Source organism: Chiloscyllium plagiosum, unplaced genomic scaffold (assembly GCF_037043375.1).
Source record: "Chiloscyllium plagiosum isolate Xiang-an unplaced genomic scaffold, Cpla_swu_hap1 HiC_scaffold_2, whole genome shotgun sequence".
Taxonomy (NCBI): domain Eukaryota; kingdom Metazoa; phylum Chordata; class Chondrichthyes; order Orectolobiformes; family Hemiscylliidae; genus Chiloscyllium; species Chiloscyllium plagiosum.
The window spans coordinates 88,431,817-88,720,174 of record NW_028270140.1 but is presented as its reverse complement, the minus strand read 5'-3'; the positions used below and the strand labels follow the sequence as shown (position 1 = coordinate 88,720,174).

Below are 288,358 nucleotides of genomic sequence, written 5' to 3'. Positions count from 1 at the left end.
GGTGTCACCTCTTGGATCTAATATCGTCATTAAGTTTTACTTTCTGTTGATCAGTACAAAGTCTGATCTTGGCTCGGGCACACATCACAGGTAAGACATTCTCCTTATGTATTACTTTCATTTCTGATGTAATAATGAGCGACATAATCAGTTCTCTCAGATCGTTACACAAATAGGGAACAGGGCTAGCCTGTTATTGCTAAGCTTTGCAACTCCCTGCAAAATGTACGTTTGCTTGTGAACAAGGCTTTTGCCATCTATGAGGGGAAGGTGAGGACTGCAGATGCTGGAGATCAGAGTCAAAACGTATGGTGTTGGAAAAGCACAGCCAGTCAGGCAGCATCCGAGGAGCAGAAGTGTGGATATTTTGAGCATTAGCTCTTCATCAGGAATATGGGGGTAGGGGGCCAAGGTGGCTGAGAGACAAATGAGGGGAAAGTGGGGCAGGGGACAAGAATTTCAGGGCAGAGAAGACAACTTGGACGGTGCATTGAGACAGTGACTCACTGAGATCCTTGTAGAGGGAGGAGGAAGAGGAGGAGAACTTCCCACATACATCTGGGACACCACCCATGCCCTCCACCTCCTCCATGACTTTCGGTTATCCAGCCCCTAAAGCCTCATCTTTACCATGGTTATCCAGTCCCTGTACATGTCGTCTGGCATGACAAAGGCCTCCCAGCCCTCCGTTTCTTCCTCTCCCACCAACCCAATCAGTACTCTTCCACTGACACACTCATTCGATTTGCTGAACTGGTTCTCACCCTCAACAATTTTTCCTTCAAATCCTCCCACTTCCTTCTGACCAAATGGGTAACCAAGGGCACCTGCATGGGCCCCAGCTATGCCTGCCTCTTCATTGGATACATGAAACAGTCCATCTTCTGCAGCTACACCGGCACCATTCCCCACCTTTTCCTCCGTTACATCAATGACTGTATTGGTACCACCTCGCTCTCCTACAGTTGAACAGTTCATCAACTTCACGAACACCTTCCACCCTGACCTCAAGTTCACCTGGACTATCTCGGATACCTCCCTCCTCCCTGAACCTCTCCATCTCCATTTCCAGTGACCAATTCAACATGGACATCTGCTCCAAACCCACTGACTCCCGCAGTTACCTGGACAACACCTCCTCCCACCCCCTGCTGTAAAAATGTTATTCCTTACTCTCAATTCCTCCGCATCTGCTCACAGAAGGACCATTTCTACTCCAGGACATCCCAGGTGCCCTCCTACTTCAAGGACCACAATTTCCCCATCACATGGTCAACAATGCCCCCCAGCATATCTCCTCCACTTTGTGCGCCTCCGCCCTTGAACCCCACCCCTCCAATCGCAACAAAGACAGAACCCCACCCCAGCCCTCAAGTTCCACCCCACCCACTTCCGGACACAATGGATCATCCTCTGCCATTTCCAGCAGTGATATATTTCCCTCCCCATCCCTTTCAGCCTTCCGCAGAGACCATTCCCTCCACAATTCCCTCTTTAGATCCTGATGAAGAGCTTATGATCGAAACGTCAACTCTCCTTCTCCTCGGATGCTGCCTGACTGGCTGTACTTTTCCAGTGCCACACTTTTTGACTCTTGCCAACTATGAGTGTATTATGAATGAACAAATCAACATCATAGCCTTGACAGAGACATGGCTGAGGTTCATGACATCTTTCTCCTTCAGGAGATATCCCTCTTTTCATCAGCTGCACATTTCATATGCCACACCAATGGTGCAACTCTTATCTCTATTTAGCTATATCTCTACTTTTCTGGCAACTTCTCATTTGAACGTCTCACATTATTACATTCTTTGCACTTCTAATTTGAAATCTTGCTCTGGACAATTCGCTCAAGTATTAAATGAAGATTCTTACTAAGACTGTTTTCTACTTTGATCCCTCAGCCTACACACTGAGCGACTTCTCATCCGCAAGGATTTTGCCCACCTTTTCAACTAATCTCTGGTTCTTTCCTTTAAGCTTATCGTCTTCCTTTCTTCTCCATATCACTTTCTCTATATAAACTCCCAATTATATACATGACTACTCCCTTGACTTTACCTCGTACATGGCCTTGTTATTCCTATTGTAACTACAGTAACAATTATGAGATTTATAAGATTCTTATACTTTGGGACTGTTGTCATCGTCACTGGAAATCACTCACTAACAAGTACAAATGTCCACCTAGGCATGTCCATGTCACTGTCACAGGCTCTGTGGTTCCTTGTATGGCTGATAAGCCTGATCCTAGAGCTGCAATTCCAACCACACGTTTGGCAGATGTTCCTGGAAGGTGGAGTTGATCCTTGGCCTTGAGATTATTGGCCATATTTTCTCAATTTTTTTCATACTTCCTCATGCCAATAAGTATACTTGAAAAATTGTGTCCTTCCAAATGTGAGTTTCCTCTAAATTGGTTTGTTCTGAATGGAGAAGCTAAATGAAGGGGGATATATGATCTGTGCATCAGTCTGGCTGTCTGGTCAACCTGGGTGGTTTGATTGGTAGCAATCCAATGAGGACTTAGATTGTTTTGCTAAAAAGGTGGTGCAAGACATTAATGCTTGGAGACAACAGCCACAGTCTCTGAATTTATTATGAGTCGGCATTAAGTTGTTAAAGTATTAGAAGGGTGTTGATGGTATTAGGTCATAAACAATTATATTGCAAACTGTCAATTTGCTTTTATGATGAAAGACAGCTAGTTAGCATTTCTTAGCAATTAGCATTTAAATATAAAAAAGGTGAGAGCCTATTGGTATTGTCACTGAATTCGGAATCCAGAAGCCCAGTCTATCTGCCATGGTAACATCGGTTCAAATTCCACCATGGCAGATAGTTAAATTTGAATTTAGAAAAAACTGACCATGTAACTGCCATTGATTGTGGTTAAAAAAAAACATTTACAGGTTGTTCTGCTATACCACACATTTCATCAGCGGGAATTGGCTATAATGCAATCAACAAATTGTGGGCGTTGTTTGGATAGTGAGAACGGGTATAGCAGTTTTCTATTAGTGATTTTCTTCAGCAAGGTTGCAGAGGAACACAACTATCGTGTTATAGCAGAAAGACCTGTAGTTCAATAATGTCCTTAAGGGAAAGGTACAGCCCATCTTTACTCAGGTGACTTCAATCTCATAGTCATATGGTTGTCTCCTAATTAGCATTTGGACAATTAGAGATGGTCAATAAATATTGGCCTAGCCATTTATGACAACATCCCATGAAAACATTTTTAAAATGGACATGGTTTATGCATTTCACATTATCACAGAAAAGAAGGCAGATGAAGACATTGTTGAGATCAAGTTATATATAGGTTTCTGTATAAATCAACAAGTACCATTGACAGACAGCAGTGTCTATGTGGCCAGCAGTGAGCAAAGGCTGTTTGACTTTGTGAGCTACCAGAAGTGAATGCATGAAAGAGACATACCCTGCAATCTTGCAGGAGATTTTTTCTGTCATGGGCAGGACAAGATGAGTCATCAAAACAGGCGTAGTTGCTAGTGGTGGATTTAAGCAAGTACAGTATTTGATAACAAGAGATGACATCGACTGGTTGCTAAAGGATTGCCAATCCTTGGAGACTGTGATGAGTGATAATTATAAAAAGGGAATGCTACAATCTATAGTTTAAAGTATAGGCTGCCTTCAACAAGAAATAGTATTTAGTCTTTTTTTGTCAGTTGTCACAGTAAAGATTTTAGGAATGAAATATGACTTATTCTGTCAGCTCTTAAATGGAAGACAAAACCTGAGCACTTCCTTGTAATGTTTTCCACCAAAAGTTTCCTTCCCATCCAAGCTTATTCCTTCTCTATGTCTGTCCTGGAAAATCCTTCCCCTCAAGTCATTTGAAGTAGCTCTTTCAAATGTAGTCTTGTCTTTGATCCACAAGTTTCAGTACATGTCTGCAGCTACCAACTTGTGAAATCAAATCCTGTCCACCAGTTTGGATGCTTTGTCCGTATTTGAACCTCTGTCCATTGACATTCCACTAGTTTACCCTTCATCTTCACTTTTCTAAGTATATTGAACACAGATTTGAGCAGTTTTGGCAACAACTGGTTTAGTTATCTCTTGCCAGTTTTTGCTGGGAGACATAAAGCATTCATATGACATGTTCATCACTGCTAAAGAGTAGCATTATTGAAAGATCATGCTGAAATGCAAAGATATCTTTCATGTTTTTTGAGATTCCAAAGAGTCATACCACACTCGAAATGTCATGTTATGGACCACACTAAGTTCCCACAAGACATATCAAGGAAGTAGCATAGACCATAACTTTTATCTTATTTGAAGCCAAGTTTAAGGTGCTGCATTCCAAATGTGACTTGATTGGTCAAGCTACTAGGTTTTGAACAAAACACACTTTATTCTTACACCATGATTAACATACAAACCAAAAAAAGGCATAACTTTATTAACAAAATACTAAACAAAAAATATATACTATTCATCAACTGTTCAATTTAGCAGCATCCCATAAACACACCTTTGGCAAAGGCATATTCAACAAAACAGATTCTTTCTCACTTGCTATCTCCTTCAGTCCAGGAAAAGGAACACTGATAAAATAAATCTAACAGCAGAATGAGAACACAAGCTTTTTACAGCAGCAAAGAGAGAGCTGTATCTAGCAGCTTCAACTCCAAAAACCCCAACTTCAATAACTGAAATAAAGACAAAAGCTATGGGTGTGTGTGAGCCCGATTCTACTGAGGTAAAGTCTAAGGGTAAAGGAGAGAGAAAGATTAACTTTTGAAGCTGTTTCAATATTATCAATATCAACTTAATATTAATTTATTCAGTATTTTGTGTAATATTTTAAAAACCAAAATTATTTAATTTGCTTTCCATGGAGCAGGTGCCGCGACACCAGATTTACAACACCTTTCTTCAAGAGGAACACACCAGAACAAATCTCTGTTAAAAGCACATATTGGCACAGTCAACACTGTTTCTCTCTCCACATGTACTGTCAGAGCTCACCTTTTTATTTGTATTCTAATCTCCAGTATCTGCAGTACTTTGCTTTTATTTGACCCTCCGTTCTCTTTTCCACTAAATATTAATGTTATAAAACACCTACTTATGCCCGCCACACCCTAACACTAACAAGAAGTTGATGAATGTTTTTCACACAAAAACCAAAATCACGGATTCAGCTGCCTCCAACAATTCTTTCCTTTTTCCTGGTGGATTCAGCCACATCCACACAGCTTTGTTGTCTTTCCAGCTTTGTAACTTATGTTTGTTTTGGTTGCCCTGGGGCCTACTCCTGATCGCCTCCAGGAGGAGGCCAGGGCCCCATGTATCTCCACCCTCACTCCATCTCACCTGGTGGCATCAGAAAATGACCTCAGGCCCTGTCAGTCAACTCAGAGCCAGGACTCTTTCAGTCAATGTCCAGTGTCAGAGGAGGTGCGGAATCTGCGCAGCGTGACACTCTGCAGTTCTGACGGCAGATGTGGAAGTGATGGCACCAGTGGCAGCAAAAAAGGAGCACATTGCCAAACCCTGGGGACAATGTCAGGCAGCTGTGACTGGAGGAGCAGAGAAGGTAAAGTCGAAGGGTAAAAGAGAGAGAAAGATGAACTTTTGAACCTGTTTCAGTATTCGTAATATCAATTTAATATTAATTTATTCAGTAGTTTACAATTTATACAATTTATTTAGTAATTTATTCTGTAATCCAAGATGGCGCAGAACAGGACAACATTAACTACTTTTCACTGTACCTAGGTACAAGTGACAATATTAAATATTAAATAAATATGCCTTAATGTCCTTTGGCTTAGGTTGTAGTCATTTCTTTCTCCAATGTTACTCTATTTTCTGACTTATTTTTCCCTATAGTCATATTGTCTTTGAAGGGTATTTTTTCTGCCGATTCTCACACACACACACACACACACACACACACCCCACATAAGTTTACAGTGTTCATGGTTCCATCTGTTCAGGCGCAGTTTCACTTGTATTCAAATCTGCCATCATCACCAACTCACAGTCTTTCTCTATTTGTATTCTGCTGCCTATTTTCAATCTCACTTTCTTTTCTACTTGTCATAACATTCATCTGTATCTCAGCGGTATTTCTCTGGTCACTGCCACCATCTCTGATTTCTCACATTGCTCGTTCAAACATTGGATGAACGGCAATCTCCTGCAATTAATTATTGAGATGACTGAAGCTCCATTCTTTGTATCCCTCCACAATCTCCACTTTCTAGCCTTCCTCTCCGGCATTCCTACAAACATCCTATCACTGGCAATAGAAACAGAGAAAGGCCATCCACAGCATTGATGCTGCTTTTGACCTTCAGATGAACCTATAACTCAGAAAATAGGTGCAATTGCCGTAGTCCTATCAGACCAAATTGCTGCTTTTTCATTAGAGAGAGAGAAAGACGACAAATGGTGGCTTAGCCTAAGGTTCACCGTACCTCAGGCGAGGGCAGAGTTTGGGAAAGTACGCCCTCCATGGTAACTTTAGCTGGTTCAGGAATCAAATCTATACTGTTGGTACCACCATGCATCACAAATCAGCTGTCCTGCCAACTGAACTAGCATATTACCAAGACTGACTATTTCCACCTCCATAACCTTGCCGAAATATGATTTTGCCTCAGCTCATCTACTGCTGAAACCTTTGCTCCATTCTACAGTTGACTATTCTGATGCTCTCCTACTGGCTTCTCATCCTCCATTCTATGTAAGCTTATGTCATCTATAACTCTGCTACATTTTCTTAACCTGCACGATTTCCTATCAATCACCTTTGCACCTACTGTCTCCTGGTCCAATCATGTCTCAATTTTAAAATTTTCATCTGGGTTTAAAACCCCTTCATGGCGTTACCCTCCCTACTTCTGTCGCATACTCTAGTCTTAGAGGCCTTTGACATCTATACGCTCCTCCAATTCTAATCTCTTGCACATTCCCAAAGCATTGTTCTGCTTTGGAGATGATGCTTTTAGCTGTTTGGCTTCAAGGACTAGAAATCCCTCCTTAAACCTCTCAGCCTCTTTATCTCTCTTGTTCTACCTCTTGAAATCTACAAGGTGGCTCAGCCTCTGGCCATTCCATTACTTGGTCCAGATATTGTCTTCCGTGGTACAATATCAACTTTTATTTTAAATAAAACAGTGATTGTTATGATTCACACAACAACCCCTAATGGCCCCATGTACTACAACCCAGACACCGACCTCTTTTGGTATGCAAATAACCAAATCAGGTGAATAATAGGCTTGATGAATTTTAGTCCTCCAAAACTAAATTTGACCCCATCAATGGTATAGAGCTGAGAGACAGAAAGTTGTGGTAACTAACTTGGAGATAATGCACAGCATCAACAAATCAGTATTTGTTAGGGCACAAGTGAACTGACAATAGACAATAGGTGCAGGAGTAGGCCATTCGGCCCTTCAAGCCAACACCACCATTCATTATGATCATGACTGATCATTCACAATCAGTATCCTGTTCCTGCCCTTTCCTCACAACCCTTGATTCCATTATCTTTAAGAGCTGTATCCATCTCTTTCTTGAAAGTATCCAGAGACTTGGTCTCCACTGCCTTCTGGGACAAAGCATTCCATATATCCACCCTTTCTGGTTGAAGAAGTTTCTTCTCAACTCTGTTCTAAATGGCCTCCCCCTAATTTTCAAATAACATAAAGTCAGCTCAATTCTACAATTTTCTGATGCTCTAGATATGATGCTCATGATAAACCTGGAGACTACATTATCAGGCATCTACAGCCAGTAAAGAGTACTGGCTGTCCGTGGGCCAGCAGCCAATTGTCTGATATGAAGGGGAATAAACAGTTCATGGTGTACTAGGCAAGTGGAGGCAAATAGTTTCACCTACAGAAGAACATTTCTGCAAATTTGGATTCTTTGTCAGGGTTCCACTTGGGAGACTGATAAAGAATTTAAACACCCATGGGGTCCAGGGAAACTTGCCAAGGTGGATTTGAAATTGCCTTTGGGGCAGGTGACATAGGGTGCAGGTAGAAGGCTGTGACTGGAGACTGGTGTCCAAAGGGATACCATGTGCTCCCTTATTGTTCATGATATCTAAACTGATATAAAAGAAAATGTGGAGGAATGATATGCAAGTTTGTGGATAACACAAAGATTGACCAGGTGATTGACAGTGAGGAAGAAGGTCTTAGGTTATAAGAATGACTGAATAATTTTATTGCCACATATATCTAGGAAGATACAGTGAAAAGTGTTTTGTCACCACAATCTAGCACCATTTTGAGTTATAAAAGGGATAAAAAGAATTTACTTAAATAGAGTTTATCTTCTGTTCAAAATGAGTGCCAAACATAGCTCAGGTTTGGAGATTGGTCAGATGGGCACATCAGAGGAAAATGGAGTTTAAACCTGACAAATGATACACTTTGGAAGAAGTAACAAGACAAGGGAGCACTCAATGAATGGTAGGGCACAAGGAAGCTCAGAGGAACAGAGGGATCTTAGGTCCTTGTCCGCAGATTCCTGAAGGTGGCAGGATTGGCTAACAGGGTGCTTAAGAAGCCATATGGAATACTCTCCATTACCAATTGAGGCATAGATTAGATGAGCAGGTCTCCGCACTATGGGAAGGATGTGATCACATTGGAGTGATTGCAGAAGAGATTCACTAGGAGGTTGCTAGGGATGGAACAGTTTAGCTATACAGAGAAGCTGAATAAGCTTGGGTGGTTTTCTTTAGAGCAGTGAAGGCTAAGAAGGGACCTGATGGAGGTGTATAAGATTATGAGGGAAATGGACAGGATGGATAGAAAGCAGCTGTTCTCATTAGTTGAAGGGTCAACAGTAAGAGGGTATAATTTTAAGGTAGAAGGCAGAGGTCTCGAGGGAAGTTTAGGAAAATATTTTTCACCCAGATTGGGTTGGGGCTCTGAAATGCACTGCCTGGGAGGGTAGTTGATGCTGGAAAACTCATAACCTTGGATGAGCACTTGATATGTCATAACATTCAAGGCTATGAGTGACATGCTGAAAGTCATTGATTGTCATTGATGAATCAGCTGAAGATAGTTGAACCTAGGACATTACCGTGATGAAGGGCTTATGCTCAAAAAGGTTGACTCTCTTGCTCCTTGGATGCTGTGCTTTTCTAGCGCCACCCTTTTCAACTCTCGATGCTAGAAAGTGAGACGAGTGTAAATTTAAAATAGGTTTGTGCTCGTGCAGACTCGATGGCTGATGGGCCTGTTCTGTATTGTAAAAATCTATGAGTTAAGTCAACTTTCTACAGTGCCAAGCTGGTTGCCTGTGCTCCCAGGTGCTGTTGAAGATTGTGCAGATATTAATCGGGTCAGGAGGTAAAGCTGTCATTGGGACTGGAATCTCTCCCAGTTGGTGATCCAGCAAGTCAATGTCCTCAAATGTAGGATAGTCCTTGTCAGACACACAGCAGTAACTTGTCAGCACTGTGCTAGGAGTGCTCTTGCTACCCTGCAACTAAGCTGTTGGGTAAAGTGGGTGACGTGTACCTTGAGGGAGAATGTGACAAACAGTAACTGGATTTTTCAATAGCTTGGCTTGGATTCTGTTAAAGCTGTTGAAGATTTCAGTACAGTGACAACAGAGACATCGACCTGCCAATAGGGAAAGTTGCCTAGGTATGCCTTGTGTACAAAAAGCAGGCAAATTCCAATCCAGCCAATTATTGCCCTATCAGTCTTATTCTATCACCAGCAAAATAATGGAAATTATCATCAAGAGTGGTATCAAAGAGGAATTGTAAAGTAATAACCTGCTTACTGTTAATTAGTTTGGGCTCCACCAGAGCCACTTGGTTCTCAACTTCATGACAGCCTTGGTCCAAACATGGAGAAAGGAGTTGAACTTCGGAGGTGAGGTGAGAATGAAGACCCTTGACATCAATTCAAGTCAGTATAAACTTGAGTCAGTAAAGTCAAGGGGTAAACTCTGTATTAGTTAAAGTTGTATCTAGCACAAAGGAATATGATTGTGGTTGTTGGAAGTCGATCTTCTCAGCCCCAGGACATCACTGCAGGAATTCCTCAGGTTAGTAAGGTGGAGCAAACATCCTTTGCTGCAATATCAATGATCTTCCTTCCTTAGCGAGGTCAGAAGTAGTGGTACTCAAAGATGATTACACAGTGTTCAGCATCATTCACAATTCCCCACTACCAAATCAGTCTTTGTATATGCAGCAGGAGCGAGACAATATTCAGGCTTGGGCTGATCATTGACAAGTAACATTCGCTTCACACAAGACAAATGACCATCTCCATCAAGAGAGAATCTGACCATTAGACCTTGACATTCAATGGTATTACCATCACTGAGTCTTTAACTGTCAACATTCTGGGGGTTACCACTGACCAGAAACTGAACTGGAACAGCATATAAATACTATGATTACAATATCAGGTTAGAGACGAGGAATTCTGCCACAGGAAACTCCCCTCTTGTCTGTCCAATGTCTGCCCATTATCTGCAATGTACAAGTTATGAGTGTGATGGAATATTCTCCACTTACCTGAATGTGTACTGTTCGAACCATATTCGAGATGCTCAAAACCATCAAGAAACAAACAGCCTGCTTCACTAACACCTCATCCACAACATTCACTCCCTTTAGCACTATGGATAGGATAAATAGGCAAAGTCTTTTCCCTGGGGTCGGGGAGTCCAGAACTATAGGGCATAGGTTTAGGGTGAGAGGGGAAAGATATAAAGGAGACTATGGGGCAACTTTTTCACACAGAGGGTAGTACGTGTATGGATTGAGCTGCCAGAGGAAGTGGTGGAGGCTGGTACAATTGCAACATTTAAGAGGCATTTGGATGGGTACATGAATAGGAAGGGTTTGGAGGGATATGGGCCTGGTGCTGGCAAGTGGGACTAGATTGGGTTGGGATATCTGGTTGGCATGGACGAGTTGGACCGAAGGGTCTGTTTCCATACTGTACATCTCTATGACTCTATGACTTTTCATACATGCCAAGTATCCCTGCCAACCAAAGGAAAATATTGTATATGATTATTAATATATCAGACAATGTAACAATAAGACTTTGTAACCTTTTCAAAATCAATAAAATTGTAACTTATAATATTATTTATTTTTGAATGATCAATTTTAAGGTATTACTTGGTCACTGTGTAGTTGACAATAAGTTACCAGTTTAGAACATGTGATAGGATTGGGATCAGAGTTAGGGTTTGTCTCTGTTCTCCTGATGAAAGATAAAACTTTCCTGCTGATATAAAGTTAGGCATGAATGTACACTATGAGAAGGCCACAATGAGCCTGCAGTAAGACATAGATAGATTAAGTGGTTGTGCGATAAAATAGCAGTTGAACCATTATGTGAGGAAGTCTCAAGCGACTCACTTTGGTAACAAAAATAGACAAACTGAATATGTTTTAAAAAGTATGAAACTTCCAAATATTGATGATGAGGGAGATTAGATCTGGAACTCATATAAGGAACCCACAGAATGCATATGCAGCAAGCAATTAGGAAGGTTAATGATGGGCTGTCCTTCATTACAAGGGAAGTGCAGGGTAAAAATATGAAAATCTTCCTACAATTATGTAGGATTTTAGTGAAACCAGAGAGGACTGTTTGCAAATTGGTTTCTATAATTGCATTACAGGTGATGTAACAAAGGTTCAGGACGGGGTTTCTTATGGTAAGAGTCTTCTTAGATGATTTAAGGCTCAGTAAGCTGGGCCTATACGCTCTGGAGTTTGAAAACGAGTTAATATCATTGAAAAATACAAGACTCTGAAGAGTCTCTACAGGATAGGTTTTAAGAAATTGTTTCAGGCAAGTGGAATTGAAACACATCATTAATGATGAAATTGAATGGCAGTGTAAGCTCAAGGCACCTTAGAGTCTACCCTCTTTTAATTCCTTAAAATTTATAGTTCCTGATAATTTTCCTCTATTATTTTTCTAATTGGACACATCTCCTAATCATTAAATGTCATGATTTGGAGATGCCGATGTTGGACTGGGGTGTACAAAGTTAAAAACCACACAACACCAGGTTATAGTCCAACAGGTTTAATTGGAAGCACACTAGCTGTCGGAGCGGCGCTCCACTATCACCTGATGAAGCAGCGTCGCTCCGAAAGCTAGCGTGCTTCCAATTAAACCTGTTGGACTATAACCTGGTGTTGTGTGGTTTTTAACCATTAAATGTGTAACATTTCTCTGCAGAGCTTAAATGTGGTCAGGTAGGAAGTACAATTATCATAAATAAAATCAAGCAAAAATTAAATGTTTATATTTGAGTGTTGATAGGGCTGAGACTCAGTTTGAAAGCAACAGAATATTCAGTTAAATAAACGTTTAGCAATTTGCATTTAGTAATGTTTCCTACTTGGGAGTGCAGTTTCACTTTCACAGGGAGTGCACAATGTTTCCCACAGTAATTCTTCCCACAGTATTCTTTAGTTTCATAACTTGCAAAATATTGAAAGTGTTTAAAATTAAAACTGCTATACTATTTATAGAGTAGTATATTCCTTAAACCTGATAGATTAGAAACCATCATTCCATCTCCTCTCTCTGACCTTCTTCTCAGGCTTAACATTCAGAAATTGTACTTCTACCTGACTTACAGATGAACTCTGGCTCCAGACCTTTTCCATCAAGAGACTATTATTAAATGACTCCACCACTGCTTCAGGGTATTTGTTGCTGAAATGCATATCTATTCTTTTGTTACCTCCAGATGTGTCCATTGTAATCCTTTCCTGGTTGGCCTCCTATCTACTACCCTTCATAATCATGAACTTAACCAAAATTCATCTTTATGTATCCCAACCCTCACTAAGTCATTGTCATCCATTTCTCCTGTCCTTGCTCAACCATCTTCTGACCCAGCAATGCTATAATTTAAATATTATCCATGCTATGTTCAAATTCCCCTATGACTCCATACCTCAACTTTACATTCCCTTGAAGCCTGCTACCCTTTGAGATTTCTGCATTCATCTGATTTCCACAACCTTCCTTGTGCAACTCCAATTGTTTCCCTCAGTGGCAACCAAACCTACAGCTACTCAGCCTTAAGCTCTGGAATTTCTACACTGGATTTGTCGAGCTCAGTTAAGACATTGTTTGAAACCTAAATATTTGGTCATCTATTTTAATGTAGTTTTTAAATTCTGTTCATATTTTGCCTTATGTGGAAGAAGCTTGAGAAGTTGCACTAAATTAAAGATCCTATGCAAATGAAAAATATTGTTTGATTAAAGAGAACTGCTTACAGGAACAAGCTAAACTTTTCGAATTGTAAATTTGCTCGTCCAAAAATTGATCATAGTGCTAGTGGGGGTGATAGATAGTTGGTCATGGCTCTGAATGTCATTTGTCTTTATAAATTCTGATCATCCAAAAGGAATAGTCCCGCAATTCTTCCAATTTTAATAATGCTGTGCTACTTCATCACAGCAGCACAGTTTTATCTCCATTGTTAAACATCAGAGATTGAGGATGGACAAAGTCCAGGCATATACTTTTCTGGTCAAAGTTTTCCTCCAATCCACACATTACACAGTTCCAATACTACTGTTTAATTGTTTCCTGTATTTATATATACATCCAGTTTTCACCTGATTGTCCCTTAATCAATATTTGACCATTAGCAGTTCTGAGGAAGGGTCACTAGATCCAAAACGCTAACTCTAATTTCTCTCCACAGATGCTGCCAAACCTGCTGATCCCAGCATCTGCATTGCTTTTGATTTTTGACAATGACTTGTTTCCTTTTGTGGGCAATAGTAAGGTCTGCAGATGCTGGAAACCAGAGTGTAGATCAGAGTGGTGCTGGAAAAGCACAGCAGGTCAGGCAGCATCCGAGGAGCAGGAAAATTGACGCTTCGGGCAAAAGCCCTTCATCAGTTGTTTCCTTTTGACCCCAGGCATCCCTGCTTGCTTCGACTAGATTATAACATGTAATGTACTAATGAAAATGCACTGCGTACCTCACATACTTTTAAAATTGAAAACAACTTTTTTCTTTAAATCTATAAATTCTGAACATAACTACCAACTGTTTGAAAAGAGTAGCCCTTCAGGTATATTGGAAGTCCCTGTTTCTGAAAGACTAAGTAGGCTGCACTTGAAGCAAAATATCATGAGCTGTCAGCTTATCCCCAAAAAATTAATACCAATTATTTCATAAAAGCTGAAAGAACTCCAGATGTTGTAAATCAGAAAGAAAAATAGAAAGTGCTGGAAAAGCTAGGTAGATTTGGCAGCATCGGTGGGGAGAAATCAGAGTTAAACTTTCAGCCTTGTGACCCTTCTTCCAAACTGTCAATTATTTCATATTTTGTTGAGATTCCATTGTTGTCATTTTTACCTTGAAGTATAAATTACTTATGGTCATTTAATGAACAATTGTTGTGAAAACAGCTCTGCAAATCATACTATAAATATCTGATCTAGATCATGTATTTATTTTCTTTGTCCATTATATTTCAACAGAATATGGTAATCCTCTGTAATTTCTCTTTGCTGGGTGTGGTGTTTCCAATAAGCATGCAAGTCATTTTTGCGTACCATTACAATGGCATACCACAATGTTATCACTCTGTTTCAAAATGATTGAAGACACTACTGGGGTAAAATTGGTTTTGGTTAGTAATGCAAAATGGGCAATAGCACTTTGGAAGCCTATTGACTGACTGACTCTTTTCTGTTTTAGATTTGGGATCTGTAGACGGAGTTGTCAATTTGCAATCACCCATTGGCAACACTAATTTCATGCTCTGTGATTAAATTTGTAATGAAACAGCATGGTGCAGTGAGGCAATGCCTAATGGTCATGCAGGAATGCTCAAAGTTGTTGCCAAGATAAATGTTCAAAGTGTGGATTCTGGACATACCTTAATGCTTTTCATGAGTTTTTTCAGGCTGATTATTTGTGTATGATCATTGTGGTGTGATTTAATGGTGACAAAATCCAGTTTTCTGCCAATTCTGAACTCGAATGGACATCTGGTGTCTTAGTTTAATACCCCTGGAATTTTGTGTATTGGAAATATCTTAATGAATGTTGAATTGTGACTCTTACTGATCTAGTTTTGGTTATTACAGCTACTAAAAATCACATGACATTCTGAACTACTAAGAGTGCATCTCTCGATGAAAAACATTTCCAAAGATGAACACTAATAATTTGTTGGGAATAATGGAATAGTTATGATATGCTGAGTAGCACTATCTTGCATTCAACAGTTTTCAACTGACAGCTGAGACATTGTTTTTTATGCTATGGAACCTGAGAATGGTTAAAGTGTTAACTACCTGTTGACCAATGTGAATGCCAGATAGTATTCAATTCTAGAACTCTATTTGGATGGCCAAATAAATATGTAGAATACAGCTGGGTAGAACAACAAAATCCTGCTTTGATCCTGATCAATCTGATCATAGACATCTCTTCCCATTCCAACATAGTTAGGTTTCGCGTTCCTAAAGAATCTATCTTTGACCCCTCCTCCTATTTCTCACTACTGCTGATTCTCAGTAATACCATCTGAAAGAACAACATAATTTTCAAATGTACCCTGATGACACCTCCTCTCTACTCAACACCATTTTGCTCAACATCAACTCTATCTCTAAATCATTAGACTGTCTATCCAATATTTAGAGCTGGAAATGTGTTGCTGGAAAAGCGCAACAGGTCAGGCAGCATCCAGGGAACAGGAGAATCGACGTTTCGGGCATAAGCCCTTCTTCAGGAATCTTTGATTCCTGAAGAAGGGCTTATGCCCGAAACCTCGATTCTCCTGTTCCCTGGATGCTGCCTGACCTGCTGCGCTTTTCCAGCAACACATTTCCAGCTCTGATCTCCAGCATCTGCAGACCTCACTTTCTATCCAATATTTAGCACTAATTGAGCAAAAACTTCCTTCAATTGAATATTTAGAAGACTGAATCCATTGTCTTCAGAATCCACCATAAAATTTAAGGGAATAATAATCATAACATCATAAGATTTAAGGTTAACAATAGAAGGAACAAGGAGCAATACACAGTAAAAATGCTTAATTAGAGCTAGGCTAATTGCAATGGAATGAGAAAAGATTGGGTAATGTAAATTGTGATCAAAGATTGGTAGGCAAAACTTTAGTACTGCAATGTGTTGTCTTTGAAGAGGTGAGTGGAGTTGAGGTACATTCTCACAAGAAGGAAATGTAGGATAATCAAAGCCAGAAATCCTAGCTGACAAAAGAAATGAAAAACATGATTGTTATGACACGGGGTAAACCCCCCTGCTTCATGTAAACCAGCAACACAGAAAAGATTTACCCCATGCAGTAATCTGTGAAAATTCGAGAGGCCAAGAACTATTTAAAGTAAAAATTAACAACTTTATTTCTTAAAGTATAACACAGAATAATTAATTAATAACTATTTACAACTCCTTCCTCTAACCTATCTTTTACCTTCCCCTTCTACAATACTAGTCCGATAAAACCTCCCCGATTTAATTTGAAAATTTAAATTTTCAAAACCAGCCTGATGTCAAATCTTCCCGTTATCTTCCTCTGTCTTATTTTCTTCTCCTTAGACATTTCTGTTTCACAAGTCACTGATTGATAAAGGTACCTTTAAGAGAGTTATTCTGTGCTCAGCCTGCAGATGCTGGTGAGGAGGCAGTTCTCCTCCAAACTGTTCAATTTTCCCTGGTGTTATACCCCCAAACAGTGGATTGTGTCATTGGCTTTTAAGATTGTCAAACTAAATTCAAACTTAAATGGAGTATGGTATTTTTCAGGGTATAATTAATTACTGATTGGCCTAATTCAAATTTGTTTTGTCATCTCCAGGCAACCAATTAATCAAGTTATTTGACCAAATGTGGCATTATATCTTGTTCAGAACACTTGATGTTGTGTCAGGCAGTTCTGCTAGCTTTTAACTCTCTCAAAGGTGCAGGACACCCACATATTTATAACAATGATGAAGTAGAGAAAAGGCATATGGAGCTGAGGCTGATAATACAAATGAGCAATAGGCTGAATATAGAAAGATCTGAGAGGGAATTAAAAAAGTAAACAAGAGCAACAAAGAGATAGTATGAGGAGAAACTGTCAACCTAACATAAAGATTTTTTTTATGAACATATAAGTAGCAAAAGAACTGTAAGAGAAGGAATGGGGAATGGAGGCAGAGGTCATGGCTGAAGCATGGTATGAACACATTGCATTTCTCTTTAGCAAGCGAAAATATGCCAGGGCTTTTGTGGTGCAGTCATAGTGTCCCTACCTCTGAGCCAGGAGATCCAGGTTCAGCTACCAGCCTGCTCCAGAGCTGTGTAATAACATCTCTGAAAACATTGATTAGAAAATATCCAGAAAGCAAGTGTGCCCATCTCATGGTGCAAGAAGTTGCTAAAATTATAGATATTCTTGAAATTAGAAAAGAGAAGATATTAGAATGACCAGCGTTATTAAAGTTGATAAACGATAAGGAACATATGGAAAGCATCTAAAGATACTATTGAATGTAGGATATTAATTGTAGAAACACTGGCTTAAATATTCCAATCCTCCTTCCACACAGGGGTGGCCAAAGTACTGTTGCAGCCTCAGTTTGTTGTGGATCCCTGTGTTACAGTGGTGGTGTCCCTACCACTGGGTCAGGAGGCCTGGGTTCAAGTCTCACCTACTCCAGAGATTGGTCATAACATTTTTAATAGGTTGAATAGAAAATATCTAGACACAGGAGCTGTGCAAGAACTGGGGACTTGTAAATTTTACAAAAAGTTTTGTCAGTATAAACACATCACAAGAGACCATTTAGTTTGCCGTCAATTGTAGGTTTATAGAAACAGTAGTCTGAAACAAAATTAAAATAACTGAGACAAGTGTGGTTTAATTAAGGAAAACTAGCATGGATTTGTTAAGGTAAATCATTTTTAACTGACCTGATAGATTTTTTAATGTGATAACACAGATGGTTAATGAGGTTAATGCAAATGATGTTGTGTACATGGATTTCCAGGGACATTTGAATTGTTGCATAAAGTAGTTTTGCCAGCACGTTTGAATCTTAAGGAATAAAGGGGACAATGGCTGCATATATAAATGAAGCTGGCTGACAGACCGGAATTGGTGGATAGTAGTTGTTTTTTTGGACTGGAAGAAAGTATACAGTGGGATCCTGGACTTTACAAGAGAGGATTAGAGTATCAAAGCATGGCAGTTACGATGAACCTTCATAAAACATTCATCATCAACAAGTGTGTTGCCTCCAATTCTGGGATATCACATTTAGGAACAATCTGAAGGCTTGGGAGAAAATGCAGACACGAACTATGGGAATGAGTAAATTCAGGAACGTAGATCAGTTAGAGAAGTTGCCATTATTCTCCTTTAATTAATAAGGGAGTAAGTAGAACAGTGTCCACTTCAATAGAATACTGATTTTACAGAGTACTTACATAGGAATTTGGTGACTGAGGGAATTCTAAAGCCAGAATTTTACACCCTGGGAACAGGAGGTACTGGGGAAGGGGCATAAAATTGGCTGGGGTCCAATGACAAAGGGGTCCTTGTTTATCGACTATCTGATTATGATGGCATTTCATTAGTGACAGGACAGGTATTAGTCCAGACAATTGAGGCCCATAGGTGACTAATTATGGTCCTTAAGGCTGTTGACACTGCCCATACCATGTGATGAAGTGCATAGAAAGCCAAATCTTGGCAGTTCGGCCCTGTGGGTGTTCTTCCCTTTTTGGGCAGCCTGCACTCCATGCAAGGCTTAGCCAGTAGAAAATGTTGTCCCTACTTGGTGCACCCCAGTCCCCGAACCAATCCCACACCCACCCTGTGGGACCTGAATGTCTGGCCGCAGCGTGGCCCTTCATAGGGATTGTCTGCAAACAGCTGCTGTCCTTGGCAGTGTTACTGGAACTGGACAGCAGCATGTTTTATTTCTATTTGAGATTTCCAGGATCTGCAATATTCTGCCTTTTCAGGAGTGGAGTTGTAATAGGTTGATTGATACTGGGCGGAATCTACCCAGTATCTTCTAAATGATGTGGGCCAACACAAGGAAGCACAAAATTGTGTGAACTGGCAAGTGAAATGTTTCTCGACGCTGAGGGAAAAAGGGTAAAAACTCCCATTTTCTTACCAAGATCAGCAAGGTGAGATCCTCACTAGTGAGGGTAACAGGGGTGTTAGCATTATAATGTTTCATTATTAAGGGAGGCAGTGGCATAGTGGTAAATTCAGTAGACTGGTATTCCGGAACCTCACGTAATTGTTCTGGTGACATGAGATCTAGTCCCACCATAGCAGATGAAGAAATTTGTATTTGAAAGAAATATGGAATAAAAAAAGCTAGCCAAATGGCAACACTGTGAACTATCATTTAAAACCATTTGTTACACTAATGTTCTTTACTGAAGAAAAACTGCAATCTTTACTTGGTCTGGCTGTGAATCCACAACAATCTGGTTGACTGTTACCTACCCTCTGGGCAACAGGGATCGGCAATAAATGCTGACCTAGTCAGTGACACTCGCATCTTGTGAACAAACATAAAGAAAAGTCTGATGTCATTGATATGCAGTTTCCCGATCTCCAACCTGCAAAATCGAAACAAAATAGTGACAATTCCCAATATGAAATTCACAGCGGTTACCTGGCGACTCCAGCTTGGTGCTTGGTCTGTTGGACCTACACCTTCAACACCAGTCAGCATCGACACCTTCAACACCAGTCAGGTCAAGGGTAAATTTTGTCAGGGTATCCTGCACAAGTCAAGAGCAGCCTCTGATATCAGTCCAGCAGTTTTGGTACAGTCAGTCTGCCACTTGGAACAGTAAGGGTCTGGATCGCTTGCAGTCTGGGGAGAGGTCCATGGTCAGCCCCATGTATCCAGTAAAAACAGTCTGGGAAGTCACTCAGGAGGCTGCACAGAGATCAGCCAGAGGTTTAGTCTCTCATTTTTTAAGGCTGTCATCTAGGAGGATTATGGGGGTAGGTTATGCTCAATTCTGGGAGGCTCTGGCCACGAAAGATCAAGAGGGTATTAGGTGCCGCTGCTGTGGGGATATTAGAGAAGAGATGAAGATTAGATGGATGCTGAGTCAGAATGAGGGGATACAAAGCACTGTTGACTACATCATATGGCATCCTGCTAATGACTGTGATGCACAAGCAACATTTTCTGTTCTGGAGACATTCACCCTATTTGGGAAAATTGCAAGCACCATCCAGGTTCATATATAGTGCAGTAGTTGCTCTCTTCTTGCCTTGATCTATAAATCATTGTGGAGCATGAAGGATGGCCAAGTTCTGCACTTTCAATCTTTTAGTTACAACTGGACAGACATTTTCTTACATACCTGATGGTAAAAAGTGAACATTTATTAACAAATCTGATCATGTATTTGTAATGAAGCAGTACCCTTGCCACCTCTTTATGTTCAGAAAATCTTTTTCTTCCTTTCCCTCCCATTACACATCAGTGCAGTTCCAAAGCTTACAGCTGGGGTGGAGAGAGCATGCCCAATAGTGGAGACCCATGGCTTTGGAGTTTTGGTTGGGTCACCCCGGGCGTTTGAGTCCAGAGGGCCCAGACAAGCTGAATGTGTCCTGCCAGAGGCAGATACACTCTAAAGAAGGGTCACTGGATTTGAAATATTCACACTGTTTTCTCTCCACAGATTCTGCCAGACCTGCTGCGTTTCCTCAGCAATTTCTGTTTTTGTTGCAGATGCACCCTCTCCAGCTTAAACTCCCCAGGGCTGAGGGGATCAGGTCAGGTGGAGCCACCTCTGGAGTGTGCTGACGTGGGGAACTGGTGTTCCTCCTTTGTCTGGCACCACCCTATCTCCTTGTGAGGGGGGGGCACCTAGAGTGAGGTCAAGGTCCTTCATCCCCCATTGCCTTGTCATCATGGCTAAAGCAGTGGATTGGAGATCTCTGTGTATGTGCAGCAGAGGCTGTGGGTGTTGAACCTGGCTCCTATGGTGGTTGCTAATCTGTCCATGGAGGCAGCCAGATGCCCACATGCTAGACGCAATATGGTGCTAACAGCATTGGAACACTCTGCAACCTTAATGTCAGTTTATCCAGTACCTTTGACAAACATGCCTGCTGCTCCTGTGTCTGATGTATATTTCTATGAGGTTAATAATATCAAGTACTTCCGTTTCTGCCGAGGGGGAGAACAGGATAAGTGTGGTGCCGTAGAGGCATGATGCACTTCCATGAAATTTGCTAAAAATTACACTCAGCCAATTTTTGGTAAGATTCAGCCCATTGTTTCCAAATGATTGTGTTGTCTGCCCAGTGCTAGAGTGAAGAATGCCTCCTCTGGCGTGAAGATGAACTTGGAGTGAGATGGAAAAGCTTCAATTATTGATACCTGTATGGGTGTTGACAACATAGGTAGAACTAAGAAAGAGTTTCTGGTGAGAGAATATAAGCAGCTCAGACTAAATTAAAAAACCCAAAAACTCAAGGACCAATGTCTGGACTAGTACCTGAACCATAAGCAAATTGACTTTCAGTAAAGAAGATCATCAAGTTGAAAACTGAGTCCAACATCTGTATGGACAAAAGGGGTTTCAATTAGTGGAGAGAGAGGAAAGTGGGCTGCAATTGAACCAAAGGCCAATGTCAAATTGAATAAATAGAACTATAGGAATCTTTAAACTAAGTGGTTGCAGGGAGAATTCAGGTCAGGATCAATTTCATCAATCGTTTGGGATAGTAGCAAAAAAGTGAATTCATTTTCAGAGGGTGGTTAGAGACAGCAGAATGGGTAGAAGTTTAAAAAAGAGGAACAGCAAATGCAGTTGGATTAGTGAAAAATGAGAAAAGGTCAGGATTAAGGGTTATTTATGAATGCTGCGTGTGTTCAGATGATTAGAGAATTGATGGCACAAATAGAAATCAATGGATATGATCAGACAGCTGTTACAGAGATGTGGTTGCAGTGTCATCAATGCAGTGAAATGAGCATTGAAGTGTATCTGACATTGCAAAGGATAGAAAGATAGGGCCACAGATTCAGAATCTTGCACAAATTTATAATGGAGACTTTGGCAGCCATCCCAGGATTGTTCTACTATTTGACATAGCACACATTCAAATGTTTCCTGCTTTATGAGAAAATCCAAGAAATTCCTTGGTTGGTTGATCAGACTGCTGATCTGAATGACTTTTCTTTATTTCAAAAATATACTTTATTCATAAAAAATTCTTAATATACATCGTCACTAAAGCAGTTCAGGTCTTTATAGTAGCATATGAAGAAACAAACAAATAAACATTGAAGTTTGACTCTATCGAACAAACAAATCAAAGGCATTTCTTACTTATACAAGACTATATTTACTTATATTTGAGGCATTGGGAGATTCTGATAACTGAACAGACCTCTATTGTCCTTCTGCAGAAAGACCTTAGACGATGGTCTTTCCCCACTGCACCTTGGCAGCAGCTGTCCGAAGCTTTAATGCATCTTTCAGTACATAGTCCTGGACCTTGTAATGTGCCAGTCTGCTATATTTGATCGAAGTCAACTCCTTGCTCTGGAAGACCAACAAGCTTCGGCCAACCAAAGAGTTGATGGTCCTCCAGGCACCGTTGATGTTGGTCTCGGTGCGCGTCCAGGGGAACAGACCATATAGCAGAGTCCCAGTTTGGAGCTGCTTCAGATGAACCTCGACAAAAACCATTGCATGCCTCTCCAGACTTCCTTATCAAAGGCACCTTCCAGATGGAGATGTATGACAGTCTCTACAGCCCCACAGCCACTTTGAGGGCAGTGTACCGTAGTGCACAGAGATGAATTACATGAAGGATCGCACTGGTAGTGCACTTCTCACCACCAGCCATGTGATGTCTTGGTGTTTGTTGGAAAGTTCTGGGGATGAGACATTCTGCCAAATGACTTTGTCAGTTTGCTCAGGGAACAACCCAACAGGATTCACTTTCTTCTTTTCCTGCAGGGTCTTGAAGATGCTGATCACTGTCTGATGGACTTGTGGTCAAAGGTGTTTTTCTTTGCAAATGTCTTCACAGACAAGTGATATGGAATGTTCCACATCAACAAGGTTAGTCCCATCCTTCACAGCACCCAGGACAGGCAGAACCTCAGTATGTAGTGACACTTGGTGTTTGCGTATCCAAGATCTTTACACAACTGAGATGGGCACACAAAAGAGTGGCTATTAGGATGAGAGTAGCATTGGGTATGTTCTTTCCCCCCTTGTCCAGAGCTTTGTACATGGAGCCCCTGTGGACGTGGTCCATCTTAGACCTCTTGATGAAGTGAAAGTTGACTCAGGTGACTGCAACAGCACAAATTCCAGGAATGGGCCAGACTTGTACTTCATACGACAACAGAGACTGCCTCACATCTGATGATCATGTTTTCAGCTACAATGGAGAGGGAATGCTGTTCCCAGAAGCCCAGTTTATGCTTCACTTTGGCGATACTGTCCTCCCACATTTTTGCACATGCCCTGACCACTGCGAACCATATTCCCAGCAAGTACAAGTAACCTTTCCAGATGGTGAAGAAGATAAAAGATCGGTTGGACCAGTCTCCAAAAAACGTGGCCTCCCTCTTGCCTCAATTTACCTTGGCTCCTGAGGCCAGATGCTCTAATTAGTCTGCACACTGACAGTGGATCAAAGCAGAAAATGGTGACATCATCCATGTACAGGGAGGCTTTGACCTGAAGACCTGGAATAGTCACCCTTTTGAGACACGCATCCTTCCTAAGGGACTCAGCAAAAGGCTCTGTGCAACACACAAACAAGGCAGGAGAGAGTGGCAGCCCTGCCTGGCTTCAGGTCTGATTGGGAAGCTTTCTGATTCCCACCCATTGATTGAGACAGCAATATTGATCTTGGCATAGAGCAGTCGATCCAATTGCAGATTTCCTCCCCAAAGCCCATTTTAGAGATCTCGTTCCACATGTAGGTGTGTGGTATCCTGTCAAATGCCTTCTCCTGGTCCAGGCTGTTGAGGCAGGCATCTAGCCCCTGTCTTGCATACAGGTGATTGTGTCCCTGAGAAGCACGAGGCTCTCCGAGATCAGCACAGGTTTAGTCGGGGTGAATCACTGATCCCAAAGGAGATCTGACCTGGTTGGCTTGACGCCATCCAGAACAAAGCAGTCTGCTTGGTTGACTCTCAGCAGCTACAAGATGCACTGCAGAGATTCATCAAAGATCCTTAGATAGTATCGTCTAAACCCATAATCCCAGTTCTATCAAGAACTGCAAGGGCAGCAGCTATCTGGGAAAATCACTATCTTCAAGTCTCCCATCAAGCCACTCTTCATCCTGACTTAGAAATATATTGCCATTCCTTTACTGACGCTGGGTCAAATTCCTGGGACTCCCTCCCTAACAGCACTGTGAGTCAACCCACAACAGGTGGACTCCAGTGGTTCCTGAAGAAGGGCCTGTGCCCGAAACGTCGAATCTCCTGTTCCCTGGATGCTGCCTGACCTGCTGTGCTGTTCCAGCAATAAAGTTTCAACAACGGACTCCAGTGGTTCAACAAGGCAGCTCACCACCATCTTCTCAAGAGCAATTAGAGATAGGAAATAAATACTGGCCAGCCAATGAAACCAGCATCCCCCCGAGAGTGAATAAAAACAAAGAATACCACATAGGCTATTTATTCCAATTCATGAAGAAATGAATTGAGGTTTTAAAAAAGTCCAGAATCTCTTTATTTTTCTATTTTATTCTTATGATTTTGCCCTTTTGTATCTCAGATGGTGTGGAGGTCTCTAATGCTGACTTTTCATTTCTTTATTTTTCTAAATTTTTCCTAAGAATCTGTGCCTAGGTACCTTTATACCTAAGATGGCACCCTAAGTGGTAACTTGTAAACTTTACACTATGCTCACGTGACAATTAAGGTAATTCTAATTCTAGTAATGTTTATTTTTTGAACATCTTTTGGCAATTTCTCACGTGTCATATGCTCCCCCAGTCCTGATCTCCAGCTCTGCCCATGCAATGGGTATGACTGTGGCAATACTTAGCCAGTCAACATGGCTTTAGAACCTAGAGGACATTGGGCATGAGCATCTCAGTCATCAGAGCAGGAGAGTGTGCAATCTGAATCTTTCAGACAGACCATTTTCTTCAGGGATCTGAAAGTCACTTTGTACATGATAGACATCAATGAGATGACTGGATAATGGAGCATTATAACGATTTTGACGCATAAAAATTGAACACATAATTGGCAATCTGATACATTCTTAAACATCAAGTGACTTCCCTTGTACAAACATAAGTTCTTTCTTTTCCTGATCCAGCTTTTGTCCCCCAGTTGTCAGAATCCTTCAAAATTCAAATACTGAGGCTTCAACAGTTAAGTTTACCCCATGCTTTGAGATATTACACAACTTAGAAGCAGGATGCTAATGTTATCGCTTAGTAAACTTAAAAACACAGAAAAACCCTTTCTAAGATATTTCACATTCCTGACCAGCTGTTGACCTCCCCCTCCACAAGTGAGTCTAGACATTAAAATAGGAGAAAGTGAGGATTGCAGGTGCTGGAGATCAGAACTGAAAATGTGTTGCTGGAAAAGCGCAGCAGGTCAGGCAGCATCCAAGGAGCAGGAGAATCGATGTTTCGGGCATGACCCCTTCTTCAGGAATGAGATCGATGTTTTGGGCATGAGCCCTTCTTCAGGAATGAGTTTGAGAATGTGGCTGACATTAAAGTAGTCACTTGTCTCTGAGCAATTACGATGACCTTTAATAAGCCTTCATTTTGGATGTGTTATTTAAAACAATGTTGGAAAATTCAGGGAAACAGGCAAAACCATGGGCTGAAAATGCGATTTCTGCATTTTTTTTGACACTCAAATCCTTCCTGCATTTTATGTATAATGGAGTGATGCAGTCGGTTGTTTTGCTCAACTGTTATTCATGTTAGTGGTATGATAATTGTATTTAGTTTGGGATAAACATGAGAAGGGCATTGATTGATTAAGCACCATGAGCATTTTTATAAAGGCTTCAGAGAACATGTCTAAGCAGATTGATTTTTTAATATATGAGTAACTTTTTTATATATATATAAAACCTATTTTTCCAACCAACGTTTTCAAAGCTGTTATTACACACCTCTGGAGCAGATGGGTTTTTCGGTTCAGGGGCAGCGACAGTACCACTGCACCAGAACAGTTCCTCAATGAACAGTTGATTAAAAAAATCTAATCGACTTGTTCTAGAGTGTGTAATAACATCTCTAAGCAAGATGCTTAGAAGATGTTTGTTCCTGATCACTTCAGCTCATTGCATTTAAAAAAAGATTTTTAGCCATGGAAGGGGTTGTGAGACCTGACTGCCTGCCTCTCCTCCATGAGAATGTCAATGCATGGGTATCTCTGGAAAGGGACCATGTGGTACCACAGGAACCATGAGGCTTTCCATGACAGATGGGGACCATAGGTGCTGGTACAAATTAACTCACCCAAAATCACATGTAAATTTAAATTTCCTTTAGGAGTTATTTTCCATTGTGACAAGAAACCTTTCCAAGTATCTGCTATTTCCTCATTCCCCATTCCAATTTCTTCTGTCTCTGCTGCTTACAGGACCAGCACTTATTGTGTTTAATCTATTTGTAAAAGCTCTAGCATTCTGTGTCTTTATTCCGGGCTTGCTTAGTCTCATACTTTTCCTTTTCTGCCTTTTACCAACTTTTGCTGGATTCTAAAATATTTCTAATTCTAAAATATTTCCGAAGGTTTATAGCTTTTTTATTTGCAACATTTTCAACTTTTTCTTGAAATGTAACAATGTCCTTAACTTCCTTAGTAAGCCACAAATGGATCTTTCTTGCTGACTTTTAGTATTTTAATGCAATGAATTTAAGTTCAGCATTTTGAATTGATCCTTTAAATGCTTTACATTGTTTACATACTGCTGAACATTTCAGACTGTTTACACTATCAGCCTTAGCCCGCGCTCTCCTCATGCTTATGTTTAAGATTCTTGTGTCTGATTGAAGTATGTTAGTTTTGAATTTAATATGGAATCACATTGTGTGAGACCACAAGACCTGAGGATATAAGAACAGAATTAGGCCATTTGGACCATCAAGTCTGCTCTGCCATTTGATCATGGTTTCTCAACACCATTCTCCTACCTTTCTGCTTACTAATCAAGAATCTATCCACCTCTGTCTTAAATGCACTCAATTACTTGGTCTTCACAGCCCTCTGTGGCAATGAGTTCCACAGATTCACCACCCTCTGGCTAAGGAATTCCTCATTATCTCAATTCTAAACACAAGCTCTTCATCCCGAGGATTATTCTTGTGTAAATATCCTCTGGACCCTCTCCAACACCAGCACATCTTTCTTAAGATATGGGGCCCAAAACTGCTCACAATATTCCAAATGCAGTCTGACCAGAGCCTAATAAAGCCTCAGGAGTACATCTCTGCTCTTCTATTCTAGCCGTTTTGAAATGAATGCTGACATTGCATTTGCCTTCCTGCCTGCAGAACCTGCATGTTAACCTTAATTGAATCCTGAACTAGAACTCTCAAGTCCCATTGTGCTTCAGATTTCCAAAACCTTTTATTATTATTAATGTTTCCAAGCAACTCTTTTACTGTGAGATTATTAATTAATATTGCCTGATTGCATAATATCAGATCCAAAATACCTTTGTCTGGTTGGTTCTACAGCATATTATTTCAGCAAATAGTCATGAACACATTCTAAGAACTCATCTTACAGACTACAGAATATTTGCCAATTTTATTTGACCCCTCAATAGCAAAATTAAAGACCATCCACAATTATTATATAGAGTGGAATCTTAAAGCGACCTGAACAATGTGGGATATGACAAGATTTGTGGCAGAATTACTCAAAAAGTTGATGAGGTCTATATCACCTTCAGAAGCAAATCACGGCACATTTTTTCTTAGATTACTTACAGTGTGGAAATAAGCCCTTTGGCCCAAAAGGTCCACACCGACCCTCCAAAGAGCAACCCACCCAGACCTATTCCCCAACATTTATCCCTTCACCTAACACTAGAGGCAATTTAGCACGGCCAATTCACCTAACCTGCACATTTTTGGACTGTGGGAGGAAACCGGAGCACCCGGAGGAAACCCACGCAGACACGGGGCGAATGTACAAACTCCACACAGACAGTTGCCTGAGGCAGGAATTGAACCCGGGTCTCTAGCGCTGTGAGGCAACAGTGCTAACCACTGTGCCACCGTGCAGTGAATTTAGGGTTGAGATACATCGAGACATCGGCCAAAGATGACACTAACATACAGGAGATCTTTCGCACTCTGGCATCATCAACGCTGAATCAGTGAAAACTGAGTGACAAGTGAAAGGCGGGAAACACTGAAGTCAATGGCTGTTCATTTTTAAATAAACTATTTTTTGCCAATTGATTTTTGAAAACTGATATGTTATTTTGGTTGGTATTGATAATTTTGGCGGCAAATCTACTTTAAGTTGGGGATGAAAGCTACTTTCCAAAAGGGAAATCATATCCTTGGTCAACACAAGGCACTTTCTTTCTAACAACTTGCAAACTTGACCAATGAACGAGGGATAGTTTGTGGATGATGCCTTATAAACAACGAGTAACTTCAAAGTGAAGATCGTGCCCTTACTTATAATGGTATAATGGTACCACTGCATTTGTAGTTGTTTTCTTTTTGTTTGTGTAAATATAAGATTGTTCCATGGTACCAAGATATTGTCATGCCATTTTATGCAACTAATGAGCAGTAAGGTGAGTTTCTAGCTAGGCAGTAGCAAGTTGCCAGTTAAGGGGGAATTAGAGCTTGTTAAATGCCTTATTAATGGTACAGTTGAAACTTTATTGCTGGAACAGCACAGCAGGTCAGGCAGCATCCAGGGAACAGGAGATTCGACGTTTCGGGCACAGGCCCTTCTTCGGCCTGTGCCTGAAACGTCGAATCTCCTGTTCCATGGATGCTGCCTGACCTGCTGTGCTGTTCCAGCAATAAAGTTTCAACTTTGATCTCCAGCATCTGCAGACCTCACTTTCTCCTCTTATTAATGGTACAACCTAGCTTATTAATATTCAGTTTAGTTTCTTACCATGTTTGTCGCACAAGCTGGACATTGAGAATTCTCAACATGGAGGTCAGAGCGGTAAGCCTGCTGACTTCAATTCACCACTGGCTGTGAACAGCCTCCAAACTGGTCAGCTCGAAACATCAGCTCAAGTTGTTATCCATGGGCACCAGCCACACACACCCACAGATATTGGCATCTGACATTTGCAAATTCCTCATGTTCCTCATGGCACCGCTTGATCTACTTGTAAAACATTAAGGGAGCACAGACTTGCGTGCAGGGCACACGAGCAAAAAGCATGATAGGCCGCTACAAGTACACTTTGCATGCAGTGGACAGGCACCCAGCTGACGGAGTAGACTAGGCATGCATCACAGGGCTGCTCGCTTGCTCTCTTAGCATTTGCTCATATAGCACCTACCTGCATGTTCACAGCATCCCTGCCTCGCCTTATTTTGCTGTGCTAATTAGTACAGCCACACCTCCAGGCAGTTTGGCTTGCTGGTCCACAGTTCTTGTTCAAGGGGACATACATCATACTGTTTCATAGCAAACTGCACCAATCTCACATGTGCCAGAAGTATATGCAGCAAATGTACTGCATGTGTAGCAAGGAAGCAGAGTTGTCTTAAAGTCTTAGGAGAGTAGTTCTCACCAAAGTCTATGGAGGCATCTGTCAGTCAGGGGTTCTGAAACAACCCAGTCCAAGGATTTGGTCACCATTCGGCAACCAGCTGGGTGGTCTCAAGGGGTCTTTGCCCCTGTAGTGCAGAAATTGGAGGACAGTCAGTTTTGTGGGTTCAAAGCATGCACCTGCTGGGATAGGACTAATGCAGTCTTGGAGGTGTGCAGAGGACAGTCAGGGATTTGGGTATTTCCTATCCAAAGCTGTGCAGTTAGTGGGGTGGGTAACAGTCAAGTTGTCAGGTCCAACCTGGGGTTCTGGAGGGAAAGCTGGGAGGGTAAAGGCTCATGTTGGTTGTTTGTGTGAAGACCCAGAAAGGTAAAAAGCCTGTGGGGTTCATGGGAAGAGCTTTCATGAAGGGTATCTGGATGTTGGGCATGTCACTGACACATCGACATGGAGGCTGAAAGCCCCATAGGAAAAAGAGTGCTCACTGTCACCCTGTAATATTATGAAATTCAAAAGTATTCAATCTAAAACAAAATAGCTGCATCACATCTAGAATGAGGGAAAGGCTGCAAGACACACTGATCTGCAAACACCATTACACTCAGACCTGTGCACACAGCACACATGACAGAGACCAGGGGTCCCTGATCTCTGGTGATCTGAATGTACTTGCCCTCTGTGTGCTGTACACATCTCTGTCCACTGACCACTACATTTTTACCACCACTTTTGGGTATAGAAGCCAAAGAAGGAATCAGGATGTTAGACCATGAGGGGCAAAGTGCCAGCAGAACCCATTGCCCAATATCTCATTGTACTCACTTTGACAAGCTGCTTCAGCTCACAACACAGACACTAATCCATATAACTCTTTGTGGATGTGAAGTTATGCCACAGCTACATTCGGGGTGACTCATGGACTCAGATAAATGGATATATTACGAACAAAGCAAATTTATGCAAACATGATAATTTGGATTTAGTGCACTGTTATCCATCAAGGAGACCTCAAAAGGTTTTTATCTTTCTTTCTCTCCTGCAGCAACTCAGTGTTGTCCTAGAAGGGACCCTGCTTGGCAGTGGCCATTAGCCCTTGGATAATTGGTCAGGAGCATTGATGTGTGAGAGATTTATTGCCAGAAACAAGTGAATTTTCCTCAGCTAAAACTTTCAAAGTTCAGAGGGGAGCAGGCAGGTTGAAGTTGAAGGGCCAAGCCACCTCTGGTCTATCCTGAGGGGAGATTTTTGAGAGTGTGCCTGTGTATGGTTCCTCATTTGGCTGGGTGCCTCCTGCTAACATCCTTTCTCCTTGTGAGGAAGAGTTAAGAGGAGTGTTTGCCAGATTTCCCTCCCCCCTATCTTTATGTCTTCGGTCCTGAGGTGTAATGGCTGGGCCAATGGAGTGCAAGTATGTGCCCTCTCCAGAAGACCCTGAGGGTGCTGGATATGCTTTCCTTGGCAGCCACCATCCCGTCAATGAAAGAAGCTGCACAGGTGTAGACTTGATGAAGCTGGTTCACTGCACTCCTGCAGCCTCTGGTCTAAGAGACTCGTACCTCCCACGTGCCTGTCTTCTGCTCTAGTTCCTCCCTGTGCATGTGGATAAATTCCTTAATTACTGGCATCACAGGGTCTTCTTCTGCCTGGGGCTGAGCAAGTACCTGGTCTCTGGCCGTTCTCTGAGTGCCTGTGGTCTGGAGAGTTTCTTCCCTCACCAGCTGCCAAGCCATTACAGTGAGGTGCTCACCAGCCTGTGCTCCTGAGATTTCTAATGCTGACATTGACACTGAGGTTCTGGATCAGTGGTGCTGGAAGAGCACAGTAGTTCAGGTATCCGAGGAGTAGTAAAATCGATGTTTCGGGCAAAAGCCCTTCATGAGGAATAAAGGCAGTGAGCCTGAAGCATGGAGAGATAAGCTAAGGGAGGGTGGGGGTGGGGAGAAAGTAGCATAGAGTACAATAGGTGAGTGGGGGAGGGGATGAAGGTGATAGGTCAGGGGGGAGGGTGGAGTGGATAGGTGGAAAAGAAGATAGGCAGGTAGGACAAGTCATGGGGACAGTGCTGAGCTGGAGGTTTGGAAATCGGGTGAGGTGGGGGAAGGGGAAATAAGGAAACTGTTGAAGTCCACATTGATGCCCTGGGGTTGAAGTGTTCCGAGGCGGAAGATGAGGTGTTCTTCCTGCAGGCGTCTGGTGGTGAGGGAGCGACGGTGAAGGAGGCCCAGGACCTCCATGTGGGAGGGGGAGTTGAAATGTTGGGCCACGGGGCGGTGTGGTTGATTGATGCGGGTGTCCAAAGATGTTCCCAAAAGCGCTCTGCTAGGAGGCGTCCAGTCTCCCCAATGTAGAGAAGACCGCATCGGGAGCAATGGATATAATAAATGATACTAGTGGATGTGCAGGTAAAACCTTAATGGATGTGGAAGGCTCCTTTGGGGCCTTGGATGGAGGTGAGGGAGGAGGTGTGGGCGCAGGTTTTGCAGTTCCTGCGGTGGCAGGGGAAGGTGCCAGGTTGGAAGGGTGGGTGGTGTTGACCTGACCAGGTAGTCACGGAGGGAACGGTCTTTGTGGAAGGCGGAAAGGGGTGAGGAGGGAAATATATCCCTGGTGGTGGGGTCTATTTGGAGGTGGCGGAAATGTCGGTGGATGATTTGGTTTATGTGAAAGTTGGTGGGGTGGAAGGTGAGCACCAGGGGCGTTCTGTCCTTGTTATGGTTGGAGGGATGGGGTCTGAGGGTGGTGGTGCGGGATGTGGACGAGATGCATTGGAGGGCATCTTTAACCACGTGGGAAGGGAAATTGCGGTCTCTAAAGAAGGAGGCCATCTGGTGTGTTCTGTAGTCGAACTTGTCCTCCTGGGAGCAGATACGGCGGAGGCGGAGGAATTGGGAATACGGGATGGCATTTTTGCAAGAGGTAGGGTGGGAAGAGGTGTAATCCAGGTAGCTGTGGGTGTCGGTGGGTTTGTAAAAAATGTCAGTGTCAAGTCGGGCACTGGAGATGGAGAGGTCCAGGAAGGGGAGGGAGGTGTCAGAGTTGGTCCAGGTAAATTTAAGGTCAGGGTGGAATGTGTTGTTGAAGTTGAGGAATTGCTCAACCTCCTCGCAGGAGCACGAGGTGGCGCCAATGCAGTCATCAATGTAGCGGAGGAAGAGGTGGGGAGTGGTGCCAGTGTAATTACGGAAGATCAATTGTTCTACGTAGCCAACAAAGAGAGTCATAGCTGGGGCCCATACATGTGCCCCTGGCTACCTCTTTGGTCTGGAGCAAATGGGAGGATTCGAAGGAGAAATTGTTAAGGGTGAGGACCAGTTCGGCCAAACGAATGAGAGTGTCGGTGGATAGGGTACTGTTGATAACGTCTGGAGAGGAAAAAATGGAGGGCTTGGAGGCCCTGGTCATGGCGGATGGAGGTGTAGAGGGATTTGATATCCATGGTGAAGATGAGGCGTTGGGGGCCGTGGAAACGGAAGTTTTGGAGGAGGTGGAGGACGTGGGTGGTGTCTCGAACGTATGTGAGGAGTTCCTGGATTAGGGAGGATAGGACAGTGTCGAGGTAGGTAGAGATGAGTTCAGTGGGGCAGGAGCATGCTAAGACAATGGGTCGGCCAGGGTGGTCAGGCTTGTGGATCTTGGGAAGGAGGTAGAACCGGGCAGTGCGGGGTTCCCGGACTATGAGGTTGGAAGCTGTGGGTGGAAGATCTCCTGAGGTGATGAGGTTCTGTATGGTCTGGGAGATGATGGTTTGGTGATGGGGAGTGGGGTCATGGTCGAGGGGGTGGTAGGAAGAGGTGTCCTCGAGTTGGCGTTTGGCTTCAGCGGTGTAGAGGTCAGTGCGCCAGACTACCACTGCGCCCCCTTTATCTGCTGGCTTGCTGTTGAGGTTGGGATTGGAGCAGAGCGATTGAAGGTCTGCAATTGTGAGGGTGAAACGTTGAAGTGGGGGAGGGAGGTAGACAGCTTGAGGCAGTTAATGTCCCGGTGGCAGTTGGAAATGAAGAGGTCGAGGGCAGGTAATAGGCCAGTGCGGGGTGTCCAGGTGGATGCAGTGTGTTGGAGGCGGGCGAACCAGAATCAATCATGGCAAACACACTCCTATTGATCTTGCAAAGTCCTTCTTAAAAACATCTTGGGCCAAAATTGGAACAGTTGTCCCCAAGCCTAGTCAAGTAAAAGCCTAGCATGTCATACTTGCAGATGTGGGCGGCATGCGTTCAATTCCCGCCTCAGGCAACTGTCTGTGTGGAGTTTGCACATTCTCCCCATGTCTGCGTGAGTTTCCTCCGGGTGCTCTGGTTTCCTCACACAGTCCAAAAATGTGCAGGTTCGGTGAACTAGCCATGCTAAATTGCCCGTAGTGTTAGGTGAAGGGGTAAATGTAGGGGAATGGGTCTGGGTGAGTTGATCTTCGGAGGGTCAGTGTAGACCTATTGGGCTAAAAGGTATATTTCCACATTGTAAGTAATCTAATCTAATCATAATATCTCAGACACCACCATAACCATCCCTGAGTATGTCTTCTCTCAACGGTAAAACAGACCCACCAGAGATGGTAGCACAGTGGTAAACAGTCAAGAGGGAGTAGACATGGGAGTCCTCAGTTTTGGCAGCGGGCTCCATGTCAGTCCTCATGACAAACATAGAAATGGACAAGGAAACCTCCTGCTGGTTACCCTCTACTGCACCACCCCCCTCAAAACAGATGAATTGGCTCTCTTTAACGTTGAATGCTAATTGAAAGAACTGAGCATGGCAGGAGCACAAAATGTATTCATGGTGGAGGATTTCAATGTCCATCACCAAGAGTGGTTGATGGCACCATGACTGATTGAGCTGAAAAAGGCCTTAAGGTCTGTAGCAGATGGTGAGGGAACCAACAAGAAGGGTAAAAAAATACCTAATTAACCTCATTCTCACCAATCTGCCTGTCATAATAAGGTCTCATCTTCATACAGAACATACCCTCCATTGCGTTTCGTGGCACTCCAACTACGCTAAATGTTTTAGTTTTTGAATAGACATAGCAAACCAAAACTGGCCATCCATGAGGTCTGGTAGGACATGAATGACTGCAGAATTGTAGTCAACAACATTCTGCAATGACCTCCCCTACATCGTAAAGTCAAACGTGAGGATATTTAATGATCATTGGCACTCTTGAGATATTAAAACTGAATTGCCAATGTAGTGTGAGCTTTACCTCCAGCAGGATATTTATACCTGATATGGAAATGCTTATGTTAGAATGAGAGCATGGGTAATGTGGTAATTAAATATTCAACAGATGTTTGTTTTAACTCCTGATGTATACAAATATTGCAACCTCCAACGCACTGCATCCATCTGGACACCCCGCGCTGGCCTATTACCTGCCCTCGACCTCTTCATTTCCAACTGCCGCCGGGGCATTAACCGCCTCAACCTGTCTAACCCCCTCCCCCACTCCAAACTCTCAACCTCACAACGCGCAGCCCTGCAATCCCTCTGCTCCAAACCCAACCTCACCATCAAGCCAGCAGACAAAGGGGGCGCAGTGGTAATCTGGTGCCCTGACCTCTACACCACTGAAGCCAAACGCCAACTCAAGGACACCTCTTCCTCATGATCATTAAACATCCTCACGTTTGACTTTACGATGTAGGGGAGGTCATTGATGTTGCAACTGAAATTGTTGGGATACTAAGACACTACACTGAGGAACTCCAAAAGAACTGAGATGACTGATCTCCAACAACAAGAACCAATTCCTTCAATCCACATATGATTCCAACAATTGAAGAGTTCTTCCCTGATTCCCATTGACTGAAGTTTGTAAGGTCTTCTTGATGTCACACTCAGTCAAATATAGCCTTGATGTCAAGGGCAATAATTCTTACTCCTGGAGTTCAGCTCTTTTATCAATGTTTGTACCGAGGAGGTATTGAGACAGGAGTTAATTGACTCTGGCAGAACCCAAGCTAGGCATCAGTAAGCAAGTTATTGCTGAAGACATGTTGCTTGATATTTCTGCCAATGACCACTTCCATCACATTGCTGATGATTCTTAGTAAAATGATTTGGCAGTAATTGCCAAGTTGGATTTGTCTTGCTTTTTGTGAACATAGTGAGACAGTTTTCCATAATTCACTCTAACTTGACATCAAAAACTGGGCAAAGGCAAAAGCTATGATCACTGACAACATTCCAGCAAGAGTACAAAAGTTTTGTGCTCCATAACTGTGCTCATTTCCCAAACAATTTCATTGCAGCTTTATTACTGGTTTTAGTATTAAAACTACATTGAAATTGCATGTTATGGAGCACTGAATTTTGTATTCTTGCTGGAATGTTGGCAGTGCCCATAGCTTTTGCCTTTGTCCAGTTTTGATGTCAAATAGAGCAAATTGAATTGGCTAAAGACAGACATCTGTAATGCTTGGGATTTCAGGAGGAGGCGGAAATGAATCATCTACTTGGCATTTTTGTTTAAAGATAGATGGAAATATATCAGCTTTGTCTTTTGCATTGATGTGCTGGGCTCCCCAGCTTTTTAATTGTCCACCCTACCATTTGTAACTGGATGTAGTAGGATGGTAGAGATTAGATCTGATCCATTGGTTGTGGGATGGGTTGTGGTTGTGGGATTATGTAATGTGTGTTGCATGTACTATTTGGCATGGAGATGGTACTGATTTCATGCTTTACCATACTTGCTTCTGGCAAGCCGTTCTGCATTGAGCCAGGTTTGAACCACTGGCTTGGTAATAATTGTTGAATGGGGGACATACTCGCCATGAGGTTGCAGAATGTTGTTGACTATAATCCTGCAGTCATTCATGTCCTACCAGACCTCATGGATGGCCAGTTTTGGCTTGCTATGTCTATTCAAAAACTAAAACATTTAGCATAGTTGGAGTGCCACGAAACGCAATGGAGGGTATGTTCAGTATGAAGATGAGACCTTATTATGACAGGCAGATTGGTGAGAATGAGGTTAATTAGGTTTTTTTTTTACCCTTCTTGTTGGTTCCCTCACCATCTGCTACAGACCTTAAGGCCTTTTTCAGCTCAATCAGTCATGGTGCCATTAACCACTCTTGGTGATGGACATTGAAATCCTCCACCATGAATACATTTTGTGCTCCTGCCATGCTCAGTTCTTTCAATTGGCATTCAACGTTAAAGAGAGTCAATTCATCTGTTTTGAGGGGGGTGGTGCAGTAGAGGGTAACCAGCAGGAGGTTTCCTTGTCCATTTCTATGTTTGTCATGAGGACTGACATGGAGCCCGCTGCCAAAACTGAGGACTCCCAGGTCTACTCCCTCTTGACTGTTTACCACTGTGCTACCATCTCTGGTGGGTCTGTTTTACCGTTGAGAGAAGACATACTCAGGGATGGTTATGGTGGTGTCTGAGATATTATGATTAGATTAGATTACTTACAATGTGGAAATAGGCCCTTTGGCCCAATAGGTCTACACTGACCCTCCGAAGATCAACCACCCAGACCCATTCCCCTACATTTACCCCTTCACCTAACACTACGGGCAATTTAGCATGGCCAATTCACCTAACCTGCACATTTTTGGACTGTGTGAGGAAACCAGAGCACCCGGAGGAAACTCACGCAGACATGGGGAGAATGTGCAAACTCCACACAGACAGTTGCCTGAGGCGGGAATTGAACGCATGCCGCCCACATCTGCAAGTATGACATGCTAGGCTTTTACTTGACTAGTCTTGGGGACAACTGTTCCAATTTTGGCCCAAGATGTTTTTAAGAAGGACTTTGCAAGATCAATAGGAGTGTGTTTGCCATGATTGATTCTGGTGCCACGTGGATGCTAGGTGCTCAGTCCAATTTCATTCCTTTTGTTAGAGATAATGGTAGTTTGTGTAGCTGTTGGGCTATTTTGCAAGACCTAAGAGTCAGCAACATTGCTGAGAGTCTGGAATCCCAAGCAGACCAGACCAGGTACATTTCGCAGATTTCCTTCTCTAAAGGACACTAGTGAACCAGATGGGATTTATGGTAATTGGCACAGGTTTAATGGTCATCTTTAGAGTTTTAATTCCATATTTATTAGTTGAATTCAGATTTCACCATCTGCCACCATGAGAGTCGAATGCCAGCCCTCAGATCATTAGCTTAGACTATTAGATTACTAAGTAAAAGCCGAAAAAACTGCGAGTGCTGTCAATCAGAAACAAAAGCAGAAGTTGCTGGAAAAGCTCAGCAGGTCAGGCCGCATCTGTGGAGAGAAGTCGAAGTTAATGTTTCCGATCGAGTGACCCTTCCACAGAACTGATGGTAGCTAAGAAAATGTCAGTTTATATGCAGAAGATAGGGTGGGGGAAAGGAGGTAAGGAGTAAAGGATAGATGGAAATAGAGCCCCAAGATTCATCCCGCTAGCCAGATCGTTATGTCTGTCCAAATGTTGTCCTTTCTCTGTGGGCTCTATCCCCACCCATTGTTTACTCATTATCCAACCCAGCACCCACATCCTATCTTCTGCAGATAAACTGATGTTTCCCTAGCTACCATTAATTCTGAGGAAGGGTCACTCCACTGGAAATGTTAACTCTGATTTCTCTCCACAGATGCTGCCAGACCTGCTGAGCTTTTCCAGCAGTATCTGTTTTTTGATTCTGGATTACTAGTCATTATCACCATTCCACCACTTCCTCTAATACAGAGTTAGGATAATAAATTCCATTTTTATATTTTCTAAAGTGTACTATTTAGCAAAATAAGCAAAGTACCCGATCTTCATTCAGAAATGACAGCAGAATTTGAAAATCTAGTTATTATAAAATATATGTTTTTGTGTGGTACTTGTACAGAAATGTTAAACGCTGAATTTGGCAATTGGCAGAAATGTTATTGTTTGATCATGGAATGTGCAACGTTTGCAAGTTGTGATTCCTATTTAATCGTTTCATGGATAATTGGCATCATAATTTGTTTTCTATTGCTTCTGCGAAGGGCCGTGAAACATTATTGTGGAGAGAATCTTGTCTAACTACGTGTTTCAAACTACCCAATGTTAGTGGCTATATCTCCTATGACCTGAGCGTTAAACTCTGGAATTCGAATTTTTTTCCCCCCTCATTCAAGTTGCTTCTCACCTATTTGACCGAGCTTTTGGTGACCTGTCATAATGTCTTCTTCAGGGTCTCAATATCAAATTGTATTTAGTAACACTTCTATGAATGTGCCATGGACTGTCCCACTCTGTTAAACATATTTTAGAAGTACAAATTGTTATTGTGACTTTGACAGCTGTGTAATGCATATTTAAATCATCTCATTACATTGCGAACTTTAGCCGTTCCCAGTCACATCTTTTATCGTAAAGGGGGTGATTGTGTACAGATTCGTTATTAATGTATCTAAGGGAGATGACGGTTTCATTATATATGGTAATATGCAACTACATTGCTTTATCAACTCATATGTCTTCCACGTCATGTATTGAAATGTTGGAAAACCTAAATTATTCAGTGAACGAAATTAAGCCCTCCCCTGAATGGTGGTTGGTCCTGCAGTGCTTGGATCGATAAATAGCAGGAAGCTGGTTTGTAGAGTTGTAGGGGGAGTCGTATTGTTAGAAGCAATGGAGCAGGCAGGAAAACTGAAATCGGCGAGTCTGGCGGATTTAATTCGGGCTTTGCATCAAATTTTTGAGAATGATAAGATTGACGTGGACGAGGTGCGGGATATGCTGGAATCATATAAGAGTGACCCTTCAGAATGGTTGAAATACGCGAAGTTTGATAAGTACAGGTGAGGGATAGGAGAGGGAAGAGCTATCAGCATTGTCCTCGGTGAGGGGGCTGATTGTGGTAAATACTCAGCCCCTTGTCGGAGCCTGTTAGAGAGCCGCAGTGTGAGACAGGCCTGTGGCCAGAACAGTGACCACTGGCCAGGCTGAACCTCTGAGAGATCCGGACACTTTCTTTTTCTGTGTAAATGTGCAGGGATTCCGCGCTGTTTTCCCCAAACGTCAAAGAATAGTATTGCTGTATGTTCTTACAGATTTTAGAAAAAAATGACTCTTACTCCGAGGGGGTACTTTTGTAACCCGTGGCCTGCACTCGTTTCTTTAAAACTGTTTGTATTTAATGATTGATTGCTACACTTCACTTCGTGTTTTCTTCCCTTCTGCCATGGGGACTTACACTCAAAAGGTACGATGATTTTATTAAAATACTATTCTATATTTCTCTTTCCCCTCCCCTACTCTTGTACCACTTATGGAATGTGTCAGTCTGGAATTGTAAACTCTAACTCCTGCAGTTTGAACTAAAGTTATTGCTAAATGGAATTTTCCTAAAGGCTATGATTAAGTCCTAGAAACAGAACAAACCTAATTTGCCAACAGCAAATCTTTGAACAAAGACCTAAAGTAAACAAACAATACATTGCCAAGCTGTACTGTATTATCTTTAATCTGTCGGTGACAATGAAAATTGGCAGATTTGAACTGTTAACTCTGCTCCCTTCTCATTGAGAGTAACACTTTAAGTCTTGCTTATTACTGGAGCTTTTAAAAAGGGTCTTGCCATGTGACCTTTGACCTGTAGTCTCTCAGCTTTAGTGGTTTTACTACGAGAGGGACAAGTGTCCAGAAAAACTTCTGGAAGGGCCCTAAGTAGCTGTTGTAAGAGTTGTGGAATGTTTTTTCTCTTGCAACTTTCCATTGATGACTTATGGTGGGAACAGGCAACTTCTATGTACTATGCCTGAGAAAACTTTTTAAAATTAGAAAATTACTGGACATTTTGGAATATTTTAGTTCAAATTTTTTTGTTGTTTTCTTGCCTCAATGTTCTCTCTCTTAGCACTGGTGCTGAAGTAGTGCAAATCTGCAGAGGGTGGGCCTTGACTTTCTAGAATGTTGTTTTGTTATCATTATTTGCACAGTGAAGCAAGTATTGTAGTTGCATTCCAAAATGTGATCTGTCTTCGGTAGCAACAAATTTACCCAATTTCAATGAGGTAAAAACAATGACTGCAGATGCTGGAAACCAGATTCTGGATTAGTGGTGCTGGAAGAGCACAGCAGTTCAGGCAGCATCTGAGGAGCAGTAAAATCGACGTTTCTGGCATAAACCCTTCATCATGGGGACAGTGCTGAACTGGAAGTTTGAAACTAGGATGAGGTGGGGAAAGCAGAAATGAGGAAACTGTTGAAGTCCACATTGATGCCCTGGGGTTGAAGTGTTCTGAGGCGGAAGATGAGGCGTTCTTCCTCCAGGTGTCTGGTGGTGAGGGAGCGGCGGTGAAGGAGGCAGACTGCCCAGTTGAGGTTCACCAAACTACTGTTGGTCTGGAGACCTAATGCTGTGCAAAGTCTTGTTTGCTTTTCTGCCACTTTGTTTTTAAAAAGTGGCACAAAATTGATTTGTATTCATGAATAATCATACCTCAGCATTAAACTTACAAAATTATATACTTCATTAGCTTTACAGATTTTGAGATGAATAGGTAAGATTGGCCAGAAGTGGAAAGTTATTAATGGTGGCTGGTGATGAGTGCTTTCCTGAGGCTTAGTGAATAGTTTCCTACCCAATCACTTTGTCTATCATAGCTGTGTATATGTGGTTAACTCTTTTAAAAGAAAGTGTATCCTCCTGGTTAGTGCTGCCAACAGCATGGGTTCAATTCCTGTGCTAGCTGAGACTTACAATGAAGGATTCTCCTTCTCAACCTCTCTCCTGACGTGGGGTGTGTTGATGCTTTGGTTAAACCATCATGAGTCATCTCTGTAATGAGAGCAATCATAGTCCAGTAGGACTATGGTGACTTTACCTTTTCATCTACTTTATTTGGTCATGAGGCTGAACAAGTGAAATGCAAATGTACTGTGCCTGAACCAATCTCAAGTTAGATCTGTGTGCGTCAGGCCCAAATCAAATGGATCCAAATTCAAGGTCTGCAATCTTCTGAAGTGTAGGAAGTGAAAACAGCTTGTGTTAAAGATTTGGCAAGGATCACCTTTTTTTAACAGCTATGCAACTTTTTTCTAAAATCAAGCTGTTCTTGTGCAGCTGAAACTTTGCCAACTACTTTTCCTGGGTATGATTTTTCCATAAAGCAAGAATGATTATTCCCACTTGTCTACTTGAAGTCAGAAGGTGAAGGCAGGTGTCATTGACTGTTTAGCACCACAAGACCATCAACCACCTCTGGTGGCAATAAATTTTTCAGTAATTAATCCCTCCTCCGATATGAGGACAAGAACTGGATTCTTGAAGTGAGTGGCTTTGGTGAACACTGACTAGTGGCAGGGAGCACAGAGATTCCCTTCAGTGGGAGGGGACTGCAGGGGAGCTCTAGGCTAGCTGGAGTCTTAACCAATGGAAAGGAAGTCGGTCATAGTTGGCCAATCACTCGTTCCAGAACATCACTGTAACAGACCAGTTTTGGGGTAAAATGTGGCAACTAACACTAATGCTGTGCAAGAGCCAGAAAATGATCATGGCCAACAAGCCTGAATCTTATTGGCTCTTTTACTTTTGTTGTATTGCATTCCCATCACTGAATCTCTTGCATATATATCCTGAGGGAGTCACTGTAGATGTCATATGTAGCAATTGACTCTCTACTTGTCCCGACAAAGCCAATCTAGCAGGTTGGTAGGCAACAGTCAGCTTTAAAGTTGGAAGTCACAAAGCTAACAAAATATGAATGTTTGTTATCTTATCGAAATATAAAATTTTAGAGCAGGGCTAGGCACTCATCACTAGAGATTACTGTTCCATTCACTAATTATGGCTAATCTGCTTTTATACCCCACCCCCATTTCTGTTCTCCCTCAATACCACTTTACCCACAGTGTAAATAAAACAGGTGGTGCAACTGGTTTGAATGGCCTTCTCTTACCCCTAAAGGTTAAGCAGCCATTACCCTACCAGACAATGGGATTATGTTCTCAGACAGGGGGCTTAAACTGAGGGTCACCACACCTCCAGCAAGGAGAAAGGTTGGGAGATTCCTTTTTTGTTGGAACTGAGCTTATTCAGGAATTGAACCTATGCTGTTGGCATCACTAAGTTGGCTAGAGTGCTATTCAAATCAGAATCAGATACCTGCCCCCTGCAAACCACAAACACGCCCTATCGTATTAGGAAAACCCTTCTGTACTGCTGAGTTCACCTTGTCTTTATAGTGAAGAGTCAGAGATGAACACCATAGAAACATCCATCGGTCCAACCCGTCTACGCTGACCAAATGACCCAATCCAATCTAGTCCCACCTGCCAGCACCCGGCCCAAATCCCTCCAAACCCTTCCTATTCCTGTACCCATCCAAAGCCTCTTAAATGTTGCAATTGTACCAGCCTCCACCACTTCCTCTGGTAGCTCATTCCATACCTGTACCAACCTCTGTGGAAAAAGTTGCCTCTTGGGTCTTTTTTTTTTTTTTTAAATATATCTTCCCTCTCACCCTAAACTTGTGCCCTCTAGTTCTGGACTCCTTGACCCCAGGGAAAAGACTTTGCCTATTTACCCTATCCATGCCCCTCATAATTTTGTAAACCTCTAAGGTCACCCCTCAGCCTCTGACGGTCTAGGGAAAACAGCCCCAGCCTGTTGAGCCTCCTATTGCTCAAATCCAACCCTGGCAACATCCTTGTAAATTTTTTCTGAACCCTTTCAAGTTTCACACTATCTTTCTGATAGAAAGGATACCAGAATTGCACGCACTATTCCAACAGTGGCCTAACCAATGTCCTGTACAGTCGCAACATGACCTCTCAACTCCTGTACTCAATACTCTGAGCAAACACCTTCTTCACTATCCTATCTACCTGCGACTCCACTTTCAAGGAGCTATGAACCTGTACTCCAAGGTCTTTGTTCAGCAACACTCCTGAAAACCTTTCCATTTAAGTGTATAAATCCTGCTAAGATTTGATTTCCCAAAATGCAGCATCTCTCATTTGTCTGAATTAAACTCCATCTGCCACTTCTCAGCCCATTGGCCCATCTGGTCCAGATCCTGTTGTAATCTGAGGTAATCCTCTTCGCTGTCCACTACACCTCCAATTTTGGTGTCATCTGCAAACTTATTAATTGTACCTCTTATGCTTGCATCCAAATCACTTCTGTAAATGACAAAAAGTAGAGGGCCCAGCATCAATCCTTGTGGCACTCCACTGGTCACAGGCCTCAGTCTGACAAACAACCCTCCACTGCCACCACTGTCTTCTACCTTTGAGCTAGTTCTGTATCCAAATGGCTAGTTCTCCCTGTATTCCGTGAAACCTAACCTTGCTAACCAGTCTCCCATGGGGAACTTTGTCAAATGCCTTACTCAAGTTCATATAGATCACATCTACTGCTCTGCCCTTGTCAATACTCTTTGTTACTACTTCAAAAAACTCAGTCAAGTTTGAGACATTATTTCCCACACACAAAGGCATGTTGACTATCCCTAATCAGTCCTTGCCTTTCCAAATACATGTACATCCTGTCCCTCGGGATTCCCTCCAAATACTTGCCCACCAGAGGTTAGTCTCTCCAGTCTATAGTTCCCTGGCTTGTCCTTACCACCCTTCTTAAACAATGGCACCATGTTTGCCAACCTCCAGTCTTCCAGCACCTCACCTGTGACTATCTATGATACAATATCTCAGCAAGAGGCCCAGCAATCACTTCTCTAGCTTCCCACAGAGTTCTCATTTAAGCTTAAATTGAGTCTGTTTCTTACAGCTCTTAAGCTATTTGTCTTGTGAAGTACTCTTACTCAGTTTGTCATTCACTACATTTTGTAGTACTCTTAGTCAAACCACCACCTGACCGCAACTGACATCATTATTTTTGGGTGTATGACCTTCACTGAAAAATGAGATGGACAGGCATTAAAATTAAAAACCTTGAATGAGCAAGGAGCAATGGACTGTAGCATCTCTAACAGAATCAAGATGTACAAATATATAAGGCAAGATTTGATGTAGAAGTGAGAAAATTGCCCACGGTGCACATTCCCTCCTTGATTTTTGATGTCCATATTGAATCAAACTAATGGCAAATATGGATATGTTCTTGTAATTATCTAAATTCTAAGCTCAAGCAATGAACTATCAACATATACCCCTAGTTAAAAGTCTAACCTTCTTTTCAACAATCCTTTGACAGCATCTTATAAACCCATCACCACAACCATCTAGAAGCTCGAACACAAGGCTTGGAAGTCCCACACAAGCACCATGCTAACCTGATAATATATTCCTGTTCCTTCAGTGTCACTGGTTCAAAATCTTGGAATCCTCTCAACAGTGGTGTAGGTCTCCTTATAGCTCATGGACTGCACTGGTTCAAGAAGGCAGCTCACCACCTTGGGCAATAAAGGCTGGCCCAGCCAGTGACCTCCAGTTCAATAAACGAATAGAAAGGGAAAAAAAACTACAGCTGCTAGTTGGAGGCAACAATTTGGAACAACTGGTGGGAGAAAAATCTAACTTTGGGTATTTTCAATGCAATGACCCACAACTAGCCCCTCCTGGCAGTCCAAAGGCTGTTTTCTATATTCATCAAAACACTGTTCAGCTACCCAGCTTCCAATAGTTGTCAAGCTGATGACACTTGGCTTCAATGAGCTATGTTACTAGCCAAAAATCATTGTGCATTCCTGCTGGTTTCCTGCCCCTACCAACTGCTTAAACAAAGCAGCAGTGTAAATGCCCCACATAATGAGATTCAGTAACTGTTTTTCCCCCAAAGGTGTAGCAATTCTTTCCACTGCCCTGTTTTAAATCTTCTTCTCTTTCAGTTCACAATCAAAAATCCTGAAAACTAATTACACTTTTGCATTTTTATTCTCCACATTGCGTGACTGTTGCATATCCCTGGGCTTGCTAAAGGGCAGACCTGTTGTTCAGCAGCACACTGTCATTAAAAATTTCCCATTCCCTCTAACAGCAGATACTAGGAGCTGCTCAAAACAGATGACCAGTGCCAGGAGGACGTTCAGTTGCTTAGTTAAAGTAAATGTCTTCAGCTATACCACCAGCTTTAGTCTCTTATCACTGGCCTTCTACTTGGTCATGATGCATTTAAGAGCTCCATTTCATCCATTTTACTCATTGCACAAGCTGAAAATCCATATCTCAACTTGTACAAATTCAGTTACCTGATATAGCAATTAGATCTATCAAATATTAAACTCATCAATGGCTTCAATCTTTAATAACTAGACAAGCACAAAAGACAAAGAACCTAACTGAAGCTGTGTGCTTGTATGTTCTAACCTCTGTCTTGGCTGTGACTAGCATGTATATTACTGATGCTGTGTCTAAGCAAAAAGTATTGAAGATGACCATATCATTCAACTTTTCAACCCTTTTGAGGGTTGAAAGTCTTTTGGCGTTACCATTGTTGACCAGAGTCTGTTCACATAAAACAGTAGCTGTGAACTGGAGCTACCTGAGCCTAAGCTGCTGGTTTAAGTTGGTTCAGCTGTGAGGGATGACTGGGAAATCTTCACTTGGTGCAAAAATAAAGGTGTCCTTGGAGTGAGCCTATTTTGGAAAGACACCCCTGTCAGATAAGCAGGGGAACCAACTAGAACAAGATGAGAGTTTGGGAAGATAAGGATGATTAATTTCCATGTACTATCAGAAATTCCAGAGAGCAACATCACTAGTGTGGAACCCACATTTTCAGTATAGAAAAGACTCCAATGTCTGGAAGAAACCCCTGGCCAGTGAGATGTTCTATTCTTGGTATTAGTTTTCATTTTTGACTGTTCTTGGGAATATCTGATTTGTGGGTTGTTTTGAATTGCATGCCTGTTTTCCTAACCAATGGCATGAATTAATGTTTTTAGCTAAACTAATAAAGGTAGTGGTTAGTTGATACAGACTTGACTCCAGTCCTCTAGTGTCAAGCCAATTACTTGTCAAGGGAGGCAGTACCTTTTAAAAGGCAATGGATACAGAATTTTATGCCTACTTTTAAGGCAGAGGTAAGTCATCCTTCCTTACCAAGGACTGAAAGGTGATTGGTGATTCTACAAGAATGAAAATTCTGATTAAAATCCGATCAGCCAATATCCCCTCTTTAAAAGCAAATTACTGCGGATGCTGGAATCTGAAATCAAAAGAGAAAATGCTGGAAAATCTCAGCAAGTCTGGCAGCATCTGTAAGGAGAGAAAAGAGCTGACGTTTCGAGTCTAACTGATCCTTTGTCAAAGCTTTGACAAAAGTCAAAGGGTCAGTTAGACTCGCAACGTCCGCTCTTTTCTCTCCTTACAGATGCTGCCAGACTTGCTGAGATTTTCCAGCTCTTTTTTTTTTGGCTTCAATATCCCCTCCAACAGTGTAGCAGGTCCAAGTGGTCTTCTCTTGTTTGTATAATGTTGCAAGCTGCCTATAAATAGGCTCTTTCACACCTTCAAGAAAACAAAAGGATACTTGCATGTAAAAGGAATATAGGAATGTCCTTCATTTTAAATGCATACGCACATGTGAAAAGCCTGGAGTACCTTTGTTGTTTTTGAGAACTTCCTTTTGAAGAAAGCACTTGAAGCTTAAAACTGTTTTTAAGCTGTTATTTTGTGGGCAACAGTAAAGTATAGAAACAGACTCCTCCATGCCAACCAAATATCATAAATTAATATAGTCCCATGTGCCAGCATTTGGTCCTTATTCTTCTGAACACTTCCTATTCTTGTATCCATCCAGCTGCCTTTTAATTATTGTAATTGTACCAGCCTCCACTTCCTCTGGCAGCTCATTCCACACACCATGGAAAAAGTTGCCCTTTAGGTCCCTTTTTTGAATCTTTCACTCTCTCCTTAAACCTGTGCTCTCTAGTTTTGGACTCCCCTACCCTAAGAGAAAGACCTTGGCTATTCCCACTACCCATCCCTCTCAGATCTTAAACATGTATAAGGTCATTCCTCAACCTCTGCTCTGGGGAAAAACAGCCCTAGCCTATTCAGCTTTTCCCTATAGCTGAAACCGTCCACCATCCTTGTACATCTTTGCTGAATCTTAGTTATACAACATCCTTCCTTCAGCAGGAAAACCAGAATTGAATGCAGTATTCCGAAAGTGGTCTAACCAATGTCCTATGCAGCTGCAACATGACCTTCCAGCTCCTATACTCCATGCACTGACTGGCAAGTGTACCAAAGGCCACCTTCACTGTCCTGTCTACCTATGACTCTACTTTCAAGGAACTACGAACCTGCACTCTAAGGTCTCTGTTGGCAACACTCCCCAGGACCTTTTTATCATGAAGTATATAAGTCCTGCTCTGATCTGCCCTTTCCACAACCTATTCAAGAGGCTTTCTAAAGGGCCATAAAATATAAGGCAAACTTAACCTTAATTGTTTGAAAGCACATTCCTCTGGATGTTGGAAATCTCAAACTCTGCTGGATAAACTCAGGTGTTTCTTTTAGCATCTGGGGAGAAACCATTCAAGTTTGGTTGATTTTATTTGAAGAGAAAATGCTGGTTTTCTTGGAGAAGAGGAGCAAGTGCATAGAATACCCCAGAGCAAAAGGCAGTGAAAGTGGTGACAAAGGACAGATGTGAAAAATAACAAGAAAATGGATCTGGTCTACTGAGACCAAAGCCTACAAGTCCCAGATGGATGGGGTGGGGCAACATTTTTAAGCAAATTGGGGGTACAGTGTTATGTAGTCTCTCCCTTTTTTAAAACCATTCTGTCAACTGAGCAGAAAATTATTTGTCCAGGTGACTGCTTTTGCATTGAGACAAGTCATTATGAACATAAGCTGGTACCAGTGTAAAGGAATTGAATTTATTGTCACATCTACCAAGGCATAGTGAAAAGCTTTATCTTGTGAGCAATATAGGCAGATCAGAGTCAAGTAGCATTAATAAGTAAGTAAACAGCAGCAACTTCTTCTAGTCCCAACTTTATAAGTAACAAAGTTACAATAACCTTTTTTACTAAACATACTGTCCCTAATCCTATTTGGCCTTTATGGTTACAATACTTCCTAATTCTCTAGTCAGCTGGTCTCTACCTCCTTACTATGGTGGTCTCTGACGATTCCAAATTCCCAGTGACACTTGCAGACCAGCCCTGGTTTTATGATTTTTAGATGGTGTTCTAGAACTTCATAGTCCTGACCAATCAGGGAGATGCACTTAAGAGTTTGGAACAAGTCAATCATTTAAATAGCATGCTACTATTAGTTGCTTTGTGTAGCAGTACCTGGTGCCTTTCTGTCTGGCTTGCCTTTGTTTAGTAGATAAATTGGAGTATGTTTATCCAGAATAATTGCCTTTTTGGTTATGCTAATAATTAGCAGCTGGCTGCTGTTGCACTAAGTCGATTTCATGTTTGAGTTTTACTTAACCATTGCATTCGGCATCCCTTGTTGTCTGGCCAAGTTTTGAGTTGGCCATTCTCTTTCAGAAGGCTTCAGATGCTAGTTGGTGCCCACTGAAGGATTTCAGCAGAAATCAGCTGCATTGGGACTCTTGCACTGTCCTGACCTATATCCTGCCTCTGCTGTCGGAACTGCTATGTTCCTATTGGAAAAGTGTGGGCAATGGTTACAGAAGCTGAGTGCTGATTTACTAGACATCTCGGCTTATTAATTGCACTTGGAGAGAGAAATCTACACAACAGTAATCCCCAGGACTGACACAATTTACAATCTAATATGTAGAACTATTCCACTGCCAGTGGATACCTTACTTGGTATGCTATGTGATAGTGTTTGTTTTTTATGTGCACACCCAACCTCCGCTAACCCCCATCTGCAGCTTTGAGCTGAACCTGTGGGAGAATGGGATAACCTTGCAGGGTAGAGTAATTAAACTTTAATGTGTATTGTGCTATTTTTAAAAAGTGAAATTTGTTTTTCACCATTCTGATCAAAAATTAATAGTGACTAACTGTTAGCTTTCAGAAAGTTTGGATTGGGACAGTGTGTTTTTAGGCTTTTGAAAGGTGGCTGTCTCAGCTGAAGACCTGTCAGGTACTGTTTGCCTACTTTACGATTCTAAGCCTTCTAGTGAATTGTTTTAGTATTCCTATATTGTAAACTCGATTAGCAGTTAAAGCTCCCAGTAACTCAAATAGATGTAACAGTCTGACCGATCAAACTAGCTTTCTCTTGTAACCGCTCCCATTACACTTTCTAAATACTAAGCTTTTACAATCCTTTTTTTTTTCAAAACCTGAGCTGTTGCTGTGGAGCAATATTTGAAGAAAACTAGGATTTCCTCCAATTACCAAGCACCCTACAATAGGGCTGTATTTATTTTTTCTTTTGGGCTGTTCTTGAGATTCCTCACCGTACTAAGCTTTTTTTTCTCTGCTCCTTATTTACATTTTCTCTTTCACTAACTCATTCACTAAAACTTTCTCTAACATCCTGGTTAATGAGGAGTTTGCCCACAGCAGGATGTGTACTCCACAGGTATGAGCCTTTCTGCCATTCCCCTAATTTGAGACTATGTAAATTTGCTGCTTAGATATCTGTTACTCACCAATGAGCTGCCTTTCCTGTGCTGATTGCACTTTATACTGGGGAAATTAATCAAAATATTTTTCCTCTGGACTCATATATTTGAAAGCCTTGAAGCCAAAAATAAATGAGCTGTGAAATTTTAAAGCTTGCAAGCTTTACAAGCTGTTTGCTCTCCCCACTCCTGCCTCAATGTTTATTGTTGCATAACTTTTTTATATATAAATAATATAATTGTCCTGGTCATGTCTTTCACTTACTGCTAATGCGTACTGTCAGGCTCGTACACTTTTTTTTGTGGTCTCTGGTAACAAGTCAGATTCTTGAGCAGTAAATGCTGAAAATATTCAGCAGGTGCCAACATCTGTTGAGAAATTGTTTTTCTTAGATTCTCAATAACTATATATAGTATTTTGCTCTTAGCATATACACTTTCTAGTCTCTGGCTAATGAGCTTTCTTCCCAATTCTGATTTTAAATGGGATGTATTTTTAAAGCACCACCAGAACAAGTCAATGTTTGTTTACTTCTCCTCTTTCCCCACCCCCTTCGCTTTTCTCTCCAGAGCCCAAACCTGTTTGCCTATTCCTGATGTTTTCCACGTAGGCATCCTTTTGTAATGTGTTTTTTATTTTGAATTCTCTTTCATTTTATTATGAATATAAAGACCACAACTAAAAAGATTTTGAAAATAGCTTTTCAGTTTTACACTAGTAAAAACCAATCCTTTTAATGGTTACTATGTCTGTACACACAGGTGTGTATATTTCCATATGACTATGGAGCATTTCAGCTATGGAGAGACTAGATGAGCTCAGGTTGCTCTCTTTGCAGAGAGGTTTTGAGGTTTCTGTTTAAAAGTTGTATCAGATTACAAGGGGCACGGACTTGGTGACTAGAAAGAAGCTGATCGACTTAATTTGAAGAGTTGATGACTGGGAAATGATCACTCATTAGTGAAAGGGAGGTCTAGAGGAGACTTGAGAAACCTTTTTGCTCAGGGTGGTTGGGGTTTAGAGTACCCACCCAAGGAGGGTAAATGAGGTGGGGATCCAACTTTTTAAAAAACCAATGTCCCTGAAGGAAGCATCTCTGGTCTAGACAGGAGGGATTGAGTGAATCCCAGAGTATAAAGGCAGTAGGAGTATACTTAAGAGGGAAATCAGGAGGGCAAAAAGGGGACATGAGATAGCTTTGGCAAACAGGTTTAAGGAGAATCTAAAAGGTTTTGTAACTAGGGAGAGAAATCGGGCCCCTCAAATCAGCAAAGCAGCCTTTGTGTGGAGATGCGGATACTAAATGAGTATTTTGCATCAGTGTTTACTGTGGTGAAGGATATAGAAGATATAGAATGTAGGGAAATAGATGGTGATGTCTTGAAAGATCTCCATATTACAGTGGAGGAAGTGCTGGATATCTCTGCATAAAGCTGGATAAATCCCCAGACCTATCAGGTGTACCTGAGAGCTCTGGGAAGCCAGGGAGGTGATTGCTGGGCCCCTTGCTGAGATATTTGTATCATCGATGGTCACAAGTGAGGTGCCAGAAGACTGGGGGTTGGCTAATGTGGTAAGGACAAGCCAGGGAACTATAGACCGGTGAGCCTAATGTTGGTGGACAAGTTGTTTGTTTGAGGGAATCCTGATGGAGAAGGTTTACACCTATTTAGAATGGCACGGACTGACTGGGGATAGTCAATGAGGCCTTGTGGGAAATCATGTCTCTAATTGATTATTTGGTAGAAGATGGAGGGCAGAGTGGTGGACATGATCTATGTGGATTCCAGTAAGGCATTTGACAAAGTTCCCCATGGGAGACTGGTTAGATCTCATGGAACATTGAGAACAAGGCATTTGGATACAGAACCGGCTTGAAGGTAGACAGGGTGGTGGAGGTTGTTTTCCAGACTGGAGGTCTCTAACCAGTGGAGTGCCACAAGGATCAATGCTGGATCCACTACTTTTTGTCACCTTACTTAAATGATTTGGATGTGAGCATAAGAGGTACAATTAGTAAGTTTGCAGATGACACCAAAATTGGAGGTGTAGTGGATAGTGAAGAGGATTACCTCAGATTACAACAAGATCTTGATCAGATGGGCCAATGGGCTGAGAAGTGGCAGATGGAGTTTAACTTGGATAAATGCAAGGTGCTGTATTTTGGGAAAGCAAACCTTAACAGAGTTGAGGAGAAACTTCTTCACCCAGAGAGTGGTGGATGTGTGGAATGCTCTGACCCAGAAGGCTGTGGAGGCCAAGTCTCTGGATACTTTCAAGAACAAGTTGGATAGAGCTCTTCAGGATAGTGGAATCAAGGGTTATGGGGATAAGGCAGGAACAGGATACGGAGGATGATCATAATGAATGGTGGTGTTGGCTCGAAGGTACAGGAGGAGGCCATTCTGCCCTATTGTCTATTGACTTGGACCATAATGGTAAGGTCCTAGGAAATTTTGATGAACAAAGATATTGGAATGCAGGCTCACAGTCCTTGAAAGTAGTATTGCAGGTAAACAGGACAGTGGAGAAGGCAATTGGTATGCTTTCCTTTATTGGTCAGTGTATAGGAGTTGGGAGGTCATGTTGCTGCTGTACCAGACACTTAGGCCACTGTTGAAATAGTGTGTAGTTCTGGTCTCCTTCCTATTGGAAGGATCTTCTGAAACTTGAAAGGGTTCAGAAAAGCTTTACAAAGATGTTGCCAGTGTTGGAGGATTTGTTATAAGGTGAATAGGCTGGGACTGTTTGCTCCTGGAGCATTGGAGGCTGAGGAGTGACCTTTTATAGATCTATAAAATCATGAGGGGTATGGATTGGGTAAATATCATCTAAGTCTTTTCCCTGGGGTGGGAGAGTCCAGAACTGGAGCGCACAGGTTTAGGGTGAGAGGGGAAAGATGAAAAAGTTGCCCCTTACATCTTTTATATGCAGAGCATGGTGCATGCATGGAATGAGTTACCAGAGGAAGTGGTGGAGGCTAGTACAATTACAACACTGAAGAGGCATCTGGAAAGGTTTAGAGGGATATGGGCCAAGTGTTGGCAAATGGGACTGATTAGGTTAGGATATTCAGTCGGCATGAATGAATTGGACAAAGGGTCTGTCAGTGCTGTTCATCTGTCATAATGTTCAAGGATATGGGCCTAGTGCAGGAAAAACAATCTAGTGTGCATAGTAAATCTTTGGTACAGACTCAGTGGGTCAAAAGGGTTTCTGTACAATATAAATCTAGAATCATAAATGAGGGAAAACTTCTTTCAACTAAATCTCAATTCTGTTTTTTTAATATTAATTGAACATTGAACCATTATTGAATGTCTGTCTGTTTTTTGATGAGGGGGGAAAATTAAAGTTCAAATTGGACTTGTTTTGCTTGGCTTTTTTGAAATCTTCCCTCCTGGAAATAGCTTTTAGTTGAAAGTTGATTTTCCAGGTTAATGTTGATATTTGAATCTTCTATCAAGTGTTGCATGCCCAACTCAGTTGAGCACAACATAATCAAAAATCTTCGTATTGACATTTGTGCTTCTGGTTTGTAAACACCTTAAATGTCTTTAGATTGTTTTGATTTTAACACTAATTATAATTCTTCCCTGTTTACAGGTACACAAGAAATCTAGTTGATGAAGGAAATGGCAAGTTTAATCTGATGATACTATGCTGGGGCGAAGGCCATGGAAGGTATGCTGTTTTGAGTATTTTGTTTGTGACTATTAAATCACTTCAGTCCTTTTCTACACCTAAAAGTTTGGCTTTTCTTGCTTTTGTTGTGGCTGGATTGTAACTGGAAGCATATAGATGGTTACTTTTTTACACCACTAATTCTCATGAACAATATTACTAATTGTCTGTTTTGATCAAAGACTTGGGCTTCGTGATTTTGGAGGTGCTGGTGTTGGACTGGGATGTACAAAGTTTTAAATCTCAAACCTGCTGGACTATAACCTGGTGTTTGAAAGCACTAGCTTTCAGAGTGCAGCTCCTTCATCAGGTAGTTTATGAAAGCTAGTGTTTCCAAATAAACCTGTTGGACTATAACCTGGCATTGTAACTTTTTTCCTTTCTATTAACTTGAGCTTGTTCTGCTTGGCTACTTCTTAAATGACTTTGCTTTTGATTTAAGTCTTGTTTTTTCTTTCCCAAAAGTTTGTCTTTTTGTGACTGTGTACCCTGTGTTGAGCAATGGCAGATTGACTGACTTCTTTTTCTGGTAAAGCTGCAAAAAATATGACAAACTGTTTATTTTTGCTTATATTTTTTCTTTCGTTTTCAATGGAAAGTCCATGGCCTCAAATGTTCCTCCTAATACCATATTTTTGAGAAATGGTGGAAATAGTATCAAAGCTACATCATGCCACTTTATCTAACTATTCGAGTACACTGTTATGATGTCTGTTTGCTTTTTAAAATAATGGTTGAAATGTAAAAACTGATCCTAATCAAAAAGTTGGTTTTTCATAGCAAAAAGAGTATTCGGTTGATTTGAGTTTGTATTCCTCTCAGAAGGATTTGTTTTTAATCAAGATTTGTAGAACCATTGTTTGACAATACTGGAATCTCTTATTTTCCACATTATAGCAGTATCCATGATCATGCTGATTCCCACTGCTTCTTAAAACTGCTTCAGGGGCAGTTGAAGGAAACACTCTTTCACTGGCCTGATGGCAAAGGAAAAGAACTGAACAAGAAGCTTGAGACCATTCTACAAGAAAATCAATGTACTTACATCAATGGTAAGGCTTTCATTTGGTCTCAAATATGTACTTGTGGCTGAGATTAAAGTTTTTTCATCAGGTTTTTTTTTGGCTTTTTCATTTGTTGGATGAGGCTGTTGCTGGCTGGGTCAGATTTTATTAATCACAGCAGTTGAAAATCAGCCACATTGCTGTTGGCCTGGACTCTCTTATACACCAGACCAGGTAAGGATGGTGGTTTCCTTTCCTAAAGGCTATTAGTGACTCAGATGGGGCTTTTTCTTTCAATCAACAATTGATTTGTGGTCTGAATTTGGACTTTTAATTCCAGGTTTGTTTCTTTTTAAGTGGAATGTGAATTCCACTGTCTCCTGTGGTAGGATCTGGGCCCAGGACCCAGAACATACCTGGGTCTCTGCAGTAACAAATTTTTGTTTTATGTATTCTTTTAATTGGTGGGTAGAGAAAGTATTTTATATTGGTGAAAAACAATTTTTTTTATTGAAGTGTTGACCAATTAATGTTAGTTTGAGGCTGGATTTTCATGTTGAACCTTGAGTAAGTGGGTAACTAACTTTTTAAAGTTATTTAATTAAACCTACAATTACTTTGTGATTTACCACATTGTCTCCCTAGAGGTAAACAGTCAAGTGTTCATGGCACTGTCACATTACGATGGTGCCAAGATTAACTGACTCAAATGAGCCTTGTGACCCTAACCCTTCACTGCTCTTTCAATATCCATGTATCACTATATCCTCCATTGCCACTTGCCCTATAATTATGACCTCCAGCCTTCAGACCATGTAATTACAATGGAAGAGTGGTGTAGTGTCTATACATCTTGACCAAGAGACCTCTGTTCAACTCTTGTATGGTCCAGAGGTGTGCAGCATAGTGTTAAAACTGGTTAGCCAATGTGTAATTGCAATGGCATATTTTAAAATTAAAACTGCAAGACCATAGACGTATGAACAGAAATAAGCCATCCAGCCAATTCTGTTTACTCCACCATTTAAATGACATTGGTTGATCTGAATCCTCAACTCCACATCCCTGCCTTCTCATAACCCTGATTCCTGTACCAATTTAAATGTTTCCATTTTGAATATACTTTATTTCCTGCTGCAGAAGGCTAAGTCATTAAGAAACTTGCTACCCTCTTTCATGTCTATCGTTAGATGGGTAACACTTTTTTTCCCCTTAAATTTGAGATTATGCCCTCTAGTCCCTAGACCCTCCCACAATGGGACACTACCTTCCCGTACCCACCCTGAATTCCAATAAGAATTTTTTTGACATATTTTAACAGTCAGCTCTCCATCTTCAATGCTGACAAATATAAGCCAAACCTAATCAAACTTTCAGGAGTACATCACCTCTAAACCTATAAGAAATTAATCCTATTTGGTATTTTCCCTCCCCACCCCTTTAACTGGTCACTGGCTTGTTTTTACAAATGATTTAGCCAGTAATCTATCAAAGGCCGATGATCCCTAACCTGTCCACAAAACTGTCAATCAAACTGGACAGCTTGCTGCTGGGATAAGTGATTTGTCACATTTGAAATCCTGACCAATGTTCATAATGGCCTCAGTTGCCAAAACAAACCTCTTGGCAATACAAATAATGGCTATTTAAACAGCAAGTGGCTGTGGAACAAGTTTTGTTTCTGAACTGAAAATTGCTGATCCATTTTGTTTTCTGAATTTTAAGAGGTGTGGACATAGTAAATCTGTTCCAATCATGACAGTTCCCAAGCTCTTGAGGGCACATCACATTTTTTTTGCCAGTCAAAATGTACCATAATGTGTCATAGTATTTAAGTTTGCAGGAGATTGCTTGCTCTGTAATCTATACAGGAAACACCCCTCTAACGTAATACTGTTGTTTAATAACTGAAGCTACCAAACCCTTCTGACTTGATTTGTTATAAGGTTCTCCTCACTAGGCCTCTCTAGGTTTCATGTAGTATCAACAGCATGATTTTTACATTTTCCAAAGTGTACCTGACCTTTTTAATATTTTTTATTTTTGTTGGGCTGTGTAAAGGCAGGAGAAAGTGAGGTTTGCAGATGCTGGAGATCAGAGCTGGAAATGTGTTGCTGGAAAAGCGCAGCAGGTCAGGCAGCATCCAGGGAACAGGAGAATCGACGTTTTGGGCATAAGCCCTTAAAGGCATCCAAGGCTATTACTTTTCCTAACCGTAGGATGCTTTTTTGAGCTAATTTCAAATGGAGCTATTCAAAATCATAGTCAACAGAATTGGTTTGTTCTTCAATCAAGCCTACTCCTTTATTTTTAGGACACTCATCTGCCCTAAGGTTTCTGTTACAACATCTGTGCCCACTGTTTTAGGGCAATGAAGGGGGAATTCTTCCTGTGTTCCTATCTTGTGAAATGTTTCTTCTTTTTTAAAACAAAACATTTTTATTCTTCTGTATTCTAAAGTTTTTGAATTAGCTTATCTCAATGTATTTAAGCCAACTTTTAATGCTCTCCTCCATTCTTCAAGTTTTTGTGTAAACACCAACCTGACTTTTGTCATGGTCCAGAATTGTACTGAAATAACTGCAGAGGCTGGTATTCTGTCACCAATTTACCCTTTATTTACACCCAGTATATGGACTCCCAAGCCACCTCCTCGAATGAGGAGACTCTGAATCTCCTATTTAGCTGTCAGCCAGGGCTCCCTAGTTTGCCAGGTTAACAACCCCAAAATCTTTTTAACATATGATCTACTAATTATCAGTGTTTCCATCCATGGATATCTCATCCCTTTTGAGGGTTGCTACTCCAGAGTTGGCAACACAATGGCATATAGTCAGGAGGAAGTTCCCTGTAACTCCTCCATTCTGATTCAAAATCTTACAATGTCAGTCATGGATGGATGGTCAAGAAACTTTTTCCTGCTGATCAACACGTACAATCCCCACCTCATGAACTTGTGCTCCAATTTGAACCCACCATTTGAAAGAACCATTTGAGAATTGTATTAGTGCAATTTACTGAGTGAGGAATTCCATGTCCACCTGCAAAATAAATGTTACCAAGCCACTCTTTTCTCAGCTGGCCAAGTCCTAAAAGACATGTGGAATTGGTTCTTTCAATTGCTGCAGACCAATGAGGTGGAAAAAGTTGTTTCATCTTGTCCTTTTGCATTCTAAGTGAACCTGTCTGATTTGAGGCCAGGCCTATACACAAATGATTAATCTAACTGAAACTTTGTTTTTTTTTAAATGAAACTTAAGGGAAATGGTGCTTTTGTTTTTTTTTTGGAGTGAGGTACTAAAGAGACTGAAAGCCAAAGCTTTTCATCATGCACTTATCAGTGCTGAGAACAAGAAATCAACTCTTTTGGAATGCAAGTTTGAGAGATCCCATTCAAGATTGGGTTTTTTTGGAAAATTCTTACTATCTCTCCAATGTTTTGAGCCTGTTTTGTTTCATATGGCTTATTGGTTACCTTTCCCTTAAGTTTTATTTGTGGGTTGGCAGAGAATAAAACCCAGACTCCAGTTGATTGCTGTTCAAACTACTTAAAATTCATGGCTACCTTTTTTATATTGAAGGAAAAATCTTCTAAGTGAAAGTATCCTTGCAATAGCATAGAATTAACTTCAAGTCAATTCCTAGAAATTACAGTTAAACTTTTGACAATGAAATGGTAGTTCCTCCACCAGTACCATCAGACCTGAGTATGCCCCAATATTTTCATCTTTTAATCTAAATTGCTGTTTCATTTTCAGATTCACTTGGGGTGCACAGAGTTGAAAATCTGAGTCATACAGAGGTGGCAGTCAGCCTTCATTTGTATAGTCCACCCTTTGACTCCTGCAACTGCTTTGATGAAAGAACTGGGCATAAAAAGAAAGTAGGCGTTACCTTTACCAGCAAATATGGGGAAATAATTCCTCCTGTAAGTATTGTATGATTTGAAATGTTTTGGGGGTGGGAGAGAGGTGTTGGTGATAAGAAAATGCATGCAGTACTAAATAATAAAGTCCTTGTAGAAATTCCCATCTGGTATTGACTCCTACTGGGACTAGTATTATAAGCCTGCTGAAAAGTTGGTGCATGACTTAATGTAATTTTATGGTGTAACTTCACCATTATGCATTATCTTTAATGCTTCAAATTAAGAATTGAATATTTTAAGATGTATGATTTTTTTTTTGTTGACATAATTGTGTAACTTTCATCCTGCTAAATGGTGAGCTCTGAACTTGGGCTCAGAATTGTTCATGCTGAGGTACAGCTACCCAATTTATTCTGCAGACATCAACAAAAGTCACAGGAATTGGTGCAGCCTGTACTTTGTATCTAGTTACATATAATTGGGTATTCACTGCATTGCAGTATTTGTTTCATATTTCAAGGTAGCAAATGAACACACTGGAATTTCAGTATGAAGTCAACTTGGTCCTTAATTAACTATATGTAACTCTTTCCAGCTGCTTTGTTTTAAATATTTTTAAGTTTAAATTTTCCCAATAGTCAATCTATGCCTTAGTAATATTCTGAAAGTTTGAGTCCAAATGGGAAAACCATGCCTCTGACTTAATTCCAACCTTTATCGGCCCAAAGAAATTTCCCATCCTCCAACTCCCTTTGGGAGGATTCCAAATGCCTCCAGCATGTTAACTGATTACTGTAATATCTTCCATGATCAATCCTTTCATTGTACAGCTTTACAGTAAAATTTGGAAACTTATGTTTCAAAAGGTAAACTAACATTTAATTTAATGGTTGACCATTCTGGATTTCCTGGAAAGTTGGGCAAAATTTATGCTGCTTTATACCAGATTTTCACTTTATTAATTTTAAATGTGTCCAAACCAACAGTGATCTGGCCAAATAATTTGTGACAATCTCTCCATCCAGCAGTGCTGAGTGGATGATTTTCTTCCCACCTGGCCAATTCCAGAGCTCCTCTCCATAAACAGATGTTAGTCTTCAGCCAATTAGAATTGCTCCACATGTCAAAATGGCAGAAGGCACAGTACATGTTTGTTCTTTGTCCACAAAGCATGAATGTAATACAAACGTCATGGATGTTCCTCCATTTTAGCCCATCATTTGAAAAATATGGGTTTTAAAACCCATTTTGTTAAGCAATAAACTAAGTCAATAACAACTTAGAATTGACAGGTTTTTATAGGCTTAATTTTTCTTTTTTCTGTGACTTGCAGACAAAGACTGTTACTCAAGAGAACAATTGATCAATTCAGTAGACCTATCGGCCAGCTTAGTGGATTTTATGAAAATGCATGTATTGCAACATTACATATGAACCTATTGGTGACCTAATTTTGGCTTCTACACTTATAAACCAGGAAGAAAATTATTATAACCTTGCCTGTGCTACAATGTTAGATAGCTAATCTTTACATTTGTAACCTGATTTTAAGCAAACATCACTTTTTTTTTTTCATCAATCACCTTTACCATCCCAAGCCAAGAATGGTTCACAGAGTTAATGTTAACCAAACTGTCTGTTATCTTGTACACTTGTAACAATGTTTGCCAATGCACCATGAAGTCTTTTTTTCTCTCTCTCTCTCTCTCTCTCTCTCTCATTTAATACAAACTGAATTTAGAACATCTTTATTCTAAATTCAGTTTGTTTTCCTTCTCTTGACATTTTTTTGGAGAATGTTGGCTTCTACTTGATAAAATGATGTTCTGCAATATTATCCTGCACAAAACACCTGTAAATGTATTGATTTTAATTGCAAATCTAATGGCTTGCAGCTTTCATCTTTTCACTTAATATTGTCTAAAGTAACTTGTGTATATTTTGAAAAGGCATATGTTTTTAATGTTTGTCACTTAATAAATTACTTTAACCTTTGAAATTCCTGAATAGTGTTTTTTTATGTGAAACTTACAGATAATCACTTTGATAGAATTAACTTGTAGTGCTGTAATTGATCCTTGATGGCAGCACTAGACAAGGTTGCTCCCAGAATATAACCTGGCTTGATAAATTGTCATCTAGCTGGTTAACATGGTTCTGAGACATTCATCATGAGGTTATAGACTTTCATTAACAGCAGAACAAACTATTTATTGCATGAAAAAGAAATATAGACCATTCACATTGATCTTAACAGTTTTTCAACTTGGTTCCTGATGTTCTCAGTAACAGTTTCTGGAGAAATAACATTGTTACCTTTTCTCTTTAGGAGTTGTTTCCTTGCCATCCATGGAAGATTATTGAAATCCTTTCCAAATCTATCCGTGAACTGTTCCCAAATTTCAGCCTAAACTTTTCTCCATTCTAACAACTAGAGATTTCTAACCTAGCAGCAGTCTACTGACTATGTTGCACAGGCTAAACCTGCTGAAGTAACTGGTCCTTGAACTGTCCTAAATTCTTTTTCTAGGAGGAAAAAGAATACCATGTTGAATTACAACAAAGTTATCTTCTGAATTAAATTTGTTCAATCCTAGATTCTTCTGAACTGAATGCTAAGCTAATGGCTTTGCATGCTTCTATCTGAATTTCCATTTAATACCACTGCGCTTCACATTCACCTGATTTTTCTGACACATTGGCTATAGTCAATTCCAGAAAGATCAACCATTTTTTAAAAAATAAGCTATTCACATAATTAACCAATAATGCTTGTTTTGAAATTCAAGTTCTAAAAATGAGACTTTCATACAATTAAACATCTGTCTCCATAGTATATAATTGTGGATGTCAAATCCTATAAAATGAAAACTGCCTCCGACAATCCCTCTTCAGTGAATGTTTTTAGCTAGCCAATGGAAAGAAGTTTGAAGAATTGGTACACTGCTGCCTCACAACACTGGGGGACCTGGGTTCAATGCCACCCTCCGGCAACAACCTGTGAGTTTGCACTGTCTCGGTTTCCTCCAGGTGTTTTAGTTTCTTCCCACAATCCAAAGATGTGCAGGTTAAATGGATTGGTCATGCTAAATTGTCTGTGGTGTCCAAGGATGTGTAATTTAAGTGGATTAGCCATGGGGAATGCAGGGATAGGTGGGGTAAGTCTGCTCGTGATGTTCTGAGTCAGTGTTGACTTGTTGGGCCAAGTGGACTGTTTCCACATTGCAGGGATTCTGTAAAGTAATTAGATCTATTCAAAGCTGAGGAGGAATGTGGAATAGGGACGAGGTTATGTAATCTCCAGGGTTTGAGCTTAATGTGATCTTGCAGAGTCATAGATGTACAGCATGGAAACCGACCCTTCGGTCCAACCCGCCCATGTCAACCACATATCACAACCTAGTGCCAGCGCCCAGCCCATAATCCTCCAAACCCTTCCTACTCATACCCATCCAAATGCCTCTTAAATGTTGTAATTGTACCAGCCTCCACCACTTCCTCTGGCAGCTCATTCCATACACATACCACCCTCTGTTTGAAAAAGTTGCCCTTTAAGTCTTTTTTTAATATATCTTTCCCCTCCCACCCTAAACCTCTATCCTCTAGTTCTGGACTCCCTGACCCCCAGGGAAAAGACTTTGCCTATTCATGCCCCTTATAATTTTGTAAACTTCTAAGGTCACCCCTCTGCCTCCAACGCTCCAGGGAAAACAGCCCCAGCCTGTTCAGCCTCTCCCTATAGCTCCAATTCTCCAACCCTGGCAACATCCTTGTAAATCTTTTCTGAACCCTTTCAAGTTTCACAACATCTTTCCGATAGGAAGGAGACCAGAATTACACCAATGTCCTGTATAGCCACAACCTCCCAACTCCTGGACTCAATAGTCTGACTAATAAAGGAAAGCATACCAAAAGCCCTCTTCACTATCCTATGTACCTGTGACTCCACTTCGAAGGAGCTATGAACCTGCACTCCAAGGTCTTTGTTCAGCAACACTCCCTAGGGCCTTACCATTAAGTGTATAAGTCCTGCTAAGATTTGCTTTCCCAAAATGCAGCACTTCTCATTTATCTGAATTAAACTCCATCTGTCACTTCTCAGCCCATTGGCCCACCTGGTCAAGATCCTGTTGTAATCTGAGGTAACCTTCTTTGCTGTCCACTACACCTCCAATTTTGGTGTCATCTGCAAACTTACTAACTGTACCTCTTGGTATGCAATTTTGGGGGGAGGGTAACACGGGGAGGGAACTCAGTCTAATTGCTCATTTTGGAGATTTCATGACTGAATTTATATTTTAAATAAAAACTCAAAGTCCAATAGGATTTCTGTCCATATGGACAGCTACCTGCTTTGCATCAGGGTTCCTGCTTCCTTAAGGGAATTATTTCCTGAAAGTCCTGATGTAGCAAGAAGGTTATACTTGAAAGTGGATCTAAGGACTCTGGATTGCCAACCTGTTTGTACGAGTGCTGATCATGTTTGTAATAGTCTAGTATAATTTTAAATAGTGAATGTTATTTTGTGAATCTTAAATATCTGAATAGGTTGACTGCAAAAGCTAATGAACATGGAGGCCAATATTTTAGTACTGGTACTATCACCAGCAACACTGACAGTCCTGCAGTGCTATTTATGGACAAATCCATGATATAAATGTATTGGTTTGCTAAGGCCAGAGAAATGGCTTTGGAGGGACCAAGGAGGTGGTGCTAATCATAATTCCATGACATTGTGTTGCTGTGGTAAGAAAGGAATTTGCTTAAGTTAATTTGCCAAGTTAGATCTCATGGAATACAGGGAGAACTAGCCATCTGGATTCAGAACTGGCTTGAAGGTAGAAGACAGGATGCTGATGGAGGGTTGTTTTTCAGACTGGAGGCCTGGGACCAGTGGTGTGCCAAAAAGATTGGTGCTGGGTCCACTACGTTTCATCATTTTATATAAATGATTTGGCTGTGAACATAGCTAGTATAGTTAGTTTGCAGCTGACACCAAAATTGGAGGTTCAATGGGATCTTGATCAGATGGGCCAATTGGCTAAAGAGTGGCAAATGGAATTTAATTTAATTTGGAAAGGCAAATCAGAGCATAACTTATACACTTAATCGGAATATCCTGGGGAGTGTAACTGAACAAAGAGACCTTAGAGTGCACGTTCATAGTTCCTTGAAAGTGGAGTCTCCAGTAGATAAGATAGTGATGAAGGCATTTGGTATGTTGTCCTGTTTTGGACAGAGCTTTGAGTATAGGAGTTGGGAGGTAATGTTGTGGCTGTACAGTACATTTGGTTAGGCCACTTTGGGAATATTGCATTAATTCTTGTCTCCTTCCTATCAGAAGGATGTTGTGAAACTTGAAAAGGTTCAGAAAAGATTTACAAGGATGTTGCCAGGGTTGGATGATTTGAACTATATGGAGAGGTTGAATAGGCTGGACTGTTTTCCCTGGAGTGTCGGAGGCTGAGGGGTAATCTTAGAGGTTTATGAAATCATGAGGGGTACGGATTGTGTAAATTGACAAGATCTATTCCCTGGGTGGGGGAGTCCAGAACTAGAGGGCAGGGGTTCAAGGTGAGGGGGGGAAAGATATATAAATAACCTAAGGGACAATGTTTTCATGCATAGGGTGGTGCGTGTATGAAATGAGCTGCCAGAGGAGGTGGTGTAGGCTGGTACAATTGCAGCATTTAAAAGGCATCTGGATGGGCATTTGAATAGGAATGGTTTAGAGGGCGATGGGCCAAGTGCTGGCAAATGGGACTAGATTAGGTTAGGATATCTGGTTGGCATGTACAAGTTGGATAGAAGGGTCTGTTTGCGAGCTGTACAGCTCTACGGTTACTGAAAGCTGTAGAGCCAGAGTGAGAGAACACATTTTGTGATCTGAAATGGTGGGTAAATGAAGTCCAGAAGCCAAACAGAATTGAATAATACTTCAAAGGGAAGGAAATCACAGGGCAGCGGGGAAAATAAAGTGTTGGAATAGGGAGCTGAAAGGCTGCCATCTGACTCACTCTGATTTGAAGAATTTGTACATAGACTTAATCTTGTAAATTTTCAAGGTTGACCTTATTTTGAGTTGACTGTGGGTCCTGGCAGAGCAATCAATCTTTACAAAAGCAAAGCACATTAGTGAGCTGATTTTTGGTTAGATTAGATTCCCTAGAGTGTGGAAACATGCCATTCAGCCCAACCAGTCCACACCGAAGAGTAACCCACCTAGACCCATTTCCCTCTGACTAATGCACCTAGCACAATGGGCAATTTAGCATAGGCAATTCATCTAACCTGTACATCTTTGGACTGAGAGGAAACCCACACAGACACTGGGAGAATGTGCAAACTCCACACAGGCAGTCACCCGAGGCTGGAATCGAACCGAGGACCGTGAGGCAGCAGTGCTAACCACTGAGCCACCATGCCGCCCTAATTCTGAAACAATTCAATGCAAATGAGATTGTGTTGTTTGATAATGCTTTGGAACAGTTCAGATCATTATGTTTTGGTTGTCTTAGCAGTGACCTGAAATAGTTTTGGAAGTTCACTGAAGTTTCTGTACAGTTCATGTAATGCAATGTAGCTGGTTTAAAAACCTTGGTCAAAAATATGAATTATAAAGAGAGGTTTGGAATGCCAATGTTTAGTGCTTTGAAACCTGAAGCTGTGATCACTACAAATGGTTCGATTGAAATTTGGGATGCTTAAGGTAGGCATTGGATGAGAGCAGATGTCTTGGAAAGGATATAGCACTGAAAGAGATTAAAAATAGGATGAAGCCCTGGAAGGATTTCAAAGCAAGGTGACAATGTTTGGTCAAGAGACAACCAATATTATTTGACAAATACATGAATGATGAGCAAACAGAAGTTGGTGCAAGTAGGACCATTGGCAGGTTAACAGCTCATTCTTAATTATGCTATTGTGTTATTTCCAGCCATTTGGTTTGTCTCTAGCACCATCCGATTACTTGGTAATTTTCTCTCTGCCTTGCCTCCACTTGCTATTCAGTTATTGTCTCTTACTCACACCTTTTGACACTTCTAATCACCTGCAAAAACTTGTTAATCAGCCCAGCTGGTCGACAGTCCATCCACATCCATCAAAGTTTTACCTGCACATCCACTAATATCATTTATTGTATCCGTTGCTCCCGATGCGCTCTCCTCTACATCGGGGAGACTGGGCGCCTCCTAGCAGAGCGCTTCAGGGAACATCTCCGAGACACCCGCACCAATCAACCAAACTGCCCCGTGGACCAACATTTCAACTCCCCCTCCCACTCTGCCGAGGATATGGAGGTGCTGGGCCGCCTCCACCGCCGCTCCCTCACCACCAGACGCATGGAAGAAGAACGCCTCATCTTCCGCCTCGGAACACTTCAATCCCAGGGCATCAATGTGGACTTCAACAGCTTCCTCATTTCCCCTTCCCCCACCTCATCCTAGTTTCTAACCTCCAGCTCAACACTCTCTCCTTGTCTTGTCCGGACTTGTCCGACCTGCCTAGCTCCTTTTCCACCTATCCACTCCACCCTCTCCTCCCTGACCTATCACCTTCATCTCCTCCCCCACTGACCTATTGTACTCTATGCTACTCTCTCCCCACCCCCACTCTCCTCTAGCTTATCTCTCCACGCTTCAGGCTCTCTGCCTTTATTCCTGATGAAGGGCTTTTGCCCGAAACGTCGATTTTGCCTGTCCTCGGATGCTGCCTGAACTGCTGTGCTCTTCCAGCACCACTAGTCCAGAATCTGGTTTCCAGCACCTGCAGTCATTTTTTTTACCTAGTCAAACCACACCACTTGTATGAGCTTTTGATGCTTTTAATTACCTAGAATTATCTTGCAGTGATCTTTCCATTTATAAATTCTGTGCCTGTGCACTTCCATCCACTTCACCTGACAAAGGAGCAGCGCTCCAAAAGCTTGTGATTTCAAATAAACCTTTTGGACTATAACCTGGTGTCATTTGTGTGGGATCATTTTCAAATAACAACCAAAATCAATGAGTGGTGAAAATAGTCTATTATTTGGCAACCTCGGTGCAAGTTCAAGGCGGCAACAGAATCCCATAATACAGTTCTTACAAGAGCCCTTTTATACACAGTTCTTGCATATATTAAAATTCTATTACTTTGTTGTTACATTGTTTTATCTATAGCATACAAAGGTTTGAAGGGCTTCTGTACTGGGAGACAGGAGGTGGGTTAAAACATGCTAAATGCTGGCTGCTCCTTGTCACGGGATTGAGTGTCCAGTCTGCTTGCATAATTAAGAGGTGTTAGTCCTTTTTGTCTTTTAAGTTAGTAAATGTTAGTAAAAATACTAGACCTGTATGCTCTAAATAAGTTAGAAATTGTACCTGTATTTAAATTTAAAAAAGGATATTAAACTGATTACTGCAGTTGGTTGTGAGATTTGTTTACTATTTGCCAGTGAGTTTCAATTATTCATTTCATGGAAGTGCTGTTTTGTAAGTTGGTTTCTTAAAGGGATAATGGCCCAGTTAAAAAGTATTTAACAGATACTTAGTAATTGGGGAATCTATTCAGGTCCAGGAGATGATTAGTAAGGACTAATTAATATTAAAATGTTTCGTGGAGACATGATGGGAATGGTATTGTTCTGTATGCTACACTTATTCAGAGGTAAACACTGCTTATAGTAAGGGCTGATAAGGTGTGAAATTCAGTAATGGGTGTGAAAGGATTGTTTTGATTAGAAAGGGTTGTTTTTAGTTTGGTCTGACTTATGATAGTAAAATGTACTAAGCAACAATGGTTTTATGAAATAATGAATGAAACTGTGTTATAGTACTGATTTGGAGATGCCGGTGTTATAATACATGGGGGTTAGTAAAGGATTATGAATTGATAAACGGGAACCTGGTATTAATGAATATAGCGAGCTGGTGAGTGAGGTAATACAGATAGCCTAAAACACAATATCTCATATGTGCCTTCTGATCTAGTCCACAACAGTAAAACACCAGCATCCAATCATTATTTAACTACATTGGTAGTGGGATATGAACTTGAGAAGAAGTTGAGATTTGAAGAAATCAAAATTGATAAATGGAAGTTGAAATATAGAGAGCAAAACAGACGACCGGTGAAACATAGGAATGCATAGGATAGCTTTGGAATAGAAAATAATGTTGATGAAGCTTAATTAAAGACAGTGTCTTGTGAATACACTTTGCTGTAAAGGATGTTTTGAGAAATAGTAATCATAATATGATTGAATTTTTCATTAAATTTGAATGTGATATATTTAATTCTGAAACAAATGTCTTAAATTTGAAGAAAAAATATTGTAGAGGTATGAAGGGCAGCTTGGTTACGGTGTTTTGAGAAAATGCACTCAAATTTGATGAAAAAGAGGCAGTGGCTTGTATTGAAAGTAATGCTGCATGGTCTACAACAAATTACCTTCCTCTAAGGCATGAACATCCAAAGGGAACGGTAAATTAACCCTGCTGAATGAAATTAAAGATCATGCAATGCCAAAAGAAGTCACTGATAAACATGTCAAAAGATGTGGAAATGCAGAGTATAAAAGCAAATTACTGCGGATGCTGGAATCTGAAACCAAAAGAGAAAATGCTGGAAAATCTCAGCAGGTCTGGCAGCATCTGTAAGGAGAGAAAAGAGCTGACGTTTCAAGTCTAACTGACACTTTGTTAAGGGCTTTGACAAAGGGTCAGTTAGACTCGAAACATCAGCTCTTTTCTCTCCTTACAGTTGCTGCCAGACCTGCTGAGATTTTCCAGCATTTTCTCTTTTGGTGGAAATGCAGAGGATTGGAAACAGCCTACAACCAAACAAAGGAGGACCAAGAAACTGATTAAGAAATGACAAAGGAGTTTTGAATATCAATTAGCAAGGGACATAATACCAGATTGTGAAAACTTACTTAGATATTCAAAAAGGCCAATATCAGCATGGATATATGTGGGTTTATTACAGGTTGGGAGAGGAAAATTTGTAGTTGATAACAGGGAAATGATGGAGAAGCAAAACAACCATTTTCAAGAGAGAAAATAGAGAATCTCCCACTAGGTGACCAAAGGAACCTTGAAACTGAGGAACTGCCTAGGACATGCGTCTGTGCTGGTGGCATTTGTTAGTCTCACAAGACCATGGATCTGTGCTTGCGAAGTCTTGCTTCAATCTTTGGTAGAGCAGCATCTGTTGTGGCTGTAGAGGTCCACATGGGAGTGGCAGTCTCAGCTGCAGCAAATGCACTTGAAGGCACTGTCCTCCAGTGTTGTCTTGGCGCTGTTTCTCAGAGTGTGCACTTTCACAGTAAACCTCTGCTTCTCCTCTTTTTAGACCTCTGTGTAATTCCACCTCCATGAGAGCAATCACTTGCAATGTCCTCCCATTTCTCGGTGTTCATGTTCAGTGACTTCATGTCTTTGTTGCAGACATCTTTGAAATGAAGTCATATCTCACAGGGATGCAAAAGTAAGCAGCTGTGCCATGGCTGTGAACTCAGGTCAATAATAGAATAAGCAAACAAAAGAGGAGATCATGACAAAATGAGATCATTGGCAGAGGATCATTCTTCCGCTTTCTACATTGGATGCCAATTCTTTGGTGCCTGCCTACAGTACTGACCTCCTATGTGAACTTGGGCCAGGTCATTTGCTCTTATGGAAGGACAACCTTTTTGCACATCCTTGGCAACAAAGAGCTCCCTTCTGGCTTGAATGTGGTTGAGCAGAGAGCTTGGGGAGGCTTCATAAAACAAATCTTCAAAGATTCATCTCTTTGAGGGTGAGGGTGGCCGATGGGATTGATCACCACAGGCTGTAGTCTTCTCTTGGCTTGCAGTAACTGAAGGTGTGTTCAAGTAGCCTTTAAATGTGGTGTCAGAACATTTAACCCTGGGAGGTTTGGGTGAGGGCAACAACCAACATTTTCCTGTCAGTCACATATGCGTCACTATTTAACTTGCTGTAAAACTCAATTGGATACAAAATGTGCAAAGAAATTGTTGATCATGTGAATAAACTCTTCATGGACAATGGCAGAAGCAATAGCATCTAAATGCTGGATACCGTGCTTAAATTCCAAGGTGCAAAATCCTGATTCTATCCAGAGTGGAGACATCCCTTAAAGTGTTGAAGTAGGTGCGAAATCTGAGAAAGATTGCAAAGATTAGAAGAAAGTGACATGGTGAACAGTGAAATTTCAGGACACTTTTATCTTATAGGTTGTAAGAAGTCAATTCTATGAAAAGAACAAAGGTGTCTAATAAATATTCTTCCATTGTGATCTTCACAACAGAATCCAGCCTGTAGAACTAGAACACAAAGAGGTACACTGAGACCAGGCTTGCCTTACTTTACATGTGCATTCCTGGAAAGGGAAAACACCAACAAGTCTTTCACTTAGAATTGCCTTCTTTCATCTTATATCAAATCCACAGTGTGGGATATAAATAATAGAATATTGATTCTACTGAGGTGGTGTCGGAGAATTGTCCAGTTATAAATAAAGCACATACACCAATCTTGTGAAATTGACAAGTATTTTTTTTATTTCAAAAATATACTTTATTCATATATATTTAATCTATACAATTGGACATGTCATCATTCTGTAAACATTCCATTTCTTTGCATATCGAAAAGGGTAATCATTCCTATTCACAGGTTGATGCGATTACATTGAGCTGAGGCGCCAGCAGAGCCCAAATGACTGCGTGGGCCCCCCGTTCTTCTGAGGCAGGCAGATGTTAGACGGTGGTCTTTCCCCACCGCACCTTGGTGGCAGCTGCCCCAAGCTTCAGCGCATCCCTCAACACGTAGTCCTGGACCTTGGAATGTGCCAGTCTGCAACACTCAGTCGGGGTCAACTCCTTCAGCTGGAAGATCAACAGGTTTCGGACTACCCAGAGAGCATCCTTCACCGAGTTGATGATCCTCCAGGCACAGTTGATGTTCGTCTCGGTGTGCGTCCCGGGGAACAGGCCGTAGAGCACGGAGACCCGTGTCACGGCGCTGCTCGGGACGAACCTCGACAAACACCACTGCATTCCTCTCCAGACTTCCTCTGCATAGGCACATTCCAGAAGGAGGTGTGTGACAGTCTCGTCCCCCCCGCAGCCGCTTCGAGGGCAGCGTGCGGTGCGGCAGAGAGTCCGGGCGTGCATAACGGATCTCACAGGCAGAGCCCATCTCACCACCAGCCAAGCCATGTCTTGGTGCTTGTTGGAAAGTTCTGGCGATGAGGCATACTGCCAAATGGCTTTGACAGTCTGCTCAGGGAACCGCTCGACAGGATCTGCCCTCTCCTTTTCCCGAAGGGTCTCAAGGGCATTACGTGCTGACCACTTCCTGATGGACTTGTGGTCAAAGGTGTTTTTCTTGTTAAATTTCTCCACGAAGGACAGGTGGTACAGAACGGTCCAACTACTCGGAGCGTTCCGCGGCAGCGAGGCCAGGCCCATCCTTCGCAACACTGGGGACAGGTAGAACCTCAGTACGGAGTGACACTTGATGTTTGCGTACCGGGGATCCACGCACAGCTTGATGCAGCCACACACAAAGGTGGCCATCAGGGTGAGGGTTGCATTGGGTGTGTTTTTTCCCCCATTGCACCGTCTTTGTACATTACATCTCTTCGGACCCGGTCCATCTTTGATCTCCACACGAAGTGGAAGATGGCCCGGGTGACTGCGGCGGCACAGGTTCTGGGGATAGGCCAGACCTGTGCCACGTATAACAATACTGAGAGTACCTCACACCTGATGACCAGGTTTTTACCCGCGATGGAGAGCGACCGTTGCTCCCATCTGCCCAGTTTTGTCTCACCTTCCTGATCCGCTCCTCCCAGGTCTTGACGCACGCCCCAGCCCCCCCCGAACCAAATACCCAGCACCTTCAGGTGGTCAGTCCTGACGGTGAAGGGGATAGAGGATTGGTCGGCCCAGTTCCCGAAGAGCATGGCTTCGCTCTTGCCTCGGTTTACCTTGGCCCCCGAGGCCCGTTCGAACTGGTCACAGATGCACAGATGGACAGCGGATCCGAGCAGAAAACGGCGACGTCATCCATGTACAGGGAGGCCTTAACCTGCAGACCCCCGCTGCCAGGAATAGTCACCCCTCTCAGGCTCGCATCCTTCCTGATGGACTCGGCAAATGGCTCTATGCAACACACAAACAAGGCAGGAGAGAGAGGGCAGCCCTGCCTGACTCCAGATCTGACTGGGAAGCTATCTGATTCCCACCCATTGATTGAGACTGCACTGACAATGTTGGTGTAGAGCAGTCTGATCCAATTAGCGATTCCCTCCCCGAAGCCCATTTTGGAGAGGACATCCCTCATATATGTATGCGATATCCTGTCAAAGGCTTTCTCCAGGTCCAGGCTGATGAGGCAGGTGTCCACCCCCCTGTCCTGCAAGTATTTTTTTTTATTTCAAAAATATACTTTATTCATATATATTTAATCTATACAATTGGACATGTCATCATTCTGTAAACATTCCATTTCTTTACGTATCGAAACAGGGTAATCATTCATATTCACAGGTTGGTGCGATTACATTGAGCTCAGACGCCAGCGGAGCCCAAATGACTGCGTGGACCCCCTGTTCTTCATTAGGCAGGCAGATGTTAGACGGTGGTCTTTCCCCACCGCGCCTTGGCGGCAGCTGCCCCAAGCTTCAGTGCGTCCCTCAACACGTAGTCCTGGACCATGGAATGTGCCAGTCTGCAACACTCAGTCGGGGTCAACTCCTTCCGCTGGAAGATCAACAGGTTTCGGACCACCCAGAGAGCGTCCTTCACCGAGATGATGATCCTCCAGGCACAGTTGATGTTCGTCTCGGGGAACAGGCCGTAGAGCACGGAGTCCCGTGTCACGGCGCTGCTCGGGACGAACCTCGACAGACACCACTGCATTCCTCTCCAGACTTCCTCTGCATAGGCACATTCCAGAAGGAGGTGTGTGACAGTCTCGTCCCCCCCGCAGCCGCTTCGAGGGCAGCGTGCGGTGCGGCAGAGAGTCCGGGCGTGCATAAATGATCTCACAGGCAGAGCCCTTCTCACCACCAGCAAAGCCATGTCTTGGTGCTTGTTGGAAAGTTCTGGCGATGAGGCATTCTGCCAAATGGCTTTGACAGTCTGCTCAGGGAACCGCTCGACAGGATCCGCCCTCTCCTTTTCCCGAAGGATCTCAAGGACACTACGTGCTGACCACTTCCTGATGGACTTGTGGTCAAAGGTGTTTTTCTTGATAAATTTCTCCACGAAGGACAGGTGGTACGGAACGGTCCAACTACTCGGAGCGTTCCGCGGCAGCGAGGCCAGGCCCATCCTGGGCCGGGTGACTGCGGCGGCACAGGTTCTGGGGATAGGCCAGACCTGTGCCACGTATAACAATACTGAGAGTACCTCACACCTGATGACCAGGTTTTTACCCGCGATGGAGAGCGACCGTTGCTCCCATCTGCCCAGTTTCTGTCTCACCTTCCTGATCTGCTCCTCCCAGGTCTTGGCGCACGCCCCAGCCCCCCCGAACCAAATACCCAGCACCTTCAGGTGGTCAGTCCTGACGGTGAAGGGGATAGAGGATTGGTCGGCCCAGTTCCCGAAGAGCATGGCTTCGCTCTTGTCTCGGTTTACCTTGGCCCCCGAGGCCCGTTCGAACTGGTCACAAATGCACATGAGTCTGTGCACGGACAGCGGATCCGAGCAGAAAACGGCGACGTCATCCATGTACAGGGAGGCCTTAACCTGCAGACCCCTGCTGCCAGGAATAGTCACCCCTTTCAGGCTCGCATCCTTCCTGATGGACTCGGCAAATGGCTCTATGCAACACACAAACAAGGCAGGAGAGAGAGGGCAGCCCTGCCTGACTCCAGATCTGACTGGGAAGCTATCTGATTCCCACCCATTGATTGAGACTGCACTGACAATGTTGGTATAGAGCAGTCTGATCCAATTAGCGATTCCCTCCCCGAAGCACATTTTGGAGAGGACATCCCTCATATATGTATGCGATATCCTGTCAAAGGCTTTCTCCTGGTCCAGGCTGATGAGGCAGGTGTCCACCCCCCTGTCCTGCACGTAGGCGATCGTATCTCTGAGCAGTGCGAGACTCTCAGCGATCTTCCTGCCCGGTACAGCACAGGTTTGGTCAGGGTGAATCACCGATCCCAGAGCAGACCTGACCCGGTTGGCGATGACCTTTGACAAGATTTTGTAGTCTGTGTTTAACAGTGAGATCGGTCTCCAATTTCTAATTTCTTCCCTCTCCCCCTTCTGCTTGTAGATGAGGGTGATGATGCCTTTCCTCATGGATTCACTCATGGTACCTGCCCGAAGCATACTGACATACACCTCCAGCAGGTCCCGGCCAATCAAGTCCCAAAGAGCGGAATAGAGCTCGACCGGTAAGCCATCGCTTCTGGGAGTTTTATTCTTTTCGAAGCACTCGAGGGCCTTGGTCAGCTCATCCAGAGATAGCGGCTGGTCCAGCCTCTCTCGTGTTCTGTCGTCTAGGACCTCCGTGATAGAGGACAGGAATGACTTGGAGGCCGCGCTGTCGGTTGGCTTCGAGTCATACAGACTGGCATAGAAGGATTTGCTGATCCTCATGATGTCAGCCTGAGATGACGTTACCGAGCCATCTTCTTCCTTCAGGCTGCTGAGCACGGAGCTCTCTTTGTGCACCTTCTGGAAGAAGAAACGTGAGCACGTCTCGTCCTGCTCCACCGAGCGGACCCTGGACCGGAAGATTATCTTGGAGGCCTCCGAGGCAAAGAGCGAGGCTTGCTGGCCTTTCACCTCCTTGAGGTCCTCCGTGACATCGACCCCCAACGTCTGCAGCAAGACACAGGTTCTGCATACTTTCCTGGAGCTGGGACAGTTTTCCCCGTCTCTCTCTCGCCTCCTGAACACCTTTGAGGATGAAGAACCTCTTGATGTTCCCTTTTACTGTTTCCCACCAGTCTGCTGGAGACTCAAAGAGGGACTTCACGGTTCTCCAACCTGCGTAATCCCTCTTGAGCTCCTCAATGTTTCCCGGGGTCAACAGCTTAGTGTTCAGCTTCCACGTTCCCTTACCAGCCCGCTACTCGTCCTGTAGGTGACAGTCGGCCAGCAGGAGGCAGTGGTCAGAGAAGAACACCGGCTTGACGTCGGTGGATCTGACCGAGAACGTTCGGGACACAAACAGGTAATCTATCCTTGAGCGGATAGACCCGTCTGCCCGTTACCAGGTGTATCTACGCTGCGCTCCATCTGCAGGGGCGCTGAAGACGTCGTGCAGCTTGGCGTCTTTGACCGTGTCCATCAGGGCTCTGGACGTGGCGTCCAGTTTACTGTCCCCCCTGCCGGATCGTCCATCTGCATCTATGATACAGTTGAAGTCTCCGGCCAGAATGACCGGCCTGGACGTAGCCAGCAACAGTGGAAGCTGTTGCAGGACGGCCAACCGTTCACTCTTACCTGCTGGGGCATACACGTTGATTAGTCTCACGGGAGCGTTTCTGTATGTAACATCAGCAACGAGGAGGCGCCCGCCCACCACCTCCTTAACCTCGGAGATGGTGAAGTTGCCTCCCCGTAACAGAATACCCAGGCCCGAGGAGCGGTTATCGTTGCCCCCCGACCACACTGACGGCCCATGGGCCCACAAGCTCGACCATCTCCTGTAACTGCTGAGGTGCGGTATCCCACACTCCTGCAGAAACAGGACATCAGCTTTCACGTTGGCCAGGAAGGCCAGTGTTGAAACACATCGCGCAGCAGATTTTATGCTGCGCACATTGATAGTTGCAATTTTAAACCCCATTTTGTTAACAGGTTGTAAGGTTACCCGTGTCCGATTGTCACTGGTCCTGCCCCTCTGGGGTATCTGTCTGCATCCCCGTGCAGCACGCAAACTGCTGGACCCTCGCTGGGCTGAGGTAGCTGTCCAGTTCCTCACTCGGCCCATTTGCCCGCTTCGGTGTCATCGGGCCGAGACCAGGGTCCACGCTGTCTGTTTCTATATCTGACAGCGGGGCTGTCAGAGGGTCGCTGCTCCCAGTGACCTGGAGCTGTGTGGCGGCGGGGCCCTCCTGGCTTTCACCTGGTGGGGGGTGGTGGTTTCCCATTTCCTCAGGAGGCTCGTCCCTTGGTTGGCAGTTGCTGCTCTCCTTTCTCCTCGCAGCGCTCTGCCTCTTCTTTTGGTGACGACCCTCCTTTCTTCCGTCCTCACTCTCCGAAGAGCTGTCTGTGTCTTCCACCTGCAGCTGCCTTTTCCCCTTTTTCTGGGAGGTCTTGGTGACCGGGTGTGTTTTCCTCTTCCTGTTTTTCACCACGGTCCATTCCTCTGCCTCCTTCTTTCCCTTCTCCGCCTCCTCCTCCTGTCCTGTTGGAGCTTCGCTCGGCAGCTGTACCTCTCCGGTAACTGTCATCTGCTCTGCTCTGGCCTGTCCTTCCTGTTGCATGCCTCCTGACACCATTCCCTTGCCGGTTTGCGGTGCCTTGCAAGTCCTGCAAGTACTTGCAGCCCTGTCCTGCAAGTATTGGTTTATTTCATGATATTGTGGGAAGAAGATTGGCTCCCCGAGCTTCAGATACAGTCCATTCTTATAGGGTGACAAGAAATTGATGTTAATTTCAAGACAATACTTTTTTTCAATCTCAGTTGCTAGGAACAATGCTGCTAGTCTGGCAGTATTGGTCAGTTAACAATGGCAACAGGAGGTTAGTTAATCTGCAGAAATGCGTGCTAATATTCAGCATCCTGGCTGCAGTAGTTTCATAGAGTATTCTGGTGCCATTTAGTCTGCGTGGGCTTTGTTGTGACTGGGTTCCTGGGGAGACAGGCAGTGCCCTCGGGACTTCGGGAGCTGCAATGCCATTGTGAGGCAGTGAATCTCATTAGCAGGTCATTTAGATAACATGTTCGTTTAGTCAGTAAGGACTTGGGTAACGGACCTTTTATGGTCTGTTCCTGAATGTGGCTAAGTTGATTGAGGTAGCAGTGGCATTATGGGTAAACCCTCTTTGGCTAAAGACAACCATAGTGTCTGTAAGCATGTGGTCTGTTGGCAAAGTGTTTTGTTCCTTCTCCTATAGGAAGTAATCAGCCTCTGTTCATCTATATGTAATGGAGATTATAATTCAGCTTTTGGATTGCGTCTCTTCCTTTAAAGTATTTCTATCTGACATTCCTGAGATAGTACAAGTGCAATATTCCATAATTTCTTTTAGGATTAAGTAGAAATCACACAGGAACCTTTTCGACAGTCACTAAATAATTTTCTCAGAATTTATACTCCCATCCAACTTTGGCTTGGTGTCCTTAATTTAAAAAGACTTCATCTCCATTAATGACGATCGACTTGACACTGACGTTTTTTACAAACCCACCGACTCGCACAGCTACCTGGATTACACCTCACCCTACCTCCTGCAAAAATGCCATCCCGTATTCCCAATATCTCTGCCTCTGCCGTATCTGCTCTCAGGAGGACCAGTTCCACCACAGAACACACCAGATGGCCACCTTCTTCAGAGACCACAATTTCCCTTCCCACGTGGTTAAAGATGCCCTCCAACGCATCTCGTCCACATCACGCTCCTCCACCCTCAAATCCCACCCGTCCAACCATAACAAGGACAGAACGCCTCTGGTGCTCATCTTCCACCCTACCAATCTTCGCATAATCCGACGAATTTCCACCACCTCCAAACGGACCCCACCACCAGAGATATATTTCCCTCCCCACCCATTTCCGCTTTCTGCAAAGACCATTCCCTCCATGACTACCTGGTCAGGTCCATGCCCCCTAACAATTCACCCTCCCTTCCTGGTACCCTCCCCTGTCACTGCAGGAATTACAACACCTGCACACACCTCCTCCCTCACCTCCATCCAAGGCCCCAAAAGAGCCTTCCACATCCATCAAGGTTTTACCTGCACATCTACTAATATCATTTATTGTATCCGTTGCTCCCGATGTGGTCTCCTCTACATTGGGGAGACTGGACGCCTCCTAGCAAAGCCCTTTAGGGAACTCCTCCGGAGCACCTGCACCAATTAACCCCACTGCCCTGTGGCCCAACATTTCAACTCCCCCTCTCACTCTGCCAAGGACATGCAGGTCCTGGGCCTCCTCCACCGCCGGACCCTCACCACCTGACGCTGGAGGAAGAACGCCTCATCGGAACACTTCAACCCTGTGGCATCAATGTGGATTTCACTAGTTTCCTCATTTCCCCTTCCCTCACCTCACCCCAACTCCAAACTTCCAGCTTAGCATCATACTCATGACCTGTCCTACCTGCCTATCTTCCTTTCCACCTATCGACTCCACTCTCCTCTCTGACCTATCACCTTCATCCCCACCCACATTCACCCATTGTACTCTTTGCTACCTTCCCCCATCCTCCTCTCTGACCTATCACCTCCATCCCCACCCCCATTTACCTATTGTACTCTATGCTACTTTCTCCCCTACCCCACCGCCCTCTCGTTTATCTCTCCACTCTGCAGACACCCTGCCTCTTTTCCTGATGAAGGGCTTTTGCCCGAAACGTCGATTTTCCTGCTCCTCAGATGCTGCCTGACCTGCTGTGCTTTTCCAGTACCACTCTAATCTAGACTCTTTATTACAAACTTGTCTTATTCAGAAGTCCAAAATATGGGAATTCAAAGCTATGACCTGTTGTCACAACAAAGTTCTTGTTGGTGTTAATGTTCTCTTGTCAAGAATAAGATAATGACAATATGTATAAAGGAGAATGAGAAATTGTAGATACATGAATAGGAAAGGTTTGGAGAGATATGGACCAGGAGCAGGCAGGTGGGACTAGTTTAGTTTGGGATTATGTTTGGCATGGACTTGTTGGACTGAAAGGTCAGTCTCTGTGCTATATGACTGTATGACTCTATGACTGAACCAAAACCTTCTTTGTACTGGAGAAATTTGCTAATGCTGTATGCGGAAAGCTATCAGACTTGTGCATATGAATTTATCAGTTTAAAAAATGGAGATAGTGAGCACAGTTATTGCAAATAGTAGGACAGAAAGAGATAGAGAAGCAGTAGATCTTGACACCTGTGTGATTTAATTAGACTCAGTGAAAGTCATTCATATTTATTGTACCTTCACTGTTTACATGGAAATTCTGGATGAGTGGAAAGGAAATTTTGAGTACGCAGTCTTTTTTCTCAACAGAAATATCAGGCTCTAAGTTATGCAAGACTTGAACACTTGTATCAGTGTAGAATTGATCAACAGCTTGAAACCAGCATAGTTCACAGTTTAGAGATCAGGGAAGGCTATTGTAAAGAAGAACATTAGAAGCCATTGTTATCAAGTCACACTCAACATATGGAGCGGCACAGTGGCTCAGTGGTTAGCACTGCACCCTCACAGCGCCAGGCACCTGGGTTTGCTTCCAGTCACGGATGACTGTGGAGTTCGCACATTGTCCCCGTGTCTGCTTGGGTTTCCTCTGTGTGCTCTGGTTTCCTTGCACAATCCAAAGATGTGCAGGTTAGATGAATTGGCCATGCCAAATTGCCCATAGTGTTCAGGAATGTGTAGGTTAGGTGCATTGGTCCGGGGTAATTATAGGATAATAGGGGAGGGGGTTACTCTTCAGTGGGTTGGTGTGGACTTGTTGGGCCGAAGGGCCTGTTTCTATGAATCTATATCATGGGATGTAGGGATTCTATGAATCTATATCATGACTGACTATCAGGTTAGTTTCCTACTGTTGGAGGTGTTGGCCAATAGTTATCAGATGATTTTTCAGCGTTAGTTTTGTTTCAGCTATATGTGCATTCTTCTGAAGAATGATATAATGAAGGATATACACCCACAAAGTCAGAACTTGCTGAAAGGAAATTAGGGATGGACAAAAACACTGACCCTGTTAGCAACAGGCATATCCCATGATAAAAACAAAGCTTCAGGTTTCCGTTCCCAGATCTTAAGTATCCTAATATATATTTCCACTATTTTCTGTTTTCATTTAAGATTATCAGATTTTCGCTTATTTGTAAATTAAACAACTTTGTTACTGATATTTATCAGGGTCAATCCATACCTGGCCAACGAGACCTTCCCATTCATCAGGTCCTAAATGGGATGTTCATTGTTGATATTGCAATGTTCAGCACCATTCGTGACTCATCAAATTCTGAAGCAATTCATGCTCAAATGCAGCAAGTCCTGGACAATACCTAGGTTTGGGCTGATAAGTGGCAAGTAACATTGAGGACACAAAAATATACACAATTATCATCCCGAACGAGAGAGAATCTAACTATTGTACTACAATTTCCAAGAAGTCAATTATCTAGAATGGGTGTAAAGAGTGAGAGAGAGAGACATATAATCAACAGATATATATAGCAGATATGTACAAACACCACCACCTGTGAGGGAAAGAAATGCTTTACATAAGAGGTAACATCCTGTCGACCTGGGAAGACATAGGCCTTAACTGACTAGAACAATGTCTGTTGGATAGGTTTGAATGAACTTGAAACTCCACCAAATTACTTCCAAGAGATCTAATTTAAGGGCTGTCATTTTTTTATTGGTCACACTCAGCTGTGGTAATCTGACACACTTTCACTTAGTGATTAGATCATCCAGCCATGTAACTTATCACAAGCCTGTAACTCTGATACTGCTTCCATAGAAAATATAAATATCATTTAAGCCAGTTGAAGCCAGGGTGGCACAGTGGTTAGGTTCAATTCCAGCCTCGAGTGACCGTCTGTGTGAGTTTTCTCTGGGTGCTCTGGTTTCCTTCCACAATCCAAAATGTGTAGGTTAGGTGAATTGGCCATGCCAAATTGTCCATAGTGTTCAGGGATGTGTAGTTTAGTTTAGCTGCATTAGCCAGGGGTAAATGTAGGATAATATGGTGTGGGTGTGGTTCTGGGGTGGGTTGCTCTTCGGAGGGTTAGTGAGGACTTCTTGGGCTGAATGGCCTGTTTCCACACTGTGGGATTCTGAGTTTCACTTAGCATACTTAAAAGATAAATTAATAGAGACCACAGCTATGTCCTGTCATCTGTCTGAAGAATTACACGGTCTGTTTCAATGTATTGTATCAAGTCAGTGTTGAGTTGTTAGTCAAATGCATTTTTTTTAGTTACTCGCATAATATTTATGTATAGTTGTCAATGTAAACCATAAATTTAATTAGCTATTCTCAGGAAATGTTACAAGTGTTTGCTATTGAAAGTAATAGAACAGCAATCATTAATTTTAGAATGTGTTCTTTGTATGTGATCCATATATCTATAGTTCAACCTGTTTTCTTAATTATGAAATATCAGCTGTAATTCTTATTTTGCCAGTCTTTCTTCAGACTTGAGAAAGGCTGCAATAGTGAGTATAATGAATTCTTTCTTGATTATGTATTTTTGGAGATAAGTCTCTTGATTAAACTTAAAATATAAACCATAGCTATTAATTTAACCTGGGGCAGTGTTTGTAGAGGTGTTATTTTCTGGGTCTGTAGATTGTGAAGGAGCAAAAATGGCCTTTGCAGTGATATGTACTTCTTGTCAGATGTGGGAGTTTAAAGAGAGTTTAAGGGTTACTGCGGATTATATCTGCCATAAATGCTGTTGGAAGCGAATCTTATCAGATTGAGTGGATCGGTTGGAGAGACAGATAGAAGCGATGAGGGATTTTCAACAGTAACAGTATGTGATGGATGGCTGTTATAGGAAGGGGGAAGGCCTCAGATACAGTCACATAGATGGGTTAACTCCAGGAAAGGTAAGAGAGATAGGCAGCTAGTGCAGGAGTCTTTTGTGGATATACCCATTTCAAACAGGTATGCTGTTTTGGAAAATGTAGGGGGTAATGGATTCTCAGGGGAATGTAGCACAACAGCCAAGTTTCTGGTTTTGAGACTGGCTCTAATACAATGAGGGTTCCAAGAGATCAATTGTGTTAGGGGATTCTGTAGTCAGAGGTACAGACAGAAGTTTCTGTGGCCAGCAGAGAAAAAGCAGAATGGTGTGTTGTTTACCAGGATCAAGGATGTCTCAGAGAGGGTGCAGAATGTTCTCACGGGGGAGACGGGCCAGCAAGAGGTCATTGTCCACATTGGAACCAACGACGTTGGAAGGGAAAAGATTGAGATTCTGAAGGGAGATTACAGAGAGTTAGGCAGAAATTTAAAAAGGAGGTCCTCAAGGGTAGTAATATCTGGATTACTAGGTAAAAACAATGACTGTAGATGCTGGAAACCAGAGTCTAGATTAGGGTGGTGCTGGAAAAGCACAGCAGTTCAGGCAGCATCCGAGGAGCAGTAAAATCGACGTTTCGGGCAAAAATCCTTCATCAGGAATACAGGCAGAGTGCCTGAAGGGTGGAGAGATAAGCTAGAGGAGGGTGGGGGTGGTGAGAAAGTAGCATAGAGTACAATAGGTGAGTGGGGGAGGGGATGAAGGTGATAGGTCAGGGGTGGATTGGAGCGAATAGGTGGAAAAGAAGATAGGCAGGTAGGACAAGTCATGGGGACAGTGCTGAGCTGGAAGTTTGGAACTGGGGTGAGGTGGGGGAGGGGAAATTAGGAAACTGTTGAAGTCCACATTGATGCCCTCGGGTTGAAGTGTTCCGAGGCGGAAGATGAGGCGTTCTTCCTCCGGGCATCTGGTGGTGAGGGAGCAGCGGTGAAGGAGACCCAGGACCTCCATGTCCTCGGCAGAGTGGGAGGGGGAGTTGAAATGTTGGGCCACAGGGCGGTGTGGTTGATTGGTGCGGGTGCCCCAGCGATGTTCCCTAAAGCGTTCTGCTAGGAGGCATCCAGTCTCCCTAATGTAGAGGAGACTGCATCGGGAGCAACGGATACAATACATGATATTGGTGGATGTGCAGGTAAAACTTTGATGGATGTGGAAGGCTCCTTTAGGGCCTTGGATGGAGGTGAGAGAGGAGATGTGGGCTACTCCCAGTGCTATGAGCTTGTGAGGGAAGGAATAGGAGGATAGAGCAGATGAATATATGGCTGAGGAGCTGGTGTATGGGAGAAGGATTCACATTTTTGGATCATTAGAATCTCTTTTGGGTTAGAAGTGACCTGTACAAGAAGGATGGTTGGCAACTAAATTGGAAGGGGTCTAATATGCTAGCAGGAAGATTTGCTGGGGCTGCTTGGGAGGATTTAAACTAGTAAGGTGGGGGGGGTGGGACCCAGGGAGATAGTGAGGAAAGAGATCGATCTGAGACAGGTACAGCTGAGAACAGACGTGAGTCAAACAGTCAAGGCAGGCAGGGACAAGGTAGGACTAATAAATTAAACTGCATTTATTTCAATGCAAGGGGCCTAACAGGGAAGGCAGATGAAGTCAGGGTATGGTTAGGAACATGGGACTGGGATATCATAGCAATCAGGGAAACATGGCTCAGGGATGGGCAGGGCTGGCAGCTTAATGTTCCAAGATACAAATGCTACAGGAAGGATAGAAAGGGAGGCAAGAGAGGAGGGGGACTGGCATTTTTGATAAGGGATAGCATTACAGCTGTGCTGAGGGAGGATATTCCTGGAAATACATGCAGGGAAGTTATTTGGGTGGAACTGAGAAATAAAAAAGGGATGATCACCTTATTGGGATTGTATTATAGACCCCCCAATAGTCAGAGGGAAATTGAGAAACAAACTTGTAAGGAGATCTCAGCTACTGTAAGAATAATAGGGTAGTTATGGTAGGGGATTTTAATTTTCCAAGCATCGACTGGGACTGCCATAGTGTTAAAGGTTTAGATGGAGAGGAATTTCTGAAGTGTGTACAAGACAATTTTCTGATTAAGTATGTGAATGTACCAACTAGAGAAGGTGCAAAACTTGACCTACTCTTGAGAAATAAGGCAGGGCAGATGACTGAGGTGTCAGTGGGGGAGCACTTTAAGGCCAGCGACCATAATTCTATTTGTTTTAAAATAGTGATGGAAAAAGATAGACCAGATCTAAAAGTTGAAGTTCTAAATTGAAGAAAGGCCAATTTTGACGGTATTAGGCAAGAACTTTCGAAAGCTGATTGGAGACAGATGTTCGCAGGTAAAGGGAAAGCTGGAAAATGGGAAGCCTTCAGAAATGAGATAACAAGAATCCAGAGAAAGTATATTCCTGTCAGGGTGAAAGGGAAGGTTGGTAGTTATAGGGAATGCTGGATGAATAAAGAAATTGAGGGTTTGGTTAAGAAAAAGAAGGAAGCATATGTCAGGTATAGACAGGATAGACCGAGTGAATCCTTTGAAGAGTATAAAGAAAGTAGGAGTAAACTTAAGAGGGAAATCAGGAGGGCAAAACGGGGACATGAGATAGTTTTGGCAAATAGAATTAAGGAGAATCCAAAGGGTTTTTACAAATATATTAAGGACAAAACAGTAACTAGGGAGAGAATAGGGCCCCTAAAAGATCAGGCAGCATCCAGGGAACAGGAGAATCGACGTTTCGGGCATAAGTCCTGAAGAAGGGCTTATGCCCGAAACGTCGATTCTCCTGTTCCCTGGATGCTGCCTGACCTGCTGCGCTTTTCCAGCAACACATTTTCAGCTCTGATCTCCAGCATCTGCAGACCTCACTTTCTCTCCTCAAAGATCAGCAAGGCAGCCTTTGTGTGGAGCAACAGAAAATGGGGGAGATACTAAATGAATACTTTGCATCAGTATTTACTGTGGAAAAGGATATGGAAGATATAGACTGTAGGGAAATAGATGGTGACATCTTGCAAAATGTCCAGATTACAGAGGAGGAAGTGCTGGATATCTTGATACGGGTAAAGGTGGATAAATCCCCAGGACCTGATCAGGTGTACCCGAGAACTCTGTGGGAAGCTAGAGAAGTAATTGCTGGGCATCTTGCTGAGATATTTGTATCATCGATAGTCACAGGTGAGGTGCCGGAAGACTGGAGGTTGGCAAACGTGGTGCCACTGTTTAAGAAGGGCGGTAAAGACAAGCCAGGGAACTATAGACCGGTGAACCTGACATCGGTGGTGGTCAAGTTGTTGGAGGGAATCCTGAGGGACAGAATGTACATGTCTTTGGAAAGGCAAGGACTGATTTGGGATAGTCAACATGGCTTTGTGCGTGGGAAATCATGTCTCACAAATTTGATTGAGTTTTTTGAAGAAGTAACAAAGAAGATTGATGAGGGCAGAGCAGTAAATGTGATCTATATGGACTTCAGTAAGGCGTTCGACAAGGTTCCCCATGGGAGACTGATTAGCAAGGTTAGATCTCATGGAATACAGGGAGAACTAGCCATTTGGATACAGAACTGGCTCAAAGGTAGAAGACAGAGGGTGGTGGTGGAGTGTTGTTTTTCAGACTGGAGGCCTGTGACCAGTGGAGTGCCACAAGGATCGGTGCTGGGCCCTCTACTTTTTGTCATTTACATAAATGATTTGGATGCGAGCATAAGAGGTACAGTTAGTAAGTTTGTAGATGACACCAAAATTGGAGGTGTAGTGGACAGCGAAGAGGGTTACCTCAGACTACAACAGGATCTGGACCAGATGGGCCAATGGGCTGAGAAGTGGCAGATGGAGTTTAATACAGATAAATGCAAGATGCTGCATTTTGGGAAACCAAATCTTAGCAGGACTTATACACTTAATGGTAAGGTCCTAGGGAGTGTTACTGAACAAAGAGACCTTGGAATGCAGGTTCATAGCTCCTTGAAAGTGGAGTCGCAGGTAGATAGGATAGTGAAGAAGGCGTTTGGTATGCTTTCCTTTATTGGTCAGAGTATTGAGTACAGGAGTTGGGAGGTCATGTTGCGGCTGTACAGGACATTGGTTAGGCCACTGTTGGAATATTGTGTGCAATTCTGGTCTCCTTCCTATTGGAAGGATGTTATGAAACTTGAAAGGGTTCAGAAAAGATTTACACGGATGTTGCCAGGTTTGGAGGATCTGAGCTACGGAGAGTGGCTGAACAGGTTGGGGCTGTTTTCCCTGGAGCTTCGGAGACTGAGGGGTGACCTTATAGAGGTTTACAAAATTATGAAGGGCATGGATAGGATAAATAGACAAAGTCTTTTCCCTGGGGTTGGGGAGTCCAGAACTAGAGGGCATAGGTTTAGGGTGAGAGGGGAAAGATATAAAACTGACCTAAGGGGCAACTTTTTCACACAGAGGGTGGTATGTGTATGGAATGAGCTGCCAGATGATGTGGTGGAGACTGGTACAATTGCAACATTTAAGAGACATTTGGATGGGTGTATGAATAGGAAGAGTTGGAGGGATATGGGCCGGGTGCTGGCAGGTGGGACTAGATTGGGTTGGGATATCTGGTCGGCATGGACGGGTTGGACCGAAGGGTCTGTTTCCATGCTGTACATCTCTATGACTCTAATGGAGTGAAGCAATGATTTGCAGCAAATGCAAACAAGTGCATGAGCATGCAATGTTTTACATCCAGAGAACATTTTCTTTCTTGCTCTGAATTGGCAATTTTTCAAGTTTTTGTTACTTTGAAATTATTTTCAAGTTTGTACTAAAAGCAGAAAATCCCAGTTTTTCTATACTTTTTATAAAACTAGTGTTCCAAGTCCAAAAATGTTGGCTGCATTCCAATGCACCATTTCGTCTCACATCGTAGCCCAGGTTCATGCCTCATTCTTGAACTGAAAATAGATTACCAATAAGTCTGTGTACTTCCAAGAAGTTATGAAAAAAGATCAGCTGTGGGCACACCCTGCTGTTTCACTATTGTGTAGTATCACAAGGTTATGCAGCAGTGTCTCCGGGATTGATTCAGATTTTTTCTTCTGTATAGGATTTCAATTAAAATCTCTTCCTAACAAAAGTTTCAAATTAATGTTCAAGTATCAAACTTTTAGTATCTGTAGCTAATTTACCAATATCTTTCTGCTATTTTTGGTGATGTCTCTGTGTACATTTTCAATGTAACCCCAACAATTTGGGTGGCATGGTGGCTCAGTGGCTAGCACTGCTGCCTCACAGCGCCAGAGACCCGGGTTCATTTCCCGCCTCAGGCAACTCTCTGTGTGGAGTTTGCACATCCTCCCAGTGCTCCGGTTTCCTCCCACAGTCCAAAAATGTGCAGGTTAGGTGAATTGGCCATGCTAAATTGCCTGTAGTGATAGATGAAGGGGTAAATGTAGGGGAATGGGTCTGGGTGGGTTATGCTTCGGCGGGTCGGTGTAGACTTGTTGGACCGAAGGGTCTGTTTCCACACTGTAAGTAATCTAATCTAATCTAATTTGGCTTTTACTGATTAAACTGGAGACAACAATAGCCTAACAGTCTCTCATTCATCTTACTTTATTTATTATGGGTGTGATTTCTGCATTTTCCCTCAGTAGGGTGTAGAATGTAGAAGTGGACCCTTTTCCCGCAGGGTCTCAAGGACACTACGTGCTGACCACTTCCTGATGGACTTGTGGTCAAAGGTGTTTTTCTTGATAAATTTCTCCACGAAGGACAGGTGATACGGAACGGTCCAACTACTCGGAGCATTCCGCGGCAGCGAGGCCAGGCCCATCCTTCGCAACACCGGGGACGGGTAGAACCTCAGTATGTAGTGAAACTTTGTGTTTGTGTACTGGGGATCCAAGCGCAGCTTGATGCAGCCACACACAAAGGTGGCCATCAGGGTGAGGGTGGCATTGGGTGTAGCTTTTCCCCGATGCCCAGAGCTTTGTACATCGAGTCCCTTCGGACCCTGGCCATCTTTGATCTCCATATAAAATGGAAGATGGCCCGGGTGACTGCGACGGCACAGGTTCTGGGAATAGGCCAGACCTGTGCCACGTATAACAACACATACAGTGCCTCACACCTGATGACCAGGTTTTTACCCGCGATGGAGAGTGACCGTAGCTTCCATCTGCCCAGTTTCTGCGTCACTTTCTTGATACGCTCGCCCCAAGACTTGGCGCATGCCCCAGCCCCCCCGAACCACATACTCAGCACCTTCAGGTGGTCAGTCCTGATGGTGAAGGGGATGAAGGATTTGTCGTCCCAGTTCCTGAAGAGCATGGCCTTGCTCTTGTCTCGGTTGACCTTGGCCCCCGAGGCCCGTTTGAACTGGTCACATGTGCATATGAGTCTGTGCACGGACAGCGGATCTGAGCAGAAAATGGCAACATCGTCCATGTACAGGGATGCTTTAACCTGCAGGGCCCTACTGCCAGGAATAGTCACCCCTCTCAGGCTCGCATCCTTCCTGATGGACTCGGCAAATAGCTCTATGCAGCACACAAACAAGACAGGAGAGAGAGACTCCAGATCTGACTGGGAAGCTGTCTGATTCCCACCCATTGATTGAGACTGCACTGACAATATTGGTGTAGAGCAGTCTGATCCAATTGCAGATTCCATCTCCAAAGCCCATTTTGGAGAGAACATCTCTCATATACATATGTGATATCCTGTCAAAGGCTATCTCCTGGTCCAGGCTGATGGGGCAGGTGTCCACCTCCCTGTCCTGCGTGTAGGCGATCATATCCCAGAATAGTGCGAGACTCTCAGCGATCTTCCTGCCCGGTACAGCACAGGTTTGGTCAGGGTGGATCACCGATCCTAGAGCAGACCTGACCCGGTTGGCAATGACCTTTGCCAAGATTTTGTATTCTGCATTTAATGGTGAGGTTGGTCTCCAATTTCTGATTTCATTCCTCTCCCCCTTCTGCTTGTAGATGAGGGTGATGATGCCTTTTCTCATGGATTCATTCATGGTACCTGCCTGAAGCATACCTCATCAAGTCCCATTTGCCAGCACTTGGCCCACATCCCTCTAAACCGTTCCTATTCATATGCCATGCAGATGCCGTTTAAATGCTTTTAAATTGTACAAGCCTCCACCACTACCTCTGGCAGCTCATTTCATACACACATCACCCTCTGTGTGATAAAGTTGTTCCTTAGGTCCCTTTTATATCTTTCCCCTCTCACTCTGAACCTATGCCCTCTAGTTCTGGACTCCCCCACTCCAGGGAAAACACCTTGTCTTATCCTATCCATGCCCTTCATGGTTTTATAAACATCTATAAGGTCACCCCTCAGCCTCCAACGCTCCAGGGAAAACAGCCCCAGCCTGTTCAGCCTCTCCATATAGCTCAAATCACCCAACCCTGGCAACATTCTTGCAAATCTTTTCTGAACCCTTTCAAGTTTCACAACATCTTTCTGATAGGAAGGAGACCAGAATTGCACACAATATTCCAAAAGTGGCCTGATCAATGTCCTGTCAACTCCTGTACTCAATACTCTGACCAATAAAGAAAAACATACCAAATGCCTTCTTCACTATCCTATCTAACTGAAACACGTCCCAGCAGCAGATGTCCTGACCTTCCTGAGAAGATATGTCCAGGTCGAGGGAGAGAGTACCGATATGGTCGATCCTTTCAGGATCTGGACCAGCAAACGACAGGTCAGGGTAACACTGAAGGTCGATGCCAGTGGAAACGTCCTCCACCCACCCTCCAGCTTTGCCATCGGAGGAAGCAGAGGTTACCTGACATATGCAGGGCAGCCAAAAGTGTGCCAAACCTGCGGGAGGTCAGGCCACATTGCGGCGGATTGTAAGGTGACTGTCTGCCAAAACTGCAAGCAAGAAGGCCACCCGATCAAAGAATGTAAGGAGGCCAAGAACTGTAATCTGTGCGGAGAGGCGGGCCACATGTACAAGGCCTGCCTAAGACGAGGGGCTGCCACCTATGCACAGATGGCCGGAGGTGGCAACACGAGCCGTGGACCGCCTAAGACCAGCAAGATACCACAAAACAGCATGGGAACGGTGTCTGGAGGCACCCAGAAGGATGGGCAGGCTGTAGCGGAGCAGACTACAGACAGCGGGGAAGTGCAGCAGCCGATCCAAGCTCCTTCAAGACAGACAGAGGAAATGGAAGAGGAGGGAACAAAGGAGGCAGAGGATTGGATTACTGTCAAAAGCAGGAAGAGGAAACCTCATAAGGCCCCCAAAGCCACCCAGCAAAGGGGGAAGCAACACCTACACAACGAGGATACAGGCTCTTCCGACGGTGAGGACGGGTGCAAGGAGGGTCGTCACCAGAGGAAGAGACAGAGCGCCGTGGGGAAAAAGGAGGGCAGCACCGCCCAAACAGGAAAAGGCGATCCCTCTGAGTGGATGGGTAAAGGCCTCCCCCCACACGCGGTGAGAACCAAGAGGTACCCACTGGCCCACAGCTCCAGTAACTGGGAGCAGCGGGCCTGTGACAGCCCCGCTGTCAGATGGAGAACTGGACTCTGTGGACTCTGGGCCCGACTCGAAGACACCAGAGCGGGGAAATGGCCCCAGCGTGGAGCCGGACAGCTACCTCAGCCCTGGGAGTGGCCAGCCGTTTGCCGTCACCACGGGGATGCACACAGCTACCCCAGAGAGGCAAGACCAGCAGCAAATGGACACTGGTAACCTTGTAAACTGTTAAAATGAGGATAAGAATTGCCAGCATCAATGTGCGTTGCATCAAATCGGCTACGCAATGTGTATCTACGATGGCCTTCCTGGCCAACGTTAAAGCCGACGTCCTGTTTCTGCAGGAGTGTGGGATGCCGCACCTCAGCAGCTACAGGAGATGGTCGAGCTTGTGGGCCATCAGTGTGGTCGGGGGGGCAGCGATAGCTGCGCCTCCGGCCTGGGTATCCTGTTGCGAGGAGGCAACTTCACCATCTCCGAGGTTAAGGAGGTGGTGGGCAGGCGCCTCCTCGTCACCGACTTCATGTACAGGAATGCTCCCCTGAGACTGATTAATGTGTACTCCCCAATGGGTAAGAGTGAACAGTTGGCCGTCCTGCAGCAGCTTCCACTGTTGCTGGCTACGTCCAGGCAGGTCATTCTGGCTGGAGACTTCAACTGTATCATTGATGCAGATGGACGATCCGGCGGGGGGGACAGTAAACTGGACGCCACGTCCAGAGCCCTGATGGACACGGTAAAAGATGCCAAGCTGCACAACATCTTCAGCACCCTTGCAGACGGAGCGCAGCGTAGATACACCTGGTCACAGGCAGAGGGGTCTATCTGCTCAAGGATAGATTACCTGTTTGTGTCCCGAACGCTCTCAGTCAGATCCACCAATGTCGAGCCGGTGTTCTTCTCTGACCACTTCCTCCTACTGGCCGACTGTCGCCTACAGGACGAGCAGCGGGCTGGTAAGGGAAAGTGGAAGCTGAACACAAAGCTGTAAGGGAAATATTGAGGAGCTCAAGAGGGACTACGCAGGTTGGAGAACCGTGAAGCCCCTCTTTGAGTCCCCAGCGGACTGGTGGGAAACAGTAAAAGGGAGCATCAAGAGGTTCTTCATCCTCAAAGGTGTTCAGGAGGCGAGAGAGAGGCATGAAAACTGTCCCAGCTCCAGGAAAATATGCAGAACCTGCTCCTGCTGCAGACGATGAGGGTCGATGTCACGGAGGACCTCAAGGAGGTGAAGGGCCAGCAAGCCTCGCTCTTTGCCTCGGAGGCCTCCAAGATAATCTTCCGGTTCAGGGTCCGCTCGGTGGAGCAGGACGAGACGTGCTCACGTTTCCTCTTCCAGAAGGTGCACAAAGAGAGCTCCGTGCTCAGCAGCCTGAAGGAAGAAGATGGCTTGATAATGTCATCTCATGCTGACGTCATGAGGATCAGCAAATCCTTCTATGCCAGTCTGTATGACGCGAAGCCGACCGACAGCGCGGCCTCCCAGTCATTCCTGTCCTCTGTCACGCAGGTCTTAGACAACAGAACACGGGAGAGGCTGGACCAGCCGCTATCTCTGGACGAGCTGACCAAGGCACTCGAGTCCTTCGAAAAGAATAAAACTCCCAGAAGCGATGGCTTACCGGTCGAGCTCTATTCCACTCTGTGGGACTTGATTGGCCAGGACCTGCTGGAGGTGTATGTCAGTATGCTTCGGGCAGGTTCCATGAGTGAATCCATGAGGAAAGGCATCATCACCCTCATCTACAAGCGGAAGGGGGAGAGGGAGGAACTCAAAAATTGGAGACCAATCTCACTGTTGAATGCGGATTACAAGATTCTGTCAAAGGTAATCGCCAACCGGGTCAGGTCTGCTCTAGGGTCGGTGATTCACCCTGACCAAACCTGCGCTGTACCGGTAAGGAAGATCACTGTTGATCTTCCAAATGAAGGAGTTGATCCCGACTGAATGTTGCAGACTGGCACATTCCAAGGTCCAGGACTACATGTTGAGGGACGCGCTGAAGTTTGGGACAGCTGCTGCCAAGGCGCGGTGGGGAAAGACCACTGTGTAACATCTGCCTGCCTAAGAAGATCAGGGGGCCCACGCAGTCATTTGGGCTCTGCTGACGCCTCAGCTAAATATATGGTCATATGATTGAATAATATACAGACCTGTATATAAAAATGATAAATTCTGATCTCTGTATGTAAATGTTTACATATGTATGGCATGACCAAGTATACAGACCATCAAATTATTTTATGAATAAAGTATATTTTTTGAAATAAAAAAAATCTAACTGTAACTCTACTTTCAAGGAAATATGAACATGCACTCCAAGGTGTCTTTGTTCTGCAACACTCCATTATGTGTAAAAGTCCGGCTCTAATTTGCTTTTCCTAAATGCAGCACTTCGTATTTATTTAAATTAAAATTTAAAAAGGAAGTCCTCGAGAGTAGTAATATCTGGATTACTGCCAGTGCTATGAGCTAGTGAGGGCAGGAATAGTAGGATAGAGCAGATGAATGCATGGCTGAGGAGCTGGTGTATGGGAGAAGGATTCACATTTTTGGATCATTGGAATCTCTTTTGGGTTAGAAGTGACCTGTACAAGAAGGATGGATTGCACCTAAATTGGAAAGGGACTAATACACTGGCAGGGAAATTTGCTAGAGCTGCTCAGGAGAATTTAAACTAGTAAGGTGGGGGGAAGGGACCCAGGGAGATAGGAAAGAGATCAATCTGAGACTGGTAAAATTGAGAACAGAAGCGAGTCAAACAGTCAGGGCTGGCAGGGACAAGGTAGGACTAAGAAATTAAACTGCATTTATTTCAATGCAAGCGGCCTAACAGGGAAGGCAGATAAACTCAGGGCATGGTTAGGAACATGGGACTGGGATATCATAGCAATTACAGAAACATGGCTCAGAGATGGACAGGACTGGCAGCTCAATGTTCCAGGATACAAATGCTACAGGAAGGATAGAAAGGGAGGCAAGAGAGGAGGGGAAGTGGCATTTTTGATAAGGGATAGCATTACAGCTGTGCTGAGGGAGGATATTCCTGGAAATACATCCAGGGAAGTTATTTGGATGGAACTGAGAAATAAGAAAGAGATGACCACCTTATTGGGATTGCATTATAGACCCCCTAATAGTCAGGGGGAAATTGAGAAGCAAACTTGTAAGGACATCTCAGCTATCTGTAAGAATAATCGAGTGGTTATGGTAGGGGATTTTAACTTTCCAAACATAGACTAGACTGCCATAATGTTGAAGGTTTAGATGGAGAGGAATTTCTTAAGTGCGTACAAGACAATTTTCTGATTCAGTATGTGGATGTACCTACTAGAGAAGGTGCAAAACTTGACCTACGCTTGGGAAATAAGGCAGGGCAGATGACTGAGGTGTCAGTGGGGGAACACTTTGGGGTCAGCAACCATAATTCTATTAGATTTTAAATAGTAATGGAAAAGGATAGACCAGATCTAAAAGTTGAAGTTCTAAATTGGAGAAAGGTCAATTTTGACGGTATTAGGCAAGAACTTTCGAAAGCTGATTGGGGGCAGATGTTCGCAGGTAAAGGGATGGCTGGAAAATGGGAAGCCTTCAGAAATGAGATAACAAGAATCCAGAGAAAAGTATATTCCTGTCAGGGTGAAAGGGAAGGTTGGTAGGAAGAAGGAATGCTGGATGACTAAAGACAATGAGGGTTTGTTTAGAAAAAGAAGGAAGCATATGTCATGTATAAACAGGATAGATCGAGTGAATCCTTAGAAGAGTATAAAGAAAGTCAGAGTATACTTAAGAGGGAAATCAGGAGGGCAAAAATGGGACATGAGATAGCTTTGGCAAATAGAATTAAGGAGAATCCAAAGGGTTTTTACAAATATATTAAGGACAAAAGGGTAACTAGGGAGAGAATTATCTCTCCACCCTGCAGACACTCTGCCTCTTTTCCTGATGAAGGGCTTTTGCCCGAAATGTCAATTTTCCTGCTCCTCAGATGCTGCCTGATCTGCTGTGCTTTTCCAGCACTTCTCTAATCTAGATCAGCAAGGAGGCCTTTGTGTGGAGCCGCAGAACATGGGGGAGATACTAAATGAGTATTTTGCATCAGCATTTACTGTGGAAAAGGATATGGAAGATAGACTGCAGGGAAATGATGGTGACATCTTGCAAAATGTCCAGATTACAGAGGAGGAAGTGCTGGATGTCTTGAAACGGGTAAAGGTGGATAAATCCCCAGGACCTGATCAGGTGTACCCGAGAACTCTGTGGGAAGCTAGAGAAGTGATTGTTGCGCCTCTTGCTGAGATATTTGTATCATTGATCGTCACAGGTGAGGTGCCGGAAGACTGGAGGTTGGCAAACGTGGTGCCACTATTTAAGAAGGGTGGTAAGGACAAGCCAGGGAACTATAGACCAGTGAGCCTGACCTCGGTGGTAGGCAAGTTGTTGAAAGGAATCCTGAGGGACAGGATGTACATGTCTTTGGAAAGGCAAGGACTGATTACGGATAGTCATCATGGCTTTGTGTGTGGGAAATCATGTCTCACAAACTTGATTGAGTTTTTTGAGGAAGTAAAAAGCAAATTGATGAGGGCAGAGCAGTAGATGTGATCTATATGGACTTCAGTAAGGCAGTCGACAAGGTTCCCCATGGGAGACTGATTAGAAAGGTTAGATCTCATGAAATACAGGGAGAACTAGCCATTTGGATACAGAACTGGCTCAAAGGTAGAAGACAGAGGGTGGTGGTGGAGGGTTGTTTTTCAGACTGGAGGCCTGTGACCAGTGGAGTGCCACAAGGATCGGTGCTGGACTCTCTACTTTTTGTCATTTACATAAATGATTTGGATGCGAGCCTAAGAGGTACAGTTAGTAAGTTTGCAGATGACACCAAAATTGGAGGTGGAATGGACAGCAAAGAGGGTTACCTCAGATTACAACATTGACCAGATGGGCCAATGGGCTGAGAAGGGGCAGATGGAGTTTAATACAGATAAATGCAAGGTGCTGCATTTTGGGAAATCAAATCATAGCAGGACTTATACACTTAATGGTAAGGTCCTAGGGAGTGTTGCTGAACAAAGAGACCTTGGAGTGTAGGTTCATAGCTCCTTGAAAGTGGAGTCGCAGGTAGATAGGATAGTAAAGAAGGCGTTTGGTATGCTTTTATTGGTCAGAGTACTGAATGCAGGAGTTGGGAGGTCATGATGCGGTTGTACAGACATTGGTTAGCCCACTGTTGGAATATTGCGTGGTTAGAGAGGTATTATAGAGGTTTACAAAATTATGAGGAGCATGGATAGGGTAAGTAGGCAAAGTCTTTTCCCTGGGGTCTGGGAGTCCAGAATTGAGGGCATAGGTTTAGGGTGAGAGGGCAAAGATATAAAACAGACCTAAGGGGCAACCTTTTCACACAGAGGGTGGTACGGGTATGGAATGAGCTGCCAGAGGATGTGGTGGAGGCTGGTACAATTGCAATATTTAAGAGGCATTTGCATGGGTATATGAATAGGAAGGGTTTGGAGGGATATGGGCTAGGTGCTGGCAGGTGGGACTAGATTGGGTTGGGATATCTGGTCGGCATGGACGGGTTGGACCGAAGGGTCTATTTCCATGCTGTACATCTCTATGACTCTATGACTCTAAACTGCCATCTGCCACTCCTCAGCCCATTGGCCCATCTGATCAAATCCTGTTGTAATCTGAGGTAACCTTCTTCGCTGTCCACTACACATCCAATTTTGGTGTCATCTGCAAACTTACTAACTATACTTCCTGTGTTCACGTCCAAATCATTTATTTTATATATACTAAAAAGGTGCTCAGAAATTAGGGTGCCAGATGTGTAGGGGTGATAGGTTGCTCATTAAATAGGGTGCTAGCAGGATAGGATACTAGGTAAGTGTGATGCAAACTGGAAATGTGGCATCTGGGGAAGGGGTAGTATGCTGGAGTATGATTCCAGATGAGAATTTTGTTTTCTCCCACAGTTCAAAGATGTGCAGGTTAGGTAGATGGACCATCCTATTTGCCCCATAGTATTCAGTGAAATGCAGGCTAGGTGAATCAGTCATGTTTACAGGCATTGAGTGGGTCTGGGTAGGATACTCTTCCGAAGGTTGGTTAATACACTCGATGGACCAAATTGCCTCTTTTTGCACTGTAGGGATTCTATGAATATTAAGTGTATGAACCATTTCCTGACCCTGAAATTACTAAGTCTTTACTGACATAATTGATCCAAAGAGGGAGAATCAGTAGCGTAGTGGGAGATGTCGGTGTAGTGGTAATGTCACTGGACTAGTATTCCATCCAGGTAAAAACAATGACTGCAGATGCTGGAAACCAGATTCTGGATTAGTGGTGCTGGAAGGGCACAGCAGTTCAGGCAGCATCCGAGGAGCAGTAAAATCGATGTTTCGGGCAAAAGCCCTTCATCAGGAAGCTGACTTGCACTTTTCCTATGGATGGAAGAATTATATTTTAAGCCCTTTTAATATCATCGTTGCTATCTGTTTTTTCTTGCTTTCTGATCCTTGATCTTCCCGGTTTATAACCACTTTTGTTTGCAGACCTATCACATATGCATTGAAAAATTTGCAAATTCCTGAACTAGCTTCAGATCTACTGTAGACTCAAACCAGGTACAAGATTGTGATTTGGAGTCTTGCTGTGCTATGAATCTATTATTTCTTCTGTATGCCATCTAGATATGACTGTCACACAAGCCTAGACATTGACTGGAAATGGGGCCGTTTAAATAAAAATGATTAATTTACCTACAATCTATAACATCAATATCTTTCACCTCAATTAGTAAAAAAAACAAAGTAAGAGTAGCAAACTTTGAGCAAGCAAAGTAGACTTGATGCTGGAGAAAAAATAATCCATTGTTGTGGTTCTGTTCGCCGAGCTGGAAATTTTTGTTGCAAACGTTTCGTCCCCTGTCTAGGTGACATCCTCACTGCTTGGGAGCCTCCTGTGAAGCACTTCTGTGGTGTTTCCTCCGGCATTTATAGTGGCCTGTCCCTGCCGCTTCCGGTTGTCAGTTTCAGCTGTCCGCTGTAGTGGCCGGTATATTGGGTCCAGGTCGATGTGTTTGTTGATGGAGTTTGTGGATGAGTGCCATGCTTCTAGGAATTCCCTGGCTGTTCTTTGTTTGGCTTGCCCTATAATGGTAGTGTTGTCCCAGTCGAATTCATGTTGCTTGTCGTCTGCGTGTGTGGCTACTAAGGATAGCTGGTCATGGCGTTTCATGGCTAGTTGATGTTCATGGATGCGGATTGTTAGCTGTCTTCCTGTTTGTCCTATGTAGTGTTTTGTGCAGTCCTTGCATGGGATTTTGTACACTACATTAGTTTTGCTCATGCTGGGTATCGGGTCCTTCGTTCTGGTGAGTTGTTGTCTGAGGGTGGCTGTTGGTTTGTGTGCTGTTATAAGTCCTAGTGGTCGCAATAGTCTGGCTGTCAGTTCTGAAATGCTCCTGATGTATGGTAGTGTGGCTAGTCCTTTGGGTTGCGGCACCACAGAACACCACAGAAGCGCTTCACAGGAGGCTCCCAAGCACTGAGGATGTCACCTAGACAGGGGACGAAATGTCTGCAACACAAATTCCCAGCTAGGCGAACAGAACCACAACAACGAGCACCTGAGCTACAAATCTTCACCCAAACTTTGAAAAAATAATCCACTTATTTGTGCACTAGGATCAAAACATATTAGCCCTTTATCTTTGCAAATACATTTGGATCTTTACTTCTAACTTGCCTCCAAGAACTGAACATGTTCCTTTCTTTGTATGTGAATGTTTTAAAATGTTTTCCAATGTTAAAGAGTATGATATATCTATAATTAAAGATAATGGTGGTAATGGAACTCTTCCCATATGTCATGTTCATGAATAAACAATTCTTGCTGAAGGGAAAAAAACATTGTTTACTGATCTTAATTGAGAGTCATAGAGTTGTACAACATGGAAACAGACCCTTCCATCAAACTCATCCATACTGACCAGATATACTAAATTAATCTAGTCCCATCTCTTCCTGTACTGTTCCTATTCATGTACCCATCCAGATGCCTCTTAAATGTAATTATACCAGCCTCCACCACTTCTTGGCAGCTCATTCCATACATGCACCATCCTCTGCGTGATAAAGTTAGGTCCCTTTTAAATCTTTCTCCTCTCACCTTAAACCTGTGCTCGACAGTTTTGGACTCCCCCAGCCTGGGAAAAAGACCTTAGCTATTCACCATATCCAAGCCCCTCATGATTTTATAAACTTCTATAAGGTCACCTTCAGCCTCAACCTCCATGGAAAATAGCACCAGCCTATTCAGCCTCTCTCTATAACTCAAACCCTCCAACCACAGCAACATCCTTGCAATGCGATACACAATGAAGGACAGCAAGATAGCAGACAAAAACCTATCTCTGAGGAGAAAGTGAGGTCTGCAGATGCTGGAGATCAGAGATGGAAATGTGTTGCTGGAAAAGCGCAGCAGGTCAGGCAGCATCCAGGGAACAGGAGAATCGACGTTTCGGGCATTAGCCCTTCTTCAGGAATGAGGAAAGTTGGTCCAGCAGGCTAAGATAAAAGATAGGGAGGAGGGACTTGGGGGAGGGGCGTCGGAAATGTGATAGGTGGAAAGAGGTCAAGGTGAGGGTGATAGGTCAGACTGGGGTGGGGGCGGAGAGGTCGGGAAGAAGATTGCAGGTTAGGAAGGCGGTGCTGAATTTGATGGATTTGACTGAGACAGGCTGGGGGGAGGGGAAATGAGGAAACTGGTGAAATCCGAGTTCATCCCTTGTGGTTGGAGGGTTCCTAGCCGGAAGATGAGGCATTCTTCCTCCAACCGTCGTTTCGCTGTGGTCTGACGATGGAGGAGTCCAAAGACCTGCATATCCTTGGTGGAGTGGGAGGGGGAATTGAAATGTTGAGCTACAGGGTGGTTGGGTTGGTTGGTCCGGGTGTCCCAGAGGTGTTCCCTGAAACGCTCTGCAAGTAGGCGGCCCGTCTCCCCAATATAGAGGAGGCCACATCGGGTGCAAAGGATGCAATCGATGATATGTGTGGAGGTACAGGTGAATCTGTGGCGGATATGGAAGTTTCCTTTGGGGCCTTGGAGGGAGGTGAGGGGGGAGGTGTGGGCGCAAGTCTTGCACCTCCTCCGGTTGCAGGGGAAGGTGCCGGGAGTGGAGGTTGGGTTGGTGGGGGGTGTGGATCTGACGAGGGAGTCACGGAGGGAGTGGTCTTTACGGAATGCTGATAGGGGAGGGGAGGGAAATATATCCTTGATGGTGGGGTCCGTTTGGAGGTGGCGGAAATGGCGGCGGATGATGCCCCTTCAAGTTTAACAACATGTTTACTATAGCAGAGAGACCAGAATTGAGCACAATATTGTGTAAGATTAGCAAGCTTTTATATAGAGTTCCTTTCTTCATCATGAACTTGGGTGACTCTCATTCCAATATTTATTTAAAAGTAGCACCAGTGCCATGACTGTATTAACTAGCCCTTTCAGTTTTACCTCAGCACTTCTTCTCTTGACTCCATAAGACTGTAAAACCATAAGACATAGGAGTGGAAATTAGCCATTTGGCCCATTGAGTCTGCTCCACCATTCAATAATGGCTGATAGGTTTTCAACTTTTAATTTTCCCACTTTCTCCCCCTAACTTTTGATCACCCCAGCAAGCAAGAACTAATCTATCTCTGTTTTAAATATAATCAATGACCTGACCTCTGCAGCCACAGATTCACCACTCTCTGGCTAAAGAAGGTTCTCCTTATCTCCGTTCTAAAGGGTCTTCCCTTTACTCTTAGGCTATGCCCTCGGGTCCTTGTATCTCCTGCCAATGGAAACGTTTTCCCAACATCCACTCTGTCCAGGCCGTTCAATCAGATCCCCCTCATCCTTCAAAACTCCATTGAGTATAGTCCCAGAGTCCTCAAATGTTCCTAATATATTAAACCTTTCATTCATAGGATAATTCTCAAGAACCTCCTCTGGCTTGCCCCAGGACCAATACATCCTTCCTGAGGTAAGGGGCTCAAGATTTCTCACAATACTCTAAATGTGGTCTGACCAGAGTTTTATAAATCCTCAGAAGTACATCCCTGCTTTTATACTCCTCACAAGATGAATAAAAACATTGCATTTGCCTTCCTAACTACCAACTCAACCTGAAAATTTACCTGAAGAGAATCCTGGATTAGGAGTCCCCAGTCCTTTTGCACTTCAGATTTCTGAACTTTCTCTCCATTTAGAAAATAGTACATGCCTCTATTCTTCCTACCATAGTGCATGACCTCACTTTCCCACATTGTATTTCATCTGCTATTTCTTTGCCTACTCTCCTAACCTGTCTAAATCTTTCTACAGTCTCCCTGACTCCTTAATACTATCTGACCCTCCAAATATCTTTGTATCATCTGCAAACTTAGCCAGAATGCCTTCAGTTCCTTCATCCAAATAATTAATGTTTAAAGTGAAAAGTTGTGGTCCCAACACTGACCCTTTTGGAACATCACTAGTCACTGGTTTCCATCCTGAGAAGGGCCCTTTTATCCCCACTCTCGGCCTTCTGCTGGACAGACAACCTTTTATCCATGTTAGTACCTTGCCTCTAACATCACGGACCTTTATCTTACTCTGCCACCTCCTGTGCGGCACCTTATCAAAGGCCTTCTGGAAGTCCAGATGGATAATATCCTTTGGTTCTCCTTGGTCTAACCTGCTCATTACCTCCTCAAATATGCTAACAGATTTGTCAGGCATGACCTCCCCTTGATGAAATCATGCTAACTTTGGCCTGTTTTACCATACACTTTGAAGTATTGATTCCTTCAACAGCTGTTCCAACTCATTAGATAACTTATCTAATAACTACATGAACAGACATTTCCTCTACTCTAATATTGGGAATGTTATATAAAGTAAGGTTTGGATGCTGCATTTAGGTCTACCCAATCAGATGATGTCATAGAGTCATAGAGATGTACAGGATGGAAACAGACCCTTCGGTCCAACCCGTCTATGCCGACTAGATATCCCAAACCAATCTAGTCCCACCTGCCAGCACCTGGCCCATATCCCTCCAAACCCTTCCTATTCATATACCCATCCAAATGACTTTTAAATGTTGCAATTGTACCAGCCTCCACCACTTCTTCTGGCAGCTCATTCCATACACGTACCACCTTCTGTGTGTAAAAGTTGCCCCTTAGGTCTGTTTTATATCTTTCCCCTCTCACCCTAAACCTATGCCCTCTAGTTCTGGACTCCCTGACCCCAGGGAAAATACTTTGTCTATTAATCCTATCCATGCCCCTCATAATTTTGTAAACCTCTATAAGGTCACCTCTCAGCCTCTGATGCTCCAGGGAAAACCGCCCCAGCCTGTTCAGCCTCTCCCTTATAACTCAAATTCTCCAACCCTAGCAACATCCTTGTAAATCTTTTCTGAACCCTTTCAAGTTTCACAACATCTTTCCGATAGGAAGGAGACCAGAATTGCACGCAATATTCCTACAGTGGCCTAACCAATGTCCTGTACAGCTGCAACATGACCTCCCAATTCCTGTACTCAATACTCTGACCAAATATGAGAGGATAGCTCTGGGTCTTGGAGAAATATGTCTCCCAATTTCCATAGTAACAATTACTAAATATTTAACTTTACTTGTACCTAGTTGTTATCATGCATTGACCTATACCATGTTAAGTGTTATGACATTGAAGGCAAGTACTGTACCTTTAAGAGAGTGGGAATGCAGTTCTAAACTGAAAGATTACAAGCACCTGTGATATGACTAGATGGTAGTCTCAGAGTGTGCTGGAAAATTGAAAATATGTACCATTTGTCTGTGAAATGGATACCTGAGTTTTGGTTGCTGTTCTGACAACAATTTGAATTTAATCAATCAATTTAAATTATGCCCCAGGATACTAAAACCCAATTTTTGAATTTATTGTTTTGCAAAAATTGAACCAATGAGATGACCTGATGTTGGGGATAATAAAATGCGGACATTTTGAAAATTGGAGATAGAGCAACTGCCATCAAAACAGACCCAAGAAATTAGGAAAAACGCTCTATCAAAGGTACCTTTTCATATGAAATGTATTCAGAGTAAAAAGAAAGAAGACGACCCAGGGAAATCTTCAGCCAGAAGAATTCAGACACCGAAGATGACAGCGGCTGTGTGGTTTTGACATTAAGTTGATGTCATTTTAATAAGTGTCTTATTGAAAGCATATTGTTAGAGAATTGGAGACAGATAATAAGCAGTTAAGAGAAAAGGGGGTTAGAGATGTAAATAATTGTTTAATGTTCACTTTTTGAGTTAAAGAATAAATTGATATCATTTTTTTTAAATAGTGGAGTTCTCTGTCACACATATTTTAACAGATTATGAGGTGAGGTGAGCTTTTCTGGATGCTTCGTTTAATTAACAGAAGGGTTCACCACTGTGTCGTAACATAAGGAAAGAATGTATTCTTGTTCAATCTCACTAGTTGTTGTTTTTCTGTTCCTGGAAACCATTAGATTTTTAAAACCAGTCAAGGAAAGAGAAATGGAGGCAGTATATTTTTACTCACAAATACCAGATGGTACCAGTAGTGGACGATATTGTTTAATGCCACAAGGTACTGTGGTAATAAACCCATTTCACCAAGAAATTTCAAGAAAAACAAGTACATTTAGAGCTTTAATGACTTTACTGCTATCAGAACTACTCATACAATCAATCTGTAGTTGCAAGCTATTAAACAAACAAGCAGTCAGCAGCAACTTGTGGAAATATCACAAAGGAGAAAGAGTTTATTTCAGACTTTGTAAGCTGCACAAAAGTAGCAGTGCAGGCTAAAAGGAGATTAAAAACTAGTAAATTCTGGCAGTTACAGATTTCATCAGGGAGTGTTGATCCGTCGAAGCATAACTGGTAAAGTTTTGGCCGAAAAATAACATACTGTATTGCTGTGATGCAAGTTTTAAAATTCTTGTTGCGTAAGGGAGAGTAACGTTAAACTAATAGTGCAAAAAGGCTAGAATTTTAAAATAAAGAGTACTTACAAGATTGTTGCTGCCATACAGAATGAACACGATGAGACATGGCTGTCATAGGGAAATCAAGGTCCATCAAAATACTTCATACTTACAGTACTGGGAGCATCATGAAGCAAATTAATGGAATAAAATTATTAATTTAAAAGCTAAAGTAGACATACACGGTATAACAGAAAAAGGTAGAAAACATTTTAGGCCAAAGTAGGATCCATTATTTAAATTGCAGATCTGGCAACAAGAGTTTATTAAGACAACAAATACATTTCATTTAGGGAACTCATGGAAAAGGCTGTTGTGTATTTTGGCTGTAAAAAGCAGCAAATCACCCATTTTGTGTGAAAACAGGAGAGCCCCATTTTGGCCACAGAAGGTGGTGAAGCTCATTTTGACTTCAAACTCATGGAGAATCCTAGTAAGTACAACATGCATAGCATTAATATTGAACAGAATTAAAATCTTTAGATGAAAATGTATCCAGAGAAAGATGCCTCACCCTCCTTAGAAATTATACTCAACTAATAATAGAATTTTCTTGACATTTCTTTGAATATTCATTTCTTCATGGATCTGAAGACTATACTTAAATTTAGAGAAGAATTGTTATGTTGTAACTATATTTGACCAAGTACTGTATGATATTGTATTGATGAATACAGTGTAATCCAGAATGTATTCTTAAAATAAATATTCACAAGTATTAAAAGTTTGTAGTCTCATTATTAATTCCTCAAGAACCTAGAAAAAGATAACAATAGCTTATAATTTTAAGTTAGGCTTTCTCAGTGAGGTACTTGTAACTTTAATCCATATGTGAATATACATTTGTAACAATAGGAAAAAGTTTGGGGGAATTAGCTATAGAAGGCAATGGTTCTGAAAGGTTCATTTTGGAGACTGCATTAGGGTCAGCCAATATGATGACATCATGAGAACATAAGAAATAGGAACAGAAATAGTACATTTTGCTCCTCTAGCTTCCCACACCAATAGAATCATTGTTGGGCCAATTCCTCACATCCACTTTCAAGTCCTTTCCCCACAACCTTGATTCCCAACCTTGATCAGCTATCTATCTCAGCCATAAATATACATAAGCAATGTGCCCCCACAGTTTTCTGTGGAAGGAGTTCCAAAGGCTCTCAAAAGAAATTCCTCCTCACCTCAGTCTTAAGTTAACTCTTTATTCTGAGACTATGCCCTCTGGTCGCATACCCTCCCATGAGGGGAAAGATCCTCTCAGCATTTACCTTGTCATACCCCTTAAGAATCCAATATGTCTTATTGCGATCATCTCTCATCCTTCTAAACTCTGATGAGTAGAGTTCCAACCTATTCAGCTTTTCTTCATAAGATAGTCCCTCTATACTGGGAATCACCCTAGTGAACTTTCTCTGAACTCCAATGAAATAATATATTTTCTTAATTAGAACACAGAACATAAAGAGGATCAAAACTGCTCATAGTACTCCAGATGTGACCTCACCAGCTTCTTGTATAAATATAATAAGGCAAACATACCATTAGCTATCCTGATTATCTGCTATAACTGTGTATGTGTTAGCTTTCTGCATTTCATGCACAAGTACCCCCAAGTCCATTTGAATTGCAGCTTTCCCAATTTAAATAAAACTCTGTCCTCCTTTTGAAAATGAATTACTTCTTATGTTTTATAGTCCATTTGCCAACATTTTGCCCACTTACTAATGTACTAATATCACTCTAAATTGTTTGTATCCTGCTCACAACCTGCCTATTTTGGAAACAGTACATTCACTTCCTTCCTCCAAGTCATTAATATATGTTGCAGTCTCATACTAATTCCTGTAGAAACCCATGAGTCTCAAGTTGCTAACGTGTAAAAGAACACCTTAATTCAGTTTCTGTACTATAGCCAATTCTCCAAACACACGAATATACTACCTCCAACACTATTGGCTTTTATATTATTGTTATGAATGTCATTGGGGGTCTCCTACATTCGAATCCAAATTGTCTATATAAATGGTGGACAACGTTAGATCCAGCACCAATCCTTACAACCATCATTCATCACAGTCCTCCAGTCAGAACAACAATGCTCCACCATTGCCTCAATCTTCTACCATCAAGCCAATTTTGTATCCACTTGGATAGATCTCCCTGGATCTCATGTGATCTAAACTTACTAGCCAGTCTCCCAAGTCGTACCTTGTCAAAGACCTTGCTAAAGACAATGAAAATAATTACTACTGCTCTGCCCTCATCTATCCTCTTGGTCACCTCGTCAAAAAAACACAATCAAGTTTGAGAGATATGATTTCTCACACGCAAAGCCATGCTGGCTATCTTTAATCAGTCATAGAGTGATAGAGAGATGTACAGCACAGAAGGGGACCCATCGGTCCAACTCCTCCATGCCGACCAGATATCCCAACCCAATCAAATCCCACCTGCCAGCACCAGGCTCACATCCCTCCAAACACTTCCGATTCATTTACCCATCCAGATGCCTTTTAAATGTTGCAATTGTACCAGCCTCCACCACTTCCTCTGGCAGCTCATTCCGTACATATACCACCCTCTGGATGTAAAGGTTCCCCCTTGGGTCTCTTTTATATCTTTCCCCTCTCACCCTAAACCTATGCCCTCTAGTTCTGGACTCCCCAACCCCAAGGGAAAGACTTTGTCTTTTTATCCTATTCAGGCCTCTCATGATTTTATAAACCCCTATAAGGTCACCCCTCAGCCTCTGACGTTCCAGGGAAAACAGCCCCAGCCTATTCAGCCTCTCCCTATAGCTCAAATCCTCCAACCCTGGCAACATCCTTGAAATCTTTTCTGAACCCTTTCAAGTTTCACAACATCTTTCTGATAGGAAGGAGACCAGAATTGCATGCAATATTCCAATAGTGACCTAACCAATGTCCTGTATAGCCGCAACATGACCTCCCAACTCTTGTACTTGAGTAATGAAGGAAAGCATACCAAATGACTTCTTCACTATCTTATGTACCTGCGACTCCACTTTCAAGGAGCTATGAACCTGCACTCCGAGGTCTCTTTGTTCAGCAACACTCCCTAGGACCTTAACATTAAGTGTATACATCCTGTTAAGATTTGCTTTCCCAAAATGCAGCAACTAACATTTATCTCTTGCTTTTCCAAAGCATTTAGATCGTGTCTCTTCGAATCCCCAGACAACTTATCCATCACTGACATCAACTTCATAGTCTATAGTTTCCTGGCTTTTCCTTGCAGCCTTTCTTAAATAATGGCACAACATTAGCCACCATCCAGTCTTCTGACACCTCACCCCATGGCTGTTGACTCTGCTCGGGGACCTACAATTTCTTCCCTAGCTTCCCATGTTGTCCTGTGATTCACTTGATCAGGATCTGGTAATTTATCTACCTGCTGCTTTTTTTAAGAGATCTTATCAGATGACATAGAAAGTTGGAGCTTGGATTCAGCCTAGAACCACTTGTGGAGATGTAAGCATTGTTTTATACATGTTTATTAATTGGAGTTTTAAAATAAAGGGGAAGGGGTGTTATCTATGTAGTTGGGAGCACTGTCCCTTTAAGGTGACCCAGAATGGCAGAGCTTGGGTCCAGTCTCTAACTGGCTGTGGAGGTGTGAACATCGTCAGTAAAGTGTTCCTGTTCAGATTTACAATTTGCCTACTTGGTATATAATTTGTGGTTCCAAAGGAAGCACCAACATAACATTTCTGACTTCATATTTTGTGAGGTTTCTTGTCAAATGTCTTCTGGAAGTCCAAATACAACCCATCTATTGGTTTCCCTCTATCTGCTCTGGTTGAGTCTTCCTTAAATAAATGTAATACATTAGTCAGACATGCTTACCCTTTCATGATGCCTTGCTGACTCTGCTGATTAGATTTTCCAAATGTTCTGCAATTACTTCCTTAATATTTTATTCCACTACTTTTTCCACAAAGAAGTTTGGTTAAGCGACCTAAAGTTACCTACTTTTTGCCTTCCCTTTTTGAATATGGGTGTCACATTGGCAGTTTTCCAATCTTCTGGTACTTCTCCAGAATCTAAAGTAATTTTGGAAAGTTACAATGAATGATCCATTATCTCTGAAGCTCCCTCTTTCAGGATCTTAAGCTGCAAACCATCAGGGCCAGGGATCTTATCTACCTTTAGCCCTCCTTGTATTCTTTTTATTAAAGGGATGTTTAAAGTATCTTCCACTTTAAAAACTGACACAAAATATCTGTTTAATTCCTCTGCTACTTTCGTGTTCCCCATAACTATCTCCCCAGATTCATTTTCTAAAGGAATAAGTTAACTTTAACCTCTCTCTTTCTTTTTACAGATTGTTGTTAGTTTTTATATTCCCCCTTAGTTTACCTTCATAGTTTATTTTCGCTGTCTTTATTATTTATTTAGACTTTCTTTGCTGGATTCTAAATTCATCCCAAACTTTAGGGCTATCACTGGCTTTCATATAACTGCTTACATACGTTTTCTTTCAACTTAATATTGTCTTTAATTTCCTTGGTTAGCCATGGTTAGTTTATCCCTATTAGAATCTTTCCCCCCTGCTGAGAGCCATGAATTACCTCCTGCCATTTCTTGTTTATTGTTATTCTTGCTAACTTATCTGCCTGGTTTACCTTAGCTAACTTTATCACAATATCATTTTAAGTTAAACACAATTGTTTCTGACCTAAGTTTCCCACTGTTGAACTGAATATTAAATATTATCATGTTACTATTTCATAGGGGATCTTTTAATTAGAGGTCATTTCTTAAACTTGCTTCATTATCTCTTGCCAGATCAAAGATTGCCTGCTCCCTGTTCTCTCCATAACACGTTTCTCTAGGAAACTATCTGCAATGCACTAAATGATTTGTTGTTGTAGCTAAACTTTCCAGTTTCATTAATCCAAATCAACAAGAAGATTAAAGTCACCCATAATTATTGTTGTTTTTTTTCACATGCTCGTATTAATTGATCTATAGCTTACAGAGTGGGTGGGGTCTATACAATTCTCCTACCAATGTCTTCTTTCCCTTCCTGTTCTTTTATCTCTGCTCAAATGGACGATACATCTTCCGATCCTAGATACCAAAAGAGAAACTGCTGGAAAAACTCAGCAGGTCTGGCAGCATCTGTAAGGAGAGAAAAGAGCTGATGTTTCGAATCTGACTGACCCTTTGTCAAAGCTAAAACAAGGGAGAAATAGGGAGGTATTTATATTAGGCTGAGCCTAGTATAAATACCTCCCTATTTCTCCCTTGTTTTAGCTTTGACAAAGGGTCAGTTAGACTCGAAACGTCAGCTCTTTTCTCTCCTTATAGATGCTGCCAGACGTGCTGAGATTTTCCAGCATTTTCTCTTTTGGTTTCAGATTCCAGCATCCGCAGTAATTTGCCTTTATTCCGAACCTGGATCATCTCTCACAACTGTCTTCGTATCATCTCTTCTAACAGTGCTCCCCCACCACCTTTTCCAATCCTCCTTTCTTTCCTAAAGGTCAAATATCCCTGAATGCTAAGTTCTCAGTTTTGATCTCCTTGTAACAATGTTTCTGTAATGACTATGAGGTCGGATTCATTTACCTCAATTTGCATCATCAGTTTATCTATCTTATTCTGAATGCTTTGTGCATTAAGATACAAAACCTTTGTTCTATTATGAAATTTTCTTACACTTTTATGCTTCTTTGGTTTAATTTTACCATTCTCACATTTTGTTCCATCCTTTACAATCAGCCACATCACTTTCCTGCAAAGCTACCTTCTCCTTTAGCTTACATTTTCTAATTGTCTATGCAACTAAACCCCTACCCCCACAAATTATTTAATTTAAATCCCTATCTACAACCCTAGTTATAGGATTCATGTCAAGACTCTGGTCCCAGCATGATTCAAGTGGAGCCCAACCCATTAGAGCAGCTCCATTATTCTCCAGTACTGGTGCCAATGCCCTATGAATTTAAAACTATTTCTCTCACACCCATCTTTAATCAACATGTTTACCTTTTTAATCTTGTTGACCTGATGCCAATTAGCTTATGGCTCAGATAGTACTCTGGAGATTATTACCTTCTTGGTGCTGCTTTTTAATTTAGCCTCTCACTGCTCATATTCACTTAGCAGAACCTCTTTCCTCATGCAACCAAATATCAATGGTACCCATATGACCATGATAATTGGATCTTTCTCCTCTTATTCCATCTTCCTCTGCAGTCCAGATGAAATATTCTGAACCCAGGCACTAGGCAGACAATACAGCCTCTCAATCCTGGTCATAAAGAACTGAGTCTATTCTCCTCAGTATACAATCCCCGATTATAATTACATTTCTCTTTTCTCCACCACCCCCTTAGTGGTTCCTGTACCATGGTGCCATGGTCAGTTTTCTCATCCTATCTATAGTCCCTGCTCTGGACCACAGGGGGCAAGAATCTCAAACCTATTAGACAAGCTTAAGGACTGAGGCTCCTTCAGCACTACCTCCTGGACCCATCTACCTGCATTACTCATAGTTATATCGTTCTGACCCTGACCACAATGACTGAATTTGAGGTAATTAATCAAATGGGTGTGACTGCCTCCTGAAACACAGATAACTGCATCCAGATAGCTCTCCCCTCCCTGATATATCATAGCTCAGACTCCAGCTAATCAACTCTGAGCCAGAGTTCCTCAAGCAACCAACACTAGCTACAGATATGGTCACTTTGAACTACAATGGGATCCACCAGTTCCCATATCATGCAGGTACAACATATCAGAGACTGAAATAAAAATTGCTGGATCAAGTCAGCATCTGTAGAGAGAAAATCAGAACTGAGGAAGGGTTACTCAATCCGAAATGTTAACTCTGATTTTTCTCAACAGATGCTGCCTAGATCTGATGAGCTTTTCTCGCAATTTCTATTTCAGTCTCTGATTTAGCATATCCTCAGTTCTTTTGGTTTTTAGTTGGCACAACATATCGCCTAGCCATGTATCTCTGTTTTGTTTACTTAGTTCTTAATTTGTTCCTTTTTAAATTTCCTGCTGGTCTTTTAATTTTTAATCTGCAAATTATTTCTCCCATTTACTTTTAATCCGCAAATAACTTATAAATACTTAAATTAGCAGCTACAGTCAGTTCTGATATAATGCAATAGTTCCATTCTAATACAATCTCGCATTATAAGAAAATTGCGCAATAGCTGCGCCGTTTAAACTAATGGGACTAGAAACGTGTTATAGCCAATACAGGCAAGGAAAGTTCATGTTCCACTAATAATACTCTAAATTCTTTAATCATGTTAAGCCAAGTTGTGTTGAAGAAACGTGCATTATAGCAGAATTGACTGTATTACTAATCAATGAACTTGCAGTTCTCCTATGATGTCTCTTTATGTTTCGTATTGGGCAGTTGATCCTAGACTTCTGTTTATCCTATTAAAATAAATCTTACAAAGTATGAAAGGTGGTTAAAAATGCATTTATTACACTTGTCTTCATTGCTCAGTCTTTTGAGTATTGGAGGTGGGAAGTCAGGTCTGGTTACACAAGGCATTGATGAGGCCTCTTTTGGAATACTGTCTCCAGTCCTGGTCACCCAGTTATAGGAAGGATATTATTAAGATGGTGAGGGTTGAGAAGATCCTTACCAGGAAGTTTCCAGGTATGAAATGTTTGAGATATAAAGAAAGGCTGGATATGCTGGGACATTTTTCACTGGAGTGCAGGGCGCTGAGAGGTGACCTTGTAGAAGCTTATAATAATGAGGGGTATAGATAGACTTAATGGTAGTTGTTTTTTTTCCCTAGGATGGAGGATTTCAAGACAATGGGGCATATTTTTAAGGTGAGAGGAAAGAGATTTATAAAAAGACAAAGGAACAATTTTTTTGCCCTGTGGAATGAACTTCCTGAGGAAGTGGTGGATGCGGGTACAATTAGAAAGTTTAAAGGACATTTGGATAAGTATGTGAATATTAAAGGTTTGGAGGGATCTGGGCCAGGAACAAGCAGGTGAGACTAGATTAATTTGGGATTATGCTCGACATGGACTGGTTATACCAAAAGGGTCTGATTCTATGCTGTATGACTATACGAATGAAAACAGCAAGCAAAAAGTACCTTTTCCCTTCGCACTGAATTTGCACTCTCTTCAAAGTCCCAAACTATATACAGAGGAACCTCGATTATCTGAAGGACATGGGCAGGGAATATTTCGTTTGTTTAATTGAATTCTAGATAATCGAATGACGGATAACATAGCTTAGCCCAGCATCAGGAACTTGCGATCTTGCTGGATAATCCAATATTTGAATAATCGAATGCCGGATAATTGATGTTCCTCTGTACTCACTTGGTTCGAGTCTCAATCCTGATGTGATCTCTCCTTTCTGACTGAAAAGTTTACTGATCGTGACTTTCTACATACTCTCGAGAGAGCTGAGGTGAACTGAGATGACTCATATTAGTTAAGTTTCAATAGTAATCAACATACTTTGAGGCCTTATTCAAGTTTGAGATTGTTGACTGATAATTGTCCCTTCATTTGCTGAGACAGCTACCTTTTTATTTAGACCACTGAGCTTTAACTTTTTAAAAGGAAAAGAAAAGAGATTGACCAGTTCTATTCCCACTCTGCTCTAATATCCTAGAAATATTTATGTACTCAGAAATATTTATATACTCAGACTATCCCTCACTTTGGATGTGATCTGTCCTTGCTGACTGTTCAAAACTTACTGATCAATCATCATTCAGTTTTTGATCGGGAAATTAGCAGAATGACCCTGGATCATCCAAATCTCCCAATGGTGTTGGTAACAATGCCTAACTAGCTAATGTAGCTTATACAAAATTGCAATCATACAATAACCTACATCTTGTTAAGATAAGGGGCCTCTTCTTAAGACGGTTAGCGATTATTCTTCTACCTCTGAAAACCAAATAGGTCCTCAGATCCATTCAGGGAAATAAAGATAAGCGACAGCATCATTCCACCCATAAATATCTGAGAGAAGACTAAAGCCATTTTGTTTTGGTTCCTGCTCCAGACTTCATTTCATAAGATCATAAGAATGTAAGAACTAGGAGCAGGAATAGGCAATTCAGTCCCTTCAGCTTGCTGACGGCTGATCTCAATTCTGCCTCAACTCCACTTTGCTGTCTGCACTCCATACCCATTATGAATTAAAAAATCTGTCCAACACCTCCTACCTTCAAATTTCCTCCCGAGCAGCGGATTAAGATAAAATTGGTGACATAACTGACCCCGAGATGATCTTCCAATCACATATTCATGTTATCACTTGGACCGCCTATTTTTATTTCCAGAACATTATTTAGTTTTGCCTCTGTCTCAAGGTTGAGATTCTGAAGGGAGAATATAGAGAGTTAGGCAGGTATTTATAAAGAAGGTCATCAAGGATATAATATCTGGATTACTCCAGATGCTGTGAGGTAGTGAGGATAGGAATAAGAGAATAGCACAGATGAATGTCTGGCTGAGGTGCTGGTATATGGGAGAAGGATTTACATTTTTGGATCAGTGGAATCTATTCTGGAGTACAAGTGACATGTACAAGAAGGAGGATTACACCTGAATTGGAAGGGGACTAATATACTGGCAAGGACATTTGCTTGAGCTACTCAGAAGGATTTAAATTAGTAAGGAGGGGGGGGGGGCTGGGGAGATAGTGAGGAAAGAGATCAATCTGAGACTGGTACAGTTGAGAACAGAAGCAAGTCAAACTGCCAGGGACAAAGCAGAGATCAAGGTAGGACTGATAAATTAAAATGCATTTATCTCAATGCAAGAGGCCTAACAGGGAAGACAGATGAACTCAGGGCATGGTTCGGAACATGGGACTGGGCTATCATAGCAATTACAGGAACATGGCTCAGGGCTGGACAGGACTGGCAGCTTAATGTTCCAGGATACAAATGCTAAGGAAGGACAGAATGGGAGGCAAGAGAAAAGGGGGAGTGGCATTTTTGATAAGGGATAGCATTACAGCTGTACTGAGGGAGGTTATTCCTGGAAATAGATCCAGGGAGGTTATTTGGGTGGAACTGAGAAATAAGAAAGGGATGATCACCTTATTGGGATTGTATTATAGACCGCCTAATAGTCAGCGGGAAATCGAGAAACAAATTTGTAAAGAGATCTCAGTTATCTGTAAGAATAATAGGGTGGTTATGGTAGGGGATTTTAACTTTTCAAACATAGACTGGGACTGCCATAGTGTTAAGCATTTAGGTGGAGAGGAACTTGTTAAGTGTGCACAAGAAAATTTTCTGATTCAATATGTGGATGTACCTACTAGAGAAGGTGCAAAACTTGACCTACTCTTGGGAAATAAGGCAGGGCAGCTGACTGAGGTGTCAGTGGGGGAGCACTTTGGGGCCAGTAACCATAATTCTATTAGTTTTAAAATAGCGATGGAAAAGGATAGACCAGATCTAAAATTGAAGTTCGAAATTGGAGGAAGGCTAATTTTGATGGTATTAGGCAAGAAGTTTCAAACACTGATTGGGGCAGATGTTTGCAGGTAAAGGGACGGCTGGAAAATGGCAAGCCTTCAGAAATGAGATAACAAGAGTCAGAGTCCTGTTAGGATGAAAGGAAAGGCTGGTAGGTAAAGGGAATGCTGGATGAGTAAAGAAATTGAGGATTTGGTTAAGAAAAAGGAAGCATATGTCAGGTATAGACAAGACAGATTGAATGAATCCTTAGAAGAGTATAAAGGCAGTACGAGTATACTTAAGAGGGAAATCAGAGGGCGAAAAGGGGACATGAGATAGCTTTGGCAAATAGAGTTAAGGAGAATCCAAAGAGTTTTTACAAGTATATTAAGGACAAAAGGGTAACTAGGGAGAGACTATGGTCCCTCAAAGATTAACAAGGCGACCTGTGTGTGGAGCCGCAAAGGATTGGGGAGATACTAAACGAGTATTTTGAATCAGTGTTTACTGTGGAAAAGGGCATGGAAGATATAGAATGTAAGGAAATAGATGGTGACACCTTGAAAAATGTCCATATTACAGAGGAGGAAGTGCTGGATGTCTTGAAACACATAAAAGTGGATGAATCCCCAGAACCTGATCAGGTGTACCCTCGAACTCTGTGGGAAACTAGGGCATTGATTGCTGGGCCCCTTACTGAGATATTTGTATCATCGATAGTCACAGGTGAGGTGCCGGAAGACTGGAGGTTGGCTAGTGTGGTACTACCACTATTTAGGAAGGATGGTAAGGACAAGCCAGGGAACTATAGACCAGTGATTCTGATGTTGGTGGTGGGCAAGTTGTTGGAGGGAATCCTGAGGGGCAGGATTACGTGCATTTGGAGACAGTCAGGTCTGCAGATGCTGGAGATCAGAGTTGAGAGTGTGTTGCTGGAAAAGCAAGCAGGTCAGAAGCATCATTCATGATGAAGGGCTCTGGCCTGAACGTCAATTTTCCTGCTCCTCAGATGTTGCCTGACCTGCTGTGCTTTTCCAGCAACACACTCTCAACTCTGATCTCTAGCATCTGCAGACCTCACTGTCTCCAAATACATGTCCATCCTGTCCCTCAAGATTCCCTCCAACAACTTGCCCACCATTCTACATGTATGTGGAAAGGCAAGGACTGATTACAGATAGTCAACATGGTTTTGTGCATGGAAAATCATGTCTCACAAACTTGATTGAGTCTTTTGAAGGAATAACAAAGAGGATTGATGAGAGCAGAGCGGTGGGCGTGATCTATATGGACTTCAGTAAGACATTCAACAAGGTTCCCCATGGGAGACTGGTTAGCAAGGAAAGATCTCATGGAATACAATTGGCTCAAAGGTAGAAGACAGAGGGTGGTGGTGGAGGTCAGTGACCAGTGGAGTGCCACAAGGATCAGTGCTGGGTCCACTACTTTTCATCATTTATATACATGATTTGAATGTGAACATAGGAGGTATAATTAGTAAGTTTGCAAATGACAAAAAAATTAGAGGTGTAGTGCACAGCCAAGAAGGTAACCTCAGATTACAATGGGATCTTGACCAAATAGGCCAATGGGCTGAAAAGTGGCAGATGGAGTTTAATTTAGATAAATGCGTGGTGCTGCACTTTGGGAAAGCAAATCTTAGCAGGACTTATACAGTTCATGGTAAGGCCCTAGGGAGTGTTGCTGAACAAAGAGACCTTGGAGTGCAGGTTCATAGCTCCTTGAAAGTGGAGTTGCAGGTACATAGGATAGTGAAGAGGGCATTTGGTATGTTTTCCTTTATTGGTCAGAGTATTGAGTACAGGAGTTGGGAGGTCATGTTGCAGCTGTGCAGAACATTGGTTAGGCCACTTTGGGAATATTGTGTGCAATTCTGGTCTCCTTCCTATCAGAAGAATGTTGTGAAACTTGAAAGGGTTCAGAAAAGATTTCCAAGGATGTTGCCAGGGTTGGAGGATTTGGGCAACCTTTTCATGCAGAGGCTGGTGCGTGTATGGAATGAGCTGCCAAGGAAGTGGTGGAGGCTAGTACAGGCCCTGAAGAAGGGCCTGTGCCCGAAACGTCGAATCTCCTGTTCCCTGGATGCTGCCTGACCTGCTGTGCTGTTCCAGCAATAAAGTTTCAGCTAGTACAGTTACAACATTTAAAAGACATCTGGATGGGTATATGAATAAGAAGGGTTTGGAGGGATTTGGGCTCGGTGCTGGCAGGTGGGACTTGATTGCGTTGGGATATCTGGTCGGCATGGATGAGTTGGACTGAAGGGTCTGTTTCCGTGCTATACATCTCTATGACTCTATCTGTATTCCAATGCACTCCTGACTAGTCTTCCACATTCTACTCATTGCTAACTTGAGGTCATCCAAGTAAAAACAAAAAGTGCTGGAAAAGTTCAGAAGATCTGGCAGTATTTGTGGACAAAGGAACAGAGTTAACACTCAGAGCCTAATGTCTCTTCATATTTTAGATTCCCAGCATCCACAGTATGCTGCTTTTATTTGCGATTAGGAGATGCCGGTGTTGGACTGGGGTGTACAAAGTTAAAAATCACACAACACCAGGTTATAGTCCAACAGGTTTAATTGGAAGCACACTAGCTTTCGGAGCGATGCTCCTTCATCAGGTGATTGTGGAGGGCTCGATCGTAACACAGAATTTATAGCAAAATTTGCAGTGTGATGTAACTGAAATTATACATTGAAGAATTGATTGTCTGTTAAGCCTTTCATCTGTTAGAATACATTGATAGTTTCACTTCTTTCATGTGTAAATTACAAACCTCTTTTTTTAAAAGTTGCATTCTCGGGTTAGCTGTTAACTATGGTGATAGCTAGACAATATGTGGAAGGTGTTAGCCCCTTGTGTTCTCTGTCTATGACCTGATGTTTAGATTGATTCCAATCTAAAAAGTGAGATAACAGAGTTTTACATAAATTCATGCAGTTTTTGAGCTCAGAGTTCTACATGAATGTATGTGGTTTTGGAGCAAAGTGCAATGTAACTCTGAAAGTACCAAAAAAATTCACCACATAAAATATATGTGTGCATGTAGGTCTTTGTCTGTCTGTGTGTGTGTCTGTCTGGGGTGGGGGTTGTGAGTGTGAGAAAATGTGTGTGTGTGTGAGTTTGTGTGTGTGTAGTGAGTGCAGAGTGTCTTAAGTCTGTGAGGGGGTGCATGTGTGGGAGTCTGTGTGTCTATAAGGGTGTGTGTAGGTGTCTGTGTGCGCGTCTGTGTGTATCTGTGTCCGTGTGTATGTGAGAGTGTGTCTGTGTAGGAATATCTGTGTGTGTGTGTATGTAGTGCAATGGTGATCACCTGTAATGCGACATGAATTTATGTAAAACTCTGTTATCTCACTTTTTAGATTAGAATCAATCTAAACATCATGGCATAGACAGAGAACACAGTGGGCTAACACCTTCCACATACTGTCTAGCTATCACCATTGTTAACAGCTAACCCGAGAATGCAACTTTTAAAAAAAAGGGTTTTGTGATTTACACATGAAAGAAGTGAAACTATTAATGCATTCTAACAGATGAAAGGCTTAACAGACAATCAATTCTTCAATGTATAATTTCAGTTACATCACACTGCAAATTTTTGCTATAAATTCTATGTTACGATCGAGCCCTCCACAATCACCTGATGAAGGAGCGTCGCTCCGAAAGCTAGTGTGCTTCCAATTAAACCTGTTGGACTATAACCTGGTGTTGTGTGATTTTTTAGCTTTTATTTGCGGTTACCTGCTGCCTCTTCTGACTTGTACCAAGACATATTAATTTACCATCCCTTGTCTGTTAGCTTTTAAAATTGTCATCCTTCAAATAGGGTTTTCAAATCTCTCCCTGGCTTGTCTCTTTCCCAATTTCTCTTCTCTAAATCCCACATCCGAGCTCAACTGATTTGGGTCTCTTGAGAATTCCTGTATTGTTTCACCAATTCTGGGCAGCTTCAGTTTCCTCAGGAGTAAGCTCCTGAATTTCTTCTTATACCTTTCCCCTCTTTATGTCACTTTTCTCCTTTAACAGAATCCTTATAAAATACCTCTATGAACAAACATTTGGTCAACTGACCTAATATTTCCCAATATGGCTCACTGTCATATTTTGTTCATAATGCTTCTGTCGGGTCTCTTGGGATATTTTATCACTTCAAAGGTACTTTAAAAAATAAGTTGTTGTATTCCAGTCAGCCCCAAAGTCATGAAGAGTTAGTAGGACAAAGGCACTCACCATGAGTTTTAGCTATTTCTGATTTCATTCCCTTTGAAACCAGGTCGAAAACTTCCAACTCACTGTTAAGAGTATCCCAGCAGATTCAAGGCATAGAAAAATAATATGGGTGCTTTTGAAATGTAAGATTCAAAGTACTTCCTTGACAAAAAAGTTTTATGTTTTCTTTTCTAAAATTGAAATCCACTGTACAGTTGGTCTATAAAGACCAGTCAATGGAATTTATGAAATACAAAAAATAAGGCATTGTTGTATAATCAGAAGTTTAATATTAGATCTGAAACTGAGAAGCTTCTCCTAAAAGGCAGCACTCATAAAGCAGCTGAAAGCAGGTCCAAACAGAAAATTGATAGCTGCCAAACTTAAATAGCACTATATCATACAACATTTTCCCTCATGCCCTTGGGTGATGAGAAGCATGCATTTTTAGAATTAATGCTATGCATGTACCGATAATTGTGGAATAAAAGCTGAAAAAGCTTGAAATTCTCAGCAGGTCAGGCAGCATCTCTTGAGCGCCTTTGGTTGACACTGATGAAACATCATCAACCTGAAACACAACTTTGATCAGCTCTTCACAGATGCAGGCTGATTTGCTATTTCTAGCATTTTCTATTTATATTTCTTTTTCCCAACAGCAGCATTTTACATTTGTATTGCAGTAATTAGTAGACTTGTGGAAAATTAATTCCAATCAGACTCAAATAAGGAATCTATCCTTAATTACAATGGTGATGATTAATTGACTATATTAAAGTCAATGTCAATGGTTTCCACAAATTAGTGGGGATATTAGTGTGCATAAGATATTCAATTCCATGTTGAAGTTTACTAGTTTTGGATCATTGTCACATGCTTTAATGAAACATTTCTTAGTAAGATGTTAAAGTTATCTTTTGAGTCTATGTTTGTGAGTTAACTTAAAGGTCTTCAAATGAGTTCAGCATCCAAAAATGCATGTATCACTCCCTATAACAAATTACAACAGATAACTTAAAATTTCATTGCAAATTCCTTAATTTGCTAACATTATAAGTTTGAGTCCATTAACAGACATTTAAAAAGTTGCACAATTCAATGCCTAAATGGAATGTATCCACAAGAATGCTGCTCAACTGGTCAAGCAGCTACACATTGATTTATGGGGGAACAAATACATCAAAAGACATTTGTAATTTGTGATATTTTGAGATTTTCTCCAACTGATTTGTGAATTAAATAAATTATATCTGCATTTTCTTGTAGACTGCAAATTTGTTGAACTATTTATTCTTCTGACAGTTTCAATTCTAATTTCAAATACTGTATTTTTAAAAATATGGACAAAAAGACAAATTATGTTCAGTGTGTAACATTTGTGCAAAACTAGGCTTTGCAACAAGAGAATATTATTTTGCATATAATAAACTACATACTGAAGTCAATCTAAGGGAGAAGATAATCACTTATATTGTTTGTTTCAGTAGATATTTTATGTGACTTGTTTTAAACATGAAATCTTGTTTAAACATTAAATCTTGTTTGAAGCTGTTCTTATAAACTGCCATATTACTAATTAATTTATTTTCAATATCCCCTACTTTGGAATGCATGTCCCTTGATTGATTTTTGCATTGTTTGCACAAACAAAAACTTGGCTTATACACGTTAATACCTTTCTAGGCGGTAAATGGCCAGTATCACGTGGCTTTCCATCTGCAATCAATTAACATCACCGATTTATTCCCTAGTTTAGTACCAAGAATATCATGGCAATATTGTCTGTTTTATCTATATTATTAATAAAAAACCTATATTCTAATCTTGATACATGTTCTGTCTGAATAAAGAAAATTATAATGTGAACAATGGAGGAATCATATGTCCTGGAGCACAGGTTTTGTAGTGGGGTTTGAAATCAGTGTTATTTTTGCTTGGAGGTAGATTGGCATTCTCATGGGATAATGTAGTTGTCAGGGCTGGGCTATTGAATATGGTTTTTAGTTACTTTCATTCCATGTGGAAGTGGGCTGCAAGGGGTCCCTTTGGAATGCAGATCAGTAATGCTATACATGTACAATGGGAAAACCCAGAGTAATTAACTACAGGATTCCACTGTGAGAGCCAAAGCAATGCTCCTGACATAGATTTTGCTGCTCCTCGGATGCTGCCTGAACTGCTGTGCTCTTCCAGCACCACTAATCCAAAATAAAGGAATGAATGCCAGTCTGGGTGCCTTTTATATTTGGCACTAGGAGTAAAGGTGTTGACATCTTGCCCAGCCCTGACAACTGCATTATCCCATGAGAATGCCAATCTGCCTCCAAGCAAAAATAGAACTAATTTCAAACCCCACTACAAAACCTGTGCTCCAGGACATATGATTCCTCCATTGTTCACATTATAATTTTCTTTATTCAGACAGAACATGTATCAAGATTAAAATATAGGTTTTTTATTAATAATATAGATAAAACAGACAATATTGCCATGATATTCCTGGTACTAAAGTAGGGAATAAATCGGTGATGTTAATTGATTGCAGATGGAAAGCCACGTGATACTGCCCATTTACCGCCTAGAAAGGTATTAACGTGTACAAACCAAGTTTTTGTTTGTGCAAACAATGCAAAAATCAATCAAGGGACATGCATTCCAAAGTAGGGGATATTGAAAATAAATTAATCAGTAATATGGCAGTTTATAAGAACAGCTTCAAATATTTATTTTGATACTTCATCAGTTGGATTCACGTTTGGACTTCCTTTTTAAAGGAAAGTTAAAAATCACACAATACCAGGTTATAGTCGAACAGGTTTATTTGGAAGTACAAGCTTTCGGAAATCTACTCCTTAGTCAGCTTGCTAGCTTTCAAAAGAAAGGCATTTCACTGAAACAAATAGACACTGAATGTATTAAAATAGCTTGTAATTCGCATTACTATAAGCTACGTTTAATTCCATTAAGTTACAGGATCTAGGAAGTACACCAGAAACAATACATTCCTGCAGTTTGTGTCAAAATGGAGACACAAAGTATGCACATAAAGTATGCAAGGGGACAATCAGCTAATATGATCTTCAGATGTGAACTAAAGCTGTCGTTTGAAATATACCATGGATTTGTAAATCTTTAGTGGCAATTAGAGAGGAGACATGTAACCAAACAAGCTTTGTGTATGGACTTGGTCTTGGTCTGAAATAGAATGCAATGGCAGAAGTGACATTTCCCTTTCCCTTCAATATGACAACTAAGCTTAGAGCTTGCTGCATCTTGATTCCTATCTATGTCTCTGCAAGTAGACACAGAATTGCTCAAGAAAAGCTTCTGATTTTCTCCAGGCAGCTGCTGAAGAAAAAAGGATACACATCGACAGTTTGAAACAACTTCTCAGTGGCTTATGAATGTCAGAGGGACCAGGATACCAGCCATACTGCTTTTATTTCATATTTGGTCAAATTTGCCTACTTTACACTTAATCTGTGATTGAGTGCACGAATTTTGAGAGCTTGCATTGCACTTTGTAAAATTATTAACCTTTTAATGATTTTATCATGACTCTTTTTCAGTACAATAAACTTTGTATTTGGTAAAAATTCAAAGAAACCTGTCTGATTAATCCTTACAACTAGTATATAACAGTTAATTATAAACACTAGATTGGTAATTCCAGCTTTCAGTTTTTAAAAACACCTTTACACTCGAGAGGTGGTAGAAACAGGAAAACCATTCAATTCCTCCTTACCTGGTTATTACAATTTTAATAAATATTTAATAACAAGATTCTAAAGGAGGACTGGGTAACCTTCTTCACTGTCCACTACACCTCCATTTTTAGTGTCATTTGCAAACTTACTAACTATACCTATGTTCACATCCAAATCATTTATATAAATGACAAAAAGTAGTGGATGCTCCACTGGTTGCAGGCCTCCAGTTTGAAAAATAACTCTCCACCACCACTGTCTGCCTTCAACCTTTGAGCCTGTTCTGTACCCAAATGGCTAGTTCTCCTTGTATTCCATGAGGTGGGGCAGTACAGTGGCTCAGCAGTTAGCACTGCTGGCTCACAGCACCAGGGACCCGGGTTCGATTCCAGCCTTGAGTGACTATCTGTGTGGAGTTTGCACGTTCTCCCTGTTTCTGCAAGGGTTTCCTCCGGGTGCTCCAGTTTCCTCCCACAGTCCAAAGATGTGTGGTTTAGGTGAATTGGCAATGCTAAAATGCCCATAGTGTTAGGTGCATTCGTCAGGGGTAAATGTAGGGTAGGGGAATGGGTTTGGGTGGGTTATCCTTTGGAAGGTTGCTGCGGACTTGTTTCCATATGGTAGGGGATTTAACCTTACTAACCAGCCCCCCCATGGGAAACCTTATCGAATGCCTTACTGAAGTTCATATAAATCACGTCCACTGTTCTGCCCTCATCAATCCTCTTTGTTACTTCAAAAAACTCAATCAAATTTGTGAGACATGATTTCCCATACACAAAGTAATGGTGACTATCCCCAATCAGTCCTCCTGGCCTTTCCAAATACGTGTACATCCTGTTCCCCAGGATTCCTTCCAACAACTTGCCCACCACTGATGTCAGGCTCACCAGTCTATGGTTACCCAGCTTGTCTTTACCACCTTTCTTAAATAGTGGTGGTAACAGGTATCCAACCTCTTGCCTTCCAGCACCTTACCTGTGACTATCGATAATACAAATATCTCAGCAAGGAGCCCAGCAATCATTTCTTTCTCTTCCTACAGAGTTCGAGGGTACACCTGATCAGGTCCTGGGGATATATCCGTTTTTATGCATTTCAAGACATCCAGCACTTCCTCCTCTGTAATATGGACATTTTTCAAGATGTCACCATCTATTTCCCTATATTCTACATCTTCCATGTACTTTTCCACAGTAAACACTGACACAAAACACTTGTTTAGTATCTCCCCATCTCCTGGGCACCACATTATTGCTGACTTGTTGATCTTTGAGGGGCCCTATTCTCTCCCTAATTACCCTTTTGTCTTTCATGTATTTCTAAAAACCCTTTGGATTCTCCTTAACTCTATTTGCCAAAGCTATCTCATTTCCCATTTTTGCCCTCATGATTTCTCTCTTAAGTATACTTCTATTGGCCTTTATGCTCTTCTAATGTTTCACTCGATCTCTCCTGTCTATAGCTGACATTTGCTTCCTTGTTTTTCTTAACCAAACTTTCAATTTCTTCAGTCATCCAGCATTCCCGACATCTACCAGCCTTTCCTTTCACCCTGACAGGAATATACTGTCTGTGTACTCTTGCTATCTCATTTCTGAACGCTTCTCATTTTCCAGCCGTCCCTTTACCTGCGAACATCTGCCCCCAATCAGCTTTTGAAAGTTCTTGTCTAATACCGTCAAAATTAGCCTTCCTCCAATTTAGAACTTCAACTTTTAGATCCGGTCTATCCTTTTCCATCACTATTTTAAAACTAATAGAATTATGGTTGCTGGCCCCAAAGCGCTTGCCCCACTGAACCCTCAGGCTGCTGCCCTGCCTTATTTCCCAAGTTTGGCACTCTTTAGTATATACATCCACATACTGAATCAAAACATTTTCTTGTGCACACTTAACAAACTCCTCTCCATCTATACCCTTAACACTATGGCAGTCCCAGTCTATGTCTGGAAAGTTAAAATCCCCTACCATAACCACCCTATTATTCATTACAGATAACTGAAATCTCGTCACAAATTTGTTTCTCAATTTCCCACTGACTATTAGGGGGTCTATAATACAATCCCAATAAGGTGATTATCCCTTTCTTACTTCTCAGTTCCACACAAATAACTTCCCAGTATGTATTTCTGGGAATATCCTCCCTAAATACAGCTCTAATTGCTATCTCTTATCAAAAGCGCCACTCTCCCTTCTCTCTTGCCTCTCTTTCTGTCCTTCCTGTAGCATTTGTATCCTGGAACATTAAGCTGCCAGTCCTGCCCATCCTTGAGCCACGTTTCTGTAATTGTCATGATATCCCAGTCCCATGTTCCTAACCATGTCCTGAGTTCATCTGCCTGACCTGTTAAGCCTCTTGCATTGAAATAAATGCAGTTTAGTTTATCTGTCTGACCTTGTTCTCTGCTTTGTCTCCCCTGCCTTGACTGTTCTTCTTTTCTGAAATGTACTAGTCTCAGATTAATCTCTTTCCTCAATATTTCCCTGGGTTTCACCCCCTGCCCCCCATATGAATCCTTCTCCCATATATCAGCTCCTCAGCCACGCATTCATCTGCTCTATCCTTCTATTCCTACCCTCACTAGCTCATAGCACCGGGAGTAATCCAGATATTACTACCCTCGAAGACCTCCTTTTTAAATTCCTGCCTAACTTTCTATATTCTCCCTTCAGAATCTCATCCTTTTCCCTTCCTATGTCATTCGTTCCAATGTGTACAATGACCTCCTGCTTATCTCTCTCCCCTTTGAGAACATTCTGCACCCTCTCTGAGACATCCTTGATCCTGACACCAGGGAGGCAACACACCATTCTGATTTTTCACTGCTGGCCAACAGAGTCTCTCTCCTTCCTCAGCAGGTACCTGGAGGTCCTGGTGGAAGGGTAATAAAGAGAAAGACTATTCTCTTTCCTCAGACCACCAGAGGAAACCATGGTAAAAACCCAGCCTGGTTTGATGTTGCTATCCAAATCAGTGCCATTTCCTCAGTCCGGAAAGGAGCTCAGCAAGACCAGAAGATTATTGACCCTTCTGCATTCTGCAAGGGTACATTACGACACAGAGGTGAATCCTTCTGCTAATTAAACCAAACACAGAGAAAAGCTCAGTATGCCTCATAATCTGTTAAAATATGTGTGACAGAGAACTACCTAAATTCCACAATTTAAAGGAAAAATAATAATTTTCTTCTTTAATTCTAAAATGAATATTAAACAACAACTATTTATAACTCTAGGCCTCCTTTCTCTTAAAGATTTATTATCTATTTCCCACTGTATAACAATATACTGATCCAAAAAAGCCCCTACTAAATTTGCAGCAACTCAAGTTTCAAAACCAGACAGTGTTGATTTTCCTCTGTTTGGAGATCTCCCGGGTCATCTTTGGTCTTCTGCTGCACAAATCTTTCACATGAAAAAGGTACCTTTAATAGAGTGTTTTTGAATAGCAGTCTTTCGATGGCATAAGATTCTCTTTCTCTGCCTAACTTTCAAAAATGCCAACGTTTTATACCCGAAACATCAGATTATCTCATTGGTTCAACAGCTTCAAAACAGTAAAATTCAAATTTGGTTGGGTTTTAGTATCTTGGGGTATAATTAAAATTGGGAGAAAGTGAGGACTTCAGATGCTGGAGATCAGAGCTGAAAAATGTGTTACTGGAAAAGCACAGCAGGTCAGGCAGCATCAAAGGAGCAGGAGAATCGAAGTTTCGGGTATAAGCCTGAAGAAGGGCTAATGCCCGAAACGTTGATTCTCCTGCTCCTTTGATGCTGCCTGACCTGCTGCGCTTTTCCAGCAACACATTTTTCAGCATATAATTAAAATTGATTGGTTAAATTGGAACTGTTGTGAAAACAACTCATGTAGATAGGTTACAGCCCAAACATTATATCTTCAAATTGTCCATTACATTTTGTGCCTGCTAGTTGGTCACATGACCAGTGCTTACCAACTTTTCATTTTTCACTCTCTCTTAAAGGTACAGTATATGCCTTCAACTTCATAACATCACCCCCCTTAAGGAAAAGAAAATCATCATAATGAAAAGATGGATTCATTGTTTCTCTATTTCTTAACCCCATTACCATGAAACACATAAAACATTAATCTAAGATCATATTAGCTTCTGCGCGTAGGCACTCACGAGTACGTACGCACATACACACACAGTTTTATATATATATATAAAAACATTGGTATCTGTTCAACGTTATCTATAATTTATCCGTAAAAGCCACGATAACACATCTGCTATCACATTCTTACCACCCACAACACGTACGATTTGTAAATTAAAAGTCTATAACATAACACTCCAACAAAATATCCTTTTGTTTCAATATTTCCAAGAATGTAAGAGGATTGTGATCGTGTATACAACCATCTCTGACACACTGTTCGTGACATAAACATTAAAAAATTTTAAGGCCAATACCAAACTCAATAATTCCTTTTCAATTATAGAATATTTTCCCTGGTGGGTGTTGAGTTTTTTTTGAAAAGTAACCAACTGGCAGTTCAATTCCAACTTCATCTTCCTGTAGCAGAACAGCTCCAACTCCTATGTCGCTAGCATCGATTATAACTTTGAAAGGTTTCAAAACTTTTGGTGTAACTAAAACTGATGCGATAGTTAGTACTGCTTTAAATTGTCAAATGCCTCTTGGCATTGTTCTGTCCACCAAAATTTTGTGTTTTTTGTCAGCAAATCTATTAATGGTGCCACTACACTGCTGAAGTTTGGAACAAACCTCCGGTAAAATCCGCTTAGTACCAGAAATCAAAATACCTCCTCCTTTGAGGTTTGTTGTGGAAATTCCTCAATGGTCTTTTTCTTTGCATTCCTTGGGGTCAACCTTCCATGATTGATGTTATGTCCCAAGAACATCACCTCTGCTTTTGCAAGTTTTAAGTTTATTAGCAGTTTTCCTTCTCTTAATCGCTCAAAGAGCTCTGCCAACTGTACCAGGTGATCTTTCCAGGACTCACAAAAGATCACTACATCATCCAGATAGACTGCACAGTTTGTTAACCTAGCCACAACTATGTTCATGAGTCTTTGCAATGTGGCAGGTGCATTCTTCATTTCAAAGGGCATGACTTTGAATTAATATAACCGTTTAGGATTACAAACACAGAAATTTCTTTCACTTACACTGATAAAGGTACCTGCCAATAACCATGCATTAAGTTCAACTTTGTGATGTAACTGGCTTGTTCAACTTCCTCTATACAATCCGCCAATCTTGGTATTGGGTATGAGTCCAATTTTGTTACGGTGTTGACCTTCTGATAGTCCACACAAAATCATTGAGTCCCGTCAGGTTTGGGAACTAACACGAGTGATCAACTCCACTCGCTCTGATTCGGTTTGATGATGTCTTTGTTCAGCATCGCATCCACTCCCTTCTGGACCTGTCTGGCTTTGAAAGGATTAAGCCTGTAGAGGTGTTGTTTATTGGAACAGCATTCCCTACACCTACCTCATGCACAATAGCATTAGTCCTTGCCATCTTATTCCTGCATATGTAATCATAAGGCGGTAACAAACCTTTCAGGTGCATTCTTTACTCCTGAAACAGATAGTTTACTAACCTATCCCACTCCTCAAGGACTTCCTCATTGTTTAATGTATTTTGAGGCACATCAAACTCCACAACATCTGGGATTTGATTCTTCACTCTGCAGGACAGTAACTAAAATCTGTTTCTCCAGTTCCTTCTCTCTATTATAATTGGGTTTCAACATATTCACATGACATACCCGATACAGTTTTTTTTGTGGCACCTTTACCAGATAGTTTACCTGACTCAACTTTTACTCAATTTGATAAGGACCTCTAAACCTGGCTTTAAAGGGATCTCCTACCACTGGTTACAATACTAATATGCCATCTCCACAGGAAAATGCCCAAATTTCAGAGTTTTTATCTGCCACCTGCTTCATTCTATACTGTGAACTCTTCAGGTGCTATTTAGTTAACTCACCTACCCAATTTAATCTCTCCCTCACCTCCGATACATAATCCAAGTGAGAGAAATCCAACTTTGGTCCTGTCAATTTCTTTTTAATTAATTTCAAAGGGCCTCTCACTTCATGTCCAAATATTAACTCAAAGGGAGAAAACTGAATAGATTCATTTGGGGCATCTCTAATGGCAAACAATATGAATGGGATACTTTTATCCCAACCATTTGAGTAATCCTACAGTACGCTCTTAACATGGTCTTCAGCATCTGATGCCACCTTCTAAAGTTCCCTGGGGGATTCAGAATGATATGCACTTGATTTAAAGTGCTGTATGTCTAAGCTATCCATTACTTCTTTAAACAGCCTTGCAGCAAAATTAGACCTTTGGTCCAACTGAATCTCTATGGATAGCCCATACCGCGTGAAGAAAGCTACTAACTCCTCTATCACCCTTTTTGCCTTAATACTCCATCATGGAATTGCCTCCGGAAATCTGGTAGACCCATCCATTATGGTTAGCAAATACTAGTTCCCACTTAACCAATCAATCATAAACCATGTGAAACGTTCTTTGAATGAGGGAATTGGCACAAAGTGCTGGTTTTATACCTGCCTATGTCTTACTTACCATTTGGCATGTATGACATGTACAGCAAAAATTAACCATATCCTTGTGCATTCCAGGCATTCCAGGCCAATAGAAATGCTTTTGTACCTTGGCCTGAGTCTTTCTGTGCACCTAGGTGACCTCCTACTGGTAGCTCATGTGCTACCCATAACACTTCATGTCTGTATGCTACCAGCAACACAATCTGCTGCATTTCTGCCCATTTTTTCCTTTGCACTAACCTGCTATGGTCTCCATTTTTGTCTTAGGATTCTATCTTTCACATAATAACCCTTAGGAACATTCTCTGCCTCCTTTTCTGAGTATGCAACAACATATTGATCTTTTATCGTCTTGTCTTTCTCTTGTAAGTCCATTAGCTTTTCAGGACTAAACCCTTCTGTCTGACCCTCTGCCTTTTCCTGCACCATTATGTCAAACAGGATGTCCGCTAATTGAACCTCAACTTCTTCATCTTTCTCTTTAGTTTCTGCTTCGTGCTGTAACTTATGATAGTGGGATCTTGTTACTGCACACCCTGGGAAAATTCCAGGGTATTTTTCTTTTAACTCCTCAATTCCCTGGTCTTCCTTGGGCTTCTCCACAACAAGGGGTGTCACTCTCTCCTTGGATCCTGCTAAATCGTTCCCAGGAACAAACTGAATTCCTGGAACTGATACTGTGTCAATCACTTCCACTGCTACTTCCTCAGTCTTGAGTTGGCACTCCAACCTGACCCTACATGGGGCAACGCTAAATTTTTGTCCATCTATCCCACAAATTACCACACTCATGGGTAATAGGTCAGAAAGAGTACAAATATATCTCTTCATCTAAGAAGTTCATCTCTTACTATTAGAGACTGGTTAGATCCTGTATCTCTCAAAATTAAAAATTCTTGCTCTTCTTGCTCTGTTCTTTCTGAGTAAACTTTACCCACAGAGGTGAATTCTTTATAGAGATCAGGCACTAACTCCATACCTAGCCCCTGCCTAGGCTGTGCACTCTCCTGCAGCTCCTTTTCTTGAGGTTTCCTTTACTACTTCCACTGCCATTGTCTTAGCTTCTTTTACCACATCTTTTCCCACGGTGCCTTTCTTTAATGACCAGCACTGTGACTTCACATGTCCCACTTTATCACAGTGGAAACACCTGAAGCCTTTCATCTCCTTTCCACCTTCTTGCACTTATTTTTTAACCTGTGGTAAACAATTACCAGTTTATCTACTCTTTGGTTGGTAGTGTGGAATCTTCCCTTCTCCCAATTTCTATGAAATGCTTGCTGAAAGCTAGGCTTTGCCTTATGCACCAATGTATATTCATCTGCTATGTCTGCTGCTCTTCTCACTTCTTGAACTTTCTGTTCATCCACATGAATTCTTTTCATCTCTGGAAGTGAGTGGTGGAGGCTGGTATAATTGCAACATTTAAGAGGCATTTGGATGGGTATATGAATAGGAAGGGTTTGGAGGGATATGGGCCGGGTGCTGGCAGGTTAGGTTGGGATATCTGGTCGGCGTGGACAGGTTGGACCGAAGGGTCTGTTTCCATGCTGCACATCTTTATGACTCTATGACTCTATAAGTGAGTTTTTAAACTCCCCCAGTAGAATAATCTCTCTTACAGCCTCATAGGTCTTACCTATTTTTAAGGCCCTCACCCATCTATCAAAATGACTATGTTTAATTCTTTCAAACTCAACATAAGTATGACCTGGTTCCTTCTTTATATTTCTGAACTACTGTCTATATGCTACCTCACTAGCTCTGCCTACCAGTTCAGTCTGAACTAGCATTACCCACAAGTCCTCTGAACAGTCCATCTGTCTAGTCAATTTTTCAGACGAAATAAAGAAAACTTTGGCAGCTTTCTCATCAAAATGTGACAGTGTTTTAACATATTTGTATATATCACTATCTTCTCTCTTCATCGCCATCCTGTTAACTTGACTTTCCTGACTAAGTCCCAAATTCTCTTTCTTTTTCTCTTTCTTTTCTCTCTTTTTCTCTCTCCCTTTCTTCTCTCTCTCTTTGCTCAGCTAACAACTTTCTCTCTCTTTCTTTTTCCTCCCTCTCTCTTTGTTTATCTTGTAACTCCACTTTCTCAATGGTAATTTAGGTTTTTCTAACTCTACTGCAATTGTCTGTTTCTCTGGCACACCTAAATGTTTGAGTAACTCCCTTACAATTTCAGCTTTACATTTGTCCTTGGTCAAACCCAATTCTAACCTCTTTGCTCATTCTAAAAGTAAGGTATTTTTTCTTCCTTCTGAACTCTCTTGGGAAATTTGGGAATCATCTTCAAACCTCAGAATTTCTTTTGCAATTTTAAGAGCCATTTCTCTCACTTTTAACTTAACCAATTATAAGAAACCGAAATTAAACAAATTGCCTCACATACATTTTATTTAAAAATCTAGGACACTAATCAGCAAATGCTTAAATCTGCTGGGATCTTTCATACCCCAAATCTGTCCAAATCTCAGACTGGACCTGTCTAAACCTGTCCAAATCATGGAGCTAACGCCCCAAACTGATACGACATGGTGGTGAACCCTTTTGCTAATTAAACCAAACACACAGAAAAGTTCACTTCACCTCATAGTCTTTTAAAATATGAGTCACAGAGAACTACCTAAATTCCACAATTTAAAGGAAAAATAACAATTTTCTTCTTTAATTCTAAAACGAATATTAAACAACAACTATTTACAACTCTAAGCCTCCTTTCTCTTAAAGGTTTGTCATCTAGTGAAGTGGGAGATGGCACGGGGCAGGGTGACACTTGGCACACAGACATACAAGACGGCCACTGAACCATAAGTTGGCTACTTGACACACAAGATGGCCAGCGGACCATAGTTTGGAGAGAGACAGCAGAGGAAACACAAATACTGCCTGGGGCCAGCAGAATGCCAGCACAATGCACTCACAACGTAGTTGATTAGTTTAAGGCGGGTGGGGGAGAGAATACATATGAGCAGCGTATACTGCCCGCCAAAGTGTCTGGGTCCAGCCAACACCTTTGATAGAAATGCTAACAGTTTGATACAATACAAAGTGCTAATCGCTAGGGCTGCAGTAATCATCCTTCTCAGGAAGAGCGATTAGCTCCATTACTACGGCAATGGACTTCTGCACAGACATTGAAATTGACAATGTCTGCACTGAAACTGACAACGACCACACTGAAATTAATAAAGGCTGTGCTGGAACTGACAATGACTGTACTGTAACTATCAATGATTCTGCAATGTTTACAATAAACAAACTATGTTACAGAGACAAGAACCTCATCACTGACCTATTATATTATAAAATGTATAAAAGTATCTTGACATGTGCTCCAGGTTGAGAGAAGACTCGCAGCTGACCACTATGCTATTGGCGTCTTTCTCTCCCCGGACTCCAGTATTTCCTTGTACAATAAACTCTGTCATTGAACACCGATTCTGACTCCAAGGCTGGTGATTTGCCCCACAACACTACCTCCCACTCTATAACAATATACTGATCCAATAAATCCCCTATTAAATTTACAGCAACTCAAGTTTCAAAACCAGATAGTGTTGACTTTCCTCTGTTTGTAGATCTCCCTGGGTTGTCTTCGATTTTCTGCTGCATATGGAGCAGAATAGAGAGTGTTGTCTTTCGTTGGCAGAAAGTGCTGTTTCTCGGCCTAACTGTCCAAAATACTGGCGTTTTATACCCCAAACATCGGATGGTCTCATTGGTTCACTGTTGTCAAAACAGCAAAATTCTAATTTGATTGGGTTTTAGTATCTGGGGCATAATTTAAACTGATTGGTTAAGTTCAAACTGATGTGAAAACAACTCACGTAGCTAGGTTATAGCCCAAATGTTACATCTTCAAATTGTCCAGTACACTTTGTGCCTGCTAGTAGGCCACATGACAAATGCTTGCCAGTTTTTCAGCTTTCACTCTCTCTTAAAGGTACAGTACATGCCTTCAACTTCATAACAACTAGCAACTTCTCTCTATAACCTCACACTCACTCCGGCTCTGCCATTATACTCAAATCTCACTCAAGTTTCATGGTCTACCACTCTATTTCTTGCAGCATCTTTCTTCGCTCATTCTCACCCACTCCAAATCCTCCACATTACTAATCCTGCATTCTCAATGCACTGCCAACTCAGTTTCAAGGGACACCTCACGATCTTTCCCCCACCTATGCCAGGACTAATACTAATGCCAGCCACTTTCACCTTACTCAATCTCATTGTCTCATTACAGGAGAAAACAGCCTACAGATACAACAGAGAGAAATCCAAAATCGGTGCTGGGGTGGCCAATATCCTTGCCTCCTTGAGGAAAGGATCCTTGCCTTAGTAGGAGAGGACAGACATTGGTTATATGGTAATGCCAATCCTCCACATCCCCACAATAAAATAAGAATAATTGTTCAGTGTTATGTTGCTCTATTATTCTGATTGTGAATGTGTTCTAGATATGTTTGAATTTTAATCCCTATTTGAAACTCATTATTTCTTTTGTCTCTTGTAAGTTGCATTTGCACGGTCTCTGCCTTCAAGAAAGTAAACCATGTTTCTCAAAGCTTCTCCAGCATCTGCAGTCCTCACTTTCTCCATGTTTATCAAAGGCACAATTTTGTTATTCTATATGTTTGGCCTGAAGTGTAATGAACAGCTAACACTGACTCACACTCTTGACTTGCTGCATTAATGGAGTGTGACCTGGCATACAGGATGCAATTCCTCTCACCAATCACCTATCCAAGGAATCAGTTAGGAGTGTACACTTGATGGAGAACAAATGACTACCAAAGCTGTAAAATTTGTTTCTGGAGATGGTAAGAGTTTAACATGATCACTCCTATGCTGTGAGACACTGTCTTGAAAGTCATTCTCACCATTGTACGTATGTAGCATCACTGATCTGCATTCCAAAGGGACTCCTTGCAGGCCACTTCCACATGGAATGAAAGTAACTAAAAACCATATTCAATATTCACTATCCTGGTGGGAACAGTATAAGTCTATCGATAAGCACTGATATGCATCATTGTCTTTCAGTGATGTGAAAATGACCCAATATTTGGGATCACACCAACACTGATAACACTGGAAAGTGGCATTGTCTAAATTAGGTGTATTTCTAAATGAGAAAGCATAAAGAAAGTATGTGAAATTCTGATGCACATGCTTCACTGTGCCTGTCAGAAATGGACACCCGCATGGGCCCCAGCTATGCCTGCCTGTTCGTAGGATATGTGGAACAGTCCATCTTCCGCAGCTACACTGGCACCACCCCCCACCTTTTCCTCTGCTACATTGATGACTGTATTGGCGCTACCTCGTGCTCCCACGAGGAGGTTGAACAGTTCATCCACTTTACTAACACCTTCCACCCCGACCTCAAATTTACCTGGACCGTCTCAGACTCCTCCCCCCCCCCCCCTTCCTAGACCTCTCCATTTCTATCTCGGGCGACCGACTCAACACGGACATTTACTATAAACCGACCGACTCCCACAGCTACCTAGATTACACCTCCTCCCACCCTGCCCCCTGTAAAAATGCCATCCCATATTCCCAATTCCTTCGTCTCCGCCGCATCTGCTCCCAGGAGGACCAATTCCAATACCGAACAACCCAGATGGCCTCCTTCTTCAAAGACTTCAATTTCCCCTCAGACGATGCTCTCCACTGCATCTCCTCCACTTTCCGCCCCTCCAATCACCACCAGGACAGAACCCCACTGGTCCTCACCTACCACCGCACCAATCTCCAGCTACATCGTATCATCCTTTGTCATTTCCGCCACCTCCAAACAGACCCCACCACCAAGGATATATTTCCCTCCCCTCCCCTATCAGTGTTCCGGAAAGATCACTCCCTCCGCGACTCCCTTGTCAGGTCCACATCCCCCACCAACCCAACCTCTACTCCCGGCACCTTCCCCTGCAACCGCAAGAAATGCAAAACTTGTGCCCACATCTCCCCCCTCACTTCCCTCCAAGGCCCCAAGGGATCCTTCCATATCCGTCACAAATTCACCTGCAACTCCACACACATCATTTACTGCATCCGCTGCACCCGATGTGGCCTCCTCTACATTTGGGAGACAGGCCACCTACTTGCGGAACATTTCAGAGAACATCTCTGGGACACCGCACCAACCAACCCAACTGCCCTGTGGCTGAACACTTTAACTCCCCCTCCCACTCCGCCAAGGATATGCAGTTCCTTGGCCTCCTCCATCGCCAGACCATGGCAACATGACGCCTGGAGGAAGAATACCTCATCTTCCGCCTAGGAACCCTCCAACCACAAGGGATGAATGCAGATTTCTCCAACTTCCTCATTTCCCCTCCCCCCACCTTATCTCAGTCCCAACCTTTGGACTCAGCACCGCCTTCTTGACCTGCAATCTTCTTCCCGATCTCTCCGCCCCCACCCCCTCTCTGGCCTATCATCCTCACCTTAACCTCCTTCCACCTATCGCATTCCCAACACCCCTCCCCCAAGCCTCCTGCTCCCTACCTTTTATCTTAGCCTGCTTGGCACATCTTCCTCATTCCTGAAGAAGGGCTTGTGCCCGAAACGTTGATTCTCCTGCTCCTTGGATAATGCCTGACCTGCTGCGCTTTTCCAGCAACACATTTTTCAGCCTTGTCAGAAATGAGGCTGCTGATGACCTGTAAAATTTCTCTTTCCCACCTACATGTTTTCTTGCACTTACTCTCAATCATTTATTTTGCAATAGGTGAAGATGAGTTTACTACAATATAACATAAGTACCCTTTGCCAGAAGAAGAATTGGATTCAGCAGAGATTTTTCTAATTGTGTAGTTAATGAAGACGACATGCTAATCTATGCAGGTGCCTCCACTACAATCTTAGAAAAGGCATTATCGACATTAACACTTGAGCTCGGGCTTGGACTTTATGAACAAAACGTCAAACCTTCAAAGCTGCTCTGCAATCAATAAGATCATTATCTAATTTTAACCTTAATGCTATATTCCTGCTTATCACAGTAATATTTTATTCCCACATTAATCAAGAATTGAGTTATCTCTGCATTAGAAATATTTAAAGATTCTGCGTCCACTGCTTTTTGTGGAATGGAACTTCAAAGACTCACAACCCTCTGAGAGAAAAAAATGCTTCCTCATCTCTGCCTTGGTGACTTCTTATTTTAAAACTATGACCCCTAGTTCTAGATTGCCCCACAAGAGAAAACATCCTTTTTTAAATAACTCCACAGACACCGGTATCCTGTCACCAAGCAACCCTTTATTTACATGTGGAAAACCCTTGATTCAGTACTGCCTCATCAGAGTCAACTCCCAGATGTCTGATACTCTTGTTTTTATCTGTCAACCAGGACCAGATTAACAGCCCTAATTAGGGAATTCATATTCTATGAGGTCCTCCTGGTTGATCCTATTATAATCACTACACTTTTGACATCCACCTCTTTAAGTCCCCTCAGGAACTTATATGTTTCAAATTATGTATTTCAATTAACTCACCTCTTACTGTTCTAAATTCTGAAAGATACACAGCCAGCCTATCCAATCTTTCTGGTTAGCTCTTTCTGGGGAATGTCTGGTTGATTTATTATGATTTCATGTATTATATTATCCTTCCCCAAACTCTTTTACCTCTTGCACTTCACTGGACAAAAATCTCCATTTATGTTTCACAAGTTTTATGATTATTGTGAATAAAGAAATAAGGAACATAAGGAGGTTATGTGGTCCCATGAGCCTACTCCAACATTCAACAGAATCATGAGTGATCTAATTATTCCAATTCATACCTTTTGCACCTGATAACTTGTCACCCTCTTTGCATACCAAGAATCTGGTTACTTCATCCTGAGAAATATTCAAAGAATCAACTTCCACCATATTCTAAAGACTCATGATCCTTTGTGAAAGAAAATAAAAATCCTACTTATCTCTGTCCTAAATGGAAGATCATTTATTTTAAAAAGGGATACCTAGTTCTACATTCTCTCACAAGGAAGCACCCTTTTCACACCCACCCCATTAAGACCCCACAGGTTCTTATATGCTTTAAATCAGTTGCGTCTTACTCTTCCAAACACTAGAGGATACAATCTAGACTGAGAACTCTTGTGGTTCACAGTAGTTACATAGATCCCTACAATGCAGAAAGAGGCCATTACGTCCATTGGGTCTTCACTGACCCTGTGAAGATCATCCCACCCAGATTGAGCCCCCTGCCCTATTCCCATAAGCTCACATTTACTATGGCTAATCCATCTAACCTGCACATCTTTGGACTGTGGGAAGAAACCGGAACACCTGGAGGAAACCCATGCAGACACTGGGAGAGTGTGCAAACTCTGCTCAGTCTCCCAATGCTGGTCCCTGAGGCTGTGAGGCAACAGTGCTAGCTAGTAAGCCACCCATGCCACCCTAAGTGTCCCTGCCACTGAGCGAGGAGACCTGGTTCAAGTCTCACCTGCACCAGAAGTGTGTAATAACATTTCTGAACAGATTGATTCAAAAACAACCCTATGCCTAGTCTGTCCAACCTTTCCACATGGGCAACCTGCTCATTCCAGGCATTCTGGTAGACCTTCATTAAACCACTTCTAATGCATTTCCGTCCTTCCTTAAATAAAGTGAACTCTACAGTACACAGTACAGTATTCCAGCCAGGAGAAAGTGAGGACTGCAGTGTCAATAAGAGAGGCGCAGGAAAAGCACAACTGGTTAGGCAGCATCTGAGGTGCAGGAGAGTTGATGTTTCGGGCATAAGCCCTTCATCAGGAATGTGGAGAAGGAAGAGGGCTGAGAGATAAATAGAAGGGTGTAGGTTGGCCAGGAGGCAAGGTAGCTAGGAAGGCAATCTGTAGATGCAAGTGGGGTGATTTTGATGTTACAGTGGGAAGGGTGGGACGGATAGGTGGGAAGGAAGATGGACAGGTAGAACAGGTCAAGAGGGCAGTGCTAAGTTGGAGGGTTGGATCTGTGATGAGGTGAGGGGGGGGGAGATTTGGAAACTAGTGAAGTTGCCATTGGTGCCATGTGGTTGAAGTGTCCCAAGGTGGAAGATGAGGCGTTTTTCCTCCAGTTGTCAGGTGGCTTGGATTTAGTCATGGAGGAGACCCAGGACTTGCATGTCTTTGGGGGAATGAAAGGGGACGTTGAAATGGTCGGTCACAGGACTGTGGAGTTGTTTGGTGCATGTATCCCAGAGATGTTCCCTGAAACATTCCTGTCTCCCTGATGTAGAGGAGACCACATCGAGAGCAACACACACAGTAGATGAGGTAGGTGGATGTGCAGGAAAATCTATGCCAGATGTGAAAAGACCCTTTGGGGCCTTGGATGGAGGTGAGGAGGGAGGTGTGGGCTCAGGTTTTACACCTGATGTGGTGGTAAGGGAAGGTGCCAAGTGTGGAGGGTGGGTTGGTGAGGATCGTGGACCTGATGAAGGAGTCATGGAGGGAATGGTCTCTGCAGAATGTAGATAGGGGTGGGGAGGGAAATTATCTCTGGTGTTGGGGTTTGATTGTAGATGGTGGAAATGGTGCAGAATAATGTGCTATATCGGAAGTTTGGTGGGGTGGAAGATGAGGACCAGGGTGGGGCAGTTCGTAGGGTGGGGCTCAAGGGCGGAAGTGCGGGAAGTGGAGCAGATGCATTTTGTTTTTTATTATCCCTGCCAAAATGAACAATTTCTCATTTTCCCACATGATATTCCATTTTCCAGATACTTAACCTATACATCCCTTTGTAACTTCCTGAAATCTTTGATCCTTTCATCCAGGTCATTGACATAAGTTGTAAAATGTTATAATTCTAACATTGATCCCTGTGGCACCCCACACTTACCATCCAGAAAACAACTCATTTCTGCCTATTCTTGTTTCATATTAGATGGTGTCAGGCAGCTAGTCAGGCAATTATTTCAGCCAGAATATCAACTAGAAGTGTTCAGCATTTGTAGATATGTAAACAAAGTCGATCGGAGGACACACAGGATAAAGCCATGAAACCTCATCTCTATGAATAAATGCAAATTAATGCAGGGAAAGGCTGACTTTGTTCCTGTTCTGTGAAGCATTCTATCTGATTATTTCAATCAATACCACCTTCTTCTGGTAGGAGCTGTTTATGTCCCAAGAAAAGAGATGATAGCAAATGTTGAACTTCTGCAAAGTTGATGAATGATCACTCACTACTCTGCAATTTCACGAGCCATGTATGCTGATTGTCTTCTTGAGTATAAATGTGCATCAGTTGCTGCTCAAAGTTTGGGTGAAGATTTGTAGCTCGGGTGCTCGTTGTTGTGGTTCTGTTCGCCGAGCTGGAAATTTTTGTTGCAAACGTTTCGTCCCCTGTCTAGGTGACATCCTCAGTGCTTGGGAGCCTCCTGTGAAGCGCTTCTGTGGTGTTTCCTCCGGCATTTATAGTGGCCTGTCCCTGCCGCTTCCGATTGTCAGTTTCAGCTGTCCGCTGTAGTGGCCGGTATATTGGGTCCAGGTCGATGTGTTTGTTGATGGAGTTTGTGGATGAGTGCCATGCTTCTAGGAATTCCCTGGCTGTTCTTTGTTTGGCTTGCCCTATAATGGTAGTGTTGTCCCAGTCGAATTCATGTTGCTTGTCATCTGCGTGTGTGGCTACTAAGGATAGCTGGTCATGGCGTTTCGTGGCTAGTTGATGTTCATGGATGCAGATCGTTAGCTGTCTTCCTGTTTGTCCTATATAGTGTTTTGTGCAGTCCTTGCATGGGATATTGTACACTACATTAGTTTTGCTCATGCTGGGTATCGGGTCCTTCGTTCTGGTGAGTTGTCTGAGGGTGGCTGTTGGTTTGTGTGCTGTTATAAGTCCTAGTGGTCGCAGTAGTCTGGCTGTCAGTTCTGAAATGCTCCTGATGTATGGTAGTGTGGCTAGTCCTTTGGGTTGCGGCATGTCCTCGTTCCGTTGTCTTTCTCTTAGGCATCTGTTGATGAAATTGCGCGGGTATCCGTTTTTGGCGAATACCTTGTACAGGTGTTCCTCTTCCTCTTTTTGCAGTTCTGGTGTGCTGCAGTGTGTTGTGGCCCTTTTGAATAGTGTCTTGATGCAACTTCGTTTGTGTGTGTTGGGATCGTTGCTTTCATAATTCAGGACTTCGTCTGTGTGTGTGGTTTTCCTGTATACCTTTGTGGTGAATTCTCCGTTTGGTGTTCTCTGTACCATCACGTCTAGGAATGGGAGTTGGTTATTCCTTTTCTTCTTCTCTTGTGAATCGGATTTCTGTTAGTGTGGCGTTGATGATCCGGTGTGTTTTCTCTATTTCTGTGTTTTTAATGATTACAAAGATGTCATCAACATATCTGACCCAGAGTTTGGTCAACATTGCTGTAATGGGGGCCAACTTTGATCCCTGGATGCTGCCTGACCTGCTGTGCTGTTCCAGCAATAAAGTTTCAACTTTGATCTCCAGCATCTGCAGACCTCACTTTCTCCTCCAACTTTGATAAAAACTGTGTTGAATTCCACAAATAATGGCAGAAAAATAAAAGCATGCTGCAGAAGACTCATTACTTTTGCAGCTTCAGGTTCAGCTCTTTAGCAATTGCATTCTGATTATGGTGTGCAACTGTTTCTTCCATTGTTTTATCAAAAACTACAGCTTAGCACAGTAGTCAATGACAGTTTCCACTGTGGAGAAAGTGAGGACTGCAGATGCTAGAGAATCAGAGTCAAATGTATGGTGCTGGAAAAGCACAGCTGGTCAGGCAGCATCCGAGGAGCAGGAGAATCGACGTTTCGGGTATAGGTCCTTCAGAAACGTCGATTTTCCTGCTCCTCGGATGCTACCTGACCTGCAGTGCTTTTCCAGCACCACACTTTTGACATAGCTTCCACTGTGTCAACCTCACTATTTGGTGCTGTCTGTGTCGATATTCTCCCAGGCTAGTGGAAATGTCAAAAAGTATCAGTATCTCCTTGAAGGCAAAATGTAGTTATGAAGCTTCTGATTTCATCCAGCTTCACTTGCCAGTGAACATCCTTCACACCAACTGGAGTGAAGACCTTTGCCTTGGCACAATGTATCAAAATTTCTTCATGGCTGGCATGAGGCAGAAGTGCTATTGAAACAGAAAGCTGTGGTGTATAGCTGCTGTTGTAAATAATTGCATATGTTTAGGGTTGCTGGTTGGATGCAGGAGCCTTATGGTACAGTGGTAGTGTCTCTATCTCAGAGCCAGAAGGTCTGGGTTCAAGTTCCAACACAGAACATGATAAACATGGAGAGGATACTGTAGAGGATGATAGCCTCTCAGGGTAATATAGCATTGACAGCCAGGTTTCTAGTATTCTAACTGGCTCTACTGTGAAGTGGGGAATATCAGGTTCCATGCAATCGATTGTGAGAGGGTATTCTCTCACCAGAGGTACAACAGACATATCTGTGGCTGTCAGTAAGACATCAAAATCGTGTATTGCCTCCCTGGTGCCTAAGTCAAGGATATTCTGCAGAATATTCTGAAAGAGGAGAGTGACCAGTAAAACGTCGTTGCACATTCTGGTACCAATGACATAGGTAGAGAAAGGAATGATATTGTGCAGGGAAAATATAGAAAATTGTCGGGATGTGAAAAAGTAGGTCCTCGATGGTAATAATATCTGGATTACTCCCAGTGCCATGTGCTAGTGAGGGTAGGAATAGAAGGATAGGTCAGATGAATGCATGGCTAAGGAACTGATTTAAGGTGCAAGGATTCACATTTTTGGACCATCGGTTCTGGAGTAGAAGTGACCCGTATAAGAAGGATGTGTTGCACCTGAATTGGAAGAGGACCAATAGCTGGGTGAGGAGATTTGCTAGTTGTACTCAGTAAACTGTGTGTGTGTGTACACGCGCGCGACATAAGGGAATTTAAGGAGTCAAGGCAGGCAAGAGCGTGGCAGAGTACAAGCTAAGACTGATAAATTAAACTGAATTCATTTCAATGCAAGCAGCCTGACAGGTAAGGCAGATGAAGTTAAGGCATGGTTGGGAATTTGGGACTGGGATATCATAGCTATTTACAGAAACATGGCTCAGGGAAGGGAAGGACTGGCAGTTTAATGTTCTGGGAGTAGAGTAGTAAGAGGATGGATAGAAGGTTGGGGCACGGCAGGAGTGGGAGTGGCGTTTTTGGTTATGGATAACATTATGGTTGTAGTTAGGAAGGATATTTCTGGGAAAACGTCCAGTGAAGTTACATGGTTCGAACTGAGAAATAAGAAAGGAATGATAACCTTATTGGGATTGTACTGTAGACCCCGCACTAGTTAGTGTGAAATTGAGAAGAAACATATAAGGAGAGCTCAGATATCTGTAAGAATGATAGGTTTGTCATGGTAGGGGATTTTAACTTTCCAAACAGAGACTGGAACTGTCATAGTGTTAACAGTGTGGATGGAGAGAAATTTGTGAAGTGTGTACCAGAAATTAAAAATCACACAACACCAGGTTATAGTCCTACAACTTTATTTGGAAGCACTAGCTTTCGGAGCGCTAGTGTGTCTGCTAGTTGTGTGTCCAAATAAACCTGTTGGGCTATAACCTGGTGTTGTCTGATTTTTAATTTTGTACACCCCAGGCCAACACTGGCATCTCCAAATCATGTGTACAAGAAAACATTCTTATCAGGTGTGCCTACTAGAGAAGGAGCAAAACTGACCTTCTCTTGGAAAGGTGGATGGGATGGCTGTCAGTGGATGCGGCAGGTGCTGAGGAAGGAGATATGGCTATAATGGCAGGTTTGTTTTAGGATGCACGCAAAGAGCTTCAGAGAAGAGAAGATGACCAGGGGGTTGCAGTGGGAGAAAGACCCACTTCAATATTTGCGGAGGGAGGAGGAAAGCTTTTACAAGTTTGGTATCTGTGATACAGGCTTCGTAGTTTGGTTTTCAGCAACTTGGAGATAGTGAAAACTTCAGCAACTTGAGTTCGCACTAACTCCAAATTGCTGAAATATTTGAAGAAGTTTTACAAATCCCTCCGCAAAAGATCTCAGTGGGTCTCTCTCTCTCCCACTGCAACCCCCTGGTTATTTCTTTCATCCTGAAACTCTTCATAACTTTGGGGCTGGCTGGAATACAACAATTAATTTTATAAAGTGCCTTTGAAGTGATAAAACATTCCAAGAGACCCTACAAAAGCATTATGAACAAGATATGACAATGAGCCATATTGGGAAACATTAGGTCAGTTGACCAAATGTTTGTTCATAGAGGTTTTTTTTAAGGATTCTGCTAAAAGAGAAAAGTGACATAGACAGGGAAGAGGTGTAAGAAGAAATTCAGGAGCTTACCCCCTAGGCAACTAATGTTGTAATTAGTTTTGAAACAATACAGGGGTGCTCAAGAGACCAGAGTCAGCTGAGCTCACATGTGGAGGTTAGAGGAGTTGACAAAAATTGGGAAAGAGACAAGCCAAAGAGAGATTTGAAAACCCTATTTGAAGGATGACAATTTTAAAATCACGGTGTTGCGTGACCAGGAGCCAATGTAAGCTAACAGACAAGAGATGATAAATGAAAATGTCTTGGTACAAGTAGGAAGAGGCAGCAGGTAACCTCAAATAAAAGCAGCATACTGTGGATGCTGGAAATCTGAAATATGAAGAGACATCAGGCTCAGAGTGTTAACTCTATTTCTCTGTCCACAAATACAGCCAGATCTTCTGAATTTTTTCAGCACTTTTTGTTTTTATTTGGATGACCTCAAGTTAGCAATGGGTAGAATGCGGAAGGTAAAAACAAGGGCTGCAGATGCTGGAAACCAGAGTCTAGATTAGAGTGGTGCTGGAAAAACACAGCAGGTCAGGCAGTATCCGAGGAGCAGCAAAATCGACGTTTCGGGCAAAGGACCATCATCAGGAATGTGGAAGTCTAGACAGGAGTGCATTGGAATACAGATAGTCATAGAGATGTATAGCACGGAAACGGACCCTTCGGTCCAACCCATCCATGCCGACCAGATGTCCTAACCCAATCTAGTCCCACCTACCAGCACCCAGCTCGAAACCCTTCCTATTCATATAACCATCCAGATGCCTTTTAAATGTTGCAGTTATACTAGCCTCTTCCACTTCCGCTGGAAGCTCATTCCATACACATACCATCCTCTGCATGAAAATGTTGCACCTTGGGTCTCTTTTATAAGTTTCCTCTCTCACCCTAAACCTATGCCCTCTAGTTCTGGACTCCCCGACCCCAGGGAAAAGACTTTGTCTATTTATCCTATCCATGCCCCTCATGATTTTATTAACCTCTATAAGGTCACCCCTCAGCCTCCAACGCTCCAGGGAAAACAGCCCCAGACTGTTCAACCTCTCCTATAGCTCAAATCCTTCAACTCTGACAACATCCTGTAAACCTTTTCTGAACCCTTTCGAGTATCACAACATCCTTCCAATAGGAAGGAGACCAGAACTGCATGCAATATTTCAAAAGTGGCCTAACCAACCCTCTACTACAGCCATGTCTCCTTCCTCAGCACCTGCCTCGTCCACGTACCACCACCCCTGCCACCTTCTCCCAGCCCAACCCCTCTCCTGGCATTTATTTCTCAACCCACTTCCCTTCCCTTCCTCTCCCCCAGTCCTGACGAATGATTCTGACCTGAAACATCTCCTCTGATGCTCATTGACTTGCTGTGCATTTTCCCAGCTCCGCTGTTTATCCACCCTGACTTTCCAGCGTCTGCAGTGCTCACTATCTCCAAATCCCAAGGAAGTGTTGCTGAACAAAGCGACCTAAGGGTGCAAGTACAGAGTTCCTTGGAAGTGAGGTAGACAGGGTGGTGGGGAAGGCACTTGGCACTCTTGCTTTCATTGGGCAATGCACTGAGTATAGGAGTTGCGAATTTGTGATAACACTTTTCAGGACATTGTTGAGGCCACTTTTAGAAAACTGTCCTAAGATATCTATTCGGCGTGGACGAGTTGGACTGAAGACACATTCCGTACTGCATAACTCTTATGTATTGATGAAAAACAACTCTGGTCGGACATATTCCAGATGTCCACTTCGATCTCCACTCCACCCACAGTCATTGTGCAAAAGGAAGGCAATCATCCTGGAGTCCTGCCTGCCCAAAGCTTTTCATCGTGCCCTGATTTTGACTTTTGGAAATGTGATAATCCGACGGAATGTACTAATAAAACGGGTCAATGAAGGCCGTTAAGTATGTATTCGCTTTACTCAATGCGGTAGCAAATACCTATAGAAGACTGTGAAATCACAGAGATACCCTAATAAACTAGAAGTCTAGCGCCCACAACTGCAAAAATAAATCGCGTGAAATGCTTTATTTGTTATCTTAAGCCAATACTAAAACGTCTTGAATTTACGATCTTTTTTTCAAAAAAACTTGCCATTCAGAAACTAAATCGGGTGTTCCTAAAGTTACCCCGAAAACCATTCATTAGGCGTTTCGAAAAAGCGCAACGATTTTCTGCTGCCTTTCCTGAACGGTGGCGGTTGCCGTCACCATGTAAGGGCTGGCAAATGGGGGAGTTTCCTGTGACGGACACTTCGTTTCGGATTCGATCCCACCCACCTCTGTACGTACGTGCATGTTTCGGAGAAATTCCGCTTCGATTCCCACTGTCAGTAGGTGTTTCGGGAAGAGGGCAATCCAGTCGACATGATTAAAGCCATCCTGATATTTAACAACCACGGCAAGCCGCGACTCTCCAAGTTCTATGAGCGCTATGTGAGTATGAGGGAGAGAGGGCCGAGATCGCAGCGACCGTTAAACTGTCAACTTCCGCGTGCGATCCGTTGGGAGAGTGACCCCCCCCCCCCCCCCAAAACCGGGCACGCGCTCCCGGCCACATTTCAAAGTAGCGCTCGCGCTAGGAGCAGACTGGCGTTATCATAGGGAAGTGGTCTGCTCAGAGTGAGTTTCTGTATAAGGCAATCACAGCGGTACAGTTCGTCCTCTGGGGCTCGCACAGTTTATTTTCAATTCCAGGATTGCCTCTTCATACCTGTGAAGTTAGTGTACAGATGCCACCAGACTTCATTTCAATGCGCTGCACCGAATATTCCAAAGTAGAGGTACGAGGAATGTTTCGAAGTGTCTCCTAAATGCTGTTCTTCAGGTTATCCTTCCTGATGTAAGTACCTGTAATTGCCAGATTGCAGCTTTCAGGTACGTTTTAGCAGACATCAGCTGCACGAAACACTTTAACGTACGAGCTCAAGAAAAACAAACATGTAAAGTGCAGCGAGGAAGAATAATAATACCAAAGGAACATGTGTTATCTAAAGGGCCGAAATAGCTTTGTGTTTATCGAAGGCATTAGTTTCCGAACTGCATATTGGAAAAGTATTATCCATTTAAATCCAATAGTGGCTACCCTGTGATGGTCGCTTTCCAATTAGAAGAGGAGCGACTGAGGGATTGGGCTCTGATATAATGATGCATCAGTAGTTAATGTTGAGTTTGTGATCGTCGGAGAGTTGGAACGGGATAGGCATTACATTGGTGGGTATAGAATTCTAGTATTCCCACCAAAAAAAAATCGAATGAGACCCTAATTACTATAGCAGATACTGCATTTATGTAGTACTAAAGTGCTTTGCAGCCAATAAGGTGTAGACTGTAACACAAACAAAAAGTGCTGGAGGATGGCATCATCTGTAGAGAAAATCAGAGTTAACTTTCCAGTCAGAACCTTTGTCAGAACTGATATGGTATCTGTTGCACTGAAGGACACTTAGCAGCCAGGTTGTAGACAGCAAGTTCCCACAAATAGTCATGCAATAATTCAGAAATTATGTTTTTGAATCTGTTGATATTGGCCAGGACACACAAGATCACTCCCTTGCTGCTCTTCAAAAAAAATGTCATGGAATTTTTTAAATATACCAGCTTAGAAAGCAGATCATTCTCAGTTTAACATTACCTCTTGACAGATGTGGTGTGTTAACTTATCCTTTGGAGAAGGAGCAGGAGTAAGCCATTTAGCCCCTTATTAGAACAGCGCTGATAATCTACCTCAATATCTTTTTTTTTTACACACTATCCACATATCCATTGATGTAATTAGTATTGAAAAATCAACCAAATCTCTGTCTTGACTATATACAATTACTGAGTTTCCAAAGTCCACTAGGGCGGAGAACACCAAAGATTTGTCACTCTTGAATCAAGGAATTCTTTCTCATCTTCATGCTTTTCCCTTATCTTTAGTCTCTGTGCCTTGGTTTAGATCTGCAGGCCAGGGGAGACATCTGCAGGGAGAGGCTGAACAGGCTGGGGCTGTTTTCCCTGGAACGTCGGAGGCTGAGGGGTGACCTTATAGAGGTTTACAAAATTGAGAGGCATGGATAGGATAAGTAGACAAAGTCTTTTCCCCAAGGTCGGGGGAGTCCAGAACTAGAGGGCATAGATTTAGGGTGAGAAGGGAAAGATATAAAAGAAACCTAAGGGGCAACTTTTTCATGCAGAGGGTGGTATGTGTATGGAATGAGCTGCCAGAGGATGTGGTGGAGGCTGGTACAATTGCAACATTTTAAGAGGCATTTGGATGGGTATATGAATAGGAAGGGTTTGGAGGGATATGGGCCAGGTGCTGGCAGGTGGGACTAGATTGGGTTGGGATATCTGGTTGGCATGAACGGGTTACAACGAAGGGTCTGTTTCCATGCTGTACATCTCTATGACTTTATTCCTTTAAGAATTTTGCAAGATTCTATTAGATTCCCTCACATTCTTTGAAACTCTAGAGAATACAGGTCCAATGTCTTCGAGTCATAGAGTTGTACAGCATGGAAACAGACCCTTCAATCCAACTCATCCATGCCGACCAGATATCCCAAATTAATCTAGCCCCATTTGACAGCATTTGGCCCATATCTGTCTCAACCCTTCCTATTCATATACCCATGTCAATGACATTTAAATGTTGTAATTGTACAACTTCCACCACTTCCTCTGGCAACTTATTCCATACATGCTCCTCCCTCTGCATGAAAAAGTTACCCCTTAGGTCCCTTTTAAATCTTTCCCCTCTCACCTTAAACCTATGCCTTCTAGTTTTGGACTCCGCTATCATGAAGAAAAGATCTTGACTATTCACTCTATTTATGCCCCTTATGATTTTATAAACCCCTATAAGGTCATCCCTCAGCCTCTGACACTCCAGGGAAAATAGATCCAGCCTATTCAACCTCTCCCTGTAGCTCAAACCCTCCAACTTTGGCAACATCCTTGTAAATCTTTTCTGAACCCTTTCAAGTTTCACAACAACATTCCTATAGCGTGAAGACCAGAATTGCATGCGGTATAATAAAAGTGGCCTAATCAATGTCCTGTACAGCTGCAACATGACTTCCCAATTCTCATACTCAATGTACTGATCCATAAAGGCAAGCATGCGAAATGCTGCCTTTACTATCCTGTCTATCAATGACTCTACTTTCAAGGAACTATGAACCTGCAGTCCAAGGTCTCTTTGTTCAGCAACACTCCCCAGGACCTTACTATTAAATGATTAAGTCCTGCCCTGATTTGCCTTTTCAAAATACAATTGCAAAATTCTTCAGATGCAGCAGATCTGGTATAAAATAAAGTACTCAAGGGTTTCAATAAATTGAGTAGCTCTTGTGGGGAAAGAATTGATGATGTTTCCAGTTCAATTTGACTCATTGGAAATTTCCTCTTTATGTCTGTACAGGCTAATCTCTTGCAATTAATGCTAATCTACCATTTGCTTTCTTAATTGAAGACTGTACCTGCTCATCAGTTTTCAGTTACTTATGAAGAAGGACACCTAGGTCTGTTTGGACACCAACACTTCACAGTTTCTCACCATTTAAGAAATATGATGCACCTTCTTCCTGCTGAAATGGATAACCTTGGACTTATCCACATTATATTCCATCAGCCATGTTCTTATCCATTCATTCTGCTTGCCCAAATCCCTTTGAAACACCCTTGCATCATTCTCACAACACATTCTCACCCAGTTTTGCATTGTCCACACTTGGACCCGACAAATAAGTCATTGATGTAGATTTTGAACAGCTTGAGTCCAATTGTTGATCCTTGCAGTATCCCTCTACTCAGAACCTGCCAACCTGAGAATGACCTATTTATTCCTACTGTTTCTCTCTGTTAAGCAATTCTCAATCCATGCCAGCATGAACCTGGAACCTTGTGATGTAGAGGGATAGTGTTACCAATTTAGCCCAGTTGAGACAATTTAGATAGGATAATGTGTATTTTGAGTGGTTCTTTGCAATTGTTGTTTTTGGTACTAACTCGTCTGCAGCAATAGCATCAATGTAATTTAGGTAAAAGGCATAAAAAGTTGTATCACAGTTCAGGTCTTGTACACCCAGTGTAATCAGCTTTTTAAAATTCAATTTAGTTTTTTTTTCTTGTTAATTATTAAGTTATATTTATTTATCAGTTCAAAATTGCTGTTTAATTTACTTGTTTCCACCGAAAGTTAAATTAATAGTCTTCAATATTAAATGTTTAAACTTGTAGGCACGCAATTCTTTTTGTCTACACAAGTCATTTCTGTTGACCATGTAAATTTTGACTTTTCATTTCCTCAAAGTTTTGATTACAGTATTTCATTTTTCACATTTTTGGATACAAATACATAGTGATTGAGATTTATTGTATAATTTAATTTTAGAGTATTATGGAAATTACATTTCAAATTATCAGTTTGAAGTTGGTATTGAAAAGTGATAGACAGTCACAGAACAATATGAATTACTGGACCACGGTAGCTCTAATAACTCACTGATATGATGTGCTATTTTCCCACTACAAACATTTCAAGTTTCATAATTTTTCATGTGATTCAATATGCTGCTTCTGACTATTAAAATTAACTAATTGCAATTATGAAGTCACAGAATGAGGCTACCTCTGGAGGTAGTATTTCATCTCGTACCCAAGTTCAGTTTAGGTGAGTTCTGGAAATTTCTTTTGCAACCTATAAGTTTTCACCCATTCATTCAATATATTCCTGTGGATTCAAGATTAGAGTGGTGCTAGAAAAGCATAGCAGGCCAGGCAGAATCCGAGGAGCAGGAAAAATTGATGTTTCAGGCAAAAGCCCTTTATCAAGAAGGGCTTTTTGCCCAAAACGTAAATTTTCCTGCTCCTCAGATGCTGCCTGACCTGCTGTGCTTTTCCAGCACCGTTGTTATCGCCGGCATCTGCAGATCCGCTTCCGCCTATATACTTGTGGATTAACAATTGCGAAATAAACATTGGCAATTATTTCCAAATTGCGCTGTACAGCTTGCTTCAATTTGGAGAGGGAACTTATGTGCATTGACACAAACTATACAGTGAGGACTGCAGATGCTGGAGATCAGAGCTGAAAATGTGTTGCTGGAAAAGCGCAGCAGGTCAGGCAGCATCCAAGGAGCAGGAGAATCGATGTTTCGGGCATGAGCCCTTCTTCCTGAAGAAGGGCTCATGCCCGAAACGTCGATTCTCCTGCTCCTTGGTTGCTGCCTGACCTGCTGCCCTTTTCCAGCAACACATTTTCAGCACACACTATACAGTATCAATTTCTGAGGCTTAGTCCCATATACTTGACTTTTAACTTTAGCCTAACCAGGGAAATCTGTGCAATACTTTCCTGTCTGTTGTCATTAAAGTGTTTATTTGGTTTCTGTGTTCATAGAAAATGTCTTTTTTTTATGCTCTGGGATTTTTCAGCTTGTGAAACAGTACTGCACAAAATAAAATGGTTTTCAAAGGTGTTGCAGTTGAATATATATGTATTCTCATGTGATCAGTTATTTTTTGTATCTATTCAATTGAATAGCTGTTAAGTTCTTTCTCAGTTGAGAAAAGCAGTAATTCTAACTTCGTCTGAAACATCAATTATTTAAGAATTGGTTTACACTGTCATAAATAGTTGAATTCTCTGTTAAAATGTCTGTACTTGCATTCATTGTTCAGATTGCAAAATATTATTTCATTTTGTTCCAACAATTCAATGCAATTTGTTTATACTGGACTATAATAAGAGAGATTTCAGAGCCACTAGGATCTGTTCGATTTGTATACATTGATGTTCTGACCATAATGCTAGAAATAGTATTTAAAAAATGCAAAGAATAATATACATTTGCATATTGAGCAATACCAGTAAGTTTAGAGATCTTCATTAGGACTTAATTACCATACCAATATCAATATTTGCGTGCACACCTGAATAAATGTTGCATTTTCTGAAGTGCCTGCCAATGGAATAAGACTTTAAAACTAAAGACCTATTCAATGGATGTTAAATATCTTTTTAAGTAATTGCTTGTAAGCTTTTCTTTTGTGTGTTAAAGGGTCCTGAGCTTTGCTCGCGAAGTCAGCATTTGTTGTCCATCCCTAATTACTCTGGAGGTGATGGTAAGCCATCTTGAACTACTGCTGCTCATGTGGTGTTTATACATCTACAGTATCGGGATTTTGAGCCAGTGATAAAAGAACTGCAATCTACTTCTAAGTCAGGCTGCTAAGTGACTTGTAGACAAATTTGTAGATGATGGTATTCACATATATTTCCTGCACTTGGTGGAGAATCGAGGTTCCGGATGTTGTGTCAAAAAACCTTGGCAAGTTGTGCACCTTGTAGATGATATGAACCACAGTTATCACATGTTGGTAAAAATGAAAGTTTCAGGTGTTTGATGGAGAGTCAGTCATTTGGACCACTTTGGCAGAGATGATAAACTTTTCTTTTACTTTAAATGCGCCTTCACTCACACCTAGGCATATGTCAAAAATTGCATAATATTCCTGACTTTGTGCATTGTAGATTGTTGGCTTGCTTTTGACTTGCTGTTGTAGCTCCATTATTAATGGAGCTAGTCCAGTCAAATTTTTGTTTAGTGATGACTCTCCTGTTGTTTCAGCGGTCCAGTAATAGAAATTACATTGAATGACAAAAGGATGTGATTCAACTTTCCACTCTGAAATTTTAATTACCTGACCTTTTTTATAGAACAAGTGGAATGCCCACTTCCAGCCCAACCCTGGATGTTTCCCAGGTCCTATTACATGAGGCACAGACTGTACAGAGTTGTGAATGGAGCCAAACCTCTCAATTATCAATAAATACTCTTGATTTTGATCTTTGTTAGGGGGAAGTTATTTCTGAAGCAGCTGAAGACAGTTGGATGGATATATCGGTAAGAAATTCAAGTAGTAGGATCTCAACTGAAGCAGCCACAACTATTTTCCTGTTGTGTTAGCTACCACTCCAGAGAGGCTCATTCCCTGTGATTCACATTGCTTTCAATTTTACGACAGTTCTTTGTCACATCTGAGTCTACCTTGTTTCATTCTCTTTGCCATGTTTACAGCAGACTCTTTTGACTCTTGAATTCATATCCATAATCTTTGTTTGCACTATGAGTTGTAATGTGGCTTGGAGCAGTGTGGTCCTGTTAGAATGTAAACCTAACATTGGTGAATATGTAAGCGCTGCTTGATAACACACTCAATAAGCTTTCATCACTTTGATTTAAAATGATGACAAGGTAATTGGCTGGATTGGATTTTTCCTGCTTTTTGTGGACAGGACACGCAGAGGCAATTTTTCACTTTATCATATTGATGTTTTTTCTGGCTGTACTTGTTTAGCTTGGCTAGAGGCACATCTCATTTTGGAGCATAAAGTTTAAGCATATAGCCAAAATGTTGTCAGGGATTATAGACATTACTGTATCCACGTATCACTTGGTGGGAATCAAATTGGCTGAAGTCTGTTGTCTATAATGCTGGACATTTTAGCATGTGGCTGTGATGGATCATCTACTTGGCCTTCCTAATTGTAGATGGTTGCAAATGCTTCAGGTTTTTTTACATTACCTTGAAGGATTTTCAAATTGTTTGAGAGTGGGAATGCTCATGAATGCTTCAAATCATTTTAATTGTTCGTCACCATTCACAACTATCAGTGTCCAGAATGCAGAACTTGATGATTTGTTGATTGTGGGATTTCGTACCTGTGTATAGCATGCTGCTTCAGCTTTTGTCCTCATGCATGTAGTGAAATGCCTGTACAGGAGTAGTATAAACTTAGTTCTCGTATGTTAACTTTACTTCTCTTTCCCTACTTTGCTCACTTTATATTATATTGGCCTTGACTTTGACTTATTTCTGTTACTTCTCAGTTAATCCCTTTTTCAAAAAATAAATTTTCTAAAGTTGTGAACCAATCAAACAACCACTTCCCTGTCTTGTCACTATTTGATTTTCTAGGACTTGATGAAAGGCAAATGTTGAGAACAAACATTGGAAAAGCTGACATGATCTCATCTTCAAACCGTCACAGATATGCTTGCTCTTTTTTAAAAAAAAAAGCACATGATCAATTTCTTTAAGATACAGTGTAGTCCTGCCTTGACAGTTAAGGTGCTCTCCATCATACAGTATGCCAGAATTAACACCCTAAATTGGTCAGATTCACAACGATCTCACAGCTCAAAATTGGATACTCAAAGTCATACAGATGTACAGCGCAGAAACAGACTGTTCAGTCCAACTTGTCCATGCCGACCAGATATTCCAACCCAATCTAGTCTCACCTGCCTGCACTAGGCCTATATCCGTCCAAACCCTCCCAAACTATTCATATACCCACCCAGATGCCATTTGAATGTTGCAATTATACTAGCTTCCACTACTTCCTCTGGCAGCTCTTTCCATACATGTACCACCTTCTGCATGAAAAAGTTGTCCCTTAGGTCTCTTTTATATCTTTCTCCTCTCAACCTAGCCTATGCCGTCTAGTTCTGGACTCCCCAACCCCAGGGAGAAGACTTTGTCTATTTATCCTATCCGTGCCCCTCATGATTTTACAAATCTCTATAAGGTCACCCCTCAGCCTACGACGCTTCATCCATAGCCTATTCAACCTCTCCCTATAGCTCAAATCCTCCAACTCTGGCAACATCCTTGTAAATCCTTTCTGAATCCTTTCAAGTTTCACAACATCTTTCAGATAGGAAAGAGACTAGAATTGCGCACGATATTCCAACTGTGGCCTAACCAATGTCCTGTACAACTGCAACATGACCTCCCAACTCCTGTACTCAATATTCTGACCAATAAAGGAAAGCATACCAAATGCCTCCTTCACTATCCTGCGACTCCACTTTCAAGGAGCTATGAACCTGCACTCCAAGGTCTCTTTGTTCAACAGCACTCTCCAGGACCTTACCATGAATTGTATAAGTCCTATTAAAACTTGCTTTCCCAAAATGCAATACCTTGTATTTATCTAAATTAAACTCCATCTGCCCACTGGCCCATCTGATCAAGATCCCATTGTAATCTGAGGTAACCTTCTTCACTGTCCACTACACCTCCAGTTTTGGTTCATCTGCAAACTTACTAACTGTACCTCTTATGCTCACATCCAAAACATTTATGTAAATGATGAAAAGTAGAGGACCCAGCACCAATTCTGGTGGCACTCCACTGGTCACAGGCCTCCAGTCTGAAAAACAACCCCCCACCACCCTGTGTTTTCTACCTTTTGAGCCAGTTCTGTATCCAAATGGCTAGTTCTCCGTGTATTCCAATGAGATTTATCAATTAACCTTTATACAGGTTACATGTAGAAGTGTTGAGGAATCAAAGCAATATGATAGAAGACAATTCTGCTGTAATGTGCAGTCATATGATCTGGCATATTCATCACTCTTGTGTAATTCTGAAATCTGAAAAGCCCAATTTTTTTATGCCCAATGGTACTCTCTCCAAAACAATTGTGCTTCTGTATAATTTGGAATTATGAGTGATTGAATATGCCAGACCATATGACTGCACATTACAGCAGAATTGTCTTCTATCATATTGCTTTGATTCCTCAAACACTTCGAGTATCCAGTTTTGAGCTGTTACATGGGTTCTGATTCTGACCAATTTAGCATGTTGATTCTGGCGCACCATGTGATGGAGGGCAACTTCACTGTCAAGGCAGGACTATACTGTATATTAAAGAAAATTGTGCTGAAATTGCTCATGTCCTTTTTAAGGGCAGGTGTATCTGATGGTTTGAAGATGAGATCATTTCAGCTTTTCCCGTGTTTGTTCTCAACATTTGCCATTCATTGAAGCTGCAACTGCCCTTCAGGATTCAGGGGGCTGCTGGTCTGAGATACAGAAAATCGAGCAGTGACAAGACAGGGAAGTGGTTCACAATGTTAGAAAGTGTACTTTTGGAAGAAGGGGTTAACTGAGAAGCAACAGAAATAAGTGAAAGGCAAGGCAACATAATATAAGTGAGCAATGGAGGGAAAGGGAAGTAAAGTTAACATAAGAGAAGTAAGTTTATACTGCTCCTATACAGGCTTTTTTTTAGAAAAAGGGAGTGACTAAGGAATTTAAGGGAAGACATGACAGTAGAGCTCACACCAGTGATATGTTCCTTCTCTACTTGTAGCAAATCATGGAAGCTTCAGTTGTCCCTGGTAACTACATGAACAGGCAGTGTGTCTAGCCGTAAAGGCTGATCGAACATAGTATGTATTGGTATGCATAGGTAGAAAAAGGGATGTGGTTCTGCAAGCAGAGTTTAGGGAGCTAGGAAATTAAGTTATTTCTGGGTTGCTTCTGGTGCCAGTGGGGCAATCTGTGTTAGGGCCTTTGTTGTTTCTGGTGTATATAAACGACTTAGACTTGAATCTAGGATGATTGATCAGTAAGTTCACAATGAAATGAAAACTGCTGGGGTGGTCACAGCTAGAGTATTGTGCAGTTCTGGAATTTGCATTAAAGGAGGGATCACATTGCCCTGGAAAGGATATAGTGGAGATTTACCAGAATATTGCCTTGTGTGAAGAGCTTTTGTTACAAAGAAAGTTTGGATGGACTAGGGTTGTTTTTTTGGAGCAGAGAAGACTAAGCAGGGAAGAATGTAATTGAGATGTATAAAATTATGAGAGGCATAGATAGGGTAGACAGGAAAGAACTTTTCGTTTAGATTGGATTCCTTATAGTGTGGAAACAAGCCATTCGGCCCAACAAGTCCACACCGACCCTCTGAAGAGTAACCCACACAGACCCATCTCCCTTTGACTAATGCACCTAACACCGTGGGCAATTTAGCATGGTCAATCCACGTGACCTGCACATCAACTGCAGCACCCGGAGGAAACCCATGCAGACATGGGGAGAATGTGCAAACTCCACACAGACAGTCGCCCAAGGCTGGAGTCAAACCTGGGTCCCTGGCGCTGTGAATCTGTAGTGCTAAGTTTGGTGGCGAGATCAATGACCAGGGGTGTAGACTTGAGATAAGGGCAACAGGTTTAGAGGAATGAGAGGAAATACCTTTTCACTCAGAGGGTGGTGGAACTGGAACCCGCTCCCTCTAAGAGTCGTAGAGACAGAAAACCTCATGACTTTTTTTTAGTTATGCACTGCGATTTCAAGGCATATGTGGCTAATGGCCAAGTGTTAGAAAGTGGAATTAAAATAATTGTTTTCGTTGTTTTGAAGGGTGCAGTCTCCGTTGTCTGAAAGGCATTTTTTGTGCTGTAGATCTCTGTGACTCTGAATAAGAACAGTTAATTTTCTTCCCTAAAGAGCAGGAGTGAACCACAAGGTTTGGTAAAACTGTGGTTTAATGGTCTTGGTACTAAGCCCAGCATTTTATTCCAGATTTATTGAATTAGCTGAATTTGAATTTCTCAGCTGTGGTGCTCAGGTTTGAACTTTTCCAGCTCTCTGAAATACGTACTGGTACAGTAACATAACCATGCTACCATACCTTGCCGGTAAAGAATTATAGCTACAGTTGACAGTATAAAGTAAGACAGTTAGTTGTGTGAAACACTTGAGACATTCTAACATTTTAAGGAATTCTTGAGGCAAGGATACAATTACAAATATAAATACATTTTATTTTGAAAGAAGATGTTGCTTTTGAAGCGATATTTCAGCAATGCTCTGGGTCATTCAAATTGAACTCTGTCACAGAAATGGAGAGTAATGTTTACTGTGATTGGTTACAGATGGATTCATTGTAATGATAGTGGTGGAAAGAATGTTTGGTGAATTAAAGGCCAAATGCAAGGACCCTATTGCACAACATTGAAGTATTGGCGTTTGTCTCTTTTTAGTTTCTGCTTATGAATCTACTAAATAAACCCAGCAACAGCATTTGTGTAATAAAAAGTCTTTGTGCTTTCTGTTTTGAATTTATATTCCTGTCTCTAAATATAATTGACGAAGTTAAAAATCACACAACACCAAGTTATAGTCCAAAAGGTTTAATTGGAAGCACACTAGGAGCTCCTAGCGACGCTCCTTCATCAGGTGATTGTGGAGGGCTCGATCGTAACACAGAATTTATAGCAAAAATTTGCAGTGTGATGTAACTGAAATTATACATTGAAGAATTGATTGTCTGTTAAGCCTTTCATCTGTTAGAATACAGTGATAGTTTCTCCGAATCAATATAATTGACAGTTGTTTTAATAAGTAATAAAATGTTAGTATTTTAACCAAATAAGTAGATTACTGAGCCATACCTTGCTGTTTGTAGATTATACAGCACAACTTGCACAGAGTAACCTTAACTTGACACTACAACGTATAATGCATGTTTACACTCCATGCGGTAAATTTCTTTGTATGGAAACTCTGGCTGAAATTTACTCTAGTAATGACAGTGAAACTCAGTGTTTGCTGTCATCATTCTCTGAAATTGCACATGCAGGATTAAATATGGGAATCCAATGTTTCTATCAATGATTCAGTGCTCACTGGGTGTGCTGTTGAATGTCAAGCTGTCTGCAGACTGCAATCAACTAGAAATCACTGAACTAATGAAAGTATACCTTTTCAAATTTAATTAAGTTTTACCATGTTTTCTTTAAAAACATGAACTGTTAGCTTTCGTAAAGTGAGGTCCAACGGTCTCTAGTGTATGTCCATATTTTAAAATTTGTTTTTGTGTAGTCCAGTAAGAGCACTGGACTACACAAAAACACATTTTAAAATATGGACATAAATTTCTCCAAGATTAAACTTTTTAAAAATTAACTTTATTGTTTTTTCAGTTTCAATATTAATCATTTATGTTGTCTGTTAATATTTGTACATTCTGGATTGCTATATCTGAAATTCCTTCAACAAAATTGGCTGGTTGCTGTGTTTGATGGCATCATAGTTGCTGTATGTTTGGCAATCCTATGACTTGATGCCAGATTAAAACTGACAGGATGTGTGCAACCTTTTCAGGTTGATGGCGAGTGACATAGATTTGCCACTGATTACGATTCTGGCCTTCAATCTTGAGTAATTTAGGGTGTGTTCTGTCCACTTAAATTTGTCAGATATGTTAATATAGAACCGAATAGTAGATTTTGATAGCAAAGGAGATCAATTGGCCTCTGGTGATTTTTAGCTCAATAATTTTAAAGTGATCTATTGCAATCTTTCAGTTGTAATATCTCCTGTGGCTCAATGTTACATTTTGTTTGATACTGCTGTTATGAGGCACCTTCAAACATTAAAAATGCGGTATAAATGCAAGTTGTTGTTTTACATGTTTATCTCCTTCCTTTAAAAGTCGAATCCCCACTGCCTAATGAATCCATGTGCCAAAAATTCAGTGCTTAGAGAATTTTTTTAACATCAAGGGAATGATGGCATGGATTGTGTTGAGTGTGCTGTGGACAATATTGTGATAAACATATGGGTTTCTAAATATGTGTCATTGATATTCTACTGTTCCTACCAATTAGTCTCCTGAAAGTTGCTTTCTCTTTTCTTTACATTGTTCTTCTTCCCTTCAGAGGCGTGGCTGAGATTAGGTATGTGATGTTTGTGCAGGCATTTGGAAGTAGAGTGAGGCCTTAGGTGTAACTCTTAGGTAGGTTCAGGAATTTGTTTTGACAGATTTACTTTGTAAATTGTGGTGTTTTCATGGTTGAGTTATGGAATAGGCAATTTCACCATGTAACTTGCTGGAAGTGTAGCTGAGGGTGGCAGTGGGACATTTGAGATCTTTGGAAATTACAGGCTTAATGGAATAGAACAACTAATTTAAGGGTTGGGAGTGAAACATTATGCCAAAATCAAATTAGCGACATATTGACAAAAAGAAATGAAAATTGGCGTGAGAGTGAGGAAAAGATTAAAATCAAAGTAAGGAAAAATAGTTGTCGCTTTAAAAATCTTTTTGCTATTTTTGCATGCAGTAAATCGTACTCAATGCTTTAAGCTGTTATCTTTCTGAACCAGGAAGATAAATCTCTTGATGTAGTATTAATTAAATAGCAATTGTCTCGAATTGGTGTTTATAGCTCACAGAACAAGTTTAATGAGAATTAATGCACTAATTCAGCAAGTTGCTTAAAATTGCATCCCAACTTGGGGGAGGAAAGTGCTGGCTGATTTGCACAATAATAATAGATTTGGCAATCTAAATTATCATGCAGTCATGCATCAGAAGAGATCTGCGACACAAGAACGTGTGTTTGCCATTTAGTCATCAACAGGTTTATTCTTACTGCATTGGAATGAAAACAAACTGGTAAATACATTGTTTTTATAAAGAAATCTAGCAACTGGAAATCTGAAACAAAAGAACACACTGTTCGAAATATAGTAGACCAGTCAGCACCTCTGGATAGGCATTATTTCATCTATGGATCCAATGCAGGTGTGTGCAAAAATAATAGATATGAGAAGACCAATTGATATGAGAAGTCCATCTAGCCTGCCCCATATACGACACACAATTTCCTGGTATTACAACAATGTAATTTACTGAGTCAGGGAAAATAAGTCATTTAGGATTGTGCTTGTCAGGAAACTGGGGCAAAGCAATTCTCAGTGTGGGTGAGACAACACCAAACAGATGTAGTTCATTTGAGCAGCCCAGTAAATATAGATGATCAAAGTAGAGTCATAGGGTTGGACAGGACAGAAACAGATTCTTTGGTTCAACTTGACTAGATATCCTAAATGAATCTAGTCTCATTTGTCAGCATTTGGCCCATATCCCTCCAAATCCTATTCATATACTCATCCAGATGTCTTTTAAATGTTGTAATTGTGCAAGCCACCACCACTTCCTCTGGTAGCTCATTCCATACATGAACCACTGTCTGAAAATGTTTCCTTGAAGATCCCTTTTAAATCTTTCTCCTCTCACTTTAAAACTATGCCCTCTAGATATGGATTCCCCTAGCGTGGGGAAAAGGTCTTGTCTCTTCACCCATCCGTGCCATTCATATTTTTATAATCCTTTATAAGGTCATGCCTCAGCCTCTTATGCTCTAGGTAAAACAGCTCCAGCCTATTCAGCCTCTCCCTATAGCTCAAGCCCTCCAACCCCAGCAACATCCTTGTAAATCTTTTCTGCACCCTTTCAAGTTTAACAACATATTTCATGTAGTAGGGAAACCAGAATTGCACACAGTGTTCCAAAAGTGGCTTAACCAATGTCCTTTAAGTGTGTACAAGAAAATTTTCTGATTCAATATGTGGATGTACCTACCAGAGAAGGTGCAAAGCTTGACCTGCTCTTGGGAAATAAGGCAGGGCAGCTGACTGAAGTGTCAGTGGGGGAACACTTTAGGGTCAGCAACCATAATTCTATTAGTTTTAAAATAGTGATGGAAAAGGATAGACCAGATCTAAAGTTGAAGTTCTAAATTGGAGGAAGGTTAATTTTGATGGCATTAGGCAAGAACTTTCAAAAGCTGATTGGGGGCAGATGTTCACAGGTAAAGAGACGACTGGAAAATGGGAAGCCTTCAGAAATGAGATAATGAGAGTCCAGAGACAGTATATTCCTGTCAGGGCGAAAGGAAAGGCTGATGGGTATATGGAATGCTGGATGACTAAAGAAATTGAGGGTTTGGTTAAGGAAAAGAAAGAAGCATATGTCAGGTATAGAGAAGATAGATCAAATGAATCCGTACAAGAATATAAAGGCAGTAGAAGTATACTTAAGAGGGAAATCAGGAGGGCAAAAAGGGGACATGAGATAGCTTTGGCAAGTAGAATTAAGGAGAATCCAAAGGGCTTTTACAAGTACATTAGGGACAAAAGGGTAACTAGGGCAAGAATAGGGCACATCAAAGATCAGCAAGGTGGCCTTTGTGTGGAGCCACAGGAAATGGGGGAGATATTAAACGAGTATTTTTGCATCAGTGTTTACTGTGGAAAAGGACATAGAAGATATAGAATGTAGGGAAATAGATGATGACATCCTGAAAAATATCCATATTACAGAGGAGGAAGTGCTGGATGTCTTGAAATGCATAAAAGTGGATAAATCCCCAGGATCTGATCAGGTGTACCCTCAAACTCTGTGGGAAGCTAGGGAAGTGATTGCTGGGCCCCTTCCTGAGATATTTGTATCATTGATAGTCACAGGTGAGGTGCTGGAAGACTGGAGGTTGGCTAACGTGGTGCCACTGTTTAAGAAGGATGATAAGGACAGGCCAGGGAACTATAGACCAGTGAGCCTGATGTTGGTGGGCAAGTTGTTGGAGGAAATCCTGAGGGACAGGATATATATGTATTTGGAAAGGCAAGGACTGATTCGGGATCGTCAACATGGCTTTGTGCGTGGAAAATCATGTCTCTCAAACTTGACTGAGTTTTTTGAGGAAGTAACAAAGAAGATTGATGAGGGCAGAGTGGTAGACATGATCTATATGGACTTCAGTAAGATGTTTGACAAGGTTCCCCATGGAAGACTGATTAGCAAGGTCATATCTCATGGAATACAGGGAGAGCTAGCCATTTGGATACAGAACTGGCTCAAAGGTAGAAGACAGAGGTTGGTGGTGGAGGGTTATTTTTTAGATGGAGGCCTGTGACCAGTGGAGTGGCACAAGGATCGGTGCTGGGCCCACTACTTTTTGTAATTTATATACATGATTTGGATGTGAGCATAAGAGGTACAGTTTATAAGTTTGCAGATGGCGCCAAAATTGGAAGTGCAGTGGACAGTGAGGAAGGTTAACTCCGATTACAACAAGGTCAGATGAGCTGAGAGGTGGCAGCTGGAATTTAATTTAGATAAATGTGAGGTGCTGCATTTTGGCAAAGCAAATCTTAGAAGGACTTATACACTTAATGGTAAGGTCCTGGGGAGGGTTGCTGAACAAAGAGACCTTGGAGTGCAGGTTCATAGCTCCTTGAAAGTGGAGTCGTAGGTAGACAGGATAGTGAAGAAGGCGTTTGGTATACTTTCCTTTATTGGTCAGAGTATTGAGTACAGGTGTTGGGAGGTCATGTTGCAGCTGTACAGGACATTGGTTAGGCCACCTTTGGAATATTGCATGCAAATCTGGTCTCCTTTCTATCGGAAAGATGTTGTGAAACTTGAAAGGGTTCAGAAAAGATTTACAAGGGTGTTGTCATGGTTGGAGAATTAGAGCTATAGGGAGAAGTTGAATGGGCTGGGGCTGTTTTCCTTGGGAGCATCGGAGGCTGAGGGGTGACCTTCTAGAGGTTTACAAAATTATGAGGGGCATGGATAGGGTAAATAGGCAAAGTCTTTTGCCTGGGGTGGGGGAGTCCAGAACTAGAGGGCATAAGTTTAAGGTGAAAGGGGAAAGATATAAAAGAGACCTGAGAAGCAACATTTTCACACAGGGTGGTACATGTATGGAATGAGCTGCCAAGGCAGTGGTGGAGGCTGGTACAATTGCAACATTTAAGAAGCATTTGGATGGATATGTGAATAGGAAGGGTTTAGAGGGATATGGGCCAGGTGCTGGCAGGTAGGACCATATTGGTTTGGGATATCTGGTCAGCATGGACAAATTGGACCAAAAGGTCTGTTTTCGTGCTATACATCTCTATGACTCTGTGACTCTCTGACACGCAAACTCCTGGGTGCATTGATAGAAGATAGTCCCTTCTTCACTATCCTGTCTACCTGTGACTTCATGGGACTATGAACTTGTGCCCCAAAGTCGCTTTGTTTGACAGCACTCCCAGGATGCCACTGTTAAGTGTATAGGTCCTGCCTTGATTTGGCTTACCAAAATGGAACACACGTTTATTTAAATTAAACTCCATCTGTGACTCATTGGTCCATCTGATCGAGGTCCTGTTGTACTGTGACATAACCTCCTTCAGTGTCTACTACACCACCTAATTTGGTGTCATCTGCAAACTTACTAATTATTCCTCCTATATTCATATCCATTTATATAAATGACAGAAAGCAGTGGATCCAGCACCGACCCTTGCGGCACACTAGTGGTCAGAGGCCTCTAGTCGGAAAAACAATTCTCCATCATCCTCTGTGATTACAGAGCATTATTTCTGTGAAACTAAGCTGGTAATATGGAATGTACCTGTGCTGCAGGTCGTAAATAACACATTTACAGGTTTAAAATTGCAAAACACCAGGTTATAGTCCAACAGGTTTATTTGGAAGTGCTAGCTTTCGGAGTGCCACTCCTTCATCAGGTGATTGTGGAGAATAAGACCAAACAAAGATCCTCCTTTTCTTATGCCTGATGTTGTATTTTTCTCAAGTTTTTCTTCTATTTCTTCCTAAGCTCAGGGACGGCATACCTTTGATATGGAATCCACTTATAGCTGTCTTCACACTAATTTCGTTATAGTGCTGACTGCTCAACTTCATGTCTAGGTCCTAACAGTATATGTCCTCAGTACTGTCCTCTCTCCTTTAAAGTTGTAGCTTTTACACATCCCCTCTTTCAAAACAAAGCCCTCTTGACTTTGATTGAAAACCCATCTCCAAATTGCCTTTTCCCTCAAAGTATTGTTGCTCTTAGAGTCATAGAGATGTACAGCATGGAAACAGATCTTGCAGTCCAACTTGTCCATGTCGACTAGATATCCTAAATAAATCTAGTTCCATTTGCCACCACTTGGCTCATATCCTTCTGAACCCTTCATATTTACATACCCATCCAGATGTCTTTTGAATGTTGTAGTTGTACCAGCCTCCACCACTTCCTCTGGCAACTCATTTCATACACGCACCACCCTCTACATGAAAAAGTTGCCCCTTCTGTCCCTTTTATATCTTTCCCTTCTCACTTTAAATCTGTGTCCTTTAGTTCTGGACTCCCTCATCCCAGGGAAAAGACCTTGTCCATTCACACCATCTGTGCTCTTCATGATTTTATAAACCTCTATAAGGTTACCCCTCTGCCTCTTACGTTCTAGGGAAAACAGCTCCAGCCTATTCAGCTTCTCCCTATAGTTCAAACCCTGCAACACTGGAAACTGTCATTTAAATCTTTTCTGAACCCTTTCAAGTTTCACAACATCCTTCCTATTGTCTCTTCTTCCAACTCCTCAAATGCATGCCCACCTTTCAAGAATTCCATGTTTGGATCCTCTAATCAGGTTTAAACTCCTGTGTCAGTAAAGTTTTGAAAATTTCAAATCTTATCAAGGTTGCAGATTATATCTTTGCTATTTTGCAGCCTTTGGTAAGGTTCACTACATAGTTTTCTTCCGAAGTGTCTCTTCTAGTGTCTGACAGGATGAGGTGGGCCAGTCATTTAAAGCTGGTGGGAAGAAATATTTCTTCATACTAAGGTTTGTAAATTCTTTAAATTCTCCACCACAGAGGGTATTGCTACATCATGGTTGAATATGTCTAAAGCTTGCAGAGAGACATTTTTAGTCTTTCAGGTAATCAAGTGATATTGTAAATTCGGTGAAAAGAATTGAAATTGAAAATCCGATATGAATGTGTTGAATAGTGAGTAGACTCAATTGGCCACATAGTCAACTCTTGGCACTTCTTGTGGTGTTGTGACTATTTTCCATTCTTACCTATTTAGCCAGATAATCAGCGGTAATGTCTTAAATTTGATGTTGATTGTGTTGTATGAGTGTCATTGCCACAGACCATCATGTTGTATGAGGCTTCCTGTATTTTTGCTCACCAGCAGGTAGCTTTGCTGCCACCATCTTTCTCAGTAGGGATCTAAAAGGTATGCTTGGTCCGGTATGGTCGGGGAAAGCCACTGGCCTTAAACAGGATAGCTTATTGCATATTAGCAACTAAGTACAAATTAAACCAATATGATTGACATTGTTATAGAGAGAAGATATAGGTCTTACTCCTTCAAGATCTTAAACAGTTCTCTCAAGTCCATCTGGCCCCTATAATGGGTAATGGTTGAAGCATTCCTCAGCGTTAATCTTTCAATTCTTACATCCTTTGCAAGATGTACTTGTTTCCTTCAAGGATCTGTTCTTGGCCCCCTCCAATTTCTTTGTCTCCATGCTGTCTCTTAGCAATGTCTTCTGAAAATGCGGTATTAGGTGATTTTCCTCTGCTCTATCTCCATCCTGCTTTTCTTTCCACTATTATTAAATTATGAGACTGCTTATCCAATGTCCAGTGCTAAATGAGCAGAAATTTTATTATCCAATTAGATATTCAGGAAACTGAAATCGTTGATTTTGGTTTCTAGAATCTGTTCTTTAGCCATCCCTCTTCCTCATCATCTGAAATGTTGGCACCGCGTTGGCTAGAGTCATAAAGGTCTACAGCACAGAAAAAGGCCCTTCAGCCTATCAAGTCTGTGCCAGTCAAAAACAACCACCTATCTCTTCTAATCCCATTTTTCAGCACTTGGTGCATAGCTGTGTATACCTTGGCATCGCAACTGTACATCTGATCTTCTTTAATGTTATAAAGGTCTCTACCTCTACTAAGATGACATATAAATGCAGATTATGTCAAGACTGTTTTGGAGCTGTAAACAGTGAGCTGAGAGCTGAAGGTATCTTTTGGAGTGTCAGTAGCAGCCTGCTTTGAAAAAAATATTGAATATTGTTAATGAGGCCAGGCCTAGAAATTAATTGCAAATTGGTTTTTGTTCAAAGTACTCAATAGAAGTTCAAATAGACGTTTGAATATTAACTGGGGCCTCTTGGAGTTATGGTGCCAATCAGTCTAACAAAGTGAATGAAAAAGGAAACAAAGAAAAACTAAAGCTTGAACTAATTTTTCAACTGTGTTTAAGTCAGAAGAATTGTGCCTGTGAAAGATACAAGATGGAGGTCTGATTGCTCCTTGGTTATCCTCTCATTATTAACTGATTGAAAGTTCAGAAAATTGTGTCTCAGTTGTAAGTATTGTGAATATGAGCCTCCTAAAAGTTGGTTGCATGTATTGGTAGCTTAAGGAAACCAATCAATATACAATCCTAAGTGCCTGAGAGATTACAGATCATGGAATCTACTTAAGCGGACTGGCCAGTTGCATCGCATTTACCTTTCTTTTGATTTTTCCCTTAACTATGTCTCGCTGGCTATCACTGTGTCAGTTGGGGCTAGAATCAAAGAAGGTTATGTATAAATCACTGCCATTAGTCAGATTACCAATTCTGAAGAATGGTCGTTGGACTCAATACTAACTCTACTTTGTCTCCACAGATGCTGCTAGATCTGCTGAGTTTTGCTGGTGATTTCTGTTTTTGTTTCTGATTAGATTATCTTGTTGCTTAACTTTTCTCTCTTTTAAAACTACTGTATTCTTAATAAATTGTTAAATCTTGTTAAGATATGAACCTGGAATTAAGGGCTACGGGGAGAATGCGGGTAAGTGGAGTTGAAATGCCCATCAGCCATGATTGAATGGCGGCGTGGACTCGATGGGCCAAATGGCCTTACTTCCGCTCCTATGTCTTATGGTCTTATGGTATCAGTTATTCACAAAGTCTGTACTGGTTATTCAAAAAGTCTGGTTAAGAACCATTGGGGACAATTTTGAGGGTCATTGAGTATTTTAATGTTATGATATTGCAAATACAGGGATAGGGAGACTAATTTGATTTGACTGTCTATTTTGTGTCATAACAATTGTCTATTCCAGCTAAATAGTGGCAATAGCATGCTATAGGCTGGTTTTGAAATCACTTAGCTCTGTCTATCAGATCAAAACTTTGCAGTCTTGCCACATTCACAATTTGTGGTAGATAGCTAGCAAGTTAAAATTGTGGAGGTACCACAGACATTTCCATCCTCAATGATGACAGAGCACAACCAGGGATGCAAAAGATGGGGCTGAACCATTCATAGCCATCACAGCCAGAAATTGGAGCAAATATTTTATCTTGACCACCCCCTTCTCCACCATTCTCAATTTCCTGAGGTTCCACCATTATGGATGCTGATTTTTTTTTTCAGATTAGATTCCCTACAGTGTGGAATTGAACTTATTTTATTTATTCTGTGATATTAAGAAAAGTGTGTGCGCCCTGACAACATCTCAACTGTGGTACTGAAGCTCCAGAACTAGCCATAACCCTTGGCAAGCTGCTCCAGTATAGCTACAATACAGACAACTATTTGAAAAAGTAGACAGTTTCAATATCTGGCCTATTACAAAAGTCAGGGCAAATTCAATCCCATCAGAAATTTCTGCTCAACCATCCATAAAATATCATTGAACCACTATAATATGCTATTACTGAAAAGTAACCAAGCTGATGGCTCGATTTAGGTTCTGCCAAGACAGCTTGAGCTGTAAACCTCATTACTACCTAAAATTTTGAATTCCAAAAGCAAGCTGAGTGTTACTACACTTGACATTAGGGCAGCTCCAAACAGCCCATGAGAAATTGAAGTAATTAGAAATCAACACAAAAGGAGATGGCTATGATTGCTGAAAGTTAGCTGCGAGAGTTCCGCTGAATAACATTCTGCACACATTTGCTTTATTGATAAATTTCTCTTCCTCATAATGCTAAAAGTATGGATATTCCCCAATGATTACTTGGTGTTCAGTTTCACTTTCAATCCTCATGCAATGAAACAGTCTGTGCTGTGTGCAGCAAGATCAGAAGAAATAGGAATAAGAGTCTACAAGCCTGCTACCATTCAATGGGGTTATGACTGATCCTACATTCTTCATGTCCACTTTCCTGCCCTTTCCGTGTGACCATTGATTTCTCCTTCTGATGAAGAATCTTATCAATTCCAACGTTAAATATACACAAGAACTCTGGCTTCACAGCTGTTTGTTGTGTGACAAGGAGTTCCAAAAACCTCAATCTTCTGAAAGAAGAAATTCCTCTTCATCTCAGTTTTGAATTAACACTCTATATTCTGAGACTATGCCCTTTGGCCTTAGACTCTCCCAGATATCCTCTCAGCATTTATCCTGTCAAGCCCCATAAGAATTCCATTTGTCGCAATGAGATCACCTCATTCCTCTAAATTCCAATGAGTTAAGTCTCAAACTGTTTAGCCTTTGCTCATAAGAAAATCCCTCCATACCAGGGATTATCCTAGTGAACCATTTGTGAACTGCGTCCCTTAAGTAAGAGGATCAAAATAGTTCATAGCATCCAGATGTGGTCTAACCAGTAATTGCAGGAAGATGTCCCTACTCTTGTGCTCCAGCCCCCTTGAAATAAGGCCATTAGCCTTCCTGACTACCTGTTGCACCTGTGTGCTAGCCTTGTGTGTTTTGTGAACAAACACTGTCAAGCTGTCTGTTGTTCCCTATTTAAATAATAATCTGTTCTTTTGTTCTCTCTTCCAAAGTGGAAAACATCACGTTTTTCCACATTACAGTCCATCTACCAGCTTTTACCCACTTTGTTAACCTATCAGTATCACTCTGTAAACTGTTAGTATCCCCCTCACAACTTGCCTTTCCATCTATATTTGTGTCCAGACTTGGTTGATGTGTGCATAAATATTATTTGCTATTTCCATGTCAGCCAGTGACAATCGTAAGAGAGGATCTAACTATGTGTCTTGGCATTCTCTTCCCAAGTGGCACTATCATTCTCTAATTCCTCACCATCAGCATTTTTGTCACTTTTGACATTGAACTCAAATGGATCAGCCATAAATACTACAACTACAAGATCAGGAAGGATCCTGGATATTCTGTTATGGGTAACTTGGGTTCTGATGAAGTTTTAACACAGTTTGTTATGTAATGTGTTACTCTTCACCTAAGGTAAAAACAATGACTGAAGATGCTGGAAACCAGATTTTGGATTAGTGGTGCTGGAAGAGCACAGCAGTTCAGGCAGCATCCGAGACTCTTCACCTGCCTAGATAGGGGCAGCTCCAACTGCATTTGAAGCTTAATACCATTTTGCACAAATATCACTCTTCCTTGATGACCTCCTCCAGTACTTTGAACAGTCACTTTCTTCACCACTCGAGTGCTGTGTCTGCTCTGTGTACCACTCAGAAAATGTAGTCATTTGCCAAGGCTTCTTCAATACCTCCCAAACCTGTGATCTGTACTACCTAGAAAAATTACAGCAGACGCATGGAAACCTAAACACCTTCAAATTATAAGCCATCTTGATTTAGAGCTTTTTTTGCCATTCCTTCCATGTCATCAAGCCAAAGTTCTCGAACACCTTGCCTAACTGCTCTGTGTGAATTCCTATCTTGCAGTGGCTTACTGCCACAGTCTTGACGGCAATTAGTGATGGTCACTAAATGAAATAGATTTGTTACTATCAGTGTACACATTCTTTTCATGAACCATAGAAAGATCGTGGGACATATTTGAGTAAAAAATGTAAACGCGCAGGACAGTTGAAAGAATATGTGTTGCTGGAAAAGCCCAGCAGGTCAGGCAGCATCCAGGGAACAGGAGAATCGACGTTTCGGGCATAAGCCCTTCTTCAGGAATCATTCTCCTGTTCCCTGGATGCTGCCTGACCTGCTGGGCTTTTCCAGCAACACATTTTCAGCTCTGATCTCCAGCATCTGCAGACATCACTTTCTCCAGTTGAAAGAATAGCAATACACGGTGAAGCAAGCTAAACTGTAAAATGTGGGAGCAGAAGTATGCCATTCAGCCCATCGAGTCTGCTCCCTCACCCCCCCCCCCCCCCCCCCCCCCCCCCCCCCCCACCTTGAATGAACTCATGGCTGATCTGATGATAATCAACTCCATGTTCTTGCCTTATAAGCTTTGATTATTCACAACCTAGATGAGACGTCCTTAACCCAAGCACTGGACAGGCAACATAGTGTTCTCTGCAGGAGCCCTGAAGGCTATCTCCTTAATCATACTGCATCTAAGACAATTGCATCCCTCATTTTTCCCCCCCAACTTAAAAGGCTCCTTACATAAAAATACTGTGGTCACTTTTCTCATTGTCCCTGTTGTCCCCAATCTTGTTCACACAGCTTGCACACACCATGTAACTGTTGGACAACTACAAGAACTGAGACACCTCAATTTTAGCCTCCTGGGTCATTATACCTGCCTCCTCTGTCTTTCCCTGTTATTGGGAAAATGTTAATGTCTATTATAATGGATGAAATAGCAAAGTATTTAGAAATATTTAAATGGTCAAAGATGTAGTTTGTGTCGGTGGGGCTGGCATAGCTCATCTCTTGTAGACTGGAAAATACAAAGTTACCAGTCTCCACAGCAAGTAAAAATATATCCAAGTGTTTCTTCCTCTGTCTTATGTCTTTTAAGTTTGTTGTCACTGTTGTCATGAACCGCTGCATTGGTCAGGGTATGAATCATGTCATTTGGTCTATTTTGAACATGCACTTTTCTATGAAATCTGTATGTGAGAAATAAATGCTTCAATCTTGTACAACTTAGCCTCGTTGCTGGGCTTTAGTTGCAGTGATATTTTCCTTACTTATATTAAAAGGCATTTCTTTTCTCTTTCTATAGGCTTTCAGATTTAAATACGTCATAAAACCATGTGTTCCTGCAACAATTTGCTGTGGGTTCAAATATAATTCTTTTTGCCTCAATTCTCTCCCCTACTCCTTCACTTCTTGTCAATTTTCCTAAATAATATCCACCCAAAGCTTTGTAGGTGTTTATGGAGTGTACAGGAGGTGTTTAGTACTTACAACTCTACTCTTCCTTTTACTATTCCGTAAGATTATCTTTAAGCCTTACAGTTACAAATGTGCACAACGTTTTTATTTTAAAAGATACATTATCTCCCAGTTCGTATATCATGGCAGGGGGTTTTAAATTATAAATGATCCTGTCTTTATTTACAGAGTGAAGACACACAACAACAGATTATTAGGGAGACATTCCACTTGGTGTCAAAAAGAGATGAAAATGTCTGTAATTTCCTGGAAGGTGGCATGTAAGTAATGTAAATTGTTTTGTTTGATCCTTTTCTTAAAAAGTAATTTGCACAGAACAGTTTACTTATAATTTACCACAGAGAGTTTTAGTTTATCTCTGCATAGAATATCACAGAAAATGGATCAAATTGCTCAAAGAAATTTAGAACCAGACTGCATATTGTGTTACAGTGTATTAGATTAACCTAGGCTCACAACAATTTCTAGTGTTAACCTGATGCTATGTTTTGTTCAAGGTATCAGAGTTGAGGGATAACACTAATTTATTTTTCCCCCAGATCACAAGTTTTCATATGCATGTTTGGGTTGTAGATATTCAAATGTTACACAGTTATTATGTTAAACAAAGTTGACCTTAAGATCTACCTACCTGAAATGGTTCGTGTTTTGACAACAAACTATTCTTTTGTGCAGAAATTTTCAAAGTGTAAATGCTGCACATTATTTGGTTGAAACATATTGTATGCCATAAATGACTGTGCCTGTACCAAAATACACAGTGTAGAATTAGGGGTATCTAAAGATCACATTGCAAGCAGTGTACATGTTCAGGATTTGGGTGGCTTCCTGAGAATTTGGAGAGTGGCAAATAAAATGCCAGCTTTGTGTTGCTCATGTTGAAAATAAAAAATTGTTCCAAATTTATATTCATTTAGAAGTCATTTCAAGATTAAATAGGAGAAGCCATATAAAAGGTTATATTAGTCATGCTCAATAAAAGCTGTGGCACAAAATGTATAATTATTTTTTTCTGTAATTTTCTTCTGTTTTTAGGTTAATTGGAGGAGCAGATAATAAACTTATTTACAGACATTATGCAACTTTGTATTTTGTCTTTTGCGTGGATTCTTCAGAGAGTGAACTGGGCATCCTGGACCTCATTCAGGTATGCATGCATTGTCTTGCAGGTTTGAGGAATCTGGTTAAGAAGGTTTGATCACAAATCACTTTAGCTGTAGGTAATAGCTCTCTGTTTCTGATGTGAGTGAATGGAACCTGCAACGGTTGCTTGCTGAGCATAATTTGTTAGGTTTCTATATTAACATTAATTGTCATTTAGTGAGGATCCCAGTCAAAAATGAGTGATAACATGACTAGAGTCATAGGTTGTGCAACACGGAAACGAATCCTTCAGTCCAACGTGTCCATGCTGACCAGATATTCTTAATCAATCTAGTCCCATTTGCCAGCATTTGACCTATATCCCTCTAAACTCTTCCTATTCATATATCCATCCAGATGCCTTTTAAATGTTGTAACTAAACCACCACTTGCTCTGGCAGCTTGTTCCATACACGCATCACTGTGAAAACATTGCCCTTTAGGTTCCTTTTAAATCTTTCCCCTCTCAACTTAAACCTAAGCCATCTCTTTTGGACTCCTCCACCCGAGGGAAACGACCTTGGCTATTCACCCTAAACTAGACCGAATAAATTGAGGAGTCTGTTAGAATGCAGTGCTTTTATTATTAACTTGTATCATGAATGACAACATCAAAAACAAAACATATGAGGGAGCACTTTTCCCAACCTAGCTCATTATAGGGAAAATATCTGTGCTGCCCCACTTTGTAAAAGTTTCAATGCAATGCTTCCTTTTCATTTCACAAGAGACAACCCATACTGGATACTAAACCTGTTTGTTCCGACTTTAGTTACAGCATGAAATTGTATTGTTTTATTATAGTTTAGTGCTATTTATAGTTATGGGCAAATAACCCTTGTGGTTAGTTCAATCTTCTGATTGTGCTGAAGCATTGCAGTGACCTATGTGCACATTACGGTTTGGCAGTGATAAACCAATTCTGTACAGTGATTTAGATCTGTGAATTTTGTAGAAAGAAGGTCCCTGCTGTTTTTGTCCTGTTTAATGACTGGGCATCTGAAAAAATGTCTAATAGCATAAATGATGTTGATTTGCTGGTCAGCCTTGAAGCCTCTTTCATTTAGCTGATCTTGGTCAGCAAAGATTGATTAACTAATTGTTGCAATTTGGGTGATTTTTATATTTTCTAATCGCACACCTCAAGAGCAGGTGGGACTTGAACATGGTGTGCTGGCTCAAAGTTAGGGACACTACCATTGCACCAAAAGAACCCTTCCTTTTGAGATTATTGAAAAGTCTGTTGCAGCCAGCAGTCTGTATAAAGAAACTATAATCTTGTGGTAGAATGCAGGGTTCCTGCACCTGGTCCAGGAGACTTTGAGTTGAAGTCCCACCTGCTCTAGAAGTGTGTAATAACATCGCTGAACAAGTTAATTAGAAGAAAAATAAAAGCGATGATGAAGCTCTGAGGTGTAAATTGGTTAATGTTGGTTGGAAGAATACACTTAAAAGTAGAAACAGTAGGGAGGCAATAACTAACTTTAAAGAAATAATATTTAGTATACACCAAAAACATTCATGCTTAATTTATGGATATGAAAGGAGAGTGTTCCAACCATGGCTAATAAATAAAGAATAGTATTGAAAAGGCCTATCAAGTGCCAAAGAATGGTAAGCCTAAGGATTTATAATTTTGCAAAAGATCAAGGATAAGATTAAAAAAAAATAGAATATTAAACAAAACTAATGATACAGAAAAACAAAGGGTAAATGTTTTTATAGGAATGTGAAAAGGGAAAAGATGAGCAACAACAAATATCCATCCATTGTTGGTGGAGTCAAGACAATTTATAATGGTAAATAAGGAACTGGCAGAGAAACTAAACAAATCCTTAATGTCTACCTTAACAGATGAAAATACACGAGTAACAACATAGAATAGAGAGATTGGTGATAACCAGGAACTGCAAGATCTTAATGTAAGCTAGAGAAATTAGTGACAATTAAATTGAATAAATGTCCTGGACCTGATGAATCTACAAGCATGAAAGTTGAAGAAGGCATGATTCTATAGACTCAGAATGGTCCTGGCTAATTGGAAGGATGAAAATGACACATCACTATTTTATGAAAGAAGACAGCTGGAAAGCAGGATGTTATAGACTTGTTTAACTGAATGTCAGTCACAGGAAAAATGCTAGAATCTATAAAAAGATGTGATAACAGGGCTCTTAATAAATAATGTTAACATAATCCCTGTCTTTGACTCTAATGGTAAGATTGGGCAAATTTGTCTTCTGAGAAGGCTTCCACAAATGCAAAATAGCCTCTCATTGTCATCATTCTTGTATCTTTCTACAGCATGAAGTAGAACATGCTTTTGAAGGAAATGAGTAAATGTCTCTATTATCTGGTCATCAAATGCAAAAAAAGAAATAGCTGGGCACTAGGCATTGGTGATTTACATTAGGTGCCATAAATATAGTCTCCTTTGAGACGTCATTGGATAACAGTAAATAAAGGGTGAATTGATGATGGGATACTGGCCCCTGTGGAGTTACTTTACTATCCACCTTCCTCCAGTCTGAAAAGGTCCATTAACCTGTTTTGTGACACTCGGCCTATTCTGCATCCATGTTGCTACTGTTCCATTTTTTTCGTGAGTGAAACTTTTCCCAAATGTATGTTGTGTGACAATATCAAATGCTTTTTGGAAATCCATGAGCAGCACATCAATTGCGTTGCCTTCATGACTCCTTCTGTTGTCTCATTTAGAACAACTCCACAAAGTTAATTAACCATGATTCCCCCTCAAAAAGGTCAATGCTAGCTTCTTTAACACTTTGCCTTTGTCCGCATGACTATTAATTTTTGTTCTGAATTATTGTTTCTGGAAATATTCATGCCACCTTTATTAAACCAATTGACCTGTAGTTACTCCGATTAACTTTACATCCTCTTTTGACTAAGGGTATGATGTTTGTAATTCTTCATGCCAATGACTTCCAAGTCAAAGGAAGACCAAAAAATTATGGTCAGTGTCTCCACAGTTTCCATTATTGCATTCAAGCAAACTGAGGGAGATGTCATATCTGATCCTAGTGCCTTATCCTCATCCTCATTAACTACAGGGACCCTCCTTTCGATTTTGAGCCCTTGTAGTGTCTGAATTAACTTCTGTTTCTCCATAGCTGGTATACTTTTGTCAGAGTTCCACAGTGCCATGTGCCTCAGACTATTTCAGATGACGACCTTCTTAAGGCCCTGACCTCCATATTGTAGAGCATAGCTTTATATATCTGTTGTTACTGGGGCAGAATTAGTTCTTCAAATGACCTGAATTTGTACTCCGCTAAGTAAATAATTGAATATAGTGCACAGCTTAAATAAAATAATTGTTTTGTTTCAAAAAGTGTTGAAAGGAGGAGGAAGTACTTTCTTCTAGAATATCCTATGCCATCACAGGTAAACGGGTTAATTATGCTTGCCTTCATTGCTCAGATCATTGAATACAGAAGTTGGGATGTCATGTTGAGCTTGTACAGGATGTTGGTGAAGCTACTTTTGGAGTACTGTGTAAACTTTTGGCCTGCTATGGGAAGGATATTATTAATTTAGAGAAGGTGCAGAAAAGACTTACTAGTATGTTACCAGAACTGGAGGGTTTGAATTAGGCTAGGACCTTTTTTACTGGAGCATAAGTGGTTGAGGGGTGACACTATAGAGTTTATATAATTATGAGAAAAGTTGAATATCTAAGGTCTTTTCCCTAAGGTGGTGGAGTTCAAAACTCTTGAGATATATTTTTAAGGTGAGACAAGAAAGAGGTAAAAGGGACCTGAGGTGCAGAGTGGTTCGTATGTGGAATGAACTACCAGAGGAAGTGGTAGATGCAGGCACAGTTACATTTAAAAGACATTTGGACTGGTACGTGAATAGAAAAGATTTAGAAGGATATAAGCCAAATGCAGACAAGTGAGATTAGTTAAGTTTGGGAAACCTGGTTGGCATGGACGAGTTGAATTGGACGGTCTGTTTCCGTGCTCTATGATTCTGACTCAACTTTAATTTTATTCAAGCTTTGGAGGTTTCCCTGAAATCCAAAAGAAACCATAATTTCCCGAATCTTATAACTAAAGGCTACTGCACTGCTTACTCTGTGTGCTAATAAAATTCTCCCGATGTAAACAATTTTCCATTAACCTGCAAGCATGCACACATACTTTTTAAAAAACAATTCACCATGGCTACAGAAATACTTACAAGCTAATCATGAAATTTTTTGATAGGCACAGTCCAAAATCCAATCTCTAAACTGACACACCATACATCACACAATCTGTAATCATGCATCTATGTGTCTGTAATAGCTATCAGATGTTATTTATTTATAGTTGTTTTATCTATTTTCTTTTGAATGTCACATGCATTAAGATACAGGGTCTTTAGTTTTATTCTTTTATTGTCTTGACATTGGGTCGGCAATCGCATTTTCTCATTTTGCCACATGCTCAATTTTCAAATTGAATGGCCGTAACAACAAGTTCCATTTAAACAGTCTGAAATTCTTGTTCTTAAATTTCTCCACAAACTTCAATGGATTATGATCAGTGCTTATGATTGTCTCAGATACATTACTGGTAACATAAACATTGAAATGTTTTAACGCCAACACCAAACTCAATGTCTCCTTCTCAACTGTCTAGCATTTCTGCTGATGACTGTTCAATTTCCTGGAGAAATACCCAGTAGGCATTTCTTTTTTTTTTCATTGTCTTCCTGTGAGAGCACCACATTGATAGCCAATCTTGAATGGCTTTGCATAATTAGGTGTGGCTAATACTGGGGCAGTGGTTAAGATAGTTTTCATGCTGTCAAATGCCTTCCAACAGTCTGCTGACCACTGAAACTTCTTACCTTTCTTTAGCAATTCAGTGAGTGGAGCAGTCACACTGCTAACATTTGGTACAATTTTCAATAAAATCTACTCAATCCCAGGCATCATGGTACTGTTCTTTTCGTCGATGGAATTAGGAAACTCCCCAATTACCTTTGTTTTTGCATTCTGTGGGGCCCAGGAAGGTGACTTGAACTTTGCCAAATTCATTTCTAGCCAGGTTTATACCAAGCCTGCCTCCTGAAGTCAGTTGAACAATTCTGATAAATGTTGCAAATGTTTCCTTCCAACTGTGACTAAAAATCGCCAAGTCATCAATATAAACTGCACAATTCGGTAGTCTGGAAATGACCTTATTGGTTAGTCTCTGAAATGTGGCTGCCGCATTTTTCATACCAAATGACATGACTTTAAACTGATATAGTCCATTCAGCGTTATGAAAGCAGAAATTGTTTTCACTCTTTTGGACAAAGGTACCTGGCAATATCTTCTCAGCAAGTCCAATTTGGAAATATAAGTTACATGTCCCAGCTTTTCAACACAGTCTTCCAAACGCAGAATCAGATATGCATCAGTCTTTGTAATGGCATTGACTTTGTGGCAGTTCACATGTAACTGTTAGTTACCATCTAGTTTTGGTACCATTACAATGGGTAAGCTCCAGTTGCTGTAACACATTTTGACTGTGTTGTCTTGGAGCATGCATTCAATCTCCTTTTGAACCTGTATTAATAAGAGTTATGCCTATAAGGGTGTTGCTTAATCGGAACAGTATCTCCTATGTCTACATCATGCATAATTAGGCTAGTACTTCCCAGCTTATTTCCAAAAATCCCACCATGTGATAGTACTAACTGTTTCAGGTCATTTCGAATTTCCTCTGGAAAGTAGCTCTGCAGTTTATCCCAATTTTGGACAACTCCCTCATTGTCCAGTTTAATTTGAGGAATGTCCAGTCTTCTGAACTTGGTTCTTCACTCTTTGTTGTAACCAGTAACACAATCTCTTTGACTTTCCTTCCCTGTCACAATACCTTTTGAGCGTATTCACATGACACACTCTGAGAGATTTCTTTCTGTCTGGAGTCCTTATCAAATAGTTCATCTCACTCAATTTCCTTTCTACTTGATAAAGTCCTCTAAACCTTGCTTTTAAAGGTTCACCTATTACTGGAAGTAACACTAACACCATATCTCGATAGCAAAATTGAGTTTTTGATTTCTTGTCTGCTTCCTGTTTGGTTGTATGCTGTCTAGCCAACTCCCCTGCTCTATTTAATTGCTCCCTAGCGTTTGACACATTGTCCAAATATGTGGTCTCTGAATTACGACTTACTAATTTCTTCTTAATCAATTTTAGCAGTTCCTTACTTCATGCCCAAAAATTACTCAAATGGACTGAATTTGGTGGATTCGTTTGGAGCATCTCTAATCACAAAAAATACGAACTGAGTTCCCTTATCCCAGTCATCTGGACAGTCTTGACTATAAGTCCTCAACATGGTCTTTGATGCCACCTTTCCAACGCTGCCTGTAATTCTGGATGGTACACATCCAGGAATTGTTTTATTCCTCAGCTGTCCATAACTTCCTTAATAATTTTGATGTGAAGTTTTACCCTTGATCTGATTGTATCTGTGGATAGTTTGTATTCAGTGAAAAATTTGAGTATCTCCTCTACAATCTTTTTTAGCTGTGATAATGCATGATGGAATGGCCTCTGGGAATCTAGTGGACACGTCTATTATTGTTAACTAATACTGATTCCCATTTTTTATTTTAGGTAGGGGTTCTACATAATTAAGACTCTTGTGAAAGATTCTTCAAATGCAGGAATAGGTGTTAAAGCTGCAGGTTTTCCAATTACCTGACATGTATGACATATCTGGCAAAATTCAGCTACATCCTTGTACGGTCCAAACCAGTAAAAATGTTTTTGTATTTTAGCTTGAGTTTTTCTCCTAAATGACCCCCCTTCTGGTAGTTCATGAGCCACCTGCAACATCTCCTTTCTACTGGCAATATGACTGGATGAATTTCTGCCCATTTCATATCTGCCTGAATGTGTGATGGTCTCCATTTCCTCATTTAGACATCATTTTTAAGATAGTAATATTCAGATACATTCAGATTCTTTTTCTGTGTATGCCTTTTGATCAGTCGCTTTAAATTTTAATCTTTCTGCTGTAACTGAATTAATTTATCCGAGCTAAAGTTGTCTGCTTTGTCATCTGTGTGCTCTTCGTTTGTGTCAACCACCTGATCAAATAGGGTCTTGGCTTTATTATCAATATGCTATATCAATATGTTTCAACTGGTGACCTTGTGACCTGGTTACCACGCATTTGGGAAAAATCCTAGGATATGTATCCTCCAATAGTTCAGTAGCTTGAGTTTCCACTGGCTTTTCAACCACAGTAGGCAGCACTCTCACCTATAAACCAGCTATATCATTAGCTAGGTCAAATTGTATTCCTAAAGCTGAGAGTTTGTCCAGTACTCCTACCATGATTTCTGCACTCTTCACTGGACACTGTAACCTCACTCTACATATTTGAGCACTTCTTGTCTCACTGTGAATTCCTGTTACTAGTATCTTTTTCTGGTAGCATTCAACCCTTCAGAACTCCTTTCGTAACTCCTCATAACAGATTGTATCTCTCAATATTGCAACCTCTTTATCTGCTGCTCCTGGCCAATGTGAGTAAAGTGGCCCTTGCAGGTATATAGTTTAAGAAGATCTGGCACTTCCTCCTTAACCAACCTCCTACCAGGTTGTACATTCTGGTGCAGATTTCTAGCCTCCACTGTCCTTCTGTTAAAATGCCAACACAATTCAGTGGCTTATCCTTATTTCCTGCATCTTGCTTCCTAGTGCTTTGCCTAGACCACCAACACTGATTTTATGTGGCCTACTTTATGGCAGTGAAAACACTGGAGCTTTTAAATTTCTCTTTCCCCTTCAAGGGTTTCCCTTTTACTCTGTGGTAAATTATCCCTATGATCTTCACCAAGATCTATCTTTCCTTGAGGAGAAAGTGAGGTCTGCAGATGCTGGAGATCAGAGCTGAAAATGTGTTGCTGGAGAAGCGCAGCAGGTCAGGCAGCATCCAGGGAACAGGAGAATCGACGTTTCGGGCATAAGCCCTTCTTCAGGAAATGATTTCCTGAAGAAGGGCTTATGCCTGAAACGCCGATTCTATCTTTCCTTACCATGTGAGGACTTCTCTTTTCCCCAACTTCTTTCCCTCACAGATTGAAATTGATTTTGGAAACCAACCTTTGATTTATAGACCAACTCATAATCATCAGCCATTTCAGCTGCTAATCTTGCCATTTTAACTCTCTTCTTTTCCACATGGGTCCTCACTACTTCAGGAAGTGAATTTTTGAGCTCCTCCAAAATAATTGTCTTTCGAAGAGCATTGTTAGATTGCTGTATTTTTAATACCATTATTCAACTATCAAAATTACTGGGTTTGATCGTTTCAAACTCAATGTAGGTTTGACCAGGGTCCCTCGTTAGATTCCTGAAACATTGTCAGTAGGCTCTGGCACAAGCTTCTATGCACTTAAGATGGCTTTCTTCACATCCTCATATGCCCCAGATACCTCCCCTGACAGTGATGCAAATACCTCACTTGCTTAACCTACAAGTTTTTTGTTTGGATCAACAAAACCCACATGGTCACTGGCCATCACATTTGTTTACCCACCTCTTCAAATAAGATGAAAAAGGCTTCCACATCTTTCTCATCAAATTTAGGCAATGCTTGAATGTATTTAAACAGATTCTCACCAGGCCTTTGGCTACCATGGGTTTGCTCTTCCTCACTCAGCTTACCTTCAGCCTTCATTTCCATTCTTTTAAACTGATTTTCCTGTCTAAGTGTGAATTTCTGAAGTTCAGACTCCCTATCTTTCTTCTGTCCCCTCTCTCCTTTTCTTTCTCTCTTTCTTTTCGTTCTGCTAAAGCGATTCTGTCCTTTTTTCTTGTTGTTCTGCTAAAGTAATTCTGTCCTTTTGTTGTCATACTTTTTCCTCTGCTTTTAATTGTAATTCAAACTGTTTAATTTATTTTGCCCTTTCCTTCTCTTTTGCCTCTAACTCAAGCTGCTTCCTTTTCAATTGAATTTTAACCATCTCTAAATATTCTAATGGAATTTCCAGCAAATTTAAATGTTAAGCCATTGCTGTAATTATCTCTCCTTTCCTTACAAGGAGGCAGCTCCAACTCCAGCTTGTCTGCTAATTCCAGCAATTTGGCCTTATTCACCTTTTGTAGAACTCCCAACATCACTTCTTCCAACCCCAGAAAACTCATGATGACTGAAAGAGCTATTGCTATCCCAAGCACTGTTTAAACCAACTGAAATCAACACCCAGGATAAAAGACCTGCTACTTGCAGCCTTAGAGCTCAACAACCCGAATCCCAATTTGGAACTGTAGAACAAATCCTACAAAGAGACCCCATCTGTTATGGGCCAGGCCAGACCCACCTTAAAATATTTCAAGAAAGTAGCCTGGACTCTAACTTTGCTAGTTGTTTTAAGCAGGTGTAGAGTGGATATTCCAGGAGTGATGCAGCTGGCCCAACTACTGAGTTTTAAACAAAACAGAATTTATTTGCAAGATTACTGAATGAAACACCAAACAAAAGGGAACAGAATACAGAATAACGTAAACTATCTGAAAACTGAAGAGATTATCCCAGTTTAATGCTGTTCCAAATTCCTGCAAACACCCGTAAACACTCCTTGGCAAAAAAGGTAAAATCGAACACCGGGTCTTACAGGAGGGAGAGAGAAAGAAAGATGGCAGCACAATTCAGCATGGGACACCTCCTTCCATGCAGCTGTTTCTTGGATGAGCAGCCTGAAAACTGACTGACTGCTTTCAGTGAACAGCAAGACTGTTTAAAAAAAACAAACCAGCGAAAGCTGAGGTGGGAGAACTGGCTGCTCCCCTTTCATTGTGCAGGTGTTTTTTTTAATCTTGAAAGCATTCTCAAGTAGTGAAACCCAGACTTTTCGAATTGCTGCTTTTATGACCTCTCTGGAAGAGAAATGTCAGGGATAACATAACCTTGTTAAAGGAGCAGCATCATCACGCCTCTCATCTTATCTTTTGATTTATTCTCAGATTTGTACTTTCTGTCCTGTATTGCACTGGTCTGTTTATTATTTTCCACTTTAATGCCTTCTTGTTTTGCCTTTGATTACCACAACTTCCCAACTTTGATCCCTTGTCTACATTACTTAGTTTAAAATCCATGACATCCATGGTTTTGCTGGAACACTAGTTCTAGCACCATTCTAGTGCAGAGTGTCCCAACTATATAACCCCCATTTTCCCCTGTATTGGTACCAATGCCTCACAAACAGGAACCCATCTCTGCAATTTCTCGCCTTTGTACCACAAGATTAGTCTTTAATTCAATTATTCATTCGAGCTTAAAGGTCCTACTTCCTAGTTTTGTGCCCAACTCATCATATTGACTGTACAGAACATCTTTCTTTGTCCTGCCTATGTCATTGGTATCTATATGGATCATGATGACTGAGGAATTCCCCTCCCACTTTTAAGTTTGTCTCTAACCCTGAGCAGCTTTTCCTAACCCTCACATCAAGCAAGGAATATGGCCTTATGGGTTCTCACTCTTGGTTAGTGTCCCCATCCTTATATTGTCTCCTACTACCACTCCATTACTTTTTGCAAGACTTATGAAATGGCTTCCCACAATGCTATGATCAGTTTGATCATTTGAACCAAACTGATTGAAATCCTTTCTTTGTGGACAGTTGCATTGTCTGAAACTCCTGCTGTCTACATCCCATTCTTTGTTTATGGTACAGCCGTAGTTCCCTTCCTCAACTACTGATCAAATCAGAAGACCCTGTCTTAAGACATTTGACCGCCTCCTAAGTGCAAAATATCTCAGTAAAATGTATCCAAATGCTGCAACTGTGTCAGCTGTACTGCCATCCTTAATGTGTTTTAATCAAGTAACTATTTAATTTTCTTAATATGTTTTTTAATCTTCTTTTGATTTTGATTTTTTTTAATGTTGGGACTAGAATAGACCCTAACTACTTTTTCAGCAGCTAGCTTCTTCCTGTATATCACATTAAGAACTAAACTAAACGGATTAGGAAAACAAAGGAATGTCTCCTTCCCCTCACTCATTTACTCACCCAGCTCCCAGCACTTTGTGCAAAATCCCGCAATGTGCTCAATCGCAATGAGATGCTTGTAATTAAATACTGTGACTTAGTTCGGTTCCAGGTATAGGAATGACAGTTTAAGATAATTTTCTGACCTCAGCTGCTTACCAGCAGAAAGCTTGTATATCCGTGCTGAAGTCTGAATGAACAGAATTTAAACGATTTGTTTCAATTAAATGTGAGATTGCTTTAGAAAGCGAATAAGATTTCCATTGCCCAACTTCTAGAACTCTGTTCAAAGCCATTTCGGTGAGTAATAGATAAATTTGCAACTTTCTCAATCTCTGACTCACAAAAGAATATGCAACTACCCTAGCATATCCCGAATTATGCCCATTGTCAAATTACTTTCCACCATGTTGCAATCTGAAATGAACAGATTACCTTTTGTACTACAAAGGAGGTTTCTGTGCATTTGAGAGCATTTCTAATTCAAAGCAGTAATTTTTATATTCAGGACAGAATAGTTGGTTTATATGTATATATATGGGAGTCATACACTTTGCAGCCCATGAGCCTTTGATAGCTATTTCGTGTTTTGTGTGGGTACATGACTAATTTTAAAAGTTTTTAATGCAAATGGAACGGAATAGAATTTTTTCAATGTTTAATTCCATATGAAACAAAGCTTTTATTTTGCAGTTTGAATTTATATTTGTAAATTGATAAGAGTTAATGCTAATGTTAGTGTTGCACTTCACTGTTGCTGTCCACACAGTATAACTATTAAAATCTTTACAAATCAACAATAGTTATCTAGATTTTTATGCATTATTGTTCCTGTTTATTTTGCATTTCATGAACACATTATTGCAATTTCATAGCAAGTCCAGCAAGTGGTGCTAAGAGCTAAAAGCAGCACCCATTTTCATTGACATTTCCTCAGTAGTGATGAAAACTAGTTTAAAGAGTTTCTGAGATTTATTTTTAAAGTTTGATTCATCTGAACAAGAATGCACAGGCCTACAGGGAGAAAATGTGTGTGTGACATCAAGTAAATTATTTCTTTGGAGAGTCAGCACAGTTGCAATTGACCAAATAGCCACCTTGTTGTAATCATTCTGTGACTGTGTAAAATGTAAATTGGATGTGTGCCAGCAGCAATGGGATATAAATTAAGATTCTTCATGATGCACTCTGACAGTTTGGTTAAATGTTTGGGGTGACTGAAGCTTTCCATTCAAAGAAGGATAAAGCCTGTGAACTTAGTGACACTACTGTAGAATGTTGTTGCCAGAGCAGACCTTCAGTAGATATATCAAGGTAGCAAGCTGGGTTATTTGAGTACAATACAACTTTAAAGGGAATTTTATTATTCTTTTATGAATTTTCATTGAACATGTATGGCATCAAATTAATCCTTCCTAAAAGTTTATTCTTTCTTAAAATAAAACACATTTAACAGTTTTTCATTTAAATTTAAATTGATTGAATTAATATTAACTGAATTATTAGTTGAATTATAATTACTTGACTGAAAAGAAGATATGTGTGGTGTTTGAGTTTCTGTAACTTCCCCTTCTTCCCATTTCAGTGTTCTTTATTTAGTAAATTCCTCTGAGTAGAAAAAGGCTAGACAGCTTTTTGGGGTAATGAGTGCTGTTACATGTTGCAGCCTGTTACCTGATACCAAATATAATCTCCCAATACTGTGGATCCTGTCAGCCTGTAATCTAGATTTCTCCAAACCGTACAGAACATAATTCTATGAAAATTAAATCGCAACAACCTAATGCATATAATAATGTGTTCTTCTATATCATATTTTGCTTATGTTTAAGTAGTCAGAACTTACTGGTATTTTATGTGTAAATCACCATAGTCCCAGAGGCCCTTAGGAGCTGTTGTCTGATTAGTGAGTGGGGGTTGTGCATGTGTGAACGTATGAGAGAGGGTCTGCATGAGTGTATTGGTCTGTAGGAGTGTGTGTGTGTCTGTGTGCGCGCACTTGTGTGCTTGTGTGTGTGAGAGAGTGTGTAGTGCAATGGGGTCACCTGTAGTGTGACATGAACCCAAGGTCCCGAACTTGGTTATCAGCCTCTGTTCGGTCACTTTTCGTTGTTGCCTGTCCCGAAGTCCATCTTGGATGATGGTCACCCGAAGGTACAAGGCTGAATGTCCCACACTGCTGAAGTGTTCCACGAATGGGAGGGAACACTCCAGTCTGGTGATCGTTGTGCGCTGTCCATTTATCCGGTGCCATAGCCTCTACTCAGTCTCGCCAATGTACCATGCCTCAGGGCATCCTTGCCTGCAGGATATGAGATAGACAATGTTGGCTGAGTCACATGAGTACCTGCCGCATACTTGGTGGATGGTGTCCCCATGTGTAATGGTGGTTTCCGTATCAACACTGTGACACGTCTAGCGTCGTCTGCCGTGACAGGGTTGTGCGATGGTGTCCTGAAGACTGGGCAGTTTGCTGCAAATAATGATCTGTTTGAGGTTTGATGGTTATTTAAAGGTGAGATTTGGAGGTCTGGGGAAGGTCCTGGAGAGGAGCTCATCCTCATCGATAACATGTTGCAGCTTGCGAAGAGCATGGTGTAGTTTTTCAGCTACTGGGAAGTACCCTATCAGTTGCAACCCATGTGTGTATCCTGAGGCGGTCATTATGGTTTCTTGCTGTGGCACGTCGGAACTGGTAGTCGATAAGTTGAGCATCGCACCCCGTTCTGATGAGGGCATACTTGAGTACATCCAAGTGTCCGTCATGTTCCTCTTCATCAGAACAGATCTTTTTCTATGCATAGGGCTTGGCCGTAGAGGATGGGCATTTTAATATGTTTCTGGTGGAACTGGAGAAGTGTAGCATCATGAGGTTGTCCATTGGTTGTGGTAGAGTGAGGTGCACATCCTTGATGGAGATGCACATGTCCAAGAATGAGATAGATACTAAAGAATAGTCCATGGTGAGTTTGATGGTGAGATGAAATTTGTAGATATCACTGTGTAATTCTGTGTAATTCACTCCTCGCCATGAGTCCAGAGGAAGAAAATGTCATCAATATACTTGGTGGATAGTGTTGGTTGGAGGTCCTGCATAGAGAAGCCTTGTTCGAACCTATGCATGAAAATGTTGGCATATTGTGGTACAAATTTGGTCCCCATGGCTATTCCATGTGTCTGGATGAAGAACTAGTTGTCAAAGGTGAAAACATTGTGGTTGAGGTTTGACTGGTCCATGGGTGCTGAGTTTCTATAGGAAATCTGTAGTAGTGAGTTTTGAGAAGATTTGTAGCTCCGGTTGAGGTTCTGGAGTAGCATTGGTGCAAGTAATTTCTGTCCTTGCTCCTGCCTTTGAGCACCATCAGCTAGTTCTCCTCCAAGTCTCTCACTAACCTGATTTAGAACTATACTACCATTTTGTCATTGTCACTAGGTCAAATTCCTGGAACTCTCTCCCTGTCAACACTTTTGGTTATAAAGAATGATGGCTCCAAGGCTATTTAGAATTGGGCAATGAATGTTGGCTTAGTCTACCTGTGTTCTGTAACTTAATTCAAAGAAACCTTTTCAGTATCCCCTGGGTTGTGGGGAAAGAAAAGACATGATTTTGAGCTACGAGCATTTGAATCAATATAGCACTGTGCATGTTAGGAAAAGCAAGAGCAACAGACACCGGAATGTGGTTCTTATGGCTAGGAAAGGTGTGCATCCATTCCAAGGACCAAGCTATAATAGACCTTTTTTGTATCAGTAAGATTACTTTTTCTCTATTTGTGATTAATTTTCAATTGTCATTTCTGATGGTTTTTATTAACCATTTAGTGAAGAACTTCAAAAATTTCACACTCTTTCTCTCCAGTAAACTTATATGGACTATCAAGTCTGAATAGCCCTACAAAATGCTGAACTAGTGTACAAAAGCAAAATATTGCTGGCTGCGAGAAATCTTAAATAGAAACAGAAAATTCTGGAAACGTTTATTAACTCTGAAAGAATATCAATATGAAATATCAGATTCTTTCACCAGAGATTTTCCACAATACTTTTTAAAAAAAATTATTTCATAGGAATATGGGCCTTGTTAGCACTTGTTCCCATCTTTCCTTACTGTGAATCAAGTGAAGAGCACATTAATTCAGAGCACACTTAAGCATCCAGCACGTTGCTGTGGTTATGAAGTTGCTTGTAGGTCAGACCAAGTAAAGATTGACCAAGGGCATTAGTGAACCAGCTGGATTTTTATTCATTCAAGATCACCACCCCCACATTCCCAGCTGTGCTGGTTATATCCAGTGGTCCCTATGATATTGTATTTTGAAATGTCTCAATCTATTGGTTAGAAAATATGAATGTAAGCCGTGGGGATTATGCCACACAGGTTTGTGTCTAACACAGAGAAAGATGTTTGTAGGGGATATAGGCCAATAATTTTAGTCCTTAGGCACCATTGCATAAAGTCCAGCTATTACTGAGCTGTAAAGGATTTATCATATGATTGCTTGGAACTAGAAAGTCAAAAGGTTAAAAGAGACTATGATTTATTTGTTATTCACAAACAAGCACGTTTATAAGGCAGTATCCACCAAAGCTTTTAAAGACAAGGATGGAATTTTATTGTTTTTCATAGAATCCCTACAGTGTGGAAACAGGCCATTTAGTTCAATAAGTCCATACTAACCCTCCCAATATCCCACCCAGACCCATTCCCATTCCCAATTACTTTACATTTCCCCTAACTAATCCATCATTAAGGATGAGATTTCTAAATTCTTGGAAGTGCAGGGTTGGATTAGAACAAGTCAGCATGGATTTAGTAAGGGGAGGTTATGCCTGACAAACCTGTTAGAATTCTTTGAAGAGATAACAAGTAGGTTAGACCAAGGAAACCCAGTGGATGTTACCAACCTAGATTTCCAAAAGGCCTTTGATAAGGTGTCTCACGGGAGGCTGCTGAGTAAGGTGAAGGCCATGGTGTTCGAGGTGAGCTATTGGCATGGATTGAGGATTGGCTGTCTGACAGAAGGCAGAGAGTTGGGATAAAAGGTTCTTTTTCAGAATGGCAGCTGGTGACAAGTGGTGTCCTGCAGGGTTCAGTGTTGGGGCCCCAGCTGTTCAATTTATATATAAATGATCTGGATGAAGAGACTGGGGGCATTCTGGCAAAGTTCGCCGATAATATGAAGTTAGGTGAACAGGCAGGTAGTTCTGAGGAGGTGGGGAGGCTACAGAAAGATTTAGACAGTTTAGGAGAATGATCCAAGAAATGGTTGATGAAATTCAATGTGAGCAAATGTGAGGTCTTGCACTTTGGAAAAAAGAACACCGGAATGGACTATTTTCTAAAAGGTGAGAAAATTCATAAAGCCAAAGTACAAAGGCGCTAGTACAGGAATCTTGAAAGGTTGACTTGCAGGTTGAGTCAGTGGTTAAGAAAGCAAATGTAATGTTGTCATTTATTTTAAGAGGGTTGGAATGTAAAAGCAGTGATGTGCTACTGAGATTTTATAAAGCTTTGATTAGGCCCCATTTAGAATACTGTATCCAGTTTTGGATCGCACACCTCCGGAAGGACACACTAGCACTGGAGCATATCAAACGGAGACTTACAGATGATCCGTGGAATGGTAGGCCTAACATACGATGAACGGCTGAGATCCTGTGATTGTACTTATTAGAGTTCAGAAGGTTGAGGTGAGATCCAGTAGAAACTTGCAAGATAATGCATGGCTTAGAAAGGGTGGACGCTGGGAAATTGTTTCCATCAGGCAGGGATACTAGGACTTGTGGGCATAGCCTTAGAATTAGAGGGAGTCAGTTTAAAACTGAGATGAGACCTTTCTTCAGCCAGAGCGTGGTGGGCCTGTGGAATTCACTGTCACGGAGTGTAGGGAGGCTGGGACATTAAATGTCTTCAAGGCAGAGATTGATAACTTCTTAATCTTGCAAGGGAGAGTGCGGTGAGTGGCGCTGAAATGCCCATCAGCCATGATTGAATGGCAGAGTGGACTCAATGGGCTGAATGGCCTTACTTCCACCCTATTTCTTATGGTCTTAAGTACAGATCCCGTGATGGTTTACCAGACTGATCCCTGGAGTGGCAGGACTAACGCATGAAGCGAGGTTGGAGCAGTTAGGATTATATTTGCTGGAGTTCAGAAGAATGAGGGGGAGAATGTCATTGAAACCTATAAATTTCTAATAGGACTAGACTGGGTAAACAGGAAAAAGGTTCCAGAACGAGGGATCACAAGAATATAGGATAAACCATTTAGGAGATGAGGAGAAATATTTTCACCTGGACAGTGGTGAGCATGTGGAATTTGCTACTGCAGAAAGCAGTCAAGGCCACAGTATTATGTGATTTCAAGAAGGTGTTAGAAAAAGCACTTGAGATAAAATGGACAAAAGGATAGGAGGAATGCAACAACAGGCTTTTGAGTTGGATGATAGCCATGGTCATCATGAATGGCAGAGCGCACTCAAGACCAAAAGACCTATTCCTATGTTTCTCTGGGTAAAACAAAATCAAACTTAAAGCTTCATGTACTCCTGATACTCTACAGGTTATGTGTGGCCCAGTTCTTAGCAGTTCATTGTTTTATTTTAAGATATTTGAAACAAAAACAGAAATTGTTTGTGAAACTGAGTAGGTCTGGCAGTATCTGAGGGGAGAAAACAAAAGTTAACATTTCAAGCCTGTTGACATTTCATCAGAACTGGTTCAGTTCTGGTGAAGGGTCACCGGACTTAAGATGTAAACAGCGCACATGCACGTACACACGCACACATATACTGCCAGACCTGCTGACTTTACCTGTCATAATTGATTTTGTTATGAATTTTTGAAATTTCATTCCTAAAGTTAAAACCAGAGTCTCCTTAAATATTTTTAAATCCCACTTGCATGTATGTGGTTTTTCACTGACTTGCATGGACCATGGCTTGTCAACAGTTTTGTCATTTCTCAGGCTCGCCCCTCATAACTGATCATAAATATTTTAGAAAAATAAATTATTTTTGAATTACTTATATTTATGTTATATTGTATCTGTTAGCTTTACAGTATAAAAAATAGTTTGAAGCTATAAACTTCAAAACATGTTTAAAATTCTTGTTTCTTTTGACAGGTTTTTGTGGAAACATTGGACAAATGTTTTGAAAATGTCTGTGAGCTGGATTTAATTTTCCATGTAGACAAGGTAATATTCGTTGACAATTCATGGTAATTCTTATTCTTAGTATTGTCCATCACTAGAAAGTTTGTCACTAATACTGTTTAATGCTGGTAATTCATCTATACCTCCATGGTGTTTAAAATTTGCAACTGACAGCTAATAGCACCACTCCTTCGAACATACAAAGAATTTGGATTGGGAAATACCACTGTGAAAGTGTCTAACAAACGGAGAGAGATGTATACTTCGACTGGTCAGCAATATATAAGTGGTGTGTGTATGATCTGTGAAAAATCTACTTTTAAATCTGTTTCTCCCTTTTTCCTTGCTTAATGAAATGAACATTCTGAACGAAATGAGCTAGAGCTGACATTAAATCTGAATGTTAGTTTTTCCCTATCTCAACACATGCGTGCCTGGTAGTGTACACATACAAATGCATACACCCTTATTCACCAAGGCTGTTTGCAGAAGCATTCAAGTAAATCTACATGAATAAAGGTTTTGAAATGATTCCTAGCTTTTTTATGTTCAAATAGTTATGAAAATCCAACATAGGGTATTTTTCCTTTATTTTATGAAACATTCTATCAATGCTGTTCACTTATACTGAGTAAATTGGGTACGCTCCATATATTAATACTTGGAAGTGTATGGTAAAATAGGGCAGAGGCAGCATGGTTTCATCAATGGGAGGTCATGCCTGACAAATCTACTAGAATATTTTTGAGGCAGTAATGAGCAGATTAGACCAAGGATAATTAATGGATGTTATCTATCTAGACTTCAGGGATGCCTTTGACAAGGTGTCATACAGGAAGCTAATAAGTAAGATAGAGGCCCATGGTGTTGGAGGCAGGTGCTAGCATGGTTAGAAGCTTGGCTGTTTGGCAGAAAGCAGAGTGGGGATAAAAGGGTCCTTCTCAGAGTGACAGTCAGTGACAAGTGGTGGGACCACAGCTCAGTGGTGGGACCACAGCTTTTCGCTTTATACATTAATGATCTAGATGAAGAGCCAAAGGGCCTCAACTGTGCTGTTGTATGAAGGAACTGAGGGCATTCTCGCTAAGTTTGCAGATGATACAATGATAGGTAGAGGGACAGGTAGCATTGAGGATGTGGGGAGGCTGCAGAGGATTTGGACAGGTTAGGAGAGTGGGCAAAGAAGTGGCAGGTGGTGTACAATTTGGGAAAGTGTGAGCTTATGCACCTTGGTAGAAAGAATAGAGGTATGGACTATTTTCTAAATGAGGAGAAAATTCAGAAGTCTGAAGTGCAAAGAGACTTGGGAGTTCTCGTTCAGGATTCTCTTAAGGTAAAGTTGCAGGTTGAATCAGTAGTTAGGAAGGCAAATGCAATGATGGCATTTATTTTGAGAGGATTTAAATATAAAAGCAGGGATGTATTTCTGAGGCTCTATAAGACTCTGGTCAGGCCGCATTTGGAGTATTGTGCACAGTTTTGTGTCCCATATCTCAGGAAAGAGATACTGGCCCTGGAGTGTGTTTAAAGAAGATTCACAAGAGTGGTCCCAGGAATGAATAGCTTAACATATGAGGAATGTTTGAGGACTCTGGGTCTATACTTGACGGAGTTGAGAAAGTTGAGGGGGGGATCTAATTGAAACTTTCAAAATACTGAATAGCAAGGACAGAATGGATGTTGAGAAGATGTTTCCATTGGTAAGAGAGACTAGGACCCAAGACATAGCCTTGGAGTAAAGGGAAGATCTTTTGGAACAGAGATAAAGAGAAACTTGTTCAGTCAGAGAGTGGTGAATCTTTGGAATTCACTGCTACAGAAGGCTGTGGAGGCTAGGTCATTGAGTATATTTAGAGGGATCAAGAGTTATGGGGAGAAAGCAGGAGAATGGGGTTGAGAAACCTATCAGCCATGATTAAATGGTGGAGCAGACTCGATTTTCTACTCCTATGTCTTATGGTCTTACGTGTTTTGCGCAATCAAAAACTCAAGAGTAACAGATTTGGATACATTCAACAATGGAATTACTTCTAAAAAGTGAAAGAATCTTCTTTCCATTTATGTACATTTTCCGATGACTGAGTTGAGTTTCCAAATTTTGACTTTTAATTTAAGAAATATATTCATCAAATACAAGCTCAGGCTTTTGGGGAAAAAAAAAGAATGACACCTTAAAGAAAGACATTTCTATTGATTTTTTAAAAAATAATTATCTTGATAAATATAAATATGATTTCTTTAAATGCTTAGTTTGGGCATTAAAAATTTAAATTACAGCGAAAAAAAAGAGACTCTCTAAGTATTTTATAGACTATTGTGGGATCTAACTGCCATATTGTAGGGACACAGAGATGTGGTTAGCTGGGTGGCTGTTTTGTGGGCTGTACAGGCACGATGGGTCAAATGACTTACTGTGCTGTTAAATTCTATTATTCTCTATGCCCGTTGTGTAAAATATTAACTATATGCTTAGTATCTATCATACAACAAATCCTAGAAGAGTGGTGAATGCTGTTGACATTTATTACCCCTTTGATGTAATGCCTGCTCCATGTATCAATTGCTATCTTTTTGGACTTGGGCTATTCAAGTATTCTCTTAATGGTACTTGCGTAACATAATTTGTAATTGTAATATTTTATTACAGCTTTGAGAAATTTTAAGTTTATTGGAAAAACTAGAGGAGACCCAAAATACATTTGCAGTCATACTTTCATTGCAACGGTGCTGAAAATACAGGGTTTCTAGTTAATTTTCATTAAAGTGTTTAACAGAATCGAAACAAAATCACTCTAGAAAAAGTCACACAAGCTGTCATGTGTAAAAATTTGCCTAGGAATATAAATGCACATTCTGTCAAATGTCTAGTCTTGTGATTTGTTTATGGTCTTAATATAAGAAAGACTCATTGGTAACAATTTGCTCCTGAATTGAAAGGCAGATTTATTGCTGATGAGGAATAAACTCTAAAATTCCTTGATACCTACCTATTCCAATTGTAACATCATTCAGAGAAGAAAATACTTGATTACAGTTCAAGTTTGTCAAAATATTATATCTGCTTCCTTGTGTCTAAGTTTGTTGGTGACTTACTATACCTTCTGGACTATATAGAAATCCTGGAAGAGATAGACTGTTTATAACTTTTTTGACAACAGCGTAATGCTAACATATTATTTTAATCTACCTGACGATTTTTCTATTGCTTTTCTATTCAGAGCTAGTGAAGCTTCATTTCCAGCATTAACTTGCAGCACAGCATCACCACCCTGTGCCCCCCCATCCCAAAATCTCCCAAACCCCCATTTGATGAATTTGTATTTCCCCATACTGAACACAATTTGGAAGAAACATGAGGGTGTCAAGGACACAAGGTATATGGTGGAGAGCTTCATTGTTCATCACCAAGACTGACTGTGTAACACTACTACTGACTCAATTGACTAATTCCTAAAGGACACAGCTGGTAGACTGGATGAATGGCAGATGGTGAACAAGCCAATGAAGAAATAATAAAATGAAGAACTGTGGATTCTGGGAATCTGAAACAAGGACAGAAAGTGCTGTAGAAACTCATCAGATCTGGCAGCATCTGTAGAGAGAAAACAGAGTTAATGTTTTGACTCCAATGACCTTTAGTCAGAACTGGAAATGTTAACTCTATTTTTCTCTTCAATGAAGGAAAAATCTGTTTGCTTTATTTTTCCCAATTTACATGTCACCGGTGCAGCTCTCTACGTTTGATTTGATTTGATTTACTATTGTGACATGTAAATTGGTACTGTGAAAATTTTTGTTTTGTGTGCAGTACAGACAGATCATACCATGTAGAGATTACAGGTGATAGAACAGCTCAAGGAATACAAAGGTATGGCTGCAAAGAACATACACTAGATTTGAAATTTGAGAGGTCCATTCAGAAGTCTAATAACAGCAAGGAAGTAGCTGTTCTTAAACCTATTGATACATGTGTTTAAGCTTTTGTATTTTCTGCCTGACAGAAGAGGGTGGATGAGATTATAACTGGGGTGGGAGGGGTCTTTGATGATAAGACTGCGAGAACTGTAGATGGAGTCATGGATGGAAGGTTGGTTTATGTGATAGATGGACTGTGTTCATAACGCTGTGTAGTTTCTTACTGTCCTGGGCAGAGCAGTTGCCATCACCAAGCTGCGATTCATTCAGATAGAATGCTTTCTGTAGGGCATCAATTAAAGAGTTGAGAGTCCTGAAAACAAAAAATCCTGGAGATCACAGCAGGTCAGGCAGCATCTCTGGAGAGAAAGCAAGAGTCTAGACTCTATTTTGAGTCTAGACTCTTCTTCAGAGCTTGGTGAGAGTCCTTATGGACATGGATAGGAATAATGTGATCAAGGATAGTCAGCATGGTTTTGTGAAGGGCAGGTCGTGCCTCACAAACCTTATTGAATTCTTTGAAAAGGTGACGAAGGAGGTTGATGAGGGGAAAGCGGTAGATGTGGTATATATGGATTTTAGTAAGGCGTTTGATAAGGTTCCCCATGGTAGGCTACTGCAGAAAATACGGAGATATGGCATTGAGGGTGAGTTGGTGGTTTGGATTAGGAATTGGCTGGATGGAAGAAGACAGAGGGTAGTGGTTGATGGCAAAGTTTCTTCATGGAGTGCCGTCACTAGCGGTGTTCCGCAAGGATCTGTTTTGGGACCATTGCTGTTTGTCATTTTTATAAATGACCTGGAAGAGGGGTTAGAAGGTTGGGTGAGCAAGTTTGCGGATGATACGAAAGTCGGAGGAGTTGTTGACAGTGAGGAAGGATGTGGCAGGTTACAGCAGGATATCGAGAAGCTGCAGAGCTGGGCAGAAAGGTGGCAAATGGAATTCAATGTAGCTAAGTGTGAGGTGATTCACTTTGGGAAGAATAACAAAAAGATGGGGTACTGGGCTAATGGTCGGATACTTGGTAGTGTGGATGAGCAGAGGGATCTTGGTGTCCATGTACACAGATCTCTGAAAGTTGCCACCCAGGTAAATAGTGCGGTGAGGAAGGCATATGGCGTACTGGCTTTTATTGGTAGAGGAATTGAGTTCCGGAGTCCTGAGGTCATGATGCAGTTGTATAAGACTCTGGTGCGGCCGCATCTGGAATATTGTGTGCAGTTTTGGTCGCCATACTATAGGAAGGACGTGGAGGCACTGGAACGGGTGCAGAGGAGGTTTACCAGGATGTTGCCTGGTATGGAAGGAAGATCGTATGAGGAAAGACTGAGACACTTTCATTAGAGAAAAGACGGTTTAGGGGTGACTTGATTGAGGTGTACAAGATGATTAGGGGGTTAGATAGGGTTGACAGTGTGAACCTTTTCCCGCGTATGGAGTCGGGTATTACAAGAGGGCATAGCTTTAAATTAAGGGGGGGTAGATATAGGACTGAAGTTAGGGGTAGGTTCTTTACTCAGCGAGTCGTAAGTTCATGGAATGCCCTGCCAGTAGCAGTGGTGGACTCTCCCTCTTTATGGGCATTTAAGCGGGCATTGGATAGGTATATGGAGGATAGTGGGTTAGTATAGGTTAGGTGGGCTTGGATCGGCGCAACATCGAGGGCCAAAGGGCCTGTACTGCGCTGTATTCTTCTATGATTCTATGCCAAATTTCCTTAGCCTCCTGAGGAAGAAGAGACATTGTTGTGTCTTCTTGACAATCACATCAACATGGGTGGTTCAGGACAGATTGTAGGTGATCGTCACTCCTAGGAACATGATGCTCTCAACCATCTCCGCCACAGTTCCACTGATGTAGATAGTAACATGCCCTCCTCCTTGCTTCCTAAAGTCAATAATCAGCTCTTTAGTTTTGCTGATGTTGAGGGTGAGATTGTTATCCCTACAGCATACCAGAAGCACTCTGTTAGCCTACAATAGTGGTGTCATTAGCACATTTGTAAATGGATTTAGATGAAATTTAGCCACACAATCATGAGTGTACAAAGAGTACAGTAAGAGGCTGTGAATATGCAGCCTTGCAAGGCACCAGTGTTGAAGACTGTCACATTAAATGCTGTTGCCTATCCTCACTGATTGCAGTCTGTGGGTCAGGGAGCTGAGGATCTGGTTGCAGAGGGTGGAACAGAGACCTAGGTCTTGGAGTTTAGGGTTTAGTTTGGTTGGGATTATAGTGTTGAATTCAGAGCTGTAGTGAATAAGTAGAAACCTAATGTAGGTTTCCTTATTATCCAGACGCTCCAGGGATGAGTGTATGGCTAGGGAAGTCAGGTCTGCCATGGACCTGTTGCACCAGTAGGTAAATTGCAAGGGATCAAGGAGGGCTGGGAGGCTGGAGTTGATATGAACCATTGGAAAATGTATTGAGTATTGGTAGGAGTGACCACCGTATAGTCATTTTGGAGACATCGTTCTGTCTTCACATTGAGGATACCTTCCATGTAGCAGGTAGCATCACCCCCATGCTAAATAGGTTAGATTTCAGTCAGATCCAGCAACTCAAAACTGGTATTGACAAGGCACTATGGTCCATCTGCAGCAGCAGCAGCAAAATTGTATTCTCCTGAAATCTATAACCTCATGGCCCTGCATATTTCCCAATCCAGTCTTGTGAAAATGCCATGGAATGAACCCTGGCTCAGTTAAGAATGTCAAAGGGAATTCAGATGCAGCACCTAAAAATGAAGTCTCAAACTGGTGAAACTAAAACACAGGACTAATTGCAAACTGTGGAAGTACTGTGATAGACTGAGTTAAGCAATTCCACAACCAACAGATCAGATCTGAGCTCTGCAGTACTGTCAAATCTAGTTGTGAATGAAGGTGGACAATTAAACAACTCAAAAGAAGACGGTCCACAAATATCTCCATCTTTAGTGATGCATGAGCCCAGCACATTTGTGCAAAAACCTAAGTGGACTTAGACCTTCACTTGAAGAACCCAGCATCACTGATGCTAGTCTTCAGCCAATTAGATTTATTCCATGTGATTTCAAGAAATGGCTGAAGGCTATAGATATTGTAAAGACATTAAGCCCAGAAATATCCCCATCAATGTTTTTCTTTTCATCATGAAATCAGATCTGGAATGCAGGGTAATCGGTGAATCATTCATAATATCACAAGTACTGAAGCAACTTATGTCCTAGTGCAGCAAAACCTAATGGCAAATATTATTGACTGGTGTGTCAAAAATGGCCATCTCCAAAAAGAGAGAATTTGATCATTTCCTCTTGAAACTTAATGGCATTATCAATACTAAACATCCAGAGGTTTCCATTAACCAGAAGCTGAACTGAGCAACTTTGAACAAAGCGGCAAGGAGAGAAGCGAGGACTGCCGTGTAAGTCAGTTTTTCCCACTTAACAAGAGACTTACCTCAAGTTGGGCCTCCATTTTGAGTAGAGCAGCAAGGAGAGAGGGCGGAGAAAGCAAGGGCTGCGGGAAGTTTTTAAGTGGGTGAGATCTAAACCGGAGACCCTACACTGTAGGGCCTCCATCCCATCCACCTTTCCTAACTTTGCTAAGACTCTTTTAAACTTGGTAAGTTTTCAGGTTTTCTCATTTTTAAAATTTTCTTCTCTTCCTTGTTTAGTCCTGTGTGGGCTTTCAGATTAGCGGGGTATGGGTGATAGAGCAGTTGCATGTTCCTCCTGCAGAATGTGGCAGATGAGAGACACGACACATGTCTCTGCCGACCACATCTGTGGGAAGTGCACCCAATTCCAGCTCCTCAAAAACCGAGTTGGGGAACTGGAACTGGAACTGGAGCTAGATGAACTGCGGATCATCCGGAAGGCTGAGGGAGAAATTGAGAGGATGTACAGGGAGGTGGTCACTCCTCAGACACAGGATAAGGACAGCTGGGTTACAGTCGGGGGGAGGAAAGAGGACTAACAGAGCAGGGATCCCCTGTGGCCGTTCCCCTCAGCAATAAGTGTACAGTTTTGGATGCTGCTGGTGGGGACGGCCTACCAGGGGAAAGCCATAATTGTCAGGTCTCTGGCACTGAGGCTCAAAAGGGAAGGAAGGAAGAATGAAAAGCTCTAGTGTAGGGGACTCAATAGTTAGACGGATTGACAGGAGATTTTGTGGATAGGAATGGGACTCCCAGAAAGTATGTTACCTCCCTGGTGCCAGGATCCGGGATGTCGCCGATCGGGTTTAGAGGATTCTGAAGGGGGAGGGTGAGCAGCCAGAAATTGTGGTACATATTGGCACCAATGATATAGCCAGGAAAGGGATTGAGGGTCTGAAAAGTGACTACAGAGAGTTAGGTTGGAAGCTGCAGAGTAGGGTGAGTAGAGTAGTGATCTCAGGTTTGCCACTAGTGCCATGAGACAGTGAAGTGAGGAACAGTCAATGAGCGCAGCTTGACCTGTGGCTGCGACGCTGGTGCAGGAGGGAGGACTTCAGATACTTAGACCGTTGCGATGCCTTCTAGGGAAGGTGGGACCTGTATAAGAAGGATAGGTTGCACCTGAACTGGAGGGGCACAGATGTCCTGGGTGGGAGATTTGTTCGTGTGGTTCGGGAGGGTTTAAACTAATTTGGCAAGGGGGTGGGAACAGAGCTACATATCTGAGAGGGGGGGTAGTTGTAGATGGTGCAGTGATAGGATGTAGTGAATCACTCAGGAAAGTTTTTCACGTGATGAAACAAAGAGATCAGTTAAAGTACGTCTGCTTTAACGCAAGGGGTGTCAGAAGTAAGAGTGATGAACTTAGAGCATGGATCAGTACTTGGAATTATGATGTTGTGGCCATAATGGAGACATGGGTTCCACAGGGGCAGGAATGGTTGCTAGATGTTCCAGGGTTTAGAACGTTTAAAAAGAAAAGGGAGGGTAGAAAAAGAGGAAGGGGTGTCACATTGCTAATCAGAGAATGCATCACAGCTACAGAAACGAAGGTTGTTGTGGAAGGTTTGTCTACTGAGTCAGTATGAGTGGAAGTTAGGAACAGCAAGGGAGCAGCCACCTCATTGGGGGTTTTCTGTAGACCCCCTAATAGCAGTAGGGAGATTAAAGAACTCATAGCCAGGCAGATTTTGGAAAAATACAGATGTAGCGGGGTTGTTGTTATGGGTGAGTTCAACTTTCCCACTATTGACTGGAACCCCCTTAGTGCAGATGGTTTGGATGGAGCTGTTTTTGTCAGGTGTGTTCAGGGGTGTTTTCTTACTCAGTATGTAGACAGGCCGATGAGGGGAGAGGCCATTTTGGATTTGGAGCTTGGCAGTGAGCCAGGACAGGTGTCAGATCCTGCGGTGGGCGAACACTTTGGCGACAGTGACCACGACTGCCTCACATTTACCTTGGCCTTGGAGAGGGAAACAGCAGTTACCAAGGGAAGATTATTTATTGAGGCAAAGGAAATTATAATGCAATCAGACAGGATTTGGGAAGTACAGATTGGGAGCAATTGTTCCACAGAAAGTGCACAACAGCCAGGTGGAGTCTGTTTAAGGAGCAGTTGTTGCGAATGATGCACAAATTTGTTCCTCTGAGACAGGCAAGAAGGGATAAGATTAAAGAGCCTTGGATGATGAGAACAGAGGAGCTTCTTATCAAAAGGAAGAAGGCAGCTTACGTAAGGTGGAGGAAGCAAGGATCTAGCACAGCTTTAGAGTATTACAGGCTTACAAGAAAGGAGCTCATAAATGGACTGAGGAGAGCCAGGAGGGGGCATGAAAAAGAGTTGGCAGGAAGGATCAGGGAGATCCCAAAGGCATTTTACTCATGTGAGGAATAAGAGAGAAGGAAGGGCCAGTGCGGGATAGCGTATGGAACTTGTATGTGGAGTCTGAGCAGGTAGGGGAAGCCCTAAATGAGTTTTCAGCTTTGGTTTTCACTAAGGAAAGGGATCTTGTTGTGAATGAGAACTTTGAGGAGCTTGGAAACAGGCTTGAACAGATCAAGATTGATGAAGTCGATGTGCTGGAAATGTTGGCAAACATTAAAATTGGCAAATCCCCAGGGCGAGACCAGATTTATCCTAGGTTGCTCTGGAAAGTGAGAAAGGAGGTTGCTAAGCCACTGGTGAAGATCTTTGCTTCCTCACTCTCCACGGGAGTCGTACCGGAGGATTGGAGAGGGGCGAATATTGTTCCTCTTTTCAAGAAGGGGAATAGAGAAATCCCTGTCAATTACAGTCTTACATCTGTGGTCAGCAAGGTTTTGGAAAGAATTCTGAAGGATAGAATTTATGACTATTTGGAAAAGCATAGCGTGATTAAAGGCAGTCTGCATGGATTTGTGAGGGACAGGTCATGCCTCACAAATCTTACTGAGTTCCTTGAGAAGATGACAAAACAGGTCGACGAAGGTCGGGCAGTGGATGTAATATATATGGACTTTAAAGGCATTTGATAAGGTTCCCCATCGTAGGCTCATTCATAAAGTCATGAGGTGTGGGATACAGGGAGATTTGGCTGTCTGGATTCAGTATTGGTCAGATGATAGAAGGCAGAGATGGTTGTAGATGTAGATGGTTGTAAATGGAAAGTATTTTGCCTGGAGGTCAGTGGTGAGTGGTGTCCTGCAGTGTCTTGGGCCTCTGCTCTTTGTAGTTTTTATAAATGACTTGGATGAGGAGGTTAAGGGGTGGATTAGTAAATTTGCCAATGACACAAAAGTTAGAGGTACCATTGATAGTATCGAGGGCTATTGCAGGCTGCAGCACGACATAGGCAGGATGCAGAGCTGGGCTGAGAAATGGCAGATGAAGTTCAACCTGGATAAATGCGAAGTGATGCATTTTGGAAGGTTGAACTTGACTGCTGAATATAGGATTAAAAACATGATTCTTGGTCGTGTGGAGGAACAGAGGGATCTTGGTGTTCAAGTGCATAAATCCCTCAAAGTTGTTAGGGTTGTTAAAAAAGCATATGGTGTTTTGGCTTTCATTAACAGGGGATCGAGTTTAAGAGCTGCGATGGTTTGCTGCAGCTGTACAAGGGTTGGGAGGTCATGTTGCGGCTGTACAGGACTTTGGTTAGGCCACTTGGAATATTGCGTGCAATTCTGGTCTCCTTCCTATTGGAAAGATGTGAAACTTGAAAGGGTTCAGAAAAGATTTACAAGGATGTTGCCAGGGTTGGAGGATTTTACCTATATGGAGAGGCTGAACAGGCTGGGGCTGTTTTCCCTGGAGCGTCGGAGGCTGAGGGGTGACCTTCTAGAGGTTTACAAAATTATGAGGAGCATGGATAGGGTAAATAGGCAAAGTCTTTTGCCTGGGGTGGGGGAGTCCAGAACTAGAGGGCATAGGTTTAGGGTGAGAGGGGAAAGATATAAAAGAGACCTACGGGGCAACTTTTTCACACAGAGGGTGGTACATTTTTGGAATGAGCTGCCAGAGGAAGTGGTGGAGGCTGGTATAATTGCAACATTTAAAGGGCATTTGGATGGGTATATGAATAGGAAGGGTTTGCAGGGATATGGGCTGGGTGCTGGAAGGTGGGACTAGATTGGGTTGAGATATCTGGTCAGCATGGACTGGTTGGACCGAAGGGTCTGTTTCCATGCTGTACATCTCTGACTGTACAAGACCCTGGTGAGATCATACTTGGAATATTATGTCCAGTTCTGGTCACCCTATTATAGGAAAGATGCAGAGGCTTTGGAGACGGTACAAAGAAGGTTTACCAGGATGGTGCCTGGACTGGAGGGCTTGTCTTACGAAGAGAGGTTGACTAAGCTCGGACTTTTCTCTCTGGAGAGGAGGAGGAAGAAATGACCTGACTGAGGTATACAAGGTAATGAGAGGCATGGATAGAGTCCATAGCCAGAGACGTTTCCCCAGGGCAGGATTGACTGGCCCAAGGGGTCATAGTTTTAAGATATTAGGAGGAAGGTATAGAGGAGACGTCAGAGGTAGGTTCTTTATGCAGAGAGTTGTGAATGCATGGAATGCGTTGCCAGCGGTGGTGGTGGAAGCAGGATCTTTAGGGGCATTTAAGTGACTGCTGAATGTGCACTTGGACAGCAGTGAATTGTGTGGGGGGGGAGCAGCGAGGTAGGTTAGGTTATTTTATTTTAGATTAGGAGTAATCCTTGGCACAACATCATTGGCTGAAAAGCCTGTTCTGTGCTGTATTTTTCTATATTCCAAATTAGTGTGGCTACCGAGTAGGTCAGAGGCTCATGACTTGACACATAAATCACAAAGTCTGTTCTCCATTTACAAGGCCTTAACTTCAAAGTGTGATGGAATACTGTCCAGTTCTGGATGAGTGCAGCTTGAAAAATACTCCAGAAACTTGACAGCATCCAGAAAAAAGCAGCTCACTTAGCTTTAGCTTCTTGATTCAAACTTCTGATAAGAAGAGTTGAAAATGTGTTGCTGGAAAAGCGCAGCAGGTCAGGCAGCATCCTAGGAGCAGGAGAATCGACGTTTCGGGCATGAGCCCTTCTTCCTGAAGAAGGGCTCATGCCCGAAACGTCTATTCTCCTGCTCCTTGGATGCTGCCTGACCTGCTGCGCTTTTCCATTAACACATTTTCAGCTCTGATCTCCAGCATCTGCAGTCCTCACTTTCTCCTCTTCTGATAAGAAGAGACTTGTTCAAGTAGCCATTCTAATCGACACTTAAGAACTCTTTGATCTTTATCTTACTTTGTATTAGATTTTTAAACCATTGTTTTATGGCAGCTGGAAGCATGTGAGATTGAAAATGATGCTAAATGCCAGGAGGCATTGGAACTCTTGGTGTTCATTTGCGATGGTTTGCATTGCAAATATCGGGTTCCAAATTACGTAATCCCAATAACCTGACTGTGAGTGGTATCTTGCAAACTTTCATCAGTAAGGAAATATAATTCAAATAAATGTAGGCCCTCTTTTTGTTTAAGATATACAGCATGGAAATTTACTCTTCGGTCCATCTCGCCCATGCCGACCAGATATCCTCAATTAATCTAGTGTCGTTTGCCAGCATTTGGCCCTTCTCCCTCTGAACCCTTGTCATATAAATTTTGTAATTGTATCAGCCTCCACCACTTCTCCTCTGGCAGCTCATTCCATATATTCACCATCGTCTGCATGAAAATGTTGCCCCTTAGGTCCTTTTTAAATCTTTGCCCTCTCACTTTAAACTTATGCACTCTTGTTTTATAGACTTACCCACCCTGGGGGAAAAGACAATGCCTATTTAGCTTATCCATGCCCTCATGATTTTCTAAATCTCTATAAGGTCACCCCTCAGCCTGTGATGCCCTAGTTTGTGATTATGCTTGCTTTCTTTGTGTTGTTGAGCCTGATTTGAAGAGAGAAACTATACAGGGTTTGAGAGTGTATCCAGTATTAGATCCCTGGTGATTGTAGTAATAGAGTTGCCTGCACAAATGTTGTACTGACACTGAAATTCATGTACTGCATGACTAATTTATATGATGGTAGGATGATTTTTGGTTTGAAGACTGCTTTCTGTTAACGGCAAACTGCATTTTAGCAGCTTGAAACACAAATGACTAATATAGTATATGAATTTCTATACTGGAGTGTTCCTTGGTATGTAGGGGTACATTCAAAGACTGATAGATGGGTCACTTCAAATAGCATGTCTCTGTAGTCATTCGCAACTGATTCTGTTCATCCAGTCTCTGCTTGCAAAACACTAAATGTTGTGTCCAAAATTAGATGTGATTTCGCAATTGGACAGCATTCACTAAATAACTGAATGTGCTAAAAATTATGCAAACAAAATTTAGGATTGTCAGTTGGAATCTTAATGTGGTGCCTTTGCATTTACTCAAAGCTACGTACGTTAATATAGAGAGACCTATTCTTTACAGACGGAACATGTGCACCACCTGCCTCAACCAGTCAGACAACTAATTAGTGTTTTGTTCTAACACAGTATAAAAATGTTGTTCCCCTTCACTTCAGTACTCTTTCGAATGATCCTGATGAGTTCAAGATACCTTGATCAGTATTCAAGTTCTGCAGTATCAAATGCATCAATCATCTTCCACACTTCAATAGAGTTTCATATTCCCAAATCCTTATAAATTATACAGTTTTTAAACTTGCAGATGGTATCATAAAACGTTTGTGCGGCCTTTTGCTAATGTCCATTTATTTCTTCTTAAGGTTCACAATATTTTGGCTGAAATGGTAATGGGAGGAATGGTTCTAGAGACCAATATGAATGAAATAGTAACTCAAATTGATGCACAAAACAAAATGGAAAAATCTGAGGTAAGACCTTTGCACATTTTTTGAAATATCTTCCAGCTCGCATGGTTTTGGATCCTGCATGTTTCTTGTGCCTTCTGTGATATCTTATTCTTTAGTGGCAAGAGCCAGCTTGCTTACTGTGCTTTTTCAAAAAAAAAGCTCTTGAATGACCATTTGGATAGCTGCACTGTGTGACAAGTCAGCAGCACTGACAAGGCATTGTAAAATGCCTACTTATCAGTTGGAACATGACTATAAAATGTCCACAGTTTAGTGCTAAAGCTTTGCGGGTATAAGTTGCATGAATCAATTTGCTTGTATGCTAAACTGAAAGATTTATGATTTGGCAGTTTACTTCTATAAGCCTACAAAGTTTAAGAGGCTGGTTAGAACAAACTAAAAGTGCATTGAGCATAAATGATTATTAAAAAGAGAAATGCCATGATGGTATTTCACTTGGTCAATTTTTCTAGGTTTCTGTCAATTTAAAATAGTTTTCAGTTTCATGCTCAATCTGTGTCAAGTTGATTTGGTCTCAACCTTGACAATATTAGCAGTTGTCCTTGGTGCTTCTGGGTTAGAGAGGTAAAGGAAATAAACCAAGACCAGCACTGGTGGCTGTTTTCAACAACCGATATAGGAGGTGTGAATGTGTGTACAGGATCAAACTGAATCACGACATTCACCATGATCAAATAACACAGAACATAGAACATTACAGTGCAGTACATGCCCTTCAGCCCTCGATGTTGCACTGACCTGTGAAATTAATCTGATGTCCATCTAACCTACACATTCCATTATTATCCATATGTATGTCCAATGCTGATTTAAATGCCCTTAATGTCGGCAAGTCCACTACTGTTGCAGGCAGACCGTTCTTCGCCCCTACTACTCTGAGTCAGGAAACTACCTCGATATCTGTCCTAAATCTATCACCTTCAATTTAAAGCTATGTCCTCTCGTGTTAGTCTTCACCATCCGAGGAAAAAGGCTCTTACTATCCACCCTATCTAATCCTCTGATTATCTTATACATCTCCATTAAGTCGCCTCTCAACCTTCTTCTGTCCAATGAAACAACCTCTGTTCCCTCAGTCTTTCCTCGTAAGACCTTCCTTCCATACCAGGCAACATCCTAGTAAATCACTCTGAACCCTTTCCAAAGCTTTCACATCCTTTCTGTAATGCGGTGACCAGAACTGCACACAATACTCCAGGTGCGACTTTACCAGTGTCTTGTACAGCTGAAGCATGACCTTGTGGCTCCGAAACTTAATTTCCCCTACCAATAAACGCCAGCACACCAAATGCCTTCTTAACAACTCTATCAACCTGGGTGGCAACTTTTGGGATTTATGCACCTGGACACAGCAATTTCTCTATTCATCTGCACTGCCAAGAATTTTACCATTAGCCCAGTACTCTGCATTCCTGTTACTTCTTCCAAAGTGAACTACTTCACGCTTTTCCGCATTAAACTCCATTTACTACTTCTCTGCCCAGCATCCTTTGGCACTTTCCACAACTCTGCCTACCTTAGTGTCATCCACAAATTTACTAACCCATCTTTCTATGCCTACCTCCAGATCGTTAATAAAAATGACAAACAGCAGTGGCCCTAGAACAGATCCTTATGGCACACCACTGGTAACTGAGCTGGAGGATGAACATTACACATCAACCACTACCCTCTGTCCTCTTTCAGCTACCCAATTTCTGATCCAATAACGTACTCACATTCACTATTGAATTTTGAGTACAAATAGTGATTATTCGAGCAAGATGCCATTGGGTGTTTACTGTTCAGACAATAGTTCTGCATTAGCATCTTCTGTGAAAAGTTTTACTAGTTCAGGATAATGTCTTTTTAAAAAGAAGTTGCCTTGTTTAAATGAAATTTTATTCACGTGAATTGAATCACTTGTCTGCATTTTTAAAATTATTACTAATAGCAATTACAAACAGTTGTAATTACTTGAAACAGAAGACTAAAATATATGTTTTTCCACTTCAAAGCAGCGATCGAAGTATTTACATTACAGGACGTCATTGAACTCATTACATTTATGTGGACTCTTTGCTAGAGCAATTCAACACTAATCCCTCTATGCCTGTGGCTCTGTCTTTCTCTGCATATAACTTGATCTCAATTGCAATCAAGTCACTTGCTATCTGACTAAAAATCAATTGATGTTGATATCCCTTTCGTACTGATTGATCTGTTTGTCCTTATCATTTTGTCATTATTTCACATTCCCATTAAGTTACAGTTCTCTTCTTTGACTCCTAAATGAAAGACTAAGTGAAAGGAAAAATAAGTAGCACAGATTTAGCATTTTAGTTTTCAGATATGATCCTTCCTTCCCACATTCATTTTTTGTAAGAAAACACAATAATTAAAGGTGTTAGATCTAAAGATAAGATGTCAGTAAAGCAGATTTAATTTTTAAAAATCTTACAGTAGAAACTACTCCAGTTTATTTCTTTTATTGTTCATTCATCAATGGATTGACCTAACAATCTAGCTAATTATGTTAAAATAATGGAGCCCCTTGAAGTAGATTAGATTACTTAGTGTGGAAACAGGCCCCTCGGCCCAACAAGTCCATACCGAACCTCCGAAGAGGAACTCGCCCAGACCCATTTCCCTCTGACTGATGCACCTAACACTACAGGTAATTTAGCATGGCCAATTCACCTAACCTGCATTTCTTTGGACTGTGGGAGGAAACCAGACCATCCGGAGGAAACGCACGGGGACACAGGGAGAATGTGCAAACTCCACACAGACAGTTGCCTGAGGTGGGAATTGAACCTGGGTCTCTTGTGCTGTGAGGCAGCAGTGCTAACCACTGAGCCACCGTGCCGCCCAAACATATTTTATAGCTTGGAGGTAACAAGTTCAAGTACTGAAACAAAAGATGGTTGAGGAGCACAGGCTTGATTTCTTCTTTACATTTATCTGTCTATGATCTTATTTATATTGCTTTGGAGCAATGTTGAATCGCTTGGTTGAAAGGGTTTGGTGGGATAGGGTGGAGGCTTTTGTTTTGAGTTTCCTAGTTTCATGTGTGGCTTTTTGAACTTTTCTGGACAATTTCAGTTAAACTTTCCCTCTGTTCTACAGATGCACATTATTATTACATTGAGATGTTGGGCCTATTCCAAATAGAAAAATGATAACTAGAATAAGTAGTATGTTGCTTTTCTAAATGATCAGTGAAATGTATCTGTTTAGTCTGCCATTGGATCAGTTGAGGACTGATTGTTACAAATGCTGCTCTATGGCAATAAAATTCAGAATTTCAACAGAAGACTATGCAGGTCCTAGTATTGATGGCAGCAAGAATATATGTTGCAACTCTAGACTCTACTAGAACTTGTTAGAGTTGAAACAATGGTCTCTTGAACTTGCTACAGTTTAGCAGACCTTGCTACGTTCCTTGACGTGGTGGTCTTATATTTGGATTTATGGACCAGACAAAACCCCCTCAAACTATTCAGAAGATAGTCTGAACCCTAACTTTTTCTTATTTTTAAGCAAAATGTAAGGTGTTGCTTTCAAGATGCAATTTGATTGGTCAAACTACCAGATTTAAAGTAAAACACACATTATTTGTCCACTATAGTTAAAATACAACAAAAGAAGGGAGGAGTTTGAAGAACTTAACTCTATTGGCAAACTTAACAGAACAATAGTACAGTAACTATTACTAATTAACTGTTCCAATATAGCAATATCCCATAAACCCACCTTTTGGCAAAAGGCAAATACAGCAAACAGATTGTCTCACATGCAGTTCTCCAATTCAGAAGGAAAGAGCATTGAAAGACAGTTCTGAGAGAGAGTGTAGCAGCCGTGAGAGATCCACTGCTTTCCAACCCTGCTACGACTCCAGCAAAAACTACTAATGCTAAAACTAAAAATCCTGGTTCTGGGAGAGGTTGACCATACCCACTCAGGCTGCTTCTGTTGTTCTAACATTTTAAAAAAAAAAGCCAAGTCCTCATAAGTTGTTTACTGACTTTACAACTGATAGCTTACTACCTCTGTCTTAAAACCTCTCTTTAAAAAAATAACCCAGAACAAAAATAACTTCTTAAAGCCACAGCATCATCACAGATTCAATTACAAGTTACACTACCTTCTCCTTCCTAGTTGATAACTATAACAGTTTCTCTAGTAACTGATTATAATCTTCCTTAACCTGAAGGTAGATTCTTTGCTCATGGATTTTAGCATAGGTCTTCTTTTTACATCTATTTTATAGAACCAGTCTGATCTTCAATTCATTGAAAATTGATCAAATAAAAATTAACTCTGTTCTGTAAAGAGTGTGAAACTAGCCCCATCAGGTGGCAACTTGGGCAGTAACAACACAGATTGCATCTATACCTCTTCGTGAGCTTGTCTGTTTGTTCTGACTCCCTGAATGTTAGTGAGCACCTGACTCACTTGAAGAAAAGATTGAGTTTGGAAAAGTTTCCATATTAGATGACCAGATGAGTTTTAATAATTCTGTCATCGATACCTTTGTTGTTAAGTTCAGTGAATACTAACAGGGAAAATTCTTGGCATAGCATATTCTACAGTCAATTGGAGAGCATGCCATTCTAGACTCAGTAGGGTGCATTGAAGCAGAATCAATTTATGATCTCAGAAAAGAGCGATGATTCAATCTGATTGAATCTTGCATCTTCAAGTAGAGGAGAATGTATCTGAGGCCCTGGGGCTGAACTGTAAATAAAGAGGTCTTTTTTCAGAGATACAAATATTGAACTGCCAAAGTGAATTGGGAAAGTGAATTGGGAAAGCAGGTAGAGATGCAGATCAGGAGAAATGCAGTAGCACTCATTTAAGATATTTTAACAGTCAGTAAAGATACATTAGACACAGTAACAAAGAGTAAGCCATGCCTGGCTAACCGTTAAAGGTTGGTATCAAATTGAAAGAAAAGTCATTTTCTATGATGATTAATGATAGGTAAGAAAAACCACCCATCTAGTTCACTGCCATCCTTACCTGGTCTGGCCTGCATGTGACTGCAGAGTCACAGCAATGTGGTAAACTCTTAGCTGTCTTCTGAAATGGCCTAGTAAAGTATTCAGTTGTATGAACTGCAAAAAAGCCTCAAAAAAAGGAATGGCACCAGAAGGACACTTGGCATTGATTTAGTCACTGGAAACAACAACAAAAATCTCAGCCCTCTCAAACCTGCAGACCAATTTCCAGGGGCTAGTGCTAAAATTTGGAGGGCTATATTTCAATCAGACAGAATTATACTCTCAAAATCGTGTCTTACAGATTCTGTCCTAGACAATGCCATTCCTATCTCTGGGAGTATCTTGTCCCACAGGAAGGATAGACCCACCAAAGGTGGCAGCACATTTATAAACAAACAGCAGAGAGTTGCTGTCTGAGTCCTCAACAATGATTCTGCATTCCATTGCATCAGATTAGTCGTGGAAATGAAAACACCTGACTACCTAATAACAAGCTTCCCATAGCGAATGAATCAGAACTCTTCCATGCAGAACACCACTAGGAGGAAAGATGGGGTGGCAAGGATACAGAATGTGCTCCAGATTTTCGCATTCATCACTGAGGTGGGCTTGGTAGCATAACTACTGGCTGAACAGGATTGAGTGTTAAAGGACATAGCTGCTAGACTGGGTCTTCAGCAGCTGGTGAGGTAAAAGCATACTTGACCTCTTATTCACCAGTCTGCCACACATGCTTCTATCCAAAACAACATCGGTAGGAATGGTTACCATGCAGTCCTTATGAAGATAGAGTCTCATTTTCATATTGAGGATACCTTTTATCATGAGGTATGACACTATCATCGTAATAAATGGAATAGACTTTGAACAATTCAAGCAACTCAAAAGCAAGGAATCCATGAGGCTCTGTGTGCCATCAATGGCAGCAGAATTATATCCAAATGCAAACTGCATTCTCAAGGTATGGCATTTCCCTATTGTACAATTACCATCAAGATAAGGGATCAATTCTGGTTAAATGAAGTGTACAGGAGGTCTTGCCAACAGCAGCAAACTAAAAATTAGGTTTCAGTCTGGTCGAGAGGACTGTGTGTATGTCAAACAGCACAAAGCAGCAAGTGTTAGGGTAAATGATTCCACAACCAATGGATCAGATGTAAGCTTTGCAATCCTACCACATTCACTTGTGAATGTTTTTGGACAATTAAGCAACTCATTGGAAGAGGCAGCTTCACAAATGACACCATCTTCAATGTTGGAGAGCCCAGCACACTGGTGCAAAAAACAAGGCTGAAGCATTTGCACCAATCTTCAGCCAGAATTGTTAAGTGGATGTCGGTCTTGGCCTCTCCAGAAGTCTCCAACATTGTAGCTGCCAGGTCTCAGCCAGTTCAATTCACTTCATGATATCAAAAATTGGCTGACTTTGCCAAACACCATAACCAAACTGTTCCAGTACAGCTCTGACACTGGTATTTACTTGACATTGTGGAAAATTGTTCAAGTATGTTCGCGCAGAAAAATCAGGACAAATCCAACCTGGACATTTAAAGCCTTAAATGTTTACTCTCCGCCATCAGCCAAGTTATGGAATGGGTTAATAACTGCTAAGAAGCAGCACTTGCTAAGGAAAATTTGCTCACTGAAATTCTGGGTTCTTCCAGAGCCATACAGCTCCTGATTTCATTATAGCCTCAATTAAAATATAGACAAAATAACTGACTACATTCCTGTCTTGGAAATACATTGGTGTTGCTTCAATGTTGCTGGATCAAAACCCTGGGACTGCCTCCCTGATGGAATTATGGTCTACCTACTGCAAATGGAATGCTTCCATTGAAAAAAAAATAGCTCTTAATTTCTTTCTTGGGGATAGCTATGGATGGGCAATGAATGTTGGCCTAACCAGTGACTCTGTCATACTGTGAAAGAATAAAAAAAATTAAAGCATCAAATAATAAATGAAAGCACAGTAAAAGATAAACTAAAGTACGAGAGATAGAAGCTAGAAACAAGCAGCTATATAAAGTTTCTTTGAGCAATTAAAAAGCAGAAAAGTAACTAAATTGAGCATTTGTCCTATTGAGATAGAGTCTGAGAGATCAGTAATGGGAAATAAAAATTGCCTGAAATGATCAACTGATGTTTTGGGCTGTATCTTGCCAAAATTTGGCTGATTATCAATTCTGGAGAGTTTCCTAGAAGATTTCTCCGGTGAGCTTTTAGCGAGCTTTCTCATGCAATTTTATGCTGGTCATCATGTTACCTCCATGGAAGCACCATGCCTCAACAGCATGACACTTGCTGTATTTTGTGCTCAGCAATGGCATTAGTGTGAGAAGCTTCTGGCATACATGCCATGCATGTCACTATTTCAAGAGCTGTAGGCAAAGAATTCCTCTCTCAGTTTGAATGTCTGAAGAATTTCAAAGGACATGGCAAGAGACATTGACAGAGGCAAAATCATGATGGACAGGGCACTGTTTGGGGAGGAGGCCATCCCCTTTCCCCAGAACTAACATGCACCAGATCCTGTCAGCCTAATCTGACATGGCGACCCAGGTTAGCGCAGTTTGCACAATCCGGAAGAGCACACATCAGTACTGGATGTGACCTCTTTGCTCTTCTCTCTGCTGCCTCACATTCATTCTGGTTGTGCTATTGCACCAACCTCCCTCCAAAGCTCATTGTCAACCAGTCTCACTTGCTGGAAGAAATGCCCCACAGTAGGTCAGAAAGGACCAAAATGTTTGCTGGGTTGACTGACATTTGTCTCCTCACACTGAGGAGAGAATCGATGAGAAAAAGCTATGACTGCTCACATGATGCAGAGACCTGTATGTCTGGCAACCAAGCAAGATTCATTGTGATGTGCTACACTGCTGTCCCATTGCCACCAATGTGAACAATGTGAACATATTTTTAACATGCTCAAGCTTCTAACCTTTTGTGCAATTAATTCATTCTCTTGCCTGCTGTAGGCACCAACAGGAACCAAACAATATCATCCTACAAGAGGCCAGTGCCTCCAACTACCAGCTCCTCCTCCACGTCTGACGAAGAAGCCAAGATCTCTCACCTTGTGGTGCCAGCCATTAATAGCCTCATCAAAATGCACATACAGACACTGAATTAACAGGCAGATTGTCAATGACACTCAATAAACTGGATCAAACGTTGAAGAAGGCCACCAATGCTATCTGTACTACACTGTCTCCAGTGTCAGTCAATCTGTCCATGGACTGATTGGTAGCTGCTATGGAAACCCAGATCAAGCAGAACACTCAGTAGCTGCCAGAAATACATTTGATCCTGTATTCCATTATTCCAGGATGCGTCAAACTGGAGGAGGAGCCACAAATAGGCTCAGTAATAATCTCGTTTTTCAGGACATTTCATTAGTAACTGGCACATCTATTTTCATTCTACCTGCAACCCTCAACCCTGTAGAAGTTCAAGCTGACAAGGGAGAGCCTTTATTTAGCCAGCAGGCTTTCAGCATGCCTCACTCAAGTCACAAACACTTGCAGGGTTGTCCAGCCAAGCCTCCAAGGCCATTAGGCTCCAGGTTCCAGGTCCCTGGCTCAGCCTCACCTGTGGACCCTGGGACTGCTCATGATGTAGTGGGAAGGAAAAAAACATTGACATGGGTAACACCTCATTTTAGATGGAAAAGCACATATGTGAATATACTGGCACTTTACATCATTACCTGTTGGTCAGCTGTCATTTTAATAGCTGCTACAAGAATGAAACTAGAAAAGCCACCCTTCTTTGGTGCCATGCAATGTCAGAATTCTGTCTGATATAAGGTTACACTTTCTCTGACACCACATTTTGTCAAGTTTGAATGTGGGCACATTAGATGTTTTGAAATTCTTCTGCTTTGTTAACTTTAACTTTTATTGCACAAAGGATAAGCAAAGAAGGAACAAACAAAAATGTTGCATTTTCATTTGGGAATAGACAGGAGCTACTGCTCTTTACAACATACAAAGTTTACATTCAATAAATGATGACTTCACATGACTCAGTTCTGTTGGACCTGGTTGTCAGTTAAGTTCTATCTGTCCAGCTGTACCCTATATGGTAAGGTAATACTTCTGCTCAGAGTCCTCATCTTTCTTCTTCGAAGACTGTTGCCACTTTCACAGCTCCTCAATGTACATCATGTTCCCTCTTTGCCTGTTCCAGTAATCCAGGGCACAGCATACAAAGATTATGTGGTGCACTCTGTCTTTAGTGTACTGTAAAGATGCCAAAAGGTGTTCCACCCCTCAGATCCTGGATGCTGGCCAGAGCCATGTGGGTTTCCCACTGTTTCTTTGACTGATGGGTTGAACCTGCATCAGTTACAGTAAATTCTGCTCAAAGTCTTTTAACATAAGTGAGTTTGATAAGATAGAATCAGCAAAAGTGCTTCCAGTGGTGAGGTTTAAAGCCACTGACCATAAATATTAGATAGCAACAAATACATTTGATAAATACTTACAAAAAATCTTAAATTAGAAAGTGGGTCAAATGTATAACTTGATAATAAAAGGAGTGATTGAAATGTTAAAATTTTTGTTGATTTTTCATTGTTTTATTTTATTAATTTTGGTTTGGAACTATGAACTGGGAACTGTGCATTAAAGATGGCTTTTGAACTATGGATAATAGCTTGTATTCAAAGGAAACCAGACCAAACAAGCTTTTGTTCACTTGTGTGGCCGGGTCTGGAAGTTAAATGTGGGTTGGTTCCTGATCAGGATTCTGTAGATGCTTTGTCACCGGGGGGAAAACACAAAGAACACTACTACTTCTTTAAAAAAAATAGTTTTTACCTATTGAGAAACTGAGTATCATCTCACACGGAGAATAAACTGGCTTCAAAAGAGTGAGGAATACTATACCAAATGTTGGTGAACTTCTGACTGTGTGTTAAAATGGTTAATTATGTGGATTAAAAGCTCTTTGGAAAACTTGACATTTTAACTGATGCTGATTAATGGCTTTAATGTTTCATAGTTTGCATTTGGCATGGATCGACAATACGAATTGTTTCCACTTTATGTTTACAAGCTTCATTTTTATCAGCCGTCCAAGACTGTACCAAACATCCTATGAAAATGTTTTAAAATTTTAATCTTAGTATCCCTTTTTAATTTGCATTGTCCTTTAACTGCCCTTTGAGGGTTTTTATTCTCTGTCTGTACATCAAGAAATATAGTTTAATACATTGGTTTTAACATATGATATTTTAGGATGGATAGGGATAGAATACAAAGGTAGAAGGCTTAGGCGGAAAATTGCACAAGCTTTTTAATTTCAATTATATAAACTATTGCCCTAATTGATATTTTTTATTAATCGCACATTGTTAACAAAGGCAGCAAGGGAAACTGAAAATCAGGAGTTTAGTATACAAATCAGAATTGTAGGGAGGCCTCCTTGTTTTTTGGTACGAAAGTGGATAACTTCACATTTATTCACGCTATACTTCATCATGCATTTTCCTACTCACTCAACTTGTCAAATCTCACGGAAGCATCTGTGTTATGTAGAAAATAGGTGTGCAAGTAGACCATTCAGTCCTCTAAGTCTGTTCTGCCATTCAATATGATCATGACTAATCATCCCAACTCGGTAGCCTGTTCTTGCCTTCTCTCCATACCCTTCAATCTCTTTTAAGAGCTTTATACAACTCTTTGAAAATGTAATATTTTGGTCTCAAAGAAGGCTCTCAATCGCTGGGTAAAGAAACTTCTCTTTATCTCAGTCCTAAATGGTGTCCCTTATATTCTTAGACTGTGGCTCCTGGTTCTAGACTTCCTGTTCATCAGGAACATCCTTCTTGCATTTATCTTGTCCAGTCCTGTTAGAATTTTATAACTCTCTATGAGAATCCCCCTCATTTTTCTGAGGTCCAGCAAATATACCTCAATCTAATTCAGTATCTCTCCATAAATCAGTCCTGCAACCCAAGAATCAGTTTGATAAACCTTTGTTACACACCCTCCACAACCAGAACATCCTTCCTTGGATAAGGAGACCAAAATCCCACATAGTACTCCAGTTTCACTCAAGCCCTGTAAAATTACAGCAAAACATTCTTGTTCCAGTACTAGAGCCCTCTCATTATGCACTCAAACATACCCTTTGACTTCTCAACTTGTGCATGTTAATTTCAGCAATTGGGTGTTCAAGGACATCCAAGTCTCTCCCTTTCCCTATCTGTCGTCATTCAGGCAATAATCTGCCTCCTTGTTTTTTGGTACGAAAGTGGATAACCTCACATTTATTCACGTTATACTTCTTCATGCATTTTCCCACTCACCCAACTTGTCAAATCTCACTGAAGCATCTGTGCATCCTCCCTAAAATTCACCCTTCCATCCAATTTGTGTTGTCTGAAAACTTGGAAATGTTACATTTAGCTCCCTCATCTAAATCATATTGTCAATAGCTGGGAATCCAACTAGTGACATCTCCTTGTCAACTCTACTTGTCACGTACCTGAAAAATTCTAGTAGCTTTGTGAAACGTGATTTCCTGATCCTGTCCAATTGTCGAACTTTTTCCAAGTGGTCTGCTATTGAATTTTTATAATGGAGTGTAGCATTTTTCCTACTACCAATATCAGGATAATGTTCTATAATAATTTGTTTTCTCTCTACAGCTGCTTTTAAATAGTGGCATTACATTAGCTACTCTTCAATCCATAGGAAGTGTACCAGAGTCTACAGAGTCTCAAAAGATGATAAATTCATCCACTATCTCTAAGACACACTATGTACTCTGAGATTTAGTATTGGGCCGCTGGATTTATCAGCCTTTAATCCTATTGATTTCCTCAATATCATTTTCCTGTTAAACTGATTTCCAACAGTTTCTCCTTGTCAGTAGACTATGTTCCCCAACATTTGTCCTTCTTTATGAAGACAGATCAAAAATATGTATTTAATTGGCCTGCCATCTCTTTGTTTCCCATATAACATCCTCTGTTTCTGACCTACATTCATCTTCATTAATCTCTTTCTCATCACATACCTTTAGAAGCTTTTACAATTAATTTGCATTCTCTCTGCAAGCTTTCTCTTTGTTCTGTATTTTTCACCTCTTAATCAATCCCTTTGTACTAATTTCCCTCATCGGCCATGGTCAGGCTACTTTTCCTAATTTATTTTTGCACCAGGCAGAATTGAATTATTAGTCACAGTTCCTCCATGCATTCTACTCACTTTTAAGTAATATTACCCAATTTATTATAGCCAGCTCATGCCTCATACCATTGCTGTTTTCCTTTATTTTGTTCAGGACCAAGTCTCAGAATTAACTCTGTCACTCTCCATCTTAATGAATACTTAGACTCATGGAGGTACAAAGGACACAAAAAAACCCTTTGGCCCATCGACTCTGAGTTGGTCAAAAACAGCCACCTACTATTCTAATCCCATTTTGCAGCATTTGGCCCTCAGCCTTGTATGCCTTAACATCACAGTTGCTCAACTAAACACTTCTTAACTGTTGTGAGGGTTTCTGCCTCTACCACTTCTACAAGGCAGAGATGGCACCCGAGGATCGATGACTTTGACGTTGGTTGGGTTCGGTGTAGATGGTGGTAAAGCAGTGCAGGAGGGATGGCAGTGTAGGCATTATTGGTGATAAGCTGATTCAGGACTGATGGACTCTCTTGAAACTATTTTTGTTTTTCTCTGTGTTCTTGAATTATTCAAAATGATGCCTAATCGTGGCAATAAATGAAAGCTTTTCACTGTACTTTGTATTTTTAACTGTAAAATATACATGACAAAAAAAAATAATTTCTTTAAAAAGACAGTGGATCCTCTGAGCTCCACCTCTAGGTGGCTCTGATATGAGAAACAAAACTAACGTTATTAAAATGTGATAGGAATTGGCTTCCTGGATGTAAGATACAATTTCTCATTGCAACCAAATAAACGATTTTTATTTCTCCTAGCATCCTCCCTCTCCTCACTTCCTCGGTGACCTCCCAATTTTCCTTCCGCCTTCTCTTTCTGCTCAGGCAAAAAGAGGCTGGCATCTATTGGAAGCTTTCCCTTTGCCCACCTTGTTCCCTGGGGAGGACCAACCTTCGCTGTCCAGCCAGGAATCCTCCTCATCACTGATGTGCACACTGATGACTGCACTATGCACAGGACAGCCAGGTGATTTCACTGCCCATGTTTGCACTTATATAGTAGCTACATTGCACTATGGATAATCTTTGCAGTTCAAAAAAGGGTATAAAGTTATGCTTAATATTTGTAAGCCTGATGGTTTAACCTCTGTTGGGAAACTTTCTAGAAATGATAATTTGGGACATAACTAATAAATGGTTGGGCAGATGTGGGTCAATGAAGGAAAACTAGCATAGGTTTGCTAAGTAACTTGCTGGAACATTTTAACAAAGTAACAAAATAGATTGGTGAATATAATGCTGTTGATGCGTTCATGGATTTTCTAACAGGTATTTTTGGGAGTGGTGTGCATAATTTCTGGGCATAATTATATTTCATGAACTAAAAGAGACAATAATAACATGGATGCAAAATTGCTGCTGATAGGCAACAGGCTGGAGGAATTTTTGCGGTAGAATTTGTATGGTTGGTGATAGGAATCTTACTTTGCCTGATAAATATTGATGACCTAGACCTTGATCTACAGGTTACAATTTCAAAGTTTGCCATTGGTACAAAACTAAGAAGTGTTGTGAGCTGTGAGGAGGATGATGTGGAACTTTGAAAGGATAGAAATGAGTTTTTGGAAAAGCAGATCACTGAGATTTAATACAGAAGTGTGAAGTGATTCATCTTAGTACAAAGGACCTTGAAGTAAGTGCATAAATCTTTGAAGACGACAGAACAAGTTGAAAGCATGGTTACTAAAATATGCAGCATTCTAGACTATTATTGAGACCTTAGACAATGGAAACATGGATATAATGTCAAGCTTGTTTAGAATATTTGTTCCACCTCAACTGTGGTGCTGCATCCTAAACTAGGTGCCACTACTTGGGATTAATTGAAAATGCTGATGAGTATATGAAGTGATACACGATAATGGCCCCAGAGTTGAGGGAGCATAGTATAGATAAATTAGAGAAGTTGGAATTATTTGCTTTGGAGAAGAGATGTTGTGAGGAGATCTGATAGAGGTGTTCAAAATTATGAAAGTATCTAGACAATATAGATAGGGATAAACCTCGACATGAGGAAGGATTGAGGACAGGAGGGCACAGATTTAATGCGATTGACAAAAAATAATGCTGACATGAAGAAAACCTTTTTCTCGGTGTATGATTAGGATCTGTAATGGACAATCAGAGTGTGAGGAAGAGATTCAATTAATATGCTTAAGCAAATGGGAGTGTTTTCTATTTCTTAAAAAAAGTATAGGGCAACCTGAAGAAGGTAAATGAGTGGCACTTGATAAATTGCTCTTGTTGAAACAAAATTAGAAATTGCTGGAAAAGCTCAGCCAGTCTGGCAACACCTGTGGAGAGAAAGGAGAATTAATGTTTCTGGTCCAGTGTCAGTATGTTTCTGAAGAGCTGATGTAGAAAAGAAATGGAGCTCAAAATTTTAATATATCCTTGTTTTTTGTTTGTGTAATGTTGAACATTAATTGGTTTTAAACCAAGCTATATAGCTGATCAGATTTTATTCCCCAAAGCAAAATGGGAACAAAAGGTGCTACAAATCTGATACTGGAACAAGCAGCTTGAAACACTCTGAGGATCAGTTTGGAGAGCACAGAAGGGTTAACATTTTGGATAATTTTGCATTTAAGCAAAATACTTCAGGAAACCCTACAGGAAAAAGTTCTTACAAAAGATGACTATAAAATGCACATTTGGAAGGGTTGTGGGAATTATCATATAAACATATTTTTCAGCAGTCTTTCTTTGCTCAAATCCAAGTTGTATTTATTATAGGAACTCTGCTGTCATGTAGAGCAGTATATGATAGGTCAAAGTTTCTGGTCTTACTCTCTACTGCTTGGGAATACATATAAGCTATTGTAATAGTAACATCTTTTTGTTTATTGATGTACTTTGGCTGCTGCAGTCACAAGGAAACAAACGGATGTCCTGAAACATGGAGAATTAATTGAATTATTCAGTCTAGTTCAATATCCATTAATATTAAGTTCTAGAACATATTTGTTTTTAAAAGCAGTTTTCCCATGACCATGAAGGAAGTGTTTTGGATCTTTACATGGTGGTAGTGAAAGACAAATTAAACACGGACATTTTGTACACTAGTTATTACTGTGCTACCTCCCAAATAGTTCAGATCATCACAGCTGAAATTCTTGGCCAGGAAAAGGATTTTGTAAAACAATTTCATTTTTTAAAAATATGGAGATAGTATAAAGTAGGACTGGAGAGAAGTCACAAGGTTTAGTTCTGTTATTTGAGAGATCTGTTGGAAGCTATTGCATGACATCTCTGCATTTCATATATTCTCTATAAACTGGATTCTAGAACAGTTAAGTGGCTGATTTAAAAGTGTTGTTTTATAATTAATGCACTTGGTATGAATTTCTAAGTAGCAGTTTAACTTTGTTAAAAAAAACATTAGCCTGTAAGCAAGCTGGGTTACTGCCCTGCAGAGCTTTTTGAACTTCATTCTGTTACATTGCATTCCATCTCATAAAGAGAAGCTCCTATTTTAATAGAATGCTTTGGAAAAAGACATTTGTAGCCATGAATCATTCTTGCTTGATGTCTCATTTTTACTTGTCATAAAATTTTTCTTTTTTCTTCTTAACTTGATAACAAATATTTACTATGATTAAGAGTTTTATCAACTTCCATGGCAGCTTCTGTTGAATGACTTGGAAGCTGTATGTTTATAAAATGCAACAAGTTTATTGCCAGTGCAAAGTCAAAACCATTTGGTAAATCAGCTGCTAGGAGCCAATCCTGCCTGAAGCAAAATGAGGCTTCCTTCCTCTAGTTCAGTACCTGATGCCAATTTAAGATTACAGTTACACTACAATGACAGTGTTCAAACAAAGCTCTAAACTTTACTCTGAATCTGAAATAGAGAAATGAATACATCCTTAGAAATGTGTGAGAAACTTATTGCATCTTTCACGCCCTTGAAATATCCCAAATATTGATTAGCAATTAACAATGCTTTGAAATAGTGTCATTGCTATTATAGAATCAAAGAGTTGCATGGAAACAGATGATTTGGTGCAACTATATCACGCTGACCATGTTCCCAAACCAATCTAGTTCCACCTGCCTGCATTTGGCTCATATCCCTTCAATCCTTTTCTATTTATGTACTTATCCAAATGTCTTTTAAACATTGTAACTGGACCTGCATCCATCACTTCCTCTGCGAGCTAATTCCACAGACTAACCACTCTCTCTATAAAAAGATTGCCCCCACGTCTTTTTTAAATCTTTTTCCTCCCACCTTAAAAGTATACTCCCCTATTTTTGAGCTCCCCTACCTTGGAGAAAAGACCTTTGCTATTCACCTTATCTGTGCCCCTCACAATTTTGTAAACGTCTGTAAACTGCAATTTCCTACATTCCATTGGAAAAAACCCTCCATTCCTGGCAACATCATGGTAATTTTTTTGAATCCTCTCCAGTTAAAAATTACCTTCCCATAATTGGGCAACCACAACTAAACACAATATCCAGAACAGAGTTCACCAACAGCCTGTACAACCTCAATGTGACATCCCAATTCCTATACTCAATGGCTTGAGCAATGAAGGCAAGCATGCTAGATGACCATCCTGTCTTAACCATCCTGTCTACCTGTGACGAATTTCAAAGAATTATGTGCCTGAACCCCTAAGTGTCTGTACTCTACAACACCACCTAGGCACTACCATTGTACAAATCCTGTCCTTTTTTTTTGCTAAAATGTAATACCACGCATTTATCCAAACTAAACTACAACTGCCACTTAGCCCATTAACTCAGTCGATCAAAATCTCTTTGTAATCTTAGATAACTTTCTTCACTGTTGACAGTGCCACCAATTTTAGTGTCATCCACAAACTTAATAACCATGTCTCCTATATTCTTATCCAAATAATTTATGTAAATGACAAACAAAAGTGGACCCAATAGCAATTTAGGAAAGATGGTAGCCAATTTGCATGTAACCAAATTCCATTAACAGTAGTGAGATGGTCACTTTTTCTTTAATAATAGTGGTTAAAGGATGGATGAGTTGTCATATAACAGAAAAAAAAATCCTGTTCTTCAAAAGGTGTTATATATTTGCCTTTGCCTAAACAGAATGACATTTAAAGTACGGCATAGAAATACAGTATGGAAATAGTCAACAACTGAGTTTATTTATCTCAAACAGTAGCCACTCATCCTGTATCGTTGCCATGTACCTATCTAGCTTATTCTTAAAATGTTGATATGATCTCTGTTTCAATCAGTATCTCTTCAGAGAATATAAGCTGCTTTTGCTTACACTGTGAAGGCCATGTTCTAGTTATGGACTGTTAAGTGGCTCATGATAATTTCTCTTTCCTGCAGGAACTGCATAGAAAAAGTACTAAATGGTCTGTATTGACATTAAGCTTCTATGGATAAATTACTTGAGAATAATTTAGTTTCTCTATATTAAAAACTGCTCCGCATAACTTTACTTGGCAAGAGGAAAGAAAGTGACATCTGTTCAGTGATTTACTTGATATCCACTTCATTATTGAAATGATCTAATAGTCCCCTCATAAGAAAGCTACATACTTAAAGATGCACCAGGGGTGGAGTAGGGAAATTGTGAGGAAGGAAATAGAAAGAGGAATTGATTGGAGCAAAACAAAAAGCATGGGAACTTGGCTGAATTAGCTGTGTTCAGACTTTAAACTTAACTGCCAATGCGACTCCAAACAGCTTAAGGTACGAACAGAAACCTACTCATGCAATGTGTCAATTGAACTCCATGCCTATCCGACAAAGTCCTGCCTTATTTTACTGGTATGTTGGCGCTGACAATAATTGTACTTCATTCCTTTCTGCAAGGTGGGTTGCAGTAGTGTCCAGGGCAATCCAGGGAAACAGTAACCTTAGTTGTAGCAATATGATGTTAAATTCCACTACCATAACTTCAGTACTTCACAAATGCATACTGATCAAGTTGTTATAGTCAGCTTTAACATGTGAAGCGTCAGGATCCATTGGTGCACCCAGTTTAAAAGAAGATCAACTGCCTTGTCAGCATATAAATACAGGTGAGTGCTACATTTATAGGCTGCATTCTTAAGACTTGAGATTTGATTCGAAAGGAAGAAAGAAATATTACCTATACTTCCGACTTGTGGGGAGTCACAGGGCAAGCACACAAATTCTTCCACTTGGTGATTAGGTCATGGGGATAGTTCTCCAAATTGACCAGAATATTCTGAAATTACTTTTGACTGGAATGAGATCAAGCATTGCTGTTGCTGGCAAGCAGTTTTCAATAGCCATATGTTATATGAATGCAACAGCAGAAGTAGCATGCTTCTGAATAGTTATTTAAATGTTTCTAATAAAGGCAATAGAATTGTATAGAAAATAGATCACTTGAAATTCTGGAGGTTTATCTATTGGAGGGGAATGGGAGATGAGAAATGGTAATCTAAACACCCTTCTGGACTATCTTTGCAATTATCTCTACTCATCCAGCATTTTATAAATATGCCTGTCTACTCTCCAGTGACTTGTTCTTCTACAATACATGGTAGCTGATGGACATTTTAAATGTAAAATGTATATATAGTCAAGATAAAAATTACACAGAATTCAGGCTCTCTTGCATATGCAGATGATGAACGGAGTTGGAATGTGTCCTGAACATTCCTTAATGAGTGTTGGTAAATGCACTATACAGCCCAGGAAAGTGCCAGGTTTGTGCTGTTAGCTGTCTTTTAAATGGATCCTAAAATTGGCTGTAGCACCTCAGGACCAGGAGAAGACAAAGAAAAATCATTAAACTTATCATTGCTTATTGCTGTTCAGCAAGCTTGAATGGATGGTGTTCACGTGGACATCAGGGAGTAGTGTTAAATTTATTCTGAATGAGTAATCTACTGGCACTTTCTGCATAACCATCAAAAAAAGCATTACATTTTGAATGAGGAACTGGGACAGATGATACCATAGCCCAGCATAGTACCTCCAGGAGTTAAATAAGGAAAAACAAGTCTTGGGTTGTCGTTGAGTAATTCATTCTCCATCATTTGTGTTTAATGATATACATTTTGTCCTCCTCAGTGGTTCTGAAATCATTCTTCACTTTCCAAAACTTGTGATCTTTCTAGCCATTTCCATTCTTCTCTCTTACAGACCTTTATCTTTCAGTCTCCCAGACTGGACAGATAGATACTGTTACTATAATCTATCAGGTACTGCAGCCTTTAAATTGCCCACCCTGATTCCTTTTCTTGTTATTCACAACTAGAAAGCAAAATGATGTCATCAGAGTAATGGGCTACTTGTGGGGGAACTATGGGAAGACAGCTTCTTATATTCCTCTTGATAGGGACGTTTTGTCTTAGATGCTAAATTGTTAAGATTATCTTAATTCTTCCTATAGGTTTCTCCTCATTTTGTTCACATACTTGCAGACTTCATTTTGTTTTCTCTTTGCATGCATAAAATATAGCCTGTAGACCCATTCATTATGTCTCCTTTGTTCTCTTAAGAAAATTAGAAGGGATTGGTTTAACTTGCAGGTGTCATAAAAGAAATGCTTTTATAATTTGAACTAAAAACAATTAAGATGGAAAAACATGGCATCATACATTCTGATACAAGGCTGTCTGTCTAAAACCTGCTTGCCACCTTTCCAGAATAGTAAGAATTTCTTCCTTTTAATTTTTAATTTTCTTTCAATCCCTTTGAATCCATTTGTTTTTTACACATTTATAGATTTTCTTCAGTCAACTGTGTCATCTAAATTTTCATGAGTAATTTTGTTACTTAATTCTTTGTTTAAATTGCTCAAATTTCATAATGTCACCATTCAGTATGTGTTCTCGATGCAATCAGTGTATTGCAATTATATTTTAATTTGTGATGTATGGCTTAATTTGCAAAAAGATAATTTGATAATCGTAGTAAAGTAATTCCATCAACTCTATGTACTAATCATATCTGGTATGTTCTCTAACTTTGAACTTGGCATGTTTCTAAATGAATTTTCAGTATATTTTCATTTTCTGTGAGTAGAGCATTAGTTTTATGTGTTGCGTGTTATGGCATTCAATGAACTCTTACAAATTAATGACTAGAACGTGTTAAAGCTATTGCTGATTCTGTGCTTGAACACTGCATGAGCTTGGCCAGTAATAATTCTTTGTCTATTTAATTTCAGTGCATGATTTTAAAAATGATGTTACAATAAATGAATGTGAAGCAGGGTGTTTTTGTGAGGAAAACTTTATGGTTTTCTTTATGCATTGCTCAAATGTGTCTTCTAAAAATGATGATTAATTTGGGAAACTAGGTTATTTTGTTTTGCTTTCCTTGATATTTTTTGTTAAATGGTAGGATTTCTTCCAAGGTAGACTTGAAACACATTAACCCAGAGGGACATCTGCACTAAAAGCAAAAAAAAACAATGCTGTCAAAATCTATCAACACCTGAAAAATGGAACCATGGTTCATGTTCTGAATTATGCCCTTTGTCATGATTTTGTCAAATGAATTAACACATCTCTAAAAGTGATACCTGTACCCACTTAACCATGATTTGGGAGGTGACTGGTTTAATGTCATTATTTTTTGTCAGAATAGCTTAACTGTTTCTATCAGTGGACATGTTGGGCCAGATTTTCCAAGGAGAGGCAGTCTCATGCAGATTGCCATCCTGCTCCCTTTTTACAAAGGGGGGAGCTTTTGTTACAGATGTGGAGCTATACTTCCATTCTGACAATGTAGAACTGTTGTGGGGGAGGCAAACCATGTCCCTTTTTTTTCTGCAGTTGTATTCTGGCATTTAATGGTTCAGCCAGCCACCTCAAGAACTGTCAAATGTTAAGTGTAAGGTAATTGTGTTAGGATGTTGGCAGGTTAAGGTAGGAGATTAGGGTGCCAGATTGGTAAGGGACCAGAGAGTAATGCAGTTTTTAGGGTAGATCAGCATGGCTGGGTGTAACAGGTCTAGTGGATTGGGAAGGATGTCTGGTCCAGGAGTTGGGGCTATGAAAAAAGTGGTTTTATTGACAAGGTCTGATGGCGAGAAGGGGATAAGTGTGTCCAGTGGTGTGGATAGGGAGAGGTCCAGCAGCAGGAGAAGGAAGAAACGTTGTCTGGGTATAAAGGAGGAGTAGAAGTGGTAATCTGTTCTGGACCATGGGAAGAAGGCCAGGGGATGGAAGTTCAGATGTGGAGCAAGGCTAATTGGTGGTGAGGTAACCATATAGCTCAAGAGTGAGGGAAGGGGGTTTTGGATCCAACAGCTAGGAAGGGAAGTTAGGTGGCAGAGTGGCCGGAGGAAGATTAGGTGGCAGGGTGGCCGGTAGAAGGGGGTTTTGAATGTGAGTAGGAGTTGAGTATTTGGCTACGGAATAGGGTATGGAGGTACGGATATGAAATGGGAGAGCAGCTGCCGTGTCAAGAGCTGGGAAGGATGGTCAGGTGGGGAGCAGATGAAGGATTGAGGTGAAAAAGGCCCCGGCTACTGAGAGATGTGGGTTCTGGATCTTGGCATGAGTGTAGTCTGTGGAAGGTGTATTTGGGGGTGTGAAGTAAGTAAGTATAAGGTCAACTTAAGAGTTGATTGGGGGTATTTAATTGTCTAACTTTCCTGAGTAACTATTTACTTAAACTTGAGAGTTCAGAATGGTCCTGATGAATTTAACTGGAGATTTCTGGAGAATTCCAGGTATCGAGGAATTGCCCGGCAATGATAGGGATTCTGTAGTGCCCCCAAGCTCAACTGCCATTTTGTGCTGGAATAATAACTGCCTGGCCAGTGTATAACCTGTGTTGAAATTTCAAATCCTGTTAAATTAGTTAGGTCAAAGTCCTCTTTGTAAAGTTTTACTCATAATTTTAAAGTTTTATTTGAAGTTGTGATAAGTTGAGGAAAGCACAACAAAAATGGTCTTTGTTGGGGTTTGGTTAAAGATGGTATGTGAAATCCTGCCTCTACTGAACAAAATAATGAATAGCCCATGAATATTTCTTATCTCATCATATGATCGTAACTTATTGTATATTTACTAGCTAAGCGAGTTTTGTCCATTCTGATATATTGTAGAGACAAATTGCTGCTATGGATGTATTAAATTCCATGTATTCTCTGTTAGCCAGTAGTAGAAATCAATAAAGTTCATTCAGTATTGTTGTAACAATACACTGGAGTGGGTTTCCATGAAATCCAAATCAATGTAAAGACAACAAGTATCTGTTTACATCATTTCTCCAAGACTTTCAATAATCTTGCAAAAAAAAAGTTAGGAAAAGATTGGCAAAGTCCTTGTGATATTTGCTGCCAAGGGTGTTTAAAACTGACTCCAAGCTATCCTAACAAAACGCCATTCACATCTTAATACAAGTTGCAGTTTCCTAGTGGGATCAAAAAATAGCACCAAATAGAATCCAAAAGCACTTTCTACGTTTTTCTAAGGGTTTTAGCTTAGCCCGCAATCTCTGATGACAGTTCAGAGTCACACGGAGAGAGTACTGTACTCTGAGAAACTGTCTTTCAGATGAGACATGAAACCATAGTTCCAATTTATGGGTGGCACGGTGGCACAGTGGTTAGCACTGCTGCCTCACAGCGCCAGAGATCCGGGTTCAATTCCCGCCTCAGGCGACTGACTGTGTGGAGTTTGCACGTTCTGCGTGGGTTTCCTCCGGGTGCTCTGGTTTCCTCCCACAGTCCAAAGATGTGCAGGTCAGGTGAATTGGCCATGCTAAATTGCGTTGGGTAAGAGGTAAATGTAGGGATATGGGTGTGTTGGGCTTCGGTGGGTCGGTGTGGACTTGTTGGGCCGAAGGGCCTGTTTCCACACTGTAATGTAATGTAATGTAATCTAATCTAATCTAAAATCTAATCTAATCAATTGGCCTCTATGAATATAAGAGATACCAAAACACGATACTGAAGAAAGGGGAGTTATTAAACTAGATCCTGATCAAAACTTATCTCTCAATCAATACCTCTAAAACAGATTATGGTGTCATTTACTATCTTCAGGGGACCTTGTTTTATGAAAATTGGCTGCTCTGATTCCTTGTATTAAATCAATTTTTTAAAAATTGGCTATAAATGAGCTTTGGGACGTCTTGAGGTCATGAAAGGTGATATACCAGTATAGGTGTGTTCTTTTGTTTTAATATATTGTGGTTTAAAATAATTTCCCATTTCCAGAATAGTCACTAGTGATGCATTAACTAATAAATTATAGATTCATACAACACAAAGGGACTCCATTTCACCAATAACACTTGTACCAGCTCTTTGACAGAACTGTAAGTTGGTCCTACTCACATCTCTTTCTACATGATCTTGCAAACTTCTGTTTTAGTAACTCAATTTCCATTTGCAATTTGCTGATGAATTTCCTGCCACCAACCTTTCATGTTTTGCATTCCAGATCATAATTGAAATATAAAGGATTTTTCCATTATTTGCAGAGGTACACAATCATAGTAGATTCATCATAGAGATCAGAATAGCTATAAAATAAAATGTTTCAGCTCCTTTTAAGTCTGTTACATGGATGTTATCTTCATTCATATCAAAACTACTCTAAAACAAAATGTTAACTGTTCCTATTTTGTAGAAAAATAATGAGACCCTATGCCAACACATTAATACAAAACCAAGACTACTTCAGTTCTTGGTCTTTGAAATATTCTTGGGCTAGTGAATGAACTACGTTTTAAACTTCGTGTTCACTGCAGTAACTGAATTGGTTTATTGTCCTGTGGATAGTCCAGGTGTCTGGGGCATGGCTTCCAATTTGTCAAAAAAATAATTTAAGATCACTTCTTAAAAACACTTGTGATCATTTCAGAAGCTTGGAGAGTAAACATTTCCACTGTGTGCTCTTCATACTAACAGTATATTTTGAGGACATATTTATAACTCTGAAAGTAATGAACTTGAAAACTGTCTTGAAGATTTTAATTAATTAAATCAATTACTGAATTTCAGTTATGCACTTGAGTGCTCATCTACTAATGACCTTTTTTTCAAATTTCCCCCTTATATAGGCTGGTCTGGCAGGAGCTCCAGCCAGAGCTGTATCAGCAGTAAAGAATATGAATCTGCCTGAAATGCCTCGAAATATTAACATCGGAGATATCAGCATAAAAGTGCCAAATCTGCCCTCATTTAAATAGAAAAACATACTCAACCTCGTTTGAAATTGTTTCAGAAAAGATTTACCATGTCTACCAAATAAAAATTTCTCTTAGTATTGAAGGGTATTTTGGGAAATTTTGAGTTGCACCAATAAAACAAAAAAAAAGTTTGTGCTCGAGATTTGTTTTAAACCTGAATGAGTTTCCTTTGTAGTACCCACATTACATCTACATTCCGGTGCTCTATGAAGTTACTTTTATTGTGTGCTGGCTGCTATTTAAGAGAACTTATTTAAGATGATAGTGACTTTACACATTCAATGTTATTAAACTATTCTTTGTATATCTGGATTCCGTGTAAACAGTAAAACAAACACTCTTGACTTTTTTTGGGGGGATATTTGTATTTATTTAGAAGTCTGTTGAATAGTGGAACCAAAGGAATCTTGTATGATAAGTTTTTCAGTTGCAGTGTTATGATAGCATAAAAATAAATGGAATGTGTTTCTGTCAGAACTTAAGATTGCCATCCTTTCCATTCCAAGATTTGTTACAGAATCCAGCTTCAACAAGAAGTCAGTTATAATAATTTGCTAACTGTGTATTCATGATAATATTTGTTTGCAGTTATTGCTAATGCCAGTAGACTTGGACAAGTTTAAGGTAGAAATCATCGTGGAGTTTGGCATTAGATTAAAAAAAATTCTATCAGAACAATATTTTTTATAATGCAATATTTTGCTCTGTCTGGGATGGAAAGGATAAAAGCCATCTTAATACTAATAAATACTGGTTTAAGACCAACACATGCATGTTTATTGTTGTATGTTTGACCTGTAGGTGGAATTTCATTTTTATAATGAAAATGTTAGTACATTGAGCACAATGTTTGCCCTATGCATTACTTGTACAAACACTGAACAATTGTGAAATATTCACTGTTTAGAAATAAAACATGGATTTATGTCTGGAAGATTACTTGAAATTAATAGCAAATTATTTGTAGTTAAGTGAGAAAGGAATTAACAATACTTGAATTAAAATGGAAAGATTTGAGGAAGATTTTCAAAGGTGAAATTGAAGAGTGTAGTTGGCAATAATATGGCATGTAATGGTTTGCAGATCTGCATATTTGCAATCTAGGAAAAACATTTAATTTCATTTTAAATTTAGTTACTGTAGAATACATACTAAGTAGTGAATAAGTTCATATTGTGCAAAATAGCTTGTAACTATCAGTTTTGTTACATGATTAATAAACTTGTAGATATTTTTGCTTGATAATTTGCAATCTGATCTCACTGGCATCCATCCTTGCACAACATCTGGGGATTTGCAAAAATAAAGTACTACTGATGCTGGAAATCTGAAATAAAAACAAATTCTGGAACAATTTACCATATTAAGCAGCATAAACAGTTCATTCTACAGTTTTTTGCCTCTTCTTCTAAAATAATTTAGAAAATATTGCCCAGATTTTCAGGCCTCTGGATAGACAGGAAGATGCATGTGAGGACCACTCAAGTGGGATGGCATGGTGACTCAGTGGCCAGCACTGCTGCCTCACAGCACCAGGGACCTGGGTTTCATTCCAGCCTCGGGTAACTGTCTGAGTAGAGTTTGCACATTCTGTCCATGTCTGCATGGGTTTCCTCCCACAATTCAAAGATTCAAAGATGTGCAGGTTAGGTGAATTGACCATGCTCAATTGCCCAGAGTGTTCAGGGATGTGTCGATTAAGTGCATTAGTCGGGGTAAAAAGAGGTCGGGGAATGGTTCTAGATGGGTTACTCTTCGGAGGGTCGGTGTGGACTTGTTGGGTCGAAGGACCTGTTTCCACACTGTAGGGACTCTAATTCAAAAGTTCAAGTCTCTAATGTACTGACAATTTCCTGAGAAGTTTAGAGGGACTCCCTAAAAATGTCCCCCACTTCTAAAACTGCAGAGGGTTCTGATTAACGTAATTATTAGGCAGGAAATATTAGAGGGGTTAAAGTATGCTGGAATGCCTGGCTAAGGATAAAACTGACCATCACTGCTGCTCTCCATTGGTTCCTCAATCACACTGTGACCCAAAACCACCACTGTCACCATTTGTCCCATTGGACACATGACTAACCCTTTCCCCTGCCATGAACAACTAATCCACCCTACTCCTCTATCTACTTAGCTGCAACCTGTGCCCCCACACTTGCCTTGCACTGTACACCCCCATTCATCTGCCACTTGTACCCACCTGCCACCCTAACCCTTCACAAATTTTGCAGTCTTAACATTTTTTAGTACCTGTCAAAACAACTTTGGGATCTTTAAGCATGGAATATGGCAGCTATTTTTATTTTTAAAAAAAGGATAGGGTTTCCATGACAGCCCACCCTTGCTTGGTTTGCTGGGCTGCATCAGACACCCTGCTGGAAAGATAACTGGGCAATTTATTTCTGATTTGTATTAGAAATTGGGATACTGACTCTGACAAGAAGATATGGGCCTTGTACATTCATGCATGTGTCCACGTAAGTATCTAGTGTGCCACATTGCTCTCACTGTTAGTTTAATACCCAGATGAATAGGAAGGGTTTGGAGGGGTATGAGCCAGGTGCTGGCAGGTGGGACGTGATTGGGTTGGGATATCTAGTCAGCATGAACGAGTTGGAGCGAAGGGTCTGTTTCCATGCTGTACATCTCTATGACTCGATGACTGTAGGATCAGATCACAGCACAACATAGGATCCAAGAAATGCATCCAAAGAATTTGAGCTTCAAATGTGATTATCTCAAACCAAGAAAATACCAGCCATAACAAATAGATGTCTTCATTTAAAAATCAAATACTTTAAGCATAGTTAATGTTAAATCTAAACCAATCTATCTATATCAGTACCTCAGACAGCAAAACACAAAAGATTGCACAGACAGAATGATTGCCACCATGGTGATGAAGGAATAGCACATACTCAAGATTTGACGTGGGCGTGTTCTACTGAAATCATAGAGACATCTGAGAAGTTAAAATGCACATTGATATTCAGAAGTTTTCTCAAAGGGAAGGCCAAGTTCCAATGTTTTGTGATAGACTTCGACTTGTTTAATGGCTGAATGCTCAGTGAATACATTTGTAAAAACCCAGTAAAACTTTTTGAAAAAAATAGTGCACATCTTTAGCTACACCATTGGATTCACTGACATGAATTTCAAAGCCTGAGGCAATAGCCAGGTGAGCCTGTTAAATGTTAGTTAAAGTGTAAGAAACACTCAAAAAATCAGCTGAAATGATAGTAGCTCAGCTCACTTGTGCTTGGCTAAGGGACCACATACTTTTCCTTTTTGGACCTGAACTGGAATAGAAGTCAGACACTATGTAGCATAAAACAGAGTTATGCAACATGAAAAATCAAGTGGTGCACATTCTTAGCTTTACTAGACTATGTTGCTTTTGGAGCACTCAGATTGTTATATTATTCAGGAGTTTGTCTCTAGGAGTTTTGAGTTAAGTAGTAACTGCCTGACGACAACCCTCCGATTGGTTGAGGTGCAGTTTGCCACAAGCTGGACAGCAATGCAGCTAGAACCATTCAGACCAGCAAACTGAAAACTTCTCTCTCCCTTCTCCTTGTGTAAAAAGATTTTTAAAACCCAAAAAAACTAAAGGAGAGAATTCTACTACAAGAGAATACCTAGGCCCACCTCATTAGCTATTGAATCAAAGAATCACCATTGCATTAAAGACAGCACCACGTCATCATTGTTAAAGTCAAATACCCATAGTGTTTGTGTCAAGCCATCTTATCAATGAGTGAGATTAAAAAATTAATTCAAGGGATGTAGACATCACTGGTTGTAACAAATTTCCTGGGAAAGTGGTGGTGAGTTACCTTGTTGAACTGCTGCAGTCTGTTTGGTATCGGTGGACCCTCAATGTTGTTAGGGAGGCTGTTCCAGGACTTTGACGCAGTGAAGAAAAAGCAATATATTTACAAGTCAGGATTATGAATAGCCTGCAGAGAAACTTGCAAGTGGTGGCGTTCTCATGTATCTGCCACTCTTTGGTTTCTAGATGTAGTAGTCGTGGGTTTGGAATGCACTAAGAACCCTTAATGAATTTCAACAGTGCACCTCATAAATAGTACACACTGCTGCTATGGAATATTGGTGGTGGAGGGTCTAATGGACAACTATTTGTCCCTCGCTTACACAACCATGGGAGTGCCTCAACTTCCTTATCAAAACTCCTTCAGCCTCAGCTTCAGTGTGAGTCACCTGTACTAAAATCCATCGTAATTAATGAAGATAGTTAAATGCATCTTTTGATTTATACCCATCCTTAAGGTGTTAGCCACTCTAATATTTACCTGTGGTATTACTTTGGCCTCTGGTAATGGGCTTTGTTGGGCATTGTTGATGAAGGGCTTATGTCTGAAATGGCGACTCATGCTCCCCGGATGCTACCTGACCTGCTGTGCTTTTCCAGTGTCATACTTTTTGACTCTGATCTCCAGCATCTGCAGTCCTCACTTTCTCCTTTGTTGGGCAGGGTACCAGGTAAGTAACTGTTTAGGATACATTGGGATGTCTGATCTGGTAGTGACGGGAGGGGAGCATTGGGCCAGGAGTGAGTCGGGATGGTAAGGTTTGTGAGGGGTGTTGGGTCTGGGTGTGGCGGGGACCTGGGTTTGATTCCACCTTGGGTGACTGTGTGGAGTTTGCATATTCTCCCTGTATGCTTATGATTTCTCCAGATGCTCCACTTTCCTCCCATAGTCCAAAGATGTGCAGCTTAGGTGGATTGGCCATGGGAAATGCAGGTTACAAGAATAGGGTAGGGGGTCTGGATCTGGGTGAGATATTCTTCAGAGGGTCAATGTGGACTAGGTGGGCTGAATGGCCTGCTTCAACACTGTAGGGATTCTATGATTAAGGAAGTGTGTTGGATCAGAGAGGATGGCAGTGTCTGTGCTGGTGAGGAAAGGGATCTTGTTGGTTTCCTTAAGGTCAGTCCAGGGAAGGCAAGTATAAGCATGGTGGCAGGCTAAAGTGGGGTGTGATGGATAGGATATTGGCTGAAGCAGGATCCAGTTTAATCTTTGGGGTTTTGATGGGGTTCACATCAGGTTGGAGCCATTGTCAGGTTCAGCAGGTGTTGGTAAGAACAGATTGAGTCAAAGGATAGTTTCAGATCTGGGGGTATCCGGAATCAGGGGTATGTATTGGGGGTAATCTATGAGTCAAGAGGTCTGTTAATAGTTGCCCAGGAACTAGAGTAAAACTTTAATCTTCTAAATTTTCCTGGAACTTGGTCAAGTTTAAGCGAGTCAGACCATACAGATTTCAAGTAAAATTTTTAATGAACTTTTTCAGAGGATTCCATGCAGGAGAATGGATCATCACAAAATTGAATTTCCTGGGCAAGTTCCACAGATTCAAGTGCATTCCACATGGTTCTGATACACAATGCTGCTACTTCAGCGACTCTCTAGCCATCAGAATACATGCGCTACTGTCTTTTGAGAAAACAAAGCAAGTTGGAGAAGATTCTTAAGATGTTTAGGTTAATTCTGAAAGTCTATTGTTAATCTCTCGTTCAACCTTTTAACTGTTCTATTTATTTAGTGTACTATTTCCACAGAGACTTGAGGACGAGTAGGGTAATTGGCATTTCATGATTAATTCTGTGAATGTAACTAAACTAAATTAAAGCATACACATTTAATCTAATATTATTCTGCTTAACTAACTAACATAGATTATCATGTGACTCTGCTTAGCCTCACTTGTGAGAGGTCCTTATTAGCACACTTCCATTGCACAGTGCCAGACTGGGAGGATGTGTAACCTTCAAAGTTGATTAAGGTAAGTTTACATCTCCCTAGCTCATTAAACCTTACTTGAGAAACATTTGGTTTTATCAATAGAGGAAGTTTAAAATCACACAACACCAGGCGATAGTCCAAAAGGTTTATTTGGAAGTACTAGCTTTCAGAGCGCTGCACCTTCATCAGGTAGCTGTGAAACAGGATCATAAGACACAGAATTTATAGCAAAATACCACAGTATCATGCAAATGAAATGATATATTGAACAAACCTAGATTGCTGTTAAACCTTTCATCTTTTAGAATGGGTTGCAGGTTTCGGTTCATTGTTGAGAATGTGACTTAAAAGAAGTTCTGGAATTTACTTGTAAATTCCAGAACTTCTTTTAAGTCACATTCTCAACAATGAACCGAAACCTGCAACCCATTTTAAAAGACGAAAGACTTAACAACAATCTAGGTTTGTTTAATATATTTTTTCAATTGCATGACACTGTGGTCTTTTGCTATAAGTTCTGTGTCTTATGATCCTGTTCCACAGCTCCCTGATGAAGAAGGAGCAGCACTCCAAAAGCTAGTACTTCCAAATAAACCTGTTGGACTATAACCTGGTGTGATGTGATTTCAAAGTTTGTCCACCCCAGTCCAACAATGGCACGTCCACAAGATCAAAAGAGGAAGGCCAGGAAGGAGATAGTGAATGCACTGGCAGTAATCTTCAAAGAATCTCTAGAGAGAGAGAACTGCCATTGTAACACTCTTGGAGAACATGAGGAAGACACTTGCTGGAGATCAGAGTCAAGAGGAAAATGCCATCGCTCTGGGCCAGTGAGCTTAACATCTGGCATTGGGAAAATGTTGGAGTCTATTATAAAGGATACAGCTGCAGATTATTTACAAGTGGCATAATGCAAACAGCGACAGCAAGACATCATATGGGGAAATTATGCCTGACACATTTATTAGAATTCTATGGGAAGGAAAATACAGCATAGATGTAGGAGCATCAGTAGATGTATTTCTGAAAGATGTTCACTAAGATGGCGCATGCTAGACTACTTAATAGGATAAGGGTTCATAGTGTTGGGGATAGTACATTACCACGGAGAGGGTATTACCTTACTAATAATAGAACATTAGAGTAAGGGGAGCATTTTCAGGATGGCCATTTGTAACTAGTGGAGTGTCGCAGGGATTAGTGCTTGGGCATAATTATTTTTAACATAAATTCATGACTTACAACCGTAAGAAATAGAAAAAGGAATAGGACATTCAGTCTTTAATGTCAACTCTGCCATTCAATAGGATCATGGCTGATCTGACATTCCTCACATCTACTTTTATGCCCCTTCCCAGTCCCCCTTGATTCCCCTACTGATCAAGAATCCAACTCAGCCTTAAATATAGACAAGGACTCTGCCCTACCACAGCTCTGTGTTAAGTTCCAAAGACTCAATCCTCAGAGAAGAAATTCCTCCTCATCTCAGTCTTAACTTGGCAATTCTTTATTCTGAGACTATATCCTCTAGTCATAGTCTCTCCCATGAGGGGAAACATCCTATCAATAATTGCCATGTCAAGCCATTAAGAATTATATGTTTCAATTTGATCACCTCTGATTCTTCTAAACTCCAGAGAGTAGTGACGTAATCTGTTTAGCGTCCCTGCAGTTTTAGTCCCTCTATACCAAGAAACATCTCAGTGAACCTTCTCTATACTACCCCTTACAAAATGAAATCTTTCCTTGGATAAAGGAGCCAAAACTGCACACAGTACTCCAGATATGGTCTCAGTTGCAGTAAGATGTCTCTACTGTTTTACTCCAACCCCCTTGAAGTAAGGGCCAACATTCCAAAGTCTTCTAGATTACCAACTACACCTGTTTACTAGCTTTCTGTGTTTCATGCGCGAGTACCCCCATTGTGTTGCAACTTTTTGAAAATTTTCTCTATTTAAATAATATTCTCTTCATGTGTTCTCCCTTCCAAAATTGGCAACTTTTCATTTTCCCACATTAAACTCTATTTGCCAAGTTTTTTTCCACTTAATTAATCTACTAATATCTCACTGCAAACTGTTTGTATCCCTCTCACAAATTACCTTTCCGTCAATTTTTGTATCAACTGCAAGTTTAGCTACATCACATTTACTTTCTTCCTGCAAGTCAATAATGTATATTGTAAACATTTTCACTGATCCTGTTGAACCCCACTGGTCACAGGTTTCCAAACTGAAAAAGAGCTCTTTAACCTCACTTGCTGTTTCCTGCCCATGAGCCAATTCTCTGTCCATGCCAATATACTACTTCCAAAGCTATGGGGTCTTATTCTTATGACTTAGCCTTTTGTGAGGTATCTTATTGAATGCCTTCTGCAAATCCAAATTCAACACATCTACTGGTTCCCCTCTATCCATTCTGTTTGAGAGTTCCTTGAAAACTCTAAAAAATTGGTCAGACATGATTCCCCTTTCATGAAGCCATGCCCACTCTGCTTGACTTGGGTGAGAGAAGGGCATGTATAGTCACCAAATTTATGGTATAGATGGGAAAGCAAGTAGTGAGCATGACACAAAGAGTCTGCAGAGGGCTATAGACTGGTTAAGCAAGTGGGTAAAATCTTGCCAGATAGAATATATTCTGGGAAAGTCTAAGGTTATGTACTTTGGCAGGAAGAAAAGAGGAGCTGAATATTATTTTAACAGTCAAAAACTGCAGAACAGTTTTGGTGGTCATCATGTATAAATCACAAAATGCTAACACATCATTTCAGTGCGTAATACAGAAGGCAGGTGGAATGTTAGCCTTTATTTCAACAGCAACTTAGTACAAAAATAGGGAAGTCTTGCTAAAAACATACAAGGTCTGACTACACTTAGATTACTGTAAGCAGCAACAAAAACAGGAATTGCTGAAAAGTCTCAGCAGGTCTGGTAACATTTATGGAGAGAAATCAGAGCAAATATTTTGGGTCCAGTGACCATTCTTCAGTTTTATCCCTCTGCATTCCTCCTTTAATGAATTTCAGGCATGATATGACATTGAACTCTACTTCCGTCGCCTTTGCCTCCATGCCCATTTCTTTGGGCAAGAGTCCTCTCTCCATTCCACAGACACCTTCACCCACCTCCAACATACTCCCTCCACTTGGACCTCTCTTTTTTACCTGCATGTGACCTATTCATTGAGAACCTTCAATGTGACAGTGGTCGCACCAATTTGTCTGCCCTCTTATCCATTCCAACCTATCTCACTCTGATCTACTGCACACCATGCTCTTAGATCATACCCTGACTTTGTAATTAAGCCTACTGTCAAGGGTAGTGCTGTTGTTGTTTGACTTACTGACCCTTACATTGCGGAGGCTGAGTATCGGCTCTCAGATACCTCCTTCTGTCTCCCCCCGGACAATGATCCCACCATGGAACATCAGGTCATCGTGCCCACATGGTGACTAAACTTATTTCATCGGGTGATCTCCTCTCATAGAACATAGAACATAGAAGAATACAGCGCAGTACAGGCCCTTGGGCCCTCGATGTTGCGCCGATCCAAGCCCACCTAAACTACACTAACCCACTATCCTCCATATACCTATCCAATGCCCTCTTAAATGCCCATAAAGAGGGAGAGTCCACCACTGCTACTGGCAGGGCATTCCATGAACTAACGACTCGCTGAGTGAAGAACCTACCCCTAACATCAGTCCTATATCTACCCCCCCTTAAATTAAAGCTATGCCCCCTTGTAATACCCGACTCAATACGCGGGAAAAGGTTCATACTGTCGACCCTATCTAACCCCCTAATCATCTTGTACACCTCAATCAAGTCACCCCTAAACCTTCTTTTCTCTAGTGAAAACAGCCCCAAGTGCCTCAGTCTTTCCTCATACGATTTTCCTTCCATACCAGGCAACATCCTGGTAAACCTCCTCTGCACCCGTTCCAATGCCTCCACATCCTTCCTATAGTATGGCGACCAAAACTGCACACAATATTCCAGATGCGGCCGTACCAGAGTCTTATACAACTGCATCATGACCTCAGGACTCCGGAACTCAATTCCTCTACCAATAAAAGCCAGTACGCCATATGCCTTCCTCACCGCACTATTTACCTGGGTGGCAACTTTCAGAGATCTGTGTACATGGACACCAAGATCCCTCTGCTCATCCACACTACCAAGTATCCGACCATTAGCCCAGTACCCCATCTTTTTGTTATTCTTCCCAAAGTGAATCACCTCGCACTTAGCTACATTGAATTCCATCTGCCACCTTTCTGCCCAGCTCTGCAGCTTCTCTATATCCTGCTGTAACCTGCCACATGCTTCCTCACTGTCAACAACTCCTCCGACTCTCGTATCATCCGCAAACTTGCTCACCCAACCTTCTAACCCCTCTTCCAGGTCATTTATAAAAATGACAAACAGCAATGGTCCCAAAACAGATCCTTGCGGAACACCGCTAGTGACGGCACTCCATGAAGAAACTTTGCCATCAACTACTACCCTCTGTCTTCTTCCATCCAGCCAATTCCTAATCCAAACCTCCAACTCACCCTCAATGCCATATCTCCGTATTTTCTGCAGTAGCCTACCATGGGGAACCTTATCAAACGCCTTACTAAAATCCATATATACCACATCTACCGCTTTCCCCTCATCAACCTCCTTCGTCACCTTTTCAAAGAATTCAATAAGGTTTGTGAGGCACGACTTGCCCTTCACAAAACCATGCTGACTATCTTTGATCACATTATTCCTATCTAGATGTGCATAAATCCTATCCCTTACAATTCTCTCTAAGACTTTGCCCACAACAGAAGTGAGACTCACCGGCCTATAGTTACTAGGGCTATCCCTACTCCCCTTTTTGAACAAGGGAACCACATTTGCTATCCTCCAGTCTTCTGGGACTACTCCTGTAGACAAAGAGGACATAAAAATCAAGGCCAATGGCTCTGCAATCTCCTCCCTTGCTTCCCAGAGAATCCTAGGATAAATGCCATCAGGCCCAGGGGACTTATCTATTTTCACCTTTTCCAGGATTTCCAACACCTCTTCTCTACATACCTCAAAGCCATCCATTCTACTTATTTGTGCCTCAGTATTCTCATCGACAACAATGCCCTGTTCCTGAGTGAATACTGAAGAAAAGTATTCATTCAGTGTCTCCCCAATCTCTTCCGCCTCCACACGCAACTTCCCCCTACTATCCTTGACTGGACCTATTCCTACCCTAGTCATTCTTTTATTCCTAACATACCTATAGAAAGCCTTAGGGTTTTCCCTAATCCTATCTACTAAGGACCTTTCATGTCCCCTCCTTGCTGCTTTTAGCTCTCTCTTCAGGTCCTTCCTGGCTACCCTATAACTCTCAATCGCCCCAATTGAACCTTCACGTCTCATCTTGAGATAGGCCGCCCTCTTCCATTTAACAAGGGATTCCAATTCCTTATTAAACCACGGCTCCCTCGCACGACCCTTTCCTACCTGCCTGACAGGTACATAATTATCAAGGACACTCAATAGTTGCCCCTTGAACAAGTTCCACATATCATTTACACTCTTGCCTTGGAGTCTACTTTTCCAAGCCACACATCCTAAGTCATGCCTCACCGCATCATAATTTCCCTTACCCCAGCTATAATTCTTGCCCTGTAGTACACACTTATCCCTCTCCATCACGAGTGTAAAAATCACCGAATTATGGTCACTATCCCCAAAGTGCTCACCTACCTCTAATTCTAACCTGGCCTGGTTCGTTACCCAGAACCAAATCCAGTATGGCCTCACCTCTTGTTGGCCTGTCTACATATTGTGTCAGGAAACTCTCCTGCACACATTGAACAAACACTGACCCATCTAACGAACTTGAGCTATAGCTTTCCCAATCAATATCAGGAAAGTTAAAGTCCCCCATAACAACCACCCTATTACTGTCACTCATCTCCTGAATCACCTTCCCAATCCTTTCTTCAATGATTCTAGGACTATTAGGAGGCCTGTAAAAGACTCCTAACAGGGTGACCTCACCTTTCCTATTCCTAACCTCAGCCCAAACTACCTCAGATGGCAAGTCCTCATCCATCGTCCTTTCCACCGCTGTAATACTATCTTTGACAAGCAATGCCACACCTCCCCCTCTTTTACCCCCACCTCTAAACCTACTAAAACATTTAAATCCCGGAACCTGCAACAGCCAATCCTGTCCCTGTTCTAGCCATGTCTCCGTAATAGCCACAACATCGAAGTCCCAGGTACCAACCAACGCTGCAAGTTCACCTACCTTATTTCGTATACTTCTTGCATTGAAGTATACACACTTCAAGCCACTTCCCTGTTTACAGGCACCCTCCTTGGAAATTGATGCCATGTTCCTCACCTCCCTACACTCCAGGCCCTGCACCCTGAAGCTACAATCTGGGTTCCCATGCCCCTGCCGAGTTAGTTTAAACCCCCCCCAAGAGCACTAGCAAACCTCCCCCCAAGGATACTGGTTCCCCTCAGGTTCAGGTGTAGACCATCCTGTTTATAGAGGTCCCACCGTCCCCAGAAAGAACCCCAGTTATCCAAAAACTGGAACCCCTCCCTCCTGCACCATCCCTGAAGCCACGCATTTAATTGTTCTCTCTCCCTATTCCTCGAATCTCTATCACGTGGCACGGGTAACAAACCAGAGACAACAACTCTGTTTGTTCTAACTCCAAGCTTCCAACCTAGCTCCCTGAAAGCCTGTCTAACATCCTCAGCACTCCTCCTACCTATGTCGTTGGTGCCAATGTGGACCACGACTTCGGGTTGCTCCCCCTCCCCCTCCAGGACCCGGAAAACACGATCAGAGACATCACGTACCCTTGCACCTGGGAGGCAACATACCAAACGTGAGTCTCTCTCGTTCCCACAAAACCGCCTATCTGTGCCACGAACTATCGAGTCCCCAATTACTACTGCTCTGCTCTTCTTCACCCTTCCCTTCTGAGTAACGGGGACAGGCTCCGTGCCAGAGACCTGAGCCCCGTTACTTACCCCTGGTAAGTCATCCCCCCCACAAGTATCCAAAACGGTATACTTGTTCTTGAGGGGAATGGCCGCAGGAGGTCCCTGCACTGGCTGCTTCCTCCCAGTCCCCCTCACTGTAACCCATCTATCTGCCATCTTTGGAGTTACTACTTCCCTATAACTCTGATCTATGACCCCCTCTGCCTCCCGAATGATCCGAAGTTCATCCAACTCCAGCTCCAGTTCCCTAACACGGTCTTGGAGGAGCTGGAGATGGGTGCACTTCCTGCAAGTGTAATCGGCAGGGACGTCGATGGCATCCCTCACCTCATACATGTTGCAGGAGGAACATTGCATTGCCTTCACTGCCATCCCTCTAAAGCTAACTGTTTAAACAAAAACTGTGTCTAAATAATACAAGCAAAATTCAGCACTTACCTGCTTGCCACAACAGATGTTATTATTAGGTTAGAGGAGGAGGGCGGGTGGGAGGCACTACCCGTGTAGTGCCTCGGGTTCCTCTCCTTCACGCTTTTAAAGGGGGAAAAAACTAACCCAGCTAAGCTTACACTAACTGCTTCCGGGTCTCGGCTGCCCCTCTGCTTGCCGTCACTTCCTCTGCTGCTCCCGCTCTTTCTGTGAAGGAGAGAGAAAACAAAACACCGATGCCCGCTACAGGTAAGTAATTTTGAAAAAAACTCTTACCTTAGCTGTAGTCTCCCGGGTTCACCTCAACTCGGCCGCTGCTCCCTCTCAAATGCCTTCAAGCTCATAGACTCCCACACCCCGCTCCTACTCCTTCCCAAACTTCCCAAAGAGGACAGCTCAGGCAGATCTATTGTTTCTGCCTACGTCTGCCCCACACGACTCATCTGTGCCTACTTCAACTCAATTTCTTTTCCCCTTGTCCAATTCCTTCACACTCATATCTGTGACTTCTCTGATGCTTTACATCAATTCCAGCTGCCTTCTCTTTATCATGGCTTTGCAATCCCTTAACATGTCCATCTCTCACCAGGATGGTTTCAGGGCTTTCCATTTCTTCCTGGAAAAAAGGCCTGAACTGTTCCCATCCACCATTTTCTTCTGCCTGGCTGAGCTTGTCCTCACTCTGACCAACTTCTCTTTTAACTCCTCTCACTTTCTTCAGGTCAAAGGGGTGGCCATGGGCACCTGCATGGGCCCTAGTTACTCCTATCTCCTTGTAGGGTATGTGGAATATTCCTTGTTCCAATCCTAGTCAGGCTCTCACCTACAACTCATTCTTCCGTACATTGATGATATTGTCAGTGCTGCTTCCCTCACTCGTCCAGAGTTGGAAATGTTTAACTATTTCCCTTCCAATGTCCACCCAGCTGTCACCTTCACCAGGTCCATCTCTGACTCCTTCCTTCCCTTCCTCAACATCTCTGTTTCCATTTTTGGGGTAGGCTGGCCATCATTATCCATTAGGGAGAAAGTGAGGACTGCAGATGCTGGAGATCAGAGCTGAAAATGTGTTGCTGGAAAAGCGCAGCAGGTCAGGCAGCATCCAAGGAACAGGAGAATCGACGTTTCGGGCATAACATTCCTGAAGAAGGGCTTATGCCCGAAACGTCGATTCTCCTGTACCTTGGATGCTGCCTGACCTGCTGTGCTTTTCCAGCAACATATTTTCATCATTATCCATTACAAACTAACTGACTCCCACAGTAACTTGACTATACACCCTCACACTGTGCTTCCTGTGAACACTTTATTTCATTCTCCCACTTCCTCTGTGTCCTTCATATCTCTTCTGATGATGCCATCTTCAATAAGGGTGTGTCTGAAATGCCCACCTTATTCCTCAATCGAGGATTGCCCAGTACCACAGTTGATAGAGTGCTCAGCTAATCTGACCCATCTCCTGCACTTCAGCCCTCACTGCTCCCCCACCATCCCATCAGCATCCACATCCAGAGGATTGTCAGCTGCTATTTCTGCCACTTCCAGTGAGATGCCATCACCAGACACATAGTCTTCTGCCTTCCCTTCTTAGCTTTCTGCAGGGAGTGTTCCCTCCGGGACACCCTGCTCCTCTCCTTCTTCAACAACCACCCCCCCAAAATCTCCATGTCATCTTTCTCTGCAAATGCAGAGGTGTAATACCTGCTCTTTTACTTCCTCCCTCCTCTATATCCAACATCCTAAATGCACCTTTCAGGTGAAACAGCACTTTACTTGCACTTCACTCAATCTAATCCACTATATTCGCTGATCTCAATGTAGTCTCCTCCACGTTTAGGAAGTGAAGCGTAGACTGGATGAACATTTCACAGAACACCTACATTCCTACATTCTGTCTGCAAAAAAGTTGCCTGCCACTTTAACACTCCATCCTGTTCCCTGGCCAACATCTCTGTCTCAGGCTTGCAGTAGTACTCTAGTGAAGCTCAGTGCCGGCTGGAAGAATAGTACCTCATTTCCTGATTGTGAAACCCTGCAGCCTTCTGGACTTAATCTTCAGTTCACCAATTGTAGGGCTTGAGCAGCTTTCCACACGCTTTCCCCCTCCCCCATACACTAAGACCTGTCATCATACGGGCTTCTTCTACACATTATCCGTTGTGTGGAGGTGCCAGTATTGGACTGGAGTGGACAAAGTTGAAAATCCCACAACACCAGGTTATAGTCCAACAGGTTACTTGAATGTACAAGCTCTTGGAGCGCTCCTTCATCCATCATCAGGTAGCTAATGGAACAGGCTACATAGGACACAGAACTTATAAGTAAAAGATCCAAATGTCATACAACTGATGCGATGTATTAGACAAACCAAAATGGCTATTAAGTCTTTTATCACTTAGAATTGAGGTGCAGGTTTCGGTGGATTAATATGACTTATTCACTTTATGTTAAGGTCCTGGGGAGTGTTGCTAAACAAAAATACCTTGGAGTGCAGGTTCATAATTCCTTGAGAGTAAAGTTGCTGGTAAATAGGATAGTGAAGAAGGTGTTTGGTATGCTTTCTTTTATTGGTCAGGGGACTGAGTATAGGAGTTGGAAGTTCATCTTGTGGCTGTACAAGACATTGGTTAGGTCACTTTTGGAATATTACTATTGGAGGGATGTTGTGAAACTTGAAAGAGTTCAGGAAAGGTTTACAAGGACATGCTAGGGTTGGAGAATTTGAGCTATGGGCAGAGGCTGAATAGGCTGAGGCTGTTTTACTTGGAGTGTCAGAGGCTGAGGGGTGACCTTATAGAGATTATAAAACAATGAGGGGCTTGGACAGGATAAACAAATAAGGTCTTTTCCCTGGGGTGGGGAGTCCAGAACTAGATGGTGTAGGTTTAGGGAGAGAGGAGGAAATGTAAAAGTGACCTAAGGGTGGTGCGTGTTTGGAATGAGCTGCCAGAGGAAGTGGTGGAGGCTGGTAGAATTATAACATTTAAAAGGCATCTGGATGGGTACGTGAATAGGAGGGGTTTAGAGGGATGTGGGCCAATTGCTGGCAAATGGGACTGGATTAGGTTGGGATATCTGGTCGACATGGACAAGTTGGACTGAAGGGTCTATTTCCATGCTGTACATTTCTATGACTCTATGTAAATCACAGAATTTCTTTCAAGTCACTACCCTGAGATAACTTCAGGTTTTATCAGTATATTAAAAAAAAGTGACATCTCAGCTCAATCAATGCCTTATAGGTGTGAGGTTAGAGTCTAATTGTGTTGCATCCTAGAGTCAGACTGGTTTTATTTCCAAAACAGGTATTTATAAAATGTCACATTGTGGAGAAGGAACCCACATGTTAACTGACACAGCAGTGAACCTGCGTTGTTACTGCCTTTTACTACAAACCGACCGACTCCCACAGCTACCAAGATTACACCTCCTCCCACCCTGCCTCCTGTAAAAACGCCATCCCATATTCCCAATTCCTCCGCCTCCGCCGCATCTGCTCCCAGGAGAACCAATTCCAATACCGAACAACTCAAATGGCCTCCTTCTTCAAAGACCGCAATTTCCCCTCCAACGTAGTCGATGATGCTCTCCACCGCATCTCCTCCATTTCCCGCACCTCCGCCCTTGAACCCCGCCACTCCAATCGCCACCAGGACAGAACCCCACTGGTCCTCACCTTCCACCCCACCAACCTCCGGATACATCGTATCATCCTACGTCATTTCCGCCACCTCCAGGCAGACCCCACCACCAAGGATATATTTCCCTCTCCACCCCTATCAGCATTCAGGAGAGACCACTCCCTCCACGACTCCCTCGTCAGGTCCACACCCCCCACCAACCCAACCTCCACTCCTGGCACCTTCCCCTGCAACCGCAAGAAGTGCAAAACTTGCGCCCACACCTCCCCCATCACTTCCCTCCAAGGCCCCAATGGATCCTTCTATATCCGCCACAAATTCACCTGCACCTTCACACACATCACTTACTGTATCCGCTGCAACTGATGTGGTCTCCTCTACATTGGGGAGACAGGCCTTCTACTTGCGGAATGTTTCAGGGAACACCTGCACCAACCAACCCAACCGCCCCGTGGCTGAACACTTTAACTCCCCCTCCCACTCACCCAAGGACATGCAGGTCCTTGGCCTCCTCCATCGCCAGACCCTGACCACACGACGCCTGGAGGAAGAGCGCCTCATCTTCCGCCTAGGAACCCTCCAACCACACGGGATGAATGTAGATTTCTCCAGCTTCCTCATTTCCCCTCCCCCCACCTTACCTCAGTCCCAACCCTCGGATTCAGCACCGCCCTCTTGACCTGCAATCTTCTTCCCGACCTCTCTGCCCCCACCCCCTCTCCGGCCTATCACCCTCACCCTCACCTCCTTCCACCTATCGTATTCCCAGCGCCCCTCTCCCAAATTCCCTCACCCGTACCTTTTATCTCAGCCCACTTGGCACACCAGCCTCATTCCTGAAGAAGGGCTTATGCCCGAAACTTCGATTCTCCTGCTCCTCGGATGCTGCCTGGACTGCTGTGTTTTTCCAGCACCACATTTTTCAACTCTGGTACTCCAGCATCTGCAGTCCTCACTTTCTCCTTGTTACTGCCTTTGCTGTTTGAATTCATGCATCACAGGACATCGGAGTGTATCTAGGAAAACTGAACAAACAGCGAAATTCATAACTGGTCTTGGAAGAACCTGTTGAGGAGAGGTCACAGCACAGAAACAGATAAGTGAATAGTTTTTAAGTATAGCCTTGCTGTAAAACTACAATAGTGAGTAGAGTGGGTTCTTTATTGATTCTATGTTTTATTGAGATATGTCTCTGAAGTCATAAGTATTAATTTAGCCTGACACAGTGTTTTGTAGAGGAGCAAGACGGTGGGTCTGTAGATTGGAAGAAGCAAAAATGGCCTTTAGTACAGTGATATGCTCTTGTTGATGGATGTGGGAGTTTAGGGACAGTTTACATGTTACTGAGGATTATATCTGCAATAAATGCCATTGGTTGTGAATCCTATCAGATCAAATGGGCGGCACGGTGGTTCTGTGATTAGCACTGCTGCCTCACAGCACCAGCCTCGGGTGACTGTCTGTGTGGAGTTTGCACATTCTCCCTGTGTGTTTGCTTGAGTTTTCTTTGGGTCCTCTAGTTTCCTCCCACAGTCCAAAGAAGTGCAGGTCCGGTGAACTGGCCATGCTAAATTGCCCATAGTGTTAGGTGCATTAGTCAGATGGAAATGGGTCTGGGTGGGTTACTCTTTGGACTGTCGGTGTGGACTGGTTTGGTCAAAGGGTCTGTTTCCACACTGTTGGAAATCTAAAACAAAATGTATCGGTTGGAGTGACAGTTAGAGGCAATGAGGAATTTACAAGTTCAAGGGAGTGTGATGGATGTCAGTAATAGAAAGGGGGAAAAATCACAGATACACTGAGGTAGATGAGTTAACTCCAGGAAAAGTAAGAGAGGTAGGCAAGTGGTGCAGGAGTCTTCTGTGGCTATCCCCATTTCACACAGGTATGCTATTTTGGAGTGGTGAATGTAAGGGTGATGAATTCTCAGAGGAATGTAGCACAAACAACCAAGTTTCTGATATGAAGACAGGCTCTACTGTACTGAGGGGTACGTTGGGTTCCAAGCAATCAATTGAGTTAGGAGACTGTCTAGTCAGAGGCACAGACAGACGTTTCTGTGGCCAGGAGTGAAAAATCAGAATAGTATGTTGCCTTCCTGGTGTCAGGATCGAGAGACAGTGTAGAATGTTCTCAAAGGGGAGAGGGACCAGCAGGAGGACATTGTACACGTTGGAACCAATGACATAGGAAAGGAAAGGGATGAGATTCTGAAGGGAGAATATAGAAAGTTAGGCAGGAATTTAAAAAGGAGGTCCTTGAGGGTAGTAATATCTGGATTACTCCCACTACTTCCTGAAGAAGGGCTTATGCCCAAAATGTCAATTCTCCTGTTCCTTGGATGCTGCCTGACCTGCTGCGCTTTTCCAGCAACACATTTTCAGCTCTTACTCCCGCTACTACAAGCTAGTGAGGGTAGAAATAGAAGGATAGAGCAGATGAATGCGTGGCTGAGGAGCTGGTGAATGGGAAAAGGATTCACCTTTTTGGATCATTGGAATCTCTTCTGGGGTAGTAATGACCTGTCCAAGAAGGAAGAATTGCACTGAATTTGAAGGGGACTAATATACTGGCAGGAAGATTTGCTAGAGCTGCTCAGGAGGATTTAAACTAGTAATTTGGCGGGAGGGTGGGGCTGGAACTCAGGGAGATAATGAGGAAAGATTTCAATCTGAGACTGGTACAGTTGAGAAAAGAAGTGAGTCAAACAACCAGGGCAGGCAGGGACAAAGCAGAGAACAAAGTAGGACTGATAAATTATTTCAATGCAAGAGGCCTAACAGGGAAAGCAGATGAACTCAGGGTTTGGTTAGGAACATGGGACTGGGATATCATAGCAATTACAGAAACATGGCTCAGGGATGGGCAGGACTGGCAGCTTAATGTTCTAGGATACAAATGCTACAGGAAAGACAGAAAGGGAGGCAAGGGGAGAGAGGAACTGACGCTTTTGATAAGGGATAGTGTTACAGCTGTACTGAGAGAGGATATTCCCGGAAATACATCCAGAGAAGCTATTTGGGTGGAACTGAGAAATAAGAAAGGGATGATCACCTTATTGGGATTGTATTTTAGACTCCCTAATAGTCAGCGGGAAATTGAAAAACAAACTTTGTGAGGAGATTTCAGTTTTCTGTAAGAATAATAGGGTGGTTATGGTAGAGGATTTTAACTTTCCAAACATAGACTGGGACAGCCATAATGTTAAGGGTTTAGATGGAGAGGAATTTGTTGACTGAACAGGAAAAGTTCCTGATTCAGTATGTGGATGTACCTATTAGAGAAAGTGCAAAACTTGACCTACTCTTGGGAAATAAGGCAGGGCAGGTGACTGAGGTGTCAGTGGGGGAGAACTTTAGAGCCAGCGTCCATAATTCTATTAGTTTTAAAATAGTGATTGAAATGGAGAGACCAGATCTAAAAGTTGAAGTTCTAAATTGGAGGAAGGTTAATTCAGATGGTATTAGGCAAGAAGTTTCAAAAGCTGATTGGGGGCAGATGTTCGCAGGTAAAGGGACAGCTGGAAAGTGGGAAGCCTTCAGGAATGAGATAACAAGAATCCAGAGACAGTATATTCCTGTTAGGGTGAAAGGAAAGGCTGGTAGGTATAGGGAATGCTGGACGACTAAAGAAATTGAGATTTTGGTTTAGAAAAAGAAAGAAGCACATGTAAGGTATAGACAGGATAGATCGAGTGAATCCTTAGAAGGGTATAAAGGCAGTAGGAATATACTTAAGGAGGAAATCAGGAGGTCAAAAAGGGGACATGAAGTAGCTTTGGCAAATAGAATTAAGAGAAGCCAAAGGATTTTTATAAATACATTAAGGACAAAAGGGTAACTAGGGAGAGAATAGCACCGCTCAAAGATCAGCAAGGCGGCCTTTGTGAGGAGTTGCAGGAGATAGGGGAGATACTAAACGAGTATTTTGCATCAATGTTTACTGTGGAGAAGGGCATGGAAGATATACCAACCCTCCAAAGAGTAACCAACCCAGACCCATTTCCCTCTGACTAATGTACCTAACATTATGGGCAATTTAACATAGGGTCATAGAGTCATAGAGATGTACAGCATGGAAACAGACCCTTCGGTCCAACCCATCCATGCCGATCAGATATCCCAACCCAATCTAGTCCCACCTGCCAGCACCCGGCCCATATCCCTCCAAACCCTTCCTATTCATATACCCATCCAAATGCCTTTTAAATGTTGCAATTGTACCAGCCTCCACCACATCCTCTGGCAACTCATTCCATACTCGTACCACCCTCTGTGTGAAAACGTTGCCCCTTAGGTCTCTTTTATATCTTTCCCCTCTAAACCCTAAACCTATGCCCTCTAGTTCTGGACTCCCTGACCCCAGGGAAAAGACTTTGCCTATTTACTCTATCCATGCCCCTCATAATTTTGTAAACCTCTATAAGGTCACTCCTCAGCCTCCGACGCTCCAGGGAAAACAGCCCCAGCCTGTTCAGCCTCTCCCTATAGCTCAAATCCTCCAAGCCTGGCAACATCCTTGTAAATCTTTTCTGAACCCTTTCAAGTTTCACAACATCCTTCCAATAGGAAGGAGACCAGAATTGCACATAATATTCTAACAGTGGCCTAACCAATGTCCTGTACATGGCCAATTCACCTGACATGTACACCTTTGTATTGTGGGAGGAAACCGGAAATCCATGCAGAAATGGGGAGGACATCCAACTCCACACAGTCACCTGAGGCTGGAATCGAACCTAGGTCCTTGGCGCGGTGAGGCAGCGGTGCTAATCACTTTCGTGGTTGTGCAGGGTTGTCAGATAGGCCACTTTTGGGATATTGTGTGCAATTTTGGGCTCCTTTTTATTGGAAGAATGTTGTGAATCTTGAAAGGGTTCAGAAAGATTAACAAGGATTTTGCCAGGGTTGGAGGATTTGAGCTATGTGGAGAGATTGAATAGGCTGGGGCTGTTTTCAGTTGAGCATCAGAGGCTGAGGGGTGACCTTATGGAGGTTTATAAAATCATGAGAGGCATGGATAGGACAAATCGACAAAGTCTTTTCCCTTGTGTGGAGGATCCAGATCTGGAGGGCATAGGTTTAGGGTGTGAGGGGAAAGATATAAAAGAGACCTAAGGGACACACTTTTTCATGCAGAGGGTGATACATGTATAGAATGAGCTTCCAGAGGAAGTGGTGGAGGCTAGTATAATTGCAACATTTAAAAGGCATCCTGATGGATATATGAATAGGAAGGGTTTGGAGGGATATGGGCCTGGTGCTGGCAGGTGGGATGAGATTGGGTTGGGATATCTGGTTGGCATGGACAAGTTAGAGCGAAGGGTCTGTTTCCATGCTGTACATCCCTATGCCTGACTGCCTACAGGTTGTCTGCTTTTTGAACAAAATAGAATGTATCTGCAAATACAAATCTGCAAATGCAAATTTATATATGTGTCTGTGTGTGTGTGTGTTTGGGTCCAGGAGTGGGGTAAGGGTGAAAGAGAGAGGGAAAGTGTGTGTGTACGAGAGAGCGTTTGTGTGTGTGTTAGTGTGTGCATGTCTGTGTGTGTGTATGTGTGTGTGTGAGAATGAGTGAGTTTGTGTGTGCGCGTACATGTATGTCAGTGTGTGTGTCTTTTTTTGGGCCAAAGGGCCTGTCTCCATGCTATAGGACTCTATGGCTCTAAAAGCTTTCTTGAGTTTGCATGCCTCAGCGTAGAAGTGCCCAAATTTGATGCTCGGGCATTCCTTGCAGAATTGGGAGGATTTCATTCAACAGTTAAAAGGCATTTAGGACCAGAATTTTGTTTGAAATTTTAAGTGGAGTGCAAACTGAGAAGGATGATAAAGATCGAGTAACGGTGAAGAAATTAAAATTGAATCAGCAGAAATGAGAATTTCAAGAAAAAGGAAAAGATAGAGAGAAATGAGAAAAAGAGGAAAGAGTAAGGAGAGAAGAGAGAACTTCACAAAAAGCAACAGCAATGGAAGTTTGGACTAAGACAGCTCAAGTTGAGAAGCAGGAATCCAATCTATCCCATGAAGATGTCATTGCCTCAGGCTTAAGATGGAGGCTACTCGGTTTGTTTATTTAAATCCTATGTTTGGTGAAGTCAAGGTGGTAACCTTCTTGATCCATTTGAGCAGTTAGCACAGCATTAAAGTGGCCAGCTCAACAATGTAAGTTTTCAGGGAGTGCTGTCATAATTTATTGTTTCTTTCCTGTGTAAAGTACCACCTGATTATGAGTTGATAAAGTGTGGAGCTGGAAAAAGCACAGCAAGTCAACCTGCATCAGTGCAGCAGGGGAGTTGACGTTTCAGGTCGGAACCTCTCATCATGTCCTTAAGTTTGTGTCTCCCCTACTGCTCTAATGCTGCACTTTTTCCAGTTCCACACTTTATCCAGCAATCCAGTATCTGCAATCCTCACTACGTCCAAACACTGATTATGAAGCAGTACAAAAGAATATGATAAGTGAATGCTAATTGGAGTTGGAGGACAAGAAGCCCATGTGTTTTAACTGCCAATAGATAGGGCATGTCTGAGCAAAAGGTAGTAAGAGGTAAAAATACATGTATATGCACTATCAGTGCTGTAACCGACAGGTTACAGGCTAAGAACTGGAAAATGGATTACAATTTTTCAGTTGCTACAGACATGATTAACAGAATGAACTCTTCCCATGCTATACTTTTCCATGTTTCAACCTGCAGAAGATAGGATAGATAAGGTTGAGGGTCCTGTCAATAACAGTAAAGGGAAATCCTCTGGAGATTAGTAAAAAGGAAGACATTTTGGAAGCACAAGGATGGAAAGTGGCACCTTAACCTAAGAACAAGGAACAGGAGTAGGCAATTTAGCCCCTCGAACCTGCTCCACCATTTAATATGATCATGGCTAATCTCATTTTGGCATCAACTTCACTTTCCTGCCATTCCTTTGAATTGAATTGAATTGTATTGAATTTATTGTCATGTGTACCAAGGCACAGTGAAAAGCTTTGTCTTGCGAGCAATATAGGCAGATCACAGAGTTATAGAGTCTTAGAGTCATAGAGATGTACAGCATGGAAACAGACCCTTCGGTCCAACCCATCCATGCCGACCAGATATCCCAACCCAATCTAGTCCCACCTGCCAGCACCCGGCCCATATCCCTCCAAACCCTTCCTATTCATATACCTATCCAAATGCCACTTAAATGTTGCAATTGTACCAGCCTCCACCACATCCTCTGGCAGCTCATTCCATACACATACCACCCTCTGCATGAAAAGGTTGCCCCTTTGATCTCTTTTATATCTTTCCCCTCTCACCCTAAACCTATGCCCTCTAGCACTGGACTCCCCGACCCCAGGGAAAAGACTTTGTCTATTTATCCTAGCCATGCTCCTCATAATTTTGTAAACCTCTATAAGGTCACCTGTCAGCCTCCGACGCTCCAGGGAAAACAGCCCAGCCTGTTCAGCCTCTCCCTGTAGCTCAGATCCTCCAACCCTGGCAACATCCTTGTAAATCTTTTCTAAATCCTTTCAAGTTTCACAACATCTTTCTGATAGGACGGAGACCAGCATTGCACGCAATATAGTGGCCTAACCAATGTCCTGTACAGCCGCAACATGACGTCCCAACTCCTGCACTCAATACTCTGACTGATAAAGGAAAGCATACCAAACGCATTATTCACTATCCTATCTACCTGCGACTCCACTTTCAAGGAGCTATGAACCTGCACTCCAAGGTCTCTTTGTTCAGCAACACTCCCTAGGACCTTACCATTAAGTGTATAAGTCCTGCTAAGATTTGCTTTCCCAAAATGCAGCACTTCGCATTTATCTAAATTAAACTCCATCTGCCACTTCTCAGCCCATTGGCCCATCTGGTTCAGATCCTATTGTAATCTGAGGTAACCCTCTTTGCTGTCCACTACACCTCCAATTTTGGTGTTATCTGCAAACTTACTAACTGTACCTCTTAGGCTCGCATCCAAATCATTTATGTAAATGACAAAAAGTAGAGGGCCCAGCACCTATCCTTGTGGAACTCCACTGGTCACAGGTCTCCAGTCAGAAAAACAACCCTCCACCACCATCACTGTCTTCTGCCTTTGAGCCAGTTCTGTATCCAAATGGCTAGTTCTCCCTGTATTCCATGAGATCTAACCTTGCTAATCAGTCTCCCACGGGGAACCTTGTCGAACGCCTTACTGAGGTCCATATAAATCACATCTACTGCTCTGCCCTCATCAATCTTTGTTACTTCTTCAAAAAACTCAATCAAGTTTGTGAGACATGATTTCCCACGCACAAAGCCATGTTGACAATCCCTAATTAGTCCTTGCCTTTCCAAATCCATGTACATCCTGTCCCTCAGGATTCCCTCCAACAACTTGCCCACCACCGAGGTCAGGCTCACCGGTCTATAGTTCCCTGGCTTGTCTTTACCACCCTTCTTAAACAGTGGCACCATGTTTGCCAGCCTCCAGTCTTCCAGCACCTCACCTGTGACTATCGATAATACAAATATCTCAGCAAGAGGCCCAGCAATCACTTCTCTAGCTTCCCACAGAGTTCTCGGGTACACCTGATCAGGTCCTGGGGATTTATCCACCTTTAACCGTTTCAAGACATCCAGCACTTCCTCCTCTGTAATCTGGACATTTTGCAAGATGTCACCATCTATTTCCCTACAGTCTATATCTTGCATATTCTTTTCCACAGTAAATACTGATGCAAAATATTCATTTAGTATCTCCCCCATTTCCTGTGGCTCCACACAAAGGCGGCCTTGCTGATTTTTGAGGGCCCTATTCTCTCCCTAGTTACCCTTTTGTCCTTAATATATTTGTAAAAACCCTTTGGATTCTCCTTAATTCTATTTGCCAAAACTATCTCATGTCCCCGTTTTGCCCTCCTGATTTCCCTCTTAAGTATACTCCTACTTTCTTTATACTCTTTTAAGGATTCACTCGATCCATCCTGTCTATACTTGACATATGCTTCCTTCTTTTTCTTAACCAAACCCTCAATTTCTTTAGTCATCCAGCATTCCTTATATCTACCAGCCTTCCCTTTCACCCTGACAGGAATATACTTTCTCTGGATACTTGTTATCTCATTTCTGAAGGCTTCCCATTTTCCAGCTGTCCCTTTACCTGTGAACATCTGCCTCCAATCAGCTTTCAAACGTTCTTGCCTAATACCGTCAAAATTGGCCTTTCTCCAATTTAGAACTTCAACTTTTAGATCTGGTCTATCTTTTTCCATCACTATTTTAAAACAAATAGAATTATGGTCGCTGGCCCCAAAGTGCTCCCCCACTGACACCTCAGTCACCTGCCCTGCCTTATTTCCCAAGAGTAGGTCAAGTTTTGCACCTTCTCTAGTAGATACATCCACATACTGAATCAGAAAATTGTCTTGTACACACTTAAGAAATTCCTCTCCATCTAAACCTTTAGCACTACGGCAGTCCCAGTTGATGTTTGGAAAGTTAAAATCCCCTACCATAACCACTCGATTATTCTTACAGATAGCTGAGATCTCTATACAAGTTTGTTTCTCAATTTCCCTCTGACTATTGGGGGGTCTATAATACAATCCCAATAAGGTGATCATCCCTTTCATATTTCTCAGTTCCACCCAAATAGCTTCCCTGGATGTATTTCCAGGAATATCCTCTCTCAGCACAGCTGTAATGCTATCCCTTATCAAAGATGCCACTCCCCCTCCTCTCTTGCCTCCCTTTCTATCCTTCCTGTAGCATTTGTATCCTGGAACATTAAGCTGCCAGTCCTGCCCATCCCTGAGCCATGTTTCCGTAATTGCTATGATATCCCAGTCCCATGTTCCTAACCATGCCCTGAGTTTATCTGCCTTCCCTGTTAGGCCCCTTGCATTGAAATAAATGCAGTTTAATTTATTAGTCCTACCTTGTCCCTGCCTGCCCTGATTGTTTGACTCACTTCTGTTCTCAGCTGTACCCGTCTCAGATCGATCCCTTTCCTCACTATCTCCCTGGGTCCCACGTCCCCCACCTTACTAGTTTAAATCCTCCCAAGCAGTTCTAGCAAATTTCCCTGCCAGTATATTAGTCCCCTTCCAATTTAGGTGCAATCCGTCCTTCTTGTACAGGTCACTTCTACCCCAAAAGAGATTCCAATGGTTCAAAAATGTGAACCCTTCTCCCATACACGAGCTCCTCAGCCATGCATTCATCTGCTCTATCCTACTATTCCTGTCCTCACTAGCTCGTAGCACTGGGAGTAATCCAGATATTACTACCGTTGAGCACCTCCTTTTTAAATTTCAGCCTAACTCTCTGTAATCTCCCTTCAGAATCTCAATCTTTCCCTTCCAATGTCGTTGGTTCCAATGTGGACAATGACCTCTTGCTGGCCCGTCTCCCCCGTGAGAACATTCTGCACCCTCTCTGAGACATCCTTGATCCTGGCACCAGGTAAACAACACACCATTCTGCTTTTTCTCTGCTGGCCACAGAAACTTCTGACTGTACCTCTGACTACAGAATCCCCTAATACAATTGATCTCTTGGAAGCTGACGTACCCCTCATTGTATTAGAGCCAGTCTCAAAACCAGAAACTTGGCTGTTTGTGCTACATTCCCCTGAGAATCCATCACCCCCTACATTTTCCAAAACAGCATACCTGTTTGAAATGGGTATATCTACAAAAGACTCCTGCACTAGCTGCCCACCTCTCTTACCCTTCCTGGAGTTAACCCATCTATGTGACTGTATCTGAGACTTCCCCCCTTTCTATAACTGCTATCCATCACATACTAATGCTGTTGCAAATTCCTCATCGCTTCTATCTGTCTCTCCAACCGATCCACTCAATCTGATAAGATTCGCATCCAACAGCATTTATGGCAGATATAATCCGCAGTAACCCTTAAACTCTCTTTAAACTTCCACATCTGACAAGAAGTACATATCACTGCAAAGGCCATTTTTGCTCATTCAAAATCTACAGACCCAGAAAATAACACATCTTATTCTTCTACAAACATTGCCCCAGGTTAAATTAATAGCTATGGCTTATATTTTAAGTTTAATCAAGAGACTTATCTCCAAAAAACATATAATCAAGAAAACTCCACTATACTTACTACTGCTGCCTTTCTCTTGGACAGACTTAAAACAACAATAAGTTAAGTAGCATAGATAAGTAAATAATAGGTAAACAGCGGCAAAAACAAACACAGGTCCCGGCGAATGTTAAGAGTCCCTTCAGTATTCTAACAACAGTCGGGTAGAAACTGTTGCAAAACTGGCTGGTGCGTGTGTTCAGGTTTCTGTACCTTCTCCCTGATAGTAGAGGTTGTAGAAAAACATTGCCAGGGTGGGATGGATCTTTGAGAATGCTGGAGGCCTTTCCTTGACAGTGGGCCTAGTAGATGGATTCTATAGATGGGAGGTTGGCCTTTGTGATTGTCCGGTCGGAGTTCACCATTCTCTGTAACTGTCTCCGATCTTGAATGGTACAGTTGCCATTCCAGGTAGTGATATATCCAGACAGAATGCTCTCAATGGCACATCCATAAAGGTTGGCATGGGTATTCACCGTCATGCCAAATTTCCTCAGCTGCCTGAGGAAGAAGAGACATTGTTGGGCCTTTGTAACCAGTGCGTCCACATGAAGAATCCAAGAAAGCTTGTTGTGGATGACCACTACCAGGAGCTTGACACTCTCCACTCGTTTCACCTTTGTGTTGTTAATGTGTTGGGGAACATGAGTAACATGTCACCGAAAGTCAAAAATGAGTTCCTTGGTTTTGCAGGCATTGAGAGCCAGGTTATTCTCAGTGAACCATTTTTCCAGGTCTTCCACCTACCATCTATAATCTGTTTCATCGCCATCTGAGATTCAACCAACTATGGTGGTGTCATCAGCAAATTTGTAAATGGCATTAGTCTGGTATTTGGTGACACAGTCATGGGTATACAGTGAGTAAATTGGGGGGCTGAGTACGCACCCCTGGGGCCAGTAATGAGTGTTAGTGAGGATGAAATATTGTCCCCAATCTTCACTGAATGTGGCCTGTGAGTCAGGAAACAGAGGATCCAGTTGCAGAGAGTGGGGCTTAGTTTGCGATCACTAAATTTAGTAATCAGTCTCGAGGGGATAATAATGTTGAAGGCTAAACTGTAATCAATGAGTAGGATTCTTGCAAAGCTGTTCTTGGTGTCAAGATGTTCTAGGGAGGAGTGAAGGGCAAATGATATGGCATCTGATGTGGATCTATTGGTCCGACAGGCAAATTGGAGTGAGTCAAGAGTAGTGGGGAGGCTGGAGTTGATTAATGCCATGACCAGCCTTTCAAAGCACTTCATGACCACCGAAGTTAGGACCATTGGGCGGTTGTCATTGAGACATGCTGCATGAGCCTTCTTGGGCACAGGGGTGATGTTGGCCCTCTTGAAACAGGCAGTTCAGTGGCCTACTGCAGGGAGAGGTTGAAGATGTCCGAGAAGCCCTCTGCCAGTTGATCTGCACATGCTCTGAGTGCACGGCCTGTACACTGTCTGGTCCCATCGCTTTCCTTGGATTCACATGAAGGAAAACTGATCTGACCTCTGATACAGTGATTGTTGGGATAGGTTCGTCAGGACTTGTCAGAATAGGTGTTACCTCGCCACTGAAATTCTGCTCAAAGCGAGCATAGAAGGCATTGAGACAATCTGGGAGGGATATGTCGTCGTCTGTTATCTTGCACTATCTGTTTTTAGAACCTGTGATGTCATTCAGTCCTCGTCATATTCGCCGGGTGTCTGTCTGGGTCTCTAGTTTGTATCGGTATTGGTCCTTGGCTGTCTTAATGACTCTGTGAAGGTTATACTTGGATTCCGTATATTTGAGTGGGTCTCCTGATCTGAAGGCCTCATGTCTGGTTTTTAGCAGGTTCCATATGTCCTTATTTATACAGGGTTTCTTGTTGGGAAACACCCGGATTAACTTCCTCGGTATGCAGCCCTCCCCACACTTGCTGATAAAGTCTGTGATGGTGGTGGCGCACTCATCCAAGGTACCTGCAGATTGTTTGAACATGGCCCATTCAGCTGATTCCAGACAGCACCAGAGTTGATCTTCTGCCCCCTCCGACCAGCACTGGACCTGTATCCGTGAGGGGGGTCTCCTGCTTGAGCTTTTGCCTGTAAGCCAGGAGACGAAACATGGCATTGTGGTTGGATTCCCGAAATGAGGGCGGTGGGGGTGGAGCAGTAGCCATCCTTCACAGTGGTGTGGCAGTGGTCTAAAATGTTCAGGCCCCTGGTGGGGCAAGTAATGTTCTGGTGGTACTTGGGCAACACCTTCATTGGATTGGCTTGATTGAAGTCACCAGTCACAACAAACAGGGCCTCGGAGTGTTCTGTCTCCAAGGTGTTAGTGGTGGAGTAGAGCACACCCAGAGCTTCCTCAACCTTTGCTTGTGGCGGTATGTACACAGCAGTTAGTATAGCAGCGGTAAATTCTCGTGGTAGATAGAAGGGGTGGCATTTGATGGTGAGAAGTTCAAGGTTTGGGGAGCAATGGCTGCCCAGGGTTGCAATGTCCATGCACCATAAGTTGTTGATTAAAACCCACTATTAATAAAAAATCTTCTTAAATTTACTCAATGTCCCAGCATCCACCACAGTCTGGGGGAATGAATTCCACAGATTCACAACCATTTGACAGAAGTAATTCTTCCTCATCTCTGTCTTAAATCTGCTACCACTTAGCCCAAAACTATGACCTCTTATTGTAGATTGCCCCACAAGGGGAAATATTCCCAATTTGTCAATTTTGTCAATCCCCGTTAGCACTTTTTATGCCTCAATTAGATCTCTTCTCATTCTTTCAAACTCTAGAGGAAAGACCTAAAAAGCTCAATCTTTGTTCATCAGATATTTTGTCTTTGAAATTACTCATCAATAAAGACAAAGAAACTGGGAGGATAAGATACTGTTTCCAATATTATTAAATGTATCTCATTTACAAGTGAAGTGCAAGCACAGCTTTGTTTGCAGCTAAGGTTAAAAATCAAAATGAGCAACTAGTTAGAAAATGCAGAGTGAGAAACTTGATTTGTTGCCTCAGACGAGCTATGTAGACACAAAAGAAAGCTGCAGCCACTGAGTTAACACGGTGAAAGTTTTCCTTTTAAGTTCTGGTTGTACTTTTAAATCATTAACTCTTGATGCACTGAATTAAACTTAATGAGATTTATTGTCACGATTTCCCATGAAATTATTTTATTTTCAGGTTTTCCACATCAGATATGCCAACCCCTCTGTCTCATAAACAATAGTACAAACTCTCAAAGATCAAATGTATTAGAATCATCAAAAGGCTTGTTTGTTTTTTTTCCCTAACCTAAGCCAATATAAATTTATCAGGATCATTAGAGGCTTGGTTAACCTTTAACAGGTTCAAGCTTTATCACTGCCATCAGCAAAATGCTTTCCAAAATGGTGTAAAAGGGTCTGCATGTGATCGCAAAGGATTCCATCACTTCTCCTCCCTCACCCCCACCAGCACCACAGCACAGTACATGATACAGCACAAAACGATGTTATTACCCATTCGACCTAAGCCAGCTTTCAGAAAATATTGTTCACTCAGTTGCAAAACGCTGCACCTTTGTAACTGTGCAATTATTTTTCACTTCAAGTACTTATCCAATTCTGTTCTGAAGGTTACAATTGAATCTGCTTCTTATCACACTTTCAAACACACTCCATGTCATGCTAATTTATGGTGGAGAAATGAATAGAAGGATGTGCTGATAGAGTTAGGTGAAATAAGATGACAGGAGGCCATGTGGTGTAACTCAGACAATGGAATCCCATTTATAGTTTCCAAATGTAGCTTCTTGAGTGACCATTTTTCATGACATATGCATTCTATATATAACTTGTCTTTTAAACAGTGCATAGAAGATTCAGTTTTCCAAAAATGCGTATCAGTGTAGCAATCCAAATTACATGTTTCTTAACTCAAACTTTCTGAATCTAAAAGTAAATATCACTGGCAGTTTCAGAAAGCTTTTTTTTTTCAATTATTGCCTCCAATGTTAAAACATAAAAATCAAAATATTAAGACTAAAATACCACAATGAAATATCTTAAACATGTACAATTGAAACATGCAGCAGCACAATTGACCCAAATGGACCAAAATCCATTTTGGGGGTCAGTATTTTACCATATTTCTAAATATCAGCATTCCTAACAAAATGCAGACTACCAGAAAACAATAGGCTAAATGAATAAAATCAAAACTCAGGATAAGAGTTAAATTAATTTCCTTGCATGATCCTGCAAGTGATTGAAAGTAAACTTATCTGGATTTCCCAAGGATGGTGCTGCAAGTCATGTTTTAAAATGTAAGTAAAAATCAGTGCAATTAATCTTGGTTTGCTGTGCAATGCAATATGCGTGGGTGCCATTATTGTGCAATAGGTTTCATGCAGCATAAAAGCAGAGTAGTTTGCTCAGGAATCCGCAACTCCGTACTCGCGGATTCGAGTCGCTGTCAGAGGGGAGGGCCGTGGCGGCGAGGGTGACCAGGGTCGGGGACGTGCTGGGTGCCGGGGGCCTGGGCTGGACGCTACCGCAGGACATAGCGAGCAGGGCAGCGGTAGATGTCCGGTACGTGGCCACTGCCATCCGACGCCTTAAAACGGTGGTGCTTGGACCCGACGTAGTGCACCAGTTGGAGGACGCTCAGGTGTGCGGTGGGATCCCGTCCGCGCTCACCCCAGCCCGGACGGAATTTCACATTGGCCCCAAGGTCCCGTACTTCCTGCGGGAGCCCGTGCCCCACAACCTGAGCCGCCTCCGGAATTTTAATTTTGTCCCCTTTCAGGGGGTAAAAAGGCGGGCCCTGTATAGACTGCTGCTGCACACCATCCTCCTCTTCTCCCTCATCCACCGTCCAGACACGCCTTGGCGTGCCCATTTGCCACCGGGTGGTGGAGATCCCCTGTAGAGGGCTCTCTACGCGGGAGTCCTCCCCCTTTCTCTCGGGGATCTGGGGTGGAGGGTGCTACACGCAGCTGTCCCCTGCAACTGCAGATTGCGGTGGTTCACGGACTCCCAGCCCAACTGCTTGTTCTGTGGCGCTGTGGAGTCCATGGACCACTTGTATATTGGGTGTGGGCGTTTGCATTCCCGTCTTGATTTTCTTAAAAACCTCCTCCTCTGCTTTTGGTTGCACTTCAGCCCCACGCTCCTGATCTTCGGGGATTCGGTACGGAGGAGGGAGGGCAGGTCTGAAGACCTCCTCAGGTGGGTCTACTCCTGGGCCTGGCCAAACTGGCCATCAACAGGTCCAGGCAGCGGGCCGTGGAAGGTGTCGTTAGGGCCGACTGCCTGCCCCTCTTCCGCGGTTACGTTAGGGCCCAGGTGTCCTTGGACAAGGAGCACGCGGTGTCCACCAACACCCTGGAGTTGTTCAGGGAGAGGTGGGTGCCGCAGGGAGTGGAGTGCATTATTTCCCCCTCCAATTCTATTTTGATTTAGTCCCTACCCTCCCCTTCACTGTTTGATCACTCAGCATTGCCCTTTGATGTGAAGGGCAGTGTTTGTCACTGGCCACTCGGGCGTTTTCCTATCTTCCTGGTGGTGGAAATTGAATAAAGATTTGTGCACTTTGTGTATCTCACTGTGTCTCACACCTGCACACACAACATGGGTGGTGGGAAAAAAAAATAAGCACTACCGCAGTTAGGCAGTAGTGTGGTGGTTAAAAAAAAGGAATAAAAAAGAAAAAAACAAGAAAAAGAAAGAAAAAAATAAAAGCAGAGTAGTTTGCTCAGGAATCCGCAACTCCGTACTCGCGGGTTCGAGTCGCTGACGGAGGGGAGGGCCGTGGCGGCGATGGTGACCAGGGTCGGGGACGTGCTGGGTGCCGGGGGCCTGGGCTGGACGCTACCGCAGGACATAGCGAGCAGGGCAGCGGTAGATGTCCGGTATGTGGCCACCGCCATCCGACGCCTTAAAACGGCGGTGCTCGGACCCGACGTAGTGCACCAGTTGGAAGACGCTCAGGTGTGCGGTGGGATCCCGTCCGCGCTCACCCCAGCCCGGACGGAATTTCACATTGGCCCCAAGGTCCCGTACATCCCGCGGGAGCCTGTGACCCACAACCTGAGCCGCCTCCGGAATTTTAATTTTGTTCCCTTTCAGGGGGTAAAAAGGCGGGCCCTGTATAGACTGCTGCTGCACACCATCCTCCTCTTCTCCCTCATCCACCGTCCAGACACGCCTTGGCGTGCCCATTTGCCACCGGGCGGTGGAGATCCCCTGTAGAGGGCTCTCTACGCGGGAGTCCTCCCCCTTTCTCTCAGGGATCTGGGGTGGAGGGTGCTACACGCAGCTGTCCCCTGCAACTGCAGATTGCGGTGGTTCACGGACTCCCAGTCCAACTGCTTGTTCTGTGGCGCTGTGGAGTCCGTGGACCACGTGTATATTGGGTGTGGGCGTTTGCACTCCCATTTTGATTTTCTTAAAAACCTCCTCCTCTGCTTTTGGTTGCACTTCAGCCCCACGCTCCTGATCTTCGGGCACCCAGTACGGAGGAGGGAGGGCAGGTCTGAAGACCTCCTCGTGGGCCTGGCCAAACTGGCCATCAACAGGTCCAGGCAGCGGGCCGTGGAGGGGGTCTTTAGGGCCGACTGCCTGCCCCTCTTCCGCGGTTACGTTAGAGCCCGGGTGTCCTTGGAGAAGGAGCACGCAGTGTCCACCAACACCCTGGAGTTGTTCAGGGAGAGGTGGGCGCCGCAGGGAGTGGAGTGTATTATTTCCCCCTCCAACTCTATTTTGATTTAGTCCCTACCCTCCCCTTCACTGTTTGATCACTCAGCATTGCCCTTTGATGTGAAGGGCACTGCTTATCACTGGCCACTCGGGTGTTTCCTTTCTTCCTGGTGATGGAAATTTGAATAAAGATTCATGCACCTTGTGTCTTTCACTGTGTCTCACACCTGCACACACACAACATGTGCTGGGGGAAAAATAGTAAAAGCAGAGTAGTATTTAAAGTTGAATCTGAAAGATCCTTCCTCAGTATCATCACACATTCTTTTGGTGGTTATTTAGCGAATTTTGTTGGATTCTTGGTGAGGGATTAGGACGTGAGAATGTTGGCAAAATGGTGAGGGGAAATATCTGGCAGGGAGCTCAATGACTTCACCACACCATATTGCCAGTAGCAGGATGTTATGGCTTAGCATTTTGGTACTGGGGATTGCCGCTCTTTATGGCTCCCTCATGGCTCAAGGTACCAACTGAGGTGCTGGGCACTCTGCCATCATCACCCCTCTCATTGGTGTTGCAGCCTCTACACTGTGAGTCGTGGCACTGCTCAGTTACTAGCCGCTTTTAATTTGCCATCATTATAAACAAGGTTGGTTCCCAATTTCAGTCACAACAGCGGTATCCACCGCCTTGCACAAAATTCAACCCATAACATACCATCCTGTGAAGGAATAAGAACAACAGTCACAGTTTTGAACACCTAAGATTTTAGGGCCCCTCACAACACCACACATCGTGCTTCATTTTACCGTAATACCTGATGATAAAATTATGGAAGTTGGCATGCCTGTATCATTAAACTTCAGTTCACATTAGCTGGGAAAGGTCAAACTGACTGAAATAGCCACTCAAACCATCCAGAAGCAGGGGTCTTTAAAATACCACAAGTCTAGGTAATTTCAACAAATTAAATTGACACCACTCTGATTGCAGCTCATACTATTATTCCAAAATACTGGTGGAGTATGACTCCTCAGCTGGAACTCATCCACTCTGACTTTTTTTTATCTCTTTGCTTTCACTTTTGTACATTTTGTCCTTCTTAGTGATGTCCTGAACTCCTGGCCTCAGAATGGGCTTGGACTCTTGGGCTCAGCCTTGACGTGGCGTGGTGATCCCGCGGCCTCAGCCTGGACCCAGCATGACGACCTCCCGGCTGCAGTGTTGACCCAGCGTGGCGATCTCTCAGCCTCAGTGTGGACACGGCGAGGTGATCTCTCAGCCTCAGTGTGGACACGGCAAGGCGATCTCTCAGCCTCAGTGTGGACACGGCAAGGCGATCTCTCAGCCTCAGTGTGGACACGGCGAGGTGATCTCTTGCCCTCAGCATGGGCCTGGCATGGTGATCCCTCAGCGTCAGCGTGGACATGGCGAGGTGATCTCTCAGCCTCAGCATGGACGTGGCGTGGTGACCTCTCAGCCTCAGTGTTGACGCGGCGTGGCGATCCCCCGGTCTCAGCATGGGCTCGGTGTGGTGATCTCTCAGCCTCAGTGTGGGTGCGGCGTGGCGATCTCTCGGCCTTAGTGTGGGCCTGGCATGGTGATCTCTTGGCCTCAGTGTGGGCCTGGCATGGTGATATCTCAGCCTCAGTGTGTGCCTGGCATGGCGATCTCCCGGCCTCAGCTTGGGCGTGGCATGGCGATATCTCAGCCTCAGCGTGTGCCTGGCATGGTGATCTCCCGGCCTCAGCGTTGGCCTGGCATGGTGATCTCTTGGCCTCAGTGTGGGCCTGCCATGGCGATCTCTTGGCCTCAGTGTGGGCCCGGCGTGGCGATCTCTCAGCCTCAGCCTGTCTCCAGCATGGCAGACTGTCGGCCCATCATAGTGATCTCCTGGCCTGCCTAGCGTGGCAGTCTCTTGGCAGCCCACCTTGGCGGTTGGCCTGGTGTGGCTGCCCACCGTGGCAGTCTCCTGGCAGCCCAGTGTAGCCTCAGCTTGGACCTCCAGCCTTGAAATAATTTCAGAGTGGTCTCCTGGCCCCGAGAACCTCAAGGTGGTCTGGAGTAAAAGCTTGGCACAGACTAGAGGGTAGATGCTGGCATGGACTGGATTGGAAGGATTGTTATACTGAAATTTTTACTTCTCTACTTTTCTAATTTATTCCTATGATCTGTAATGCTGGGCTTTTTAATTTCTTTATTTTTCTCATTGTTTTCCCCAAAGAGTTATACTTAAGTATCTGTACCTGGGTACCTTTGTACATAGGAGAAAGTGAGGACTGTAGATGCTGGAGATCAGAGCTGAAAATGTGTTGCCGGAAAAGCGCAGCAGGTCAGGCAGCATCCAAGGAGCAGGAGAATCGATGTTTCGGGCATGAGCCCTTCTTCAGGAATGAGGAAGGTGTGCCAAGCAGGCGAAGATAAAAGGTAGGGAGGAGGGTCTTGGGGGAGGACGTTGGGAATGCGATAGGTGGAAGGAGGTTAGGGTGAGGGTAATAGGCCGGAGAGGGGGTGGGGCGGAGAGGTCGGGAAGAAGATTGCAGGTCAAGAAGGCGGTGCTGAGTCCGAGGGTTGGGACTGAGAAAAGGTGGGGGGAGGGGAAATGAGGAAGCTGGAGAAATCTTATTCATCCCTTGTGGTTGGAGGGTTCCTAGATGGAAGGTGAGGCGCTCTTCCTCCAGGCGTCATGTTGCCATGGTCTGGCGATGGAGGAGGCCAAGGTCCTGCATGTCCTTGGGTGAGTGGGAGGGGGAGTTAAAGTGTTCAGTCACGGGGCGGTTGGGTTGGTTGGTGCGGGTGTCCCAGAGGTGTTCTCTGAAACGTTCCGCAAGTAGGCGGCCTGTCTCCCCAATGTAGAGGAGGCCACATCGAGTGCAGCGGATGCAGTAAATGATGTGTGTGGAGGTGCAGGTGAATTTGTGACGGATATGGAAGGATCCCTTGGGGCCTTGGAGGGAAGTGAGGGGGGAGGTGTGGGCGCAAGTTTTGCATTTCTTGCGGTTGCAGGGAAAGGTGCCAGGAGTTGGTGTTGGTGGGGGGTGTGGACCTGACGAGGGAGTCACAGAGGGAGTGGTCTTTCCAGAACGCTGATAGGTGAGGGGAGGGAAATAGATCCTTGCTGGTGTGGTCTGTTTGGAGGTGGCGGAAATGACAAATACCTTTGTACATAAGATGGCACTGTAAGTGATGACTTGCAAACATTTCACTGTACTCATTTGGGTACATGTGACAATGAAGCTAATTCTCATTCTAAACTCTACTGAAAGGTAAGTGGATTAATTAATACCTACCTTAAGATTAACATCTTCTCACTTATTAAAATAAAGCAGGATCTGGCCACAGTAGACTGGGGATAGTTCCTTGCAGGTAAGTCTATAGTAGATCAAAAAAGGGTCCTTCAAAAAAGGAGCCGGGGAGAGTACAGATCCAACATACAGATGAACCAGGAAATTAAAGATTGGTGAGTGTCATGTCAGTGGTAGGGAAACTATTGAAGAAAGTTCTGAAGGAGCAAATTAATACCCATTTGGAAAGGCACAGGTTAATTAAGGATAGTTGGCATGGCTTTGTCAGAGAGAGATCATGCCTAACAAATTCGTTAGAATTTTTTGAACATGTGATTAAGTGTGTGGATGAGGGAAGTTCAGTTGATGTAGTTTATGTAGGTTTTGGCAAAGCTTTTGACGAGGTCTCACATGGAGGATTGATTGAGAAGGTTAAAGTATATAGAATTGAGGGAAAGTTGGAGAGATGGATCAGAATCTGACTTAGTATTAGGACACAAAGGGTAGTGATAGAAGGCCGTTTGAGTGATTGCAGGCCAGTGTCCAGCGGTGTACCACAAGGATCATTACTAGGGCCCCTCTTGTTAAACACATAAATGATATGTATGAAAATTTGAGAGGAATGCTAAACAAGTTTGCAGATGACACCAAGATTGGTAGAATGATTAATAGTGAAGTGGGCTGCACAGTGGCTCAGTGGTTAGCACTGCTGCCTCACAGCGCCAGGATTCCCGGGTTCAGTTCCAGCCTTAGATGATTGTCTGTGTGGAGTTTGCACATTCTCCCCGTGTCTCCATGGGTTTTCTTCGGGTGCTCCGGTTTCCTCCCATAGTCCAAAGATTTGCAGGTTAGGTGAATTGGCAATGCTAAATTGCCCATAGTGCTAGGTGCATTAGTTAGAGGGAAATGGTCTGGGTGGATTACTCTTCAGAGGGTCTGTGTGGACTTGTTGGGCCAAAGGGCCTGTTTCCACTCTGTAAGGAATCTAAAAAGAAAGATAGTTGGAGGTTTTAGGAAGATATAGATGGGCTGGTCAGATGGACAGATCAGTGGCAGATGGTATTTAACCCCAATAAATGTGAGGTGATACACTTTGGAAGTAGAAACAAGATGAGGGAGTATTTAATGAATGGCAGGACACTGGGTAGATTAGACAAACAAAGGGATCTTGGGGTAATTATTTACAGATCCCTGAAATTGGCAGAACACGTGAATAGGATAGTTAAGAAGGCATTTGGGACACTTACTTTCACCAGTCGTGGCACAGAGTATAAGAAAAGGGTGTAATGTTGGAGATGTACAGAGCGTTGGCCAGGCTACAGCTGGAGTACTGTGTGCTGTTCTGGTCATCTCACTGCAGAAGGATATGACACCACTTGAGGGGGCACTAAGCAGGTTCACCAAGATGGTACCTGGGATGGAGAAATTGAGCTATAAGGAGAGACAATATAAGCTTGGATTGTATTCTTTAGAGCAGAGAAGATTGAGGGTGGACGCGATTGCGGTGTATAAGATTATGAGGGTATGGACAGGATGAATAGAGAACAGTTATTCCCCTCGGTTTAGAGGTCAATCTCAAGAGGGCATAGTTTTAGGGTAAGGGGCAGGAAATTCAGAGGGGATTTGGGAAAAAACCTTTTTCACTCAGCAGGTGGTGGGAATCTCGAATGCCTAAGAAGGTTGCAGAGGCTAGAAACCTTACAACCTTTAAAAAATATTTTAGATTAGATTACTTACAGTGTGGAAACAGGTCCTTCGGCCCAACAAGTCCACACCGACCCTCAAAAGAGCAACCCACCCAGAACCATTCCCCTACACCTAACACTCGAGGCAATTTAGCATGGCCAATTCACCTAACCTGCACATTTTTGGAGTGTGGGAGGAAACCAGAGGAAACCCAAGCAGACATGGGGAGAATGTTCAAACTCCACACAGGCAGTTGCCTGAGGTGGGAATTGAACCCAGGTCTCTGGCGCTGTGAGGCAGCAGTGCTAACCACTGTGCCAACGTGCCACCCGAACGGCACGGTGGATGAGCACTTCATATATTTAACATTTAAGGATATGGGACAAGAGTGGGAAATTGGGATCAGCGCACTTTTAGTGATAGTTATGTCAGTGCAGACTTGATGGGCCAAAGGACCTTTTCTGCACTGTATGAATCTATAAATCTATGACATACAAATAAACAAGTACAATGTACAGAATTTAATTTTGTTCCCACCCAGAGGATGCCACAGTCAGGAGCAGGGCACGACATTGTACAGAACAGCATATAATGGAGATACCGCCACTGTCCCACCTCCTTCTGAGTCCTGGGTTGGAAAATTTCTGGGCAGCCTTCCCACAAAGAGGTCAACTGAGACTCTGAAGTGGCCAATGAAAGGGTTTCATCTTGCCATCATTGGTACTCAATGAGTGTTTGATCGAATCTCACTCTCCCAGGACACCCTTCAGCATACATTCTGTTAGCCTTCGGCCCAATGGGAGTATCTCTGATTTATGGACACTTTGAACTTTACCATAGAACCTAGCATCAGGAACCGGGGTAGGGGGGACATACATGAAGCCATGACTTCGGCACTTCTGACCCAGTTGCTGGTATCTCTCCCAGTTATCTCGTCATTCACCTCTGTTCAGGGATTCATTCTGATCCTTGGTGAATGACACACTGTAGTACAGAAAGAGATCTCTACTTCTAGTGAAACAGCCAGTTCAGGCGAGCTGCCTGCCTCTGAATTTCGACCACCTCTTGACCCTACTCAGGCTTAATCAGATATGAGGCCCAACACAGCTCATTGGAAGCCTAATTGGTATCAAATGTATTGAGCGTAGCTCCTAGAGAAAAGCAATGCGAGGCTCTTGCTGATTCTCTAACAAGTGGACAAGGTCCTTTCACTCACATTAAAACCAGTCCATAGTTTTTCTTCAAGTCACTGATGATAATTTTGTGATAACCTTTTTCAAGATTTCTTCTTTATTTGTTAACAAACTGTGGTTGTCACTCGCCCAAACCCAACTCCCTTCAGAAGGTGATGGTGAGCTGTTTTCTTGAGCAGCTACCATCTATGATGATGTAAGTCTAGCCATAGTGCTATTCGAGAAGGAGTTCCACCATTTTGACTCAATGCCAGAATAACAAAGTGTTTCTAAACCAAATGAGTGATTTATGAATCTGCAGGAAGTGACGTTCCCACAAAGTTTGTAAAATTCAGATTACTCAAAAGACTTGAGGAGTTGCAAGCGATTTTCTGAGAAGCACTAAAGAAATAGTTCAAATACAATTTACAATCAGAATAATTGGCATATGACGTGCAATCGGTGAGAATAGTTTACCAAATCAGATCAGATGGAAGTGGTGAGTGGTTTGATCTCTGGAGCTCATGGTAATAATTTCTTCTTGTTAGGCCCTTACCTCTGTCTAATGTGATATAACCAACTGGCTTTCTGTTTGTATTCCTTATCTCTGAGGGTTAATGGATGAAGCATGATAATCGCTCATCAAATTATAGCATCCCATTCAATTGTCTAATTATCAGGGGGAGAAAGTGAGGTCTGCAGATGCTGGAGATCAGAGCTGAAAATGTGTTGCTGGAAAAGCGCAGCAGGTCAGGCAGCATCCAGGGAACAGGAGAATCGATGTTTCAGGCATAGGCCCTTCTTCCTGAAGAAAGGCCTATGCCCGAAACGTCGATTCTCCTGTTCCCTGGATGCTGCCTGACCTGCTGCGCTTTTTCAGCAACACATTTTCAGCTAATTATCAGGGGGCACAGCTCCAAGCCTCCTTACATTTCAGTCCTTGTCAGGGAGGTCATCCTTTCCTTATTGTTTGAATGCTTATGCAACCTTCTTCCAGACACTTTGTTGGAATGTTACATGAAGTTCTATCTTATCAGATCCAGAAATGGCCACACAGAGGTTTGTGCCTCATTATGTTCTTTGGAGAGTTGACAGCTTTATGCAGTTCTGTGTCTTTGTCAGCTCTGGCTGCTTGCTATCAGTTGTTTTGTAATAAGGGTGATAGAGAGAGAACCCTATTGCTAAGTATTCAATTAATTCTTAAAATGTTAAGTGTTTTGGCAGTTACAGTAGTATATCTAGTGTGTGGTACATGCTGCTGATATTCTGTGCCAGTGATGGAGGGACTGAATTTTTAAAGTGACAGATAGGTTGACAACTGAGTGTGCTGTTATGTGCTGGATCGTGCTGTGCTTCTTAAGTGATTCTGGAGCTGCTCTCATCCAGATAATTGAAGAGCGTTCCACCAGGCTCCTGCCTTGTATCTTATAGATAGTGCACTGACTTTGGGGAGTCAGGAAGTGACCTACGTGCTGCAGGGTTCCTAATCTATTTCCTGCAATTGCAAATGCAGAATTGAGATGCAACAACAAAAACAGAAATTGTTGGTAAAGCTCAGCGGGTCTGGCAGCATCTGTGGAGAGAAATCAGAGTTAATTTTTTTGTGTTCAGTGACTCTTCCTTAGAACTGATGATAGCTAGATAGCTTCCTAGCTACTATCAGTTCTGAAGAAGGGTCACTGAACCCAAACATTAACTCTGATTTCTCTCCACAGAAGCTGCCAGACCTGCTGAACTTTTTCAGCAATTTATATTTTTGTCTTTGATTACCAGCATCCGCAGTTTTTCCATTTTTTTTACAGGATTTATATGGTTGACCCAATTAAGTCTCGATCATGTGGCAAGCCCCAGAGGTTCAAAGATTCCAATGATAGGAGTGCCATTGAATGTCAAGGCTGATGATTAGATTCTCTCTTGTTGGAGATGGTCATTGTCTGGTGCTCGTGTGGAATAAATGTAACTTGCCACTTATCAGTCCAAGCCTGAAAGTTGTGCAGTTCTTGCTACACACACACATACAGACAATGTCTAAGGTGTTTCAAAACGGACTGAACATAGTCTGATCATCAGTGAACATCCCTACTTCTGATCTTCTCATGAAGGGAAGGTCAATGATGAAGCAACTGATGATGGTTTAGCCTAGGACATTACACTGCGAAAATCCTGTGGTGGTGTCCTGGGGCTCAGATAATTGGCCACTAATAACTATGACCATTGTCATTTACATTAGATATGACTATAAACAGTGGAAAATCTCCGAATGAAGTCTATTGACTCCACTGTTACAATGGCTCCTTGATACCACACGCAGTTAAATTCATCTTTGATCTCAACAGCATTTGCTCTTACTCTTTTATGAAATATTCTACCTTCCATATTTTAGATATTTATAGTTAATGGGTATAAATTAATTACAATTGGTTACAAAAGTATTCACTGTCGAGTTGTGAGGTACAGGTACTTTTTGCCTGATGCAATTTAGGATGGATTTGCAATTTTTTAGAAGTTATTCTGAAAAAAATGGTTGCACCACCTACAGAGCTATCCAATATTTATACACTTGCATGTCATTCTTTCATTGCAAATTTTCAAGGACTCCAGGTGTGCCAAGATCAACACACAGCATTTTAAGATGCATCATGTGAACACCTACTGATATTCTCGTAATAATTTGCAACTATTTTTGTAAAGATGCCACCAGCCTTTCTAAATCCACTGTCAGTACCAAAAAGGAGTCAAAAAATTCAGCAACACCCATCTTTATTCACAACATCTGTGATGGGAGTTCTCAATCATTGCATTAAAACTCCATGACAGCATTATGGGTTTATTTACAACATGTGGACTGCAACGGTTCAAGAAAGCAGCTCATCACCACCTTCCCAAGGGCATCTGGGGATGGGAAATAATTGTTGGCCCAGCCACAACACCTTGTCCTAAGAGTGAATAAAAAAGATTCCTGTGCACACAGTGAGCAGCTTCTGCAATTCGGTTAACTAACACAAGTTCACCATCATCCTTTCAGAAAACGTTGTTTTCATTTCCAAAACTATTGGTATCAATGCCAAATATATTATGCTTTTTGTCATTGTTAAACTCTGAGATGATCTATTAATCTGATATAACAATAAGATAAGTTTTTTCACCAATTTGAATTCAGCTTCCATTGGAGTACATATTCTTGCAAGGTGAGCATAGTAATTATATTTATAGTAAAGTACTGGATTAGTGTTTAACACTGTTGTAATTTTACAACTTGTAATCAAAATGTTTCTGCAAGTATAAATATTAAAATGCAAAGTGAGCAGTTTTTAAAATTTGTTTTTGGAGAAAAACTAAAGGTACACAAATTAATAAAAAGTGCAAATGATACGTTGCTCTTTATCTCAAAGTTGGAACGTGAAGTGAGAAAATGATGGCTCAGTTGTATAGAGCATTGATCAGGCCTGATCTGGACCACATTTGTGTACTGAACTTCAAAAAGAGAGAAGTTGGCCTTGGACGGGGTAAAGCACAGATTGACCCAAGTTATATCATGATTTAATGGATTAACTAATGAGGACAGATTATATAAACGTGGCTGTTCTTGTTTCCGTGCTGTACATCTCTGTGACTCTATGAGCTGAGGGATGATCTAATTGAGATGACTAAAATGAAGAAATTGAGTAGTAATTAAGATTACACTGCTGGAGTCATAGAGTCAGAGAGTTGTACAGCATGGAAATAGACCCTTCAGTCCAACCCGTCCATCCTGACCAGATATCCCAACCCAATCTAGTCCCACTTGCCAGCACCTGGCCCATATCCCTCCAAACCCTCACTATTCAAATACCCATCCAGATGCCTTTTAAATGTTGCAATTGTACCAGCCTCCACCACTTTCTCTGGCAGCTCATTCCATACACATACCACCCTCTGTGTGAAAAAGTTGCCCCTTAGGTCTACTTTATATCTTTCCCCTCTCACCCTAAACCTATGCCCTCTAGTTCTGCACTCCCCCACCCCAGGGAAAAGACCTTATCTATGTAGAAATAAAATTAGAGATAAGCTATTTTGTATGAAGTGATGTGGCCATGAAACACGATGTAATTGAATATCAGCAACAAGTCCATTGGCCTGAATGCATGTTCAGATATATTCTTTATGTTTGCAGCCACTTTAACTGTGGAGTACATATTCACTTCACATGCAATTGCAGTCCATGTGTCATCACTGCCAGTGATGTCACAGGTAGGTTCCTGCATCAAGGATCATTATTTTGGATGCCTGTCAATCACTGCCCTATTCCCAATCGCTTATGCCTCACATGCTGCCTTGCTTGACACCCTGTTCACCCTCTAATCAGTGCCTCTCTTGTTGAGCCTCTCACTGCCCTGCTCTCAACAACTGACCCCACGCTGCCTTTCCATTTGCCTCATCTGCTCCCCTGTGGGAAGCCAGGTGGTGAACTGGGCAGCAAGTGGAGGAGGCAAATGAAACTGAAAACAGCACTGGGGAAGAAGAGTGAAGCAGAGTACTGGCTGGAAGCAGAGTGGCAAGCAAGAGACGTCAGTGGCACCAATGTCTTAATCCGGTGAAGTACAGATTCACAATGAGGACATCGGGTAGGGGCAGAGCAGGGGAGTATTGTGTCGAGGTATGTGGTCACATTAGTCTCCTCACACATCCACAGGGTTTCTGATTCCTCATTCCTCAATTCAATGCTCACTCACAAGTTCTTGTTGTTTGCGCCATCCTCCACCCTAGGAGGGTGCACATGCACTCCACCCTGAACTTCCTAGTTTTATTTCTGCCAAGTTCCTGCAGTATGATCTACTTCTGTCTGGCAAAGGATTTGGAAGAGGAGGAAGAGTCACCTCACCACTGCACACACTTTCTCCCTGAAAGGAAGAAGGTAAGAAGATGTAGAATAGCACCACAGGAGAGCAGGGAACATATAGGATACTCACTAAGAGTAAACATCACAGTGACTAGTTTAGTATTTTTTTGTTATTGTAATGTTTACATTGTATTTGATGATTGCACAGACTGACTATGCAAATGGACTATAATGGAACTAGTTGTCTTTTTATTGTGATCTTTATAGGAATGATTGAAAGGTAGTGACTCATTGATAGATCCTTTGTCCTGGAAGGCAAAGCTTAAGGCAACATAGTTCCAAATTGAGATGTTGGAGATGTCACTCAACTGCAATCTTCAGCTAAGTGGTATGGAGTCTCCCTCCAGGGCAATTGACCTGGAACACCAGAGATCATTCCCTTTTCTCCCTCCTCTTCCTCTTTGATGATGACCTTGATCCTCTGGCACAATTACTTGTGCAAAAGGACATTCTGTCACGGTCAGTAATACATGCAGCAACACAAATCTGGAGAGCTCCTCAGTTAGGTATTGCCAAATACCTTCTAATTAGTAAAGGTACCTAAACATAAGAGCATAAGAATATAAGAACTCGGAGCAGGAGTAGGCCATCTGGCCCTTTGAGCCTGCTCCACCATTCAATAAGATTATGGCTGATGTTTTTGTGGCCTTAGCTCCACTTATCCTCCACGGTGACTCTTAATTCCTTTACTGTTCAAAAAAATTATCTATCTTAGCTTTAAAAACATTTACTGAGGAAACCTCAACCACTTCCCTGGGCAGGGAATTCCATAGATTCACAACCCCCGGGTGAAGAAGTTCCTTCTGAATTCAGTCCTAAATCTGCTCCCACTAATCTTGAAGCTATGCCCTCTTATCATATTTCCTTCATAATTTTATATATTTCTCCCCTCTCATTCTCCTAAATTCCAATGAATATAATCCCAGTCTACTCAGTCTCTCCTCATAAGCCAACCTCTTCAACACTGGAATCAACCCAGTGAACCTCCTCTGCACCCCCTCTAGTGCCAGTGCATCTTTTCTCAAGTAAGGAGATCACAACTGCACGCAGTACTCCAGGTCAGCACCCTGTACAGTTCCACCATAACCTCCCTGCTTTTAAACTCAATCTCTTTAGCAATGAAGGATAAAATTCCATTTGCCTTCTTAATTATCTGTTGTACCTGCAAACCAACCTTCTGTGATTCATGCACAATGTCCTTCTGCAGAGCAGCATGCTACAATTTTTTACCATTCAAGTAATAGTCTTTTTTACTGTTATTCGTACCAAAATGGATGACTTCACATTTATTAACATTGTACTCCATCTGCCAAACCTTTGCCCACTCACTTAAACTTTGCAAAGTTTCACAGTCCTCTGCACAGTTTGTTCTACTACTCATCTTAGTGTCATTTGCTATTTTTGACACACTGTATGTGGTCCCTAACTCCAAATAATCTATGTAAATTGTGAATAATTGCAGTCACAACACTGATTCCTGAGGCACAGTACTAGTCACTGATTGCCAACCAGAATAACACTCATTTATTCCCACTCTTTGTTTGCTGTTGGTCAACCAATCCTCTATACATGCTAATATATTACCCATAATGCCTTGCGTCTTTATCTCATGTAGTCGCCTTTATGAGGCACCTTGTCGAATGCCTTTTCACAATCTAGCTACACCACATATACTGGGTCCCCATTGTCCACCGTGCTCATAATGTCTTCGTAGAATTCCAGTAGACTGGTTAAACGTGACCTGCCCTTCAGGATCCCATGCTGCGTATGCCCAATGGGATAATTTCTAGCTAGATGCCTTGCTATGTCTTCCTTGATAATACACTTAAGTATTTTCCCCACGACAGAAGTTAAGCTAACAGGTCTATAATTCCCCACCTTTTGTCTACCTCCCTTTTTAAACAATAGCTCACATTTGCTGTTTTCCAATCTGTTGGAACTGCCTCAGAGTCCGATGAATTTTGGTAAATTACCACAAGTGCATTTACTATTTCTCCTGCCATCTCTTTTAGAATCCTAGGATGCATTCCATCAGGGCCAGGAGACATGTCTGCCCTTAGCTCCATTAGTTTACCCAACATTATCTTTCGTGATAATGATTGTTTCCAGGTCCTCCCTTACCTTTGTCTCTTTGACAAGTGCTGGCACATTATTCATGTCCTCCATTGTGAAGACCAATTTAAAATGCCTGTTCAATGCATTGGCCATTTCCTCATATCTCATTACTAAATTACCCTTCTCATCCTCGAAAGGATGTTTACTTAAGCTAATCTTTTTTTATTTTATATATTTATAGAAACTTCTGCTCTCTATTTTTATATTCCGAGCTAGTTTATTCGGATAAACTATCTTACTTTTGTTTATAGCTCTTTTTTGCGGCTCTCTGATGATCTTTAATGCTGTCCCAATATTCTAGTTTTCCACTGATCTTAGTCACTTTGTATGCCTTCTCTTTCAATTTGATAGCCTCCCGTATTTCCTTAGACGCTCATGGCAGATTACCCCTTTTCCTACAATCCTTCATTTTCACTGGTATATACTTTGCTGAGCACTTTGACAAATTGCTTTAAAAGTCCTCCACTGTTCATCAATATCCCACGATAAAGTCTTTGCGATCAGTCTACTTTAGCCAACTTTTCCCTCATCCTGTTGTAGTCTCCTTTGTTTAACCACAGGACCCTGGTATTTGATTTTAACTTGGCACTTTCCATCTGTATTCTAAATTCAACCATACTGTGCTCACTCCTTCCAAGAGAATCCCTAACTATGAAATCATCAATTATTTCAGTCTCATTACATGGAACCAGATCTAGGATAGCTTGCTCCCTTGTCGGTCTCATTACATACTGTTCAAGAAAACTATCCCGGATATGTTCAATGAACTCCCCCTGAAGGCCACCCTGACTGACCGGGTTTGACCAATTGACATGTAGATTAAAATCTCCCTTGATAATTGCCATACCATTTACAGAGTTAAAGACAAAACAAACTACAGATGCTGGAATCCAAAATAGACAGGCAGGAGGCTGGAAGAACACAGCAAGCCAGGCAGCATCAGTTAGTTTTTTCTTTATTTATTGCCTGTCCCAGTGTGATTTTATGATTTGATGGCCTGTGGATTACTCCTATCAGTGACCTTTTCTTCTTAGAATTTCTAGTTTCCACCCAAATTGATTCAATCCTATTCTCCATAGAATCGATATCATCTCTCACCACCGCCTGGATGTCATCCTTAAATATCAGAGCTGCACCACCTCCCTTACCTTTCTATCTGTCCTTTGGAATAGTCTGGTATCTCTGAATATTGAACTCCTAGTCGTGACCATCCTGCAACCATGTTTCCGTAATGGCTACTAAATCATATTCATTCATGATGATTTGTGCCATTAACTCATCTACCTTGTCACGAATGCTACAAGCATTCATATAAAGGGCCCTTATGCTAGTTTTCGTACCCTCTTTATGAATTCTAACATTTCAAACAATAATATCTCCTGAGTTATGCTTCCTTTAAACATTTGAAGGCCCTAATTGTTTGCTCAATAATCTCCCTAATGACTGTATGGCTCTTATGGTAAACTACTGACAATGTACTTCCTAGTTATGTCATGGGCCATGGCACCAGTTGTCAGCTGTACACATCGCAATTGGTCTTAATGATCTGTGGAAAAGTTGACTGAATCAATACAAAATCATTATAGCAGTGTGCCGTTTATCAGGTATTCAGCTGCATGCCATAGGCTACAGGAAAAGAGCTCTTACTTGTTTCTTGGGTTTAAATCAATGGTTCACTTAGTTACCTCTGTAGGCTTCCAGGACAATGTGGAATCCTATAATCCTGTTCATAATTATTTATCTGTAGCTGGAATCTGTTTATTTGTAATAAAAAGCAATTCTTATTACGTACAGAAACCAAGTCCATGCTTTTTATCAACCTGGGTTGAAAAACAGGTAAATAGAGGAATTTTGTATACCTCAATAAAACCTTTAATTTTTGTGACAGCTTCGATAATAGCAGGACTTGATTTCCAATGTGTTACCTCAGAGAGATATAACAATACCCTTCAAGCTGTTCATGAATTACAGTATTATCTGTACTTCTATAGCACATTATCTTAGTCAAAAAAAGGGACCATACCTATGGTCTAGGCAACTAAAAACAGTTGAAGTCCTTGAAGAGTATAGAGAAAGCAGAAAGAGGTTCCATTGGGGCGTTAGGAGGGCTAAACAGGACTAGGAAATGTCTTTGGCCAGCAGGGTTAAGGAGAATCCTAAGACATTTATACATATGTTAGGATTAAGAGAGTAGCTAGCGAAAGAGTGGGCCCACTCAAGGATAATGGAGGGAGATTATGTGTGGAACCAGACGAAATGGGTGAAACCCTTAATGGATACTTTACATTGGTATTCACCAAAGACAGAGACATGAGGGATGTTGAGGTTGGGGAAAGGTGTGAATACTCTCAGGCAGGTTAACATATTGAATGAAGAAGTGTTGGGTGTCTTGGAATGTATTAAGGTAGACAGGTCTCCAGGGCCAGATAGGATCTACCCCAGGATACTCTGGGAGGAAATAGCTGGGGCCTTAACAGATATCTTTGCATTCTCTTTGGCCTCAGGCGAGATTCCAGAGGACTGGAGAATGGCCAGTGTTGTTCCTCTGTTTAAGAGAGGAATCAGAGATAACCTAGGCCGATGAGCCTGACACCAGTGGTGGAAAAGTTGTTGGAGAACATACTGAGAGACAGTATTTATTCACGTTGGAGGCAAAAGACCTGTTAGTGATAGGCACCATGGGTTCGTGCAAGGAAGGTCATGTCTCACAAACTTGATTGAGTCTTTTGAGGAGATGATAAGAATGATTCATGAGGGAAGGGCAATCTACATGGACCATAGTAGGGCATTCAGTAGGTATCTCTTGGCAGGCTTGTACAAAAGGTAGTGTCTCATAGAATCTGACGTGAGCTGGCTAGGTGGATGCAGAACTGACGGTCATAAATGACAGAGAGTAGCAGTGGAAGGGTACTTTTCAGAATGGAGACCAGTAAACTAATGGTGTCTCACAGGGATCAGTGCTGAGGACCTTTGTTATTTGTAATATTTTTAAATTATCTGAAGAAACTGGTGTGATTAGTAAGTTTGAGGATGACACCAAAATAGGCTGTCTTGCACATAGTGAGGAGGATTGTCAAAGGATACAGCAGGATATAGATAGATTGCAGATTTGGCCAGAGAATGGCAGATGGAGTTTAATCTGGACAAATATGAAGTGATGCATTTTGGAAGATCAAATTCAGCTGTGAATTATACAATTGTCAGAGAAGTTAGCCCAATAAAGCAGAGATCACAAGACACAGATTGAAGTGAAATTAACAATCATTTATTAAGACAGCGATATTGCAGAAGAGACATTGACCACGCTGGAACAGCACAGGCAATCTGTCCAGGTAACTGATACTCTCTACCCCGAGCTGAGAATCAAGCCAGTTTTTATAGGAATACAGTACAATGATGCTAATTCAAAATAGTGAAAATGCAATGGTCTTGATAGTCAAGTAATCCAGTTACGATGGTGATAATCACAAAGCAGTTATCAGAAGAATGTCCTGAATGTAGATCCAATGAAGCATCCAGCAGCATCAATTGGTTCTTAATAGGATCAGGAGATTCCAGCTCTCTTCGTTGGTAGGTGAGAACGTCCCTTTTCTTGGCAGTAAAGTGTTTTCATTGTTGCTCTCCTGTGAGTGAGGTATTCTGGTGGGTCTCCATCTGACCTGTCCTCTCTATGGCTTTGGCATCACTGGAGTACAAGACTGCCCTTAGGGCTTTGGGACAGCTGTGTTTATCAGGTCCAGGAAGCTTATTGTCAGTTTGTCTTGGGAAGTGTATATCCTGGTCTGTGAGTGACTGTGGTCATGTCTAGTTTCACTTGTCAGCCTGTTTGGTCAGTGCTGAGGCACTCTGGGTGTTTCTTGTATGGTTTGGATGGGCTTGATTTTCTGTGTTCTATGTGGCCGTGCTGTGGGTTGGAAGGGTGTCAGATCTTTTCCCACAATTCCCCCTCTTTTTTTAAAGGAGGGATGAGAAGGGGGCAACATAGCCAGATCTGGGGGGATTGTCAGATGGGGAGGTTCGGCATCGGACAGATAGCCCTTGGTGTCTGAGTCTCACTCCGCAGAGATTGTCTCAGGGGCAGGAATGCTCCCCCAGTGGATCCGTACTAGCTGAGTGGTGAGGGGGGGCAGAGGGTAGCAGTATTGCACACAGACGTGAACAGCACAGACAGATGGCCAGGGCCAGCGCCATAATCCCGGCAATCATAGCAATGAAGGCTATCAGTCCCTGTAGTAGGACTGTGCCTCATGAGCCCAGCCAGAAGGCTGCCCAGTCCCATCGTTCCCAGTGGGAGTTCTCCTCAAGCAGGACAGAAGCTGCCTATCGAATATGTTGGGCCAGGTCTGTGATATTTTCGCTGAGGTCAGGAATGTAAGTGCAGCAGTCAGCACCAATGAGGGCGCATGTGCCCCCTTTCGCAGCGAGCCAGTAGTCTAAGGCCATCCTGTTCTGCAGGGTAACAGTGCGAATGGAAACCGCCTCCGCATTTAGCTGGGTGAGCGCTTCAGCTGTGGAATTCGCCACCACCTCTAGTGTAGCGGTGAGTTTGTGGGCTTCCATGTGCAAGCGCAGGGTTGCATAGGGGGGTGCTATCAGATAGAGAGCTGTCTTAATGGCAGCAAGGGCTCGTTTGCTGCGGGTCATGGGCTTTGGGAAGTGACCGGTCTGGGAGTGATAAATGAATGGTACTGCGTACCCGACATAGCAACTCCCAGTCCAGGGCAACGGCAGCCATGGGTAGGCTTTGCAGCCATGGGTAGGCTTTGCGGCCATAGATGAAACAGGTGCCGTTGTAGGTCTGGAGCTGGCAGGTCTGGGTCCCTGTCCAACAGTGAGGAAGGTGGTGTTCTGGCTGGTCCTGTTGAGGACCTGTATGTTTAAAATGCTGCCTTCTGCAGCGAATCGGCGTGCTGCAGGAGTTAGGAGCAGGGAGTCTGCGCACCGGCTCCAGCCAGCCTCCAGTCTGGATGGCTGTGTGCTTTTCAAACAGATGGATCCTGCAGGTGGCCCGTGTGTGTTAGTGGCAGCAATGGTCAGGGCTGTGGGCTCATGGGAGAGGTTGTAGGCTGGGTAAAAACCACATTTGTCCAGATGGTACTCTGCAGACCTCCAGCGGGCTGGGCCGTTGTCCCTGTATTTGGCCATGGCTGGTGGTATTGTTAGTGTGGTAACCTCAGGGGACCTGTCTGGTTCCAGCCACCACTCCACTATGTCGGAGATGTTAAAGGAGATAGAAGCTAAGGGAATACTCCCGTGAGAGTGTAAGGGGACCTGAGTTCAGACACAGCAGCGGATCTGGTTAAATCTCTGAGCACAGCCATGGGCCATCCTCAGGAAGTGTTGGCCCGCAAGTCATGGCGGATTATTAAATATCTCAGCCCTTGTCTCTGTTTACTGGCAAGCCACAGTGTCATGGTCAGACAGGTCAGGCTGAGGATGCTGATGGTGATGGCTGCTGGATCCGTCTTCGGCGTTCTGAGTGGTGCCTTCTCCTGTCTGATCCCTGTCTGTCGGAGGTGGAGCTCTTTTGCAGTAGGTGGCATGTGTCCATTCGGGCCATCCTTCCAGTTTCATAGCGGTCTGGGTCATCACTGGATCAGGTATGGGCCTCTCCACCTAGGAGAGAGAGAGTTCTTTTCCAATGATTTTATCATGACATAGTCCCCAGGAGGGAACGGATGAACTGGCACTGGTTGGGGTGTGGGCAGCACAGCTCTGACCTCTTCGTGCTTTACATTAATGCTCCTGCTAAGGGCTTGTACGTAATTCAGCAGAGCCTCTTGTGTCAGGAGAAGGGCTGTTTCCATGGAGAGCTTTGGGGGCCTGGTAGCGGTGGGCATAGATCACCCCATAAGCACCTCAAAAGGGGTGAGTCCAGTTGAATGGTTTTGCCTGGCCTGGTATAGTGTAAAGAGCTAGTGGCAAGGCGTCTGGCCAGCTCAGTCCAGTTTCTTGGGTGATCTGGGTCAATGTGGTCTTAAGGGCGCCATTCATCTGTTTGACCATGCCTGATGACTGGGGTTGGTGGGGGATGTGATGTCGCCATGGTATCCCAGTGCCTCGCTCATGCCAGTCGTGAGCCGAGCAGTCAAGTGAGTCCCCCTGGCCATCTCTATGTTATCGGGGACCCCAAATCTGGAGATGACATCCCTGAGGCATTTTAGCACTGTCCATGCAGTCAAGAGGGACTTTCATCAATCAGGAGATCCAACCATAGGCAGTCAAGAGCAGCATCTGACCTCAGCCCAGGGCTTGCTCACGATCAATCAGTAAGTGTCAGGGGGTTCAGCATTATCACAATTAGTGAAATAGGCCACATCAATCCTGCAGGTCCACTATCAACAGTCCAGGGATGACAGTCAATCAGTCAGGGAGCTGCACAGAGATTAGCCAGGGCTCTGGCCACGCATCAGTCAGGGCAGTCACTCATCGATGGTCACGGTTGGAGGGGGAGGGGTGTGATCATGCCCCCATCAGTCTTGGGTGTCTGTTCACAAAAGTTAAGTGGACTTACCACTGGCCACTGTTGTGGTATGGAAGTTGAGGGAGTCAGTTATGAGAATTGGAGGTAGTATACTGGGCTGCACAGGGACCAATAACAGTGACTGGGGAAATCGACATATTATGGAGTGATAGCACATCGAAAGACATTGATTCCTGCGAGGTCATTAGTGATCGCCTCCACTCTGGTTTTGACAGGGGGTCAGGGCAGTACAATGGTTGGCATAGATAAGTTGCAAGTCTAGAGCTCAGGAATAATGGAGGGTGCTGAAGATACAAATGAAAGAACTGGGTGGGAACATGTGAAAGTTCAGAACTGATGGGGTCAACAGGGATTACAAGGAAGAAAGGAACATGAAGATTTTGGGGATTACTGAAATTACTAGGCTGACCTTGTGACTCACTCTGTTAGATTAGATTCCCTGCAGTGTGGAAACAGGCCCTTCGACCCAACAAGTCCACACTGACCCTCCAAAGAGTAACTCACCCGTCCCATTTCTCTCTGACTAATGTACCTAACACTTTGGGCAATTTAGCATGGCCAATTCACCTGACCTGTATATCTTTGGATTGTGGAAGAAACCCACGCAGACATGGGGAGAATGTGCAAACTCGCCACAGACAGTCTGTCCAAGGCTGGAATCGAACCTGGGACCCTGATGCTATGAGGCAGCAGTGCTAACCACTGAGCCACTGTGCCACCCCTGTACCTGTTAGGTACAACCTGTGTCACTTTTCATCCTTACCCAAATCACAAATGCACAATGGAAATGAAAAATGGTTGCCATCATATTCAGTGTGGGTTGGATAAATTAATTTTTTTCTCTGAGAATGATGGCTCTAATTTTGAGAAACATTAAATTATTGAAGGGGTAATTACAGCACTTGCATAATAGAGGTAAAAGACACCTATAATCACAGAGCCGTCGGTGTGAAATGCATGCAGTGACCAACTAGGTGGAATACAATTCCATGGGCACAAGCAATCTTGATTGTGTTATTGGTCTTTATAAATTAGTCATAGCCATCTACGTGAAGCAGAATTACTTACAGACAAGCTTGAACATCTTTCCTGTGGGTCACTGTTCACAAAGACAATTCAAGGTGTCAAATGGTGCACAAGAGCATAATGCTGAATTCCTTTCACCTTAAACTAAGTATTTGCCAACTGCTCTTATCGGAGAAAGTGAGGACTGCAGATGCTGGAGATCAGAGTTGAGAATGTGGTGCTGGAAAAGCACAGCAGGTCAGGACGCATCCAAGGAGCAGGAGAATCGACATTTTGGGCATAAGCCCTTCATCAGGAATGAGGCTTGTGGGCCGGGGCTGAGAGATAAATGGGTGAGAGATAAACTGCTTTCATACACAATATTGCATTTCATCATTGCTGTGTGGACGAGGTGTTAGGGGGAATAAGGTTTCATTAATCCTACTGTGCTTACCATCTCCCATTATATTTATGTGGCATGGTGAGTATTGCATACATTAGAGTATGATTTCCTATGTCAAAGTGTAGTAGAGTCATTGAATGGCCCTCATCGGTTGGAGTCCTTTATGTTCCACCCGATAGGGGGCAATAGTAAACTGTATTTTTGTGAGTGATGTGAATGCTGACTGCTCACATTACTAAGGAGCTGTTCTGTTTCTAATAATCCCCCAGATTCATTCACCAATTCTCCATTGGACCAATCACCAATGGATCCAGTTACAGCTGGACTCATTGTCACGGTGGCTGTTGTGGAATGGAGGTGCAGAAAAATTGAGGAGCAGATATGCCAGTAAACCCTCTATCAGCAGCAACTGCCAGCAGCTGTTGAACAGCTACCTCATGAAGACACCGCAGCTGAAATTCCCTTCAGGATGCGGAGGATGTACAGGACATCCAGAATCTATTGTTTTGATCTATGATGCTATTATCTCCAGAAGAGTGAGGCACATTGCCACCACGGACTGAGGATATCCCAGGACACCATCTGCTCGAACGGCACTCTCAACCTGAAGAAGTGGGTGGTCATCCCCTCCCAATGAGAGCTGTGCTAAATGCTTTAGTGGATGGCTGCTTCCTATGATCCACTAGACACAGACACCGAATACAAAGAATTTCACATTATTCCAAACCTTTGTGACTATATCTATTCTTCAGTTTTGCCAGCTTTTTCCAAGAATATTAACAAATATTTCAGAAAATATAGCCCAGAATGTTTCACTGAAAAATCTTGCTGTCTTCTCAAAGTATCCCAGTAGATTAATCAGACTGCTTTTTGCTTCAAAATCCATACTTGCACATTGATAGCATTATGTCGGAAAAGCTCATTAGTTTTGAGCTCATGACTTTAGTAATCCTTTAGTGATCCTTTAGTAATAATAAACAGTTAAAACTACAAGGAAAGAAAACCAGTCAATGGCAACTTATTGCATGTGGTCAGTATTTGACTTAAGGACAACACATTCAGGAGGTGCCTGATTAATTCTTAAGATGCTTCTGCTGTTGGCAAACCTGGAACTTATCGTACATCTCTGGTTGCCTTTGAGAAATTGATGATGTACTATTTTTTTGAACTACTGCAATGCATGTGGTGAAAGTAATCCCCAGGAACTGCAGTTGTTAGATAGTGAGTTTCAGGATTTTAACCCAATTAAGATGAAGAAGCAACTATATGCGCCTGAGTAAGGATAATTTGCAAGTTGAAGATGATGTTGTTTTCATGCAGCCTTTGTGTTTTTCAGCAAGTGGAAGTTTGGTTTTGGAAGGTGCTACTAAAGATGATTTGGTGAGTTGTTTCCCTGGTGGGTAAGTTGCAAAGTTTCATATACAAGCTTTAGTTTTAAAAAAAAGCAGTATTTCTTTTGCCAGCTATGTCACTAGTTTTGCTTTTAGTACCAGAATTACTTTTCCTATCCATTAACTTTCATGTACAGTGAGATACAGGAACTATTTGCTCAATAGGCATCTCTGTTACAAAAGTTTATGAAGAAACTTTAGTAACAGTGATTCCTAGAATCTTAGACTTTTAAGCATTATTGACATAAGCAGATTAGATTACAGATGTGATTTGAAAGGGACGATCAACAAGTGCCAGAAATATTCTGCTATTTCATTTACGATTGTGTAATGTTGTTTTGGAATTTATTGTGTTCTTCATCAAACCCTTTCTTTTTTCTGTGTATCCTCTTAACAAAATTATTATAATGAAGTTACAACAGACAACAATCATCAAACCTCTTAACCTGTTCCAGAATTTAATTTATTGTAGTGAAAGAGTACTTGTTTCATTGCCAGTTGATCACTAAAGTAATAATGAAATGTGGATAATTGACATATGCTGTACTTCATGTAGAAACAGTAGAAAATGTGGGAATAATGAAACAAGACCATTTTTGTGTAATTGAAATCAATTTTGATTTTGTAGCTAAGTCTGTTGGGTGAGCTACTTGGCTTGGGTGGGAGTATAAAATGGATGGTATTGCATTGCTGCCTGTTTTATGTCCCACACAATATTCTGTTTTATTGGCTTCAAGTACAATAATATATTGGTTTGGTTCTGTCTACATTAGAACTATCCCAGTTGCAGACAGCAGCAAAGTTCGAATTGACATCAAACTTTTTTTTGTAATATAAACTACAGCCTTTCACCAAGAGTGAGGTTTATATGCCTTAAGGACTTAGGCTAAATGCTGTCCTGCATGACTCTGGTACAATTCAGAAATAGAAGCTTGTTATAAAGCCATTTTTGTATCAAAACAACTTTATTTACTCAGTAGTTTAAGCATGGTATAAGTTTTCAAAAGGCTGATAATGGTAATTATAAGTGACCTTAATAGCAGTTCTCAAAATTGTCTAACTTCACCTTAACCAAATACATGCTGACTTCCATTTATATGCTAATACTTTCCTAATTCCAACTTGGTATGAATTAATTCAAAGTACTACAGAGGACATCTGCCAAATTAATGAGTCTGCAGTTCTCAGATGCATCTGGAAATGCTTTTAAGAAGCAACACCAAAATCAAAAAAAAGTTCTGTGCATCCGCTGGTAAGGTGACAAATATTTTATTTCAAGTTTCATTTTTTCAGCAGTCTGTTTGGGTATTTAGAATAGCAGGAAAGGAGGTTAGGGCAGTTGATTGTTCTTCCTGCAGTATGTGGGAGGTAAGGATCACTGCTAGTGTCCCTGCTGACTTCATTGGTGGGAAGTTCTCCTCATGTTAGGGAATTGAAGCTGGAGCTGGATGAACTTTGGGTCATTCAGGAGGCAGAGGGGGTTATTGAGAGGAGTTATAGGAAGGTAGTTACTCCACAGCCACATGAAGAACGAAGATGGGTTACTGTCAGAGGTAGGAAAGGGAACTGGCAGGCAGTGCAGGAATATCCTGTGGTGGCTCCTCTCAACAACACGTATACAGTTTTGAATGCTGTTGGGGGTGGTGGGGGGGGGGGTGGAATTGAGTTTCGGAGCCACAAGGTCATGCTTCAATTGTACAAGACACTGGTAAGGCCGCACCTGGATGCTTCCGTATAGTTCTGGTCACCTCATTATAGGAAGGATGTGGAAGCTTTGGGAAGGGTTCAGAGATGATTTACTAGGAGGCAGCCTGGTTTGGAAGGAGGATTTCACAAGGAAAGGCTGAGGGAACTGAGGCTGTTTTCTTTGTAGAGACAAAGGTTGAGAGGTGACTTAATCGAGACATATAAGATAATAAGATGGTTAGATAGGGTGGTAATGAGAGCCATTTTCCTCAGATGGTGAAGGCTAACACGAGGGAGCATAGCATTAAATTAAATTCACTTGCCTAATCTAGAAAATTAAATTTGTTAATTTACTCTCAGGATGTAGTTTGGATTTAGGACGGATATCAAGGTAGTTTCTTAACTGTGACCAGTGGAGTACCACAAGGATCAGTGCTGGGTCCTCTACTTTTTGTCATTTATATAAATGATTTGGATGCTAGCATAAAAGATATGGTTAGTAAGTTTGCAGATGACACCAAAATTGCAAGTGTGGTGGACAGCGAAGAAGATTACCTCAGATTATAACAGGATCTTGATCAGATGGGCAAATGGGCTGAGAAGTGGCAGATGGAGTTTAATTCAGATAAATTCAAAGTGCTGCATTTTGGGAAAGCAAATCTTAACAGGACTTATACACTTAATGGTAAGGTCCTAGGGAGTATTGCTGAACAAAGAGACCTTGGAATGCAGGTTCATAGTTCCTTGAAAGTGAAGTCGCAGGTAGATAGGATAGTGAAGAAGGTATTTGGTATGCTTTCCTTTATTGGTCAGAGTATTGAGTGCAGGAGTTGGGAGGTCATGTTGCGGCTGTACAGGTCATTGGTTAGGCCACTGTTGGAATATTGCGTGCAGTTCTGATCTCCTTCCTATTGGAAAGATGTTGTGAAACTTGAAAGGGATCAGAAAAGATTTACAAGGATGTTGCCAGGGTTGGAGGATTTGAGCTATAAGGAGAGGCTGAACAAGCTGTATCTGTTTTCCCTGGAGCGTCGGAGGCTGAGGGGTGACCTTATAGAGGTTTACAAAATTATGAGGGGCATGGATAGAATAACTAGATAAAGTCTTTTCCCCGGGGTCGGGGAGTCCTGAACTGGGGGGCATAGGTTTATGGTGAAAGGGGAAAGATATAAAAGAGACCTAAGGGGCAGCTTTTTCACACAGAGGGTGGTACGTGTATGGAATGAGCTGCCAGAGGAAGTGGTGGAGGCTGGTACAATTGCAACATTTAAGAGGCATTTGGATGGGTATATGAATAGGAAGGGTTTGGAGGGATATGGGCCGAATGTTGGCAGATGGGACGAGATTGGGTTGGGATATCTGGTTGGCATGGACGGGTTAGACCGAAGGGTCTGTTTCCGTGCTGTACAATTCTATGACTCTATGACACTACGACTCTATAACTCATCCAGTAGTAGGAGCGTGGCATGGCCTGCCTGCAACAGTAGTAGGCTCACTGACGTTAAAGGCATTTAAGTGAACATTAGACATATATATGGATAATAATGGAATGGTGTAAGTTAGATGGGCATCAGATTAAATTTCTCAGTTCGGTGCAACATTGAGGGCCGAAGGGCCTGTACTGCACTGTAACATTCAATGTTCTATGTTCTATGTTCATTTCCCTCCAGAAATGTCATTTTGATGGGATATGGTGCTTTCACCAATTGACAGAGTTTGCTAAAGTGCAGAGAATTGTAATCTTGTGACCCTCAGAGCCCATCAACTTGCTGGCCTTCATGAAATAAATGTAAGGCTTCTAATTTATTAATGTGCAGGTGGTGTCAGGCTACAGAACATTTATTATCCAACTCAGTGCCCCATCTTCTGAGGCTCAAGCTTTTGTTCAAATCAGTAATACTAACATTTTTCTTCCAAAATTAACAGTAAACAACTGTTAAGGCTAGGTTAAAATTTAAAAAGGTGTTATGATACACGCTGATGCCAATACCAGGCAAACCAGAAACATGGCTTGAT

At 42.0% G+C, this 288,358-nt stretch overlaps 2 protein-coding genes across 8 annotated transcripts; both read left to right on the top strand.

The window, feature by feature from the left end:
• Nucleotides 1–39,288: 39,288 nt before the first annotated feature.
• cdo1 (cysteine dioxygenase, type I) lies at nucleotides 39,289–60,349 on the top strand. Its single transcript, XM_043711090.2, has 5 exons — nucleotides 39,289–39,545; nucleotides 53,829–53,906; nucleotides 54,804–54,958; nucleotides 58,669–58,838; nucleotides 60,112–60,349. Exons 1-5 carry the CDS (start codon nucleotides 39,289–39,291, stop codon nucleotides 60,139–60,141), a joined length of 690 nt encoding a protein of 229 aa, XP_043567025.2. The 3' UTR covers nucleotides 60,142–60,349.
• An 84,181-nt stretch (nucleotides 60,350–144,530) lies between these two features.
• On the top strand, nucleotides 144,531–285,584 carry ap3s1 (adaptor related protein complex 3 subunit sigma 1). 7 transcript variants are annotated; one of them, XM_087998440.1, is made up of 9 exons: nucleotides 148,867–148,946; nucleotides 150,337–150,400; nucleotides 151,135–151,182; nucleotides 169,997–170,088; nucleotides 170,864–170,975; nucleotides 189,113–189,184; nucleotides 203,214–203,321; nucleotides 216,270–216,477; nucleotides 227,517–228,890. In XM_087998440.1, the coding sequence occupies exons 1-9, from the start codon at nucleotides 148,882–148,884 to the stop codon at nucleotides 227,576–227,578; spliced, it is 831 nt and encodes a 276-aa protein (XP_087854566.1). In that variant the 5' UTR covers nucleotides 148,867–148,881; the 3' UTR covers nucleotides 227,579–228,890. The 7 variants fall into 7 exon arrangements, with proteins under 7 accessions (XP_087854579.1, XP_087854574.1, XP_043567084.1 ...); XM_087998448.1 differs by lacking the exons at nucleotides 148,867–148,946; nucleotides 216,270–216,477; nucleotides 227,517–228,890 and adding exons at nucleotides 144,592–144,724; nucleotides 283,535–285,583; XM_087998445.1 differs by lacking the exons at nucleotides 148,867–148,946; nucleotides 216,270–216,477; nucleotides 227,517–228,890 and adding exons at nucleotides 144,845–145,130; nucleotides 283,535–285,583.
• Nucleotides 285,585–288,358: the final 2,774 nt, after the last annotated feature.

Coding starts and splice junctions, on each gene's coding strand:
- ap3s1 (XM_087998440.1), top strand. CDS start 148,882: ATGAAGTCACAGAATGAGGCTACCTCTGGAGGTAGTATTTCATCTCGT. Junction 150,401..151,134: donor TAATTACTCTGGAGGTGATG/GTAAGCCATCTT, acceptor GATCTTTGTTAG/GGGGAAGTTATTTCTGAAGC. Junction 203,322..216,269: donor ACAAAATGGAAAAATCTGAG/GTAAGACCTTTG, acceptor TATTTCTCCTAG/CATCCTCCCTCTCCTCACTT.
- cdo1 (XM_043711090.2), top strand. CDS start 39,289: ATGGTGGTTGGTCCTGCAGTGCTTGGATCGATAAATAGCAGGAAGCTG. Junction 39,546..53,828: donor GCGAAGTTTGATAAGTACAG/GTGAGGGATAGG, acceptor CCCTGTTTACAG/GTACACAAGAAATCTAGTTG. Junction 53,907..54,803: donor TGGGGCGAAGGCCATGGAAG/GTATGCTGTTTT, acceptor TCCACATTATAG/CAGTATCCATGATCATGCTG.